The sequence below is a fragment of the Lemur catta genome, chromosome 11 (genome assembly GCF_020740605.2).
Source record: "Lemur catta isolate mLemCat1 chromosome 11, mLemCat1.pri, whole genome shotgun sequence".
Taxonomy (NCBI): Eukaryota; Metazoa; Chordata; class Mammalia; order Primates; family Lemuridae; genus Lemur; species Lemur catta.
In genome coordinates this window covers 58,102,148-58,309,585 of record NC_059138.1, presented here as the reverse complement: position 1 = coordinate 58,309,585, position 207,438 = coordinate 58,102,148, and the positions used below count along the sequence as shown (strand labels likewise).

Sequence of the window (207,438 nt, the reverse complement as noted above, 5' to 3'; positions counted from 1 at the left end):
CCAGCCCTATCATATTAGGGCCCTACCCTTACGACCTCATTTAACCTTTTTTACCTCTCAAAGACCCCATTCCAAATACCATCATGTTGGAGGTCAGGGATTCAACATATGAGGGGGGGGGCACAATTCAGTCCATAAAATGTGATTATCTCTGAATAATTGAATTACAAGTTATCTTTATTTTCCTCTTTATATTTTTCTGATAAATATATACAATGTATTTCTTTTTTAATCAGAAAACACCTATATTTCCATTTTGCAAAACAAAATTTTACAATATTATTGTGACAGAAGCAGTAGGGTCATTCTTCAGGGTCCTTCCTCATGTTAAAATTTTATGGTAAAGTTTAAAATGTTCATCAATATCAGGCATTTATTTCTTATATAGTATTCTTTTGCTTTAATGGGTATGTCGTGATTTGTAACTTCTGAGGGATGAGTTGTCACTAACGTTTAGGAGATTCTGGAAGGACCAGACCACAGGGGCAGAGAAGCCAGGTGCTCAGAGTTTCTCCCTCTGGCCCCCCAACCATGATTCTGGTGGCTCTGGAAGCAGGAAGAAACAAGAAGGATGGCCAAAGTGTGGAGTGTGGTAGGATTCCAAGCAGAAAGCTCAATGCCAACACATGAGCAGACGTAAGAATTGACCTTGCTTATCCTTCACATATATGCAACATTTATCTCTTCGTAGATAAATAACAGATATTAAAAATACACAAAGGTATACACTTATATGTATATAACTATAATATATTATTCTTTACATGAAACCTGATGAAATTTTCAGGCTCATTTAACAAGTTGTCAAATGACCAGAAAAGCAGCCGGGAGCTACAGACCAAGATATTTTTGGATAATAGGATACTAAATGGGAGAGACGGGTTAGTTACAAGTATTTGATTCTCAACAGATTTCACATCTCCCTCTCTACCCTCATTCCAATAACCGTATTTGCTAGCTATTGAATAATGAAGTTTAAATTCTCTTGGACTATTATCATAGCTGCAGTAGCAATCTTTTAACATAGTGCTTGCTCATTCAACTTCTATTATAATTTCCAGTGAAATAAAATATCCCAAAGTCATTCAAATTCATAGGCAAAGATATATCTATAGTGACAAAGTATAGGATAAAATCCATTATCCTGATAAATTGATGAACACAAACAGTCGCTCTGAATAATTCGAGCCAAAGGAACTTTTTTTCTCAATGGTTGGATATTTTGGGGCTGATTTATCCATATAATTGCCTCGGCTCTCCATTTCATTTTGCCCATGTCAACACAACGAAGTCCCGGTACTTGATTTTGAAAGCTTCACTATTTCATGTCACGTTAGCAAGTGAGATGCACATAGCAAATTCTGGATGGGGTTCTCGTGACAAATGACTTCTATGGTTTGCACGTGTCTCTTCAGTGACAGCTGCTGGGAAGAAACATCACCTCCCAGCTGCACAACTTGATCCTTCTCTCCCTTGTGAATTAGGAGGAATTGAATGTTTGGCTTTAAAGTGGCACTTCACACTCCTCTCGTTGAATATCACAATTGTGCCCAGACGAAAGGAAACAAAAAAACCCATCATTGGCAACTGATGGGAGAAAAAATAGTCCTCTCATTACAGAGATAATAAGCAGGATGTTCCCCTGAAGCCTTTCTTCTTAATTCTCCTTATTGTATTTTATTAAATGATGCAGTTTGAAATTAAGGCTCTGGCAACCTTCGTGCACACTCTGCATAAACAAGCAAAACAGAAACACAGTTAAAAGAGCAAGTATAAGCCCCTCCCAGAAGCCATCTGCTTTCTTCTTGTTATGAAACTTACAATTCATCAGCAAAACTCCAAGGACAATATTTATAGCAGAAGTAGAAGCCTGCGTTCTGAAGCTGCTTGGGGGCAGGGTTAGTGGAGCATTAGAAAACCTGGTTCGGTTGTGTCATTTAATAACCAATCTAGAACTGGTCATTTAACCTGCCTCATTCACTCATTCAATCTTTTGTTCACTTGTTCATTCATTCGACAAAATTTATTTAAGACCCTCTACGTGCCAGGAACTGTGGTAGGTATTTCCATATCATTAAATGAAGATAATGATTATAGCAGCCATGCCTACCTTGGTAGGTTACTGAAAGCACTATAAAATATAAAACAAATAAAAACATCTGTGTTTGTTGTCCACCAATAAGCCACTAGAAGAAAGTGTACATTCATTTAGTTACCTATGCAAAAAAATGTAAATAGGATTATAACTTAAGGGAGAGTTTATTTTATATATCCACTGTCACAAACTTTCTGCTAATTTTCACTCTGGTAAATCTGACAAAATATCTTCTTATCCCTGTTCTTACCCATTGTTCTTCTCAATGGAGGGAAACCAATGATCCATGCACTGTAGACTTTTTTAATGCAATTAGGCAATCACACTGCATAAATATACAAATAAATGTCCCTTACCTAAACAATAACGTTGATGCAAAATCCAAGTTTGCTAAGCAAAATGTCACCTTGAACCTCCTGTTCCATTCTCCCCACAACATCTATTACTCTGATCTTCACAACCATGGCTGAAAGTGAGACAAGAGAGGACTCTAGAGATTTTGCATAAACAAGAAAGAAAACTCCATTGTGTGTAGCAAATGGATTGAAACAGGGACATTTGTTTCCACAGCATATTCTAGACTATCCTACCCAATTCAAAATGTATACCAGTGATAAGAAGCTATCACAAAGAAAACGAAAATGTGCAGCAATGACTTAGCACTTAGGGGTAGGGCAGCGAGGAATGCAACGTCAGAGGCCGGAGAATGGCAATCCATTCTATGCAGCAGGAAAGCACTTGTTGTGTGTTTCCCATCATCCTCCTTTCAAATGGGAATGTATACCATGGTTACCCCCACTCGTCTTCACCAGTGGGTATCCAGTAGGGGACATCGATAACAATGTTTCTTTCAGTTTAATAGGTAACCTGATCAAGAAGAACCTCATGCAGACCTGACAGAGAGGCCATGTAGCCCATAGAGCTTGATGTAGTGACTAGATTGGACACTGGGGTATCTCCCCTGCGGCTGGGTTGAGATGTCTTATACGTGTGAGGAAGGAGCAATTGAAAATTTGCTGATTAGATGGGCAGACACTGGCAGAGACTGTAAGTACCTACCAAATATTCACATGTTGCTCTACATTTCCAAGTCCCTGTGCACCTACCTGAGTGGGATCATGAGACCAGATGAGGCCAGGGGAAGGTAAGTATAAAGGATGTGTAAGTCCCACCTAAATCCTGTCCTGCTCTTTCCCCTCCCATGCTGTGGTGGCCTTGGAGGCTGTGTGTTCCAACGCTGTGGCATAGCTGTAAGATAGAGGATGGCATCGAATTCCACCTGAGGGAAAAATACCTATTATTTATATAAAGTCACTAGGATCCAGGGGTTAGTTATCACAGCATAGCTGAAATTAGATTAACTAATATATTATGCAATATAAACCCCATCTTCATTCTCCCGACAAAATTTTAACTGTAGTCTATGCTGATCACTGCATTTTTTGGTGTGAATGAATGGGAAAGGACAGGTTTGAAAAGTTCCTATCAATGACTAGGTGGAAGTGAGCTGAAAACATTAAGATATTATGTGCAAACACAGATGCTTTGCAAGGAGGAGCAGGTGATGGGAGTTAAACTTAAGTAACTACCTCTTGGTTTCCAATGCCCCTCTCTCTGGACACAGGAAGCAGATTTCAAAGCAATTGCAATGGGATATCACAGCGTCATCCTGGCCAGTGTTTAACACATCTGGGGGTGTCTCACATAATGATGTGGCAAACTTACAGAGGTATATTATAATAACTAGGAGTACAAAAGAACCTCCTAGGAAAGATCCCATCCTTACGAAGGCAGGAGTTGGGCATGACTTCACCCAACAATAAAGCCTCAATCATTGAAAGAGAGGAGTGCTCTGGGTATAATGTGGCATCTCCACTCGTTTCATGCCCTGACCCAGTTTCTAAGTCCAGGAAAGATGGAAGACTGTAAGTAAAACCTAAAATTTGTGTAATTTAAACTTCTTCAACACATTAGGCATATTAATATAGCTCTGATAACCAGTAACAGAGAATAGCACAAAATGAGGACCAAGGCATTTCTGTAACTTCACCACCTTTTCCTCAACGAAGCACCTTGAAACACTTGTTACTGATGCCAGAGTACCAGGTAGGAACAGGTAGGAGCAATAGCTGACACCAATGGGGCATCAACACGCTCAGTTGAAACAGCCGTGTCCAGCAGAAAGGGTGCACCCTGTAGATGCAAATTGGCTCATCAGATTTTCCATGAACATCTGTGAAATATTGCCTAAGGACCCTGAGAAATAGGGCCAAAAAGAGAGAATTTTACTAGATACTGAATTCTTGTGTGAACAAGTGGAAGGCAGAGCCAGCAAAACCTCATGTATCAGTCAGCTTTTGTTGTATAAAAATACCCTGAAACTTATTGGAGTATTGCAAGAACCACTTATTATTTCTCACAAGTGTGTAGGTAATTCAGCTCTGGTGACCTGGGCTGGGCTTAATTTATCTCATCTGAGCTCACTCATGCGTCTGTGGTTAGCTAACAGGTGAGCCTGGGGTTTGCTGAACAAGGTAACCTTGGCTGAAATGATGCAACTTTCTTTCACCTGTCTCCCACGTGCCTCCAGCAAATTAGCCCAGGCTTGATCTCAAAGTGGAGGAAGAGATCTGAGAGAGAATAAAAGAGCACAAGACTTCTGGAGGCCTAAACTTGGACCTGGAACACTGTCACTTCCACCCCATTGCACAGGCCAAAGCAAGTCACAAGGCCAGGCCAGATTTGAGGAGTGGGGATATAGACTCCACCTCTTGATGGGAAAAGCTACACACTCAATTGCAAGGAAAGCAGATACCGAGAGGGCAATGATTGAGGCCATGATTGCACTCAGCCTGCCACACCTGTAGTTTTCTGTTTTTTTTTTCTGGGTTTTGTTGTTGTTGTTGTTTTTGGTTTTGGTTTGTTTGTTTGTTTGTTTGTTTTTCACTTTTACTGCAATACTGTTTGTATGGGAGAAATTTGGTTACCTTCTCCAGAAGTTTTTCAGAACTCTAGGGTTAGAAGGATCTTAGTAATCATTTTCTATTCCAACCCCTAATTTCAAAGATAAGGAATCTGAGGCCCAGAGAGGTTAAGCAATTTGATTAATGGCTCATAGGCAAAGGAGGACTAGAAATTTCTTCTGATTCAGCTTACAGCTCTCTCCACCACACTTTACTATCCTCTCTTCCAAGGATACTTTTAGGACAGACCAAAATTTGGTTTTGTTCTCCTTATTTTTGTCCACCACATTTGCTATGAAATGATTATTTAGAAACTCACCAACAGTGGCCAATCAAGACCGTTGGTCTCTCGGTCTCAGTACCCTCTCAGAGGCCCTGCCCTGCTTAGACCTGCTCTCTGCTGTGAGTATGCTGCCCAAGCCCTCCCAGCAGTGGATTTCCATGATCCTAATTACCTGCCCAGTCATGTGACTGTCCCTCCCTATAGAACCAACCTGCCCCAGGGATCCCAGCATTTGTCCATTGATGTCTCCGCTAGAGAGAACTGCCCCACAGACAGTTGCTAATAAGTCATCTTGCGATTTCCCGTTCTTGCTTTGCATTAGAAGCTACGATTCTGCCTTCCTCTACTGTAATTTTTCTCCAGTATCTATATTACAATCCAGAAAACTAGGTACTTATTTCCTACCTCAAAAAATATAAACCCATTTTAACTGACAAGGTGTTAAAAACACAGCTATTCCTTATGTTCACCTGAGTGAGCGGGATAGAGGAAGAGAGAAGATACAACTTCCTGGCAACATAATCTTGCTCCTAAGAGAACACAACTTGAATATCAGGTACCATCACTTTCCTGGGGAAAGCAAATGTTGAAGTGACTTGTTACTGGAGAGCCCTGCTTTCTGTACAAATAGGGTGACAACAGGAAGAAAAGCTTCAGATTTTCAGCCATTTTTATGATTCATCTCTGTTTTTATGGGTATCCTAGCATAGTTCACCTCATTAGCCATTATAGAGATTTTAATTCTTGAGTTAATCCTGTGTTCATTCAGCAGAATGAATATTAATATCTCTCTAATGTAATTTTTAATTAAATATAGCATCACCATTATTATACCCAAAAGATCTAAATAGAGTTTGAAAGAGAAGACAGACACTATCACAATAAAAATCAGCAAATTCTGCTCACATCCTTTGCAAAAGGCTGATCACCTATGAAGTAATGAGAATAAATTGTGAGATAATGTAAGACAGATCTAATTAAGATAATGAGCTACGATTATGGACATGATTTTTCAGGGTTAAAGATCTTAACAAAAGGCAATCTATGGATATATTTTAAATACTCTCTTTGGTCTACTTACTTATATTAGCTATGCCTCTTAAAAAAAGAAAATATTCATCAAAAGTAATGACCCTGAGTCTACTGCAATGCCAGGGTTTTAAGTATTTTGCTATCACTAATACATTTAATATTTTGATAGGATCTTTTTTTTTGTATATTTGACTGGGACAGATTTTTTTTTTTTTTAAATCATGGCATTCAAGGGGAAACATAGGTATTCAGATCAATGTTTTCTCTCTCTGCACCTTGAAAGCTATATTATGAAGATATTTTTATTTGGCTAGTACAGATTTGGATGGATATTTTTGGAAGAAACTAACTAATTAGCCTGGCTCCAATAGCAGTGGCAGGCAAGACAACCAGGGGAAAGAAGCAATGGAGTTTTGTAGATATACCTGGGTGCCATCTGCTCCCTCTTCAAAGAGGCAACTCAGAGGGAGAGAAAGAATGCATAATCTTTGGTCAGCAAGTCTTAAACAGAAAAAATTACTTCCTGAAAGGTGTAGAACCGTTGCAGGAGAGCCCTGGAAGTGTGGCTGTATTACATTGTTGCTTTTTGAAAAGTAAGGTACATCCGCACTCCGTAAAGCCAACAGGTGGAAAGAACTGCAGTCCAAGGGGTGCTAACAGTTTCTCCCCACATCCTGTGCTCTATCAATGGTGGCTCTCAAATGGAAAAATGTAAATCAAATCGATGACACTTGTGCCACAGTGGATCCAAGGCCCAGAGTCAAACTCACTTATATGCCATTCACAGTTGCGGTCACTTGCATCAAGTAACATCTCATATGGGTCTATTTTAGACCATGGACATGCTCAGCTCATTACTGGCATGGAAATGGTATTAATAGCTCAGATGCTGTGCTTGACCACAGCTGCAGTGGGCTTCTGAGCTCCTAACTCCTCAGTACCCTTCAGTGACAGATCGTATGGCTGCATCAAGTGAAATCTTGCAACCCTAGTAATCTTTGAAGACATTGAGCAAAACAGAAAGATGGACTCCTGAAAAACATAAATGATGCATTTGAAAGGAAAGAAGTTGTTAATTCCCTGTTCTCTGGATTTTTACTGGATTTTCCCTTGCATTCCTTTTCTCTGTTATATATTCTTTCCCTCCCACCCCACCATCTCTCTCTCAATCTTCCCCACACACACTGTCTGTGATTTATTGCAGAAAGAATATTGCTAATAAATCAGAAAACTTGCATTTCTAGTAGTGTCACCAACTCTTACTAGCCGTGTAGGTCTGAGCAAGTCACTTAAACTCTCTGATCCTCCGTTTCCTTAAGTCTGAAATCTGTCATCTTGTAGAACTGATGTGAGGACTAAGTGAGACCATGAGATTTAAGCACATTAAAAGTGATAAGCCTCTACTCTACATATTCTCAAAACATAGCACTGTCAATATGTTCCATGTTAGATAAATTTGAGAAGCAAAGCCTCTGGGTGGAAAGCTTATAACCAGTGATTAATGGATATCTTGAGGAAATAAAATTATTATTTTCATATTTGACTTATTTCAAATGTGACCCTTAGAGCCCTGATGAGAGATCTAAGGATCTGGGAAGAGGCTTGAACATAGCCAGTGCAGCAAGAAATCATAGGGACATCTTTTCCAAGGACCTATAGCCATCCAATACATCTAAATAATGTTACCTATTCATTTAAAACTTTAGCTCATCCCTTAATTTTCCCTACTCTCCCCTCTCAGGATCCAATATGATACAATAGAAAGAGTCCTGTGGATTTTGTATGCAGAGTGATCTGGCTCTCTCCACTTAGAAAGCTGCCCTTAGTGCCCGAGTGTTCAGCCCTAGTTGTCTTCCCTTTTTTCTCCCTCCAAATGGAGTTGATTTAATCAGTGTTAGAGAACTATGCTGTCTCTATACATTACAGGGGCTACAAAACTTGAAAATCTGGTTTCAATTAAAGTGAATTTATCTCAATGTATTGCCTCAAGAGATCTCAATATAGCATGACAGCAATACCTGTTATATTTTGACATTGCACACAGTGTTATTCCAAAGAAACTCTGACTTGGGATTTTTTTTTTTAACCACCATTTTGCGTTTTATTCACATTTCTCTGATGTTTAAATCTCAAGTTCCTATATCAATGCTTTTTTTGTCGTTGATTTCATTGCTATCCAAGGCACTTTCATCTGAGAAGCATGTCTCTCTTCCTTCTAATGACATCTGTTCAGTCTTCCCTGTTGAAAGCCTTTATTTGGGAATATTCTGCAAGGAATAATACCAAACAAAAAGTACGGCCAGGATTTATTCAATTTGTATTGAAATATCAAACCAATGGCATAAAATGTGCTTGTAAAATATTTATTTTTCAAACCCACAAAATTTGTCAACCCTTTGAAGCCAACTGGAAATACAAATGCATTCTGTTTCTCATCATTACCCTCTTTGTTTGTATGTATTCACAGCCACATAAAACAAAGGGGGCTTTCTTGGGCAATAAGTGCAGTTTATAAGAGCAACTTCCTTCATCCCATTTAATTAAATTATAATTTCTGTTGGGGATGTGTGAGGAGGAGATACTTTCACAATTATGTACCCGAGTGATTTGTTTGTCTGAGGCCTTTGTAGTTGTTGCTGTTATTGTCATTACTTATTTCCTCTCACATCTGATAGTTGAATTTTATTAAAATTGCTCTTATAGACTGAAAGGATTTTCCTGCATCCTGGATATACTATTGCATATTGTATTGATAACTATTTATTAAAGGTCTATTTCCGATATTTGGATGCAAAGACTAGGTTCTAGTCAAATGCATCTAGTAAGATGAACAATCTTTCGCTTGGATCTCACTTAAAAAGTACTGGCCAGGACAATTCACCCAGATATTTTTGTGGTGTAGGATTAGTAATAGCCTAAGCCAGACTGTTTCTAACTTTATAGCAGATGTTATAATATCCATTTTCCTTAAAATGCTATCTCCAATAACACTGCAAAACACCGATTTGTAGGAAATGCGTATATAGTTTAAGACCATGTTTCCTTAACATCTAATGAAGAATGTACCGTCTTGGGCTCTTAAAAAGAGCAAAGAAAGAGAAAGGCTAAGTCTCCAGTGCTCAAGTGTCCCTGAATCAACTAAAGCTGGATGATTGTTGGACCAAGAGACTCCCAGAGGCCTTCAGCTATTTTCACATGAACATTTAAATTGATTGCTGATCCTTCAGCTCTACAAGCAGTGAAGGATGGATCTTATCTTTCTCTTTGTAGGAATTTTTTTTTAAGGGTTAATGTTTCCTTAAGGAATAGAGTATTTTTCAAACAGGGAGAAAGTGGAGGACAAGGGGAGGAGCAAGATTTCAAGAAGGCTCAGCAACAGTGTGTAACTGGGTTTAGTCCTCGCCAAAGTGGGTTCCTTAGCACAAGGTTTTATATCATTCTTCAGATGTAATTTTACCAGAATGCATCTTACACATGGAAAACCCAGCCCAGAATTACTGAAGTTAAAAATCCATTATAAAAAATACCATTTCAAGTTAGGTCTCTATACAGCAGAGCTATTTCTGTGTGCCAGCTACAGTGATGCACCACATACTGACTTTTCAGTCAATGATGGACCACATATAAGATTATAATATGGTATTTTTACTGTACCTTTTCTGTTTAGATATTTTTAGATAAACAAATACTTACATTGTGTGGGCATTATATTACAGTTGCCTACAGAATTCAGTGCAGTAACATGCCCACAGTAACATGCCTGAGCAAGAGCGAGACCCCGTCTCTACCAAAAATAGAAAGAAATTATATGGACAGCTAAAAATATATATAGGAAAAATTAGCCAGGCATGGTGGCGCATACCTGTAGTCCCAGCTACTCGGGAGGCCAAGGCAGAAGGATTGCTTGAGAGCCCAGGAGTTTGAGGTTGCTGTGAGCTAGGCTGACGCCACGGCACTCTCCCAGGCAACAGAGTGAGACTCTGTCTCAAAAAAAATAAAATAAAATAAATGAATCCCTGGTCCCTAACCACGTAAAAGGCATTTTCTATCATGGTCCTATCTACCTGTCTGAACTATCCAATTTAGGACTCAATTTTACTTCCTCAAACTGGCTTTTATATGCCATCATAGTCCCAGAGATTAAAATTAAACATGAATGCTTGAAGAAGAAGAGCTTTGGGTAAACTCCAATCAACTGTGTTTAGCATAGATAAGAAAAATGTTTCCATGTGCAGCTAGAGGTATTTCTTGCACCTATGCCCAGTACACAAAGTTCTACAATTTTGACTTCATCCATGATCACTGTAATCCCACAGCACAGCAAAAGCCAGCAGGTCATTCTGACCTGGCTCTGTCAGCTCCTTTCACCCATGACTCATCTCTCTCCTCTCAAACACACACTAGAATTTAGTCCTGAGGCTTAGCATCCTCTCTTCCAAGGCTGCCTTTTGGAAAAATATCTAATGAACTTCTGTTTTTGTTCATAGGTAATCTTTCCTCTGAAGACAAACTGAAAAATGCTGGATGAAATATTTTTAAATATTGTAAAATATTTTGAAGAGCTTTTTAAAAGCATCAAAGAGCTAACAAAAGAGTGAGGAATAACCAAGTCAAGATCCAAAGGGGAGAGAACTCAGAGACGGTAGGTTGCTTTTGCCTACTAGCTTTTGTCTATCTGGAAAAGATATCTGAGAGGCTAAGCTGCACAAGGGCAGCCCTGAGGGGCTGGAGAGACCAAAGAAAGAGTCCAGGGACCACCAGAGAACTTGTTAAACCACTGTCTGCTTTAGGCTGGGACCTCAAAGAGCTCCACCCTTAGACTAAGGGGAGACTGGAAGAAATAATGTTGTCATTATTCACACTTAACATAATGTTAAGAATTAACATTAATTAACATAATATTAAGAATTAACACAGTTAAGAATGTAAAGAATCCAAAGAATCTACAAATAAGTGTTTAGAAATTTATAAGTTAATTTCTCAGGGTCACTGAATACCAGACCAAAACTAGTTATATTTCTCTATGCAGCATCAAACAACTAGAAAATTAAGTTTTAAAAACAATAAAGTATTGTCATCTACAATAGCACCCAAAAGTCAAATACTTAGAAATCAATCTAATAAAAGATACACAGAACTTTTATACAGAAAATGATAAAGCATTATCAAAATAAATTAAAGATCTAAGTAAATGAAAGTATATGCCATATCATTTCTCTCCAAATTAAATTATATTTTCAATGCAATCCCCATTGAAATTCCAGCTGTGTGTATGTGTGTGTGTGTGTGTGTGTGTGTGTGTGTGTGTAAGTTTACCACCTAACACTCAAGTTTCAATAAAATGCAACAGACCAACAATAGCCAAGATGAGCATAAAGAAGACAAAGTCGGAGGATTTACTCTATTAATTATCAGAGCTCACTATAAAGCTATGAGAATTAAGCTAATGTGCTTCTGATATAATAATAACAAATAGTTCAACAGAGGACAGAGATCACAGAAGAAACCCACACATACATGGTCACTTGATTTGTGACAAGTATGGCTCTCTGGAGAAGTGGGAAATGGTCATAGTTTCAAAAAATGGTGCTGAGTCAATTGGATATCCATATAGAAAACAATGAAACTTGACCCTTACTTCACATAATACAGAAAAATCAATTCCAGGTGGATTGTAGATCTAAATGTGAAAGGTGAAACAATCAAGTATCCCACAGATAACATAAGAAAACAACGTTGTGACCTTGACATAGGCAAAGATTTATTTAACAATATTAAAAAAAAAAAAACTCTACCCATAAAGGGAAGATTGATACACCAGACTTCAATGAAGTTAAGAATATCTGTTTATCAAAAGGCTCTACTAATAGAGTGAAAAGGCAAGTCACATGGACTTATTTGCAAAAAGGACATATTTGCAACACCAGTAACAAAAGGGTCAGTGTCCAGAATGTATAATAGCCCCCACAAATCATGAGAAACATGTCAGACAAATGGGCAAAAGATTAGAACAGACACTTCACAAAAGAAGATATCCAAATGGCCAATAAATGTTTGAAAAGATGCTCAACTTTTTAATAATCAGGGATATGCACGCTAAAACTACAACGATACTAACACACACACCAGAATGGATAAAATTTTAAATACTTACAGTATCTACCATTTGCAAAAATTAGAACAATTATAACTCTCATACACTGCTTATGGGAATGGAATTTTTAACAGGCCTTTTTGAAAACTCTTTGGCATTATCTATTGTCACATGTATATACGTGGTCTAGAAAAATCACTACTAAGTTTATACACAACAGAATTGTGAACATATGCACATCACACAACTTGTACAGAATATCTATAGAAACATTATTCTTTATTGCTATAAATAAGAAAACAACTAAAATATTCATCAACAATAGAATGGATAAATAAGTTGTAGTATAGTCATACTATGTAACATAACTATTCTTGCTCAATGAACTTGAATTCATTCCTTAAAACCCTGCCACCTTAAACATCGAAAGAAAATATTTATATTTTTATTAGTTTTAATGGGAAAACATAATGTATCTTATTCCAGTCATAATCATCCAAGATAGAAGATCCAAATAGAAAATAAGTTGAATATTGAAAACAAATTTATATAACTCATAAGCAATAGTTTTCACATAAAATGTAATATAATGAAAGTTTATTGAATTTGTTCTTTTTTCTTTCTGCACAATTTTCTATAACCACTTTTCAACATTTTGGGGATTAATGTTTTCTTGCACTCAAATTATACTTATAAATAAAGTAATAATGCTGAAAAGCAACATAGAGGGCAAAATAAAATCTAAACATGGGCCGGGCACGGTGGCTCACGCCTGTAACCCTAGCACTCTGGGAGGCCGAGGAGGGCGGATTGTTTGAGCTCAGGAGTTCAAGACCAGCCTGAGCAAGAGTGAGACCCTGTCTCTACTAAAAATAGAAAGAAATTATACGGACAGCTAAAAACATATATATATAGAAAAAATTAGCTGGGCATGGTGGTGCCTGTAGTCCCAGCTACTTGGGAGGCTGAGGCAGGAGGATTGCTCAAGCCCAGGAGTTTGAGGTTGCTGTGAGCTAGGCTGACACCACGGCACTCTTAGCCCGGGCAACAGGGTGAGACTCTGTCTCAAAGAAAAAAAAAAAAAAAAAATCTAAACATGAGTTCCCTTTGAAACAAGTGGAAATACCACATTTACACAACATACTAAAGAGTCACTGGAAGGAACCACTTCTTTATCCCTCTTTCTTGGTATGTACATGTAAAACAATGCATTTTGGGTTCATGCAAATATGGCACACAATTAGAATTTGTTTCATGTGAAGTCTTTGACCAGGAACAACTGTGTGAAGAATTTTGGCAAGTGTGTCTGCTTGAAATTATAATGTCAAAATATCAGTTCCTTTGGCATATTTCATATGTTTTAGAGTGAAAAAAACCATTATACTTAATAAAAAAGAGTCATTCCTAAAAAGTGGTATAAATTCTCAAGAACTATCAAAGTGAAGAATTGTTAACTGAACAGTCCTTAAGTAGGGCAAGTCTGAACTATAAGCAGTGAAAATGGACAAACAATTGCCACATGAAACAACATGGATGAATCTCAAAAATATATTGTTAAGGCAACGCCAAATTAAAACATATATATCTGCTCCATGCTTCTGTTTATATACAATTCAAAAACATGCAAAACTAATCTATGGTGTTAGAAGTCAGAGTAGCAGATACCTTTGGGGAAGAGGTCATTCAAGAAAACCTCAGCATCAACCCTAATTCCTTTCTCGGTCTGAGAGAGTAGGAAATATGTGTTGTTCTGTATTTTTGCTTGGCTTTGGTATTTCCCAAGGTAAAAGACATCATTGTCCATGAAATACTTGTGAGATGCTAATAAAAAGTGTCATGAGCTTCTAAGAATTAACCTAGCAAAGAATTTGGTTATTTTAAAATAAATGCAATGAAGTTTGGGATAAAGATCCAGCCAATGGCCCCTTATTCAAACTCAGATCCATCTGTTTATAACTATCTGACCTTATTCAACTCACCCTCTCTGAGTCTCAGTTTCCTCAAATATAAAATGGAAGCATTACTAACCCTCCACTAGGTTGGTATGGATAGGACTAAAATCAAACATGTAAAAGGACTTGTTAGATAGAAGTAAATATTATTTTCTTTCCATCCTCTGCATTTACTGGAGATTTTGGTGGGGTCAACCCTCTTTTGTAACTTTCATTCCTTCTTCAAAGCACAGGTTTCTAGACTTGGTAAATCAACTAATGGTACAGATGAAAGAAAGCACCATCTTGAATTCAGCCAAAAAGAAATTTTAAAAGATGCCAAGTAAGGACACTGAAAATTCACCATAGAAATCCTAAAAACACAAAATCACACATAAAGTAGATAACTTATTTTGCATAGACAAAACACGATATTGATGCTTACAATTGTTGGTAAAGGCTCATTTGAAAGTCAGACCCTTGAAATACATAATAATTGTTTTCATACTACCAAATATAGTGATACTATGAGTTTCTATTTTTATTTTCATTGTCAGTTAATTAAATGTTCAGTCACAAGAAGATGTTTGAATCAGTTAAATTCCTGCAACCATAATAATTAATGTAAATCTAACAACCTTATTATTTCAAAATTCTAAGTCAGCACTTTCTTGCCAATTCAGCAGTTTAGAAAAGCTAGCAAAAATTCTTGAATTCACCTGATCACATTTGGACAGTCTATGTAATCAAAAAAGTCAACATTAGGAATTGTTCTGATCTCTCTACATGATATTCCAGATTTATTAAGGCAATAAATGAAAAAATAAGCTTACCTCATTCCCCATGGACTTACGATATTACAATTTTCGCTAAACCAGATTTGAGGCCTTCTAACTCTCAGTCTATTCCACCTTGCTTACTGGGTAATAGCATCTGGCTGGTGCCACTGGAGGCCAGAGATTCACTCCTTTGCTTATGTAGCCTGGTCACCTAGAATGCTCTCCTCTCTACCTTACCCACCTTCAAAGTGCAACTCACTTGTGCAGTCCTCTCCAAGAAACCCTCCTTCCCTCTGCACCAAGTCCTCAGAGATGGCCCTCTTTGGGACTCCTACCACATTTTAAAATATACATTACCTTGAATTGCTTGAATTGCTCCATATTATGGGCTTGGCCTATCTCCCTAATCACATTGTACGTTCTTGCATGACAAGGAGTTCCCCCGACCCCGAGTCTATTTCTCACAGTTTCTACCACAATTCTGAGCAGCTAATAGGGCTGTTGAGTGAGGATAGTGGTCTAGGAACAAGATGTCTACATTGATCAGCCAGCTGCAAAAACTACTAAGGGCTAAACTCATCTTAAATCACCACGTGACTTGTCCACAAAAAATCAAAATGGCGGGTGGGAGAGGAGGGGGAAAGTAAACACAAACCCAGACGGAGAAGTAGGCAGGCTACGTTGCTCATTGGCTTCCAGTGAGTTCTGATGGGCAGCACCAGAGATCAGAGAGAAAGTGAGATCATGTATTCCTCCACCTCCCGCCCTGAGCGGTAGCTGCCTCCCTCACCACAGTTCTCTGCGGCCCTCTCCACACAGCATCACTGTGCCTGGGTCCCGGTTACTTCTCTTACTCCCCCTAAGACCTGGGGGGGGAGATAGGTCACCTTCCCACCCTCCACTCTCTACTGCACTATGTCCAGGGGTTCCCCTATACTACTCTGCCCAGGTACATGTAAAATGCGCTTCAAATTACTCTGTTTGAATTGGCTGTTTCCTGTCAGGGCCTTGTCTGATACAGATGTTTTACTGGTGATCCTTATAATTTAAATATTTATAATATTTATGGCACACTTCTTTGTTTCTTTAAGTAAATGAGTGCACATATTATAATGTACCCTTCTCTAAATGACTCAGGACACTCACAGACAGGACATTGCTCATCAGCTCTTAGCATCCACACTGTGCTTTACAGACATTACCTCATTTAATCTCCTCCCTACACCAAAAAAAAAAAAAAAAAAAAAAAACCTATGAGACAAGCCTGATAAGTCCCTTTTATAGAACCAAAGGAGGAATACAGCTGTTAAGTAATAGAAATAGGAATATGAACCCAAGAGTGTCTCACTGTAAAACCTGTGTCCTTACCCAGTAAATGATATCAGTTCCTTACCAGACTATAATATCTGAAAGGGCTAGTGAGTTGTGTAGATCTGTTGACTCTTGCACTCAGTGATTCACACTGTTGTTCTTCCTGAGTCGCAATGATGTTTTATATACCTTCTCTAATTGATTAAAAATGAATCTTCAACTTCAGTACAAATCTGACAGTCACTGCTCTCTGTTCACCTGCCTGTAGCAGCCAGCCTTGCCTGTGTGTGTAACTGGCTGCTTATAATCTGCTGTAGACCAAGTAACATGAAGTGTACCCCAGTCGGAATTGTGTGTGAAAATAAGACTAAAAATTTCTTGGATAAAGGCTAAACGATTTTGAAATATGGAGTTTGTGAAAGCTATTTTTCATCACTCAGGAACTATATTTTAGATAGTGCTGTACTATTAATGTATTTTAATGTATAGTAAAAAATCATTGTTGTAAGCCCAAGCCACATGGAGAGGATGCACATAGACTCACCAGTGGGAGATGTCCCAGCTGAGCCCAGCCTTCAAGTTACCCTACCCCAGGCAACAAACATGTTAAGGAAGAAGGTTCCAGATGATTCCAGCCCCCAGCCATTCAATTCTTCCCAGCTGGAGTCTCAGACATAATGGAGCAGATACACACACACACACACACACAAACACACACAAACACACACACCCCAGATGACACTATAAGCTGGAACTCTGGAAACCTAGACTGAGCCCCCTCTTCTTCTCTCCTGCAAGCTCATATCTGAATATTTAATCTTACTACCCGAAGATTGGCAACATGAAGAGCCAAAGAGAGTAAAAGATAACAGAATTTAACATTGCTACAATGTGGGGCAAGAAATAGACAAGAAAAGTGCAGGTATCTATTAATACCTATTAATAACCTATTAATTAGTGGCCTGATTAATACTCTAAATGTCCAATCAAAATAACTTTTCTTTCTCTTCAGGAATGAGAAGGGGCTGGTGAAAGGGAAGCTTTTCCTAGAATAAGGAGCTGAGTGAAGACCTTCCACTCCACCCTAAGGGTCATTACCAGCTCTAAGGTAAAATTTTATATATTAGAGACCACATTTTGCTACTTATTACTAACAAAAAAATGGAAGTTGCCTTCTCAAGCTAGTGCCTTCCAAATCTTGCCTCCTTATGTATGAGGCATGGGTGAGCTTGGTGACAGCTTTCAGTTAGGAAGGTGTCCTGGATCTGAGTCAGAAGGAAGGTGCATCACCGAGACAGTTCAAATGTACGCCACCCAGATGGACCATCAGGATCCCAGAGCAAAGGAGCCGAGGGTACAATTGGGAAGACAACAGCACAGATCCAATGCCTAAGATGAGGGCGAGATGAGAAAATCAGTAGCAAAGAACCTGGATGAGGGAGTGATGAACAGAGCAAGACAAGGTATAACATATGCTGTCATTTTTTTAATATGGCACATAGTACTTGATGGTGTAGCAGGCAAAACTGTTCAAAGGTGACAATTGGGGTCAAACCACCTGCTTATTCTGCCTTATCAAGGAACTATCACCACAGCCCTATGCAGACACCAGAGGTGATTGGGGAACTGGTGACATCCAAGGTAAAAGAATAAACAAGGTGATTTCTAGGCATAGGGACAGCAAAAGCAAAGGGAGTGAGGCAGGAGATGCCCAACATTCAAGGACTAGCAAGCAGGCCACTGGGGCTGGAGCAGAGGGAAGAGGGATAAGAGATGCACACAAAGAGAAAACAGAGCTCAGGTAATGCAGGGCCTTGAAGGCTACTATAAAGACTTAAGCTTGCACTGTGGGTGACATTATAAACCACTGGAGTGTTTAGAGGAGATGAATGAAATTCTCTACCTTCTTTTTAGCAGGATGAGTCTGGCTCCTGTATTGAAAATAAGTTGAAAGGGGCTGAGTTAAAACAGGGAGAACAATCAGGAGGCTACTGCAATATTCTTCCCTGGATACATTGGTGGCTTGGCCTGACAAGTGAAAGTGGAGAAAGTGTGGATTCCTAATATATTTTGAAAGGAAAACCTTCAGGATTGGCTGACAGATTAGATGTGAAATGTTCCCCTTTCTTGCATTGTTTTTCTTCATAGCACTTATCATCTTCTGGCATACTACTTATTCAATTTCAATGTTTTCATTGTCCCTCCCACATAAATGAAAGCTCTGTGAAGGTAGGGATTTTTGTGCCTGGTACATGGTAGGCACTCAGGAAATAGTTGTTAACTGGATTAATTTATATGAAGTATTTAAGTAACTCTTTTAAGATTTTTTTACCCTTGCCACATTCTCTTCCATTTGTAGACATTATTTATTGTAGGTTTGATCTCATTATTTCCCCATGAGTCATTCACCATAGTGAATCTACTTTAAATTGATCCACATTGTTTAGAAAGTGCCACCTAAATTACTTCTGTGGCTTGGTTGCCCTGTTCTGTTAACTGGTATAAATAAACAGCTGTTGATGTGTAAGACATGGAATTAGGTCATCGCTGAGTTCTAATCAACTTGATTTAATTAGCGTGGATGTCACAGATACACATTTACAAGTGCAGATGGTATAGCAACCACTCTTGCGCTGAGGTAATGTGCCTGTCTTCTGTTTTCAGTGCATGAGCTGTCGATGAAGCTGATCTGATGCAGCCATTTTGATGCCAAGGATAACATGATGAGGCCAATTTGAGGGGATTACTTTGAAGCATGAACATTGTGACACTATCTAAAATCAAACCACCGGATTTCTACTTTTTGTTTTCTACCAAATAATGAGCTTCATTCCATCTCTGAGATTCAGGAGACTGAAGTTGAATATGAGATGGCCCAAAAATGGGCTGAGGGATGCACTGAGGTTAGGTTTCATCTTTAAAAACTCATGTTTCCCACACATGCCTGTCCTAGACAGGGACATTAACAGTTCTAAGTGGAACATTCTGTCATTCTCTAAATATTTTCCTATATCTTGAAGGATCTGAATGTTGAATAATCATTTGCTTTTATATAAATTTCTTTAGCTTTTTAATAATGGAAGTTGTTCTGTTTTGCATGTGAGAAGACGGACTCTTTTGCTTTTTGGCAATGCTTTCTTCTTGTCAAGGCTAACCTTACTTCATTAGATTTCTATCAGACGAGACATGAGGGAGGGAAGGGAAAGTATCAACACAGAGTGTATTCCCCACTCTTGGTTTCAGATTCTCAGAAAATCCTAAGTTGAATTTCTAAGTTATCTTAGTGCTCTCAATTATATTTGGAAATTGTGTGAAGGCTTCCTTTTTTAAAGACCTGAAGACCTGGCATCTAACTGCTAGGGGTAAAGAGACAGACAGGGACACCTGACTGTCCAGCCAAGACTGGTCTGTGGGCAGACACTTCACAGACACAGACGGCCACAGTGAGTCCCAGTTCATTGCTGGAGGGTGATCATTACCAAAGGAGCAGCTCTGGGGGTGCCTCTGAGGAGAAGTGGTGGGAGATGGGAAAGAAGGGAAGGGAACCAGGGATTCAGGCATGGTGGCCACTGGGCTAGATCTCTCACAGCCTCAAGTCACACAGTGCTCATTCTTCTTTGATGAGGAGTGTGGGAGGGAGGAGGATCCAGGGAGTGGAACAGGGAGAAAGAAGACTTGATTTTTCTCCAGGTCTTGCCAGGACAGGGCCTTCTTTCCCTGGCTCTTCCTCCTTTTCATCACTTCTTGCTTATATCTCCCTTTAGCCCTCCCCCTCCAGCACTTTTGCCCCACCCCCACCCCAGGTTTCTAATCTCTCCCTACTGAAGTAATTAGACACCGTCAGTCCCTTTTAGTCATTCCCAGCCTGGAAAATAAACTGTAAATGGCTTTTCACCTCTGCACTTAATGTTGCTCAAGAGAAGGGAGGAGTGGGCTGCCCTTGGTGCCCTCTTGGCTGTGGTTTCCCCTCCCTACTTCTCCTCTCCACTGGGGGGCAGGGGTTGAAACATTTAGGGCAGATTCTCCCTTCAATATGTAAAAGCAACACAACTAGCCCTTGTCCAAAGACAAAATTATAAAAAATTTAGTTGGAAGTTCAAATTGGCTTTTGAGATTCATGAATTTGGGCAACATTACCTCTAAAAATTTAGAAAAGGTGTTCCATTGAACTGAGCAGAGGATGTTGGCTTTATAGACAGAAAAGGGTTGAAGAAAGCAGGAACAGAGAACAAAAAGGGGGTTGGTTAGCATCAGGTTACTTTCCTCCCAAGGTTAAAGTACAGAGGATTTATCAAGCTGGCTCAAACTGGCCTGTTGGGGATTTGGCTATTCCCATTCTCTCTCTCTCTCTCAAATAAACAACTTAGTTTTGTTTTGGTGGTGTGAAATTTTAGCGTGAGTGACTCCATTTTGATTGGTCTACTGGGGCCTAATGCAAGAGCTCAGTCTAAATCAATGTCTCCTATAAATTTTACTTAACATTCTCATTAGGATGACTTTTCTGCCAAAGTCTCTGTTCTGTAAGAGAAATCTACATCTTCCCAAGCAACTTGGCTCTTACCTTATTTTTCATAGACACCTTTCCCACACCAGGCCTACATTACATTATAGTGTTTCCCACTTAACTTTAGAATCAGAGAATCCTTCTCAAACCTATTCTCACATATTAAGCCCCACATATAAGGTAGTGATGTTATACTTGTGATCTGAGAGATGCCCCTTCATCAACTGAAATGGACCCTAAGGTTAAGGAAACAAAAGTTAGCTACAGGTTGAGAGTTCAGGGCTTGGCTGGCATGCCAACTTCCCAAATTCCTAGGGCTACAAGAAAAACCACACTCTTGCTAAACTCCCTAACAATAGGAGCTATGGGGCAAATTGCCAGATCCTTCCTGATTTACAACCCAAACCACTACAACTCTGATTGGACAGAGGGAGGGCCTTTTCTTTCCTGATAAGCAACTGCAGACCTCAAGCCAGTTTCATCCAGCTTACAGAGAGGGAGCACAAACTGCCTTTGAGTCTTAGAGTTCACCTTTTGATGTAAAGAGCCAAATTCCACCTCATTTTAATGCTAAAACCTCACCCCAAAGTGAACATGGGAGGTATGCTACATATATGTTTACGCATCGCACATGAGCTTAACTTCCTTCATAAATATGCATAACTTTTCCCCAAAACCTGCTGAATATGTATGACTCTATTGTGTAATATAGATCCTCTGAGGCATAAAAACCAACCTGCCCTTTCCCTCATTGAAGAGAGAGCAGCTTCAGTGTATGCCACAGATTTTCTCTTCCCAGTTTGCAAACTGATATCACCAGTAAAACTCTTTCTACTACTTAGCCATCCTGGTATTCTTTTGGAGGACATATTTGACATGACAAAACTCATTTATAATGCTGCTTTGCGTGTGCATGTGAACAGAATTGATACCTGTGTTTGTTTTCTATTGTTGTGTAATAAAAACATAACAAATCCAGCAGCTTAAAACAATACATTGTCATTAGCTGACAGATACTCTGGGTCAGCAATCTGAGCACAGCTTATCTGCATCCTCAGTGAAAGGTTGCAATCAAGGTATTAGCTGGGCTATGTTCCTTTCTGGAACTCAGGGTTCTCTGCCAAGCTCACTTGGTTGTAGGCAGAATTTAGTTCCTTGCAGCTCTAGGACTGAGTGTTCCCTGCCATGTGGCCCTCTCCAAAGGCAGGTTACATTTTAGGAGCTTGTCTCTTCAAGTCCAGCAGGATAGTATCTCACCTCAAAGATGGTCCAATCTCTCTGTGAAGGGCTTTTATCTGATTATATATGGCCCATGCAAAATAATCTCTTGTTGCCATATAACATAACGTAGTCACAAGGGTGATATCCCATCACCTCTGGCTTATTCTATTGGTTAGAAGTAAGTTGGAAGTTCCACCTACACTCAGATGGAGGGTATTACACAAAGGCATGGATACCAGGAAGTAGAAAACCACTGGGGATCACTTTAGCTCTAACATATACTTAAGATTTGTTTAAATTAACTACATGTTTTATTATGAGTATAAATGCAATCTGTTTTTGTTAAAAAATCCAACCATTAGAGCAATGGATAAAATAAAAACTCAAAGTTTGCAGAAATTGGCTAGGGGTCAGAAATAGAAAACAGATTTTTGCATTCTGACAGGCTGGTCAAGATGTTCTGCTATGTTCCATTTTACATTGCACATTGTTCTAGGTAAATAGCTAACAATGACCAATTCAATGGATTCAGTAGAGGAAATGTTCCAAAGCCATTATGTCACCCTCTTTCAAAAATTGCTGGGAAAATATGCACAAATCAGGCTTGGAAGAATCAGGAACTCATTTAAATCCAACCACAAGGTATTCCTAGCATGGGTTAGAGGTGGGGTGTGCTTATATGATTCCTTAATGTCCTGGTCTAGTCAAGCCCTTGAGAATGCTCTGGGCAACTCTTGGTTTACCTTGCTATAGGGCCACTTCTGACAGAGGCCTGACCATTGGGGCCAACAAAGTGTATCCATGCAACCAACCCAAAGAAAAACCCTAGAAGATTATAAATATTTATGAGCACTGCATTTTTCCCCCAGAAACATAGGGTTCACTTCAGATAGTCCTTCAAGTGCCTACATGATGCTAATATTTCTGTCCCAGTACTACCCTATAGATTTTGGGGTGGAAGAATTATGGCTATCTCCTTTATCCTAATTACTCTCACCACTATTACATCCAAAGCCTGTCCTGTCAAGATGAATGCCTCCTTCCCTGTGTCCCTTTACAGTTTGGGCTGTAACATGATAGTGGTTCTATCACTGTACTCCATTCTTACCAAGCTGATAAAATGTGCGACAAACCAGAATATACATTCTTCAGAGATTGTTAGGCTATTAAGTCTTTAGAAAACACCCAGCCTTATTTCCTTGGTTCTGTATCTTCTTTAACTATTCCAAAAAATTTAAACTGCATCTATCAGGGAAGACCAGAGAAACCATTTTTATGTAATAATTTAATAAAAGTGTTAGTGAATGAAAAAGTCACACTTCAGGCCTATTTAAAATAACTCAGGGACCAGAGAAGACAAAGAAGCCCTACTCTGAAACATACAACTATGAGAGGTCAAAACAATTCCTTGTACTACAATTATGTAAATTTGGAATTTGCTTAATCCCAATCAAGTGCTTACATTTCATTTAAGAAGATTAAATTACACCATAGATACTATGTGTTAGCCAAGAAGCATGAAATGGCAATAATTCTGCCAAATAGGAAAGTGCACTTATAAGACTGTTTTGCAATTTATTCAACAAACATGGAGAGCCTACAAGACACCAGGTGCCAGGCACAGTTCTATGTCCTGGGGAAACAAAGGTAAACCAAGCAGAGAAAGTATTTGACATCAGGGAGATATAGAAGTGTGAGAGACAGAAAATAATAAATAATACATAAGATAATTACAGATCAGGACACCTGTTATGGAAAAAATAATAAGAGATGGGATTAGAGTATAACTGGGGGTAAGGTGCATTATTTTAGGAAAAGTGATCAGGAAGGCTTCTCGAAGAAGCAATGTTTCAATAGATGACTGAATTGATGAAGAGTGAATTAAACAAAGTTCTAGGGAAAGAGCATTCTAAGCAGCAGTAAGAGAAGTTTTTAAGACCTGAGGTTCAGAAGGAAGACCAGTGTGGCTGAACAGTGGACACAGAGGAGAGTTTTAAGCAGTAGGTTTGAAGAGGCAGGCAGGAAATAAGATAGCACAGCATCTTAGAGGCTCATGGGAAGGAGGGGTCTGGATTTTACTTTTAGTGTAATGAAAAGCAATCAGAGTTTTAATTATTACATTTAAAAGCTTCTAATATAGTGTTGACCATGCACCAAAATGGCTTTAATTTCTTTACAAGTATGAACTCATTTAATCCCCACAACAAACCTGCAATGTAAGTGATATTATTTTCCCTATTTTACAGATAAGGAAATTGGGGCCCAGAAAGATTTCATAACATATGATCATGCATACTTGTATGTAGCAGAGCCAGGATTATAACCAGGACCGACTATCTAATTTATTTATTTTTAAAATTCACTCTGCCTCCAATGTGAGGGACAAAAGATAGGAAGACAAAAATCATCCAGGCCAGAGATGATGGTGGCTCAGACCTGGGATGATGATAGAAGAGGGAGCATGTTTGGGTTCAAGATATATCGACAAGGTAAAGCCAAGAGGATTGCTGGTTGATTGAATGAGCAGGGTAAAGAAGAGTCAAGGGTGACTCCTAAATTTTTGTCCCCAGAACCTGGGTGAATGATGTTTTCCCAAACTGAGAGGTAGAAGACATGGGGAAAATAAGTGTGGGAGAGTGGGAGAAAGAGTGGGAATTGAGGGTCGAGTCATATTAAGGTTGCGGAACCTTAATATGACATCCAAATGGAGATGTGGAGTGGGCAGTTGGATGTATAGGTCTAGAGTCCAGTCAGAAGGTCTAGCTAGAGGTATAGATTTGGGAGTCATCAGCTTGTACATGGTGTTTAAAGTCACAAGGCTGAATGAGATGACTAAGGGAAAGAAGAGGTGGGGCCCTAAGGACTAAGCCACAGGCCACCCTACCCATTCCTGACCCATTACTGGGCCAAGGATAGGAAAACGAACAAGCTAAGGACGTCAAGAAGGTACCGGGGAAGAGAAAACAAAGCATAGGGGCCCAAAGCCAAGTGAAAATGTATTTCAAGAAGGAGGCAGAAGACTATTGTGTCCAATGCAGCTAAGAGACTATGCAGACTGCAGGCAGATACTTGTCAAGTTAAATTTGGCAAGATAAAGCTGGTGACCGGGAGCTTTGACAAAACCAGCCTAGGTGGACTACTGAGAAAAAAAACATGATCAGGGTGGAATTCAGAGTAATTGGATGGTAAGGAAGTGGAGACAGCAAGTATGTGAACATCTTCAAAAGAATTTTACTAAGAAGGAAAGAAGAGAAATGGGGGGCAGAGCTGAAGGGGGATACAGAACCAAGAGCAATCTTTTTTTTTTTGTAATAGCAGATACTACAACATGTCTGCACCCTGATAGGAATAACCCAACAGAAAAGGAAAGTGAAGGAGGGAGAGGAGGGAGAGCAGTGTGCTCAAAGAAGTGCAGGTGACGGGATTAGCACACAAGGGGGAAAGTGGCCCCTGAGAGATACATAAATTCCTTAGGTCATCAGAGACAAGACAGCACATTTAAGCACAGAATAGGAAGGTTGGCCGATTCAGTGGCAGAATGATTACTCATATTTTCTAAGTGAATCAAGAAGTTACATCATCATCTAAGAGCACAGAGAAAGGAAGTCCCTGGAGCTGAAAGTTAGAAAAGAGAGAACAATGAGGATGATACAGTTTTCTGGAAGAGTGAGAAACCAAATATACCAAAGAGGTGAAGTTGAACTTCATCCCTTAGCAGCGCTAAAAGCCCACTTGCGAGCTGTGGGCCCAAATCTAAAGTGAGACCAATCAGCACAGTTGGGTATTAGTCTGGAACACCTGCAACTGCTTCAGTGCAGGTGCAGAGTAGCTAGAAAATGAAATTTAACTGGGGTTAGATTTCACCAGGAAAATATGATGGAACAAGATTGGGGCACGAGAGTGAAAGGTATGTGGAATGAAGTGGTTGTGTTGATAGACCATGAAATCTAAGTGGGGTGATGAGGGAGATGAGCAGATGAAGGAAGTGAGGTAGTGTTGAAGCATGAAGAGATCAGTGAATTGAAGGTCCCAATAAAGGCTAAAAATTGTGGGAGTCGGGTACTAGGGTTAGTGAACTGAAAAGTGAGGAGGTGATGGTCAGCTCCAAGTCACTATTTCAGAGGCAGTATAATTTTTGGTAGACAAGGTCTAGGATATGACCAAGAGGAACAGAAGAGAGAGTTGGAAGTGAGGAGAGCAAGGAACCTAAGGGCAGAGTATTGGATGTGTGACCTATGTTTTGTTATGGGAGTCACTGACAATGGGGACAGGAATAGTGCTGGATAGAAGGAAAATGAGCCTGGTGCTAAAACCTAAATGAAAAAGAGTAACCAGAAGGTCGGCGAGTGCACTAAAAGCGTGCACTTCAAAGAAACTGGGCTTCAGAGGGACCAGGGGTGATAGGTGGGCTGGTAGCACCAGTTGGCTCAAGGAGGACATCCGACCCACCGCGGAAGAGCTGTGAGAGTAAAAGCAGTCTGCATCTGAGAGCCTCCAGGAACAGCCAGGTTGCAGTTAGAGTACGAAGATGAAGAAAACATTCAGAAAAGAAGTGTGAGGAAAGATGGGGATTTTGCTGATGGTGGCCTAAGTTTCAGAGGGCACCACGGAAAGGTCTGGAAAGTCAAGAATCATGGGGATTGAGTCAAATGGAGGGATGTACCAGGACATGTGGGGACAGGAGTAAAGGTTCCAGGAGACTGGCAGGCTTGGGCTTCTGGCGGCGACCCAGGGAAACAGGAAGTGAAGCACAAGGGGTCTAGTCCTGAGAGCCTCTGGAGCGAGGTGGGTCCTCATTTCTTATTAGAGCCTCCTTTCCAGGACTGTTCTCTCAGCGCTAAAGTGATGTGGTGCTGCCCGGAGCATGGGCAGTCTTCCTGCCAAAATCAACGGTAATGTCGCCAACCCTGTAGAACACCTGGAATTCTTCTGGATCTTTTATTTTTCTCATATGACTAAAATTTAAATATATATCTATTACCTGGGCAGTCCTGCTTGCAGTAAGTAGTCTAGATTTTGAAAGTAAAGTGCAACACTATTTGTCAGATACTAACCTGTCAGAAAACTTGAATGTGTGCTCGGCTAAATAGTGTCACATCCGCCTTCGCTCTTCGTCTGACAAAGCACAGGGAAGGGCAACCAGAAAAACAGTGCCTTTCCAGCTTTTTCTCAACCAGCCTGGTTTATCTTGGCCTGCCCACATGTGCTTTTATTCTTCAGGTATCAAATTTAAAATGCTTCTCCAGGAAAGCTTTCATGGCCACCCAATCCAGTAGGGTTTTCCTTATGGAATTCACAGCACACTGGACTCTTATCCAAGTCCAATCTACACGATCATTCCCTCTTATTTGCTTGTCTTCCCTGGTAGGGGGTGTGTTATACACTGAATGTTGGTGTCCCCGCAAAATGCGTATGTTGAAGCATTAACTGTCAAGGTGATGGCTTTTAAAGATGGGGCCTTTGGGAGGTAATTAGGGTTAGATGAGGTCATGAGGGTAGGGTCTTCATGATGGGATTAGTGCCCTTATAAGAGATCCCAGATCTCTCTCTCTCTCTCTCTCTCTTTCTCTCTCTCTCTCTCTCAGCATGTGAGAACACAGCAGGAAGGCAACCATTTGCAAGCCAGGAAGAGGACCCTCACCAGAACTCAATCATGCTGCCACCCTGATCTGGGACTTCCAGCCTCCAGAACTGAGAAGAATAAATTTCTGGTACTCAGCCACACAGTCTATGGTATTTTGTTTTGGCAACCTAGCAGACTAAGATGGATGTAAGCTCTTTGAGAACAAGAACTCCATCTTATTGTTCAATCCCCAGTGTGTATCACAGTGTCTGGCACCTAGTAGATGCTCAATAAATCATTAATAAAGGAGACATTAATGTACTTCCACTGGTTTTGCTTCTATAAAATGAAGCTTATAGTAGCTGAGAAGTTATCTATAAAATATGAAATCAGAATTATCTGACCCACCAACCAAAAAGAAATTTTCCTAACTCTATCCGAGAAAACCTGCTGAAGTTTATAGAGAAGAGGAAGAAATATTTTACCCCCATATTCTCTCCAGTCATTAGAGAAAGGCACACAGCAACCTCACTTTCTGACTATTCAGTCCACCGCCCCTGTATTGCTCAGTAGCGCCTACTACAGACAGCCCTTGGGCTAGCTGCCTGGGAAACAAAGGCAAAGAGGAATTTCTTTAAATTTAAATAATTGAAAATTGGGGCAAATGCTACAAAGGCAACAAAAAAGTGCCAGGTAGAGACTAGAGGGGCACCTAAATGGGGTAACCAGAAAAGGCCTTTTTAAGAATGTGACAGCTTAATAGAGACCTGGGAAAAAAGTTCTCCACATATAGGAAAAAACATTTGCAAAAGTCCTTGGACAGGCTAGGGCTTAAAAAGCCCAGTGTGTATGGGGCTTAGAAAGGTAAGCAGGGCTTGAAGGTCAGGGTCAATGTTGGGACTTTATTGTACGTATGTATAATGGGAGGCTCTCAGAGGACCTTCCGCAGAAGGATGGCATCATCATGTTCATCAGTCAGTCAGCAATCATACACTGAACATCTGCTGCGTGACAGGCACTATTAGGTGCTGGCACACGCATACCCTGGAATTTGGGAAGCAACAACAAGCCATCCTCTGTTGTCACTGTCATGTGCCCAAATTCATCTTCCCCCAGACTATACACATGAACATAGGAGCAATATTTTTAAAATACAACTGTAAGTGTATCAAATTTACTTTGACTCTAAATACTTAAGAAAATTACCTAATCTAGTTCATCCTTATAGTAGCTGCTAAAGAAAAGCTTATTGACACAATGTACAAATGAATAAATGATAGCAGGGCCAACAGCAGCTCTAAATAGTAAAGAATATAAATGATTCAAGCATAAAATGGTTAGAGTTCCCAGAGTAAATATTTTCCTACAGTCATTTGTAAATAATTCAGATCTGTTTGAACCACCTGTCTGTGTTTCCAGGGAAACTAGACTGAATATATACCTGTCTATGACTCCACTCCCTCTTCCAAAAGCCACAGTGGTCGAGTATAGAGGGGAGAGAGGCTCTTTCTACATTCCCTCTTGTTGGATCACTTTCTTATCCACAAATATCTCAGAGGCCATAGACAGTAAAGGAAGGAGGAACTGAAGAGGAGGAATTGGGCAGGGAGGATCTCACCCTTGCATTTGTGCAGGCTGTAATGACTACAGACCACGGACTCTAAAGACTTGGCTTCCATTCCTCGCTTTGTCCTTGCTAGAGCCTTAGGAAAGTTGTTTAAAGAATTCACCCTCCTCCCTAAACTTCCATCCAAACCTCCTATAGAACCCACCCCTCTCCCCTTCCTAGGGGTGTATTGTAGCCTTTGCCAGACCCCTAGGGAGATACAGGAATGAAATACAAAAGGGGAATTTACCTTCCTCATCTCTCCTGATAAGGAGGATGCTTATGCCTCCAGGTTTTTCCCTAGGGAGATAAAGAAATGGAATGCAAGAGCAGAACTTACTTTTCTTATCCCTCCAGGTTGTTTGAAAAGTACTCCTCCTGAAAAACTCTATAAAATCCAAGGCTCTCCCCTTTTCTCTGGTGGATGCCTTTTTCGGCCTCCAGCCATCTGCACCCAGATGTTCAAAATAAATAAACATTTTGCTGCACATGAAGCTTCATGTGTCTCTCTCTCAGCTCTGGACCTAACACTGGTCACTCTGTACTAAAGGGAATATTAAGATTCTACCCCTCCCAAATTGTGATTATTAAATACGGGGGGGGGGGAATACTAAACATTTCATAAAACTGTGCTTGTTCATGCATTCATTCATGTGTAGAAACTAAGAGTTGTCTGAGAGGAGGAGAGTTGGGATTCGAAAGGCAGGGATGAGGACTTACCACCATGAGAGGGAAACCAGGAAAGTACGGCAAACAAAATGAAAATTGAGATTTACTCTGCCTCTGTCTGTGTTTACAAAAGAGGAGCTCGAACCCCAGCCGATGTGTTGTCAGTTCCCTGGGTTCTCAGAGAGGCTTCAGTAGTTCAGGAGTGTGCTTTTGTTTCTGAATAGCTGCTATCTGGCACAAGAGTAGGAGCTAAACAAGTGAGAAAAAAACAAGTTAACTATTAATAATTTATTTTTAAATTTAAGTCTGCACTAATCCAAGCAATCACATGGCACTGCAGTCTGCTTCAGAGAAGTAGCCCCAGGGCCAAAGGAATTTGGAGATTTGTTCATAAAACTACATTTAAAAGAAAAGGGTTATCAAAGTGTCATTCACTGAAAAACATGTTGCTCATTCACCTGTTTAATAAAAAATAAAAATAATTCATGATATAAACAATAAATTAGAGAGACCAAATCTGAACAATAAGATTTCCAACTGGCCCTTGGAACATTATCAAATGGAAAAGGCGGCCATTTTTCACCAGGCCCTTGGGAAAGCTTGAAGGTGGCTAAATCCGTCATTGGTATATCCAGCCACCAGATGTCACTATTGGTTTAAGCAAATATGCTCTATCTGGCTCTAGGCTAATTCATATGATTTGGGATCTCAGAGACCTCGGAGGGCGTCCCACCTGGACAGTTGATGAAACTGAGGCTCCAGTTACTTCTTAGCTATTTACCGAGAAATCAGGACATAGTTTAGCATCTTCAAACTCCCTGTGTAGTGCTTTTCCCGTACCATGGGGGTCTAGGTGGTGGAGGCGGGAGGTATTTTGTTTTGTTTTTTAAACTAAACCAGCCCAGTGATGCTCTTTAGGCTAGCAAATGACAACTAGGAAGAAGAATTAATATCAACTGAGCTGCCTGTTTCACAGGACTTAGATCTGCATGATTGTGTTTGCTCACCTTTTCCATTTTTAAAATCCTGTTCTCTTGGGTATTGCCTATTGGAACAGATCTTCACAAAGCAGTAGTGAAGAACTTGCCAAAGTCTAATTAAAATGTATTCTTTTTAGGTAGATGACATTTAAACAGTAGTCCCTAGAAAGCAGTTCACATTTCCAAAATTTACAAATGACTTTTTTCAGTGAATGCATGTACCCAAGATTACTTTATTCTTTAGTTTCTCTATTTTTTGATAAGAATAAAGAAAATTAAATGTTAACATCCTTTGTTGCTAATCCATTGGCTTCCCTCTATAGAATATTAAGTAGGCTTCCATTTACACAAATCCATTTTCTCTCCAACAAGACTCCTGCATTGTTACCCTAGCTCAAATTTTCCAACAGGTGATTCTTTTTAACTACCAACTCCTCCTTTTCATTTTCACAACTTCTACCGCCTTCTCAGGGAGAAAGCATCTAACAGATTTCTCCTTCCTAAAGTTACTACAAAGAAACTTGGAAGTTCCTCACTACATAAAAACTTTCAGTATTGTTTTCCCCACTGCAAATGGAAATCTCAAACCAAGAAACTACACATGACAAGAGCAAGAGCTGAAGAAAGACAAAGAACAAGGGAGAAAGGAAAGACGCATGTGCAACCTAGATGCAAAGGAAGGAAATGTCAAGTAGGAATTTACTCCTGGTTTGTTCTTGTTAAACCACATGATTCTGACACTGTGTTTTTTAATATCCCCATGATATTTTTTCTTTCATTTAGCAACAGAATTATGTTCACTATTCAAACAAAAGGGCAAAGAATTGTGTGGGACATGATGAACAAAAATAGCTAGTTGATGTATTTAAGTTCAAGAATTAATGGTTGAAGAGTTTGAATAAGATTTGCTGCTAAAAACAGGACGTTAAAGATAATTTAAATATATTCATTGTAATTATTCATTCCAGTTTCATGCACATTGACTAGCTTTTTATCTCTGGGGTGCCATCCACTGACCTCTCAGACATTCAAAATACTAGCATTATATCATTAATACATTCCTGGTCAATGAATTGAGTAATATAGAACTTACGAAAGTATGTATTGCCATTGTCTTTCAAATGAACTGCAAGTTACATCCATTAACATAATTATATTGATCTAATTCCATTATTTTCAATAGAGTGAAGTTTGGAAATATAAAATTGACAAATGAGAGCCAAATAAGGAGAGAGGGTTTACCCAAAAGGCCATAAATTATAAAACCTCAATAAGGAATATCCTAGATAATTGCCATGATGTAGAAATGTTAAGTAGTGTGCATTTAGTTTTGTAATAGAGAAAGAAAATTTTATACATTTTAACAATTTTATTTTAGCCAGACTCTGTTGGTAGTAGATAATTTGATTTCCTTTTTAGAGAGGTAGTTTGAGTTCACCAAATTATCTTTGTTTATCATATGGACCACGGGGGCTCAAATCAGAGTCCTTGATCTACATACTTGGATTCTACCCCCCAGAGATTCTGATTTAATTGGCCTGGGTGTGGCCTGAACATCAGGCGTTTAAAAGTTTCCCAGGTGATTCTAACCAGCAGGTGAGGTTAATAATCATTGCACCAAACTTCATACCTTACGTGTACAGATGTTAACACATTATTGCTTTATTTTCAGTGTTATTTATAAAGGGGTTTACTTCCAAGTTAGGTTTAACATGTGTTTAGAAAAATCTGCCAAATTATGGCAAAAGGTGACGGCAAACTAAGCATTCTTCACAGCCAAAGGAAAAAAGAAAACATAATTAATAGACGCACTTTCACTCATCATCTCTGAAGTATGTGAATCCACTGGTTAACTCCAAAAAGACAATTTTAAGGAACGTCCAAAGAATGTTATTTGTGTTACTAAAAAAATCAAGCAGAAAAACTCTGACATGGTTTGGATGTTGGCCTCTCCAAATCTCATGTTGAAATTTGATCCCCAGTTTTGAATGTGGGGCCTGGTGGGAGATGTTTGGGTCATGAGGGTGGATCCCTCATGAATGGCGTGATGCCCTCCCCATGATAATGAGTGAGTTCTCACTTTATTAGTTCATACAAGAGCTGGTTGTTTAAGAGCCTGGCTCCACCTCCTCCCTCCCTCTTGCTCCTCTCTCGCCCTGTGACACACCTGCTCCCCCTACTCCTTCTGCCTTGATTGGAAGCTCCCTGAAGCCCTCACCAGAAGCAAATGCTTCTTGTACAGCCTGCAGAACCGTGAGCCAAATAAACCTCTTTTCTTCATAAATTACCCAGCTTCAGGTGTTTTCTTTATAGCAATGCAAAAATGGACTAATACAAGCCCAATATCAAATAATTTGGAGTTTAATACACTTTTCTACAGGATTTCTTAGGATCTATAACATGCTAATAGATTGTAAACTGCAAGAGGGATAGAATTCCCCATGTAACATGCAATAAATATGTGTTGAATGGTTGAAGGTTCCTTCATGGGTCTAATTCTCCAAGGCAAACACTTTAGGAAATCCAAGGACCTATTTTTTAAGGCAATAATGGTTAAGATTTAGAACCAAAATGTTATCCAAAGATTTCACTCTGCGGGTCTGTTATATTATTTGCTCGTTCGTATTCTCTTTTGGATTTATCATTACCTTGCCTTCAAATATTTGGAAGTTTCTACCAGGGGCATCGAGTTATGGTTAAGAGTACAAATGTAAGATTTCTTAGGTTTACATCAGGCATTTTTTATTATACTTAATCTCTCTGTGCTTCAGTTTCTTCCCCTGCAAAAATGAGGAAATGTATCATGCCTACCTTATGGTATTGTTGTGCTTCCTAAACTTAGGTCATTGTTATTATTATTATTATTATAACAATGTTGAGTGACTTTAAAAGTGAAATACAAAACTGCTGTATAAAGAATTTCAAAAGAAATTTCTGAGAATCCACCACATAACTTCTGAGCTCTCTGACCCACTTTGAGGATATAAAAGGGCTGAGAGAGGGAAGGAGAAGGGATACTTGTGCAGACAGCACTTTGCCATAATAGCTTCTGTCATCCCACTCTATTGAGAGGGACTCCAACGGGTCCCTTAGAGATCCTGAGTGGTGCATCCGTGCACTTTGGGGCCCCTGGGCCTGCATTTCACCTCTGCCCAAGAAATCTAGAGGGCCAGGGATGGTTGAATAACTGGTCTGGGGACAGAGCCACATGAACTTCCAGAGTTTTGCAGGGCAAAGAACATGAGAGTTATTTCCTGTGGAGCAGCGTTGGGTAGCAGAGGAGAGCGAGCTAGTGTGAGAGAGAGCTAGCTAGGGTCTGGTCTAACGGGGGGCCCTAGAGGGCAGCAGCAAGAAACTGGGGATGAGGCCAAATTCCTAGGATCCAAAGCAGGAGGAACAAGTGGTCGTCTGGACTTGAGATGGCTCTGTCGGCCAGCAGCAAGGGAACTGCAGGAGAGAGGTCCCCAGCGAAGGGAATCACAAAGACTCATGCAAGTGGCCCACAAGGGGAAGCATCAGCTTTAACCCACCGTGGGCAAACAGAGAAAGGCTAATGAGGGCCCCTTTCTAGGGCAGACTGGCAGGGGAAGTAGGCCCAGAGAGGGCCAAGGGGGGTTTGCCTGTTAAGTCAAGGTCAGAGCTTGGCGATATCATGGGCTTGCAATCTAATTAATGAATTGAGCCTGGGTTCACATCTTAATTGACAGTACCATGGTCTCTTAAGTGTGAGCAGAAAAGGCTTGGAGTCTTAAGAAATTTTCATCCAGGGGCACCCAATGATTACTGAATAAATTTTTAAAGGGCAGGATAGACAAAAATAAAATTGATTTGATAATATACCATGAGAATGGAGGAATGATAATATATACCCTCAAGTTTACATCCACGTCACTCAAAATATGGTCCATGAACCAGCGGCATCAACATCATCTGAGAGATTTTTAAAAAATGCAGACTCTTAGGCCCCACCCCAGACCTGCTGACTCAGAACCTGCATTTTAACAAGATTCCCAGGGGATTCATATGCATAATAAAGTTAGAAAAGTGTTGGCTTCTACCACCCCACTGTCCTTAAGAAAGTCCTTGTGAGATTTTAATACCTTCTAATTGTGACATAACCAGTCTGTTGAAGCTGACATCATAAAGGACCCATAATAGCAACAAATACATTGTAGCACTTTGGCATTATTAAGCTCTACAATCTCATTTTATTTTATTCTCACAGTTAACTGGTTAACTTTTAATATGGTTTAGCTATTAATATGTCATGTGTTATCTCTTGCACTTAGTGCACACGAAACTGATTAGACAGGAAAACCTGTCTCTAACACCTGGTGTTCCCAGGCCACCTTCCAGTAACAAAGGAAGATTAGATCATTTAACCTTGGTTATTAGGTAATATGTGCTCCTTAGCTTATCTTTGCAATAGCCGCAGGGCTTCTAGCTTCTATGGATAATGAATGAGGGCCCTGCAGAGGAAAACTTGCTTGGGTAGCCTCATGGGCAGAAATGGAGACAAATTGCCTCTTTTGGTCTTTCTCTCTGTGACATCAACCTTTCTCACTAACTGGAAAGCCCCTGGCTGCAAATCAAGAGGCAAATTGCCATTTTGACATTAGTGGGTGGATTCAAGGATGAACCTGTAAAGAGGTTTCACTTTGGAAAGCCGAGTAAAGCGCAACACGGTGCCAGAGAGGCTTCCGAGACGCACACCAGGTGTGAGCAGCATGGGCTCACGGTGTGTGGAGATGTCACATCAGCGTTTGCTGATTGAGTAAATAAACTGTAAGTGAACCAATGAAATGAACTGGTCTGGAATTCAAATCCTTAAGGCCAGTCTACATTCCTAAATACCTGGTTTCCTTGATGAATGAAATCTTTATGCAATATTTCTTTTTCATTCTTTCTCATATTTGAACTTACCTAATAGCTGCAGGAATTCCATCTCAGCAGAACAGTGTTTCAGCAGAGCAATACTGAAATCCAGACAGAGCCATTGTCCTAAGATCACTAGCTACGGAGTTAGAAGTTTAAATCCAGGTTCCACCACGTGAAGGCTGTGTAACCTTGAGTACCTAATTTTTGCAGCTTTGTTCAAACGTTTGATGGTTTAGTTCCTAAAACCCAGAAACGTGGCACAATCCCACAGAAGCACCAGCTTCCACTCCTGCATCCCACCTAACGATCGTGTCGCCTTTCTGCTTGGTCAGCTCTCTTGTCAATCACTCTTCGAGTCGGAAGTTCTATCTTCTCTTTGCCATCTATCACCACTGTCCAACCTGGGTTTATTCATGTTTTGGTCACTGATGTTCTCAGGACTTAAGCATTTCTCTTTGAAAATGTATCTTCTTTCTCAGATTCATTTTTCAGTTGCATTTTCTAGAAATGTATTTCATCCTATTTAGCCAGCAACAGAGCTTCATAGTATTTCCATAGAGCATTCCAAACCTAAATCTAGTGTAAATTAAGGCAACATCCTTGCTTATGATTCAAGCGAGTTATCTTGCATCCCCAGCATTCTGCCTGGCTCAGGGCAGGTGTTTTGTAAATATTTTTTCAGTGCAGGGGACTGAATTGAACCAGAAGTTTGTTTAGACATTCACGTATCCCAGGATTTTGGGTTAATTGTGACCTGTGTGTGTGTGTGTGTGTGTGTGTGCGTGTGTGTGTGCGTGCACGTTCCTTCTAATAGAAATTAAACTAATAAAATAGACTTCAGTCTATAAAAAAGGGTCCAATAAAAGTTAATGATAATTTTTCATGTTATTAAAACAGGATATCCAACATATAAATGACTAAAACAATTCTTAAGTATCATTTAAATTTAAATTCTATTTGAAAGAACGAAATGAAAGCTAACTGTGAGGCCAGATGCCACTCCTCTCTCCTTTTCTCTACTATTTTCTACGCAGAGAGTAAACATACAAATGCAGACTGGAAATAAATTATGACTTGATAAATCTTGGCGAGTAGCCAATGCTCTCCAGCGCAGCTCTTAGAAAGCCAGACTGGAGAACACAGCTTAGGCCGGGAGACCTACGTAGTTTCTCCTGCTTCCTCCATGCTAAACTGCTGTTTCTCTACTCACATCAGAGGGTGAGCTGTTACCACTGCAATGCAATAAGAGAGCAGGGCAAAACCCTTTTTCAGCACTGGTTAAAGGAAGGAGACAGACAACAAGGAAGAGCACATTTGTCCCCTTGGCTGATGCGAAGCTGTCTTGTCCCTCGCTGACTTGTGTGCAGCAGCCTAAGTCAGGCTGACACCTGAGCAAGAAAAATACAAAGAGAAGATGGCTGGGCTACTTCCCACAGCGAAAAACCCTCCGGCTCTCTTATGATACCAGAGATGGATTAAGAAAGTAGACAAGAAAGAGCAAAAAAAAAAAAAAAAAACAACTCAGACCAAATATGATCTGCGTCCTTCCACATAATGACACTGCCCAGCCTGCCCAGCAGTGAAAAGTTGGCTCAGTTAACATGAGGTCTAACCAATTATATCAGCCATCTGTCCCTTTGTGACAGAAAACCAAGTGTGTGGCTAGAGGTGAGAAAGCTCTCTCCCCAGCATCCCCCCTTATGGAGAGAAAATACTCGAATTTCCTCCTCTACTGGTAAAGGCTGGCACATGAGAGGGGCAGAGATTAAATTTCCCTTTTTGTGGTATCATAAATAATGATCAAAATTCTATCAACAGGTTCTAGTCAGGGTCTCCTGAATTCATTGAATAAAGTTTACATAAATTAAAGCAGGGGAGAGGGGGACTTCTCAGGAGAAATATCAAGTCCTCATGAAGGTCAAAAGCCAACTTAGCTGTGATAAGCTGAGCGTGTTTTCTTTCTCTTTCTGAGCTCCATTCCTCAGCATCCCCATCAGCTGCTCCTCACTTCACTTCCTCTGCTTAGGCACAGGGACTTTTCTCCTCTAACACCAACTTGTGTGTTAGGTCTAATTGGAGACCTCGACCCCCAAATCTACTTGACCTCTCAGATCCAGCATCCATTATTAATCCACAACTTTCCTCTGTGACGTTCAGTTCATATCTCATCAGATCAGTTCACCTTTAGGTCACTAAAGAGAAGTAATTTGCACCTGCATGTGCTAACCTCTCAGGGGTACCTATAAGTGAGGCTTGTTAACATGAGTCATAAACTGCTGGCCAGGCCTGGGTCCAAACAGTTGGGCAAGACGTGGGCACCACGGGCAGCAGAGGCCAAAGTCGTGAATTCCTCTAATAGCTCCTCCAGGACGCCTGGTCCACAGAATAGCTCTGTACAGGGCCTTCTTCTCTACAAATCTGGCTGCACAGAGCTGGCTAATAGCAATGGCTTCCAATTAAATCATCTGAGGAAATTTTTCATTTTTAATTTATTTCCTATTTCTCCTAGGATTTTTTTCCTCATAATCTAGAAAGATCTTAAAACACAATTTCATTTGAAAGGGGTCAACTGTCAGTGAAACAAATAATTTTAACATGACTGCCAAGAATTTTTCATGCCTCTAGCTGTTTTTGTGTGTGCTAGAGGAAATTAATGATTTGACCAAGTTGGTGCATAACTAAAGGATATTAGGTTACAGCTTACATTCACTTGTTTAGTTTGCCATTTTAAACAAAATGATTGCCAATAAATGCGGTAAAGCTTCTGTGGTTTTTTACAGATCTCAGTGAAATTGTATACATGCACAAAAAAACGCATAGATGATTTCACTGGGTAGTTTTAGAATTATCAGAACTACTAGTGTGTTTATTTGGTAGTCATGTCTCTTAGGTATATCTATATTCAGTTCATTTAACTATGCAAGAAATATGGTTCAAATCAGAATAAGAGAGTTAGGGTTTTTTCCCCTTTTATTTGTACAAATTTATGGGGTACATGTGCAATTTTGTTACATGCATAGATTGTGTAGTGGTCAAGTCAGGACTTTTAGGGTATCCATCACCCAAATAATGACATTGTAGCCATTAAGTAATTTCTCATCATTTTCCACTCTCCCACCCTCTCATCCTTCCAAATTTCCATTTTCTACCATTCCACTCTCTAGGTCCATGTAAACACATTTCTTAGCACCCACTTATGAGTGAGAACATACAATATTTATCTTTCTGTACCTGGTTTGTTATACTTAAGATAACAACCTCCAATTCCATCCATGTTGCTGCAAAAGACATGATTTCATTCTTTTTTATGGCTGAATTGTGTTCCATTGTGTACATATACCACATATTCTTTACCCATTCATCCATTGATGGACACTTAGGTTAATTCTATATCTTTGTTGTTGTGAATAGTGCTACAATATACATATGAGTGCAGTTGTCTTTTTCATATATTGACTTCTTTTCCTTTGGGCAGATACACAGTAGTAGGATTGCTGGATCAAATGGTAGTTCTATTTTTAGTTCTTTGAGAAATATCCATACTGCTTTCTGTAGAGGCTGTATTGATTCACATACCTACCAAGAGTGTATGTGTTCCATTCTCTCAGCATCTTCACCAGTATCTGTTACTTGTTGTCTTTTTAATAATAGCCATTCTGACTGGGATAATATGATATCTCATTGTGGTTTTGATTTGCATTTCTCTGATGATTAGTGATGTTCAGCATTTTTTCGTGTAACCATTGGCCATCTATATGTCTTCTTTTGAAAAATGTCTATTCATGTCCTTTGCCCACTTTTAATAGGATTTTGTTGTTGTTGAGTTGTTGGAGTTCCTTGTATGTTCTGGATATTAGTCCCCTGTCAGATGAATAGCTTGCAAATTCACCAGGGTATCTTTTCACTCTGTTGATCATTTCTTTTGCTGTAAAGAAGCTTTTTAGTTTAATTAAGTCCCACTTGTCTATTTTTGGTTTTGTTGCCTGTACCTTTCATCCAGGGACACCCAATGATTACTGAACAATTTTTTAAAGGGCAAGATAGACAAAAATAAAATTGATCTGACAATATACCATGAGAATTGAGGAATGATAATATATATCCTCAATTTTACATCCATGCCACCAAAAATATGATCCATGAACCAGAGGCAACAACATCATCTGAGAAATTTTTAAAAAATGCAGACTCTTAGCCCCCACCCCAGACCTGCTGACTCAAAACCTACATTTTAACAAGATCCCCAAGGGATTCAAACCAAAAACACACAATAAAAGCAAGAGTTAGTTTTAACATACTTTTTGTGAGCAGCGTTAGAAAGCTAATCCAAAAACTGTAATTGGAAAAAAACAATGACAAGCATAATCTAACACAGTGTCCAACCCATGATAGGCACTTAATAAATGTCTGGCCAAATGAATAGACACAGAGAAGATAAATGAGACAAAGGTGGGATATGTAAGAGTATATATGAAAAACTATAAGATAACTTTATATAGGGGAGACAGAAGAACATGTTTTTACATTCGAGGGATCCCGAAGATGATAAAATAAATAATGTTCAATTAGTTGCTCAAAAGAGAGGAAATAATAAGAAAATCATTTAGATCAATATAAGAATGTTTTTATTCTCCCTTATTGATTTGAACTAATAGGAAATACCAAAATCTAAGAACAATTACAGGTTTAATGTATCAAGGAAGGAAAGAATTTTAATTAAATTTTACAAAAGAGAATAAATCACATTTAAGTATAAATGCCTCTTCAGAAAGGAAATAATAATAAAAAATGTTAGTATAAGTTTAAAAATCAAGAGCAATGAAAAAAATTAAGAAGAAAAAGACAAAGTTAATTTATAAAGACAGATTATTGCAACACAGTAAGTACCAATAATGCAATAGCAGAGAAACACAGCAGGAAGTCAGGAAGGAACTAGTTTCACAGTAATAGATTTACACAAAGAGAAAATGAAAGAAAAAAACCATTAGGAAATTTCCTGGCATAATGTGGGTTAACAGAAGCTGAAAGTGACATTTATTTAATTGAAAATACACACACCATAGTATGGCCTATGCATAAGAAAGGTTTATTTAGAGTTGACATTTCCTTCTTGTTTAATTTCTTAAGGAGAGCCAAAGCTAAATAAAGAATTTCAGCCTATGATTTAAAATTGGGTTTACAGTAAGTAGTATACAAAAGATGAAAGTCCAAAGAAAAAAATAGTGACTTGTTTAAAAAACATATATCTCCATCAAAATGCTTCATGTTGTTCCAAATCTTTAAAAACATCTATAAGATGACATAGCATCAACAAAGATCAAAGAATGATAATATCATCTTCCCAAGAATATCCCTTTTCCGTTTGATAAAGGAGAGAAAAAGTAAACATCATAAAGCTCTTCCAAGCTCACCAGAACTCTTAACTTTAAAAAATTGGGGCGGGTGATCATTCTCTCTAAAGCAAGTAATTCATAAGGTCAGATATTTTTAAAGGAACATGAATTGTTCCATGTCACCATAAATGTAATTTACTAATTTATTTCTGCAGAAAATACCATTTCTTATCAGTGTCCTGAAATACGTAATGCCTTTTTTCTCCCTGGTAGGTGCCTACTTTTCTGACACACATGATCTGTTTTCTACAAGGCAAACCAAAAATTAACTGAAAAAGAACAAAGCTAAACCTGATCATCATCCACAAGAGTGATTCTAAACATGTTGACAATCAGGCCAGACGAGAGATGTAATTTCATATTTACATCTAATTATTGCTTAAAAATACTTTGAAGCATAGTCCTTTAAATGTTCAAGGTTAGAGTGTTTTTGGTTGAGTCAATAAACAGCATTAAAGAAAAACACATGGTTTCTTTTTAGTTCTGTTTTATTTTTAATGATCTTGAGCCAAACATCTGTCTAGATCAGTAGCAAATCACACAGGTTGCAGGAACTTACTAGTCTCCGAATTTTATGGATAGTAAGAGGAATGAGGGTTCATGGTCATGGTCTCTCAGTCTCTGACTTTCTTAGTCTTCTGGATTATTCATTGAATATTTAATAATTGAATGGATGCAGTAAGGAAAGAAGAAAGGAAGGAAGGAGGGAGAAATGGAGGAAAGAATTTTGTGATTTAAAAGTGCTTGAGTGATCTCAAAACTCACTTGGCGAAACAAAGCCTACCCAGGTGATATTAATTTTCTGGGGCACAGTGGGAAGTCCCCCATCTGAAAAGAAAAAATGGACTCGTATCCATTTTTTCTTGAGTCCTAGAATTTCTCATACATAGCAAAGCCTTTTATAGCACCATCAGTTTAAATGCAAATAGTCTGGGTAACCATAACTGAAATTTAATTTCACTTAGCAGTGTTTTCCAAATGTGATCCATGATCTTATGTCAGGGTTTGCCTAGGACAAAGTTGGTTTGCATCTGTATTCCCAGAGTAATTGTTAGTTACAACCCACTTCATGCTCCTACGTGTTCTAGTTTTGAAAATAATTTATATGATCATTCATCCAATGACAAAAAGCATTTGAAACTCCTGGTTCTTACTAAAAATAGAGCTTCCTAAGGCCCCACCTTGAGACTAAAAAAATGAGAACCTTTGAGTTCAGGTCCAGGAATATACATTTTAACAACCTTTCTCACCCCAGCACCCCCAGGCCAGGTCATTGTTAGGCATAGTAAAGTTTGAGAATTACTGCATTAATATATAATAAAGAATAGTAGATTTCAATGGGGAGAAAGCTGGAAAGGCCAGTAAGTAAAAAAAAGAGGACAAGGTGACATTATGGAGTGATATACCTAAAGTCACCAATATGTACTTTCGCTTACTTGGCAAGTTTCTCTATGCTCTGCATCCGCTGCCCCTAGAACATCTGTCTTTGTTCCGGTGACATCTAAATTGATAAGATGGCACAGAAACGGGGACGCTGGAGCTGGAGGACCTCATCTGGCTTCCATATGTACATGTGCTTTGACTTTCTGCTTGCCATCACTCCAGGTCTATGTATTTTCACTTCCTACCCGGTTTTCTCACTACACTAGGTACCCTAAGCTACCTGGAAAGAATTGATCATTCCACATGGCTATTTTTCTTCCCTCTACATGCCATCCTCTATAGATCTAAATTTTAACCTTAGAAAAACAAACATATTTATTCCAATAATGCTGATTTTTTTTTCCCCACCAAAGAATTAAGGGAAGGAGGAGAGCCCATGAAGTAAGAGATTAACTCAGATGTCTTTTTTTCTACTTTTAGTTTTCTTCTTCACAAATACTTGATGATTTTTTAGTTAAAACTGAGGAACCACATCTAGGCTCGATGTTTATGTAAGTAGTCTTTAATTTCTATATTTGTTAATTAATGTGCGTTGGTTGCAAGGAATATAAAACAATTTGGTTAACTTAAGCAAAAAGAGAAATTTTTTGGAAGGATTCTAGAACAGTTCATGAATCCAAGGGAGGAGTGAAGGACCAAGACTCAAAAGGACAAGAAATGGTGAAGTTCCAGGACCTCAGTAGGAGTTTCCAGATCTGTCTCTCTAGAATTTGCCACTAGTGACCTGGATCAGATGACTTCCCTTCTTACTGCCTCAGCATCCCAAATGTTAATCACCAAAACGTAGAACACTGTTGGGGGGGCAACTCCCAGTCAAGTAGCTACGGCCAGGAAGACAGAATACATGGCACAGATGTGATCTCCTGAAGTACTGCTGACCCGGTTCTTGAACCTGGTGAAAAACATGGCTACTGACAGCTCCTGAGCTGCTTCTGCTCTTTTAGCTTCTCCTCCCCCAGGAAGGACTGGTACGTGCTCTCTCTAATACTGAATCTGAAAATCCCATTTTACTTCCATAAATAAAGAAAGAAGTAGTTCTGAGTGGCCAGAGCAATAGATAACCACCTCACAAGGAACCTCAGATTTTTAGGCAAAAGAATGAAATAATTAAATTTGTAAATCAGAAAGATCACCCTAGGTTTAGGCTAGAGAATGGATAGGGCAGTTCCGGGAGCACGGGTAATTGCTATAACTTACGTGAGAAGTCATGGTGCTTTACACAAAGGTAAAGATGGTACAGATAATATTGAAGCTTTTATTTGAATAGCACTAATGTAGCCATTTGTAGTTAGTCCTCCTTTCCAAATCCCAATAAAGAACACAATTTGTTTGTGCAGGGACATGGGGGAATGGACAGAGAGCTGTACATATAATTACAGCTTTAAGTAAAGGCTTTGGAAAGGGATTAATCAAGTTGCCAGATTTTATAAAAATCCAACTGTTTTGTTTTAAAGTCTAGTCTTAAGATTCTATCGGTTTCAAGCAATGCTGAAGCTAATACTTATTCAATACTGATTTAACACAAAAATTGATAAGTAATTTACAAGTTTGTTTAGGGCATAAAATATCAAATATGAAAATTCAGTGATCCAACCTTATCATTTGTTCCTACCAATCCAACAAATATTAGTAGAAAATCATTTGCTGCATGTTTGGCAGAAAGAACACAGCTCATCTGAAGCCTCAGGCTAAGATTACGATGCTAGTAAATGAAAGTAAACTGCTGGAAATAAAAGCAGAGTCATGAAACTAAAGAAAGACCACATAAAATTGTACATAACAGTAAAAATAATTAACCCAAGTGAATTATCAAATGTGCTATTGTTGCAACTTAAAGAATAATTGGGTAGTTTAATTTTTATTGATATGACTTTAGAAAAAAAAGGTTTTTTTTTTCTTTTTGGTTTCTAAATCTGTTTGAGATGGGTGTTTCTTTAAGAGTGGAGCACAAATCAACATACCAGGGAGCAAAGACAATAGATGGGAGAAGGTCATGTTGAGAAAGGAAAGGAAAACAGAGGAGGAGGATATCCTTAATGTAAACCAATAAATATTTACTGTATTTACTGTGTCCCAGGTCCCATACTGATATTGGCAACAAAAGTTCTTAGGCCTGAAAGCTGCTGCAAACATACCAGCCAACTCTTGGTAACTCTCCACAGTGTGACCGAACCAGATTTGACCTGATTAATAACACACTTACCATTATTCGCACAAAGATGAAGCAGAGGAAAAAGGAGAGAAAGGAACACAGAGCTCCTTACAGACTTTGCACCTGGATCCTGTGAGCTCTCCCTTTATAGTCCTTACCTTACCAAAGCTGCTCCAGCCTCTTGGTGCCATAGGGCCAATGGTTCTCAAAATGTAGCGTGCATCAGAATGGCCTAGAGAGATACTTTAAAATGTGGAATTCTTGGCCTCAATCCAAAGATTGATCCATCAGGTCTGAGATGAAATGTACATTGTTAATGGGCCTCTCAGGCCTACTCACCCACACTGGAGTTTGAGAACCACTGCCCTAAAGAGATAGCTTTAAGACCAACAGAGGAACCACATATTCTCTGACTCTTTAAAAAGGAAAATAGTGGTCATAGCCATTGGGAAGGTTTGAGTATATGTTAAGAAGGCTGAGACACATTTTAAATAAAACTTGTAAGATTAAAGATTGAATGATAGTGGTAATCAGGAATGGTACCCATGCGAATTTAGAAAACACTTTTTTTTAACTATTCTACAATTGTTTTCTGCTTTACATGATGAAGAGGTTATTTCTGACAAAAAGTAGAACATCTATGACTAAATCTGGTAGGTAGAGCAGAAGGCCTAACCAGAAATACCAAACTCTCCAGAGTTAGCAACGGGGTGTCAGAATCACAAACTTATAGATGCTACGGTCCCACTCCAGACTTATTGAATCAAAACATCTGGGTATAAACCCAGCCAAGACAGAATTTGATAGCTGTCAGGGCTAAGAACACTGCTTAAATCAGGGCCACAAACACAGTACTGTCACCTGATCGAAATGTACCTAAATTGTAAGAATAGCTTTCTGGATGGCACTTTCCTTTGCAAGCTGAATCTAAGCTAAACTGTTGAGCTGACAATCACAATTTTAACCACAAAAAAACATTTCATACATAGAAAACAGGCTTTGAGGGAGTAAAAAATTATCCCATTGGCCCCCAAACTTGTCTGCATGTTGGAATCACCTGGGGAGCTTCAAAAAAATACTGATGCCTGTGTTGTGGCTGTATAGATTGAAATTTAATTGATCTGTGGAATAGCCTGAGTTTTGGAATTTTTAAAAGATCTCCTTTGATTCTAATGTACAGAGAGTTTGGGGAAAACTAGACTAGTTCCAATCACCCAGATGGTAATTAATGAGATTGGAGTTCAGGTGTTTTGACATCAAGTTAATGTTCCTGGAATTTTATTTGTCATGAAACTCAAATATAATAATTATCCTCAAATAATACCTATTGAGTTTCACAATACATCAGGGTTTTCAAATTCTTCTGCCTGTACCTGAGTTGGTTGTTAAAAATATAGAGTCTCAGGACCCTACACAAAAGTTTCTAATTTGGAAAGAGTCTGAGAAATGTACATATTTCACAAGTGCTTATCTAATTTTTAGGATAAAATAAGTTTGGAAAAACTATCACAGAGAATATCAAACCATATCAGAATTATAAAATAATAGTATTGAGTATCAAAGGTTGGTTTGAGAAATGGCTAAGAATGAATGGAGAGACTTTACCAAAACAAAGCCAAGAGAATTAATTGGATATTCCACTCTCAGACAGTCTAGTTGTATTGAAACTATTTATTTATTCATTCATTCATTCATTCAACAAACTCTGATTAAATACCTAACATTGCACATATAAGGGATTACGGTGGATGTGTTAGGGAACACACAAGATGAATAAAAAAGAGTCCTGTCCCTCAAAGACCTGCTTGCCTATGGACATCTCTTGTGGAAAAATGCAAAGGGCTTGAGTTGGTCTGGGTTATGAGTCCAATAGTCCTTGATTTCCTAATTGAGAAAGTATTCATTTAAGATTTCTTCAGCAAGCAGTTATTCAGAGCTCTAATAACTTTTGGGGAGATACAGATAAAGTTGCGGTAGCTGTGGTAGTAGTGGTTAAAAGAGGGCCAGGAGTTTCTGAGGGACTCCAAAACAAAAGCTGAAGGACACTTTGAAAGTTTGGTCTTGGCAATTGGAGACAGTGATCATTCCTGGTGACTGTGTCAAGGCAAAGAAGGGTGAATGTGGGAAACAATGAACAAGAGAGGACAAGCAGAAATCAGTATTGGAAGGTCAGGCAAATTAGGACTCATAAAGGCTTTGAATTTCTTGATTAGGCATTTGATTTTGATATAACCTTTGGAACATTTTGTAGTTGGGACTGAAGCCATCAAAATAGCATGTAATTAGCTTCACACTTAAACAGTAACTCTAAGACATGGGCTCTTTCTACTATTATTTTACATGTCATCCCCCATCCCACCACAACCCACCACAACCTACTACACACACCCACACACACACCGAATTCTTAGTCATAAAGTCAGTACAAAAAATAAATACTTAAAATATTTGTGATCATCTAAACTGACTTAGTATTCGTTAAAATACACAATCCTAGGTAGAAGAAATTTTTAAATTCCATGTAAGAAGTAGTCAGGGTTGGGAAGGCAATGGAAATAAGACTGATACAAATGGACAGAACCGCTGAGAGACACCATAAAAGAAATAGTAATTTCCTGTAGTAAATTATGGACTTGTTATGAACCAGAATTTAACCACCAACTGAGTACATGTGGTAAACAACTAGGAAAGAATTCAAAATAATTTTAAGGTTTTAAGACTTGCCAAGATAATACGGAGAAAAAGCTCTGGAAAGAAAATATTGTTCAATCACAATTTATTATTTCACAAAGTCTGAAATAATAAATGCTTATTGAATGAATGATAGGCCATCCTACTAATAGTAGTGATGTATTGATTTCTGAAAATAAAATAGAAAGCTTTAGTTATATATTAAGAGTCAATACCTCATCCTCCCTTCCCACCTAAATCTGGACAACCTCAGACTCCCAAAGAGCTGATGAGATTCCTAGAGCCAATCCTAGCCTTTCCAACCCCCAAAGCCTTTCTGCAGGTCTCCCACACGAGCTCAAGATTGTTACCCAAGAATTAAGTCACTTGAACTATAAGAAAAACAAGAAGAGCTTGAACCAGTGTAAGGGTCTCCCCATCAAGCAGTGTCCAAGATTTATCTAAGCAATTCACATTTGTCATGGCAGCAGCAGCAATGGGGGAGGAAGTCATGGACTTTTAGTGCTGGAAGACTTAGTACCAGACTAATCTTAAAGGTTAGCCTAGTCATTAGAAGCATTGAATATTATGCAGTGAGGACTTTTGGAGATCATACAAACCGGTATTTCCCAACACTTCAAGTGTGAAGATTCCTACAGCTCAGAGCAGAACTAAATGAAATGGCAATGAAAAAAAAATACAAAGGATCAATGAAACAATAAGTTGGTTCCTTGAAAAGATAAACAAAATCAATAGACCACTAGCGAGATTAACCAGAACCAGAAATGGAAGAGAAAGGACTCAAATAAGCTCAATCAGAAATGAAAAAGGAGACAATAAAACTGATAGCACAGAAATACAAACTATTATCCACGATTACTATGAAAACCTCTGTGCACACAAACTAGCATATCTAGAGAACATAGATAAATTTTTTGAAACACATAATCTCCCAAGCCTGAAACATGAAGAAATAGAAATCCTGAACAGACCTCTATGCACACAAACTAGAATACCTAAAGAACATGGATATATTTTTTGAAATACACAATATCCTGAACAGACCAATAATGAGTAACAAGATTCAAACAGTAATAAAAAATCTCCTAACAAAAAAAAAAGCCCTGCACTAGATGGATTCACAGCTGAATTCTACAAGACCTACAAAGAATAACTGGCACCTATTCTACTGAAACTGTTCCATAACATCGAGAAGGAGCACACCCTCCCTGACTATAGAGCCAGTATCACTTTGATACCAAAGACAGGCAAGGACACAACAGAAAAAGAAAATGACAGACCAATATCCCTTATGAATGTAGATGCAAAAATCCTCAACAAAATACCACCAAACTGAATTCAACAGTACATCAGAAAGATAATCTATCATGATCAAGTAGGTTCATCCTAGGGATGCAAGGATGGCTCAACATACACAAATCAAAAAATGTGATTCACCACATAAAGAGAAGTAAGACCAAAGACCATAAGATCATCTCAATAGGCCCAGAAAAAGCATTCAATAAAGTCCAATACTGTGTCATGATAAAAACCTTCAACAAACTAGACATAGAAGGAACATATCTCAAAATTATAAAAGCCATATATGACAAACTCACAGTCAACGTCATACTGAATAAGGAAAAGTTGAAAGCATATTCCCTAAGAAGTGGAAGAAGACAAGGATGCCCACTATCACCACTTCTATTCAACATAACACTGGAAGTCCTAGCCAGAGCAATCAGTCAAGAGAAAGAAATAAAAGGCATTCAAATCAAGAAAGAGTAGATCAATCTTTCCCTATTTGCCGATGATATGATCTTGGTATCTAGAAAATCCTGAAGACTCGACCAAGAGACTCCTAGAATTGATGAATAAATTTAGCAATATCTCAGGTTACAAAATCAATGTACACAAATCAGTAACATTTCTATATGCTATTAGCAGTCAAGCTGAGAGTCAAACCAAGAACTCAATACAATTTACAATAGCTGCAAAGAAAATAAAATATGTAGAAATATATTATACTTAACCAAGGAGATGAAAGATCTCAACGAGGAAAACTGCCAAACATGGATGAAAGAAATCATAGATGACATAAACAAATGGGAAAACATCCCATGCTCATGTATTGGAAGAACCAACATTGTTAAAATGCCCACACTACCCAAAGTGATTTACAGATTCAATGCAATCCCCATCAAAATACTAGCATTTTTCACAGATCTAAAAAAAAAAAATCCTAAATTTCATATGGAACCAGATAAGAGCCTGAATAACTAAAGCAATATTAAGCAAAAAGAACAAAGCTGGAGGCATCACATTACCTGACTTTAAATTATACTACAAAGAACAGCATAGAACTAGTTTAAAGATATAAAAGCCCTGACTTCAGCATTATGCAATTCATCCATGTAACAAAAATACTTGTACCCCCTTAATATTTTGAAATAAAAATTATTTTAAAAAATTAAAAACAGCACTAAGGATATTATAATCAAACTGGTTAAAACTAATGATAAGGAAAAGAAATCTTTAAAGCAGACAGATAAAAAAAGACACAGTGGGCCAAAAATAAGGATGATAGAAGATTTCTCATTGAAAACAAATGCAAACTAGAAGACTATGATGAAATATCTTTAAAGTACTGAAAGAAAAAAAAAAGGCAAGCTAGATTTACCAGTGGAAAAAAAATTTCAAAAACAAAGGTGAGAGAATTTTACATATATAAATCTAAAACAGGTTCATCATCAATATACCTGCATTTTAAGAAATACGCTAAGGGTTTTGAATAAATCTTATTTTGTCATACTAACTATATTTATCAAGCAAGTTGTTCTGTCTGTAGACGTTACTTGCTAGAGATGTGAATCCCAGGATCGTTTGTATTACCACCACCAAAATAATGATTGAGAATCATTATTTTGGAATATAAACTTTATGAGGAATGAAGATCTAATCCAATGTCATGGGGTAAATGAAATAATTAGGATAAAGGCTGAACTGCAATAATATTCAAAAATGTAGTGGCTTAAACAATGTTTAACTTTATTTGCTTCTCATAAAACAATCCAGGCAGGAAGACCAGGGCAGTATGGCAGCAGAGGGGGTCAGGCATCCAGGTTCCTTGCCATCCCCAATAGGTGATCCAACCAGTGGGAAAGGGAGAAGGCAAATGTTAGAGTGCGTTCCTTTCAAGCGGAAAGTTATACACATCTCCTAGTCACATTCTATTGACTAAAACCGGTCACATGGCCACATATTACAGGAAGAGAAGCCTAAAAATGTAGTATCTTTATTGGGTAACAGTGTGCTCAGCTGAAACTCTTATTACTATAGAAAAAGGGGAAAACAAATATTGGGGAAAGATTAAAAGTCTCTGCCAAAGCAAGTTAGTGACTGAGTTAAAAACTAGAAGAGGAAAAGTGCATCAGATTGAGAGTTAGGAAATAGGGACTGTAGTCTTCATTCAGCCTCTCAGTCCGTGAGTAAAACAAATGTTTGGCCCACGCTTCACCTGAACTCTCTTTACTATCTGCACCTGATAGAGTTCTTAGTGATTCTTCTAAACTGTCCCTGGGTAAAGGGAGAAAGATACCACAGGCATAGAGTTTCATCCTAATCTTCCAGTTAAGTCCTGTTCTTTATTGGACAGTGTGACCCTTTGGAGGGTCATTAGCCCTGTCTACTAAGACCAGAGAACAGCTGTCAATTCTGGGCTCAGGTTTGCCCAAGTCCTGGCACAGTTCCTAGTCAGAAGCAGGATTATATTCCACAGCACATGACACAGAAAATTCTCCACCTGCAGTGAATAAGATGCCATCACCACCATTTTTCTTGCAGAAGTTCCAATGGATGATAATGAGGATTAAAGGGTTGGAGAGCTGCATTATTATACAGAAATCTAAGCTGGTGCGGCAATGAAAATAATATTCTCTCTCTAGTGTAATACAAGCCTCTCTCTTCATTGTAGCCTTAATTTTGAAGGGAAAGGAAGTTAATTTTAATTAACAGAAGTTAATGCTACTAATTAAACATTTGTTCTATTTTCACATGCACACACAAATTTGCCTAAAGATATAACTAGCTCTGCTAAGGGTATAACAAAAGCTTTGTTTTGCTACATGGAGAGTACAAATGATCATAGGAATTAAACCAAAATTGGCCAAGCTACTTAGTTCATGTTCTTGAGTGTATCCAATTCCTTTTTAAGTACTACACAATCCAGGAATAAACGGTTTTATTTTTTGCCAATAAAATTTAACATAATCTTTCTTTAAATTTCTAACACTAATAAAATCAGACAATAATTTTAATAACAATTTTAAAACATCATTTTTTCACATCTCAGCAACTCTGAAGGGAAAATGATTTTTTTTCTTATTAATGAGCTGAGCTTTGGAGATATTTATAAGTATGGCTTTTACTAAATACATTGTTAATAACAATAGCTTAAGCTCTATCTTAACATCCCCTACTATGGGACAGATACAATGAGTACATATGATGCTGCCAAAGATGAGTCAGGAAATAAAAGGATTTCAGAGCTATAGGGGATTATAATCTGTCTGGCATGAATGGTAGAACATTATTTGCCTTATGGTACCCATTCGCCAAGAGGAAGAAGGGCATGCTGCCTCACTTGTTCATGTTGACTGAGATTGTAAGGAACATTTAGAATATTAAAAATATATATCAACAATCCAATAAAATTGATTGCATTATATGTAAAGGAATAGTTTGTGTGTATCCATATATACATTTATATAAATACATATATATGCATGCAAGAGAGAGATTATTGATTCTGTTCACATTGTTATATGGAATCAATAAATCAGAGATGGCCAATGGATTAAGTCCCACTTGAAAGAAACATATATTTTCATATATTAGGGATACGACACTATTCCAGTCACATTAGATGAAGTACACCGATAATCTAATTCATTTTCGATTACCTAAGAGGCAGAAGAGGGGAAAGTAACTTGGCAAATGTTAAGGAGCCTTAGAATTATTCAGCTAAAAGCATCCCTTAAGACATGAGACAACAATTGTCATGAGACAACTCCTGAAAAACTAATTTCCCATATGAACTGTTTCTATAAGTAAATTGCTCACTCAATATAACTAGCATTAATTTGAAAATATCTGAGAAATTAGTGTTCTTTTTAAGAATTAAAGTAGAAATTTTGGGCCTTGGTGCCAGAATTCTTATTTTTTTACTTTTGCTTTCTTTTTGTTTTTTATTGCAGGTGCAGATTGGGGGGTGGGTGGGGTGGGGAGTTACTTTTGTTTGTTTTACCTTCAATGGTGTCCTCCATTAATATTAGTTTCTCAGGACAAAGTATCATTTCACTGCTTTATTATTAAGTCCAATTCCATGAAACTCATTACTGTCTGTGTTAAAAGGATTATTTTGGTAGATGAACAATTTGCTTCTACTTCATTAAAACAAGGATACCTATGAAGGCTGAGATGTTATAAGATGAGAGCATAATTGCAAATATTTGTGTGACAGGAACTTTCTTTTATACCATAATAAGGTATGCAGTGGATGGACCTGAGATAACAGGTTCTTCTGTCCTTTTCCCTCATAGCTTTTCAGTTCTAGTAGAATTTGTACAACACCCAGAAATCTGAGAATAATTCACATATTTTGGGATTTGTTGTATTGTTCTTATCCTGTAACTATTTTTACTGAGATATAATTCATATACCATATATTATAATTCACAATGAATTATAAAATGCACAATTCATGGTTTTTAATATATTCACAGATAAGTGTATCACTGTTGTCAATTTCAGAACATTTTCAACACCTCAGAAAGAAACCCCCCTTTAGCTCTCATTTCCTATTCTCTCATACTTCCTCCAGCCTTAACTGACCACTAATCTATTTTCTGTCTCTATAGATTTCCATATTCTGGATTTTCATATGAATGGAATAATATATGGACTTTTGTGACTAGCTTCTTTCATCCAGCATAATGTTTTCAAGGTTCATCTAAGTTGTAGCATGTATCAGTATTTAATTCCTTTGCATCGCTTCATAATATTCTACTGTATGAATATACTACATTTTATTTATTCATTTGTCCACTGCTAGACAGTTGGGTTATTTTGACCTTTTGATGATTTTGAGTAATGTTGCCATAGACACTCATACAAGTTTTTATATAGACTTAGGTTTTCATTTCTCTTATGTATATACCTACAAATAGAATTCTTCGGTCATATGGTAACTATGTTTAATTGGGGAACTGCCAGACTGTTTCACAAAGTGGCTACACCATTTTACATTGCCATCAGTGATGCATGAGAGTTCTAATTTCTCCACATCCTCTCCTGGACTTGCCTTTAAGCAATATTGCTTTGCTAAGGATGGTAGAATAGAACAAAAGGAGGGCAACATCCTGATGACGTAGTGGAGATCATACCAGCCCTAGACTACCTACCTTCCAATTTCTCCTAAGTGAGAGAAAATAAATCCCTGTCTCATTTAATCCACTGTTATTTCTGGTCTCTGTTAACAGCAGCTTCACACAAATCTTAAGTCATGTGGTCCTATTAGCACATCTTCACTCTGGGAAGTTCTTAAAAAAATTTATTGAATTGAATATATAAGGATTTTTTCTACGGAAATGTTTCTTTGTCATCCTGTTGTACTCTGGAAAATGCACTTTATTACTTCCTAATTTCAGATTCCCTCTTTCAATAGCCATTCTTCTTAGAAACTGTTTCAGGTTCTCACTAGCACCTTGTGGGTGCTCTGCAAGATGGAAACAGCTTGATATCTTGAAACAAATCAAGTGTTATAGTTGGAGCAATTTTTAAAAATGGTAAAGAAAAGCACTCATTGTGGTGATGCAGAATGAGCAGGAATTTATTTTTCCTTCCTGAATATTATTCTAAGTATTAGGACAAGAATAAGACTGATGAGAAGTCACTTAAAGTTTTCTCTTACCTCTCTGGGAGCCCAGGGAATTTCAGTGCCATGCTGACTAGATAATGCTTGTCTCACATATTTGTTCACTTTTAGACATTGCCTTTGAAGCCACTTAGCCTCTGTGACACGTTGTTACATTCACGACCGTGATTTCCACATTAGCCTTTGGAAAAGTAAAAGGAAACCTGAGTAATTAGTTACATATCAGCTTTCTCCTTTTCTTCCCCCCATGCTTTTGTTCTAATCATCTGCATTTTGAGGGGACACTCTGAACATACAAGCAACCTGCCTTTCTATTAGCTCTCTTGTAACAAATGTAAACATCTGTCCCAACACCAGGCTTTGATGAATGGGGTTTTTTTATATGTTTTCATGTAACTAGTAAATCACTACTGGTGGAAAGGAGAAGATTAGAGAGTCAGGAAAAACTTTTTTTGTGTGATCTGTTCCTTTCTGAATGCTTCAATTAACTGAAGCTGTTCAGCCAACATTTACTGAGTACTTATGATTTATTTCATTCTGTTAAAAAATAACAATCCCTTTCTCTTTTGGACTCCTGATAATAGATTTTTACCCGTAAGTTAACAGTTCTTGGAATCAAATGTATATCTTAAAACAAAATATCTTAATCATCTTCTTTTGCGAGGAAGCCTGTGTTTCTCATTTTAAAGACTCCCCCCTGCCTATTTTCCTACTTACAAACAGCAAAATCATTTGTCTTGTGTTGTTACCAGGTTAGTTTGAAGGTGTCTTATAAAAGCCAAATAAATAGGAGCAATGCTTTACTCTCCCAAAGTTTCTCCTGAATCTTAGCTTTGCAATAATTTCCTATGTTGTAGACCAGATCCATTCACTATTTGTTTATTAATAAACATTTATCAAGGACCTGATGTTTACTCAGCTCCATAGTTTGTGTTATACTGGAACAGGCTCAAATCTACGACATACAGAATCCCAAAGAGTAACTTTATAAGTTATATAAATTTCTGGGGCTGTGCCATCTTATTACCTTTCTATTAAAATGTCAACATTTTCTATACTTTTTCTCTATCTATCCTGACAAGATACGTTATCTTCAGGTTAATCTAAATCTCTTGGTTCAGATTCAAACCCCCATTCAATAATCTCTTTCTGGCACTCTGGGCAGTGTCTTCATCTCTAAAATAGGGACAACGATTTTACCTAGAGTACTGTGTTGCTGTCAGGATTAAATGTAAAGCATACAGTATATGCCTGGCACATAGCAAGCAACCCCATTCACGGTAGTTGCTGTGGATTTCAGATTTGTTTGCATCAGTACTCAGTAACTTTCATTTCACCTAGTTGTTTCAACCAGTGACTATATTACAGGACTAACCAGGAATGTAGTCATTGCACATTGGGATTTCATTTCAGCACAGATAGTATAAGGAATCACCTATTCCAACACTTTTTCTTCATGTGATCTGTACATTGCAGGGTAATCCATAAACAAGAGTTTGGTTCTTTCCTGGTGACAAAATATAAGAGAAGATGAAACTGCTATAAATGTCAATAATTTAAACATAAATATATAGAATTAGATGGATATGAAAAAAGAAATATATTATATATATACATATATAAAATATCTATGTGTATACACACATACCCACACACACACAGCTGTTTCTTAAACACGGCCATTTTTCTTAAGTCCAAACTTGATTTCCAGGTACAGGCCCGTGTAACTTAACTGGGCATTTAGGTCATGAAGTCCCCTATACCCTAAGGCCCCAGACATCTAACGTGGAGGCAAACTGCACGCCCTACACACAGCACTGGGGGAACCCTGGGGCGTTCGCTGTGGCTCCCACCTGTGTGCCAGGTCATTGTGACGCGAATGCTGTGGCCACGTGGAACACCTGCGGGAGAGCAGGGGCGGGGTCACTCCGGGCGGCAGACGCGAGCGGGGGATACCTCAGGAGATGGGGGTCGAGGCAAGACCCCAGGGAGCAGAGAGAGCCAGAGACTCACTCCCCCCATCCCCGCCCCGCCCCAGACAAGGTGAGGCCCTGGCCACCTCCCTCGCCCTGTCCCGGGGTCTTTCTGGGAAGGGGCGTCCGGGAGGCGGCGTCTCCGGGAGGGGAGGCGTGGGGAAGGGAGGCGGCGGCCCGGGGCGGCGGGCGCTGGCCCCGAGGCGAGGGCGCCGGCTCCCCCTGGCCGCTGCGCTGCGCTGCGGCGCTCGGGGGCTCCGCCGGCTGCTATTCCGGCCGGCGGCGGCCGCCGCAGGAAGGGCCGGTTCCTGCGCTCCCCCCGCCCCCTTCCCTCGCCTGCTGCTGACGCTGACGTCGGACGAGGGAGCTGGAGGGACGCTCCGACCGCCGCCGGGAGGCTCCCAGGGGCCCGGGCTCCGAGGTACCTGCCCTCCGGGGCCGGGGCGGGGGCGCGCCGGGCGGGCTGCAGGCAGCAGCGGGAGACGCCCGGCAGCCGGGGAGGTCCGGGCGCCAGTCAGGGGCGGCGTCCTCTGCCCTCCGCGGGTGGCGGGTGACAGGCGGGTCGCCCCCTCGGGTCCCTGACCTCCGTGAGGGAGACGCCTCGGCCCCTTCCCCTCCCCCGCCTCCCCCTCCGGCCCGGGAAGGTCTGCAGGATGCGCGCGCCTGGAGAGCGAGCGTCCGCCCCGGGGGAGCGGGAGGGAAGCGCGGCGCGCTCCGGCCCATCTCTCGCCGCGGCCCGGGCATCGCTGGCGCCCCCGCCGGCCCTCCCCATCCCCGCACGCCGTGCGTCGCCTTCCCAGCGGCTCCGGCCCCAGGACCCCGAGGTCCCTGCTAGGCAGGGACTTGCGTCCAGGGCTGACTTGTTGACAAGTTCACCTGCCGCGGCGCCTGGTGTTTGCTTTTTCCCTCCGCCCCATTGCCGGGTTTTGGCAGTGGCGGCGGAGAGCAGATGGGTAGCTTTTTATAAACACTAGTGCCAGGAGGCCTGAGCTTGGTGCCCTGCGGAAGAGGTGCTTCACCAGTCTCGGACTAGACAGGCGCGAGAGTCCCCAGGCAGGCCAGGTTCTTGCAGTCCCCAGCGCGCCGGTTTCCTTTGGGTGCTGCTGACTCCGCCTTTCCTGCCCTGGGGCTATTGCAGCTCCTGCTTCCTCTAGAAACGAACGTATCCTGTCGTTATGCCTGCCTTTTCCCCAAAGCGGCTCTCCGTTAACCTTTCCCACTGCCTTTTGACTTGGAGTGCCCCAGAGCCCCTCACCTTATTTTGGAGGTCTGAAAAGTATCGCGCCCGTACGCTGGCGAAAGCCATTAACTAACTGGTTGGGGAGAGTTGGAGAGAATCATGTTCTCTTCTTTTAGATAGCATAAAAAAATAAGGTTTCCTCCATGGACCTGGGTGGCAGCCTTAGTAACCGAGATCTGGTAACAGTATAAAAATTATCAAGGCCTGGAAAATATATCACCAGCTGGTTTGAGAATGACACTGAATGCAGAAAGAAAGGCACATAAGGCATTCATTGGCCATTAAGGTCCTACAAATTATGACTCATTGCAAACATGTTTGTGTCCGTATATTTCAGTAAAATCTCTCCAGAAAAACCTCAAGTTGGTTTCTGTGGCCCTCTGGCTTAGATTTGAGATCTGAACTGTTCCTGGGGTTGGGAAGTGAAATGGGAAATGCTTAACTAGTTTGAAATCAGTGCTCCAGACTCAGTCTCTTACTTTCTGTTAACACACACACACACACACACACACACACACACACACACACACACACGCACGCACACACACACACACACTGGTTTTAAGTAAGTTTTCAAACCAAGTATTTCTTTTTAGGTTTCAGTCTTTATTTTTGAAACATCTTTGGAGAGAACACTATAAGGACAAAATTGGTTTATAATTCTTTATAGCTCAAATATTGCTGTCTGGTTTTGGGCTAATACTGCGTATATAATTTTAATTGCAGATGTTGCTCTCTAATTGTTTCTTCTTACATTACGTAGGTGAATAGTTGTGTTGTTATTAAAGATTAATCTTTGGGAAACATAACAGTTAAGCTACAGAGGGCTACTTGTAATAGTGGGGAGACCACTAAAAACTGACCCTAGATCCTCCACCCATGGATCACTGAATGCTAAAGACACTGGGTGGTTTCTTTTATAGTTGTTTTACCCACATTTGGTACACTTGAGTAACTAACTGAGTGCTTTTTCTAAGCATCCTTATGGTGGTGCATATCCCTCCATATCGACCTTAGGAAAAGTACAGAAAATGTTGTTATTCAAAAGAAAACCTTCAAAATTGCTTCATTTTCAAGGTATTTGACTAAACAGTGCATTTTTTCAGGTGTGGGCAGTGTTATCAGAGGTAGAGAGGTATGGCAACTGTGATATGACAGGAGGGTAAACCTGTGTTTGGTGGGAACTTTAAGGTTACAAGAACCTCGTGCAGGAGAGGGTGAGGAAGTGGATAGGCCACAAGGAGCAGGAAGAATGTTTCTTCTTTATTAGTTGAGCTAACAGCTAGAGGCCTGAGGGTATGTAGCAGTGTTTATGATCAGCGTTCTGGTCACTAGTGTCCTTTTTATTCCATCTGCATTATCGAATTGATGGGAACCATGGATAAAGATGCTATCTGCTTATTTTTGTCCATGAGGCCGACATAGATCACTACTGAACCTTATCCCCACCATCTAGACTCTGCCTCAGCAAAACCTGAAACTCAAAAACTGATAGTGGAAAAGCATTTCTTCTCCATTTTTTTCCTCGACTCTCAATCTGGTAAAGTTTTATACCACAATCACATCTAGCACTGGGAAGGAGTACAGAGGACAAAGAGGCTTTGGATGTGGATAGAGCAGGACTGGAACTTCTGCTGTACCACCTAACTAGCCATGCCATTAGGCTCTCTAAATCACTACTTCCTCATCTGTAGCACAGGAAGATCGATCTTTTAGGGTTGTGGTGGGGATTAGAGATTATATAAAATGCTTTTCACAGTAAATAGGACTCAAATAGTCATGATAAATTATTCTTTCACATGCTCAATATATGGTATCTGCATTGGAAAAGGGTGCTACTGCTTTACCTGTGATAGGAAATGTGTTCCAATTTGATTTTGAGTAGTTTAGTTTTGTACCAATACTGAGACCCTGGGCTTTATAGAAAATACTCTCTGAAGTTGGGGGATACAATCTGTAGTCCAGGAACAAAGCAAAGCTAATTTATTCCAGTGGGGATAGATCTTCCACGCCCCTGCCACTCAAATGTGGTCCACAGACTAGCAGCATTGGCTTCCCCTGGGAGCTTGTTAGAAATGCAGACCCTCAGCCTGCCTGCCCTTCTTCTTACTCCAGACCCACCAAATTCAAATCTACATTTTAACAAGATCCCCATGTGTACATTAAAATTTGAGAAGCATTGATGTAACCTGGTATTTCTCAAACTTTAGTGTCCCAGAGAATCATTTGGGGGCTTGTTAAATGTGGATTCCCAGCCTGGCTTCCCCATCTGCTGTTACCTTAAGTAGCTCTGATGCCCAGGGTCTTCTACTGCTATTTGAGAAACACTGCATCAAACTCTCCAGAACAGGACTCTAAAATGAGCCTCTGTCCTCTTTGTTAACAAAACACTGTGGCAACCATGACCTTATTTGATATTCGACCCCTTTTGAGGTAATAGGTATTATAATCCCCGTCTGTCTGATAAGGCCTATAGGCATGATTTGCCCTGAATAATGCATTTGGTAGAACTGCCTTGAATTCTCAATAAATCCTAATTGACCACACTTTTGCTACTCTAGCATTAAATTAATATAGTTTTTGTTTTGGGGCTCTTGGGGGGAGGTCTATAAGTAATTTTTACAAATACTAATGAATCTCTACAGGACAGGGATGACTATACATGAGAGGGCCTTTTATGCAGGCTTTTAAAACAAAGCCTTCCTTCTACCTAATTCTAGGCCATTTACTTAAGATAACTGATTTTAGGCTTTATCATAAAACGAGGATGATGTCAACCTGGCAGTGTTGTGAGTATAGGCAGTGATATGGATAAAGTGTACATCTCAGTATCTGAAAAGTGGCAGTTCCCCAATCAGTGGTGACTGCTTGTCCCAATGTAAACCTAATGAGAGAGAATGAGCTCATGACAAGTTGGGAAAATGACACCTGTGTCACTTCTGAGAATCACCAGTCTCTCTTGCTGAGTCAGATGACATCATTCATCAGGCCTTTGCCCAAATCAGAGAAAGGGGGTGACTTAGTATTCAGTAAGCATCTGTTGTGTATGTACCATGTCCCATGCACTTTGCTAAACACTGGGAATCCCAAGGCAAGACCCAGAGCTACCGTGCTCTGGAGGAGCGTGTAGCTGGTAAGGGAGACAGAGGAGCCTTTCAGCAAAAGCTGGGAGGGGATAGAGAGAGGCACAGGGGCGTGATGAAACCCAGGGCTGATGCATCCCATCCAGACAGGACAGAGGGCAGAGACAACCTGAGAGGGTTCGTGAAGGAGGTTGCCCTTGAGGTGAGTCTTAAAGGACCAATAGGAATTCAGCAGGTGAATAAGGTTTGGGAGGAGGGAAAGAGTTCCCAACAGAGCATCTGTGCGTACAGAGGTTCAGAGATAAGGGAGAGAATCCTGGTAAACAGTCCTTATGTTGGAGCCCGATGTGCATGTGTGTCTCTTATAAACTGAGTGGTCTTGGGCAAGTTTGCTCATCTGTGAGTTGGCAGCATTAAGTGCATCAATCAGTGTCAGCATAGGACTAATTTCAGTTATGTGCAACATAGTTGTGGAGGTGGTAGAGGTTATTAATAGAAAGTAGGGGACTAATATTAAAAGTCATTAAAATTAGAGAATGATGCAGGGGTCAATTTTAGAATACACTTAGCAGAACATACATGGAATTAAAGAGGGTGACTGGAAAAGACAATGTAGAACAGCACTGTGGAGCGGGAAGCACAAGGTACATGTGTTCGGAGATGGTCCACTGCACATATAGGCAACAGTCATTGTTAACCCTAAGAGTCTAGATTGGAGACTAGAAAGGTCCTCTACTTCTGGGTGGTGAGAGTATTTGTACAAGAAGTGACTAAAGTATTGCAGCTACTTTCCAAGAGCACACACATTAAAAATCCATCCCATTACTTGCCGTCCTTATGATCACTCACTCCCACTTCTCTGTTTTCAGAGTTAGGAACGTAGACACCAGTTTCGGAAACCTAATAGTACTTAGGGGAAATCCAGCCATCTCTGCGATGTTTCCCTGGTAGGAATCAGAGACCAAAGAGCTAATTTTGACAAATGATGCGCCCTTTCCTTATTCATAGGAACCCTGACAGCCAGCAGGAGTCGATCAGCATTTGCAGATTTTGTTGTGCCCAGTAGTACCATGGTGACAATGGATTTGGAACTCACATAGATAGCAGCTGAGCCTGTGATTGGGAGCGATTGTTTTCTTAGAAATGTAGCCCATTAGCCAACCTCCTTTCATACAGAAGTAGAGCAGAGTGGTTAAAAATAGGAACTTAGGAGTCAAAAGCAGACTTGACTGAGTTTACTACTTATTAACTTTGGGCAAATCACTTCACCTTTCTAAGCTTTGTTTCTCACTTACAAAATGGGAGTGATATCCCTTCCACATTGTATTGTATGGAAATGAGATGATGATGTTAAGTGCTTCACATATGCAGAGTGCTCAGTAAGTGTTAGCACATAATTATTGCCCATGTCTAGCACATACTTCACTAAATGCCTACTGTGCTTCAGGTGCTGTGTTGTACTAAGGAGGCAAAGATTAACTTAAGGGTCCCTGCCCTCGAAGAACCTACAGTCTGCTGCAGGAGATACAGATGTAATTAGCTCCTTGCAGAAGCACAGTGGGAATGCAGTGACACCACCCAGCATGGGGCGGTCAGTTCTTCAGCGGAACAGGGGTGGCAATTCCCTGGGGGAGGGGGCAGAGGGCAGGTGTTGGATTGGGAAGGCTTCACTGAGAACGTGGCATGTGAGGACAGTCTTGATGTAAGTTGTAATTTGGTCATTTGGACAAAGGAGAGGAAGACATTCCAAGTGGAAAGAATCATCTCCAAGTGTTGAAATGGCATAGTATATTAGGGAAGCTCTAGCATTCTGAATTGACCAGAAGTAACAGTTCTATGTGAGATACAATAAAATTTTGGGGGAAGGGAGCTAGGATATAAAGGGGCTTGTGTTTTCTGCTAAGAAGTTTGGGATTTCTCTAGTGGCAAGAGAAAGCAATGAAAACATTTTAAGTAGGAGAGAGGAATGATTAGATTTGCATTTTATAAGTAATAGTTCAGACCACGGTATAAAAGGTTGGAATAGGCAGATACAGGGATAGTATTGTATCCTAAGGCCTAAGTCCTATCTGTGACAATAAAAAGGAGATGATGAATTAATTTAACCACATTTTCAGAGGTAGAATTGAAAGAACTTGGATACTGGTTGAAAAAGATGAGAGAGAAGTCATTTACAACTTAGGCCACTCAGTGGATTTAGTGCTGGAAATTAACAAGGGACCCCAGGAAGAGGAACGACTTGGGAGTAGAGATGGAGAGAGAGAAGTTTAGTTTGAGATGTATTGAATTTAAAGTGCCTATGGGACATCCAGGTAAACTCAGGAGATGGAAATGTGGATCTGGGGTTCTGGAGAGTGTCTGATTTCACAAGTCGTTGGCACATAGCTGGTTGTTGAAGCCAAGTGTATGAAATCACCTAAGGAGAGCAAGTAAAGTGTAATAGAAGACAGCCAAGGTTGGAACCTTATAGATCACTGATATTTGAGATATGGGCACAGAGGAAGAAAAGCTAACAAAGAAAATTGAAAAGATACAGAAGTGTAGAGAATGTTTCCTAAGAAAAGGAAAGCATTTCAAGCAAAACAAAAGGGAGCATAGTTGAAGGTCAAGTGAGACGAGGCCTTGAGTTCAATCCACAGTGAAAGAGTTTCTCTGTATGGTGGAGAAAGGAGGCAGACAGTGTGGGCTTAGAAGAACTCAGACTGTGAGGAGAAGGAAGAGGATGGTAACCAGAGGGAGAAAGAGGTTGAAGCACATGGGCTGAAGACAGAAAGCAAGGGAGGTTGATTAACTTGAAAGAGAAGGTATAATAGATAGAGTAAGGTGGGGAGGGGCATGAGTGTGGGACTGTCCTTCCTACAGAGAAGGAAGGGAAAGCAGGGGTTATGGTCATGGTGCTGGGTAGTTCCAAATAAGTGAGCAGGGGTGCACGCAGAGTGGAAGCTGTGTGAGAAGGTACCCAATGTGATGCCAAGGCCATGGCTCCCCAGAGTACATGAGGAGGGAGACTGCCTAGCATCATCCTAAAGTGTTTTCTTCCACCTGCTACTCCCTGCAGGCGAAGGGTTGAGTGTCCTTGTACCTAATACTGTCTCCTTGGTGTTGCCATATGCAGCACTGGCGTCATTGTGAAGTATGTGCATGTTGTGTTGATGCCAAACCACTCCCCGCTTTCTGCTTCCTGCTTCTCTCTTCTCTGCACTCCTGACTTGGAGCTCAGCGCCTTCCTGGTGCTTCTACCTGGGCCTGCTCTACCAGCTATATGCCCAATGGCCCTGTCTTTCCTGACCCCCATGGAAACAACCAGTCTTGTGCCTTATGAGCTCTGGGCTTTTGCTGCACTTTCCTCCCATAAACTTATTCCCTGAGAAAGTAGAGAGAATGTGGAAAAGGAATCTTTTATTTGTTCTCAAATAACACCAGTTAGATGGCCGAGTAGAGGCAAGCATGGCTGTTTTGGGGAGCATAGGAACATAGGGAGCTTTATCCTTCTGTCTGCTCCCCTTTGCTGCTGAATTTTAAGGTCCCTTTTTTGCTCCTCCCTCCCCTGTCTGGACTGCCTACATTCCTTGCTCATAATCCACCTGAAACTCAAACATGATTTACCTGCTGCAACTTAACCAAGCAAAGTCCCCGAATGTGTGCCATTTCCAGAGAAGGGAGCTGTGGTAGTTTTTTTTACAGGGCCTGTGCACAGCAGAGACATTTTATAAACCACATATTGGTGTCTGTATGTTTCAGTAATTTAAGACTAATGAAACGAGGCTGACTTTGTGCCTTGGGAAATTTTCTTCAGTCCTGGGCCTCAATTCCCTCATCAGTGAAAGGAGGAGAGTAGACTAAAACGATCTGTAAATTCTCACTAGCTGTCAGCTAGGAGATCCTATGGAGTCATAACAAATTGCTAGATCATCTCTTTAGGAGGCTCCAAATTATGAATTTAACCTTAAAGGAAGAGAACTTTGTAAACATTAGTGTTTCCCTAATTATCCTGTGATTGCTGACAATATGCTTATGTGCAATTTTATATAATTATGGTCCCCACATTCATAGCCTTGTTCCTCCTTCACACTTGTTATTAATCATTTGTACCTTTCAATTTATATATGAATTACAATTGTCCCTTGGCATACGAGGGGGATTAGTTCCAGGACCACCCTCGGATACCAAAACCCCTTCACACTGAAGTCCTGCAGTCCGCCCTGCAGGACCCATGTATATATAGAAAAAGTCGTCCCTCTGTAGGTTTTGCATCCCATGAATGCTGTATTTTCAGTTCTGTGGTTGAATAAAATCTGTGTGTAAGTGGACCCATGTGGTTCATTCTTTTTTTTTCTTAATTTCAGAATATTACGGGGGTATAAATGTTTTGGTTACATGGATTGCTTATGTACTGCTTGAGTCAAAGTTATAAGTGTGCCTGTCACCCAGATAGTGTACGTTGTACCCATTAGGTATGATTTTACCAATTTATTTTTCCATGTAATTCAAGGATCAATAGTATGTTGTATGTTTCCTTTATAAATATATGTATATATTTTATATGTGTGGGTACATATTTATATATATTATATACAGAGGGAGAGGAAGTCCTGTATTTTCACTTCTGATGGTCTTATAGTAACCCATCCATTTCACTTATCATTCATACAAATCTGATTTAAAGCAAATAGTACATTTTGCACATAGATTTGGACCTTTTAAAAACAACTTATATGAAACTGTAGAGTATAATCATTTTTAGGGCATTTAAAAAGTATATATATGATTTTACTTTTGTAATGACATCTCTCACAGAATAACTATCAGACATTCTGAGTAGAAAGAACTGTTTAAAAATATTTATATCTAATACAGAGTATTGGTGGCCTAAGTTATGGAATTCATTTTTAGCTCTTTGCTATTTTGGTTAATGCCTTAGACCAATGCTGGCCAACAAAACAGGCACATATGTAATTTAAAACATTCTAATAGTGGTAAAATAATTTTAGTTTAAAAAACTAAAAAGAAACAGGTGAAATTAACTTGATTTTATTTAGCTCAATATATCCAAAATATTATTTCAACACAAAATATAAAAGGAAACATATAAATAAACATAAAAAATAATTAAATATAAAATATAATATATGTATAAATATATAATATATAAATGTAGTTATATAAGATTTAAGTATATGCAAATATATCAATGGGAATACAAATAATTTAAATAAATATAAAATGTAGATTTATTAATGTGACGTTTTAATTCTTTTTTTTCTTTTGGTACTAAGTCTTCAAAATCCAGTGTGAATTTTACATTTAGAGTACATCTGAATTCAGACTAGCCATATTTCAGGTGCTCATGTTACATGTGGCTATATTGACAGCTGCTATATTGGAAAGCATAGTCTTAGGTGATACAGTTAATTTATCTCAGCTTATTCTTCCATAAAACAACTTTAAAGTTGGTGTCATCCCTTTAAAGAAACATTTACAAGAGCCTTCCAAGTTTTATAATTGGATCCCGGTTAAAATATATTTTAAAGGTAACATTTTGTTCTATCATTTAATGTTCTGTGCTGACATTGAAGGGTGTAGTATTTTCTTACAGAGGTTGATTGAGACCTTTGTCTGATTAGGGTGTTCCTTCATTCTTTGCCATTTAAGGTTAAACTTTTAGAAAAAAGGACATCATAACTACAGATTAAAATCTGTATGTTAGATATGAATTGGCATTTGAAGGTTATATAAACCAACCTAAATAAAAATCAAAGGTGAGCCGGGTGCGGTGGCTCACGCCTGTAATCCTAGCACTCTGGGAGGCCGAGGTGGGTGGATCGTTTGAGCTCAGGAGTTCAAGACCAGCCTGATCAAGAGTGAGACCCCGTCTCTACTAAAAATAGAAAGAAATTAGCTGGGCAACTAAAATATGTAGAAAAAATTAGCCAGGCATGGTGGCGCATACCTGTAGTCCCAGCTACTCGGGAGGCTGAGGCAGAAGGATTGCTTGAGCACAGGAGTTTAAGGTTGCTGTGAGCTAGGCTGACGCCACAGCACTCTAGCCAGGGCAAAAGAGTGAGACTCTGTCTCAAAAGAAAAAAAAAAAAAAATCAAAGGTGAATATAATTTGTACAATAATTTTTTAAATTAATTTTTTCTTTAGCAGAGGCAACCTATTTGTTCTTTTTATGTTTCTATTCTTCTAATCCATTATATATTAGCTCTTGTAGATTTCTTTTCAGTTTGTTGTTTGCAGATGCCAGCCTCTTTGTTATTGCTGCCATGATTTTGGGGTGTAGCTCAAAATTCACCATCGGCCATCCTTTGAAAGGAGGGCTGTAAGCAAGAGAAGGAGAAGTAAGACCTAGACCACACCCCTTGTGAACGGTTTGAGTTTTGTAATTTGTCTTTAGTGTTTTTTGTGGGGATATAATGTTTTAAAATAATATTTATGTTGAAGTGATAGCATTTTAGAGAATACCTTGGCCTTTTTTTTTAAGTTTCTGTTATATTTGATATTTTCCTTTGAGAAACATCTCTTGGAATAGATGAAGAGGCTTGTTAAGTGGCTGATTAATGTTTCATTCCCAGCATTTCTCCTTGTGATTTTGACCTTTAACCTAACTTTGGACAAGTCACCTCCATTTTTTAGAACCCCAATTTCCTCATCTTTAAAAAGGAATATGTTGTGTTTATTATCTCTAAACTTTCTGTCAGATATAAATGTCTCTGAAAATAATTACAATTAATTTTATAGTTTTTGTGACTGAGGGCATCCTAGATGTCAGCTAGGCTAGTCTACTACTTTGCAGATGAGCTAAGTGAAGCCAGAGAGGTGAAGTGACTTGGCCAAGTTTGTGGCATGGTCATGAATTTACCAGCTCTTATTTATATTGAGGAGCATATTAGAAAGCATTAAAAATGTTTACTTTAGGAAGGTGGTGTTAATAGTTTTAGGGAATTATTAATCATAATTACTGCCTATATTTAACACCTGAGTTCTTTTGAAATGTAAATAAAATAATCGTTTGGAAATATCCTAAGACTCCCCACTTTGTTAACAGAAAATGCAAATTGTAACAGTGACTTGCATCAGTAGGGTTTAAATAAAAACTCATCCATCTTTTGGCTGCCTTGAATAAGGTCAGAATTCTGTTTCCTTTTGTAAGGTTTGCTGACTCACAAAATTAAAGCGTAATCTCGTTTCTCATTTACTTGTGAATTTATGAAATGTCAAAAATCATTTGCAGGAGACACAAAACTAGAAATAGAGTTCATTTAATGTTATGTGGAATGCTCAAGTAATCATAACCGTGTCAAAATCTGAAAGGAGAAGCTGTGTGGTACCTTAGAGATAGGAAAAACACCCATACAAACTAGTCAAAATCATAATACTTTAATTAATGTTTAGCTTTTGAAACAATGGAAGGGTAATTCAACTTCCCACCCTCAGCGGGAATCTCTCTTTCTCAACTAATTGAGAACACGATTTGATGAATCAAGATTTTTAAAATAATAATTAATACAGTTAATTATGCCTGGAGGCATTGTTCCAGGTTTTTTTTTTTACTGTTTTTTTTTTACTGAAACAATTTTAATATTTATACTCAAAACACACTTGCCTCTCTTAATAAAAATTATAAAATTCATTATTGACATAAGAAAAAGTGACGAGAGACAAACATCTAGGAGCAAAAGATGCAAATATACTTTGCCCAAAAGAAATGTACAGACATTCAATTATATTTTACCTTCATACCTAGGACCTCTTGTATTTCTTTTGTTCATTAGGCAAGTGTAGGAGCCAGCATGGAAGCCCTGGCTCTGAAGCCAATAGGCTTTGTTCTTTCAGGGCCTGATACTCATTTCCCTGGATCAGAAGTCCCCATTTCTTTTTTTTTTTTTTTTTGAGACAGAGTCTCACTTTGTTGCCCGGGCTAGAGTGAGTGCCGTGGCATCAGCCTAGCTCACAGCAAGAAGTCCCCATTTCAGAAGCAAGGGGCTTCCTTCATTCAGTTGTTTCTCACCTCCCTCCAGGCTCTACATTGCATGATTTCCATTTGTTCTGAAGTTACACACCAGAGAAATAAACTGAAAGACCTGCATTACTTCAGATCATCTGCAAAGAAATAGTCGGTCTAATAAAGTGACTGGGAGGCATACATTTCTGCTTCTCTGAAGAAAAGTTAACTACATTCCAGTTTTATAAAATTATTTCCTGATGTGTAAGTTTCAGTGTATGAAAAACCAAAATGTTGAGAACTGGTCATATCTAGATGAAGTTGACGTCTGAAATAATGGGAAAATTGAATGAGGAGGAAATTACGTAAATTAGTATTGTGGAATTGGAAGCAAATTCCAAGAGGCATGCCACAAGCTTCCAGCATTTGTGATGGATGGTCAAAAGAATGACTCCCTACAATGAAAAGGTCCTTACTAAATGTGAAATGAACAGCATTGAATGTCCACCCTCCAGTGGCTACTGAGTCCATCTAAGTGCTGAAAGTGGCACACGGTGCCTTCAGAGTCTGGCCCTTCTGTTTTCCCTGTCACATCTCTTTGTCTTTCTTTAAGTCATAGTAATGCATAACTGTTTATGATTGGTTACACACACCACCCTGAAATTCTGTTGCGAAAGAATTTGTTTGTTACATTCCCTCTGTCTAGAATAACAACCCCCACCACACACACACACACACACACACACACACACACACACACACACACACACACACGCACACACACATGCGCACATACACACTTCCACCCTTTGCCTGACAAGCAACTACTAATTCTTAGAGACTCCGCCCAGAGGCCACATAGGAAGCCAGCTCTACGCCCCCTGTTCTCTGTCCCTCTAGCCCTTGGCCCCTTCCTCTGCTGTAGCATTCATGCCCCAGCATAGGTAACACTTGGCATTCTCTGGCTGCAGATTGTCTTTTACAGTTATATATAAATAGCCCCCAAAATCTGTGGCATATAGTGACATGTAATTTTACTGACGTTTAATTTCAAAGAATTATTCTGCATTTCATCACATATAAGGAAGCATTGCTTGTGTTCCCCGAAGAAAGAAAAATGACTGCCTAACACTTGACAAGGTAGTGATTGTAACACACATCCAGTTTCAGGAATATTGGAATGTGAACCGATTTGCACCTTAGATTCCATGCCACGTGATGCTTTGAAGCTGGCATTTGGGAACAAGTGATTTCACCATGGGGTGGTTCTAACCTACCACTTTGCACCCACATCACTGCAAGACTCTGTTGTGTTCTTAAAAGTGTGTTTCTTATGGGGGGAAAATGGCCTCCTTCCCAAAGAAAGCTAAATTCTGGTGTGCACAACAGAACTGAAGAGCTCTGAGGTAGTGACAATTTTTATCTAGGAAATTTTGGATAACTTAGAGAGGAAAATGACAAATTTGGCATTGGCTCAGATATGCAATTCAAGAGATTCTACCGTATGCTCACTACAGACATAAGAAAAAGGGATTCTGGACTCAGTTTCAGGTAGTACTCCAACTAACAGGAAAACTCGTCACTGAGTGGAAGAGAAAAATCTACCGGTAAAGTTGGAAAGGTAATTAAGCATTTGACATCCTTAGGAAATGTGATTCAAGAGGAAGCCAGTTGCTTATTGGAATATTTATGTAAGCTAAGAGTGCCATAGTGGAATGACTACTGATCTTACCTTTACTCTGAGTAAGGGTTGGCTCAAGAATTTCAGATTGTTTGCATAATTCAAATGTAATTGGAGATGCCATCAGCTAACTTCTCTGCCTTGAAGAAGCTCAGAGAAAAGCGTTCTAGGCCAGAACAAGTGTTCATTGCAGCTGAAGCCAGCCTATATGGAAAGAAAATGCCTTCCCATATTATGTTAATATTTCCAGGGAGAAGAATCTACTATCAGGGTTCAAGGCAGCCAAGGACAGACGGACTCCTCTACATTGTAGCAATGAGTCAAATTTCGTGTTTAAACCAGGTTTGCTTTAGCATTCATTCCGTGAACATCAGGGTGTTAGGTAAAAACATTTGCTCGTGTCCAAACTGTCCAGTTTGTTCAAAATGGTTTTTAAATGGCCCTAGGACGTAATGACAAGTGGGATAGTCATTGTAGTCTTTTGCCCATCCACATGGGGGAATAACATTGAAGACTCAATACTGCAAGCATATAAAAAGAGGAAAAATGAGCATAGTTATTACACAAGACCTCAGTACAAAATCTGAAGAGACTATTTCTCCTCCCTGTTCTCACAGTTCTTACCTCAGAGCAAGATGGTCTCTTGGCCTGATGGATATGGCTGAGAACAACTGTGGTTTTAATGCCTGGGCTTTGACCATGAGGTGAACATACTGCAACCCCATCAAGGTGCAGGCTGGGAAAGGCTATGGGGATTAGGTTGGTAGTCTTAGTGTCACCTAAGAAGAAGGTGCTGAGCCTCTGAGCAGGATAACGTCCTTCCCCTTCACTCTGTCTCATACACAGAGTCTGCTCCTTGTGAACTCAATCCCACCCTCCCAGGGTGGTTATAACAAAATTAGAAACCTGCTTTTCATTGATCTATTAATCTTTGGGCCTCTACTTCTTTGAGCAGGTATCTATATCTTTTTTGGGGTGTGGAGCAAAGATTTTTATTTTTTATTTTTGAAGATTTAGGGGGTACAAGTGTAGTTTTGTTACATGGATATATTGTATAATAGTGAATTCTGGGCTTTTAGTATAGCTATCACCTGAGATATATTATACCTGTTAAGTAATTTCTTATCCCTCACCCCTCTCCCACCATCCTACTCTTTTCAAAGTCTCCAGCATCTATTATTCTCCTCTCTATGTCCATGTGTACACATTATTTAGCTCCCACTTAGAAGTGAGAACATACAGTATTTCACTTTCTGTTTTTGAGTTATTTCACTTAAGATAATGGCCTTCAGTTCCATCCATGTTGCTGATTTCATTCTTTTTTATAGCTGAGTAGTATTTATTGTGTGTGTGTATATATATAAAAGTTTTAATTATTATTGCTGCAATGGCTTTGTCTTCTGTGAGGAGACAGGTTTAACTGTGAAATACATTCATGTGGTCAGGCTGTGCTATGACAATATCATGCTGTTCACAGTTCCTAAGCAACTTGATACTTGCTCTTCTTTGCTTATCTCCTAAGGTCAGATGGCCATAAACAGAACTTTAGGAACTCTTTTCTGTGCCATTAAAAGGCTCAACATGTGTCACCATTCATTCTGGGCTTGTTTTATAGATGCCTGTGGCAGAAATGGAGAAATAGATTCCATTGCAAAATCATGAGTTGAAATATTAGCTAATCATAGAATTCACTCCATTTTACAGGGGAAATGATATTTTTATTGCAGAATTTACAAACTCGGGCACTCATGAAGGTCTTGTTATATGTCCTTTGCAAATGTCCAGGGTCTCCTGATTCTGGAAATTATGTTTATATATCTGTCTTTACTGCTAAACTTGCACTTGCCCTGTCCAGTACTGTAACCATTAACCCTGTGTGGCTATTGAGTACTTAATGTGGCTAGTCTGAATTGAGGTTTACTCAAAATGTAAAATACACACCATATTTCAGAATTGGTGCAAATATATGAATGTTAACTACATCATTAGTAATTTTTATATTTATGACATGATGAAATAATATTTTAGATATATTAGGTTAAATAAAATAATTACTAAAATTCATTTTACTTTTTTAATATGGCTATATCATTTAAAATTACATGTGTAACTCATAGCATATTTCTATTGGACAGAGTCGATCTAGAATATAAGTTCCTGGAAGCCAGGGACAGTGTCTGGCACATATTCATTAGATGCTCAATGCTTGTGTGATAAACCAAACTATTGAACTGAAAGAAATGGATGAGGATTATAATGATGTTTTTAAAGCAGTGCTTTTGACACTGTGGATTGGAAAGTGATACAGCAAGATGAGATGGATTATGTCAGGAAATCTTAAGATGTTTATTAATTGTCTTTGGTGGGTGGATTTGGAACCTAAGTAAAAAGAGATGCGAGCAAGGGCTGCAGCTGCCTTCCCATGAGATGTGCAGATATGCCCTGTAGAGTTGTCCTGACTTTGGACACCATAATTCCTTTGCTCTAGTGCCATATAATGATGCAGTTTGTTCAAGAAATAACCATTTCCAGAAAGGATTTTTCTTGTATGCTATTTAGCTGTGCAATTCTCAGACTTTAATGTGTTTCAGAATCACTTGCAAGGCCTGTTATGAATACAGATTCCCAGAACCATTCCCAGACATTCTAGTTCAGTAGCTAAGGGATGGGGTCTAGGATTCTGCATGGTAACACCCCAGAAGATTCCAATGCAAATGGCCTGTAAACAGTACCTTGAGTAACATTAGCCATGTGGTGTCATAATCTGGGAATAGCATGGAAGAATAGGTAGAGGGGCAGTTTGCTGAGCCACTTTTCTTTCAATTATACTATGAACTTAAGTTTTTAGGTATTTTAATAATCCAAAATTAATCAAAAAGTCACAGCAAAGGAAATAATCAACAGAGTGAAAAGGCAACCTATAGAAGAGAATATTTGCAAACCATATATTGGATAGGTCGCTAGTATCCAGAATATATAAAGAATTCCTACAGATCAATAACAAACACAAATTTAAAAATGGTCAGAGGACTTGAATAGACATTTCTCCAAAGAAAATATACAAATATCCAAATAACATGTGAAAAGATGCACATTACTAATCATCAGAGAAATGCAAATCAAAATCCTAATGAGAATTACTTCACAGCAGTTAGGATGGCTCTTATCAAAACACAGACGTAAGCATTGGTGAGGGTATGGAGAAAGTGGAACTTTTGTGCACTGTTAGTGCAATTGAAGTGGTATAGCCACTGTGAAAAACAGTATCGAGTTTCCTCAAATATAGAACTACCGTATGATGCAGCAACCTCACTTCTGGTTATATATCCAAAAGAATTGAAAACAGGATCTCAAAGAGATAGAGTTAAGTACTCAATGAACGTTGTCCATAGGTTCTAGGAAACTGTGGACTCTAAGCAAAACAACTTACATCAGGTCTTTGAATTATGTCATTTTATTATAATGTTGATAAGAAAAAAATTGATTTCCTTATACATTGCTTCACTGAAAGTCATAGTTTCCTAGAACTTATTGACAATGTTAAGTGAGGACTTACTGTTCTTTGTTCATTGCAGCATTATTCACAGTAGCCAAGATGTGGAAGCAACGTAAATATCACTGACACATGAATAGAAGAAGAAAGCGTGTGTGGGGTGTATGTATTCCATCGTGTGTGTGTATATATATTCCATTGTGTGTTTATATACACACACACACACACACACACACACACACAATGAAATATTTACCTTAAGAAAGAAGGAAATCCTGTCATACGTTACAACATACACAAACCTTGAGGACATTATGCCTAGTGAGATAAGGCAATCACAAAAACAAAAATACTGTATGATTTCACTTATATGAGTATAGAATCAGACAGTAGAATGGTGGCTCCAGGGGGTTGGGAGAGAGAGAAACTGGGAATTGTTGTTCAATGGGTGTAGAATTTCCATCATGCAAGATGAAAAAGTTCTAGAGATCTGTACAACTATGTGCATATAGTTACCAGTACTGTATTGTACACTTAAAAGTTGTTGAGCATAAACATGTGTTTCTTACCGTAATAAATTAGTCAAAAAGTACCAACTATCCTAATAGTTCATAGTGAAATTGAACTCAAGGGAAGAGTATAATCATTTCTTTTGAACAACTTCCTTTTATGGGAAATTTTGTTGGAAGGTTTGAGCTAGCTAAGGTCAGTGTGCCCTTGCAGTGAAGCTGTGTGCACGGTGAGAGGACTGGGAGTTGGTGGCCTCTCCGGGGTCTCACTGAGTGGGGGGCAGAGCTTGCTCATCCTGAATGTCATTCCTGAAGCAACTTGTCCTAATACCTGGATGCCCTCCATGAGGAAGAGAGATGTTGATTATGGGATGTTGTTATTTCAGAGGCATCCAGCACTCTGAAAATTCCCTTCTTCCTTTCTCTTATCCCCGTACCTGAAGCCTGGAATTTCAACACTTTAATTTTGTTCCCTTAAAACGTTTTTAATAGCCCAGGAAATCTTTAATCATTTTAGGCGTATTGGTTGCCAGGACCCTTTCTGAGACAGAAGGAGAATAACTGAATTGATTTTGTGGAGCAGTGTGAACCACTCATTTGCTGAGCACTCACGCTGGCAGCCAGAGGTTCTGTGCCTGGCCAGAGGCCGTTCCTTTGGGTAGTGGGGTCTCGGTTCTTCCCAGTAACTGCTAGGCAAGCATGGGCTAACATTGTGGGTGGGCTAGTTGGCTCTGCCCCTGGCCTTGACTAGCTTCTAGAAGCAGAGTGAATGGAGAGGCATTCAATGACTCCCGTATTGACTAATGACATGAAAATACAATGCTAGGCTGGTAAAGATCACATATTTTCTTCCTTCTTGGTTTCCCATTCTAGCCTTTCAACTCTGTTTTGTTTTTGTTTGGGATTTTTAAATTTCACTTTATTTTTCTTTTTGTTTTTGCAATGTGCTTGTTCATTTCTTAAAAATATTGATTATAAAAATATTTTAAATCTACAAAGAGGCATAGAGATCCAATACACTCACCACCTACCTGAACCAAAAGAACATTATATGTGCAGTTGAACCACTGCACACCTCTCTCAAATCACATCCACCCCCGTCCCCACTGTGGCCTGTTACCTGGAATTTAGTGTAAACCCTTTATACTTTCACTATATAATATTTGTAAACATAGGCAATATACAATATTGTGTTGCCTGTTTTTAAACTTTATGTAAATAGTATCATATTTTATATAATCTTCTGCAACCTGCTTTTCCATTCAACCTGCCCCTGCCTGTTCACTTTTTTTTTTTTTTTAACGAGATGGGATATCGCTCTTTTGCCCAAGCTGGACTTGAACTCCTGGGCTCAAGCAATCCTCCCGTTTTCACCTCTCGAGTAGCTGGGACTATAGGTACATGCTGCTGTCCCTGGCTCCTGTTCACTTTTGAAACTTCATTTGTGGTATTTCTTCTGGTGTTATTTAGGTAAACTATTTTTAACACTGGTGCACAGCATTACTGTGTAATAGTGTTGGCTCCTAAGATACAACTAGAAATGGCTTAGATTGAAAAATTTTATGTGTTAAATTAATGTATAACTGTAACATAGTGTGTAACTGGTACACATATTTGTTTTATTTCAGGTTATAATATAACTTATCCTCTCATGCTTTTTCCCTGCCCCTTCTCCCCAAATCAACAACAATAGAAAAAGAAGAAGAGGAAAACATGTCAGGACACAAGTGGTAAGCAATTCATTATCTTTTCTAAATTGGGAGAGGCTAAAGATAGTGGAAAGAACATAGTATATGCTCAGTAAATGTCTATTGAATGGAAGAATCAAGAGATACATTAGCAATAAATAACCTGTTAGCCTCTCTTTAATGTTAAGTATAACCCAATTCAATATCCCTACTAAAAATGATGTGAAAACCAGTAACAAAAGATACTATAAATTCTTATCTAATGTGTATTCTCTAAGAAACTCAGTTATGTATAACTTTTCTCTTGGGAATCTAATGATAGTTTTTCTTCCCACCGTTTTGTCTAACGTAATGAGTTGATGTAGTTTTTCTATCACTCTCTTATTTATAACTTCTAACATTACAGTTACAAATAAATTTTATGTGAGGGCAGCTATAAAATAAAGAACAATTCTACAACTACACACCACTCAGGCTTATTAATTTATAGTCATGAATTCAACCTTCATGAACATTCAGGAGCCATTCATGGTTGGAACTATGCTGAATAAAACAGACATGGTAATCACATGGCAGTGTTAGCTCTGACATTTATGTGCCTATAACACGTCTAAGCAGCATGTTAAACTTCTTATAAGTTCCAGAGGTCATCAAGCAGTGTTTCTGAACCCTTGTGAACCCATGACCCACCCACCAACCAAGCAAATCTTTGTCAAGTTTTACCTTCATTAATTTGTATCACGAAACAAAATGTGGTGCATGTTTTCATTTTTCAAATGTGTACAATTAATTATAATAAATATACTTTTTAAGCCCTCCCCTCTCAGTAGAGATGCAATCAGGCCCAAGTCGTCTGTAATATCAAGTGTCAAACTCCAAAAGAATTTTTGCATGCCTTAAAATGTAATGAGTTTTTAAAAGTAACTAATAAATGGCTAAGGGATTTAATTTCCTTAAGGGGGGGGGGGAATTCCCTGAGTATCTCCATTTGACAGTTCTCTAAGAGTTGCCAGACTTTTTCTTTTTTAGTTCCATCTTGCCTCACTATGACAACGGGCTGGCTCCATCTCGTGACCCTCTGTGGATCTCATATCCTGGCAGCGGGCTCAGGGAAGTAGTTAGTGATTGGAGAGAGACTGGAAAGCCCCCAAAGCCGGCCCTTTCCTAAACTTTCTCCCACTTACTCCACTTCATAGCTTGCTGCTGAAATGCGGGGGCCACAGAGTACATTGAAATGAGTTCTAGATGGGATTTAGAAGTCTGGAATTTAATCTTCTGTGACTTTCGGTGAGATTCTTAATCTTTTGAAACTGAAGATTCCTCATTTGTTAAATGATAGGGGCTAGGGGATGCTCACTATATTTCTGGGGTCCTTTTTTTTCCAAAATGAATTTTTTTCTATTAATCTATTATTTTCAGCAAAAAAAAAAAAAGGATACAATACAAAGAAGTCCATCCTATGCCCTACCTTTGAGAATCTTACTCCCCTGAAATAACCACAGTCTTTGGGGTATATCCTTTTTAATGTGTGTATTATATAGAGAGATTATCTTTTCTATAAATGTTATACATATTTTTATCTTATTTTTTCTGATAGGAGCTCATAACAAGACTTCTAAATAATGCAGACAGATATAAAGTAGACCATGAAGGTCTCCCAAAATCCTACTTCTCTCTCCAAAGAAACCATGGTTACAGAAGTCATCTGAAATGCCTCTGACTTTTTAAGAATAAATGTACAAATTAAAAATTGTAAATTTAATGAAATTATAAGTGAAGGAGAGTATAAATCATCAAGTTTTTATTTTTATTTTTATTTATTTATTTCTTTTGAGACAGAGTCTCACTCTGTTGCCCAGGCTAGAGTGCCGTGGCATCAGCCTAGCTCACAGCAACCTCAAACTCCTGTGCTCAAGCGATCCTCCTGCCTCAGCCTCCCTAGTAGCTGGGACTACAGGTGCATGCTGCCACACCCGGCTAATTTTGTCTATTTTTAGCAGAGACAGGGTCTTGCTCTTGCTCAGGCTGGTCTCGAATCCCTGACCTTAGGCGATCCTCCCACCTCAGCCTCCCAGGGTGCTAGGATTACAGGCGTGAGCCACTGCACCTGGCCTATCAAGTTTTTAGATACTGGTATTTTGATACAGTGGTATAAAGCAACTCATGTTTTAGGACGCTAGTCTGGCACATTGTGAGTGGTGATGGGATGGGGTAGGAGAAGGTAGTTATCTGCAAAGGGGAGTTGCCTGGGGCCCAGGGTGGGCTTCTGGGGCAGGAACTCTAGGTCCAAGGAGGATGTGGACAGAGCAGGAAAGGGATGGAACACCAAACTGTCCATCAGCATTTGGGGTACGCCAGGCACCTTTACAGAATTCCATTTCATTCACAATTCATTTCGTTTCTAATTTCTTCTCTACGTACTTTTTGATCTTCACTATTATCTTCCTGAAGAGTGACTTTCTGTATTTTAAGTACTTATGTTGAGGAATTTAAAGTTTTTAACATCAGAAACCTGTAACATTTTAATTTAACTTAATTTAGTTAAATTCTGGTAAGAACGCTTAACATGAAATCTGCCCTCTTAACAAATTTTTAAGTGCACAATACAATATTGTTATAAATAGGCACAATGTTGTACAGCAGATCTCTAGAACTTACACACTGAAACTTTATGCCCTTTGATTAGCAATTTCCCATTTCCCCCTAACCTCCCAGCCACTGGTAACTACCATTCTACTGTCTGCTTCTACGAGTTTGACTATTTTAGCTTCCTCTGTAACAGATTTCAAGTATGCTGTCCTTCAGCCCCTTATCTCTGCTCTCCTGCCATCACCTCCGTGTTGGCTCCAGTGGGGGAGTGGAGAGCGCATGTTGGTGTCTGGCTTTATCTCCGACTCCCTGGGATGCCTTGAGCCGGTCACCCTGCCTGGCTTGGCCTCACTTTCTCCACCTCTAAAAGGAGTGTGTTCAACCTGTTGCTATCTAAATTCTCGTGAAGGTTTAGTTTCTTGATTTTGTGCAAAACACTCTAAATTTCTTCACTCTAACTTTTAAGGTTTTGGAGTCAGAAAGAGTTAATTAACTTTCTTGGTGTAATAACCATATAAGAAAGTGCTTACATGTTTATTAATGTTGTAAATGTAAATGTATAATGGAAAGTCATGGTTAGAGAAATTCTTTCACACTAAAATATCTTAATCGTTATGAAAGTTGTGAATAAAAAGGCTCTTTCAATGTTTTTAGCAGTTATTCCTGGGACTTACAGAATCGATATGCTCAAGATAAGTCAGTTGTAAATAAGATGCAACAGAAGTATTGGGAAACAAAGCAAGCCTTTATTAAAGCCACAGGGAAGAAAGAAGATGAACACGTTGTTGCCTCCGATGCAGACCTGGATGCCAAGCTAGAGGTGAGCTCTTTATGGCTCTCAGCTCCAAGGCAGCCAGCTTGCTAGGATCAAGGTCCTAGACTGTGCTTGCCTGGGCAGCCCTAGGTGTGCTTTATATTGGGAAATGAGGAAAATCTAGGATCAGGTAAATTCAAGCCCAGCATATTTTTAAAAACTTACAAATTCTCATTCAACTACCATGCCTCAGTTAATTTGTATTTTAGGAACTTAGTTGGAATGCATGGCATGTGGTAAATTCTCAATAAATGTTTACTGGAAAAATTAACACAATCAAAGAGCTACTGCTGATGGTATCTGAGGATCAGAATTGGAGAGGTTTTAGAATACTAGGGTCAGGCAAGAGTTTAATTTGTTTTTTTAAAGACTCTGTTAAAATATCCTGGAAAGTAGAGTCTAAGAAGGCTGGTATTGAACCCTGGAAAATTGTAGAATGAATTAACTAAGCTAATACTTAGTTAGACTAATTAACAATATAGTAAGCTAGATTTGTATCTGGCTGATCTAGAGTATTAATATAACTAGTAGAAGGTCCACTACCTCCCTGTTTTGCTGGACATTTATGCCCATAGTGTAGATTAAAATTTTGAAAGCATACTTTTCACTTCTGTGACTAACAGGGCGCTGAGAGGAATAATATATTACATGGTATAATAAGGATTCAAAATGGTCTCCGAATTTAATATGTGAACTAAAGTTAATGAGCTAAATATTCAATGGAACTAAAATAAAAAGCCCAAGTTTCCAAAAGCTTTCCAAGAAGGGTGACCAGGGTGGTGGAAACCATGGTTACCTGGAACAGAGAGGGTTGAAGGGAGACATGGTAGTTGTCAATGATATGGGAAAGTCTGTCAGCTGGAAGAGGGATAAGATTCATTCTAGGCATGTGAGGGATCCAGAAAGAATGTTCTAATGCTAAGGCTGCCCAGCGAGATGGGCTGACCTTGAGACCAGGAATGCCGTGTCAGATGGATCGGGGCTACTGTTCCACCTGCTAGCTGCTGTAACCCGGGGAGAACTACCCAGTTTCTCTTATCCTTGTTTTCTTAATGTGTGAAATGGAGATATGAATGCTTACTTATTAGAGTTATAAGGATTAAATTAGGTAATAATTAGAGTGATGGCTTATGTTTATTGAGTGCGAATTATGGCCCAGGGACCATCCAGAATGCTTTCCATACAGTATCTCTAATATGTAGCAAAGCTCCTGACATACTGAATCCTGCCTCCCTGTCTTAGGTTTCTGCTCTCCCACACATTTACACTGCCCTTACCGCCTTCCAGCAGTGTTGGCCTTGTCTCGGTTCTCTGTCCACAGCCAGGCAAGTTCACACCCATCAAAGCATTTCCTGCTTCTACCTGGACATTCTTTCCCCGGTTCTTCCCGTGGCCGGCTCCTTCCATAGCTCATGTCTCAGCCTAAAGGTCACCTTGAAAAGCGTTACCCACATACACTGTTTCAAGTCACTGCCTGTCCACCCCTGCTCCCTAACACACAACCTGGCTTTATTTTACTCATAGTATTCACGTATCATCTCAGGTCTGTGTTTGTTTCCCTGCCTGCCCCCCACTGTGAGGTCAAATTCCATGTTGGCCTTATTCACCACTGTTTCCCGGGCTTCACACACAGTACACATTCAGTAAGTGCTACCTGCATCAGTGTCCATGTTACTGCAATTAATGTCAGTTCTCAGCACTTTCTTTCCTTCTTCAATTGGAAGTTTTAAAATAGAAGCTGGGTTTGACAAGGACGTTCTGAAGGAGATTCCCACAATAGAAAAAAGTAGAACCAGGAAGCATTTGTTTTGATTTTTGTATTCTAAATGCAGTTTAAGTTACTATAAGTTACAGATGCTTTTTATATCTCATAGCTTTTTTCTCTTTACCAACCTGGTAAATACAAGCATTATTCAAAAAGTAATATGTTAATTACTAGAATATCAAACATTTTGTATATATATATATATAGAGAGAGAGAGAGAGACACTCTTACAGGAGCATTTTTACTGAACCAACTCTAATCACAACAGCTGCTGTCCTAGGCACATAGCACCCAGAGTACTTAACTGTGACTAATAATTTTACACATGATAGAGGTTTATGTCATAGAAATGTTAATAGTGATATTGATGTTTATATAGGGAGAATGGATTCCATCAATAAAGCATATGAAAACGACGTGCAGACCATTTTGATGTTTTCTTACCCTGAATGATCCATGGAAGGCTAGCTTATAAACCGAGAAGTTTTATTCACAGGCACAGAAAACTTGTGTCCCAAGCTATAATAATGGATCTATTGTGGTCCATTGGAAAGTTAACGTAGAAATGTGCTGAGTTTTAAGATTTGTCCACATTGCTTGTTAATAAAATCCTTTTCTTGCAAACAGCTCTTCAGTATAAGAAAAGACAAAACTAATCTCTGATGAGAGAAGTCTTTCTGCCAGAGTTACTGTGTCACAGCACAGTAGACTGACTAGATGATGGAAATGTTTCTCTTCTTGCCTTGGGTGTGGTTACATGAGTGTATGCAATTATCAAAACTCAGAACTGAATACTCCAGAGCTGTGCATTTTTTTGCATTTAATATGTACTTTTTGTAAAAAAGTAAATGGTAACAACAGAACAGCTCCTGAACATAACTTTTTGAACCTCCTGGCTCCTATATTCAGGAAATACTATGTGTTGGTGGTTTCTGACTCAGAAAACTGATATCAAACTTTTGCTAAGGAACAGATTCAGGCTGCTGATTTTCTGTTTTGTTTTATGGTTCTAAAGGGTATTTTTTCTTTTCTAAACAGGTGGAAGATGCAGTTTCTTGAAATATGAATTAGTAAATTTATATTCCTCATGGCCATGTTTTATCATATTAAACATTCCTAGAAATCATTTTTAATGCTTTAAGTATATATGCTTGCATTCGTTTTTATTAGATAATTTGGTGATGTCTATAATGAAGCAGATCATCTGTTTTCACTCAAGTGTTGAAGGGCTTTCTAATACCAGGACATAATTTCTACATCAGCATGGCCAGTAAACTAGGAAAGGAGAAGAGGGAAAACCTTCCCCTGCCTCACTGAGTGGCTCCGCAGAGGCAGGATGTTTGCCTTCCAGGTTTTCACCAGCCCTGGTCTCTGAGCCAGTGGACAGAGAGTCAAGAAAGTATAAAGTCTGTTCTATCTTGAACTATCTTGGTTTCTGAAGCAAAGACTGGGACCCCTATGAGTTGAAATCTAGTTAGATTCTTCTGAGTACGGCACCACCTGCCTTTCCCCTAGTTTCCTCTGGTGTGGCCATGGCATGGCTTTAGGTAGTCTCTCTGTGTATTTTACGAAATCGTTGGGAAAATAGGGAATGCTGGGGGCTGCCGGCTCAACACCATTTTATCAGATGTCTTCCGAACAGACAGAACCTGCAGCTGATTGATTTTTGTTTGCTTTATCCAGTTGTTTAAGCATGCCATAAAATACATTAGGGTCATGAAATAAGTTAATGTCATCTTTTAAATATGATGCTTAATTGACATATTCTCCATTTAAGAAAAAGAACAGCAAGTTGGTGAAAGGAATAAATTAGATTATGAATGAATATTGGGGTCTCTGGTTTACTAAGTCCTCTAATTGGGCCCTGCACTTAGGATTTCTGTTTTTCAGCTATTATTTCAGTTGTCTGGAGGAAATAATTGTTCTGCAGATCTTAATTTAGATTACAGAGATGATGAATTCTAATAAATATGGAATAATAAGAGCATAGTTAAAGGCTTTGGTCATAGTCTGTATAGTACACCACATGACACCAAGCACTTACACATGTGATGTTTTGGGTGGCCAAATCAAACACTGTGGTTGTGTTTAATGTAACTATTTTTTATTTTACTGCTGTCTGTTTTATTTTGTATTTTGTTTATATTTTTATTACAGCTGTTTCACTCAATTCAGAGAACCTGTTTGGACTTGTCTAAAGCAATTGTACTTTATCAAAAGAGGATATGTTGTAAGTATGCCATGCGTATGAATATTGATCAAATAGACAATAAGAAATAGCAGAGTATTTTGCCTTAATGTATTATTTAAATGTTCAGAAAACTGTGTTTGTCTTTGCCCTTTAAGTGATAGGGGGGAGGGTTTCTAATAATTTTACCAATAGTTTACATAGGCTATTTATCTTTCAAAGCAAGTATGTTAGGAGAATTTTGTATTGGATCTCTTATGGATATATACTTGACATTTACTTTTTCATAAAAAAGTTTTCTCAGTTTTATATTTTGGCCTTTAAATTTTGAGTTATTTATATTTGATTGCCCTGGCTCTTATATATACAGTTTTGTTCCTTTTAAAATGATAAGTGGAGAGAAAAGGCACATACAGTTAATTAATTTGATGATATTCTGTTGACAACATTTCTTTGTGAACATTGTCTATGTTGGTTATTGGGTTCTTCCGATGGAATAATATTTTCATATGATCTTCCTATCTTAAAAGCATTACCCATGAAATTATCTCTGAAATACTGAATATCAAGTTGTATGTTAGTATGTTTTAGAATCTCCATCTGTGGGTCATTTTAATAGTATAATCTCTATTTTTTATGTTTACCATTTTTTTATTTTTAATTATTTTGGGTACATAAAAGTTGTATATCTTTATAGGTTACTTGTGATATTTTGATATAGGCATACAATGTGAATTAATCAAGTCAGGGTAATTGGGATATCCATCACCTTGGGTATTAACATTTCTTTATGTTAGGAACATTCCAATTCCTCTCTTTTAGTTATTTTAAAGTATACCCTAACTTGTTGATTATAATCACTTTGTTGTGCTATCAAATATTGTTCATTCTATCTAACTCTATATTTTTGACACTAGAATATGGGAAGTCTTTTTGTTGCTGACTATTGCCAAACCCCTTTCCAATAATCACAAATTAACAATTGGTAATTTTTCTACATTAGTAATATTTTATAAAGACAAAACCCAAATCACAGTACTTAGAGGCAGTGTTTTATAAATTATCTATGTTAATATTTACTAAGTGTTTGAGCTAAGACTTCTTCAGGGGTGCAACTCCAGATTCTTGGGCTATGAGGAAATCAAGGCACATGACGCACATACCCCAGCTAAATGGCTTTCAGATTCTCCTTCTCTCTCCATCTTCTCTGCCACTACCTTAGTTCAGGCCGTCACCCTCACTCCTCACTTGGTTTGCCCCATCAGCCTGCTAACTGATCTCCATGTCTCCACCTCTACCTCCTCCAGCCCATTGTCTATACAACAATCGGAGTACAATTTTAAGCCTGATCAGATCATTCCTTTTCTTAAACCCTGTGTTTGGGAAATTATTGGTCAAATTCATTTTTGCTATACCCACTGTACCCCTAATACTCGCCATGAAATGAATCATTTTCTCCTTTGTGGTCAAAAACAAAAAATATTTAGAAAATTGTAACTTTAATTTTAAAGAAAGTCACATGAAGTTCAGTGTGCCCTCTCCCCGCTAAACTATAATTTTTACAAATGATGAAAAGATGAATCCTTGCAAATTTTCTGTAAATAGTGATTCCCTGAACAGAAATTACACTTGCCATTTATATTACGGTTTCTAATTGAAAAGAGAGAAAGAACTTCCCCCGTCCCTGAACCACCTCATATTAGTTAATAGAATTGTGACTGAACACCACCAAGGCTCATAATTATCTTGTAATGGAAGGGGTTAGAATAATGCCCCACCCTTGAAGTAGTTATGTGGTTGTGCTGGCAGAGCTTGGCTGTGGGTGGTGGGTGAGCCCTTGTGTGTCTTCCCACTGGGCTCACATAAGCTATGCAAGTTCTGCCCTGCTTGCACTTGAAAGGGATCCCAACTTTGATGGAGGACTAAAAATAGTGTAGTTAATTTGAGGGTGTTGCTATGCAGCTGTCAAAGAAAAAGAAATGAGAAAAGTCTCTGAAATAATATAGAGTGATTTCGACAATATGCTCTTAAGTGAAAGAAGCAAAACACAAAAGCATATCTATAGTATGCGATCCTTCATGCAGGCAAGAAGGGGATATAATAGAATATGAATGTAAAAATGAAGAGGATATACACACATACACACACACACACAAAATACACATGTGGCCTGCTCATTGTGTGAAAGAAATTTAGAAAGGATAAACCAGAAACTAAAGAGATTGGCTATCAATGGGGGTGGAGGAAGGGTTGGAGAGAAGGAGGGAATGAGAACTGCGTAGCAGGGTTAAGGAGAATGCTACACCTCTCTGAGGTACCTTCATGTACCTCTGACTCTTAAAACTATGGAAATAGTTCATATACTCAAAAAATCCTTAGACCCAACCAGATGTGGGATAATCTAAAATGGAATGGTAATTTTAGGTTACAAATGGTAACAAATGAACTAAATTGTATTACAAATGAATAACATCATCACACTGACTAGAGTCAAGAAAAAAAGAACTAACCTCAGGAATTTTGGGAAACAATATTTTTGACCGAACACTAAGGCTAAACACAAAAAGAACTATACATGAAAACTATATTCTACTTTGTAAATTTGTTTCTCATAGAGAGTATAGGTCAGCAATTCTGAAACCAGTTTATGCAAATATTGAAGTTGGACAAATAAGTAAACATATTATAGATAATGAGAGCCTGGTTTCTCACTATCGTAGGAGGAAGTTACCAGTAAAGAAAGGGAGAGGCTGGTGAACACTGTGGTGTTGCACGGAGTTGGACAGTATGGATAGATACAGAAATAAATGTAGATGAGCATGTATGCATGAGTTAGTGGACGGTCATACATTTCCTGTCTCTATCAGCTGAAATGAGTGAGAAGCACTGATACCCCAAAACAGTAAGCACACCTAGCACCCAGATCTTGCTTTCTAAATACCCTTCCCCAATAAAAGCAATGCTCCTTGCACAAGGGGTTGATTCTAGGACTGAGGCAGGGAAAATTCAAGAAGAGCCTATACTATTTTGTATATATCATAAGGAAGTGTTTGAAAAAATGTGTTGTAAGGGCATAGGAACAAACCTGTGGCCAAAGCTGGCACAATTTGGGCAACATAATAAATAATGATAGCATTGAATTATGACCCATAGAATAAAATAAATATCCTTTAAGTGTGTGTGTGTACAGGAAATGTGTGTGTGTGTGTGTGTGTGTATAGAGAGAGAGAAGACAGCTTTTCCTTATAAAATAATTTCAGTTAATAAATAAAGGACAAATCAGAGAACCACAAAATCACCATTTGGCAAAAGCCACAGTGAGAATTGTGGCAGATGAGATTCTGTGAAGATCGTTACAATTAGTGAAAGTTTGAAGAGAAACTGGATATTTGCATAGTCTCATGTATTCTCCCCAAGATTTTTAATAATTATAAAAGGAAAAAATTATAACTTTACAGTGCAGAAGCCCAGCTTAACCAAGTGGTGGAGGCTGACATCACCAGTGATGATGCATGTGGATGTCATGTACCCCTGATACCATGCACTGAGGGCACCTCACCACTGTGGTGTCCTTCCCAAAGATCATGACCCCAGTCTAATCAAGAGAACTTAGATAAACCTAATTGAGAGACATTCTACAGAATATTTGACCAGTACTCTTAAAAGCTGTCAAAGTTATGAAAAACAAAGACTGAAGAACTGTCACCGATCGAAGGAAACTAAGGAAATGCAGTATGTCAATGCCATGTGAGATCCTAGACTGGATCTTGGAAAAGAAAAAGCATATTAATGGAAAAACTGGTGAAATTCAAATAAAGGTCTGTAGGTTAGTTGATAGGCTTGTACCAATGTTAATGTCCTAATTTTGATCATTGTAGCATGGTTAGATAAGATGTAAATTTTAGGGGAAGGGTATACAGGAATTCTTGTCTACTGTTTGTAATTTTTCTATAGTCTAACATTATTTCAGACTAAATCTAAATTGGATCATGTTGCTCTCTTGCTTTTAAAAGCCTCCAATAGCTCTTAAAGTAGAATCCAAACTCCTATACCATACCATGGCTTATAAATAGGACACAACCTGGCTCCAGCTCATCTCTTCAGCCACCTTTTCCCTTGCCCACCAAGCTGCCAGAGGCCTCTGTCTGAATGCCTCTTCTCTAACAGTCTCAAGACTATTGTCATTCAGAGCTCAGCTTAGTGATCACCTGCTCAGAGATGGCCTCCCTGACCACCCACCTCTAAGGCAGCTGCCGATCCCTCTCTCTTACTCTCCATCTCCCATTGTTCTATCTGGTATTTTTCTTTTTAGTGTTTTGTGTTTGTGATTATGTATTTTTTTGTTTTCTATCTCCTGCAGCTTGAATGTAAGCTCTGTAAGAGCAGGGACTTCGTATGTCTTGTTGATCACTATGTTTCTGGTGGCAAGAACAGTGCCTAGTACATATTGGATCATCCATAAATCTGTGCTGAGTTAATGCTATCAAGCTACTTGGTTTCATAGTTCTTAGTTGCTTTTTTTTAAGCATACATCTGAAAATTTAATTGGCAAGTAAATATGAATTGGTTTTTATTTGTCTCTTAATTCTTAAGTCCCAGTTAAGTGAAACTTTGTAAGTGGACACTTTTGAGTTATCTGATAACTATGTTACACCTGAATTTTAGACTTTTAAAAATTAATTTTAATATTTTAATTTTTTTAAATTAAAAAGTGACCATCCATCTCAGAAAATCCATCCTTAAATCTGACAGAGCTCAAAATTCTTTCCACCAGTCTCTGAGTAGCATCGCCACCAATTAATCAAAGTCAGGACTTAAAACGAATCCTGTTTGCCACCCCGACTTTAATCCTCAAGTGCATAAAATGACCAAAAATTATTTTTAAATGCTTCCACCTACTTAGGTTTATTTAGGAAAAAGTACATTTCACCCATTGTGTAATCATTCAGGTACCATGAATTGGTTTTTCCTAGCCTTAAGCTAACTGTGTTCATTTGTATGTGACTTAAGGCTTTAAGGTAAAAAAGGTGACAGTAGCTTCATGCTATTATTGAATAAAAATGGGAAATTGTTCTCCATAGGGAAAGATTCATTGTGGAATTCAGTGAGTCATGTAATAGATTAGTCAGTGGACAGAACAAGGAAAGGAAGATGTTAAAAAACAAAATACCTTCTTAAAATTATAGGAATTTTTTAAAGCTACATAGAGCTATGGCGTAAATGTCAAGTAAGCATTTAAAGTAAATTAAAGTATACAGGGATAAAAAGGCAAAAATTATAGTTGATTCAATTTCACAAGCATTTAATTAGTGCCATGAATATAAGACTTTGTGCTCAGCCCGGGGAATACAAAGTATGGGTGAACTCCCTGTCCTGGAAAGCTTAGAGTCTCCTGGAAAAGACAGACACATGCCCACCCACACATGCTAGCACCAGTCTTACCAGATGGCCAGAGCATGCACTGTCCAGAGAAATAGGGATCCTCTATTAATACTTCACAGAGGAGAGAGCCTTTGAGCTGCCCTCTTGACCAATGAACTTAATTTTTGAGAAAGAAGAGGAAGCAGGGTCATCACTTATCTCTGGGGAAAAATGGATTCTAAAAGCCTCTTCTGGACTGAGCCTTCCCAGGAGACTGTGTAGAGTGAGCTATAGTCACAAATTAATAAGGAAGCAGTATCAAGTTTAGCCTTCACCTTTGGATTTGTGGTCCCTGGCCAGCATTCTACAGCTATTGTTGGAGAGGTTGTATCAGGAATGGGGTTCATTCTTTAAGAAGTCTGGCTGGTTCATGAAAAACAACAAGAATCCTAGTTGCATTTAGAAAGCAGTTTTAGAGACACATGGTGTGTAAATCTGTCAGTGCAAAAATGGGAAATAAAAGTAGTGTTCAAAGTACGTCGATAGTAAATGCTGTTTAGAGGGAAAATGCATTCTAGGAAATGTCACTCTTGTGCCCATGGCTCAGGTGTGGATGCGTGTTCAGGACCCCCACTGTTCCATTATGTGGATGAACTGTGCTTTATTAAATTAGTCCTTAGTATAAGGAAAGAATTTTGCTATTATAAATAATGATGCTATGATTGTGTTTGCATATATAATACATCTTTGTGCCCATTTTACTACTTCTTTAGGATGTACTCTTAAATAGTAGAAGCGCACTGTCAAAAGATACATAAAATCCTGTGACTTTTTATTTTACTTCCAAATGAATCTGCAGAAAGCTTATAATAAATCACTTTTTCACCAATCATGCCATCTTTAAAAATAAAGCCAAGATTAGGCATAACCAATTCAGATTTGGTTCCACCTCTGTATTTTAAAAATCCACCAAGTCATCAACCTGATGACCTACACACCCTCAATCCCCACCCCCACCTCCAACCAAAAACCTGTGTCACGGATGAGGTATTTGAATTGCTTTACAGTGGAATAGAATGTAACTCAGAAAGCAGAGATCAAAAAGTCAGCAGGAGAGAATAATAGGAGGCAGCTAGCACTGCATCCTAGGCAGGCACAAAAGATTTCCACAGTTCATACTTGACAAACCCAACTCCTTTATTTCAGCTCGAAGCAGCACATTATGGGCTCGCTTTTCAGTACAGAGGTCATTTTCTGGTTCTGATTACAGGGCCCCAAACTCACTGACAGATGTATTCAAGTGAATTTGATCTCGCATTGTAAATGGAAGAACAGCATAAAAGTCAAATGGGGAAGGGGGGAGCTTACCTTGTAGCCTGCCACTTGGATTTAATTTCTTCTCGTCTTTGCCCCTGGAAGAGAGAAGACCTTGTTATGTGTCTTTCTCGTTCTCTTTGTAATAAAAATGCTCATTGTTCATGGCTCCTTTTGGTCTTTTCTTCATCAGTCTTGTCTCAAGAAGAAAATGAACTGGGAAAATTTCTCCGATCCCAAGGCTTCCAAGACAAAACCAGAGCAGGCAAAATGATGCAAGCGACAGGAAAGGCCCTCTGCTTTTCTTCCCAGCAAAGGTGTGTGGCCTTCATTGGGGCTCTGTTTGGGGGGATCCAAAGAGAATCTGGGACCCACCTACTCAAAAAGGGGAATCTCACAGTGTTCTTCAGAAGGCTTTTGCCTGAGGCTGAGAAGCTGCTCTGTACTTAGTTGTTAGTCATTAGTACTTAACTCTCTAATTAAGCTTAACATGGATTTTTTTTTCTCCCTGTTAATTTAAATTTTCTTTTTCATATTTCTTCTGGTCTGTAGGGGCATAATATACGCCAATCACTGTGACTGCTTTCCTAGGCTTATATTTGACCTTCAGCATGGCTCATAACAATCAGTCTGGTCCCCTCGCAGCAGCTGATTAAAGCAGGAGCCTAATGAGACCAAGTTGAAGTGTTGCCTCTCTGCTCTCTGTGGGCCAATTAACTTCAGAGAGGTGCTGTTCTGGATGCCGGGGACCACGCTGCTCAGACCTGGGGCCAGCAGCCTCACCAACATCACCTGGGACTTATTAGAAATGCAGAATCTAGGCCCTGCCCCGGACCTGCTGAATCCACATCAGCATTTTAACAAGATCCCCTGTTGATTTTGATGTACACTCAAGTTTGAGAAGAGAAAGGGAAAATTGTGATAGACCAGTGGCTTTTTTTTTTTTTTTTAACACAACCATGACTTGTTTTTATGGTGGATGTTGAATAAGCAGGAGCCCCTGCACACAGTTGCTTTTGTGCTTGAGAAAAGCAATACTCCTTCTCTCTTCCTTTTCCCTCAGTAACTAACAAGCCCTCAAAATGTTACCCCCTAAGATTAGGCAGGATTATACCTAAATAAGGTATGTATGTAATTTCCCAGAAAATTCAGGCCACAGAAATTTCACTTACTCAAATTGATGTTTACTTCTGTTAATTTCTCCTTGCTGCCTTCCCTCCCTGTGGGCCAAGAGCAGACCATCAGCATGTTACGTAGTTGTTCCTGTGAAAACACAGGAAAGCTGGAGTAGCAAAAAGAAACCAGGGTGTCTATTTTTCAGTTGTGCCCTCTCCTGGGTGTTTTAGTTCTTCCTAATGACATTTGGGCCCTGATTGTGGGCAACGCCAACTTTCATACTTGAATGGAACCATTTCCAGCAGTTCTCTACCTGTTTTCCAAGAAATGTGTTGGTTTATAATCTTAAATTTCACCTTTTAATGTTATAATTTTTTTTACTTGTAAAAATAGTATGTACTCTAGAAAAATTTAAAAACAGAGACAAACCAAAAGGTGAAAATTAAAAAGCAACTAAAATTTTACTAGTAGAGATGACCCATTCTTAACCCCTTGATAGATACTTTCTGTACCTATATGTCCTTCTTACATGGATAATTGGATACAAGGATAATTGACTCTTGAAAAATCTTTCATAAATTCTCATATGTTAAATGTGTAATTATCACTAATTTCAGTAAGAAAAATTCTTATGCATACTTGTATATCAAAATTAATATCCATTTATGAAAATAAAAGCCAAATCCCTGGACACATTTACTATAAGGGTTACCATTACCGATCACATTATTCATTATTTTATAATATGGCTATGCAGTATATTCTTTCACAATTAGGCACCAAATGATCCCACAAAGTACACATGTAGTAGCTTAAGCTTATATAACCTAACCTTTGGATACAAACAAAAACTGTAAAGGAAATCAACAAAATAGTGCAAATGTTACTTGAAAGTTGCACCACTATAAATTAGTGAACTGCACTGTATCCATAATTTAATGCAGCATGGTCAACTTTGCAGTTGGGAAGGTGGCCTGCTGCACCGTGGCTTTGGTTCCATGGCCCTCAGTTGCTTGCCAGGCACATGAAATCCCAACCAGGTCTCCTAAACATAAAGTACATACAAGAATTATAGGGAACTCGCATGAACTTCTCAAACCTAGAATGACATGATGTAGGCTATGCCAGAATATATTTCTAACATGTACAGCCTCATACATACAGTTCTTGTATAGTATTGTGTATTGATTATTTAGCAAATTGATTTTTTCATTAAATAACCCTAGCACCTTTCTTATTTCAATGTATACATTTTTAAAAAATATCCACGGCCTAGTATTTCATTATCTGGGCGTGCCATGATACATTTAACCTAAGCCCTTCTGTTCACGGTCTCAGGTCATTTCCACTTTTTCCTACTAACGGATAAACATCCTTGCGGTAGACCTTTGGTATTTTGTTAATTATTCCCATTAGGTAGATTTTCATGAATGAAAATGTGGGCCAGTCTTTTACTGAAACTTGATATTTTCAGTTGCTTAGCTTTTTCTTGGTCTTGACTCAGTTCCTCCTACCGCAGAAGTGAAAAGCTTTCTGTCCAATTTTGTAACAGTCAAAGAGACTGAGAATACTTTATTCACAAGACTCTTTTTCAGCCAGTTTAGGAAAATAGGCAAAATCCAAGGGAAGAGAAAGAGGAATCCAGAAATGAACAGGATATTTAGGGAGACAGCTGAGGACTCTTTATCTCTTAGTCTTCAATTATATTAACCTTCACACCAGTGTTTGTTTTATTGACTTATTTGTAGTCGTTGCTACAACTCTCCTTCTATTTGATGAAAGGTGAGTATTAAGTTTAAACCAGTAAGGATAAAGCACAAGCTTACTTTATGGCACAATAATATGTCTTTGAAAACAACCTGCAATGGGCAGGACGATGTGAGCAAGCTATTTTTATAGAAGTGCTTAATATTTAAAAACAATACTTTACAGACAAGAGGAAAAATAGAGAAAATAGTAAAAGGGATTTTTTTTCTTTAACAGTTTATAGCACCGTTTACAATCTTACAGTGCTGCACATATATAAGGCATTGCAGACATTGCCAAAAACTGACTTCAACTCATTGACACCATTGTTCCCTTCAGCTAAATAAGTTTGCATTTAAATTGAAATTTAAATATTCATCTTAGTTTTATTTTTTGCACCTGTGCCCCTAAACATCATGGAGAAGAATATATTGTAAGAGCATAATTCATCTGACATTGCTCATTTTGGGTAGAAAGATGAAAGAAGCAATGTTTTCTTCCCAAAATAAATGTTTTATCTGGAGTTTGATATGCCTTATACTTTTGGTTTTTGGCTGAATAAATGGCAGTATGTTATGGCCAATATTATACTTTTATACATACTTCATTACATTCATTTCTGGTATAGTATCCTTAAGGTTTTTTTAATAAGGATTAAATCATATAACCTATCTGAAACAATAGACTCTCAGTAAATGTGCTCATCCCCCTTCCTAGATTATTTCAAAATGCTTCTGTTCATGTTTCATTCCTCTGTGACTATTGGAGCAAGCGGCAGATGCCTGGCTCTTTGGAGAGTAATCTACAGTGGCCTATCATGGAGACCTGAATCACATACACTCCCATCCCTCCTCAAAGGGCCAGTCTTCAGAGGAGCAAGAGACAGGGAGAGTAAAATTATAGGAATGGGAGTAGTCATGCCTTGAGCATCCTCCATTAAAACAGGATTGGTTCCAGCTTCAAATGACCACTCTGCCCAGGTCTGAGACCACCCCAACAGCACTGATGGAGGTACTTCCCAATGGTCCTATTAAGTAACAGTAGACTATGGGGTTGGACATGAGTAATCATCTCTGGCTGATTCATCAGTTCACATACATTTCAATTATTTTTCATCAAATATTGATAGAACATCTTCTGTGTTCTAGGCTCATGTGTTTAAGATTGGCAAAATGTCAAGGATTCAAATTGCTGGCTAGGTTAGTTTCAAGATTGTGGTATTATCCTCTTGTCTAGGTTGTCCTTGCGAAATCCTTTGTGTCGATTTCACCAAGAAGTGGAAACTTTTCGGCATCGGGCCATTTCAGATACTTGGCTGACTGTGAACCGCATGGAGCAGTGCCGGACGGAATATAGAGGAGCGTTGCTATGGATGAAAGACGTGTCTCAGGAGCTTGATCCAGACCTCTACAAGCAAATGGAGAAGTTCAGGAAGGTAGGAGGTTTTATGAGAGTTACCAAAAGGGGTACCTGCTGGAAGGTAATGAGGTGTGATTTGAATCCCTCTGGTGAAGAAGACATAACTCAAAAGCACCAAGGATGCAATTAATCATTACTGGTGTCTTTTTATGTGACAGAATACCAATTAATGTGATATATAATTCTCGAAGGGTAAGATGGAAGAGACAGCTGGAAATTGCTGGGATTTAGTAACTGGTTTTAATTGAAGTCAGATTTTCATATAATGTGCACTTTTTGTAAGGTTGTCACTTTTAAATGCCTTTTCATGCATAACTAAAAATCAAGATTAGATCAAATGAATCTAGAAGGTGAGAACAGACTACTGGGGAAATCTTTTTAAATTGCTAATGCATATTAAAATTAATAGAATAATAATGCTCCTTTGTTTTGTGACATGTTCAGAAGCAGTGGGGTTCAGTTGTAGGATTAACTCCTGCGGCATTGACTGTATGTGCTATAGACCTCTTCAAAAATTTCTCTGTGAAAATAGGTGGAGATGAGTATGCTCTTAAATATCCCTGAAATAATTGGTGAGCAGCAGAGAAACAATCTTGCTGTTTTTTTAATTTATCTTGTGTCAATTTAGCTGTTTGGAGATTTTGTCATACAAGGATACCTCCCACCACTAGGTGGCAGTTTTACACTGAGTATTTATGAAAATGTAGCGCAGTTTTTCTGTGTACAAGCTTGGTAGTTCTTTGTTTGGTCGATTGGATATATTTCAGACTGTGAAAGAAAAAAAATCAGCCAAATGTTAGGCTTGACATAATATTATGTCAACTGTTTTACGCATTTCAAGTGATCCATTTGTAATTAGTGATATTGCTTAAAATCCCTGGAATTCTTTTAAAGTGCATTATTTCAGAGCTATGAATGGGAAGCCTTGCTGGTACGTTGGAGGTTACATTTGTCGAAGTGTAGGGAAGGAGGGACCTTCTGTTCCTTAAGAGTATGGTCGGTCACCAGTTCTTGACCTGGATATTAGATTCATAACAAATTCCTTAAAAAGTCAAGTTTTATCTTGGTTTGAAATTTAGAATCCTCCCCTGTGAAGAGAAATCGGGGTCTCTTTTATTTCTGACACAGATATCCTTCATGTGTTAGCAGCATCTAACTTCTCAGTAAGGGAGGCTTCTAAGTCATGGAAAATCAGGACTGAAAAGTCTCTTAGAGATCACCTACTGAAACTCACTCATCTTATAAAAGAGAAAATCAAAGCCCCCAAATAATAAATAAATGTTTTAAGCGTTGATCGGTAGAAGTTGGTGAGCCCAGGCTACCTCTAAAGTTTTCTAAATTTCTAATCCGGCCAGTAATTTGGTATGCCTTTAGCCTTTTATTTGAGGGTGGAGAAGAACAGAGTGGAAAGGGTAAAAAAAAAAAAAAAGAAAAAAGAAAAAGAAAATCACCTGCAGGATATAATGCTGGTCATTTGTAGCTGCTGCCTCCTGTAAGCCTCACAGCAACCAAGACACAGATTTTATTTTATAGATGAGGAAAATGAGACCCATGTTAGGTACTAGCCCAAGGTAAAACAGGTAAATGAAAGTCATACTTCTACAAAATATGCCTAATTTCTTTCCCTAAGAGAGAATAACTAAAATTGACAAAGGCATTTTATAGCTGCCTCAGTTGCAATTTATTCATTCAATTAACATTCATTGAGCACCTTGTATGTGCCAGGTAATAAAAATAAACATATTTTTATTCTGGAAGGCCAAAGGATTTCATGTGGTATTGTGTTTATTCGGGTTCATTTAGGGGGAACAGTTACTAACTGTGTAGAGATGAAATAAAAACCAAGTCCTTCGTCATTTGGTTTGAATGTTGAAACATTACCCATTTGTTAGTGTCATCAATCTGTTGATTTGGGGGAAAATAGAAAGGTTTTTTAAAAAAAAATCCTTTGCCATGCAAAAGTTGCTGAAACTATGCCTTACTCCTCAATCCCATGTGTGCTGGATTTAATTTAGTAGTTGAACATGGTGTACTTAGAATATTTTTTTAAAGATGTCTGCGTTCAAGTGTATATTTGAATAGGCTGGACTCTTCACAAGGACAGGGACCATGTTGGTTCTCTTCACCGCCATAACCCCAGGGCCAGTCTGGTGCTGGGCCCCAAGTTAGCACCCACATATCTGCTGGCAAGATTCCAAACGCTGAGTTTGAAGTGCCAGACCCACGTTTCTCAAACCTCTAGGGCATTCCCACCATTTGCAGCTGAACTCATGATGTTTGGGAAATTGACATGCGTGGTTTTGCAGGTAAGAAGTAGCATTATGAATGTGTGGCCTGCTGCCCTCTTTGGAATGAATTTAAATTGTAGAGTTTTGTGTTCACTCGGAGTTTATAACATGAAATTTAACTTTGCGCAAGCCTTAGTGTTTTGTCCCAGAGGGATTCCATTTTAAACAGAGGCTCCATTTATCTCGCAGGAATGTGTTACCTAAACGTGTTTCTGAGTCATCTGGGAGAGCCATCCAGCTGTGAGTGGCTCCTCGGGAGTCACTGCAGATGGGGAGAATTTCAGGCTCTTCAGGGCCAGCTGCTGCCTTCACATTTCAAGGGATGAAAAATTCTGGTTTTTTTTTTGAGTTCACACTTTCCAGAGGAGACAAAATTCTAATTTGTACCACACAAATGTGGTCCCCTGTTTTGAATCCTTAGTATATGTTCATTCATTCGTTTGTCCATTCAACAAATGATACTTGAACCCAGGCCACGTGCTAGGCAGCATCCAGAGGAATATGGTAATAAATAAGCAGACACGATCATTGCCATCTTGTCTCGTGCAGTCATTTGGGGACAAAGCAAGTAAATGACCAGTTGTGTCTGAGGTAGCACATGATGTCACAGGAATACCTGCGAGGGGCTTCCTGGAGGAGGTGGCATCCGAACAAAGCGTGGAAGGATGAGTAGGAAGGAGCTGGGTAGAGGAAGTGGGAGGAACGCAGCAGTGCAGGGCTCTAGGCTAAGGAAGCAGCTTAGACCAAGGCCTTTAGGGGAAAGCAACAGGGCACTTAGAACCAGAGCACGGAAGGCAGGGTGGGTGTGGGGATGCTTGTGCCAGGCCATGGAACTGGAAATGGAACCGGGGCCCGAGCAGGAGAGACATCTCCCCAAAGGTGGGGCTGGCCAGTGTGGAAGGGTGTTGGGAAGAGGAGGGCCAGTAGCTCATTCGGATTGTAAAGTAGAGAAGGGATTGGAAGGGCCCAAACCTTGAAGCTGGGAGGACCACTGGGAGGCTTTTGTGTGAACCCACATAAAACAGGGGGTAACTGTGAAATGAAGAGGGAAGTGGACCAGAAAGAAATGGACTGTTCTGACCTCTCCCAGACTCCATAGTAGCACCAGTTTAATTACTGAGCTTTTCATTGTTTTCGGAAATAAGCAGAATAAGGGCCAGGCGCAGTGGCTCAGGCCTGTAATCCTAGCACTCTGGGAGGCCGAGGTGGGTGGATCGCTCAAGGTTGGGAGTTCGAGACCAGCCTGAGCGTGACCCCGTCTCTACTAAAAATAGAAATAAATTATCTGGACAACTAAAAATATATATATAGAAAAAATTAGCCGGGCATGGTGGCGCATGCCTATAGTCCCAGCTACTCGGGAGGCTGAGGCAGGAGGATCACTTAAGCCCAGGAGTTTGAGGTTGCTGTGAGCTAGGCTGACACCACGGCACTCTCCCAGGCAACAGAGTGAGACTCTGTCTCAAAAAAAAAAAAAAAAGTATAAATAAATAAATAGCAAGCTCAAGTGTCTTTTTCACCTCCAACCAAGGCTTTTTTCATAGTGCCTTCAGAATGCCAGGAAACCTTTTAAATAGCACACAGTGAGCATGACTGAAATGATGAATGAAAAACTTAAAATTAAACAAAGCAATCTGTTTTCCCTCTGGCCCGCTTTGAAGCACACAGGCCCGATGACAGAGCTCTCAACGTCAACATTAAGAGCGTTTATTAAGTGTCTGTGTCAGGAGATGGAAATACAAAGAGGTGGGAAAGCTTGAGCCCGGCCTTCGGGAAGGACCCTGCTAGTCATCTGCTCCTTGTCAAAGTGACACTGAGGAACAAGATACCTGGCTAGCAGGGCCACACGTAGCTGCTCCCCCCAGGCCCAGACACGGACTAGGAAAAGGTGGATGAATTCAAAGGGGCGGGGCTGGGTGACTGTGGTGGAAGTGCCTCCTGACAGCGTGATTCACCCCGGGACCACGAGGTATTTTATGAGCAAAGTTACAACGTGTGATATATGCACCCTTTGAAGGCAGAGTAAAAGCGTATAATTTAAAAATAGAAGTCAGCTTCTTATAGCAGATTACATCAGCTGAAGTTGGGAGCTGGCAGCGGAGCGTGTGCAGGCCGATGCCCTTGAGAGAGTCCTCCTGTGGTCAATTAAGTGTCTTGTTTTTCTTGAAAGTCAGAAATGGGATGGAGGGTAATTATTCTAAATGGAGTAAAAGCTGTGTTAGGTGTAAGAAAATAGTTCTGAATCCTCTAAAGAGATAATATGGAAATGTATACGTGGGCATTTATAGGAGTCAGATTCCTCATAGGCAAGGACAAGCAAACCGGTGTTTTAATGAGGGCCATTTATTAAATGGCTAATGAAATCCTACAGCATTTGTCTAGTGTTTCATCACCATAATTCAAAGGGCTATCTAAAAGGTATTATTGGAAATGTGAGTGATACACATTGGTATTTGAAGCCTTTTATCTATTTAAAATAGTGTTAGGTTTTGGAGACCTGTGAATCCACTAGTCATGTTATCAAAAGATACATTATGGTGAGAAGGTTTATGAATAAATGTTGGCAGTTTACTAGGTGGGACCTTATTAGGGCCACCAGTCAGTGGCATCCCAGTGTCCTAGTTGCGAAGGTTTGGGTCTACAGCGCTTGGTCAAGGACTGGTAAACAGCAGTATTGATGGTAGAGGGTTCTTTCCTGTGAACAAAGACTTGGGTTAATTAATTTGACAGTATCATTAATTACTGCTGAATTCATTGGTCTTTGTCAGAGGTTAGGCTCTTTTAGCAATTGAGGGCAGGTCCCATGAGAGCTGGAGCTGCTAAGTAATGCAGAGTGTCACTGCTCAGCCGCGTCCCCCCTCTGTGAGGAAGGCCTTTCTGCCTGGGCCACCCGGCTGTCTGGCTTAAACCAGTTTCTGCTTCAGTTCAGGGCCTCGGGTAGGTCTGGGACCCCACAGTGAGTTGTGCTGAGGGACTGGGGAGCATTTCAAGTTTGGATCCTTACAGTGGACCGATGTTGAGTATCTAAGCAGCACCTTAACTCTCAGGGCTTCGCTTCATTCACGTATAAAAGTGGGGGAGGGGACTTGGCTCCATTATCTCCTCTGCCTCTGCTAGTTCTAGAAATCTATGCAGTGGATTCAGTTCCTTTATGAGGTGACAGTTCCTTTTGTAAAGCTAATACTCTCTTAAATATATCTGTTTCATAGCTCTATTTTCGTTTGTGGGTTTTTGATGTGTGCTTGTTGTTTGTTTCGGTTTGTTTAACTGGGGTGCCTGTTTTTTGTGGTCCTCAAGTAGATTGCATCTAGCTGCCAGACCCCACCCTTGGGTTGCTGCTGCTTTATTGTGCCTAAATGCCGTAAGAAAAGCCTGAGATTTTCACGTGGTGCAACTTGGAAAGGAACAAATAATTACACCCTTGCTTTCAGTTCTGAATTGGATGGGATGAGGCCTTCAGGGCTTTGTGTGTCTTTATTGATTTCCCCCACTGAACGTGGTAAATAGCAAAAATTAGTTTCAGGGTTAAGCCAAGACCATTTAGAATAACATGCATGAAGCAGATAACTTGCAGGGCTGGTGGCTGGCTGGCTGCTGCTCCTGACTGGAAATAGAGAGGAGGAAGGAGCATGACCTCAGAGTCAAGATGGCTCTACACTCTGTTCCCAGCCCTTGCTGACACCAGCTGTGACAGCTTGCATAGGTCTAATAAGCCTATTGCCATTTTCTCATCCACTAAAAGTGATCGCCAAGCTCCTTTCCAGCTGTAACATTTTTATTATTTTTCTCCAAATCATTAAGCTCTAAAATCGTTAAGTTCATCTGTAGAGAAGTGTAGATGCCAGAGTAGGGCTAACATGTCAGTGTAGTGGTTTTCCTGCTACTTCAAGTAAGTTCTGCTTGCTCTTGCTGCTGTTGCTCTCATCTTAGACTCTGGAAAAATAGGAACGTTTCACTCATATTCTTGGGTAGAGGACCCTTTGGTATTTACAAACTGATAACATTTGTCTCTTATTTAGATATTAATACTTTTACAAGGGTTAACACCCACAGACCAGCCACCTGTTTTTGTAAATAAAGTTTTTATTGGAATGTGACCATGCCCATTCATTTACTTATTGTCTATGGCTGCTTTCACAATGCCATGGCAGAACTGAGTATTTACAACAGAAGCTATAGCGCTTGCAAAGCCAAAAATGTTTACTCTCTGCCACTTTATAGAAAACAGTTTGCTGGCTGCTGTTTTATAGGCACCTCTAGTGCATGTTGAGGTTAAGACCTTGTGTTTTGTTTTAAAATTTTTAATTGTGGTTAAAAAAAAAAAAACCCACATAACATAAAATTTATCTTCTTAACCATTTTTAAGTGTCCAGTTGAGTAGTGTTAGTGTATTCACATTGTTGTACAATGGATCTCCAAAACTTTTCCATCTTTTAAAAACATTTTATTTTTAATTATTATATTTTAATAATATAATCATAGTATTACATAAATAGTTGCATATATTTATAGGGTACATGTGGTATTTTGATACAGGTGTACAATGTGAATTAATCAAATCTGGGCAATGGGGGTTTCCATTGCCTCAGGCATTTATCATTTGTTTGTGATAGGACTATTCCAATTGCACTCTTTCAGTTATTTTAAAGTATACCCTAACTTATTGTTGATTATAGTCACTTTGTTCTGCTATCAGTAAAACTTTTTCATCTTGCAAAACTGAAACTCTATACCCGTTAAACAGCAACTCCCCATTTCCCCCTCACTCCCCCATTCCTTGGTAACCACCCTTCTACTTTCTGTTTCTATGAATTTGACTACTTTAGCTACTTGTATCTACTATAACTGGAATTGTATTTATCTTTTTGTGACTGGCTTATTTCACTTAGTATAATGTCCTCAAGTTTCATCCATGTTGTAGCATGTGATAGAATTTCCTTTCTTTTTAAAGCTGATTAATATTCTCCTGTTTGTATATGCCACGTTTTGTTTATCTGCTTGTCCATTGCTGGACATTTGGGTGGCTTTCACTTCTTTGCTCTTATGAATAATGCTGCTGTGAAGATGGGTATGCAAATATCCCTTTGAGACCCTGCTTTCAGTTCCTTTGGATAGATAACTAAGAACTGCTGGATCATATGATAGTTCTATTTTTAATTTTTTGAGGAACCATTTTACTATTGAGGTTAAAAAGGTTTGTATTAAGAAGTTGGCATGCACCCGATTAGCTCTGTGGAATATACCAAGTCCCCAAAACAAGTAAATTCATACAAATACAGAGATGTATGTGGTTCTTAAATATGATTTTTTATAATAGTGGACTTTACCTCTTAAGTTTCTAATGCAATTAATGTTGTTACATGTTTGAAAGATTAGAAAATAAGAATGTATGGGGCCAGGACAACATGGCTAATTAGAGTACATCTCCCTCTGTTCATACTCTAGTCCATTTTTTTTATACTCTCCATATAACAAAATTGAGATGAAACAGAAGGTCTACTTCTACAACTAGGACTTTAGGACACTGAGGAATTTGAAGAAAACTAGGACCAAATGGGAAATAAAAGCAACCCTGATACTTGTCCTCTCACCCAAAAATAAAACAAGAAAAAGCACAAAATACATGATGAAAGCTTTAATTCAATATATACACATTTATTGGACACTTAATATTCTTTAGGCCAGGGGTTAGAAACTGTGCATCATAATCACCGGGAAGCTTTCCCAAAGTACGTACGGGGTCCAGGCATGTGTATCTTTTAAGACATTCTTGATAGAGAAACATTGCACTGGACGGTGGGGGCAGGAAGAGATTCCAAATATTATTCCTTCATTTTGCCTAATCTTTATGGAATTACCGTGTGTCATGACTCAGTAGAAGGGGAAATGGATGGCACCATGGAAAGCTTGGCAGGAAGACAGAGTGACCGTCTGTTGGACTGACCTACATAGAGAGCTGGGTTTGTGTTAAAATCTGAACTGGGAAGTGATGTTCATTCATATTACTTAGGTACCTGGCTGAAACTTCAAAGCCTTTATTATAATATGATAGAGACAATACTTAAGTTTTTTATTTAACAAACTTTTATATAGTACAGTCTTTGTGTTTGGTACCATTTCAAGAGCTTTACTAGTATAAACTCATTTAATCCTGTTAACAAGGCTATCAACTGGTAAAGTTATTATCACCATTTTGCAAATGAGGAAACAGGCATAGCAGGTAAGGAACTTGCCCCAGGCCACCCAACTCCAGTAGGAGCCTGGGCAGACTGGCTCCGGGGGCTGCCCCCTTCCCCACCACACAGGCAGCCTGCCTCTCAGGGCGACTCACGTTCCCACAGATGACGCCTTCACTTTGCAGGCATCGCACATGTCATGCCCGTTTTACAGATGAAGAAATGCCAAGGCTCAGGGGGTTCAGAACTTGATTGTGACCCCAGACAGTGCCATTCCAGAGCGCAATCTACAAACTGCTTCATTCCTCTCTCTCTTAGAGAATACTATGAACAAATAAAAATCCAGGGGCCCCTGGTGCTCCTAGTGCAGTGGGACCTGAACCACAAACCAGAAGATCCATTTCCTCGGGGCATAATGCAGGGCAAGCTGTCAAACGCACTAACCATGCTAAGCCTCACCTGCAGGAGAGAGCTGAGGAAGGTGCCCTCTCTGGGTGGCAGTGAGGACTAGCAGACATGAGTTCTGGGAGATGCTTAGCCCAGAGCGTGGCACAAGGCGAGCTCTCAGATAATGGTAACTCTTTTTATAGCTACCACATTTATTCCTGAATCTCCAAGGGAAAAAAAAATTAACATCCAGCAAAACACATATTCTAAATAAATCACCTGTGGAGGCTGGCTACAAGGGTGGCCTCAGCCTTAGGTTGACCCCTCAATGTAGGCTGGAGGAAATGGTGTTTGTTATTCTGGGTTGTCTGACAGTTTTTCAGACAGGAGTTTCTAGGTGTGACGGGCCATTGCTGGCTTCCTTTTCCACGATCCAGCTGCCTCCATCCAACCCAAGGTTCAGGTGAGTCCAACTAATCCAGCATTAGCTGCCAGTCCTGTCTCTCCTTGGAGCTGCTGGGATCGCTTGTCCATTTCACGTTAAAATTGCCCGTGGCTATAATGTGGTTAAACCTTTGTGTTTGTAGGACTATTTTTTTTTTCTATAATCTTCTTTCAAGTGAATGAAGTCTTTGCAAAAAAAAAAAGGGCTTTTGAGCATAATTTTGCTTTTATAAATGGATGGGCTAGGAAATTAAATAGTACTCTCTTAATTTGTGCCTTTCCTACTTGATGTACCCTCACAGCTTTTATATTATTTCTGTTTTTAGTTAGAAGTTAGACATCATGGGGAGAGGTATTTAAATTTAAGCAAATAAATATTCATGGTGTGTTTATATCCTGAAAAGTTTTAGGTTATTTCTGTGCAAAGTAAGTAAACATATTTACACACATCCCCAAAATAACAAGGAAATTTAAGCTCATTTCTCCAGCTGTTTCCCAAGCTGGAGGTTTTTCCTCAGCTGGTGCCATTATTCACTTACCATGTCCAGGAGGTCTCTAGTTTCTACTGATTCTACTTCCAAAGTATCTCTTGAATTGATTCCCTCCTCTCATCCTCAGTGCTATGCCTGAGCTAGTAGCTTCCTCAATTTAGAGGATTGCAATTGGCTTCCGTCCTCCACACTAATACTGGTCCTACTTCAGTAACACAAAGCTGATCATGTCATTCTCCTGGCCCCACCTTGGCCAGCTGACAAGTCCAAACAGTTTGGCCCTCCAGGACCTCCACAGGCTGGCTCTAACCTGCCTCCCCTGACCCCAGCTTCCCTCTGGAATGATACCCCTCCCGCCTCTGTTCCCTGCTGCTGCCACACACACATGCACACCCTGTGTTTCCAGCCTCATTAAAATCTGTGCCATTCACCTCATTCTTACATAGCCTGACCTTTGCAGGCCCTGCGTCTCCCACCGGAAATTCCCTTCTCCTTTTGTGCCTGTAAAACTCTGAGGCATCATTTAAGGCCGCATTACCCCAGGGAGCCTTTGCTGGCTCCCCGAACCATTGCTATTACCCTTTGCACTGTTCCCATTGCACTTTGTGCATACTTCTTAGCCTGCCACAGGGTAGGTATTCAATAAAGATTTATTTATCAAATGAGGAGAGAGGTAAATAAATAACCCTGTAGTTTCCTTGAAGGCAGTATCAGGGTCTTACACATCGTTGAACCCCAATTGCATAATAAACAAACATAATATGCATCTTACAAATGTTTGTATTACTGAATGAAATTTAATCCTGCTATGGAGCAAAAATGAGACTCAGGTTTGCAAGCAAGGAGTCATTTGTTTTTAAAAAACATTCTAGAAGGTGTCGTCTACACATACTAATTCATCATTTCCATTATTTAAATTCCATAAGAAGAGGAAACATCCATATAGTGTTTTAAAATAAGCGTATTTTGTAATACTATAAAAGCTAATGTGTTGGCTTAAAACAGATTTTTTTCAAGGGTGGGGTGGGATGGGAAGGAACGTGTCTCTCTTGAGAGGTGTTGAATCTTTGCATATGATATTTCTTTAATTGTTTAAGGGAAAAGCTTGCTTAACTCTCCAGTTTCAGAGTGGACTGTGGACAAAAGTGAATTATCTAAGTGTGAACTGATCTGGTCCAAGATAGTTTTCCTTTTGCCAGACTGTCTGGCTTTTTTTCCTAAGGCTTATGTGTATTGAGTGGCACATACAAGCCTGGTTTCTAGAATTTCATGGATGACAACATGCAAAACCTACAGATTTTACTGAGTAGAACCATCAAGTTCCAGGTTAAAACGTGGCCATAAATTGAGCCCATCTCTTAAGAAGGGCTTCTCAGTGCCTCAGCAGCTAGAATCTCTTAGATGAATTCACTATTTCCATGTTTCGTCACGTTGTGCTTCTAGCTGCAGCGTCAGAGGGATGCGTAGTGCCTGTGACAACTCCCCCACCCAACCACAGACTGTTCCATTGGCTTCTGTCTCCTTTTGGTAGCTCCTGAAGGAGGTGTCATCTTAGATTTTGGGTCAGTGGAAAACTACCATGTCCAAGTAGTATGATTTACCAGTTACTGTCTCCTGCCTCTCTAGTTTTTCTCCAAGTCTGTCGTAGTTATGCATCCCTCTAGATTACCCTCTTCCTTTTGGCTAACAGCTCAAATATCGTCTTTCCCAGCTAGTACTCTTATTCTCCGTGATGAATTAGTTGCAATTTTTACCGTCTTCTAGAATTCAGTATACAGGAAGACAGTTGCACCCTGATAGCCCAGCACTCTTATTTAGAAGTATTTATGCGTTAGAGATTCACTACTCTTTATTTTTATTTTTAAAAAAATGGAGATTTACTTAGATATATAAAATGTAATGTGGGTTTCACTTAATTTCAAACAGGAGTAGTATATCTGCTATTTCCTGAATACCAGCTTTATAGTACTGTAAGTTACTTTTATTAGAGTCAGAAAGAATTTTCTTCAAATCTGTTCGTCTTTACAACCAGACTTTTCTGTGACAGCAGAAATGTGGTTTGATGGTTGTCTGGATTGCCACTTTTACATGAAACTGGATTTTTAAGTTGGCTATGGAGAGTTAATATTTTAGAAAGAAGGATCTAAATCACAATTACTTTAGAAAAAACTATCTTCTGTGTTAGTTTGTCATCAAGGAATATTAAAGGGCTGTGAATAGTACTTTTTTAAGTGACTGAATTATTTTTGTTAACCCTCAGCAAAGCATTCCTGACAAGATTTATGCAAGCAGTATTGGCCCCGTAATGGAGTCATAGACCGTCATGTTTCATAGGCTTCCTGTCTCTCAATGAAACTCAGAATCCCCTTCATCCCAAGTCCTAAGTCTATCCGTACTTTAGTGTCTGAACTATCAACAGAAAGAGCAAATAGAAAACTGGTATTTTCCCATTCATACTTCTGAGACTTACAAAAACGATGTTGGATGATTCCTTGTTCTCCAGGGAACTGATATAATTCTAACCTAACAGGGAAATGAGAAAATGGAGACCAGCATCTTACTGGTTTATGTCTCGGTCAACAGGGGCTCTGTTCACTAAAGTGTGCACGGTTCTCAGCCACTTTCGTCTCAGTTCTCTCAAAGAGTGGCTTCGCTTTGCCTCCTTTAATGAGTTCTGGATAAAAGGAAAACCTTAAACTGCTTTAAAATGTGTGTGCTACCCTTCTAGCATAAAATGTTCAAGACAGTTCTAGGTATAATAAAATTATCCCAAGTGAAAAAATTCCATTTCATCTTCAGCAATTGTCCCATACGTAAACATTAAATAAGATCAATGAAACCCATAGATAGGAGCCCTAAAATCTTAAACAGGCCAATTTCACATGGGCTTCGGGAGCCCTAAAAAGAAACAGGCCCTAAGGGCCTATTGGTGTAACTTTGAAAGGAAATTCCCACATGCATTAATCAGGCTTCTGTTGTTACCATCAAATGAAATATGATTTTCAGGCTTGGTAACACTTCACAGTTGATTGGCTCTTTCTGTCCAACCACCCATCTATCTGTCTATCCATCGTTTTAAATTCTCTCCCCAGCTGTGATTCTGAGACAACCATTGTCATTTAGATGCTGATTCCTCCCTGTGGTTCTGCTGGTGTCTGCCGACATTGAAATAAGGGCTATTTCTCAAGGTAGATTAATTATATAAACAAATTGAAGGATGGTGTTTATTTTCCCCTGCTTTGGGCTGCAAGAAGTGAGACTCTGCAGTATTTACAAGCAAAAATAGTTCATGGGTATTAGTCCATGTTCTGAGAGAGGTCCAGGCAAAGAGACTTAGAAAATATCCACATACGAGGAAGAGGAACCATAGGTGAAAAGTCTATAGATTAATGTGTGTGGAATAAATGAAGAAATTTCTCAAATAGGGAAGCTGAGAAAAAACTAGCAGGGTAAAACATATTACATTTAGAATCTTGCTCCCTTTCTTTTTGTTCTTTTCCATTTTTTTCCTTTTTTTTCTCTCTCTCTCTCTTTTTTAGTTTTTATTGAGACAGGGTCTTGCTCTGCCACCCAGGCTGGAATGCAGTGGTATGATCATAGCTCACTGTAGCCTTGAACTCCCAGGCCCAAGCAATCCTTCTGGCTGAGCCTCCTAAGTAGCTGGGACTATAAGTGTGCACCACCACGCCTGGCTAATTTTTTAAAATCTTCTGTAGGCATGGGGTCTGGCTGTGTTGCCCAGGCTGGTCTCAAACTTCCAGCCTCAAGCCATCCTCCCACCTCAGCCTCTCAAGTAGCTGGAATTATAGGTGTGTACCACCATGCTCGGCTCCCTTTCATTTTTCTCATCCTGAATCTGGGGGGGAAAGATACAGGAAAAACTGGCAGCAGCAGTTGCTTCCAGGGCAGGGAACCAGGTTGGAGGATGAGATGAGATGAAAGAGGGAAGAATGAGGTTGAGGTTTCACCATATGTCTTTGTGTGCCTTTTAAATTTTGTGCCATGTGTACGTGTTACCCATTAAAATAATTCATATTAAAAATAATGAGGATGAATGAGATTAGAGAAGGACAGTTAAGGTTTGATAGAAAGAAAAAAGGGAGAATGACAAAAAACTGTCTAAGCTTGGCAGAAATTGAGAGAGTTTTCTATTGTTTATTTTTAATAATAGTAATAGGGAGAGAGAAGGCAGGTTTGAGGGGCAAAGATGGGAAGCTAAGTTCCAAGGTGGTGTCACGTGGGCCGCTGGATGGAGGAGGTTGAAAGATGAAATCATTTTCGAAAGCCATCCGCAGGGAGAGCCGTGTGAGGAGGTGAGGTCATCGAGGGATGGACGGATCAAAAACAACGCCTGAGGGAAAACCACTGAAATCAGGAAAGAAGATGAAAATATTTCTTTTCAAAAGCTTCCCTGTTCTAGGAGAACTACCATAAGCAATTATGCTTCTCTGGAAGGAAAAAAAAAAAAGTGAGAAAGTAAAAAGATGACTTTTCCCATATATTCTCAATTTTGTCCTAGAAGGAATACATTCTGTGTTTTGCATCAGTGAGAATGTAGAGAAAATCCTTTCCCAAAAAAGAACAAAGGGGGCAAGGGAAGGGGAAGGCAGCTATTTCGGAGCGAATGGCCTCCGCCCATGTTTTCAGCCCCACCGCGAGGCCTTTCAGTTGGGTTGCAGCATCCTAGGCTGACATTTGGTCTCTTAACTCGGAGACTTACTGCTGGCTTTCATGACTTGTTCTGTGCTCATTGTCCACTTCTAATTTTTATTTACGCTGTTTAATATGCTCAGACACAATCTTTCCCCATAGTATCTCTCAACTCTGTTCTCTAAATCTAGCGATTTCATCAGCTCCTTTTCGTTGGTAGTCTTCCAGGTCCTACAGACTAAACCAAGAGCACTTATGTTTCTGTAAGCCTCAATTTTGTCATTAAAATTTTTTGAGCAGTAGTATCAATTGCCATAAATCAAATTAATATCCCTTTGGCTTCAGAGTGTTTATTCCCAGTTTACTTTTTAATACTCTCATAAGGGTCTCCTAATGATCAAGTTGAAAAAGAAATTAAAACGCATGCAGATTCTAAACCACACACCATTTTGTGTGCACATTATGGATTGGGTTCCTGTTAACAAACGTGTACATGTCAAAGGTATGACGGGGAAGGCATAGGACACAGTTTCCCCCAAGGCTTCCAGGGTCTGTGGGGCATACTCAGGTTTCACTGGAATTTTATCACGGCCACCACAAATCAAGTGTTTTAGAATAAGACGTCGAAAGCATCTTTAATTTTAAAGATTTCCATATCTTCCTCATCCAGGCTGTGTGTGCCATGATTCCTCACTCTCCTTCCCCAAGCCCTGCCAGGAAAAGCCAGCGATTTGTAAATTGAAGCTATGTCAGCTAAAGCTTTTATTGGTACTTATTATCCAGGCCTCCATCTGCTTTTAATTAATTCTCTGCTGAAAGAACTAGCTTTGGCTTTTTTTTTTTTTTTTTTGCATGTCTTCCATTTAAAACTACAAGTCGTGATGTGAAGCCAGACAATGGTTAGATTTCATAAGTTAGACTCCCTGTTCCTTATCCTTAGTATATTTTAGGTTTTAGGCAAAATCTCTAGGATTCTTTATGGACTTACTTGTCTCTCCTGTCTCCCCAGAATGTCCCCATTTTCTCCACCAGTCTGCAATTTCAGCTAATAAATCATCCAAGTTGATATTAAGAAATTGATGTTAGGAAAGAGAATTTTGAAAATAAAATGAAGATCTGATAAACCTTTTCACTTATCCCTTAATCCAGAAATAAGAACAACATATTTTAAAAAGAATGTTAAACATGAGTTGTGCAAAAGTCAAAATGCTACTCATTTTGTGTTTAAAGATATATCGTTTTCTTGGTACAAAAGCACAGCAGAAAAACTCCACAATGAACAATATGATAGTTTTATTTATGTAAGATAATTAAAATATTTGAATTTTCTCCCAGCCAAATGTTTCTCTTAACATTATGTCTTATAGAAAGATGTAGCAGCTATTCTAATATGTACCTAATGCAGAATATTTCTGATTAAATATTGGTAAAATGCTCTTCAGTTTACAAAGCTGTTTCACATTCATTACCTCATTAAAGCTATACAACAGTTCAGGGAGGGTATGAATTATTCTTCCCGTTTCACAGATAAGAGGCACCATGAGTCTGAATGACATGCCTGTAGCCACACATACAAGACCAGGATTCAAACCCAAGTCTTTTGACTCCACAGTCAGTGCTCTTCCCACCTCTTCTGCCCCAAGTTCCTCATAATCAATAAATGGATCTGTGTGTAATGCAAGGTCACTGTGAAAGAAAATGTTTCTGGGGTAGAGGACACCTAGCTTCATGTTGAAGTGGCAGCCACATCTTCCGGCACAGATCACATCTGACCTTTTTCACTGACCCCAGGAGTTCTTGTTATAAGCACCCTTAAGAAGTATTTGGATTTTTTTCTCCTTCGCACCAAATCATCCAGCAATCTCTCTGTCTTCTGAACATCAGGCCACCTTTCTGTGTTCAGCATTTAGCACTTCTGTCCCACCTTGTTCTCGTAGTGGCCTTTTGAAGTGAAATGGCTGGTCTAGAGCCTGGGTTCCTTGGGCTCAGGGGCCTGAATCCCACAACCGTAGGCATCAAGCTCTGGGGCCCAAACCTGAGTGGAGGCTAAGAGGCTCATGGATGGAAAGTAGACATCACAAAGGCCAGCAACCTGCCAAGAACCCTGTGCAAATTGGCCTACAGTTTTAAAGCCAGTACACTACTGAAAAGTTTGTACTCTTAGGAGGAAAATAACAGAAACTGCAGCAAATAGACACAGAAAGATAACAGACATTTCCAGTACAGGTGTTTCTAGTGAAGGACATCTCAGCTAACTCTGAATTAGGGCCTCTCTGGCCTGAGTTGAGTGTAAGAATCCTGTGAGAAGTTAGATGTGGAGAATCCTGGGTCCCACCTAAGGATTCTGATTCAAAAGGCCTGGGGTGTAGCCCAGGGGTCTTATTTTTAATAAGCTCCTAGGTAATTCCCTTGCTGGGGTCCATGGATCATACCTTGAGAAATTGTTTCCAGGGCACCACCATGAAACTGACAACTGATCCATCAAAAAAGGTAATTTTGCTCTATTAATATTTAAGAAGATAGATACTTATTATAATAAGAGATAGCTGACTTATAAAGATTTCTTATTTTTAAAAGTTTTTTTTAAATAGAGTAAGCTTGAATTATATGGAAACATCACTTAAAATACTTGATTCCATAGGAATCCTACTATATTAAACATTACCATGCTTTTTAGTACTAACCATACATGTTTGCCTAAGCCCTACAACCTAGAGATTTGTATACCACAGACATACAAATGTTACTTACTTTGTTCATCTACAATCAGTGTTAAACTTTACTAACAAAATCTTTTCTCCTATTTCAACTAAACCGCCATCAGTGTTCTCCAGATTCACTCAGAAAACTGAAAGAGCTAGGATGGAGCCCCAGATAGTTAATATCTAGAATTTAGTATTCAGCAGCAAACACTTCTAAGAATTAGTTTATATATGTTAATCACAAGGAATTTTCCAGGAGCAATCTGGCATTGTGGTGTCCCAATATGCATGGTAAAAATGCCTGCAGAGTCACAAAGAAATTCTCCCCCTCTGTGTTCTTCCCCATTTATGTGGTTTGTCCATTCCTCTTGGGAGTAGGTCAGCCTGAGACAGAGTAGGCTTTCCCACCGGCTCCTGTAAATACCTCCATCGTTTCACTCTGTGGTTTGTTGCAGCTAATATTATTTTTAAGAAATATTGTCCTGGCTTTGGGATAATTACTGTAGTGAGTACCAAGATGTTGACCAAGCTGAGAAAAAGTCTGAGATGGTATAAAAACAGTAATTCTCATTTGTCCCCAGAATGGCATTTCTGTGCTCATGGGAATGCATTAGAGGCTGTGATATCATAAATGAGGAATGTCAGAAATATAGTATTTTGACATTGCTTGGCAAATGTTTAGCCATTCTTGAACAGGACAAAAGAAAAATTGATGTTGAATGTAATAGAAGTGATAACAAAATTAGCAAATACATTATTAAAAGTTTATCACATGCCAGCTACTGTTCTGAGCATTTTACATGAATGAGCTCATTAACATTTCTCAAGGGGAAGATACTATAATGTCCTCTTCACAGATAAGAATTTCGATGAGGTTAAGTAACTATCTCAATGTGACACAGTTAAAATGTGGTAGGGCCAGGTGGAAGGAGTTTTAAATTTACTCAGATCACATGCATGCCCTTATTTTCCGGAACTGAAGTGGTTTCTTCATGAGCATGTGTGATGAGATCTAGATTTGTCAGTTAAATGAGGTTAAATAGCCTCCCTTGTTTCAGTTTAAGTGTTGAGTCTATTCAAAATTTGGCTTCCTCTTTGCACTGGTTTAAATTGTCTCTTTTTGGATGCTCTTTCAGAAATCCATGTCACATCTCCTTCCCAGGAGGGCATTGGGCTATGTCCTAGGGGTGAGCAGGGGATATGGTATCTGCCCCCTCTCATCTGGCTTCTTCCTTGTCTTGCTGCAGCACAACTGGTCTGGGCTTGCATAGTGTATTCCTGAAGGCTGTGGCTGGGTAATGCTTGGTGTTTCCTCAAGCTAGCAGTGTTCTGGGAGCCTCAACTTCCTTCCCGTGGTGAATCTCCCTAATGGCAACTCAGATTACTGTGACATCAATTTGGCCCCCAACCTAGTGCTATTCCCTGGCAAGCTCACTGGCCAGCACCCTCAGCCACCTCCCTCTTCTTGCCACAGGACTCTGGATTCCTTCCTCTCCATACCCCTAAAACTCAGGGGGATACTGGGGAGCTAAACTCGGCCCTTTTTCATCAACTGCTCTGTTTTACTTTGAAGCAGCTGGTCCTATTTGGAGCAGAGACAGGCCTAAGAGGCAACCCCCTCACAAACTCCCAAGCAGGTAGTGGGGCAGACTGCCTATTTCCTTACTTATTCTTACTTATTTCTCCTTCCCTCTGTTTCACTAAGGCTGCCCTTTCTTTCTCAAGCTGACTAGAAGGGCACTCCTCAAACTCTTCCTACCAAATTATTTGATCAGATCCTCTGTTCTTCTTTGTCCTCACATTCTGTAAGCACCCTGACCAACTCTCACAACCTCGGTTCCGTGTTTTCAGTGTTGCCCACTAGCTCTCTCTCTCTCGCTCTCTCTCTCTCTCTCTCTCTGTCTCTCTCTCTCTCTCTCTCTCTCTCTCTCTCTCTCTCTCAGCCTGATTTCTCAGTTCAGACACGTGAGAACTTCTAGGAAACATTCAGATCTCCTAGAAGTTCACAGTTCTCATCTCAATGTTCAAATAACTCTACATTGTCCTCTCTCCATTTCTAGTCTTCTTCCCGGAAAAGCCTTTTTTTTTCTAACTTTCCTGGCTTTACTGATGGCGCCACCAGGCTCCTACTCCCCCAAACTCAAAACCTGATCCATACCTCACTGTCATCTCCTTTATGAGGTCAGTCATTGTACCCTGCCGAGAGGTCCTACAAGGTGCCTCTTGCATTGCCCCTTCCTCCTGCTTCTCATTGCAGCCACCTCAGTCTTGGATTTTCATCACCTGGGGGTTGAATGAAAGATCCCCTAACAGGCATGACTCCCTCTCTCCTTGCCCATTTCGTTTCTCCTTTTCTACTCTCTTTCATTTCTCTTCCTCTTTCTTTCTCTCTGTCTCTCCCTCTCTGTCACACACACGCACACACACATACACACCCTAAATAATATCTTCTCCTCTAAATAGTGGTTTTGTCATGCTGTGACTCCACTCAAGGATCTGTGTTTTCTGATAACCTATCCCCTGACCCTGATACCCAATATTTTTCATGAACTTGCTAACCCTGTCCATCCAGTGCTGGTCCACTCCCTTGTGGTAAAACTGGAGCTGTTTAGTTTCTATAATCAGGCCAGGTTGCAGTACTGCTTAGTAATAGAGATCTTGAAGAAATTAACTGTTAATGTGGGAAGAGTCCTAGGGGAGCTGGAAACATCCCCCTTTTTTCTGTAGATTTTAAAATAGTAAGAGGTAGACTTGTTCGGATGTTTTAGATGTAGGAGCCATGGGTGATCTTGCTGTGTCCCCTTCAGATCTAAGTGTGTATCTAACTGCACGGTAGTTGCATTTTCTACTGAACAGAGATGGAAAGCCTTTAGCATTTAAGCCAGAGAGGTAATTACTGTATCAACCTTAACCTGGCTGCATCATTCCTACCTAGGTAATGAAACGTGCATGCTTCCTCCAGAGTCAGGGTCCAGTACACCCGATGAGGAACGTGCATTAAATAAGACTGTGATTTGTGACCACAATTAGTACCCTCTAGTTTTTTTTTCTCTTTCTGTTTAGTTATAATTTTTTTCATTTATTCCATCAAGCATTTTTATATACCTGTCATACATTAATTGAGAATTCCTTATCATTTGGAGAATACTTCTTATTTTAAAACCACATCACAGGCTTGCTATTCCTCCTCCTCCTGTGAATCAGGTCAGCAAGGCCTGTGCCTCATTCTTGACACATTTTACATTGTTCCCTCTCCAAACGGAATTTTTCCTTGGAACCGTGGTCAGGATTTGGGTTCACCCCGCAGTCTCCTAGGAGAGGTTTCCAGGGGTTCAGACTGACCCTTCTGTGAAGAGAAGTAGCTAAAAAATTTGTGCTGTGGGTCTGGGAATGTCGATCCAGGAAAGAATGAGGTTTCTACAAAGGAGATGTTTTAAGTCTTGCCACAGCGTGAGTGTCTAGCTGTTTCCCTTCTCCATGGCAATATTTGTGGAGTTTTTTCCCATTTTGCTTTGATTCTGGAGGAAAAAATTTCATTTAAAAGAGAACACTCACTTCAGAGATAAATTGACTGACCATGTCAGCGACAACTTTCCAGTCTTTGACCTTCCTTCAGTAGCTTCAGTGCCCAGTTGTTGAACGTACCTGTCATGTTGGATGCTGTGGGAGGTAGAACCGAGATATGAGACAGCCCCCTCCTCAGTTTTACAGCACAGTTGGGGAGATAAAACCTACACTCCTGAGAAGGAGAATGTGCTCGGTTGCCTGCTGCTCAGTGAGTAGTAACGGCTGTATGTGGCATTTCCTTAGGCTCCTGTCTCCCCAGGACTTCATGGAGGACGTGGAGTTCCATGTAAATTGGGGAAATTTGCCACCTTATTCTAAAATAAATATATTTCTAATAAAGTTAAAGTTGGCAGGCCAGATGAGGGAAAGATCTCTAATATTGATCATAACTGCTCTCATGCAAAGTCCTTTCACCTTCCATTTTTTAAAGTACTTGCTTGAGTGCCATGAGAAAGACACTGTAAGGATGAAGGCAGGTACTCCTGGGGTTTGATTTATACTTGGTCGTGTTGGAGAGGCTGGGACACCTGGGGATAGACCCACCTCCCTGTGTGAACCCAGATCCAGTGCCCCTGTCTGCGTGAGATCGGCTTGGTAGAGCTGGGCTTTGTGGCTGGGAAATGGCTGGAAAGAAGCTTGCAGTTATTGATGGAAACTAAAGCTCTATTTATTTTTAGGGAAGATAACAAGGAAAAATAAGCATGATGGTGATGTTTGCCTTCTAGGGGAAACCCAGAGGTACTGCCAGGTTTGGAGAGAGAGGGGTGTGTGGATGTGCACGCACGTGTTGTGTGTGGCGGGGGAGAGAACACACGCACATACACGCATGCTCAGAACCAGCAGTGTACCTGCTCCCACCATGTTTCTTGCCTGTCTTTACGTGGTTAAACCTCATTTGGAAGCAGTGAGCTAAGTCAGCTCTGTACTTCTGCAGGACGCTTGAATCCAGCCGCTCTCCTCACAAGTTGGCACCTCTGTATTCCATGGCATTTGATCTGCCTCCTACATCCTCTTCATAGTTCCAAAATAACCCTGGGCTTTCTTTGTGCTCTGCTTACAGTGCTTTGGAAGTCACTTGGTGTAACTCATTCTCCAAACATGTGTCAGGTTTCTCCCATTGAGCACACATGGTGTTAGGCAAAATTCAGGTCGCTAAGCTGGAGGGGCAGGCACACAGTCAGATAGGACACAACAATAAAAGGAACCAAATTATAGATTAATGTAAGTATAACATTCGCTTCCTAGATATCTGACCTATCTGACCATCTCGTTACCTGGTACTATTTTATATAAATTGGACAAACCGGTTACCTTGTTTTTAACAAGCTCTCATCAAAATTTGTATTCAGTCCACTGTAAAAATGTAAACAGAAGAGCAGTACTTCAATTCACAGGTGCTATTAGGTATTTGCATTCATTCATTCGATACGTATTTTGAGCTTCTGCTGTATGCATGCACAGCACTGAGGGTATATAGTGCTGAGCAAACCAGACGTGATCTCTGCCCTGTAGCTAATAAATGTTAATAAATATTTCATACAAGAATACATAATTAAAAATTGTGGTGTCTTCCGTGAAAGAAAACCACAATGTGCTATGAGAGTGTGGAGCGGGGACTTTATTCAGACAGAAAGGTGAAAGCAGCCTTCTCTGCGTGGGATCACTAGTCTTAGCTAAGAGCTGGAGGCTGCTCTGGTGACAGCCGGGAGAGGAGTGGCAAGGTGAGTGCTGCGTGGAGGCAACAGCATGTGCAGAGTCCTCGGGTGGGAGAGGGTTGGAGGAAAGAGGCCTGTGCTGTTGCAGTATAGTCAGTGCAGGGCAGGAACCAGGCCTGCAAGACTTTGTAGAATGGGTTACGATTTTAGAATTTAAACAAAATGGCTAAGAAGCCATTGGAGGGCAGTAAATGGGAGGGTGAAATGATTTATGTTCTTAGGTGGGCACTCTGCTGCATTGCTAAAAATACACTGAGAAATGGATGAGGGAGGAAATGGGTAGCAAGAATGAATTGAGGGTGAACACTAACACAGAGTTAAGGTGACAGTGATGATGGCATGGACAAGAGAAACAGTAATCAGTGTGGAGGGAAGTTGAGGCATTTGAGATCTGCTTTGGGTGGGCAGAGTCTGGTGAAGGCTTGACTATGGGGAGAGAATAGTCAAAGACAGGCTCTAGGTATTTGGCACAGTAGACAGAGGTATTGGTTACTGAGCCATGAAAAACAGGATGAGAGTCAAGTTTGGGATGTAAAAACAATAATTTAGTCTTTGGGTGTATTATGTAAGAGATACATGTGGGACAGACGCAAATAGAATTGTATGTTTAGGTTTGGAGCCCTGAAAAGATGTCCAGGTGAGATATTCACATTTAAGAGTTATTGCTGTTTGGATTCAATACACATGAGAAAGGTTGAGATCCCTTAGGGAGGGGATTTAGAATATAAAGAGAAAAAAAACCCTGGATTTTCAGCATTTAAGAGTCAGATAGAGGAAAAGCCAACGAAGCAAAGAAAAAGCAAGATTATCTGGTGTCATGGCAATAAAACAATCAAAGTATTTCCAAGGAGAATCTGTCAACTCTGAATTATACTACTGTTATATCAAGTATAGTGAAGAATGAGAGATGTTTCTGGATTTAGCATCAGAACCCAACCAGCAGCCAGAATCAACCACTAGACATGTGGCCAAGCATGAGCTTCCTCACAGCAGGGTAGCATCCCCAGATAACAAGCCAGCCAGAAGCTGCATTGCCCTTTGCCTTGGAAGTCACATTGTGTCATCTCTGCATTCTACACTGAGGCAGTTACAAAGTCTCTCCCTTGTGGGACCAGAAGTATTGCTGTGGCCATTTCTGCAAAGTATTCTCTGCCACATACACCTACCAGTTTCCTTTAAGCATTATTCAAAGATACCTTCCTGAGATCCAGTGGCATGCCCATTTAAAACAAAACATTTCCTGGATGTGTGGTTGCAAATTCTCTGGAAAAATGCCCAAGCTACAGACAGTGTCAGCCCTCTCAGAACACCTAAGGAGCAGTGACCTTTCCTGAGTATCCCAGACCTTCATAACTCTCTCCAATTTAATCCCCAACCCTCACTCTCAGCGCATGACCATTTCATTTCAGTGAGAAATTTGCAATCATCAGATATTTCCCTTCTAGGTGCTGCCTGCTTACTTACCATTGCATTTTTTATCAAAAATCTCAGAGAACCCAGTCTCCACTTACCTCCTTATAGTTCTGCTCAGCTACTCTCCCGAAATGTCTGTGGCTTACCCAAAACCAAATCTGATCAAATTTTTTCCAATGTTATCTTACTCTCCTGAAATATTGACCCCTCCCTCCTGCTTCAGACTCTATGACCTTGACTATCTGAAATTCTATACCCCAGTCTTCCTCCTACCTTGCTGACACTTCCTCTACTATTTTATATTGCTGCCTGCTCCTTTTCCCACCATATTAATGTGCTTTCCAGGGTCTATCCTTAGTTAAATATTCTTCCTAACCTTCATGCTTTTCCTGGGTAATCCATGATCCTGGTTTAACTACAGATGACTCTGAAATCTTTATCTCTAGTCCAATTCTCTCCCTCAAACCCATCCTAATATGCCAGACTACCTATTGAGCACTTCTACTTTCATGTGGAGATGGGCCAGGACTTTCAGTACAGTGCATCAAAACTGATGTCACCTCCGTCTGCCCCGACCCACCACCCTGCCTCTGCACCCATACCTACCCACATTATCCTCACTGAAGCTAGAACCTGAGAAACATCTCCGTGCCTTCTTTCTCATACCTTCTACATCCAACAAAGTATCAGATTTGCAGATTTTGACCCTATAAATATCTTCCAGATCTGTGTCTTCTGTAGGCTCATCACCTTGGCTCTTGTTCAGGCCTCATGACTGTTGCCTGGACGACCGGTCTCTACCTTGACTCCTTGCTTCAAGTCTGCCTTTCTTATAACCCAGCGTGACTGAAATGAAACCCAAATCCGACCACATGACATCTCTGCATGGTGGCTGCCAAGGCCACAGGATCGAGTTCAGGCTCCTCAACATCCCACACAGCCCTCTGTGGTTTTGCTCGTGTCCAAATCTAGGGTTAAATTCACACCACTTCCAGCCTCATATTTTATATTGCAAAAACATCAAGCTGCTTAGTTTCCTCCAAACAATGAGCTGTGTCTTATACTCATTCCTTTGCTCATATTTTCTCATATTGTCTCCTCTACCTACCTCAGCAGGTATGCGGTTGATACTGCCTCAGCCTCGAGAAAGAAGCTAGAAGTATGCATGGGAAGGGGTGCAGGGTAGCACAGTGCACAGGAAAGGATGGGTGGATGTTTGTGACAATGGGTGACATTTACTTAAACCACATTTTCTGCCATAGGCCATTAGCCTGTATCCTACTTCCATATTTTGGCTTGTGGTCTACCACAATCAGTATTGTTTGTCACATGCACAACTTACAGAAATTTTAATTTTCAAAAGAAAATTAATCGAAATATCTCATTCCAAATTATATACAGTACTCTTCTGATGAAATTATCTCCTATAGCATACATTTTTGATTGATTTCCCCAGCATCCATTCTATCCCACATAGTCTAAGACAGTAGTTCTCAAAGTGTTGTCCCCAGAGCAGCTGCAGCAGCACCACCTGGGAACTCATTAGAAATGCAGATTCTTGAGCCCCACTCCAAACCTGTTGAATGAGAAATTCTAGAGGCAGGGTTCAGCAGCCTGCGTGTTAATAACACCTCGGGGAGATCGTGATGCATGCACAAATTTGAGAACCCCTGGTCTAAGACAATCATGATGATTCTACTGTCTTCTTTACCACTGACTAAATTAAGAATATAGAGATAACCCAATTTTGGCCGATGAGAGGTGAGAAGTTGGTTAGGGCAGGAGGGAGCCTTCTGGGGAAAGTGTCCTTGCTCCTAAGAAGGATACTCAGAAAAAGATCACTCCTGTATTTACTTGAATGTCATATCTGGATGTGACTGGCGGAATCTGCTTCAGCCTTCTGGGGACTATGAAGGGTCCGAGGAAAGGGCAAAGGCAGTGTGCTCAGAGTGGCAAAGCAGGGAGATGGGAAGAACCTGGGTCCTTTAGGACTTCATGGAGCCATAGAATTAACCAACTTTCCAAGCTGTCCTACCGCTAGAGTATGAATTAATGTTTCCTAATTATTTAGTTCTGCTTGGATCAGGTCTCTGATGCATGTTTAAATAAAAATTGGTGCATCTCCTTATTCTTTATATATGCATGCATTTATTCACACCTAAAAACTCTTCCTTTGTTTTTAAAGGTGACAACACTGGATGGTGATTGTTATTACTGACCATGTTAGTGAGGTTCCATGAAACCAAGTGAAACAGAGATGTCCCATTCACCTTAATGATCAAATACTGGTGCTTCAAGCCCTTTTGCTCTTTTTCCTGGAGATATAGGACTTTTCAGGAGTCCCTGCCCCCACATTCTCAGGAATCCCACAGAAATGCTATGTGTTCCCAATTCTGCTGTGGCTGTCACTTGTGTCTTCATTCACCCAGGCCACTCTGCTGCAGTTTGTCCCTTGCCATCTGAGATGGAAGAGAATTATAACTCAGATGCGTGACTCCTCATAGAATTTCTTGGCCAGGTACTCCCCGATTCCACTTGTGGAGGACACATCTCTCCTCCATACCTGGCCCCAGATGGCAGGAGACAGCTTCTCTCTCCCACCTGGGAGTGCTGTGGGCCCTAGCTTGTCTCCTCCTGAGGTCCTCAGAGAAGATTAAGGTCTTACTAGTCTAAAGGGAAGCAGCCTGGGGGCTGTAACCCACCCACTAGGACAGTTAACATTCACTTTATACAGCAGAGCCCCTTCTGCCTCCATTCCAGAATATGTTCTTGGCTTTCCCTCTGTACAGTTAAAGACCTAGTGAAGTCTTTTCCCCCAAAAAACAAAGGAGCAGTTTCTCCTCACAGGTGAGTCCACACCTCACTCTGAAGGTGGTTTCCCTGCTTTTTGCCCTCAAGGTTTTCAAAAATATGGAGCTGAGTTTGTGCTGATGTAACACCTTACATAAGCTCAGGCGCTTTCTGAGAACTGGTGGTCAGCACAGGGCCAGGGATTATTAGGAGAAATTTGGAAATAAAGCAGCGCTTGTAGACACCATGCAGGCCTTTCAAGAACAACAACACAACTAGACCTCAAGGACTCCAGGACTAGAGGATCCTTCGGGGTCTGAAAACTGACTTATCTCATCTCATCTCTCTCTCAAGGATTTCTGGCAGAGTGTGCAGCCGCTCTCTGGGTCTGTGTCTTATTTTGTTCCTCACTACTGATCGTTTCTTTCCATAGTCCTCGGTTCGTATTTCCAGGAGAGAGAATTTGATTGGGCTACCTCATCACTGTTTTTTTATGTTTGAGCAGAGCTTTTTATACCAGATGACCTCATAGGTCATTGACCCCGGTGGAATGACTCCCTTGGGTCGGGTGACAAGCTTAGGTCTAATCAGCTGTGTTGACGGAATGGAGGGAGGGGTGAGGAACAGGGTCACAGGGTAGCCACGAAGCCACTCCTCCTCAGGGAATAGGTGAGGGCTGCTCCTTCAGCAGAGGCTGTGTGTGGGGAGTCTCCCTTAGCAGGAGCCTGTGGGCCTACCCAGGGCAACTACTGCAGTGTGTCCAAGTGGTATAATGCAGTCCTTTCCAAGGAAACACAAGGGAAGTCTGACTTTTAATTAAATGATTGATATCCACACTTGACTGCACAAGTTGTCCTTTCCAGGCCTCAGTTTGTCCATCTGTAAAACCAGTTCATTTTGGTGATTTCCAGGGACCTTCCATTCAGGGCAGGCCCAGGCTTCTATCCTACTTGGAGTCCTCTTTAGGGAAAAAAAAATATAGAATAAGGTACAAGATCTTGAAAGAGGCCCTGAAGCTTAAGCTTCCTTAGTTTCATATAAATCTACCTCTGCTTCTATCCTTATATTCTGTGGTTCCTTTCTCGTCATTGTTTTGAATTCTACCCGACTCTTGTACTTTATAGCCTGAGAGATTTCTGATGAACTACTCACAGGCTGATCTATGGCTTCATTTCCAAAGAACAGTGTTTTCCTAGCTGTCTCTTAAGGAGATTATAGGCAGTTTGTTGGTTTGAGACGGCAAAAAATTTGGTCCACAAATATGTCACAAATTGAAATGTAGTATCATTACTATATTGAAATTAATTGTCATGATTTTTATAGGAATCCTTTTGCTATCTAACTCTGCTTTCTTCAAAATGCACCCATGCCACAAAGATGGCACTGTCAATGGTCTTTATATCTTGGCGAACATTCACTTATCAGAGGAAAATTTGTCACACTAATGTATCTTCAGGTTGTTGCTGTACTGCTGCTTATAATTTATTGAATCTGCATTTTTGTTGTTACCATTGCATTGTACTATATCTGCCTGTTCACCCCCATGGATCAGTAGCTCCAGAGAGATTCATAGTAGTGTAAAACTTGAAATGAAAATATTGATGTGTTGAGATTTGTCAGGGGGGGTGTAAGATGGCAGACTAGAAGCAGCCTGCACTTGCTGCTCTCAAGGAGAGGTTCACCTGTGGATAAACTGTCATGGAGAGAGCACTGTGAATCATCAAAGAAGCAACTGGAGACACCCGAAGTGGGGGGAGAGAGGTGGAGTGATCCATTTGGCAAGATCGGAAGGTACCTGGAGGAAGTGTCCACCCATGGGGAAGGGTCAGAGGACAGATGCTTGGGGTTCTGTACAACCCCAGCAGACACTAAATCCCGAGCTGTGAGGGGGCTCCCCCACAACAGCAGGCCTCCAAACTGATCAGGGAGCTGCTTGGAGACTGTGCAGCAGCATTGCACCAGGGAGAGGGCACAGTGGGGTCCTACTGGCTTCTGATCCCAGGTCACTGCAACAGATGCCATTCTGCACTCTTAGCCCCAGAGTGTCTGGTCTGCAGAGGGGTTGGCTCCACAATAGCTGCCTTCCCATTACCCCTGCCAGGCCAGGGAAGGAGTGGGGAGGGGGAGTGGGGAGTACTACTTAGCCATGAAAAGGAATGAAATAGTGTTGTTTGCAGCAACTTGGGTAGAACTGGAGACCATTATTCTAAGTGAAGTATCTTAGGAATGGAAAACCAAACACCATGTGTTCTCACTAATAAGTGGGAGCTAAATGATGGGTACACATGGACACAAAGAAATATAAAGAACATTGGCAACCAAGAAGGGGAGAGGGTGGAGGTGGTGAGGGATAAAACCTTACCTGTTGGGTAAAATGAACACTATTCTGGTGATGGGTATACCACAAGCCCTAACTTATGCATTATACAAGGTAGCCATGTAACAAAAACATTAGCACCCCCTTAGTATTTTGAAATAAAAAACAAAACTATAAATACACCAAATCAAGAACCTTTAAAAAGGAAACTATTGATGAATTAATGCACGATAACTAACTTTGTAAATATAAACAGTGAACAGTCCTCCACTAAAAAGAAAGGCAGGAGGGAGTTATAAAAAGAAGTATGGCACTATTGAAAAGCTAGGTTTCACTTATTCATTAATGTATTGTCTAAGATGAAACTCTGCTAAGGAGGGCAAGAACTATGGAATGCATGGTTTTTTTCATGTTTCCACAAAATGCCCAATAATATATCTAGTAAACTAACTGAGGGTTTTTTTCCCCATATTGAGACAAAATACTTTCTCATATTAAGTTAGTTGATTTTTGTCTTTTGTCTAAGAGGACACAAAAACTAGAGAGGCAGCATTGCTAGTTAATTTCTTTGTATCAATACCTTAAAAAGCACAACTTCTCATTTCTGGGCTGATAAGGTAGGGATAAGGCTTACTCAAGAAGACTGAACAGTGGTGCAAATGCCTTTATTACCTTAAGTTTATTCTTCCAACACGTAATGGAGAACACAATTGATCTATTGTTTGACGCAGTTGAAAACTATATTTAAATATTTAAGTAGACTGTAAAGGAATCTTTTGCAGAGGCTAATGTAGCAAAAGACTGAGTTAGAATGCATTTCCCTTAATCCCCCAAGTGGGCATAGCCTTCCAGCTTTTCAGTTTGAAATGCCGGTCAGTAGGATGAAGAACTGAGAGTGGGCTTCAGTTACAAATCTCTCTATAGTTGTGGTTCATTTGTTCAATATGAGTATCTAAAGCCATCTTGGCCAGGTGCAATGGCTCACACCTGTAATGCTAGTACTTAAGGAGGCCAAGGCTGGAGGATCAATTGAGCCCAGGAGTTTGAGGTTGCAGTGATCTGTGATCATGCACCACTGTACTGTAGCCTGGGCAACAGAGTGAGACCCTGTTTTTTCTATCCTATTTTTATCTCTTTGTGCTACTATTTGAGAAACCTGTTAAAATTCATCTTCTAATCCATCTACTGTTTTTTCTAGACGTTTTTGCTTATTTTTGAATGTTCCTTTTTTATAGCATCCTGTTCTTGCTTTATGAGTAAAATATTTTCTCATCTCTCTGAATATATGAGTCGTTTAGTTTTCTTCTACATGAAATACCTCTGTTGTCCTCCCATTTGCATCTTTCAGCTTTTTGTTCTCTGTAAACTAGAGAGACTTTCTTCAAATGGCTGAAAGTCTTTGGTTACATGCTCAAGTTAAAGAATAAGACCCTGAAAAGCTGATTAGAAGCTCTATTTGGCAACTGTGGTTCATTAAAGAGTGATCTGGCTGTCAGTATCTTTAGTGTATTCTAAATTGCATATTATGTATTAGCATATATTTTCTTGAGCTTGGGGCAGATTCTGTAGGGGAGACTGTTTCATTTCTTGCTTAGAAAGTATATATGTTGTTGTCAAAATTGCAGGAGCCAGAGTAGAAGAAAGAGCCAGACTATCAACATTTAGTATATAAACTTCCTGTGATCCTCCTGTGTTCATAACAACGTCCATGCCTTCAGCTCTGCCTTGGTCCAGAGTATATCCGCTCTGTTTTACATTTTCCAGAAAAGCATCCTTTCATGCTTGGGGTAAAGGGAGGGATCTCGGCATTTAACTACTTAAACAAACATTCGACCAAGCTTGCTCTCATTAACCCCAGTGTCACCTCCACGTCCAAATGTACCTGAACCATCAATTCTTAAAACTTTAAAAGTTCTGAATTAACCAGGTGGTTTCTAGGTTTTTTACATTGCCAGATTTGGATTCAGCTTTCTCGGGTCTGTTCATTTAGTTATATCTCATCTATCTGCTTTCCAGCTTCCAACTTGTAGTAATTATCGTCTCTTTTCCCATCTTTTTTGTTCTTGTTTGTGCCCCATTTTAAATTTTGGTGAGCTTTCAGGAGTGAATAGAGCTAAATAGATAGCTTCTACCATCTTTCTATCATCTTTAATAGAAACACTCCATTTTTTTTCCTCTGTGTTTTGAATGTGGTTGGCAAATGGTAGACCTTTTTTGAAAGTCTAAAACATAGATTTTATCTTCTTTTTTCATCTTTACCTTCTCTGTCTTTTTCACCCTTCTTCTCTTAGGTACATACTTTTTTTTCCAAATGTTCCTATGTAGAAAATATATATAAATGTGTTATAAACATGCTCAATTAAATAGACTATTTTTAGAGCAATTTTAGGTTCATAGAAAAATTGAGAGGAAGATACAGAGTTTCTACATATCCCGTCTCCACTGCCCAGACTACCCCCACACATACCAGGGCATACACTCAGCCTCCCCCACCATCAGCATTCCCCATCAGTGCAGTACGTTTGTTAACAATCAGTGGGCCAGCACTGATACATTATTATCAGCTGATACATTATTAAAGTCTATAGTTTACATTAGGGTTCACTCTTTGTGTTGCAGATTCTATGAGTTTTGACAAATGTATAATGGCATGTATCTACCATTATAATAACATACAGAGTAGTTTCACTGCCCTAAAAATCATCTGTGCTCCGCCTATTCATTCTTCCCTCTCCCCAAGTCCCTGGCAACCTTTGATCTTTCTACTGCCTCCCTAGTTTTGTCTTTTCCAGAATGTCATGTGGTTGGAATCACAGTATGTAGCCTTTCAGGTTGGCTTCTTTCACTTAGTAATATACATTTAAGGTTCCTCCATGTTTTTTCATGGCTTGCTAGCTCATTTCCTTATAGTACTGAATAATATTCCATTGTCTGGATATGCCACAGTTGATGTATTCACTCACCTACTGAAAGGCATCTTGTTGGTGGCTTCTAATTTGGGTCAATTATGAATAAAAATGTAATACACGTTCATGTGTAGGTATCTATGTAGATGTAAGTTTTTATTTCCTTCAGGTACTAATAAATACCAACAAACACAGTTGCTGAATCATATGGTAAGAACTTTTGTTTTATAAGAAACTGTCAAAAAGTCTTTCAAAGTAGCCATACCATTTTGTATTCCCACCAACAAAGAATGAGAATTCCTGTTGCTCTACATCGTTACCAGCATTTGATATCAGTGTTTTGGATTTCAACTATTCTAGTATGTAGGTAGTAGTATCTCATTGTTGATTTAATTTGCAATTTCCTAATGACTTATGGTATTGGACATCTTTTCATATGCTTATTTGCCATCTGTATGTCATCGTTGGTGAAGTGTCTGTTCATATAGCTTGCCCATTTTTTGATTGGACTGTTCATTTTCTTATCATTGAGTTTTAAGATTTCTTTGTAACTCTGTAATTAGATACCATCTTTATATATTTTGAATAACAATCCTTTATCATACATGTACTTTGCAAATATTTTCTCCCAGACATATAATTTTTTATGCTTTTTAATTTAACTTTAAAAATATTTTTTAAAGCACCTACTAAGTTCTTAGCACTGCATGGACATTGGGAATTTAGCACAGAGCAGACCCAATCCATGCATTAAAGGGCTTCAATTTGTTATAAGCATTTCCCTGTGTCCCAAAAAAATTATTTATAAAAAAACAAGAGATGATGATACCCCAATGTTCTATTATATAAAATTCCCTAACATTAGACCCTTATGTTGCTTACATTTGTGAGCAAATAATACTGTCTGAAACCTCTTTGTACATAAATCTTTGCCCATATTTTAGAAAATTCTTCTGAATTTTGTAAGAATCAGCTCCAATAAAATAACTTGGTCAATAGGAAGAAACATTTTTAAACCTTTCGGTGCCTCAAGGAGGTTTTAAGTCAGACTCTTGCTAGTTTGGTAAAATTAATGAAACTAGGAATGGTGATAATTTAAAAAGGAGATAGATTCTTTCCACAAATAACTAAGTTGTATTTAATAAACTATTGGCTTCATAAAAAGAAAATTAAATGAAAAAAAGATTTTGAAGTTTCATATTTTGTGGACAAATGTGAACTTTTTTTTTTTTTTTTAAAAAGGCTAATGTTAATTTTTGGCTGATTTTATAAGCCATTTTCATGGATATTGACATTGATTGCATTTGGTCTTGAGTGCTGAGCTAAGGTCAAAAATGCTTATCTAACACCACTTTTCATATTTCAAAGTGTTTCAGAATCAGCTAGAAATCTTGTTAACGGTAAGTCAGACCTCTCCCCTAGAGATTCTGATTCAGGGAATGCAGGTAATAGTGTAGGCAAGTGGGGTGGGGGGCAGGCATGCATATGTGTGTGACAGACAGGATTCCAGAGCAAGGCTGACTTGGAAAACACACTGGTTCTGTTCCAGGCATGATATATCAAACCTGTTACCAGTTTAAGGGACAAGGTTTTAAAAAATATTTTCACTATGAATATAACTATATAAATATAATTGACCTTATATGGACAGAGATTGAAATGAACTTGGAAAATTGAAGAGTGTGGTTAGGATGGAGGCAACTGAGGTAACTTGTTTGCAGCCACCAATAGGCAAATACAGAAACTCCACCCATCACAGACTTGGCTCCCTTCCTTTGCCCTTCTTAAAACATCTCTGCTCCGCATAAAATCATCTCCTCTTTTCTCTATATTGTTTTTCATCTCTCTTCTTCATTTAAAATCTTGTACTTAGATATGTCATTACTCAAAGGTTTGTTATGGAAGCAGGCAAAGTATAATTTAATGAATGAATAAATAAGCAAATGGAATAAAAGCCAGTTTTTTCTTGTCATACCTGGCTAAACTCTAACTTTGGTAGGGTATCAGACAGTAGTGGAAACTACATTGGGAAGGATTTGAAGGATAGAGCGCTTTTCCCACCCCTGTTTTCTTGCTAGTTTTGGCAAGAAGACTAACTTATGAAATGGATATATTGACCTCTTTAATTCAATGTCATGCCTAGTCCCTTGGAAGCTTCCACTCTGGCTAGTAGACCTCTCTTTTTGCAGAAGCATAGGTTAGCAATTCTGAAACCATTCTTTGTATGTTCCAAGATTGAGCAAATAAGTTGTGAATAATGGGAGCCAGGTTTTACGCTTTGGGAGAAGGGGGCTACAATTATGGTAAAAGAAGAGATAAAATGAACCCTGCAGCATTGGGTTCAAATTGGACATATAGGTGTGAATTCATGGTTTCTAGTGCATTTACATACATAACACAGACACATACATGTGTTTATATACATGTGTGTATGTATCTTGATACATACATATATATGTAATTGGATATACATGTTCATGGCTAGAATATATATGTATATATATATATGTGGTATACTGTGTGTAAGAAGATATGTATATATACACATTTTTGTTTTTGTGTATTTATAAACATTTCCCAGCTCTGTCCTCTGAGACAGCCTTGAAGCGATTTCCCTTCATTAGCAATGAGCATAGCTAGAGACCAGATCTTTGTTTCTATATACACTATTCTGCACCAAAAGGAACCAGGTCTTCTTGGAGAAATAGTTAAATCCAGAGTTGGGACAAGGAGAGAACAATCTAGGCCTGGAAGATATTGTCGTACCACACTTGAAGGAAGTGCTTGAAGAATAATAAAGACATGTCAAATGACACAGGAGCCAGCTTGAAGGGGCTCCCATTGGCCTAATATGGGATAATTTAAGCATTAAAATAATTTAAATAAATAGTGACAATACATTTAAAATAACTAATTTAAATAAATACTAATAGTAAATTTAATACTACTGAATAAAGAATCCATGAGCTTCTGTGATATAAACAAACAAGGGAGAAGGGAAAGCTTCATTAGAAAGCTCACCAATAGGCCAGGTGTGGTGGCTTTCACCTGTAATCCTAGCACTGTGGGAGGCTGAGGCCAAAGGATTGCTTGAGGCCAGGAGTTTGAGACTAGCTTGAGCAACATAGCAAAAGTAGAAAAATTAACTGGGCATGGTGGTGTGCTCCTGTAGTCTGTCCTAGCTACTCAGGAGGCTGAAGCTGGATGATTGTTTGTGCCCAAGAGCTATGATCAGGCCACTGCATTCTAGCCCAAGCAACAGGGTGAGAACCTGTCTCAAAAAAAAAAAATTTGCATTGTCTCAAAGTATATTCCTACAAGAATGATGTTAGGAGAGGTTTATACTTTTTATTTACAAAGGGTAAAATAGTAGCTGTAAATGGAGAAACCTGGCAAGTACCACCTTAACCAAAAGATTAGAGTTAACATTACTAGTAATAGGACTAACCAACAGCATGTGCCTCATGGCATGATGCACTGAGAAAGAACCAGAATTACTTTTGGTATGCTATGACCTTAATTTAACCATGAGGACATATCAGACAACCCCAAATGGTGGGACACTCTGTAGAATAGTCGGGCTGAACAAACACAGGCCCAGGAACTGTCCCAGATTAAAGGACACTGAAAAATCATGACAACTGAATGTAATGCATGATTTTAGCTCTTCTTTTGCTATAACAGATATTATTGGGACAATTGCTAAAATCACCATGAAGTCTGTAGATTAGATAATATTTCAATATTAATATCCTAATTTCAATAATTGTACTGTGTTTTTATAAGAGAATTTCTTACTTTTAGAAAATACATATTGAAGTATTTAGGAAAAAAGGAACATCATATCTGCAACTTAAACAGTTCAGGAAAAAAACATCTGTGTGTGTGTGTATGTGTATGTATTCAGAAAAAGAAAAGACTATTGTAGCAAATGTTAACATTTAGGGAATCTGGGTGAAGGGTATCCAGGAATGCAAAGAATTCTTGCAGCTTTTCTGAAAGCCTGAAATTATGTTTAGTGACTTCATGATTTGAATTTTAATACATTCCTTTATAATGTTATTCAAATAAAGAAATTAAGCATCCAATACATGAAAGAATAGAAAGAATGACATTAGTAGAGGTTTATATTAATTGTATTATTGTATTGTAATATTATACGATATCATAATCTATACTTACAATAATATAGATACTCTTCCTTGACTTCCGATGGGGTTATGTTCTGATAAACCCATCATTAAGTTAAAAATATCGTAAGTCAAAAACACATTTAACACATTGAACTTACTGAACATCACAGCTTAGCACAGCCTACCTTAAACATTTTCAGAAATGCTTTCATTTGCCTACGGTGGGGCAAAATCATCCAACACAAAGGCTATTTTATAATAAAGTGTTAAATATCTCATGTAATTTATTGCATACTCTACGGAAAGTGAAAAACAGAACAATTGTGTGGGTACTCGAAGTACAGTTTCTCCTGAATAGGTATCACTTTTGCACCATGGTAAAGTGGACAAATCATCAAGTCAAACCAACATAAGTCCAGCATTGTATGTACAACATTATAATATTGTATTTACATTGTAACTATTGTGAAATAATTGTAATAATGTGCCAGCATGGTTCTTTGCAAATTTAGTGAAACCTGGTCAATATCTTTCAGATATCGTGACCTAAAACCGGGTGATATCAAAGATATTGTACATCAAGATCGTGATTTCAGTCACTCTCGTATAACATACAGGGGAGGACAGATGGCCAGCTATCATCCTAAATGGTATTGGAGTCAGGCAGTGGTTCCTCACATCTGCTGACCGTTCTGCAACTATGGAATAAACAGCTCTGATGGCCATTTAGTCATCATCATACTGGAGTCATGTCCCTGAGGAATCCCAGGGCAGTAAAAATTTAGAAGCTAAATGTTTAACTTTCCAGAATGTTTAACTTTTCTGCACAAGACAAAGCAAGGTTCACAGAAGCAAACTTCCTTGTTCCCTAAACACTCAGCCCAGAAAAATTGAGAGATCACACATGTGACTGCGAACTTTGCACTGTTGGATTTATAAATGCCACAGACCAAAACCAGATTCTGTTGTTGATCCAAAAGCCTACATTCTAACAACAAACTTACAGTGGGTGAAACCTTTTAAATGTTAGATTTAGGTTCTGCTTTACCCCTTGGCATGAGATTGAGCCAGGTGGAGTTGAACCTGGGAGAAGAAACACATTGCCTCTGTAGGATTTTCTAAGCCATCTGAAAAAAGGTACTAAATAACCAATTCTGTTAGGTTTGAGAATCCTCCAGGGGGCACCAGAACATTCCAGTGCAGTTGACCACATTTCATTAAGTCCAGAAAGGCTAACTGTATTACCTTATTATAATTGGTTCCCCTACTGTAACTTTCTCAGTTCCATTAACATTATTTTTTTTCATACATGTGCTTTTACAACATTTGTGAGTTTATGGAATGTTTCTGCCTCTCCGAGGAGGCGGAGGAAGGAAAGAGATCATCTCTTGGATGAGCCCTTAGAAACTGGAGCCATGTCTCCTCTGGGTAAATATGAAAGCTTTCAGCCCATTCTGAGAGTAAGGATTTTCCAAATGTTCCTAATCTGGCTGGGGGAAAAAAACTTGAGGAAACTGAGAATTCAGTTTACTTTCTCAACCTTGAGACTGTATATAAGCCACCCTGTTATTATCATTATTAGTAATAAACACAGTGAATGTCAGACAGGCACTTCATGGTAGATTTTTATATGAATTTTATGCAAAAGTAAGGGGTTGCCAGGCTACTGCATAATATTACTCAGTTCTGGTCCAGGAGCACAAAATTCCAGCAGGCCTCCTGAGCCCGTCCCTCCAATTAGTGGCTACTTCATTACGAATAAAGAACCCTCATTACTGTGGGCCTTCAAGTGAAATAGGATCCCCTACCTCTTGAAATCCGCCTTTCTAAGTACAGACAGTTCCCAACTTACAAACAATCCACTTAAGAACCACCAAGGCATTCAGAGGCTGCTGTAGGCTCCTGCAGCTGCCGCCCCGGGCCCCCTGCCCAGCCCCCCTGCCCAGCCCCCACCCCACACTCTGGTCTGCTCAAGGGAGCTTTGCCCACCCCCCTTGCAGAGCCAGCTGCCCACCTGCCCCTTGGACTGCAGGCTGGGAGCTGGGGGTGCAGTGAGGCCTCAGAGCTACCGCTGGTTTGATAGTTGAGCTCAGCTATGGGGTAAATAGGCTTTTGTGGCCTGGCCTGGGAACTGAACCACCATTTAAAAAAAAAAAAGAAAAAAAGAAAAAACCTGCCTCCATGGGAAAATGTATTCTGCATTCCCAATAACCAGCCAACAAATGTTAGAATGACTGTGGGGGCTGTCTTCGTGCTCCTAGCAGGGCTAGGGGGAAAAGCATCAGCCTGCCTGTTCTGTGTTCTGGGTCCAGCTCTAGCACCACCCTCACTGCGGGGCCTTAGCAAGCCATTTGACCTCTCTGGGTCGCACAGCATCTGTAAGACAATAGGATTGGACTAAATGAGTTATAAGCCTCCTTCTAGTATAATTGATCAAACTTCTACCCTCATTTTATTCATTCATTTGTTCACTCATTCATTTATCCATCCATTCAAAGGCATTTTACTTAGGGCACCTGCTTTGTGCCAGGCTCTGGGATTAGTGTTGGGGATATAGTCAAATAATACAGATCCCGGCTCTCAAGGGACTCAGTGTTTAGTGGGGACCCAAACATCTAAGCAAATGCTTATAACCTAAGTGCTATGATTAAGATGAGCACTGAGTGTTGTAAGAGCTCAGGTGGGTGGCATCTAAATCAAATGAAGTCGTCCTCAAAGGGGATGCCTCCTTGGCTCACTCACCTTGTATTCTGTTTTTATGATCTCCTCTCCCAGGTTTTCAAGGCTGGTTCACTGGGAAGCATGGCTTCTGCATCTGCTGTTCTAACAGTTTGGCTTAATCCTTTGGCCTCGTCAGGGAAAGCCTGGCCCTCCTCCTTGCATTACTCAGAGACAGGAGGCTGGGGACGCTACCCTCTTCCCTGCCGTGGAGGGCCACAATCAAAAAGCCTCTCTACCTCTTCTTGGGGCCTCCCTGCCCTGAAGAGAAGCAGGATGGCCAGCAACTCTGGTACTCCTAGATTTTAAAAATTCTTTACCCCCAAAATGTTTCTAAAGGCCCAGCCACCTCCTGCTCTCCTATATTTATAATCCCTGATTATAATTCTACCAAAAATCCCTGCTAGGCTCCCATACTTACTCCACCCTCACTTTAAAAATAGTAACAATAAAAGTAATGGAAAAAGGTCATTTATCATTTGGAAAGTGACATAACAGCGGTTCAGGTTTGAATCTTGACTCAATGCCTTGATATCTGACATTATGAAATGATGTCCTCATGAAGGTTCCTGAGCAAGGAAGTGACCACAGAAGAGTAGTTTTGGGGGAAGATTACTTTGGTAGCTCTGTGTAGAATGCTATGAGAATGGAGAGGAGGGAAGAGATGAGAGAGAGATTCCAGGGTATGGATGATGAGACTTAGAGACCAAAATAAATGTGTCATTATGTATTATGAAATTATGTAACTTTTTTGTACTCTCAGTGTTTTATTTACTTTGAATCTCTGAAAGCAGTTTGATAATTATTACCGGAAAATTTTTTTCATATAAATAACAAAACACCCTAGAAAATTTTAGATAACAGTTTTCTAATCCCAATTCCATCACATTTCCTTAAAATGTCTTGGTGTAAGATACAGCCTGGCATCATATTAAGGAATGCAATCTCTGCAACCAGCCTCTCCTGGGTTTCAATTGTGGTTCCAGCACTTCATAGCCATATAATCTTGGGCAGGTGTCTCAACTTCTCTGTGCTATAGTATCTTCATCTGAAAAATGGAGATACAGTGGAGATGCACCATATGTGGAGATGTACCACATAATGACGTTTTGGTCAACAACAGACCACATATATGACAGTGCTCCCATAAGATTATAATGGAGCTGAAAAATTCCTGTCGCCTAGTGGCGCCTTGATGAACCTGATCCTGTGCAAACCTAGGCTGATGTGTGTCTTAGGTTTTAACAAAAATGTCTAAAAAGTAAAAAAAAAAAAAAAAGAAAAAGAAAATGAATATAGAAAAAACTTATAGAATAAGGATATAAAGAAAGAAAATATTTTTGTACAACTGTACAATGTGTTTGTGTTTTAAGTGTTATTACAAAAGACTCAGAGTTAAAAATATTGAAAAGCTTATTATAAAGTAAAAAAGTTACAGTAAGCTAAGGTTAATTCATTATTGAAGAAAGAAAAATATTTTTTTATATATAGCCTAAGTGTGCAGTGTTGACAAAGTCTACAGTAGTGTAATGTCCTAGGCCTTCACATTCCCACACTGCTCACTCACCCAGACCAACTTCCAGTCCTGTAAGCTCCATTCATGGTAAGTGCCCTGTACAGGTGTACCATTTTTTGTGTTTTATATCATACTTTCAGTGTACCTTTTCTATGTTTAGATGTACAAATACTTACCATTGTGTTACAATTGCCTACAGTGTTCAGTACAGTAACATGTTATACAGGTTCGTAGCCCGGGAGCAGTAGGCTGTCCCATACAGCCTAGGTGTATACTACACACTATATCCTCTAGGTGTATTTAAGTTCACTCCATGATGTTTGCACAATGATGAAATCACCTAACGATGCAGCTCTCAAAACATATCACCATCGTTTAGCTACATATGACTGTAATAATGTTAATCATTAACCCCATAAGATTCTAATGAGGATTAAATCTGTAATATTTGTAGAGTACGTAGAACAGAGCATGATCCATATTAAGCACAACATAAGCATTCAGTGTTGCCCAGTTTTAAGTGCTCATTAAATAAAGGCAAACAAGATAATTAGCCTGCCTGTGTGCTATACTGAGATATTGAATGGCTTGTCTTTTGAGAGATGGAGAGGACATTACTGAAATAACTCAACTCTGTTTGTCATAGTTCCCCATCTCAATGGCACTTTGAGACCCAGCTGCATGTATGTAGTGAAGCCCGTCAGACTGAACACATTATGTGTGAAAGTGAACTCGTGGTACTTCCCCTGCTCTGCCCCTCTCCTGCCCTCCTCGTTTTTGTTGACCTAGGCTTGAAATCTGACCTTCAGGTTCATCTCCTTCTTTTCTGACCCATTTATTTGGTTTCAAAATCTCATCTTTTCTACCCTGGAAATCTCTCTCTCATCTATTCCCTCTCTCCATTCTCGTAGTAGCCCATGCAGAGCTGACAGATAACTACTCCACTGTGGCCACTTCCCTGGTAGGACTTTCAGCAGCTCCCCATTGCTTCACAAACAAAGCCCTCAGCCTGTTGCTCAGGACCCTTCGCTGCACGAATCCAACCTACTCTCCATTTCTGTGTCCTATACTCATATTCCCAATAGCCTGTTCTCCAGGGTGACCACATGATTGCTGTGCCTGGCATGGTCCACAGTTACATTTGTGGTCCTAGTTTAAATATTAGTGATGCCCCCTGTCACTCACAAAGTATCCCTATTGGGACAATAAATTATATGGTCACCCTACTGTTATCCCACTAGGCAAATTATGTACCCTAGGGCTCCCTGTCTCCTCCCTCCTGTTCCTTTCATCTGAATTGCCACCTCTTGATCTGTGCTTATCCTAAAGCTTCCCTTGTGAAAAGACCCATTCACATGTTACTTCCTCCACTCTTTCAGAATTCTCCTGGGGTACTTTGTACATAACTCTTTTGCTGCCTAGCACTTTCTACTTTGTATCATGATTATTTATATCCTAGTATAGCTCCTCTACCAGACTCAGGTCCTTGAAGAAAGAAACCATGTCTGAGTAACACAGTGTTTCCTGCAGCATCGAACACAGTGTCTTACATGCCTGGGAAAATAACAGATACCAGTTACTGAGGGCTTCCTATGCACCAAGCACTGTGTGTATAATGTGTATCCACCCTAGATATTAATACCATCTGTATGTACTACCTCATTTAATCCTAACAGTAGCCTTGCAAGATACTGTGTCTCTGTTTACTAATTTGGAAATTAAGACTTGGATTAAATGACTTGCACCAGGTAAGTAAGTCTAAGTATAAACATTTGAGCCCAAATTTCTCTGAATTCAGAGAGCATGCTCTTAACCTCTCCACTGGAGGCAGGTGGTTCTCAAACTTAAGTAGGCAACAGAATCATCTGGAAGTCTCACTAAAATATATCACTGAGCCCCATTCCCCTTTCTGATTCAATAGGTCTGGGCTGGAGCCTGAGAATTACATTTCTGTCAAGCTCCCAGGTAATGCTCATGTTGCTGGCCCAAGCAGCACACTTTGAAAACCACTGCATAAGCACAATCATTTATCAATGCATAAATGGATGCATGGATGGATGCATAAATTTAAACTTACCACTTGATTTAAAGTTCCATAAGTCTGCTCTACACTTTATACATTAGGCATATATTCACTTATAATTCTTTAAAGATCAGGATTAAAAGTCAGTTGTATTTTACATAGGAATTTTTACTGTCTCATAGTATTGTTTAAATTTGAATTTGAGCTGACGTTTTTAATTTTTTTAACCAAGGAAGGACAGAATTATTTTCATTTAAGTCTTTTCCTTTTCTTTTTTTTTTTTTTTTCATATCTTTAAAATGTTTAGTCCAAAATAATGTTAAGGATGGTTTGCAAATCTCTGCCATCCCCTCCAACATCTTCTCTGTACTCCTGGGTATATGTTTACCACACAGTAGATTTTTAATCCACAATAGGTCATTAGATTTTATTTCAAGTATGAATTATTCCTCCAAACCTAAACGTGTTATTCAATAATACATTTATTACCTAAGTAAATGCAAAGGGATTATTTTTAAGTAGCCTGGGAAGAAAGAAAGCTATCTTGTCATTTTTATATTGTGATATGTTCCCCAAGGGGGATGTTTAAAACAAATTTCCTCCCTCTCCCAAACCTGGCACTGTTTCATTTCTTAACAAAATGACCCATGATATGAATTCAGCTGTTATTTCAAAGTGAAGAGTGGATCCCTTTCAGTGTGGAGCACATTGCATCTTATTGATAAAAGGTGCAGCTGGAGCAAAAGGCAGCTTGCTTGTTCTCTCTCCAGTCCTCTTGGAGCCTGGAAATGACACTGGGCTACAACTTAACTCTACAGAAACAGAATGAGATGTGTATTACCCATAGGAAAAGCAAGCACTTCAAAATGCACCTGAACACTTTCCTGTTTGACTGGTTACCACATTTACCAGTTCAGAAAACACGATGATTGTGACCTTGCTTGTGGAAGTTAAAAGCCCATTGATTTCCAGCAGATTAACTAGCTTTTTTTTTTAATCTTATCAGTGAGATAAGCACCTTAATAGAGACTAATAAGTAACATTCTATGTTAGTTATAATATGCTATATAAGGAAAAATAAATTTATATAAATCCTATATTTGTTCATTCTTAGGGTATTTTTCAAATACTACGTTCTTTATATTGTTTCTCCCAAGTCTTTCTGACAATTTGAAATTTCCTTAAGAATGGGAATCATGCCTTATACATAATTTTTAAATGTTTTTATCTCATTTTATGCTCACAACCACCCTTACGAAGAGGCATAATTGACCTTCACAGTGCTAAATACAGGGCCTTGCATATAACTCCTAATAATAGCATTAAGCATTACAGTTTTAAAGAAAGCTTCTCATATACATTCCCTCTTTTATTTATCTCATGCTGATTTTCCAGATCTAATGGCAGAAATTCAGAAAGGTTAAATAACTTGCCCATGGTTACAAAGCTGGAAAATTTCTGTTCCCAGCATAGCCCAGGCTACCTGGCCAAAGATTGGAAGCCTTTTCCACTCCACCACATCGCCAGGGGTTTTAATAACTCTTTGCTGACTGAATACATGAAATTGTACCAAAACTACTCCCCTCTGCAAAAACCTTCTCCTTGTCCCTCTGACATACATATATCAGTATGTGTGTATCTCTTATTGGATGGTATTCCAATAAGGCTGCTTTGTTCAAGCTTTGGGATAGGACCACATCTGTAGATGGAGGTTAGTATAGCCTTTAATAGAACACATACTTGGGGGAGAGAGTCCTCAGAATTATGTTCAACCATGAAGATATAACCTTTACTTTCTTAGGTAAACACTTTTAGAAGTGTAGGTAAGTTTAGGTGTCAAGTAAGTTTAGGTGTCAGAGGGTGGTTAAGCTGATCTTCCCATATCCCCATAGGAGACCAAGAGCTGGAAAAGCAAACTAAATCTTGTAAATCAGTCTGTGTGGTTGTAGCTTTCTTCTGTCTATTTTACCTTTGTTATTCTCACATCTTTGTTATTCTCAGGTGGAAAATTAGGGAAATGTCATTGCACATCCCTGGACATGCTGGTGTTGTTCCTGGGAAGCTGTGTCCTGCAGACACTCGTGATGAAGGCAGCAAATTCAGGGATATACCGTCCAAGGTTGTAATCTCCTCATGCGGAGATTCTCACTTACATTGCCAACCTCGGAGTGACAGTGGGTTTCCTTTAAAAAAGAACTATGCAACGCAAAAGTAAACAGAAAGCTATAACATACCCTACAAAAACAAAATTCTAAAAAGACAAAATGTTTTCAAAAATCAGATAAACCCTCAGTGTTGGATCTGCTGGCTATTCTGGAAGAGTGATCTTCTTTCTTGTAAAAATTTATAAGAAATATGTCACCCATAAGGTAACTATGATGATTCCAGAGATAATGGACATTGTTTTAATTGATTCTACTTTGGAACAGCTCAATGGTTCGCCTCTACTGACTCCAGTTTCGAAGGAAGAAAAGACTAGAGTCTCATTCTTCTGCTCTGCCCAACTTTTATCATCGTTCCTTCAAGTACTTATTGAGCAAATAATATGTGCCAGCCACTATGCAATACTCTGAGGATAAAACTGTGAACAAAGCACTCACTGGGCCTGCCTTCAGAGAAGTCATAGTGTAGGAGAGACATTAATTAAGCAACTAAAATGCAAAAAGTCTAGGATAGATGACATAAAGGATCTTATTGAGGTAGGTACGTAGCAGGGATGACTAACTCAGTCCAATGGGTCCAGATATTAGGATTTAAGCTGAAGCCTGAAGAGTACATAGTTAACAGGTGAAAAGGGAAAGTGTTCCTGGCAGAGTTATAGGATATGTGAAAGTCCAGAAGCAGGTAAGGGAAGGAAATGGAAGGAATTTGACCAGAGCATTCAGTTTTTCTACTATAAGCTTTGCAAGTAGCTAGTGGGAACTTTAATTATAATAGATAATAGAGGAGCAGGTTTAAAGAACATTGCTCCAGGAATAATGTATACCCAATTAGGTTCCACTTTTAGAAAGTAAGAAGACTAACATTCAAATAATCTCCTAGATAGTTTTAACTATATTTATATTATAAATTCTTTTTTTGCATTTGGACTATGTTCTGTTTATATCTTAAGCAAGGTGGTTTGAATACTAACAGTGGCCTTATGTTTCTTAATTAAGCACTGGCTTATTTTCTGAGCCACATTTAACAACTGAAAATGACAAATACCTAAGAATACATCTACTCAAAGACATGTAAGACTTCTATACCAAAACTGCAAAACACTGCTTAGAGGAATTAAAGCCAATTTAAGTAAAGGTAGGAATATACCATGTTTATGGATTAGAAGATTCCATTTTGTTAAGATTTCAGTACCTTTCAAGTTAATCTATAAATTAAATGCAACAACAGTCAAAATCCCAATAGTAAATTCATAAAATGATTATAAACATATATAGAAATACAAAAAACATAGAATAGCCAAGATAATCTTAAAAAATAAGAACAAAGCTGAAAGACTTACATTTATCAATATTAAGACTTATTATAAAGCTAAAGTGATTAAGACAGTGTGGTGTTGCCTAAAGAATAATCCAGTAGACCAATGGAACAGACTACGTAGTCTATAAATACACCCACACATAGAAGGTCACCTGATTTATGTCAAAAGCATCACTGCAAATCACTGGAGGAAATAATGGTCTTTTTAATAAATGATGCTGAATCAGTCCAATATCTGTGGGAAAAAATGAAGCTGACCTCTATTTCATATCATACATAAAAATTAATTAGAGATGGATTATAGACTTAAAGTCCAAAGTTAATGCAATAGATTTCTCAGGAAAAAAATAGGTAAATATCTCAATGACTTTGGAACAAACAGTTCTGAAATAGGACACAAAAAACACTCACCATAGAAAAGAAAATATTAAGTTACACTTTATGAAAATTAAGATAGTCTATTCATTAAAAGATACCATTGAGAAAAGATAAAGGCAAATTACAAAGAGGAAGAAGATATTTGTAATACACGTATCCAACAGGGGACTTGTATCCAGAATATCTAAAAAAATTCTACAATTCAAAAAGAAAAAACGGACAACCTTGTTAAAAAATGGGCAAAAGATTTGATTAGGCACTTGAGAAAAGGAGATATCAAAATTGCCAATGTGAATACGCAAAGGTACTTACATTATTAGCCATCAGGGAAATAGTTATTAAAAGCCCCCCAGTAGTTGCTATGCAACATTTCTTTACAAATTCAGTGGCATTGAAGTGAATTTTGAGAATTTTTGAGCACTTCAATAATCACGTGATACTGTTGATGGCATTCTTGTTGATGATCAAACTACTAATGGAAATAACAAATCTCTGGATTACTGTCAATTTTCTGTGGGATTGTTAGATGTTAAACAACTTTCAACATTATCTAGAATCTTAAGTCATTTAACAAGCATCTTCTTAAAGCCTTCCCTGCATTAAGTAGGGTAGTATAGTCTCAGTTATGATAAAAAAAAAAAAACAAAACAAAATTCCATGACTTAAATCAACAGTTTTTATTTTTTGTCCACCAAATTGTCCTGGACAGGTGGTCAGGTTGGTGGGATAGCTCTCCTCCAAGAAGTCATTTAGAGACCCAATCTGACAACAGCTTAGCTGTCCTTAAGACTTGCCTTCTAATGTTCCCTGGATATGGACATCCCAGTCATCCCAAAAGGAAAAAGAACATGCAGGAACATATATAGAAAGGTTTTATGAGCAAACCTGGAAGCGATGCATGTTACTTCTGCTCAGAATCCATTGGAGACAACTTTGTCCGTGGCCACACCTATTTTCAGGTGAGTCTGAAAAACATGGCGGGGTAAATGGATTTTGAAGGACAGCTAGCAGCCTCGGCCACAAAAGCATTTGTTCATCATCTTGAAACCCTGAAATGTTGTCAGGCCTTTGATGACAAAAGAAGTCATCACTGACACAAAACATTAAGGGATCAAGTGTGTACAAAGAACCCAAGACCCAAGTTTTCTAGAGTAGCAGATCTAGAGCAAATTGGAATGGAGTGATTTTCAGCAGGAAGGAGCAAAGAAATGCTGCAGCAGTGTATTGAATCTCAACATAGAAAACATTTTAAAGATTTAGAGACTAGCTTCCTTCTTGGCGTACAATTACTATGGTAATGTCTTCTTTAAAAAAAAACACACACACACACACACCAAGTGACAGAATGTTAGTCATCAGACCATAAAAATAGGAGCTATAGACCCAAAGCAGAAGCTGGTGTACATTAATGTGCACCAGGCTAAAAACTATTTGACTAACATTTTTAGCACCTACTGTCAGTAGTGGGGCAAAAAATCAAGACATGGTTCCTGCCACAAGCTCCCTGGGGAATATAAAAGACATTCCATTAAAATAACAGTAACTGTACAATGTGATAAATGTCACATGAAGTAATAGAGGTATATAATTAGATGCTGTGGGAGCCCCAAAATGAAGCATGTAAAATCAGACTTGAGGATCAAGATGTTCTTCCTAGAAGAGGTGGCACAAGCTGAATTTTGAAGGGCCAATACAGGAAAAACAGCATGGCATCAACGGGAACAACATGGAAGGGGATGAACACTGGGAACGTGAAAAGGAAGGGGTTGAAACCCTTTTATGAGTTGGGAGATTGCACATAGCTTAGTTTTACTGGAGAAAATAACATGAGGGAGAGAAGCTGAAGACGAAGGTGGAGAAGTGGGCCAGGGCCAGGACATGGAAGGTGTGTACTCTTACAGGCTACAAAGTTTGAGTTCACCCTTGATGTTCTGGGGAACCAGTGGAAGTGTTGTTCATGTATCAGTCTTTTCAGATGCTCTTGAACATCCGAATCAGCCACACTTTGGAACTCAGTGACAGCAAAATGGATCCGTAAAGGGTCAGACCTGGCCAGGCACGGTGCCGTGAGCCTGTAATCCTAGTGCTTTGGGAGGCCAAGGTGAGAGGATCGCTTGAAGTCAGGAGTTCAACACCAGCCTGGGCAGCATAGTGAGACCCCCATATCTATAAAAAAATTAAAAAATTAGCCAAGTGTGGTAGCGCATGCCTGTAGTCCTAGCCACTCAGAAGGCTGAGGCAGGAGGATCACTCAAGCCCAGGAGTTTGAGGCTGTAGTAAGCTATGATCACACATTGTACTCCAGCCTGGGCAACAGAGGGAGACCCTGTCTCTTTAAAAACAAAATGGGGATACAGGAGGAAAGACCTAATCTTTTTCCCCATTCACTCTACTCAGGAACCACTACAGAGTAAACAAACACTGTGCCTCATACTGGATCATTTTCTGCAAATCAGTCACCTGTTCATTTATGGATTGATTTGTGTGTGTGAATTATGGTTACTAAGAGTGAATGGCCATCAATAAGCATAATAAAATTATACTGTAATATAAAATACAAGCAGGTTCAGCTTGGGCATGCCACATAGACATGAATAAATGACAGAAAGAATAATAAAAATGACATATTTCTTAAAACACAAAAAAGTGCAAGAAATACCAATAGGATAAAAAGACCATATTGTAGCCTTTTACTGTCTGCTGAAATGTGTGCTTTTCAGATTAGAGAGAAATTGATAAAGTGGGTGCTCTGGGCTCAGTCTCATGACCTGAGTTAATGCTTCCACTAATGACCTGAAAGAGGAAGTGAACCAAGTTGGTTAAATTTTCTGACGACAGAATTGCTTCCTTAAGTTAAAAACAGAAAACAAAAAAAAAAAAATTTAACAGCTGAGCAAACATTAAGAATGTTGGGACAGTGTGATAGCTGGCTAAATTAATCTGAAATGTATCCTCTTACTATAAACTGCATGGTTGTGAATAATTTTAACTGTTTATTTCAACTCGCCATGGGCTTGAAGATAGAAGATCTTTTACTCTTTAATCCTACGTTAGTGGATGTAATTACACAGCAAGTAATAGTTTGTATTTTAAAACAAGAAGCCAGAATGATTTAGAATATTTTCATGTAATGAGTTGACCAAGTGATAAGGAAAAAGAGTAGTATTAATAGATAAAGTGCTGACATCCCCATTTTGGGTGACACACAGTTAATCTCGCTGCTCTAAGCTTTGGTACAATTGAGAAGGTAGATGGTTCAGTGAAATGAGCATGGAGTTTCACATCCTGGCTCCATCAGTCGAGTCCCTAACGGCTCTGAAACCAAGTTTCCTTCTTTGCAAAAGAGAAATATAATAACACAGTTGCGCTGTAGACATGTGGTGAGAATCAGATGAGAATGTGTGTGTGTGTGTAACGTCTAACTGGTAAATGGTGGCAGTAGTGATGGAGGAAATGGGATGGTGTCCGAGGAAGTCTGATCGGTAACTCAGCCATCAGAGCCTGTTGTGCACTTTTGAAGAGCAGTGTTATGTAGTGGAGGAAGCAAGGCCTGAGGAGCGATTTATTCTCTCACTCCAGGATCCTCTCTTCACTCATTCAATGTTATGCACACCTGCTGCTCCGGAGGCACGTAGCCCTAGCTTTACAAAATTGAGGATCATGCAGCTTATAGTCTGGAGGGTAGCTGGGCACACAGGGGAGCAGGCAGTGGTTCACCATAGTTTTGCATCATAAAGGTGTTTGCAAAGTGCACTGACTGCAGAGAGGAAGAAGCTGCTAACTCTGCTGTGGAACATTACAGGAAAAGGTTCTCAGAGGAGCAAACCTTTGAGCAGAAACTTAAAAGGTAGGTAAGAGTTACCATGGGGACAAGAAGAGGGAGGGCCTTCCAGGCAGAGGAAATGTGCAGAAGGGTGGAGATAGGGTTGGCCTGATGTAGCTGGAGAATGGCAGGCAGTATGCCCGGAGCATGTTTTCAACCTACGGGCCAAAGGAAGGCAGGCAGGGCCTGGGTGCAGAGTTTGTGTTTCATTCAAGAGGAGACAACATCCAACCCATGTCCTGGTGCTCCTACTCACTGGCTGTTTGGTTTTGGGCACATTATTTTGTACCTCAGTTTTCTCCAGTATAAAATGAGGAGAGTTTCAGGATGAAACAGTTGTGAAGCACGAGGTCCTCCGTAAGTGTTCCTTTTTCTCCCCTAAACCCCCTAGAACAAATGATCAGGGAACTAAACAAAGAATCACAGCTCTCTTCCCTGGAAACTCACAAGAGAGGGTTGTGCTGTGGGCCCCTGCTTCTCCTGAATCATCATTGACATCATTATTTTGTTATGGTTTTGATCCAGGACAATATTTTATGCATTCCTAGAAAACTACCCAGAGGCATTGTTGGTGTGCTCTGTTCTCCTAGGTGACTTTTGAACCCGTGCTGCCTGTTTTTTGTTTTGTGAACTTCTACAGAGCAGAGTAGGGAAGAAATTGGGTGGTTTTTGCATTAATATCTGAAAATGTGCTTGTGAATGAAGGTTGCGTGCCATGTTCTTATACATGAGTTGAGACTGTCAGCTGTGTGTGTGCCTTGTTCAGATTACATAAGTAGACATAAAACCCTTGTCTAGAATGAACAGTTTTCATGCATGTGAAGGGGACACTAGCCAAAAGATTCAATTTAGTCTCCTATAAATTGAACAGAGATCTAGCTGGAAAACCTAACATTGTCACTGCTCATTTATTATTACTGAATTCTAAAGTTCAAAATTCCTGTTTAGAAAGAAATGAAGTAAAATGACAACCACATTTTCCTTGTTTTTGGCAAAATACTCTTTTTGAACCATCATAGCCTCAGCATTAAACATATACAGATTCTTCCCTCTTTTTCCTCTCCTTTTGCTTCTTTGTTTATTGACTTCAACTTCCCCCTCCCTCAAATCTACCTACCCCCTTCCCCACTGAGGTAGGTTGAGAGTCACCTTGGCCAGCCCATTCTGTTCCCTGCCGTATGTCCCCAATATGCCTTTCACTCTGTCACTCTGCCCCACGGAAGTGCTGAACCTGACAAGCCCATGAGTTGGTCTTTTCTTTTGTCTTGCAGACCGGAAGTGCTGTCTCCAAAGGCACTTTTAACCACCCCCTATCCCTCTGCTTCCTTGTATCAGTGGAACATGCATCTCCCTCTGGCTTTGTTCTAAAGTCTCTTTCACTCTTATTCTTTTTTTTTTTTTATTTCAGATTATTAGGGGGATACAAATGTTTTGGTTACATGGATTGCTTTTGTACTGCTTGAATCAAAGTTATAAGTGTGCCCATCACCCAGGTAGTGTACATTGTACCTGTTAGGTATTATTTCACCCCTTCCCCCCACCCTCCTCCCACCTGCATGATTTCCATTGAGTTTTATTTCCATCTGTGCACATGAGTGCTGATCGGTTAGTTCCAATTTAATGGTGAGTACATGTGATGTTTGTTTTTCCATTCTTGCAATACTTCATTTAGAAATGGATGTTCCATTCCTAATTTCCATCCAGATATTGCAAAAGGTATTAATTCATTTTTATGGCTGAGTAGTACTCCATAGTGTATATATACCATATTTTATTAATCCACTCATGAATTGATGGGCAGTTGGGTTGATTCCACATTTTTGCAATTGTGAATTGTGCTGTAATAAACATTCTAGTCTTTTTGATAAAATGACTTTTTCTTCTTGTTCATGTTATTCGGTATCTTTCCCCAGTATTTAGGTGTAATTCTCTTCAGTGCAGTGCTGGAGTGATGCTGCTGAGAGTGGATGTGTTCATTTGTTTCCTGAGCTCTAGAATATGAGTTGTCTCATTTTTTTTCTTGCCATCTTTGGGGGGAAATTCCCACACTATAATGTGGGGGGCAGACTTTATGTGCACATTTAAATATTCATTTCCAAAGAACTAGATTCATTATACAAACAGAATAAGTGTGTATATAAATGAGTTTTCTATAGATACATATTACTACAACTATTCATATTGTCATATGTTCATTTTCAAAGTTCAGAATTTCTTAAATCACCCATGGAGTTAGAGTAAGAGAATCATGTTATCCATTTGTTGATAAACTTACACTTTAATAAGGCATGTAAAACATATATGGAGAGAAGCACATAATTAAAGAGAATGACTACATCCTAGGAAAAGCTAAGCATACTCCAGCCTCAGGGCTTTTGTACTCACCATTCTTTCTGTTCAGAGTCCTCTCCCGCCTGATATCTGTATCATTTGCTTCCTCATTTCCTCCAGGTCTCTGCTACAATTATCACCTTCTCAGGAAGACTTTCCAAGACTACTCCATATAAAACAGAATCTTCTACAATCCCTCCCAAACCCTGCACTCATATCTCTCTTACACCGCTTTATTTCCACCATCTAACAGACTTTTGTTGTTTATTGTCTAGGCTCACCCCCTAAACTGTAACACCATGAAAGCAGAGACTTTGGTTTACTCCTTGTTTATCTCCAGCACCTAGAATCTTAGGTGTTCAATAATATTTCTTGGAAGGGAGAGAGGGAAGAAGAGAATTAAGAACTAAGTATGGTACCAGGAAAGCTAAAACCTGGAATGACCCAAGGTTTATGAAACATTCTAATATCAACAAAACTGTTGTGAGTGGGAAGTAGTACCTGGAGAGACAGCCTCACTATTGGGAACAGATGGTTTAATATGTTTTATGTTCCTTCTTCATTTATTAGTTCAAATGCTTCAATAATGAATAACTTTCCCTCATCAACTATCACGTCATCCTGAAGTACAGATAGTTTGATAGGAAAGGCAGGATGAATGTTTTTGATTCCTTGTAAAAATATTGAATTGGTTCACTGGCATTCTCTGTAGGTGTTCAATGATTTTTTTTTTTTTTTTGGTTTTCTGTTTATTTGTTCATTTGCTTTCTTTTAAGTGTCATTATGAACTCACAGATTTGAATATATTTGATGTATTTTAATTGTTGCTGACATTAATGTCATTGATGCTCAAAGTGTCTCATTGTTGAGTAGCGGGAGCCTCCTCAGGTTGACTTCTCAGTCTTTTGACATGGCCCCAGGAGTAGTCTTCCTTGCTTTCTGGTACAACAAGATATTTTAGAATTATCTTATCTATTTCCTGCCTAGCCCTGGAATTAGCAGTTTTGTCGAGGAGCCCTGATTACTTGAAGAGGGGCATGATAGTTAGAGGTCATGATCTGGGTGCTAGGGGTGCTCATTGCTTCTGAGTTAGTCATTATTTGTAGACCCTTACAGTGGGCAGAGCTAGAAAATACACTTTTATATAATTTAATCTTAATAATGAAAGCAAAGAAAGCAAAGCTACTGATATCCTATTTTACTTTCATCTCCATTAACGAAAGTGGTATATAAACTGGAAACAATCAAAAGGAGATCTTAAGGAAAGGTTAAAATTCAATCTATGAAAGGAACTAATGTATACTAGTTATATGTAAACACATTTAGTCACCAGACTCAGGTGAATTATGTTTGAGAAAGAACTCATGTATGCAAGCACAGAAATACTGCCAGTGAGCTTTGAGAAATCAGAGATGCTATTACAGAAATAACATAACAAGCAAATATTATCCTATTTTTAAAAGAGAATTTTAAATACTTTAAAATTCAATATATTAAATTACACTGTGATTTTAACCAAATCTAGAACTGATTAATTATAGATGGTTTGTAAGCAACTTAGAAAAAATGTGATTATTCTGATGCAGATGTGTTTATTTTAAATATAACACCAGACTAACCCTATTTCTCTTGTTAAATTTTGTCTCATCATAATATCTTTAGATAAAAAAGGAGAAAGGTGAGTTAGAAATTAGATTTTAAAAAAAGCAATATCCAACTCTATGTTGTCCATAGGACACACTTTAAATGTAAAGATACAGATAAGTTAAAAGCAAAAGGATAGATTAATATATAGCCTGCAAATCCTAATGAAAAGAAATCTGAAGTAGCTATATTAAATATCAGACAAAAATAGACTTCAGAACAAAGAAATACCAGAAATAAAGAGGGATATTTATTAATGATAAAAGGATCAGTTCATGAAAAGGATATAACAATTCCAATTTTGTATATAACCAGTAACATCAAAATACATAAAGCAAGAACTTATAGAAAAAATAGACAAATCTATAATAATAGTTGGAGATTTCAACATTCTTCTTTCAGTAATTTACAGGAAAAGTACACAGAAATCAATAAGGATATAGAAGACTGGCTAGCTATCTTGACTAATTGACATTTACAGAATGCCCCATCCAACATCAGAATATACATTCTTTTTAAGTGTACATGAAACATTTACCACAATAAATCATATTTATATTTATAAAACAGGTCTGAATAAATTTTTTAAAAATTAAAATATGCAAAGTATGTAGCTACAAAAGAATTAAACTAGAAATCAATAACAAATATATATCTTAAATTTCCCCTGAATAATAGGAAATTAAACAATATTCATCCAAATAACCCCATGGGTCAAAGAAGATATCACAAGGGAAATTGGAATATATTTTGAAATAATTAAAATGGAAATATAACATATCAAAATTTGTGGAATGCAGCTAAAACAGTGTTTAAAGGGAAATTTATATCATTAAATGTTTGTATCAGAAAATAAGGAAGTTCTCAAATCAAACTCTTATCTTAAGAAACTAGAAAGAAAAGAATAAATTAAACCTAAGCAAGCAGAAGGAAGGAAATAATTAAGAGCAGAAGCAAATGAAATCATAAAAAAAATATAGAGACAATCAATAAAATCAAAACCCAGTCCTTTGAAAATATCAATAAAATTGATAACCTCTAGTCAGATTGATCAGGAACAAGAGAAAGAAGATATAAATTATCAATGTCAAGAATTAAAGAGGACATTACTACAGACACTAAAAACATTAAAAGGATAATAAATATTATCAACAACTTTAAGCCAACAAATTTGATAATTCCAGTAAAATGGACAAATTCCTTGAAAGACAAACTGCGAAAGCTCATTTAAATAGAAATAAATAACGTGGTAGTCTTATATCTATTATATTAATATATCATATTTGTAGTTGAAAACTTTCCCACAAGGAAACTCTAGTTCTATATGGCATCAGTGGTGAAATGTGCCAAATATTTATGGAAGAAATAGTTATCAGTTCTACACAATCTTCCTAAAATAGAAGAGGAGTGAACACTTCTTAGTTCATTTTATTAGGCCAGCATTATCCTGATAGCAAAACCAGAAAAAGACATTTCACAAAAAGAAAGCTATAGACTAATATCCTTCATGAAGATAGACAAGAAAAATTTATCAAAATATTAGCAAAAGGAGATGGGCATGGAATTTCTTTTTGGGCTGATGAAAATGTTCTTAAGTTAATTTGGTAATCATTGCACAACTCTGGGAGTATACAAAAACCATTGAATTGTATACTTTAAATAGGTGAATGTTATGGTATTCGAATTATATCTCAATAAAGCTGTTAAAAATATTAACAAAGCTGTTAAAAAATATTAACAAATAGGATCAAGCAATATATAAAAAGGGTAGTATACCTTGACTAAGTGTAGTTCATCCAAGGAAGGGAGATCAAGTTAAAGTCAGTCAATGTTATTTGCTGTATGAAGAGACCAAAAACAACAAATCATATAATCATCACAATCAATCCAGAAGAAGCATTTGATAAAATTCAACATCCATTCCTGATAAAAATTTTCAGCAAAGTGTAATAGAAGGGAACATCCTCAATCTGTTGGTGGGTGTATGTGAAAAATCTACAGCTGACATTATACTTAATCATGAAAGACTGAATGCTTCCCCTCTAAGATCAGGAACAAAATAAGTATGTTTGTTCACATCAACTTCTAATCAACATTATCATAGCCAGCACAATAAGGCAAGAAAAATAAATGACAGAATTACAAATTGAAAAAGAATAAATAAAGCTGTCTTTAGTCTTAGACAACATGATACATGTATATAGATTTATCTATAAATATATATACATAAATAGAAAATTCCAAGGACTCTGCAAAAGAACTGTTAAAACTAACCATCAAATTTACCAAGGTCACAAGATACAAGATCAGTTTACAAAAATTAATTATATTTCTAATAATGAACAATTAGCAATTGAACTTTTTAAAAATTATCACAAAAGCACCAAAAATATGAAATCCTTATCAATAAGTTTAACAAAATATGTGCAAGACACATGCACTAAGATCTGAAAAAAAATGCCAAGAGAATTTAAAAACCCCAGTACATGGAGAGATATACCATGTTCATGGCTCAGAAGATATTGTTAAGATGTCAATTCTTTCCAATAAATCTGTAGATTCAGTGCAATCCTAATAACATCCCAAAGGCTTTTTTGTAGAAATTGATAAGCTAATTCTAAGATATGTATTGAAAAGTGATGCACCTGGAATAGCCAAACCAATTTCAAAAAAGAACAAAATAGGATGTACACTACCTTATTTCAAGACTTATGATGAAGTGGTTGTAATCAAGACAGTGTGGTATTGGTATAAGCTTAGACATATAGATCAAAATGATAGAATAGAAAGTCCAAAAATCGACCTATATACATACATGGCTCATTGTATATTGCCAAAAGTGCCAAAGTAATATAATGGTGATTGTATAGTTTTTCAACAAATGGTGCTGGGACACTTGGGTATCCATATGCAGGAAAAACAAAATGAGCCTGCATCCCTACCTCACCCCATATGCAAATATGAACTTGAAGTGGATCATAGATCTAAATCTAATAGCTAAAAATTTTAAATATCTAGAAGAAAAAGCACAGGAAAAAAATCTTTGTGACCTTAGATTAAAGTTTGTTAAGGTACAAAAAAATACAAACATAAAAGAAAAACTTGGTAAATCAAACTTAATCAAAATTAAAAACTTTTTTTTGAAAGGCACTATTAAGAAAAGGAAAGGCAAGTTCAGACTTAAAGAAAATGTTTTCAAATTTAGTCTGATAATGGATTTTTATTCAGAACATATAAAGAACTCTTAAAATTCAGTAATAAAAAGATAAACCCATTTTTTAAAATAGGCAAAAGATTTGAATAGACATATTACTAAGAATATATGTGGCAAATAAGACATGAAAAGAAGTTCAGTATCATTAGTCATTAGAGAAATGCAAATTAAAATCACAATTACATTGACTACAAATCTGCTAGAATGACTACAATTTAAGAGACTGAAAATGCCAAGTGTGGAACAAATAGAACTTGTACTCATGGCGGTAGGAATGCAAAATGATATAGTTACTTTGGAAAAGCGTTTGGCAGTTTCTCATAAAGTTAAACACACAACTTACTATATGATTCAGCAATCTCACTCAGATATTTACTCAAGAAAAATGAAAAACATGTACACACAAAGAGTTGCGCCCCAGTATTTATAACGGCTGTAATCAAAATAACGAAAAATTGGAAACAATCCAAATGGATATACAAATAACACTGTATCCATACAATTAAATACTACTGAGAAATAAAAAAGAACTACTAATATACTTGCATATACTGCTAATATATGCAACAACATTGATCTCAAAAGGATTATGCTGAGTGAGAGAACTCAGCCACAAAAAAGACTAGACTACATTATATAATTCCATTTGTATGAAACTCTAGAAAAGACAAATCTAAGTTATAGTGACAGAAAGCAGATTAGTAGTTGGCCAGGGCTGAGATTTGAGGGAAGGAATTGACTGCAATGGGAACTTTTAGGGGTGATAGAATGTTCTATATGATGATCGTCATGGTAGTTGCATGACTGCATACATCTGTCCAAAAACTCATGGAATTCCACACCTAAAATTAAATTGTAGCTCAATAAAGCTGATTAAAAGTACTGATGAAGATAATGATGATGAAGGCAGTGGTGGTATCATCTCCCAGGCCCAGAATAAACAGATACCCTCTGTACTTATTTTTGTCTCTAGAAAACAAGGAATCTACTGACCACAGTGCACCCAAAGTCGGTGGGCTGATTTTTTTCCACAGTGTTGAGGAGCTTGATCTAAAGGACCTTAGCCAGATTTCTCATAATAGACATTCTGCTCAGGCTATGGCTACATCTAAAATGATACGGTCAACCTTGTTGGCCAAGGCTTCCTAAGATGGTGGTGTCAACACATTTTGTATACATTTCAGACTCAGAACACTGCGAGTCACATGGTTAGTGCTCAATGGTAGATCCATGCCCCTGTGCCTATGGTTTAGTGTAAAGAGGATGGATTATAAAATCAAATACAGCTGAGTCTGACTCTAATATTTGCATGTTAGATAAATGTCTAGGTCTTGATATCCTCTCTGTAAAATAGGGATTTCCCAGACAAATGTTATAGCATGTAATAGGTGGTATATGATATATGGAAAGTGTTCTCTGTTCAAATAAATTTTGTAAACACTGGAATAATTGAAGTTAAAAAGGGATCTTTATCATAGAACTTCTTAGAGCCTTTCAGGGGAATTTCCAAGAAGGCAAAAGTGAGCAGTATGTATTAGTGCTATCTTGGTTCCACATAACAGAAAGCCATCTTGATCCATTGATGCAAAGGGAGGAGTTAACTAGAAATCCCATGTAACCATTAGACAGGAAACTGGATTCCAGAACTTGAGTGCTACCAGGACTCTGTCTCTTCTGTGTTTTTCTCTGTATGTTACCTTAATTCTCTAAGACCAATTTTCTTCATACCACAAGAAATTCAAATGCCAGAATCTTCTATCCCAGTGTTTTAGCCACTAGAGAAATATTGAGACTTACTCTAGTTCCAAGTTCAGAATTCCTAAAGAAGGGTTCAGATTCACCTAGCCTGGATCAGGTGCCTTTCACCAAATTAGCTAACTGTGGTGCATTATGATTGACTCCACTTGGGTTAAGATGCCCACGTGGGAGTGACCTATAAAAATAAGCATGTCAGCCCCATTTAAATCACATTATTAGAGCAAAGAAAAGGAACATTTTGCAATGAGGTAAGGGTATTGTTGAGGAGAGAACAAAACACAGATAGCTCCTAAAGTCTACTCTTGGCTGCCCACACACATGCATGGTACGCACACAGTCACTTACGCATATTTCTTGGCATAATACAATATCACAATTGCTCCTGCCATCGATGGATAAGTTTATAATAATTCAAATGCAGTAAGTGTTAATTAAAGTGATTCAGCAAGTCACTTGGTTATCTGACCATCAAGAGATCTTGGTTCATTGGCCTCAGACAATAAGATCCTCTTTTAATGAAGCCAAATACCTGACCTTCTATTTTTTAAGTGACTTCAGATAGGCTAGCTTAGACTTTCTGTTGTGGCACCTTATTAAAGGCCAAAAGACGTAACTGGTATATTCTATGATCTTAAAATGTTTCCCTAAATGCAGGAGATGCTGTCTCAGAGGAAAGTAGGGGTGAACCGATCAAGTTAATGAGGGAGGAATATTGAGAACTGGTTGGGAAAGAAGGCTAAGAATTCTGACATGGTCTGAGATGTCCATGAGAAGTTGATGTGAGAAGAATCAGCTGGTGGAAAAGGCAAGTTAGACAATGACCTCGGGTTTGGGAGGTCAGATACATAGGAGTCATCCTCCACCTGACTCCAGCATTTAACCCCTCACCAGGTCCTGCTTTACCTCCTAAATGTCTCTTGGGTCAGAGTACTATTTTCCATATCCCATATCACTACCCAAGTGTAAAACTACCACTGTCTTTCCCCTTGAATCCAGATCTGTTCTTATCTACCTTCATCTCTCTCCTCCAGTCCATCTCCACATTGCAGTGAGTGTTCTTTTCAAACTGAAAATAGGATCCTGTCTTTTCCTTACCTAAAAGCCTACAATGTTTTTCTACTTCTTCCAGGATAAAAACTAACATCCTGAGCACACCAACAAGACCCTGCTCTAGGATATGTCCCAGTCCACCTCTCTGCCTCATCTCATGCCACCCTTCTGCTTGCTCTCAACAACCCAGCAGCACTTGTGTACTCTTGTTTCTGGGGCATGCCTTATTGTCTTCCACCCGGGGGCCTTTCCACATGCTCCTCCCTCTGCAGTACTACTCTCTTGCCTTGCACATTTAATCATGCTCAGTCCTTCAGAGTAGAGGTTGAGTACCACGTGCTCAGAGGACAGACATCCTCTGGGTCAGAGTCCTTGGTCCATAATTTTTGTGGGACTGTGTGGCTCTTGTTCTGAGCATCTCACTCAATTTGTAGTTCTGCCCTCACTGATGTCCATATACCCACTGGACTGTCAGTTCCATTTGTGCTCACTGCTAGCAGCACATGGAAGATACTCAGTAAACATTTGCTGAATGAATGCATCTAGGGAGCAGAGCTATCTCCTGGAAGAAGTTATAAAATTAAGAATATAATGGTTGCCTTGTTTTATTTTGTTCTTAAAGGGAATAAAACACTTAGAAAAAATGTAAAACTACTCTCCGATGATTTGGTTGTAGAGTGATAATGAAGAGCTTTCCGCTGGATGGATTGAACTGAAAGGATGAATAGCTTTGGCTTCACCATGTGTAGTTCTAGTTGGGACTAAAAGTTAGAATTTCAGGTTAAGAGGAATAAGTACAGAAAAGTGCCCTAAAGTTTTGGCAGTCAAGACATTGCTGCTTTCTCTGGTAAATTGAATTTCTGTGGCCTGAGGAAGGCAGGACCCAGACTAAAGAGGGTCTAATATACACGGTCATTTCCTAAAGCTTGGAGAATAAGAGGAGGGGTGGGGGTAACAGAAATACAACTCGGAAATAAACAAAGGGTACATTTATTTGAGTGAAAAATTTTTAAAGAGCCTTGAAAACCACAGGAGCTCCTGAAGATATTTATGTAATTGAATATAATTTATCGGGGATTGAGAGGAATAATAATCAAAACATTTTTCACTTAAGTGCATCTGGAGGCATATGAAATTAGACTCTTGATGGTGGCCTGTGCTTGGCTGTCTCCTTGGTGTTTTGTCTTCAGGCTGCAGGCTGGAAATGCATTTTCTAGAGCAGATATAGAGCACAAAATATTAAATGAGATTTACTGTATTCAAAATGCCCAACAGTGTAGCATCCTCCTTGTTTGGCAGGGAAAGGGCTCAGCATTTGGAAACTCAGCAGTGCATTAAGTATTTTAATAATCATTGTTGACACACAAAGCATATGGCCTTTCAGAACTCACTGGGTCAAGTGTTGAGTTGTCTTCTAATTTTCTAAAATTACCTTACAGAATTCAAACAAAATTAAATTAGGGCATATTTCAAAATATATTAACTCATGAGTTTTGTGTTAGAAGCAAATGCAATAAGTTTTCTCCTAGGATGTAAGAGTATCTATGAGTAACTTTATATTACTGTAAAGGAAAAAGCAAAATTCACAGCCCCCCCAAATTAATTTGTATTTCATTAGAAAATGTAGAAGCTACATATCAGTATGCCAGTCTTATGGGCACTTTATATTCGTATTTACTTTGTACCTCCTAGTGATGCTTTAAGACTTACCTTCTCTCAGAAGCATTCATTATTTCCGTACAGTTCAGATCAACAATCTCTGGCCACAATAATGCTGTGAAATAAGCAACCATAACACTCAACGACTTTAAACAATGAGCATTTCTTATTGCTCACAAGGCTATGGGTCAGCAGGGCCGTTCTGGTCTTTGTGGGCTCACTTATGTGTTTCTGGCCAAAGATTGATCTGTTGGGACAACCGGTCTCTCCTCATGTCTCTTGCATGCACGTTTCTCATACCCCTCCAGCTGGCCAGCCTGGGCATATCCTCATGGCCATGTCAGAGAAGCCAGAGCACAAGTGGAAACATGCTAGCATTTTTTTTTTTCAAGCTTCCAGTTTCAGTATATTTGTTAATATTCCATTGACCAGAGGAAGTCACATGGCCAAGCCCAAAGTAAGAGCAGGAGGACACGACAAAGTTACAGGGCAGAGTGTGGGGTTATAGGGAGGCCATCAGTTGGGGCTCAATGCCATCATCCCACAACCCACCCCCATCCTACCCCACTGCCAGCATTAATCCTTTTTTTGTCTATGCTATTTCTGTGCTATTTTTGTCTATGCTATTTTTTCTACTAAAAAATTAATGTAGTTCATATGTAGTTTAATGAATACATTAAATATGTAGCTTCTTATATGTCAATCATACATCGATAAAGTGTTTTTTTTAAAAAAAGTTGGCTGGTTTTCCGTGGCCAAAATATGATGTGATGATACTTTAGATTGGAGAAATGAGAAGTTTTGACTTTAAAATTTTTAATGGAGCTGTATTAAATTTTAAAACTTTCTATTTTCTTATTAAATTATGCATAGAATAGACATTTCTGAATCTTTCCCTGACCTTCACTCCATCCCTAGATTACTGTATGGTTCAGGATGGATGGAGAATTGCTAGTATACATTACTCAATGTTAGAAGGTTGAAAGTTTATCAATGGGGATAGTTTTTTTTAGGCTGTGTCAAAATCCCCTCATATGAGATCTTAGATTGAATCCTGAATCAGAAAAAGGACATTAGTGGGAAAACTGGTGGAAATTAAAGTCTATAGGTTAGTAAATAGGATTGTATTAACGTAAGTTTCTTTGTTTTAACAAACGTGTGTTGCTATGTAATATGTCAACATTAGGGGAAGCTGAGTAAAGAGCACACAGGAACTTAGCTTCCAAGGACTATAGGAAAACAGTGGAATAAAGGTTATTCCTTTGCCACCCTGCATATCCCCAAACTTCTCCCAACGATGGGCAGTTTGTAAATGCCTTAAGAAGAAAGGAATTATAACATTAGACTAAGAAAAATATAATTAAGATGGTAAGCCTGCTGTAAGATCACAATGTGCTGTACTCTTCGTTAGGTCCTTTGGAGGTAGATAATGGATGTTGTACGATCTTCTCATGTGCCTGAAATTTTCAAAAATGTTTTCGTATATGGAAGAGAAAAGACCCACTATCGATCTCTTCTCACCTGCAAATTTTCACTACTTAAAGAGTTTGAGTGATTCAGAGATTGCCCTTTACTTTCACAGGTACAATCACAAGTACGCCTTGCAAAAAAAAACTTTGATAAATTGAAGATGGATGTGTGTCAAAAAGTGGATCTTCTTGGAGCAAGCAGATGCAATCTCTTATCTCACATGCTAGCAACATACCAGGTAACAAAGTGACATTTGTATGATGAACCAAAAATGGCATGAGTTTTAGATGTCATAAAAATTGTGTTTGTGCTAAAAGTATGGTTTGAGCACTATGAAGTTCTGAGTGCTTTTTTCATAATTTACTTCCCGCATCTCTGCCTTCTAGGGTCCTATGGTTTAATCAAACCAAATAGTAGCTATTCCCTCCCTGCACATACACTGTGATTCCCCACTTCCCTGCATTTACTTAGGGCATTCCTTTTACCTAGAGCGTCTTTCTTCTCCATCTGTGCTTTTACAACTTCCACTCTTTTTGATGTAGCAGACCAATTGTTGTGTCTTTCAATAAGCCTCCTCTGAACTCACTTAGCATCAGCTCTGCATGTCTCATGGCAGACTTCCCTCATCACGTTGTCAAGGCACTGTTTTTTGTCTTCCCTGATAGCCTCTGCGTTCCTTCAGGAGAGCACAATGTCCATCAGTGGTGCTATTGAGCACCAACTAAGGGCGGGATGGGAATATAAAAACGAATAAGAACAGGTTCCCTGTCCTCAAAGGTTAGGAAGGAAGTTGGAGACAGTAAAGTCTGACTATATTTTCTATACCCCTAGGACAGAACAGGGTGTGCTAAGTGAAATTATTTCTAAGAAAGCCAATGAGGGTTTGAAGAGGGAAAAAATCTAATCAATTGAGGGATCACAAAAATAGATTGTTAATGATTAGCCCTGGGTTGTGGCGGGTGGATCACCTGAGACAAAGAGACTGGAGAGGAGGAAGTCTCAGGTAGTGCGAGAAGCATGAGGCCCAGGAGGTAGTGTTTGGGGAAACCAGAAGCATTTAGCTTAGCTGAAATACAGGGTGTGAATGGGAAATGTAAGTGATGATTGGAATCGTATTTTAGAGGATGTTGAAAGCTACAGATGGTCACGCTTCCCAGGGGCTTATGACCAGAACTGGATATTCAGAACATTAATAGCTTTACTGTCTTTCTTTACAGACTACTCTGCTTCATTTTTGGGAGAAAACTTCTCACACAATGGCAGCCATCCATGAGAGCTTCAGAGGTTATCAGCCTTATGAATTCACTACATTAAAGGTATGAAAGCTAGAGAGACTGCTAGAAAATCTTATGAAAAGTAAAGGTTTGTTTATATCATAAGCAAAGTCCATGCCAGCAAGCATCATTATTCCAAGACTCAAAATCCCAAAGAGAGAACTATGCCCCTGGCGGGGTCTTTTTTACTGTGTCAGCATTCAATACAATGATATAATCCACTGCAATCCAAAACCACAAACTGAACCTTGGGATTCGTGTGACTGGGAGATGAATTGCAGTGAATTAGGGCCTAATGATTGGTCCTGCTCTTTTAAAATAACTTGTTTGAGGTTGGGTGTGGTGGCTCGCACCTATAATCCTAGCACTCTAGGAGGCTGAGGTGGGAAGATTGCTTGAGGTCAGAAGTTCAAGACCAGTCTGAGTAAGAGTGACACCCCAGCTCTACTAAAAATAGAAAAATTAGCTGGGCATCCTGGCACATGCCTGTAGTCCCAGCTACTCAGGAAACTGAGGCAAGAGGATCACCTGAGCCCAGGAGTTTGAGGTCGCAGTGAGCTATAATGATGCCACTGCACTCTACCAAAGGCAACAGAGCAAAACTCTGTCTCAATGAATGAATGAATGAATAATAAATAATTAAATGTAGTTGTTGACACTGCTAAAGAAAAGATTGCACAAGTCCCATATACTCAGTTAATATTAATTATTAAATTCAAATATACTATCTTGAGGAGGTGTCTTCCCTTTCTGCCTTACTTCTGAAAAATATCTTTTTATTCTGAGAGTATGATCCAACATAGAATTAGATTTCTCCAGAAGACTACAATAATATTTTCTAATTGAAAAAGCAACATTAAACATTAAACTCCATGATTTTTCAACTCAGAAGGAAGAAAAGCACAGTGTATGATTCTCAGTGTTGAAACTGAATATGGAATTATTTTTCTCTGTAATGGTTACGGGGGATGAATGCATATTGAGATAAGGAAGTGATTGGGATTTCAAAAGCATTTTAAGAATGGTGAGAGAACAGTGGGTGCTTTGTTGCTAGGTCGTATCTTTGAAAGAAAAAGACCAGGTACAAACTAGCTGAAGCTCATCTTGAAATCGCCTTGCTTCTAATTTTTCAAGCAATTTGTAAATGTCTCATCACCTTGCTTGTCAAAACATTAAAAATCTTTTATTTTCTTGGCTTAAAATGCTTTTTTTTATTTTGAGATGTTTATAGTGTTACTGCATCTACAAAAGGGCTAAGACAGAAATGCTTTAAGACTCTGACCCTTAAATTGAAGGTCCCTAGAGGAGCCCAGGAGAGCCCGCTCACCTTGTGATACACCTGACCTGACTCCAGACAGGACACCTGGCCATGGAGTTTGTTCCTCATAATCCCCTCCCAGTTGGTCACTTGCCCACTCATTGGCACTTACTGACATGCTGCATGGTGAATGCATTCAGGATATGCACAGTTTTGCTGTCAACTATAAGCATTTGAGGGGAGGGGTCTTTTATTTCTTATGTATTCTCCTTTGTCCAGCCAAACATTTTGCACACAGGTGACCCTGGGCCCCGTCACACTGGTAATACTGCCATTGTTGGTAGAGGCTGCATTTCTTCTCTGTGATTTAATGCTGTTTTCAGCACCTTAGAAAGTAGCCATCCCAACCAAGCAGATTGGTTTCAATTACAACTCACACTATTCACAATTCTTATGCAGGCCTGAGTAAAATGCCATGGATTATTCTTTGATAAGACAGAGGCTTTTAGGTTTTAGAGCATGAGTGTGCCTCAGTTTTTGTTTTATATATAGTTTCAAAGATTATCTGTCTTTTTGCAAGACAACTGTATATAACATAAATCAGCCAGGTGGCAGATGAAATGACACCTACCCCCAATACAATTCAGAAGAGCTTCAGGTTTGAGTTAATTGCATATAAAGTACAATGTGAATTCATGAAATTGATGTTGTGCCACAGCATGGAAGAACCCATATGTGTATCCCTGGCCTCCTGTGCTGAGGAAAATATGGCTCCTTAATTTTTGCCATGATATTTATCCTGCAGAGAGGATCAAGCTGATTATGTTAGAGGATTTCTGGGCAGAGAATGTAGTGAAAGTTTGATGGCCGTGGTTCAGGATATAACACGACTCTCCATTGCCATTTATATCCTCAGAGCCTTCCTTAAATTATGGTTTAAGTCATAGCCCCTGGTTTAATTGTAATATAATGTTAGTAGGAGTGATACACCTGTTAAGGTATAATGATTTTGTAGTAATATATTGAGAATAAGTGTCCAGAACCCAACCAAATAAACTGTACTTTTATTATCTCTCAAGAATGCCATTCATCTAGGCTTTCAACAATGACATGTTGTTTTATTAGAATCTCAAGCTGAAATTATTTTCTTTATGTGGACTCAAATCTGATATAATAGAATCCTGTTATTACACAGCTCATTATTACATAGATGTAAGTACATCACATTATCATATTATATGCTATAAAACAAAATGAAAACCATTAATACCTTATGTATCATGGTCAAATATGAGGATATTATTGGACTTCTCAACCCTCTTATACCAATATTTTTTTAAATACATGTACTGTATTTATTGGATTTTTATTTTACCAAGTCATCTCTTAATGTACATCATTTTCTTCTGAATGGCACCATATACTGATGATGTATATTTTGAAATTTAAATCAATATTTTCACAATTAATTTGTTCTCTGGGTTTACCTAAGCAAATAGCCCCTCAAATGCCTTTTGGGAGTCTGACTGGAAAGAAAACATTGTCTTTGGAGAGGGTTGCCAAACTCTGTTAATGAAAAGCAAGCCATTTGTTTTCTTTGCTTCAGGGTGTATTCTGAGTGTGTTGGTAATTGTGCCATTGCAGCTGTATTTCCTGACTGTTAGTTTTATGCTTGATGAAGGATGATAATGTGTTAAACACTTGGTGCATCCTGTTTAGAGGGAAGAGTCTTCTGCTGTAGAATCACAGGGATATAACTTGTACCCCCAGAAGTTCAAAGTTTTACTTTCAGTGAACCTTTTTCTAAGAAATAAGTCATAGTTCTTTTACAAAATAATTTTATTATAAAAATGAATTGAATCTTTACTTCATACAACTGGAAAAATATCCAAGTGACTATTGTGACATTTTGTGAATATCTTATGTGACAACAGCTATTGCTTTTTTACCCAGGCCTAATATGATTATGTTGATTCTACATTTATTGACATATTCCTTCACCATTTTAATTTTATTAGAATAAGTAGATTTTTGTAGCATTTTAACTTTATGGGAAATTTAGCCTTGAAATTTAATATTACAAAAAATGTTTAATCTAGTAATTGTAACAGCTCAAATTTAAAGCAGAGAGACTATCTTCTAAGTGGTTTCCAATGAAAGAAGCAATTCTTGGATCTTGTATTTTCAAACAGCAAATATTTATTACTAACCATATATATTTTGCATGAATTATCATTAATGTGTTAATTTTATATTGATTCCAAATCATCTGGGCATGTCTTTCACATGGTAGAAATTACCAAGTCATGGAGATAGGAATGGAATGTTACTAGCCAGATCTTGAAAACATGGTCACTTTTTTAGAAAAAGTAATTTAGACTAAGAGTTTAAAGCATTTTTTTCAAACTAAGTAAAATTCTGTCTTAGGAAAGCAGTACCCCATCTTAAATTGCCAGCCCTCAGATGTGGTTATGTTTGCTTCATCCTTCCAGGAGGTCACTTACTTACACATTTCTCCCCAAATCCAGAACAGGCATTAACCAAAATAATAAAATAAAAAGCCTCCTGGAGTCAAGTGGCTTTTCCCTGGAAAATCTGAAATTGTGTTTGTATCAGTGATCCTTTCCCCTCTCTGGCATGCTGGCAGCGGGTGGGTCTGTGTCCTTGTAGAGAAGTGAGCATCGGGCCTTTTGCAGCAGCAGACACACACACTCACCCACACTCACCCGGGGACAGGTCGAGGGGAAGGCACGTCCTCCTGCATTGGTATTTCTAAGGAGATCGGAGTGCCTGTATTTAATGAAAATGGCTGGTAGCAAAGTATATTCCTGTGACATGCCCCACTCCAGTGTTTCGGGAGGGAAAGCCAGGTTTTTGACTTTCCTCGTTATGTTCTCTGGTTATGTGATAAAGCAAAGTGTGTAAAAGAACAGGCTCTGGAGCCAGTTTTAAATTTAGCTCTGCTGCGTTCCAGCCGTGTGGTGGTGGTGGTGAGAGTGGTGAGGGTGGTCGGGATGGTGGTGGCAGTGTTGGTGGTGGCAGTGGAAGAGAGGTAGTGGTGGTGGCTGTGACAGTGGTCGAGATGGTTCCGGCAGCGGTGAGGAGAGTGGTTGCGGTGAAGGTTCCAGCAGTGCCGAAGTGCTGCCGATGGGGATGGACTTAGCAAGAGTTCTGTAGCAGATCCAGAGGACAGACATTCAGAGCATCGCTACAGGAGGATTTGTTGAGGTTGCTAGGTTCAGTAACCCAGCTCAAGTTACTTCCTCACTCTCCGTTTCCATCCTAGACTATTAGTTTGGCGTGAGTTTCACGGGCAAGGCCATGAATGGTGGTGGGGTCGGAGGTCTGGCCAGACCTCGCCCAAGGCTAACCCAGCCCACTCCGTCCCTGGGTTCCGCAGACATTCTGGCGGCTCTGTTCCCAAACCTGTCCTTCAGCCCTGCCGACCTTGGCCTGGGCTCGCACAATTCCCACCAGGGTTAGAAAAGGGCCGGGCAGGCCTGCAAGCGAGAAAGGCAGGAGGGCTTCCTGTCCCTGCAACGGGCTAATTCTAAAACATGCAGTTTGGCTTTGCAACTAGCTCTTGCTCTGTGCCAAGATTCTAACTCTAAGGAAACCTGAATTTGAAAACGTAACTGTGAGCATGTTCAAAAATAACCGTTGAGACAGATGTGCCAATGTTTCCTCCTTTCTCTCTTGGGGTGTAAGTCTGAGCACTGTCATATGGAACATCATTCCGGAGACCGAAATGCTTCTAGCTTTCAAAATTCGAAAAACATCCTTTTCTACATTTTGTTTTTCTCAGATTTGTTTGCCTAGCAGCCGCCTTCTACCCACCTCCACATTTCTCAGTTAATCACTTGAACATTTTCTGACAGGCCACATGGCTCTGTAGTTACTTGCTTTGAAAATAAAGCCATAATAGTTTTTATGAAAATTGGGTAAATATCCCTGCAATGCTATTTTAGTTCCCAGTCCCAACAAGGCAATTACGCGTGGCGAGCGTCCAGATTATCCTTTCAGACTTTCAAGTTTTCTCTCAGTGTCATTACTTTGCACGGCATTTCGCAAAGCTGTTTTTCTCCCCAGCCACTCTGGGCCGGATCATTGGAAACAGCACATTGGGATGCATCCAGGTCACTGAGAGCAGAGGGAGCAGGGGGACTGACCAAGGTCACCGCTGAAATCTGAGGTGGGCAGGTGGAGTGCAGCGTGTCAGTTGTTCATCCACGCCTGGTGGTGACTGGTGTTGGTTCCTCCGGGCAGCTGGTGGCTCGGGTCCTCTCCACAACAACAGGGTGCTTCTCCATCCCCCACCCCCCCCTCGTTCCCTAACTCCTCCTCGAGGGGAAAGGAAAAAACATTACCATTGTGTGGGCAATTACTCTGTGCCAGACACTCTGCTGAGGGTGAGGTGAAATAATGTCTAGGAGAGTGTGTCACACAGTATATGTGACTCGAATGTGCCAAGCTTGGCTATTATAGTTAATAATCCTGGTAGGTTCGGCACTGACATATAGAAAGTGAGTATAGGTTAGTGAGCCCACAGAATAACCTTGGCACATTGGGTAGACTTGCTCTTGTGCCCATGTTTCAAATGAGGAAACTGAAACTCAGAAAGGTCTAGTAATTTGCCCGAGGCCACACGCCCAGTGTGCGGTAGATCTGGGGACAGAAGTGCTCCTGCTTTTTCTGCCCTGCCATGCGCTGCTCCCCAGAGCTTCTGGCCGGGAGGCAGGGTCGGGGGAGAAAGCAGGAGTGCCACCTTTCAAAAATACAGCTGTAAACTTTGAATTAAAAATAACACTTTTGCTCATAGGCAAAAAGCATAATTTACATGTCCCGCAGATACCTGGAAACGAGCATGAGTCTTCTTGTAGAATTTGGCTTGGCATGAAGCCCTCTTGATCTCCTTGGCACTTCTTATTGAAGAGGGGGTTTAGTCCATGTTCTTGGCTTGGGTATTTAATACCCTTTCTTAACTAGTTGTAGAATTTTTAAGACCTGGATTCAAATACTGCTTCTACCCGTTGGTGGCTGAATGGCCTGAAGCAGGTCACTTCCCCTCTCCGAATCCCCGTTTTCATATCAGGAAATGAGGAGCACAGCGTGTGCGTGGGTTTTGCGAGGGTTGAATGAGATGTATAAAACATGCAGTGTAGGACCTACCACAGGAGGAGCACTGAAGACATCTAATTCCCTTTAGATCTTTAAAAGTCACTGATAAGAAAGCAAGTTTTGAGGGCTGACTCTGAGCTTGGTCCCGTGCAGAAGCGTTCTCTCAGTTAATCCCACAGGTCAGCTCCATTTTTCTGGTGGGAAAACAGAGGCCCTCTGAGGAGTGGAGACAGTGTGCATGTCACAGCACTACTTGATCTATTTCCAAAGGCCCATCTCTTTCCAGGACAGTAGGGATGCCTTCCACCATGAATTTTCTATCTTATTTTAAAGAATGATATTATATATGTTGTTTATTATTGTGATTATTTTTCTTTAATTTTACTCTTTAAATTTTTTTGTTCTACAGTACAATTCAAGATTATCTCTGGGCCTAGATGAATAGTGCTTCTTGTATAATGTCTTTCTAAATTTGTAAGTGCATGGTGGGGGCAAGAGTGGACATATGAGTTGTGTGGCTTGTACACATCATCTTGGCCTCTGCTTTTTATTTCTCATGTGCTATTAATTATATAAACACAAACATACACACGCCCAACCGAGTTCAGCATTGTTTTAACCATGCCCCACTATTTTGAGCACTTTTATTTTCCTTTGTAGACAATTATTTGGCACCTTCATATGCATACAATATAATTAATGGAAAGTGGCATACGAAAATTAAATGTCATAATTAAAGATTAGAGAAGATACTACTCAGCTGTGAGAGTTAAATGTTAAATTTAGGTTATTAGAACTGGCTGCTGGCCTTGTGTCTGTGAAATCAGGTTTGCTGAGTAGTTTTGCTTTCCTTCAGACGAATGTTGCTGTTGCTTTTATTTTCCCTAATACAGGAAGTAGTAACTGCCATTATTATAGTAAGCTGTTTCCTTTCTAAGACACTTTTGCAAGCTGGGTCTGCACGTTTCCTCTGTCACGCTGATCTTATATATTGTGTGTGTGCTTCCTGAAACCATTTAAGCATTGATGGAAACTATTAGCTTGTTAGTGCAGCCTTAATAGAAAAGGGTTACTTAGTCTAAAATCATTCTTTCCTTCACAGAGAATCCTTTGGTCTTGTATGATGCTATATGGTGCTATAATACAGTGATTTTCATGAGCAATTTTCATGAAGGACTGAGTGGGCTTGGGGTTTAGAAAGCAGAATGCTTTGGAGTTTTCATTTGTGAACATGCATTCAAATGTGGCTTCCATCAGCCAGTGATTGGACATGGTTCATCTGATGCTGCCTCATCTGTACACAGCCGGGCCTCTGAGACTCATTTTGCCTGAGATGGTGTTTATGTCACACAGAAAATACTGAAATACTGTCCCCGCCCCTCCAACACACACACACACACACACACACACACACACACACACACTTTTAAGGATGCTATAGGGTTCAGCATTTTCAGCTGAGTTGTAGACCTCAAAATAATCTGAAGAATTCCCGTCTACGCACCACCCAGTTAAGCCTTCTAATCAAACCTTGGAGAGGGTAGTCATCTATCTCTAAAATATCCTGGATCTGAAAGTCACGCCCAGAAACTAATGTGGGGGGAAGAAAAAGGGTACATGATTTGTCCTCCATTATCTTTCAAAGTTCCCCTTAGCCTCTTTATGTCTTCATGTGTACCATCCTTCCTAAGAAACAAGTTCCATATGTGTTGTTGGGTTTTTCTTTACTGCATAAAAGAGTATTTAGCTTAGTTTGATCTTAAAATTTTTTCTTGCTTCAAGAGATGCCCCTTGAAAATGTTCTAAAATGGATTGTGATGATGCTTGTACAACTCTGTGAATACAGTTAATCCTCACTAACGTTATTGATAGGTTCTTGGAAACGTCAACTCTAAGCAAAATAGTGTGTAACAAAACTGATTTGCCATAGGCTAACTGATATAAGCAAGAGATAAGTTCCTACAGCATATTTCTGGTCACAGCAACATCGCCAAAATTCTAAATAAAGACCCCAAACACGTCTAATATTAACCCTTGAAATAAATCTAAGCTATACATACATTTAAGAAAGAGTAATAAAATCAAGTAAGATCATTGTTCCCCCAGTTTTTGGTGAGTCCGTGAATGATGGCAGTCCTCATGATGATGGTGGGTTAAATCAAGGAATAAAGGTTTGCAGTGTGAAAATTGTAAGGAGCATCTCCTTTCACCACACAATTCAAAACCAGTCACAAATGTGGCCAGTTCACAGAGTGCTTTCCTGCCACATTTGTTGTCATGCATCTGTGTGATTATCATATACTTGGCAAATTTTTACTTTATGACAATTTGTATTAATTTATTCATTCATTTTCTAACCTACTTGTTCCAGTTGAGGGACGCAGGAGGCTGGTGCCTCTCCTGGCAGCTCAGGGCACAGGACAGGAGCCCACCCCAGCCAGGACACCCCCCCAGTGCAGGGCGTGCTCACACCTACGCCCACACTCCCTCACACCGGCCGTGTAGGCGGGCCAGTTGTCCTAACAGGCGCAGCTTGGGGATGTGAGAGGAAGCCAGAGTACCTGAAAAAAACCCATGCAGACATGGGGAGGACGTGCCAACTCCATACAGACAGTGGCCCCAGCCAGGAATCGATTTTTTTTCTCATCAACATTGTAATGAAATGACTTTGAACAAAATGTCATTATTCAGGAACCTGCTATAGCTGTAAATTGTGCACTGTAAAAATGGGTGAATTATGTCTCAGTTAAATGGGTGTGTGTGTGTGTGTGTGTGTGCGTGCATGTACACACAAGATTCCCCTTGGTTCAAACTTCTCATAATAAACAAGCCCACATGCTCAGTGTTAATTTTGCCTGTGGTTTTATAAACCTTTTCATGTTACTCCCCTGAGCCCTTCCACTTCCCAGCTAAAGAGCTCCAGTTTTTTCAGTTTAACCTTATGTACATTAATTTATCAACCAACAAGTACATATTTAGCACCTCTCTTGAGCTGCAACAGACAAATTGTTATAGGGACAATGGTAATGGCAGAAAGGAGCAATTGTCACAGGAATTATTAATAATAAATTAAAATAGCAATTGGAACTACAGCCATTCTGTTGGAGAGGCACAATAGTGACTTAACTGTGATTGTGGTGACAGGGAGCCAACAATTGAGTCCCTGCTAATGGGCCAACAGGGAAGGGGTTGAAAAGAAGGAATGAGCGGTTAACATTACAAAGGGATTGTCTCAGAGCTGCTCAAGTGTGGTTATGAGGGGAGGTCAGGCTGGAGACAGAAGGGATGATAACCGTGGAGCTGTCAAGGGCATCTCAGGGGTTTAGGCAAGCGCTGTGGCAGCTAGACACGGCCGGCTGAGAGCAGACATGTCCTGGTCCTGCCTAGCGTTGATTGATAAAAAGAAAACACAATGAGAAGATAATCGAGCAAACCAGGAAGCCTGGGCAAGTGTCACAGAATTTAAAAGTGAGTCTTGGGAGCCATCAGAACCTTGGCTGAAAATACTCTTGGTTTCACTTTGACCAGAATTGGACCATTCTGTGGGGAATAAAACTGCTGGAAAGGAGAGAGAGAGAGAGAGAGTGTGTGTGTGTGTGTGTGTGTGTGTGTGTGTGTGTGTGTGTGTGTGTGTGTGAGTGAGTGAGAGAGAGAGAGAGAGAGAGAGGGAGAGAGAGAGAGAGAGAGAGAATAAAATGCTCTGATTGGCAGATCGACTGAAAAGAGTATGTCCTTGATATCTGATGAACTCCTCATGGTTGTACATTTCCTAAACACACACACACACACACACACACACAGGCAAGCCCAGCTTTTACCAGACGCTTTGGGGTATACAAAAAATCATGAACACCGAGACTATAGTCCATATTCCATTGGTCTCATTTGTTCTAATACTGTCTTTGTAGCATTTTCTCCTCCAGTCCAGGCTGCAGCCAAGGATTATATATTGCATTTAGTTGTCATGCATTAGAGAGACAGAAAGAGCAAAAGAATTTAATGAAATAAAATGGGGCAAAATGTTAAATATTGATGAATCTGGGTAAAGGAATGTTCTCCCTGTGTGACCCCTGCTGACCTCTTTATCCCAGTCTCATAAGACTTGTGCTCTTGCCAAAGACACTGCAGCCCCAGTGGCATTCTTTTTGTGCTTCAAACAAGCCAAGCTATTACCACCTTTAGGCCTTGGACTCGGAGCCCCCTCTTCTCCCTGAGCTGCACATGGCTGGCTCCTTGTCAATGAGCTCTCAGTTGAAATGTCACTTCCAAGAGAGGACATCCTGGTAACTGAAGTAATGACCCAATCACTTGCTATCTTTCTGTATTAATTATCTGCCTAGACCCATTGTCAGCTAATAATTTTGCCTGTCTTTTTCACCAGTGTATCCAAGCACCCAAAACAGCACCTAGCACTAGTTAGGTGCTCAAAAACTATTTGTTGACTGAATGAACTAATCTAAATGTCCAGAGACATAGAGTCATTACAAATGATAGCAAATGCTCTATGGATGTGCTTTATGCAAGAAAATGCTTTAGAACTCCAATCAGGGGATGTATACTCAAAAAGACGACCTTGGTCCTACATTAGAATATTGATGAATTAATGCACATTTATATATTATGACTTAATATTAAATGTTTAAGATATAAAAAATATTTTTTATATTGCCCACTCTAAACTTTTTTGATTATGAAATAAATATATAAATTATACTGGCTAAGAGGACATCTGTCTATAAATATATATATGCACACACATACATAAGTCCAATTGTATAAGTAGTATTTTTTTATATATGAGTATTAAAAAAACAGAAAGGAAATATTTGAAAATAAGAACTCATCATTTTAGGGAAATAGAATTATGAATAATTTTTACTTTTTTATTTTCCAAACTTTCTGCATGTGGTTCCATTATTTTTCTAATTTATAAAATAATTTTGAGAGACAAAAACATAATACAGGAGAGATAAGATCCTAAATAAAACTGTACGTGCAATTTGGGTATGGAAGGATTTTCTTAAATTTGGCATGCTTGGTGGAGCTGTATGGAAATAGTAGTAATTGATCTGGGCTTTGAAAAGACTCATAGGATTATTGAGGGTGAAAATACACGGTAGAGAGAGCTCTTTAGGCTGAAGAAGTAGAATGAACAAAGGTAGGAAGGGAGCAGCCGGCACATAGGAGACCGTGAGGAGACCAGCCTAAGGGCGTGGAAAGCTCATGTGTAGGGGCTGGTAGGCAGCAAGTCGAGAGAGCTAAGATGGGATCACATTTTAGAAGATCTTTCAAACTGGGCAGAGAGGTTTAGATTAGAATAGAAAGAGATAAAGAAGTTCTTCTTATAGAAAGGAAAGAAATAAGTAGAGTCTTGAGAAAAAGATTAGCATGATGGGCTGGGTGTTTTAGGAAAATGGCTGTGTGCAGGGAGGGAAACAGAGCTGGCCGTGGGGAGATATAACACCAGTATCCATCTGGTGTCCGTGGCAGACACCAGAATCAATCACAGCCCTACTCTGCGAGACGCAGCCTTGGAGCCATCTTGACCAGCCCTGCAGTCAGCCATGACAGTCAATCAGAGTGGGCTGTGAAACTTGGTTGCCTCCTATGTGTGTCCTACTAGATGAGTGAACAGTGGGGAGGAGGAAGACAGGAGACAGGAGAAAAGAGGTTCAGGCCCAAAGGATGAAGACTTGGATTTTAGTAACTCTGAAAATATAATAAGGAAAAGTATCTGGAGATGTTTCTTTTGTATTCATAGGTTTGTATTTTAATTAGGGCCAGAAATAGAGATCTTTTTGTATAACTCATTATTCAGTTGTTCCAGAAATGTTTTGCTTTTTCTTTCCAGGTCTTTGTCACTAGTGTACAGTTTCTAGGCACTTGCTTTTTTTAAAAGAATTTTTTTTTCTTAAGTATTTAATAAACCTTGAAAATAGTAACTCCAACAAACAATGTGCCAAAAAAAAAGACTCTCACCCGTTTTTAATCTAGAAAGATTTGGATGCACCTGCTGTGTCCACTCGTGGGAGTTAAGTTGTCAGAATATGTTAAGCCACTATTTTTGGTTTTGGAAAAAAAGGTTTTGTTTTCTGTTATTTTTTAAAAGCAGGTTTTCGATTGCAAAATAGCAAACAAAATTAAAAATAAAATGAAATTGTCTCATTTGTGGAGGAGGTGGGGGAGCTTCTCCTCTGTCAGTGTGTGGGCTGCAAGCAGAACACAATGTTTATCTTAACTGACTGTTGAATTTGGAAAATAAAGTTAGCAATAGCCAAAAGGCCTTCTTTCGAATAACTTGTCACAAAAGGGAAAACATAAATCTAGCAGCAAATCAACTGTCCTATATATGCTAGTATTTCTTGGATGGGTCTGTGAACATTGTTGCTTCTCCATATAAAATTTCATTTTTGCCCACTTGATTGGTTCAAGGTCACCACTTCCCAGTACCTCTAATTCCAGGTGTGTTGCTGGCTCCAATGGCAGTTGAATTTTTTATCAATGACCTTTCTTTCTCCCTTTTGTCCTTTCTTTCCTTCTTTTCTCTCTTCCTTTTTCTTCCTTTCTTTTTCATTATCTATGTATGGCTCATGGTCAAGAGCTTACAAGACCCTATGAAAAAACTAGTTGAGAAAGAAGAAAAGAAGAAGACCACCCCGCAGGAAAGCACAGATGCGGCAGCGCGGGAGCCGAGTCAGTAAGTCACGAGCTACTTCTCTCGGCGTGATCTTTCTACCCGCAGGTGAGGGTAGCACAGTCCTCACCCACCCAGGCTAGCTGAGGTTTCAGACACAGAGTCATTGTCTTACTTCCTCACCTCTCAGAGTAGGTATATTAACATCCAAGCCAAATGCCTTCCGCACGTATTCCTGCGAGGCCATGACTCACTGATTCCAGTAAGAGACCCGTTTCAGGGGACTTAGAAGGGGCACACTTGTGAGGAGTTGACTGGGGCAAGAAAGGGCCAATGTCCCCAGGGCCTCCTGGCTCTCTGTCTTGTACCCTCAGTTCCAGCTTCACACTCTCTTTGGTTTCTGGACCCTTATCTTGTCCTTTTGTCGCCACTAGATGCTTTCCTAGACAGGAATTCCCTGGCTTTTCTCTCTGGAATGAACTGACCTATGAAATTGCCATAGTCACCCGTGTAATATGAAGGCAGCAGAGTTGGGTTTTGGCATTTTGTTTTCCAGTGTACAGAATTTCTGTTTCTCCTCTGTGGAGCAGAGAACAGCTTCGAGTGCAGGAAGTGACTGCCCCATCTCCATTTCTTGCCTCTTTACAAAGAAGGTTTCTCTCATCATTTTAAATGCCGAGATGAACTTTTCAACATATGTGGCACGTGGTTCCTAATCTCATGCAGTGAGGAGGTTTAAATGCGAAGCTATGTTATTTTCCACAGAGATGTAATAGCGTGCGGTAATGCATTAATCTTTGAACTGGCTGACCCAGGAAAGCCAAATAGATGACCTTGCCTCCATTCACTGTTTCCTTTTCTACACAAAAATATTTAGACTTTCCAATCTTATGGGAAAAAAGGGCTAGATTTTTACTGTATTTCTAAAGTTTCTGATGTATTTTTTGACCCACAGAAATATTTGCTGCTGATATTAGCCCTTCTTAATTTTAAAGCAAATGCAGGCTAGAAAAATTTTTTGGTGCAGAATAAAGACAGGTTTTCACTATAGAACTATAGAATGTGATCTGAATATAGTAAAATTTTAAGGGCAACCAGCTTAACCTACTCCTGGTAATGGTAATAACGTGACCTATCATTTAGTGAGCACCTGTGCCAGGTGGTCTGGGTGCTTTAGTTATGTTAACTCATCCTCATGATAACCCTTAATGTAGTCAAAGTGGTGTTTTTTCTCACTGTATAAAGGATGGAAACGAGGCTCAGACAGTTAAGAGACTGTCCGTGGCCCCCAGGGTAGTAAGAAAAGCAAAGCCTGGAGTATGTCTTTGCATCTTCTGTTCGCTATGTAAGTTAATGCAATCAAAATAAAGCATTAACCTTCACTCAGAAGGGGACCCCCTAGGATTTTCTTGATTTGTGTGAATTAATTTCAGCTTTCTCATATATTTTAGTATAATAATTCATTTTTAAAAGCTCAAAAAGTACAACCCAGTAACTTTAAAATGACAATGAAAATTTAACAAGAATTTTGTTCAGAAATAGCAGGTAAAAGTGAGCCACAGTGCTTGGAGGAAGGTTCAGAGACAACAAATGAGTCTCTGGGCAGTGATGTATCTTTGTCTTTAAAGATATGGTAAGAGTTGAGTAGGCGCCTGTCCACCTGGATTTGAAAGTGATCCTTCAGCCTTGTGTAGTTTAGCAAACCTCCTGAGGTGTCCTCTCCTATAACACCAGAAATCAGAATAAATCAATGTTTGATCGTTGATTTTTTTTTTACTAAGTTTTTTAAAGTGATAGCTGTAAGCATCTATGTTCTTTATACCCAAGTACCCATCTAGCTATTTATGGAATATTTGCCTTATAATGAAACCAAATTTCAGATATTAAGATGCTACAGAAATAAACAGAAAACCAGCAAATTTATTTCTTCTTCAGAAAATGTATAGCATATAAATAACTCTACGTTGACCTTTCTTGCCGTGTGTTTGTGTACATGTATGTGTTGTTATAAATGAAGTAATAGATATTGTTCTTAAAATCTGCCTGTAACATAAATATAACATTTGCAAAACTTGATGACTAAACTTTTTTTTTTATTTTAAGATTAATTTCATTAGAGGATGAAAACCAGCACAAGGAATCCTCTAGTTTTAAGAGTAAGTGTTGATTTTTATTTAGAATTGCCTCCGAAATACTACTTAATGCTCAACAGCTAACTCGTTTTCTTTTTTGGCAAACTTATCCTAGGTCTTTCTTTTCCAGTTAAGAAAAGGCTAATTTGCTTTCTACAGATTCAGTTTTCGATGTTCAGATATGAATGACATCAACCCTATAGCATTATTGAGAGAGGCTATGGATTTTGAACCAAAAAAATAGCGTCACTAGTTAGGTCAGCAGCAGCTCTTTAGAGCAGCAGCCATAATCAAAACCCGGCACAAAACTATTTCTTTTCACAACAGATGATAAGATTTCTGCTGTTTCCATTACCAGTTCTAACAGCTATTTGGGCTGCAGAGATAGTTTTAATAAGATCGCGTTATTTCGTCAGGAGAGTTTGATTTGCGGGGATTGGTGGGGCGGGTGTTGGTCCTAGTTGGGAACAGACGGGGAGAGGTCACGGCCTGCTCTGCTAGATGATTCTACAGCCCGCCAGGGAGGAGCCGGACGGGTCCTCGGGTGAACGGAACCTGCGTGTCAGGAAAAGGGGTCAGCGCGTGGGGAGGTGACACAATGTGCCTTGCGGGGCTTATCAGCTCTGTCTCCTGCTGTTACTGCCAGTTTTTTCACTGGTCCTTCACCTCCTAAGGGGGTCACGGGCGTGGTCGGTTGCGGCAGAGCGGATGGGGTGCAACGCCGAGCAATTCACCCGCACTCAAAATCCTCGGAGATGCAAGGGAATGTTTTACAGGTGTTACGGAGAGAACTAAAATTACCCCGACTCTGTTGAGCCTGGCCCTTGTGGGGACGTATCGTCTCTGCCCTGCTTCGCCCTTTGCTGTGGCAGCCTTTCCGGGAGACAGCAGGAGGCAAGACAGAGCCCAGAACGTCCCCTGGGCTCCATTCTCCTCCGTCACCCTCTGTCTCCCTCTGTCTTCCTTCCTGTTTTTTCCAACCACTTGCCTCGCCTACTTTATTCTTCCCTTACTGTATTCATTCGTTTGCTTTTCTCCTATCTGCCTGTCAACAGAGAAAACAAAGCCAAAAACAACTCATTTTTTTGCCTCTAATGCCTGGCTTCATGTCATCCGCTCATGCGTGGCTGCCTTCCCTTGCGCATGTACTTGTTCCTTCGTTCAACAGATGTTTACTGAGAGCCGCCTCTGTGCCAGGCACGGCGCTGGGCTCTGGGCACACAGTCGTACACCAGACATACTCAGGCCCCTCCAGGATGGGACTTACAGGCAAAAGGGGAAGCAGATGGCAACCTAATAATTACACAAGTCATCGGGCAGCTCCAGCTCTGGTGGGAGCTCCAAGGGAGAGGTGCAGGGCCATGGGGCCGTGTGTTAGAGAGGCCACACCTGTTTGAGGAGAGTAGGAAACTAGCTAAGCCAAGTGCTATTGCACGTTTGTCAAAGCAAAAGAAACAGCCTGGGCAAAGGTCAGAGAAACCACGTTCCAGACGATGAGTGGGAGCGAGTGGCAGGAGAAGGTGGCGGGAGGCCAGGCCTGATCCCATTGGCGGTGGAAAAGCTCTCTGTCTGCACAGACCCAGGCCTCCAGCCTCAATGTACCCACAGGACGAGTCACTGATGTGGGAATCAAGGTAACCAGATAGAAAAATTTTAGTTCTGTGGGAAAATGTAAAATGCAGTTTATTATATTTGTATACAAGTTGCAAAGTTGCAAATCTATTTAAATGGTATATTCGTACAATATGTAATAATGCAAGGGAATCAAATTTTCTCTTGTACAATATAATTGCTAGTGGTATATGTATGATATTTTGAGATTGTAAATGTCGATCACCTTGTTTTATATATGCACAGAATAGAATCCGTTATAATGAGGTGTCATCTGTCTTTTATTCTGTGACCTGCAGAAAGGCTAATGAACAGACGAGCAAACCAAGTTTTAACACTACACTTTATTGTTTAGAACAGTTTTTGTTTCACAGCAAAATGGGGCACAAAGTACAGAGATTTCCCTTATGCCTCCCTTCCCCCATGAGTGCACAGCCCTTCCCACTATCAACATTGTACACTAGGCTGGTATATTTGTTACAGTCAATAAACCCACATTGGCGTCATTATCAGCCAAAGTCCATAGTTTACGTTAGGGTTCACTCTTGATGTTGTGCGTCTTATAGTCATTACAGATGTATAATGACGTGTATCCACCATTACAGTGTCATATAAAATATATTAATAGTTTCACTGTCCTAAAAATCCCCTGTGCTCCACCCATTCCTCTCTCCCTCCCCTCTCACCCTTGGCAATCACTGATCTTTTTACTGTCTCTATAGTTCTGCCTTTTCCACAATGTTATGTAGTTAGGATCATATAATATGTAGCCTTTTCAGATTCACATCTTTCACTTAGTCATCTACCTTTTATTTTAGCCAGGCCCAGATGGCTAAAGTTCATTAGTGTCATCAAATAATAGTCAATTACTTAAGTCACACATTTGTCCATGGAAGGAGAATTGTCAGATTGCTGTCATATAATTTTCTGGGTTATCTACCAAACATTCAGGTTCACTCTTGGTGTTGTATTGAACATTCAGGGCTGTTAACTTAGCATTCATTGAGAGCCAATAGCTGGAGTAAAACATAACCGTAGGACCCCTATTTCTTCCTGAGTGAGTTTGTGGGTGCTGTTTCTTCCTGAGCTGAGCTTTACCAACATTGCGATAGCATATGAACATGCACACCGTTCCGAGTTGGCAATAACCAATTGCACATGTTATGTTACAGCAGAAGATGGAAAAAGTATTTTATCTGCCTTAGACAAAAGCTCTACACATAGTGCATGCTCAGGTAATCTACATTAAGGAACTCTACTCCATTTTAATAATTTAACTCAAACGCCTTACAAAATGAAACTGACTCATACTTTTGTTTTCTTTCCTCTCTAAAGGACCTATAGATGAACTGTTAGACGTGAAACCTGAGGAAGGTGGTAAGAGTTATGCATTTCTTTGAGGTTATAATTTATTTAATTTTTAATTCCTGTTTTACGTGCAAGAACATGTAACATTTATCTTTTTAATAGTTCTGTATTCCTAAGCAAGTTGCTTTTAGATGACCGTCTTTATTAATGACTTTAAGTGTTCCCAAGCACAAATTAGTATGTGTGGATCTGTCATAGTTAGTATAATGAATTTCATAATGTTCAAACTACTAAAGCTAAAAGTTATGTCAAAGGTCACATGCTATGGTAGGAAAAAACATGGCTTTCAGAATCGGACAGATGTGGATTTGAATACTGGTTCTACCATAAATGGCCCGTATGGCTTTAAGTAATTTGTTTCATACTTAATCTCTCTTAAGCCTCAGTTGTTCTCATGTGTAAAATGGAACCAGTAGCAACAGCCTTGCTGGGATATTGTCAGGATCGGAGGATATGCACGTATGTGAAGGGTGTTTCGTGACCTCTGACACAAGGACACTCTTCAAATGGTCACCAGTTGAGGTAGAAGGACTAAGGACGTTTTCCAGGTGGTTTACTGTGCTGCATCTCTACTGAACCTTGGGTTTGCGTGATTAAGTCCCACCCAAGTTCACTAGACCTAAAATCACTTGCTACATAACCCCCCAAAAGAGAATCCAGAACTGGATTTGGATAAGACGTGGATAGTGTGTTAAGTGATCCCAGGAAATCGTGTGTTCAGCCTAATCATACTTTGCTCTCCATCCTACCGAGCATTTCCTTTTAACAACATACGAAGAGTCCAAAATACCCCTGAGATTTGGAGCCAAACTCAGAGCATCCCAGGGCCTTGTGGCTGGCATGAAGTCTGGCCTGGTCTTGCAGGTTGCTCATAGAACTAGAAACTGGCCCAAATCATCCACAGGCCCTAGTTAACCAGGGCAGATGACTTAACTCAGTCTGAGCTTGTTGTGGATTTACTTCAGAGAATGTGAGAAGAGGAAAGTCTCTGGAAAACAGAGGACATTAATTAAAGTTTTTTTCAAAAATGGAAAGGCACCACACCTCTGGCATTAGGTTTCTAGGGCTTAGGAATATAAACTTGAGGGCAGAAATTTGCTTACTGTACTGTGGGCAGCATACTGTGCAATATTTCGTGACTGTCTGTGCATATTTTATCACAATGACTAGTCATTTGTAAATATTCGAATCTACCAGGCAGTGGAAGTAATAAGCAAGCAGTTAGTGCAGATTGCCATAAATGGCCTCCATTTTTGTAAAAATTTTTCCCCCTTGGCTTAAGAACAGAATATTGTGATGGAATAAACATGTTTTTTATAAATTACTTTCTGGAGAGGGAAATATTTTAATCTTATAAAAATCTGATAAACACAATAAGAGAACAAGCCTAAGGACCTACCACCCAGTTTCAGCAAGTCTTAACATTTCACACATGTTTTAATATTTATAAACACATATATGCTTCAACTTATTTTGATAGAAAGATTGTTATTCCTCCTGTTCCCAATATCTTATTTATGTAATTTGCTCTTTGCTTTTATCAGCTTCTTTAATTTTATTATTTTAATAAATTTAATTTTTGAATAGGTACTATATGCACATTGGTACAAAAACCAAATTATAATAAAAAAGTGTACAGGAAAAGAACTCTCACTCCCATCCCTCTCCCCTAACCCTCCCTATTTCAATACTCCCATCCCCACGCATATCCTTTCAGTGTTTCTCTATGAAGAAATAGTAAATATGAGTCTATATTCAGTTTCCTTCTCTCTTACCAAAAAAAAAAAAAAAAAAAAAAAGTTCTTGGCTTTGGAGTTTGATTTTTTTAAACTTGGTAGTAATGGTACAACACTAGCCTAGTAGTTATGCATTTCTTCACAGAATTAAATTAGAAAGGCAGTAGCCTGAGATAGATGCTTTCTTTCATAAACTTCCTCAAAAGCTTGTGCCAAGATACATTGGAATAAGATTGATATCTTTCTACTTATTTAAAACAACTTTTCATATCTCATTGGTTTACAGTTATGATCTTTGTTAGTTTTGCAGACTAGTGGCTCATATTCTTTTTTTGAGCACTCAATTTAATTCTAAAGATAAAGATACGAATGTGCTTTTCCCTAAAATGTGTACTTGTTCTCAAGCAGAAATACTGATTTACAAATTAAATGCAATGTCACTTAATTTCTCCTTTCTCTTTATCACTGCTGACCCACAAATCCCTTCTTCAGGCACAAGCGATGCTTCCCCACTATCTGCCTCTTCTTCTGTGTGGTCAACCCATAGGGTAGCATCGGCTTAAATATCAGCGTGGCCACTAGTATAAAAATATTCTCTCTGTGCACAGAGAACTCATGGTGACTGAAGAAAAAAACACTCTTTTAATGGGTTGACTTCAGAACGTGTGCCCTTCGGAAAACTGCCAGAAGGCCCAAATCCTGAATTAAAATGCTGATTACAATATGCAAGACATTAAACAGTCAAGAAATAAAAGAGCTTAATCCAGGGATGGCTGACTTTATAGGACTTGGGGGCTATAAGCTCTAGCACCCTGCTGCTTGGGGGCCGCTTCACTCCCAGTGGCAATTCTGTTAGACAAGTAATGGCTAAGGTATGTTATCAAAAAGCAGACCGCCTCTGATAACAGCCACGATTCTCAAAGAGCCATTGCTCAGAAAATCACTCCCATTCAGTGTCATAATGAAATTTGCTTTCTCCTACTAAATAGATAATGTAATGGAAAACCAACATTTAACCATAGTTTATAAAAATGTTTTCAGTGAAAAAGAAACTTAGTGACATTTTGAGATACTTGAAAGTGGCTCTGAAATTGCCTTGTGACCACATGTGACAATCCAACCTCAATTCATGAGTTATAACATGTCTTTGTGTTCCTCAGAGTTGGGCCAAGAAAAATAACTAGCAGATAACTGAATTAAAAAAGTGGGGTTAAAAAGCAGAAGAGAGTTCAATGAGTTCAACTCACCTAAGTCTCATAACTTGGCCTTACCTAAAAGATCCTTCTCTAAGGCTAGACTAACTGAGCCCATTTAAAAAAAATTTTAATTGTCCATATTATAACTAAAATGTTGGTCTTCTGCTACTTCCTTGGTTACTATTTCCAGACTTGTGATTGTAATTTCTGGCCATGTATCAGAATGACAGCTCATTCAGTGGCCGCCGTAGTTCTGGGTGACAACCTTTAGCCCATAGCAATCACCCGTGTTTACCTCTCAGTGCCTGGTTTCTCCCGAGTCACTCAGAACTGTGTCCTGCAGTTATCCATGTATTACTGGCTAGGGGTCTGGTCGCTGCCTCACACACAAGGGTGCAAGTACTAAGCTCATTGTATTTTCTCCTAAACTTTTCCTCCACCCTGTCTTCCTCAGTGTCCTGGGATGTACTGCTGGCTTTAATCCTTTCAAAAAATATATATAATGATATATTTTTTGAAACCAAATCCTGTTCTTAGTTGATCACCATGTAGCCAGTCATGCTCTGTGTAGATTTATCCCTATAAAGATTTCTACAAAGATTCTATAAAGATTTACTAGCCTTGCCCCAGGTTGTATGTTTTCCAGTAGGATTACTCGGCTGCTCAGATCTGTACTGAAATGGAGGAGAAGGCGTGAAGCTTGTCAACAAGTTTTTTTTTTTGTTTGTTTGTTTGTTTTTGGTGCCCACTCCGGGTTCAGCACTGTTGGTTTGGTTTTTGTTTATTTGTTGTTGTTGGGTTTTTTCTCTCCCCCCATCTGTTAGTATAATCTCTATTTTTTTGCACCAGAAGGGAGTTTTTAGAATCAGTCTTCTTGAATTCCAAATGGGTGCCATTCATCACCAGAACCTTTTATAATAAAGAACATTTTTTTTCTGGTGAGCCATTTATGTAAGGTGGTTTCCTCCCTACTTTTTCCCCTGACTGTCTTTTGGGTGATGTGAGGAGAGTGTTGGTGTTTGGGGTTTTTCATCTGTATCACAAGTATGTGGCCTTTACGATTAGTCATAATGTCAAGAGTGGGGACCAGGGAGAAACCAGCAAGAGAGTCTTCCTGCTTCACACGCAGATGAAGGGAAATTAAGTGACATTTATCTGTTTGTTTTCCTGTGCTCTTGCTTTTGGTCTATGTAGTTATGTTTCCATTTTCTGCGTGCCTAATTTATGCTGAGGTCATGAAACTCGGTATGATTTCAAAAATACTACCTGAGTGAGCTGTTACCGGTTTCCCACACTCTGTCTGAACTTGAGAGAGCTTCCTCTGAATGTGAGTTTTCACACAGAGATTGCTCATTGGTTCAAGATTAGTTCTTCTAGGGGATGTTCTTCTCCCAGGGGTCTGGGGTTTTTATAATATTTTTGAACCCTTGGGCAGGGCAGGGCAAACAAGCTGAGTGGATCTGCCATCTCAGCCGTTCTGCCATGGTGGCTGCACAGCAAAATATTTGCCCAGCAGATATGAATTTATCTGTGAGATCCCTAGCAGGTGCGACAGTGAGAAAATACTTTGACCTGTGAGTCAGGGGTCCCCAGCCAGATTATATGTAATTAGTATATGACATTGGGCAGGACTTCCAACCTAGATGTCTTCTTTCTCATCTGTAAAATGAGTTAGAGGAGAAGATTTCTAAGATCCCTTTTGGTAACCAAAAAAAAAAAAAAAAGTATGATCTTCTTATTGGTAGAAAACAGCAGGTTCCCAGACAGGAAGGCAGGAAAGCATGTTTGAGCAATGGCAAGCAGAGGAGTTTTGCTGAACTGTAGGCTTTCCAGATGCCCGTGTTCCTGGGTTGCTGTTAGGGCTGCGTTAGCTCTTGGCTGTCGAGGTCCGGAGTACCACTATGAGGAGTGCTGCTTTACTCGCTAGTCAGGGGAGCCCTTGAAGCTTTGTGAGTAAGTGAATAATCTCACAGCCGGACTGAGTTCATTTTCTGTTACTTACCACAAAATACCTAAAATGAGGTAATTTATAAGGAAGAGGGATTTATTAATATTTCTTATGGTTTTGGAGGCTAAGAAGTCCACGGTCAAGGGGCTGCACCTGGTGAGAGCCTTCTTGCTGATAGAGACCCTCTGCAGGGTCCCGAGGTGGTGCAGGATATCACGTGGCAAAGGGCCAAGCCTCCTAGCTCAGGTCTCTCTTCCTCTTCTTATAAAGCCACCAGTGCCACTCCCATGACAACCCATTACTCTATGAATGGATTGATCCATCCATGAGGACAGAGCCCTTATGGCCCAATCACATCTTAAAGGTTCTACCTCTCAATATTGCCACTTTGGTGATTAAATTTCAACACGAGTTTTGGAGAGGACAAATATTCAAACCATAGCATGGGCTAAGCAGAGGTGCACAGTAGAAGGGTGCCTCTGTGGTGTGCCAGCAGCCTTGCCAATGGGCAAACCCTGAAGGAAGTCCTAGACAGCAATTTGTCATCAAAGTTCAAGAAAGAACTTGGATTGGAGATGAGAGATTTGAGAATCTTCTGAGATGAGCGTGGGACCATGAGAATAGATGAGATCTTCTATGGAGAATGTAGGGAAGGGAGGTATGATGCTTAGGGTGAAACCAGAAGGGCAACCAGAGTAGGAGGAGGCAGCAGAAAAGGTATTCTCAATGAGACAGGTCACCCAAGACTCCCAGGAGATGACAGCATTTCCAGAAGCAGGCTACAGTGCAAAATGCTACAGAGGTCGAGGCTGAGAAAAGGGTACTGGAGCTGGCTGTGAGGATCTCACCAGTCACTGTCAAGAGAGCCACTTCAGTTTAGGGTAGGGGCAGGAACTTAATTACAAGCTGCTGAGAAAAGAGTGGAGACAAAGTAGAGTGTGTGGTTGTAGAAGGAAGAAGAAACCAGAACAGTAACTTGAAAGGGTGGGAGGACGGCGGACAGAAATATCGAGTGAAGATGGATTATTGTTGGGGTATGCACACATCTCCTGAGGGCAGGGGAGGGAAGCATTGGAGAATTAAAGGCTAAAGCTGCTGGACCTGAATAATGGTGGAAGCAGAGCAGGCTCTGGAAGGACGGGGAGGGCCCAGGGAGGGCTAATCTTAGAAAAGAGAGGGAATGCAGGAAAGGTCCTAGAGTTAGAGACAGAGAGATGAGGATGTGAGTACGTCATGTCTGTTGGCTTTTATTTTTGTAGTAGCATCTCTGGTTGGGTTATCTAATAGGAAATTAAACATGGAGACTTGGGAGCCTACAGAGAGCACAGGTAGCCTGGAGTAGCATCTGTGGGGTTGGCACCTGAGACCTCCACAACCTTTGCTCATTCTTTAAGACAAAAGCAGGATAGGGCACCATAACCTAGTAGCCATATTTGCTCACTACATGGGTGGAAGCTCCAGTTCCAGGGCTTACCAGGGCTTCTTTCAAAGAGCGTATCCTATCTCTGTGTGTGTCCCTGTTTTCTCTTAGTCAAGTTGAATTATTTTCAAAGAAAATGATAGCATGATTCTTAAGAGCCAACTGTCTAGAGTTATTTCTCAAGTCTCAACTTGACTGGTTACAGACCTAAACCTGTCCTTTTCTACTTGTAATTAAGTTTTCCTTACGAGTTATGTGTAGTAATTTCAAACATCTTAATTATCAGTGCAATAATTGGGAGGTTTTCATGTTTTATGGTTCAAGTCAGTGCCAGTTTCATTGCGTTTAGCTAAGCAATAAGTTCTCTTAAAAGATAAAATGTTCATTGTGTATGTAGCTTGTTAACTGTTAAATAACCAGGATGCTAAATAACAAGGCAAACTTCAATGACAGACCTCAGCACAGGCAAAATCAGTCTTCAGAACTGGCCGTAGGCAATATCCTCACCATGAATCCTCTTCCCATTTCTGGCCCTAAAACATCTGAGTTTGATAGGGTACAGTATGAGGAATCTTTTGACTGCAAGTGGTAGAGAAACCCTACTCAAAATAGTTTAGGTTTAAAATTTTTTTAAAAGAAAAAGAATGTACTGATCTGTGTAACTGAGGACACACAGTTGCAGAGTGGCTTCAAGCAAGGCTGGCTCCAGGGGCTTAGACAGTGTTTCCAGGCTTCTCTCTGTCCCCGCATGTGTTGGCTTCATCATCACTGGAAGGCTCAAATCTGGATCTTTAGAACTTGGGATCGCAATGAAAGAGAGACCCTCTTCCATCCAGTTTCCATACACCAAACCCAGGGAAGCCACCAGCATATGCCCACCCTTGAGTCAGTCATGGTGGCCTGAGAGATGGACTCTGGCCAGCCTTGGTCACACATCCCCCTGGGCTGGGATGCTGAGGCATCTCAAATGGTGTCTCACCAGGATCTCGTGGAGAAGGTGTTTCCCCCAGTGGGAAACCTGAAGAAGGAGAGGGAAGGAATGCTAAGTTAGCACAGCCACTGAAGTCCATCATGAGCTCCATAGCACAAAACCTAAACAGTAAAAACAAAGATAGAGCTTTTACAGTCTGTGGTTACATGTGGAAGGCTCACAGAGTTTCTCACTTGTTGTTAACATTAATGATGATCTTTCTAGATGGACACCTTGACTAAAGCAGGGAAGCTGCCCCCAGGGCTGGCCTTGGGGGGGGGTGAGCAGTGAAGGGCTGCACAAAGTGACTATAGGAGGAACACACATCATTTCCAGGACACGTTTAAAGTCATCTGCTGCTCGAAGGTCTACACATCGATTTGAATTGGTGCCAATAAAATGGGTTTGGTTCAGCGATCATCTGGTGTCAGTCAGGCCAGAAAGTAAATCATGAGAAAAGGTTTGGGCAAGTAGGAGGTGCACTGCAGAGATCTGTGAAGTTAATACACATAAAAAGGGTGATGGGGAGAGAGGCGGGGGTGGGGGTGAGGAAGAGAGACGTGGGGAGAGGATGCGGGAACACAGGTGTTGAGATGTTCCCTGACACTGAGAATGTTGCTTTCCTTTGGCTGCTGCCTTCATCCACAGGGTGGGTTTCCTGCCTTGCCAGTCCTGCCTCACCCACCATGCGCAGACTTCGGTGGCTCCTGTGCCACCCTGTCACTACAGCAGTCTCCGAAGCCTGTTTAAAATACCATTTTCCCATCTTCTCGCCCACAACACCTACAGGCTATGTCTTGATGAACACTTCTGTGATAGCACAGACAATAAGAATGCTTAAATTAGACAGTTGTCCAATGGAAGTGATGTTTTTGCCACTGTTTTTAAACTAAAGTGACACGAGAGTGATTAAGCCCCTCCCCTCCCTGATGCATAGCCTGTCTGCTCAGCACATCAAAAATCCCCTTCATCTTCAAGATGTAAAGTGTGGTTGAAAACGAGATCCAGTAAAGCCAACACAGAGCAGCTTTATTTTCAAAAGGCTTCACTTACTAATTATCTTATATAGTTGAGGAAAACCTGGTAATCTCACCTAATATGACTGTATCAGAATTGCAGTGTAGCTCAGAAAAAATATAAACCAGGATTTTTTTCTTCTTTTTATGATTTAACAACAAAAATGTTTGTAGTCACCAAGAGGCCATTAGATGCCACAACAAAGCCACAGCTAATAAAGCCATCAGTCCTCACTTCTCAAAATGTGTAGAATACTCAACGTAAGGTCTTGGTTTAGAATTTCTGAGAGTAATGTTCCCATTCTCCTTGTGCTCAATATTCAGTATTTTGTCGTTGTTCGTGTGGTAAAGATGGTTCTCCTTTGAAGTCTTCCTTCTGGACATGAAATTAGGTTTAAGGCATATTTCTTTCGGCCTTCCTGACGGTACTGTGAGGCGGGCATGATTAGTATTATAACTTTATAGACGAGAAAACAGAGGCTCAGGGGGGTTAAGGATCTTGCTAAAGTCACTCAGCAAGGAAGGGGTGGACCCGGGGCTCCTCCTCAGGTCCTGTGCTCATTTCAACCCTCCAGAGCTGTACCCCAGGTCTAGGAAGGTCACCCCCCTGGTGCCATTCCTTGATTTGTCCTCTTTCCCTGTCATTCTCTCACTGCTGCCCTCAAGCAGACCATCATCCACGCCCTCCACTCCCCTCCCTTGCCTGGCCAGGGTGTGGGGAGGGTTCTCCCCCCATCGTGCGTGGCAGGACAGGCTGCCACGTGGCCCGTTGCTGTTCTGGCCCAGGCAGTGTGTGTTGAGGACTTGCATGGGAAGACTCAGGGAGCTACACAAGCAAGGAGCTAAGATCTCCAACATGCCTTCAATCCTGGCTTTGTTGTATGTCTGAGAAATGTTTGGGTAAATTTGCTTTTATTTTAAGGAAAAGCCAAAACCCTAGAGTTTGGTGCTCAGAAACTGGACTTGCTTTGCAGGAAAAGGGAGGAGGGAGCACGGGAGTAGAAATTTAACTCTCAGATCTCTTCAGATCATGGGATGAATTTATATTTTGATTAACTTTTTCTTAAATCTAGCCATCGCCCCATCTGTCCCACCCCAGCCCCCATAGCATTTATTCCCGCGGGCTTGAGCCCTCGGTGCTGATGTTTTGTGCTCCATCACTTCAATCAGCTTGCCCGGGCCCAGCGGCAGGGACCCTGGAACCCGAAGGTGACAAAGATGACCTGCTGCTGTTGAGTGAGATCTTCAACGCGTCGTCGCTGGAAGAGGGCGAGTTCAGCAAAGAGTGGGCCGCCGTGTTTGGAGACGGCCAGCTGAAGGAGCCAGCGCCGACACTGGCCCTGGGAGAGCTGGACCCCAAGCCCCAGGCGGGCTCAGGCTTCCTTCCTTCGCAGCTTTTAGACCAAAACATGAAAGACCTACAGGCCTCGCTACAAGGTATGTGCTGTGCGGGCATTGAAATGGGGTTTTTTGTTTGTTCATTGTTTTTTAATTTTAATCCAAAAGCATATTTCTTCCTTCTTTGTCTTTTTTATGTTTTCTGTATTTTTGTCTTATAATTCAATGACCTCAAAATCTGGTGTTTTTGATCGTGTATGAATTAGGTCACAGGGTTTAAAATATATTCCTTTTCATGATTTCCTCCCCATGTTAACATTTCCTATTAATAAAAGGTTAAAGGGGTGGTTCTATATTGTATTGTCTTGCTTTGATTTTAGGTTTTTTTGTGGCATATCTGAGGACCAAATTGCCTTTATGGTCATGACCCTGCCTGGCCACCACCCTGAGTTCGCCACATTCCCATAAACACACACTCTTCCTGGGTCCTGGCCGACATTACCCTCTTCACTCTTTTGTCACACCAAGTGCCATTTTGCACTGGCTCTCTGGCTCTTGCTCTCTGTCTGTCCTGACCTCCCCTGCCCTAAGGATCCTCCCAGCTCAGCTCTTCCTGTTCTACCCAAACACAGCAGCCAAGCGGGGCCTCCCCAGCCACGGCGAAAACAGAGCTTCCACACTGATCACAAGGGGTCTGCAACGCCAGTAAGTGCTCAGTGCACCCGAGTCTAGCCCGCGGGCCACATGCTGTCCGAGCTTTGCTGGCATGGGAAGCACATTGGTTGACAGTGCAAAAATGAAAACTCAGGTTGAAATTTCAAATTTTGAGTTTCTAAACACACAGACCTCAGGAAGGAAACCATTTTCTAGTATTTCAACACTTTTTTCTCCTTTCGTGTGACTTTAATTGTAAGACGAGAATCACTATTAAGAAATTCTCAAACTGCTTTAGTTTTTCTCCGAATTTAGGCTATCTCCTTTAATAAACAACATGTTTACGTAGCACTTAAAGCTGAGAACAAACGGCAGAGCTAGGATGATTAAGTAATTATGGGCTATTAAAACCGCAGGTCTTTGGAGATGAGATCATGGACACAGGAGTTGGTGGGCAAGACAAAAAAAGTCTTCCCTTCTTTTTTATGAAACACATGCCTCCTTTTATCTTCCTTTGTGGGTCCTGTTTTGTAGCCACCTCGTTTATTTGCAGTAATGGGGTTAAAGGTAGCAGGGAGAAATGCAATCCCAACATGCCTCTCCACCCTGAGTTTCAGCCCTGGTTTCACCGTCTCCTTCACGGGAGCTCGGGTGAGCGGTGCTGCCAACTGACCTGAGTTTCACCGCCCACCTGTGGCGGAGGTGCCCACACGTTGTGAGAGTCAGAAGGCAGAGCCCGGGATCCTCAGCCCCTAGCTTGGGGCTGCTGAAGACTCTCCAGCCATGTTACAGAATGAACCCCAATCAGACCCCCAGCCTTGGAAACACGAGAGCGACCGTGTTCCCACGTAGCTGGGTGGCTGAGTGTCGGCCGCTGTGACAGCCCACACAGGCCGACAGACAGCCAGGGGGTCAGAGCTCCACGCCCTCTTCCTGAGCAGGCACAGCGAGCAGAGCTCAGCTCAGCGCCCACAGTTGGGGCACCGGAACTACGCCTGAGAGCACACGCCAGCCTTGCCCCAAGTGCAAGGGAAAGGCACCAGATCACACCGTCTAAGGAGGGGGTGTTCTGACGTGAGACGGAAGCGCAAGCTCACACTGGGGAAGAGAAAGAGGTACTACAGAGGGAGGCAAACAAAGTGGCATTTGAGGTTGCCATCCTACTAGCACTTTCGCAAGTCGTTCATTCAACAACTATTTATGGGGTCCCTCTGTGTGCCAGGTGCTGGGAATCTGTCTGAGGACAGAACAGACAAGGCTCTCTGCAGTCCTGGAACTCACATGTTAATGGGGAGCAGACAGACAATGAACAATAAGCATAATAAATAAGCAAAATGTTAGGGAGAACAGGAAACAGTAGAGCTGGGGACGGGGACTATTGGGGGCTGGCAGGGAGGTCAGGCTGCAGAACCGAATTGGGTTCTCTGGGAAGATGAGATCTGAGCAAAGATTTGCGGGAGATGAGAAGTAGCCGTGCGGGTACCGGGTGGGTGGGCGGGGGGAGAGGGATAATCTGCACCAGGGCCCTCAAGTGGGGCCTGGTGTGGTCGAGGGTCTGCGGGAAGGACGCTGTGGTTGGAGCCGACTGAGCAAGGGAGACAGGCTCTCAGAGGTCGCCAAGGCGAGGCCACGTGGGGCCTCACAGCTGTCGGGAGAATGTAGGCCTTTTTGCAGCCCAAGTGAGACTTGGAACCATCACAGCATCCTGAGCCAAGGAGTGACATGATCAGATTTACTATTTAAAAGGATCATTCTGGCTGCTAAAAGTTTTCTTTCTTCTGCCGGGGTTCTATCAAGATCAGTGTTAAAGGAGTTATCTTGCCATTCAGCTCCTACCTCTCCTACGGATTCCCGGCAGGTGCAGCCAAGGTTCCAGCCCCCAACTCGGGGAACCTTCAAAACGCGTGGTGCAAATGAAGGACGGGCACTCTGCCTCTGTCAGAGCAGCTACTGTCATCCTCTCCCAGGAAACTGAGGGACAGAGCAGCTAAGCGAGGTGCCCAGCATCACACCCCTGGTAGGGGCTGAGCAGATTTTGAACCCGGGCAGCCTGACTCAGGAATCCCTGCCTTGCACCGTCACCTCCTGTGGCCTCTCGGGTCAACGTCTCTGGTAGCAAAAGTGATTGATTCCCCAGCGGGGCTCTACAGGCCTCTCCTTGGAAGCTGCCAAAGGAGCAGGACTTGTAATGACCAGTGTGGCCAGGCATCCTGGTCACACACAGGGACGTGGACACCCAGGGCATCATAGAGGGGGAACGTGGGTGCAGGAGTCAGAGTCCCCATCCTCACAAAGGCTGAATGATATTCCAGAATAGAGAATGTGAATCGGGATTGTCCTAGGAAATCATAGTCACGAGCCCCAACTGTCCACACATTCATGCTGAGCCTCCCTGGGAGGGGCTGGGACAGAGCCCCCTCTGCATCCCCTCTGCCGCCGCCTCCTCATCTCCCCAAACTCTCCTCTGCCTTCCTCCTCCTCATTCTGCCCACAGCCCTCTGGGGAATGGAGAGGAGAGGATGTAGGAAGGGAAGAGCTGCATCCTCCTCCCCTCCGACTGTAAGCTCTAGGAGGCCAAAACAAAGGACTACACGGAGGATCAAGTTGAGCTGAAAATGAAGAAGTTCATTTTAGCTGGGATTTCTAAGAGTTTCTGAAGCTACCAGCGTGATAGGGGCTGGGGTTCCCTGTGTCACACCATGATGAGAAAAGTGCGCCGTCCAAGGTCTCTCAGTGTGAGGAGGCGAGCGGGAGACAGGCGAGGCCGGGGCTGCACAGTCAACATTCTCCTCGATTCTCCACCAGTATCCAAAATTTAACTTAGAAGTAGACACTGTTCCTGGAAAGATTACCGGCTGCTCAGAATAAATGCACCAGGACATCTTTTAATTTGGGATTCTGGAAAGCAAAGTTAGGAGTCTTGCTCCAGATTCTCGAAAACACACAGCCTTCTGTTCCCTTCAAGATATCCTTTTGTCTTACCCGGTTCTAGCATGCTTTTGCCATCTGGGTGGGTTTCCATTTAAGGCCAATGTAACGCCAGGCTTTGGGTTATCTCAGAATCGCCCTTCCTCCACCAGAGCTCACCTCTTGCCATTCCTGGCCTAGCCTGGCTCCGGGTCACTGGCACTCCCAGTACCCAGTATTCATGGAACCACGCGAAGGGAAAGGCTGTGGGGTGTACTTAGAGTTTGCACGCGGAACAGGCACTCTCAGCGCAAGGCCACGGGACTGTTAGTTCCATCGCAGAAGCAGCACTTTCTGTGCCTGCTGAGGAGCATTCGCAAAGCAGGGCCTGGAGATCTGCAGGATTTAGTGTATAGGAGGAACTGTGATCTACACCACCCCCATTTTACGGGTGATGGGATCAAGGAACCCCAGAAAGGCCTCGTGACCTGCTAACTTGTTGCAGTTTATCCACCATTTGAGTAAGGTCTAAACTGCTCAGCTTGGTTTTCAAGGTCCTTTAGGACCTGACCTGGTCTCTGAGCTGCCCACACCTCCCGCACCTTTGCTTAGCGTGCCTTAATGACGTCGTTCTGCAGGGGAACGTCGGTGCGCCTGGCTCTGCCCACCATGGGCCTCGGCATGTGCTCGCCCCTCACCTACACACCCATGAGGCTCACTTCTCACCCTGCGGCATCAATGTCCTTGCGTCCAGGGAGCCCTCCCCGAGTCCCCACCTCCGTGACACCCCGTACTTAATCATTGCTCTTGCCTTTTTGTAGAATTGATTTCATTTTCTTGTGCTCTAGGTTGTCGTGGGGTCAGGACCCATATTTGTGTTGCTCACCATCATTTTTCCACAACATAGCTCAGTGCCTGGAATATGGTAGATGTTCAAAAAGTACTTGTTGGATGGATGGATGGATGGAAGGGAGGGACAGAGCAACTGATAAATGACACCAAATTAAAAGAAAACAATCCGAAAATGTGATTCCCTGAGGATGATGCCCGCAGGGGTTAGTCCTGAGGTCTGCTGAGCTGTACGGAAACCAGATTCAGCTGAGATTCATTGAAGACCCGCTGTCTAGCCTCCCTACTACCGGGTTTCACCTGCAGGATCCCAGTTTACCCTTACAACTTCCGAGTGAGGCGGGAGTGTTTATCCACCGCTTGCGGGTATGGAAACGGGCTGAGGGGAATGTGGTTGGCAGGAGAGTGCTTGGCCACAGTGGCTGTGGGGTTCCTACCTTCCCCGTCATGGCCAACCCCACCTCAGAGGTCCCCAGGCTGCAGTCACAAGCTCAGCCCCGGCTTGGCTGTCCCGGCTGGTGAACGACAGTCCCAGCAAAGCGCTACTCTGGGCGGTGGTGTTTGGCTTCGCTTGCTGCTCCGGCCAGCCGGTGTTATTTCTGGCTGATTTATATTTTCCTTTATGTAAGTAAAGGGGGTAGGGTTGCTCTAATAAAATTTTATATGTGTTTCCTGCAAATGGGTAGCACATTTGACATATCAAAGGATCCTGAGAGCTAGGAGAGTCATTTTGTGCACCGGGCTCTGTGCCCCGGGGTCTCACTCTTCACCACCCCTCTCCTGACAGAATTCCTCTGAGATGGGCTGACATCTTTCCAGCCACACCTTCATGTGAAAACGCCTCAGCCAACTAACACCAACTAAAGAACAGTTGATGGCAATTATGGGAATATTAGCAACACTAAGTTCTCTTTAAATAGCATTTTTTCCTGACAGAAGCCAAGACATCTGAAATCTGGCTTGGCATTCCATCCATAATTACCCTCATTGCACCCTTCCCCTAAATAATTTCCAGAGTGATATGAGTGAGGTTAAAATTGCAGCTGAGCTTAGAATTTGCTTTAAAAAAAAATAGTGTCAGAGCCATACTGTTTTACCCCTTCAGGCACACGTAGTCGAATAGTTAGACTGATGCTTAATAACTGTTCTGAGGAAAGAGTGTGACATAGCACACTGGCTGTTGTTTCTGCTTCACACCACGGGGAAAGAAATGATGGTGTATATCCTGTCCCCACCGTCTTAGCTCCCAAAGAGTCAGTGTCTTCAGGCTCATCCTATTTCTTGTCCCCTGCTGCAGAGAAACCCCCCAAATCTATGGATTCTAGCTGTTGCTTGTATGGCTCATGAGTGTTTAGGTGAAAAACCATAGTTACAAAGGAATTCAATTAGGCATTTATAGTTTTCTCTATAAAGGAATCTGTCATTGTCATCCTTTAAATCATGCTCAAAAATATGATTTGTATTTCTGGTATTTTTAAAATATGACTTGATATACAGACATTTATGTATAACTTTTCATGCACATGCACATTGCATAATGGGAGGTGAGCTCTGTTTTGACGTGTAGATTGATTCCTACCTCCTTTTAAGAATGTGTTCTGTTTCATACAATGCTTTGAATCTGCCTCTTTTCCAGTATTCTCTGCAACCGTTTTTGAAAATGAATGTTGTGCATAGTTTTGAAATGGGAAGAACTATCTTGTTGCATTCCCACTGTATCAAATAGCATAGATGGATCAGGGAAGGGCTGGCTGGTCTCTATACCCCTTACCTGGCTCTTCTCCGAGTCAGTTCAGGTTCTCTCTGGACGGGCAGGCCTCCGTGAACTCAGAGAGCACAACAGGATTGAAAGCGTAAAGCTGCAGGATTTGGACTCAGCTACCTGGGGTGGTAGGGTCCTGACGTGGGCCCCTCTGTTTCCTAGGAGGGCCTCTCTCCTAGTCCTGGCACTAGGCTGGAAGATCTCCTGGGGTTCCAACCAGAATGGTGACCCGAGAGACCATATAAGGCAGTGCTTCCCAAACTTTCACTCGCATAACAGTCACTGAGTGTTTGTTAAAAGTTTCTGGGCTCCACCCCCAGGGATTTTGATTCACTAGTTCAGCATTGGCCCATGAACTTGCATTTCTAACCAGCGCATCGGCGATGCCCATGTTGCTGGTGAAGATGCAACACTTTTGAGAACCACTGCTCTAAGAGACTGAGGCCAGGCCACAGGGGTTAGTGCAAAGGTGGCACGGGCTCTATCAAGTACAGGTGGGTCTTGACAACACTTGGCTTCAGGGCAGGATTGCAGGGAATAGGGTGACAGTTACCCAGTTAGATTCCATCCTTCGCAGGTTTTCCTATGATTGGCGTTATTTGGCACACATGGAAACCACAATTTTAACTTTCCACATTTACCACTGTTTTATGTGATTTGGGTCTAGAAGGAAAATGGTCATGGGCCAATTTTCTAAGAACCATGGAGGTTATATTATTCTTGGATTATACCAAATACTGGTCATTTTTAAAAATTGCTTTATTGAAGTATATTTTCTATACCATGCAAATTCACCCATTGTAAGAGAAGGGTTCAAGGATTTCTTGCAACTTTATATTGCACGACCATCACCACAGTGCAGTGTTAGAACATTTCCGTCATTCCAGATGGCTCCCTCAAAATCTGGTGGTTTTGATTGTTTATGAATTATTTTACTTGTATGTTCAAATACATTTCCAATGAATAGCAATGCCTTTTAGAGCCCTTAATAGTTTGTCATTGTTTTAGACGCAGTAAATAGGTCACAGGCCACCTGTTTCATTACTCAGTGGTTAGTGTTCATAAATAAGGCTGTATGCCACTTGCCTAAAATAAAGTAATTCAACTGGTGAATATTACATAGTATTAACTGTGTGCCAGGTACTGCTTTGCCATCTCTTAAAACAATCCTTCATAAGTGTATTTCTCACAGTTTAAAAGAGCACTTTACTAGTTTGTTAATTAAATAGCCATATATTTTGCATACCCATTGTGTACCAGACAGTGCACTAAAGGATATAAAAACGAATAATACATGGTCCCCAGCTTCAAGGGCCTCATGATTCTAGGAGATGAGACAAAAATGCAAACTAATAAATACGGTATGACCTTATAATTAAGTCCACTGGAAAGTACAAATCTTAGACTGGCAGGGTGAACAAATGTTATATCCTGTAATTTTTGTGCATATACCGAGTAGCATTCTTGTTCTGGAAATTGGTTTCACTGCGTCATCTGAACTCTGCCATCCAAACATGATCTTTCTTGAGGGGCTTATCAGATACAAAATCTTTTATTTAAGCATAATGGTCCCAACAGTGATGCGTCGTCTGATGGTCTACATTTTACAGTGAGAGTCAACCGTAGACTTCATCAGCAATATCTACCTGTGCTGTGTTAAGTATTTTGGAGCAGACTGATGAAAAAATTCCTTGTCTCATTGAGAAGACAGGACTTAGACATAAAGAATTAAAGCAGAGGTGCAATGAAGCAAATGGTAAAGTTCTAAATTAAGTACGAAACGTGCTGGAACATCAGACTGACAGTAAGTGCTGTGGTGAACGGAGCTGGCTTCCCTTAAAACAGGAGTGCTGAATGCCTCTAATCATTCAGGGAAGGCAGGGCATGAGGGTGTTACATGAGGGCATAACCACATGGGTGGTTATCCGACCTAAATGCCATTGTAAGAGTATGGCATAAAGTTAAAGAGGACTTTCTTTCCCCCTCATGTATTTGGATTGGACTGTCCTTTATTTATCTGTATTAATTAAATCTCCCAATTTAAATTAGCAGCATAGAAAATAAATGGACTGGATCATATTGGAAGTTGAGAAGATGTGCAGTTTACTAGTTCTGTTGCTTCATTTAATGATATTTGTTGTTTTTTTTAGCTTTCCCCATTTGTGACAGAAAAACAAGGCACCTGATTTCCTTTTGCATTATTGATAATCTTTGGAATAATCATGAAATGATGATGCTTGAGAAGAAAAATGGGCATCAGGCTAAAAAGCAAAATTGCTTTTGCCTTAGCCATTTCTGGTTTGCTTTGCAAAATCCAATCTTTTCCTTTGTTTTTCATATTTTTGAATTGGGTCTGATTATGCATATCTTCTGTCCCCTCAAACGTATTCTAGTATGAGGGAAGGGTCTTGTCACACCTTCCTCTTCCCTTTGGAGGCCACCGTGGTTGGGAACCACATATGTGCCTGGCAACTGGTGGGTCAGCGTGACTGCTCTTCACTAGCTCTAACGTGCTCTGGTTTTAAATATTAGGCTGGTCAGAGAGCAATATCAATCCTCCTTCTACTCCATGGCCAACACCAAAGACAAGCAGTCCCAATGACAACAGCCCTGCAGTGAAAGGTAATATGGTGTTTTATCCCTGTGGAATGACAACTGCCTTCCTTTCCAGTGGTCTAACTTATTTTCTGTCTCTCTTTGCTAATTGCTATTTGAGCATCTAGTGCTCAAAGGAGGACTGTGAGATGGAGAGCTTTGCATAATCCTAGAAATTACATTCTGACTTCTTTTCTGGCTTAATGTCCTACTTCATAATTCCCTTTATCAAATTGTACCTAATGTGGATGAATCAAATTATCTGTCACCATGTGATTGGGTGGCCCCAAGACTGGGTAGAAACATCAAGGAAGGAAAGACCACTGAGGTTTGCTTTCTTTAGCAGAAAATACCCTTGCCACCACCAGATAGGGCATTGAATTCGTGCTCCTCAGAAAGGGTAGATTTCTTAGCTGTCAAAAGAGGTCTGTTCAAGCAGCAGCCCCCCCCCCCCCCCCCGAGAGAACTGGAGAGCTCGACTGAAGAGCACATCTGTATTTGCCGCTCCCTCTGTTCCTTTGGTCATCGCCCACTTTCCCTTTGTTGACCACAGGAAGTTAAAGGGAATGTCTATTCCATTATCATCAAAAAGTGTTTCCATGACGTTAAGTGTTGTGCAAATAAGTTGCACCTGGTTTTGCCCCCCAACACTGGCAGCCTGGGGAGCGTGAGCGGTTACCCCAAAGTACAATCCCCCGGCTCCTCAGGGCAAGGCCATGATCACATGGCCTTTGCGGAGATTAAGAGGAAGGGGAAGTGAGCATGTAGCGTATTTTCACTGGAGATATCTTTAAAGTATCTTGATATTCTCTATCGACACTAGAGATAGATTAATCCACCTACGTCAGTCTTGCCCCATACGGTTTCCTTGTGTGACCTCTTACGCAGCAAAAGAAAGACAAGTTACTCCCTCTTTTTAAGCAGTCCCCCCCCCCAGTATTGTCCCTCAACCAAGCTATATTGAGCTCTCTCAAGTCTGAGGTAATCATATCAAGTTAAACCCGGTGTTTTGAGGGCTAACTGCACATGGAATTCAATTACTGTTATGTAGTAATAACTTGCATATTACAAACTAGTCTTGCTATCAGTACTTTCTCTGTATTATAGATACCTTGATTATCTCATTATAAAGTTACATATCTACAAGAGACTTTGGAAAAAAAGAGGAAAATCAGAAGTATTAAGTGATCACTACACTATGTTAGCATTTCAGTGCCATTTTAATGAAAGGATCAAAGACCTGTTTTATGTTGATAGAATGCCATCGCTTCTATCCCTTCACTAACCACTTTTAGCAACTTGTCCTACTGGTATTTTCTGAGACTCTTTTCAGCCAGATGGCAAGCACATTCCTAGCTGCTCTCAACAAAAAGGATAACCCGTCAGGGAGACATTTGCTTCATGCTTCTGACACTCCCACCTGCTGGAGCAGGAAAAAGCACAGGTCATCCAAGCCAATGAACTTAGATTCTCATGTGGAATGATTTATATAAGAAAAGAGCCCCCATCTTATTTAAAAATCACTTGCATGAGGCACTCTTTTGAAAATGTTCTCCTCATCTGGAAAATACTTGGGCTCTATAATGGTGGTATTCAGGGAGCCGGGGCAGGTGTTTTGGCGGAAGGGCAGTAGGAGGGAGTGTGCCAGTGCAGCTGAGGAGGGAGGGGATTGTGAGCACCCTGGGAGAAGGGAGGGCACGTCAGGGGCCCCCTCCCTTTGAGAGGAAAGAGTTGGAGAAAGCAGGGATCCTGGGAGCAGAGGAGAAGCCAGGCCTGGGCGCCCACCCCTTTGGGCCTCTTGCTTCCCAGAGTGAAGAGAGTGGCCACAATCCTTCTGCTGACCCAGCAGATTTGAAAAGATTCCTTCTGCAGACACTGGAAAGCCCCTTGCTTCCTCAGCCATTCAGTCTGATTTCTGAAATAACTGTGCTATTTCCTGGTTGTGGTGAAGCGGCAGGGCCTGAGGTTTTGAGTGACTCCGTGGGCTGCGGCCATCAGCCGGGTTGGGGTGCAGGCGGGGGTTGGTTCCCCTACAAGCTCTTTCTTCACTGAGCTTCGGGCCACGGTTCAGAAATGTTAACCAACCAGCCAACCAGCAGGCGAGGGAACGTGGAATTCCCTGACAATTGCTAGAGACAGAATGTAATGAGATTTGTCTGATAGAACATCCTCCCTTTTCAAGGTGACCCTGAGCCTGCCACACCCAGCGTGGCAGCAGTGGGCATTTGGAAGGTGGGTTTGCTGATGTTTCCTCTTCTCTCCCCAGATCCTGCTAAGGCTGCCTCGGACCTGACTGCCTGGTTCAGCCTCTTCGCTGACCTTGACCCATTATCAAATCCTGATGCTGTCGGGAAGACTGATAAGGAACACGAGTTGCTCAATGCATGAGTCTGCAGCCTTCGGAGGGAGCCCACTAGCCGCGCCCCAGCAGCTCACCTGCCGGCCAGCAGAAGTATAAAGTGCTCAGTATGCTGTTTTAATATTTACGTGCCATTTTAATAAAATGAAGGGGTCAACGGCCCTGTTTATATTGGTATAATTATTTACTCTTATTTGGCAAAAAGGGTTTTAGTGTATCTCTATGTGGATCTACACAGCACAGGAGTGTTTGGAAGCCGTGTCCAGCCATGTGTCTCCCGCCCACATCCCATCATGGCTGCCACGGTGTCACTGGGCTGCTGTGAGATCCAAGTTCAAGTCATGAACCCACTTTGTGTCAGGTTTAAATGGCGCGTCCTGCAGCCTCAGAGGCAGCAGAAGGCTAGCAAAGCTTAAATGCCTCCTGTTCCCCCTGCCTCTGTTTAGAGGGGGCTGCAGGAAGAGTCCCTTTTCCTGCCAGGCCACGTTCCAGCCAGCTCTGGACAAAGCTCCGGCCCACCAAAGACGCCGTCCCCGCAGCGCTCGCCTGGCGGGCCCGTGTGCTCACGCTGGCGGAGGAGCTGGCCTCTCTGCGGCACAGACCTTTCTATGGAAAGCAGCCATATTTGCAGACGCAGTGTCTCCTGTGGTCCTCTTCATGGCTGAAATTCAAAAGCATGTTATTTCTGGAGCCCCTTTGTGACATTAATTGTTTGGGTTTTTTTAATTAAATGGAAAAGATCTTTGACATGCCAAGTTCATGTAGTCTGTCGTGGGGACTGGGTGTTGTGCGGAGGGAGGCTGTGTGGGGGCGGGGACCGCAGTGGACAGAGGAGGAGGACGGGTCCCACCTGATGTTGATGACTTGACCCCAAGCATCTCCCAGATACGGCAGGGGCAGGGGGGGCGATGATATGGGGCTTTTGTGGGTCAGGCAGGGGTGGAAGCAACAATTTTCCATTTGGGCACAGAAGTGACTCGGAAACTCCACCATTGTTAGAGACCCCAGAGCTGGCATCTCTCCTCCCCGCTCGTGTCACAGGTGACCTGCTGCATAAAGGCTACACGCATGCGCTGAAGGCCATGTACAGCCCTTTCAATGAGCAGTGGCCCTGAGAGGGGGTGGGGTGGATGATTAGCCAGGAAATGGTTCCAGGCGCCTGCTGCCTCAGTGCCCGGCTCGGGGAGGGCCTGGCCACAGCAGCCTCTGTCCTAGCGGACAGCGGAGGGAACAGGGGAGAGGGCCCGTCGAAGGCGTTTCTCTGCGCGGGAAAGGGGCCCGCGGGGGAAAGGGGGCTGGGGCCCCAGCGTGAGGAGCTCACCTGCTCGCCTGCAGGCCCAGCATCTCATCAAGCAGATTCCTCAGCCTGGCGTTCGTGGGCTTTGAGGGTGTCGGGGTTCAGCCCCGGGCCTCACCCCGTCACCCTTCCCACACTCACACGGGAGTCCTTGCTGTCCCCCTAACTACCGCCGCCCGCCCTGGGCCTGTGCGTTTGCCGTGCGCCCACCCGGGCACCGTCACAGGCCTACGCAGCCCTCAGCAGCCTCCGCCGAGCCCACCTGCTCCGCAAGGGCTTCTCCCAATGCTGCCTCCATCCGGGTCTCCCGCGAGGAGCCGGCTCTCAGGAAGAGCCTGACAGTCCCCCGGTCGCCGCCTTCCCCCGCTGCCCCTCTCCGTCTCCTCCAGCCAGGCCAGCACGGCGCCCTGCCTGCCTGTGCTTCGTGCGTCGTCCTCCACCGCTGGGGGCCGCACACCCCAGAGAACAGGGGCCCTATGTCCCCCGACTCTGTCTCCCCCAGCAATCGGCACCCTGGAGTCACCTTGCAAGCAGCGGATTAATGATGACTGAAGGGAGCTGCCCGGCATGGAGTGAGGACTGAGGCGTCAGTTCCATCCTAGGTACGGTGTCTGCGCCACAAAGCCCGCAGCTGCCCCGGGAAGGAGAGGAAGCGGGAGGGCCCGACTGCCCCCTCGCTCGGGGTGCGGAGGGGGCGCGGGGAGCGAACGGGGTGGGGCCCGTCCAGTTTGAATGGGTTACTTTAAATACTAACAGGCTGCATTTTCAAGTTGATCTGGGGGTGGAGGGCAGAGGAGGATTATGGGAGTTGGACAGGCCTTGCTATAAGGAAAGGAAAGGATTGCATATGGAGCCATTTTCTCCCCAATTTTTCTTGACACTTTTTTGTAAAAAAAAAAAAGATTCAATTCCCTTCCCCATCTGCAATCCACTTGGCCAGCCTCTTGATCCCTTTTGATAGACGTGTTTTGATCTGGGCTCACACAAAGCCCCTCGACCACCTCTCCAATTTAAGGGGAAGCAGCTGCTGCCTGTTTCTGTTTGAAGTGGCCTGTGTGCTGCCCGGGCTAGGGCGCTTCCTTTGGGACCCACCTGGGGGCCGTCCCCAGCCGCCTAGGGGCTGTCTCTGGCATGAAGGAAAGAGCGGTGCCCTCTTCCCGTGCAGGCTCACTCCGCCCTCATTTCGCCCCCGGTTGCGAGGCCGTCTGAAGCACACTGCTCAGGAACCCTCGGGGAGACCACGCGAGCACCTGTTCCTGGAAAGCTTGCCTGCCCCTTCAGGTGGTCCGCGAGCCTCCCTTCCCCAAGCCCACATGTGAGGAATATATAAATTTAAGGGAGGGAGCCAGAAACGATTCTGTTTCCTTCTTTCTTCTTTCCCCAGCTGGCATGGGCTCTTGGTGTACTTTATAGATTCATTCCCTTCAAAATGTAATTTTAGAAATGTCAAGTTGATTTTGAGTTCTGGGAGAGTGAGAAAAGCATCCGTCAGCTTCAGAATTAGAAATGCACCATCTTAAGAAGAACCAGTACTTTTTGTCAGAGGTTTTTGCCCAAGAAAACATGATCCGCTCAGAGTTGGCAGCCCTGGGAGCCCTGAGTCGCCAGTGGGCACATGGGCCGGGCTCATCCACTGTGACCAGTTTTTATAACGGGTGTGGGGCCAGGGCCAAGGCCCCCGAAGGTGCTGTGTGTGGCTGCCCAGCCATCTGGGGAAAGATGGCACCTGCCAGGCCTCTCCTGCCTTCAGCCCATGCCCACCTCCTAGAGCCAGCTAACAGAACTCCACACTTCCCTCTCTCAGAGCCTACCTCAAAGAGACCCCACCCTTGGGGCCAACCCTGGCAATGGCTCATGGCTAAATAGGAGCACTATTTGATTTTGCCAATATATCAAAGTTGCACCTGTCTTCGTGATCAACTAGTGCCCTCCAGATAGGCCTTGGCAGTTAATCCTCTGCTTTGATTTAAACCATCCTCCCCCTCCTCCGACTGCCACCTCCCGCTCCCAGTACAATGATGTGGGTCGCTTCAGCTTTGTTGGAAAATGGACTTCAGCTTGGCACCAACTCCAAATGATTGGCAAAGGCTGCCAAGAATTCTGCATTAAGGATTCTGATAAATGAGTGGTTTGTGAGTAGGAATTGATGACCACCAATACTGTATTAGACCTGGTATTTTATGGGGCTTTTAGGGTTAACTTTTTTTTTTAATGGAAAGTAACTAAAATTCTGGAACCCTGAGAGAGGGACATGTATGGGTGAGAAAAGAAGAAAGAAACCTAACCTAAGTGAAACTGACTCCAACAACCACAAAAACAGGTAACTGAAAGTCTAGGTGTAGGCTTCAGGCACAATTGGATATAGGGGCTCAGTTGCTGTCCTCAACAATTGTCCCCTCTTCAGCTACCAGCTGTAGTTCCCCGTGTTGCTTCCTTCTAACAGATGCTTTTCACCAGGAGACAACGTGGCCACCAGCATCCCTAAGCAAAGTCCTAGAATTGAGCCTGCTTTCGGTCCTGTGACCACTCTTGAGTCAGTCTCAGTGGAGACCAAGGGGTGCTGTGGCGTCTTAGTCCGTTCTCTGTTGCTATAACAGAACATCACAGACTGAGTAATTTATAAAGGACATAAGTTTATTTAGTTCATAATTCTGGAAACCGGGAAGTCCAAGGTCAAGGGACCACACTTCATGAGGAGGGCCTTCTTGCTGCATCATAACATGGCATAAGGGCAAGCGAGCGTGAGAGGGGGCGAGGGGGGGAACCCGGCTGAACTCATCCTTTTTATCAAGAAGCCACACCTACAGTAACAGCATTGATCCCTTCACGAAGGTGGAGCCCTCATGCCTATTCACCTCTTAAAGGCTCCACCTTGTAACACTGTTACAATGGTAATTAAGTTTCCAACACGAACTCTAGGGGACATAGTCAAATGATAGCAGATAGGGTGGAGAACAGGTTGTTTGCTCAGCTCTTCATGTGCTGGAGTCCGACCCTCAGGCGCTGGGGATAGAGAAAGGATAGTTCCTTAAGGCAAAATTGGGATGCCATTACTAGAGGAAGAAACCTCGATGCCAGTCAGAAAAATGCAATAGATCCACTCTGGGTTCCACCGGAATGACTTTGAGGAGACACTTGCCTAGTCTTTCCGGAAGGGTATGACATGGGGTTGTGAAAGAACTGGACTGTCTTCCAGAAACCCCACTATAAGAGCCCTTCGCGGGCCACTCCCAGGCAGGCACGGGGGCTGGAAGCTTGGAGCTCCCAGTGGCGCATTGAAGACACCTGCCATCCAGATGACGTCAAGGAATCACAAAAGGGGTCATGAAGCTTTGTGCATCCCATCTGCTATATCCAGATCAGAAAACTGAGGGGAACAAAGGGATGTCAAAAAAACCCCTCAATTAGTAGAAAACCAGGACTAGAACCCACTATGATGGGTTCCAGTCAGACCCAGGTTCTAGTTCTGTTTTTCCAGGACTGACTCCGGGGCCAACACTTCTTTTACATCAAGGTGTTTGCTACAACACTGAGAGTTGTAGAGAAAGATTCAAAGACAGGCAAAACGCCATTAAGAACCAATCTCCTATTTCTCCCCTCATCATTCCTTGTTTGTCTGTTTCTTTGTTTGTTTTTCAAATCAGTTATTAAATATACCCTTTGGAGGTTGAATCTAGGAGAATAGTTTAAGACAGTAGTTAGGAGTTTGCTCTGAAGCCAGACAAATTCGTGGTCAAACTCAGGCTCCCTCTGAGCTTGTTTTCTCATCCATAAAATGAGGAGAGTAACAGCCCCTGCCCGTTGGGGTTATTATTAATACAAGGATCACGTGAGCTGATGCCTCCAAAGACTTGGGCATTGTACTTTCACACAGCAGCACAAAAGTATGGCCACAACTGTCACCAAAGTTTACCCTCTTGCTAAAATTCTATTGGGGGAAGGGAAAGATAGGGAGAGATTTGTTAAAGGATATAAAATTACAGGCAGATAGGAGGAATCAGCTCTAGTGTTCTATAGTACTATAGGCTGACTATAGTTAACAATATTGTATTATATCATTCCGAATAGCTAGAAGGAGGATTTGAATGTTCCCAATACAAAGAAATGATAAATGTTTGAAATGATGGATATATTAAGTACCCTGATCTGATCACTACACATTATATGTACCAAAACATCACTGTATACCTCATAAATATATATGGTATTATTTTTTGTTTTAAAAAACTAAATTAAATTTTAATGCCATTTTAGTAGGAAACAGAGGCTACTCCCTCTCCCAAGGAGCTTCCATAAGACTCTCCAAGCCCCATTTTTTCTTCCCTTCATGCATTCACTTATTCTTAAAACCCAGAGGAAGAGCAGGAGAAGCAGAACAGGACTAGAAAGCCTACTGAACACGTTGCCCCTGATTTTTCCATAAAGTTGGACAAAACTCTGTGCTCAGACTAGGAGAAATGAAATAATTTCTCTGCCAGACAGAAGGGAAATGCTGCAAAACTCGCCAATCTTAATGTATCTTTAAAACGAATCACTAACCAGAACACTGATCAAAAGAAATTAGGATGGAGAGCAATTAAGACTCTCAGATGTGTTGATGGGAATGCAAAATGGAACAGTCACTTTGGAAAACAGTGTGGCAGTTTCACAGAAAGTTAAACACATACGTACTGTACAACCCAGCAATCCCACACCTAGGAATTTACCCTAAAGAAATAAAAAGTATGCTCACACTAAAACCTGCGTGTGAATGTGTATAGCAGTTTTATTTGTAATCCCCCAAAACTGTAAGCAACCCAGATGTCCTTCAGCAGCTGAAAGCATAAAAAAACTGTGGCACATGCATACAATGGAATATTATTTAGCAGTAAACATGAACAAACTATGGATACATACAACAACATGCTAATTCATAGGGATATCATGTACCATGTACCCATTGATATGATGCAATAGGAAGGGCACTTAACCTCTATGGTAATCGGTCTGGAAACTCATAAACCAGTCTACCATAAGAACAATATCAAACAAACCCAAACTGAGGCCATTCTACCTGACAAGCACCTTTCAAATTTGTCAATGTCATGGAAAATAAGAAGAGATTGAGAAACCCCAGGTGGGAGGAAACTAAGGAGCCACAGCAACTAAATACTTTGTGGGATCCTGGATTGGACCCTGAACCAGAAAACGGGAGAAATCCAAACAAAGCCTATAGTGTAGTTAATAGCATTGCACCAATGTTCTGTAGCCGGACAGCTGCCCTGTAGCTCTGTAAGATGTTAGCCATCATAGGGGAAGCTGGGTAAAGGGAATGTGGGGACTTGGTACTGTCTTTGCAACTTCTCTGTAAATCTAAAATATTCCAAAATAAAAAACTTTATTTTTTAAAGCCTTCATACTGCATGGTTCCATTTGCATGACATTTTGGGAAAGGCAAATCTAGAAGGACAGATATCCGAGCAGTGTTTGCCAGGGGCTGAGGTTGGAGGAGGAGTTGACTGCAGGAGAGAATTTTGGGGGGTGAATGGGCTCTTCTGTAAATTGATTGTGTTGGTGTTTACACAACTGTGTGCATTTGTCAAATCCTTAGACCTGGATACTAAAAAGGGCGAATTATACTTATTTGTAAATTACGCCTTAATAAGTATTACTCCAAAGAAAAGAAAAAAGAATTGGATTCTGGATCTTCCACAGAGGGATGTCAGCATTACAGGGAAAGAGAACTCCTGGAACATCACCTGACTCACCCTGGGTTGCAGATTAGGGAGTCCGACTGGCCTTCAGCGTCACGGAAGAGAACACTACTCACACCACGTCCTCCTGCAGGTGTCTCCTAGCATCCTTCTGGGCAAAATTAGAGGAGGTCAGGCCATGCTTCAGCAACAATCACCACAACATCCCAGTGGCTTAAAACAAGGAACTTTGCTTCCTTTCTCACTCGTGCTCTATTTCCAGTGTGGGTCAGTGGGCTGCGCCCCACAAACCCTCGGGGGCTCGTGCTGATAAAGACATCACCATCACAGCCGATCACACAAAATACAGGAGGCTCTTAGCCACAACAGCAAGGAAAGGCCGAGTGGGAGGGTCCTGCATGGGACGTCTGTGCTTCATCCTAGAAGTGACACACTTCTCTCCCTCCAGTACCTAGAACTGGTCACATGGCCCTGCCTAACTACAAGGGCCTGGAAGATGAGACTGGGTAGACAGACTATTTCATGAGCACTATACTCTCTGTTAAAAAGGTTCCTGGTCTTTAAAACTGATTTTAAAAGCTTTGCAACAATAAAGTCTAGTTTGTTCAATGGAAAGAAGAAAATATATATGTATTACTTAAAGGAGGGGTTTTTTTGTGTGTGTGGTTTTGTTTTTAGTAGACAAACGTCTTGTTATGCTGGCAATTCTGTCATCTTATAGGAGATCAGAAAAACTCCGTGCAAACGTACTATGATAGCCCAACAGTCAAGATTCCTGCCACATGCCTGTCCCTCCTTGCAAGCACTCCTGGCTCCTGTTGTGCCAGGAGACACAGCCTTCAGCCAGTAAGTCATGCCCTGCACCCCAGGACCGCCTGATCTCAGCTGACTAGCTCAGGAAGCCAGTGTGGTGGGCCTGGCAGAGTTACTTTTCAGAGTTTATCAGAGTCTCCCTCTTTTGATTCTGAGCTGGTGATAATATGGAGTAATTTGTCAATTGTAAAAGCAATAGACACCACAACTAACAGAAGCAACGTGCAGTTACTGTAAAGCAATAGGCTGGAGTGGCTGGACCACAGAATCGGGCCATTGCTGAGTCTCTGTGAGGACTAAGTATCGCTGCAGTACTGCTGCTCTTCTAAGCTTCTTTGATTAGTTTCACCTCTGTGTACTCTTCTCAGAAAATAGGACCTTTGGTATTAATACACAATAACCACCGATGTCCTGCCCTCTGATAATTGGTAGGAAACTGACCTGGGGGCCCTACTGTTCTCGACATGCCCAGATGCGTGCTCTGGAGTTCTCCAGCGTTTGACTGTGGTCACCGAACCAGTGTTCGTCCTTCTGGAGAATGTGATTAAACTCAACCAAATGCTGGCGCCCCTCAGGCTCTCTGTCAATCTCTTCCTTTTTCCTTCCTGCTTCTATTGCCTGGCACTCTTGGAGCATTTCAGCAGAATGTCCAGGTCACTGGGATACCCCTTTCCCTATTGCTGGAATTTACCCCTGGACAACATACGTCTCAGTGTTGGGTAACTATTGGCAACTTCTGCAAGACTTGCCCTGGTAGAGAGCTAGCTGATGGAAGTGCTCAGGAAACCTCTGAAACCAGATAGAGTCCCACACCCAGGCTCCCTCTGCCAGCCAGTGATGAGGCAATTAATTTTAGGAGTGTCTCGTCCGCCCAGGCTGGATTCTATCTCAGCCCTCAGGAGCCTCCTTCTCTAGCCACTTTGAAGGGAGCTCTTTTATTGATTTTGGTCCTAGATGTTGTCCTGCTGATATATCTGGCCCTGAACTGTGGTGCCCTGAGGGTCCGTTCCACATTTAGAGTTTCCTGCACTGTCTCCTGCCTGCAGCACACAGAGAAGATGTTCTTAGGACCAATTCAGCACACGACAGATCAACGCCCCGGCTTCCATTCTCTTGCAGCAATTCAGCGCCATTTCTGACAACTAACCGCATCATAAGCTCTTTCTGCCCTGTTACAAACTCTATTCTGGTCCAGGGATTTATGGCCCTTTTAGTTTCAAGGGTTCTACACAACCTCTGAGATCACACGTAAGTTTCTGTGAAAATGTACTTATGTGGATTTTTAACCTGAGAAACTGGTTAAACTCTCCATAAACTCTCGGAGGGGGTCACGAACAATAAAAGTCAGAAACATTCATGCTCGTCATGGGCTTCAGGCCGACACAGCGGGCACCAGAGTGCTGGGAGCCTCCCCTGAGCACGCTGGAGGCCGCTGTCATCCTCCTTCCCCCACAGGGAAGGCGCAGCCACTCCGTACTCTTTCCTCTCTCCTCAGCCTTAATGGCTGAGTTGGCCGTGCGTGGGCCTCGGCCGTCAAACTGAGGTGTATTTTTATCCTGCCAAGAGGAGCTGCCATCCTGGGTTGAGTTGTGACTTTGGCTCCAGCTGGAAAGGAAGATGCTAGCAGGGAGAGGACAAATCCTGACAACACACTAGCTGGAGCTCTAGCTACCCACAGTTTGCCACCCATCTGTTACCTGCCCTCAGAACCTGCCCCTGGGGGAGCCCTAGCTCCTTGACCTTGGGCTTAAATGGCCAGCCTGTGGTGAGAAGCCCAGAGCCAAGCAGCCTAGGTTTTCCTCCCTACAAACCAGGTCTGTGGTTAAAGAGAAAGCACCTTGGAAAGACAGAGGAGTGGGCCCAGGCAGAAGCCTGAAGTGTCCTGGTCTCCTGGCCTTGCTCTCCAGGTCTGGGCAGGGTGAGGAGGGCCAGGCACTCAGGACCACTGTGAGCAGGGGAGATGGCAGAAAAGGTCTGTGGGAAAACCACGTGTGCACGCTCCGGCCTCTTCCATGGGTGGT

At 40.4% G+C, this 207,438-nt stretch overlaps 1 protein-coding gene and 1 long non-coding RNA gene across 17 annotated transcripts; one reads left to right on the top strand and one right to left on the bottom strand.

The window, feature by feature from the left end:
* Positions 1-10,315: 10,315 nt before the first annotated feature.
* Positions 10,316-56,542, bottom strand: LOC123647433. The gene is made up of 5 exons (XR_006738230.1): positions 56,355-56,542; positions 55,937-56,008; positions 54,538-54,682; positions 30,103-30,300; positions 10,316-10,353 (listed from the first exon to the last, which is right to left on the bottom strand). It is a non-coding gene; the product is annotated as an uncharacterized LOC123647433 (long non-coding RNA).
* ICA1 (islet cell autoantigen 1) lies at positions 56,295-198,361 on the top strand. Of its 16 annotated transcripts, none has more exons than XM_045564872.1 (15): positions 56,295-56,544; positions 76,055-76,156; positions 79,361-79,523; positions 83,440-83,512; positions 90,339-90,462; positions 94,244-94,442; positions 157,582-157,707; positions 158,687-158,785; positions 171,719-171,816; positions 173,857-173,909; positions 176,669-176,731; positions 176,832-176,873; positions 186,321-186,587; positions 195,193-195,282; positions 197,522-198,361. In XM_045564872.1, the coding sequence occupies exons 2-15, from the start codon at positions 76,140-76,142 to the stop codon at positions 197,641-197,643; spliced, it is 1,536 nt and encodes a 511-aa protein (XP_045420828.1). In that variant the 5' UTR covers positions 56,295-56,544; positions 76,055-76,139; the 3' UTR covers positions 197,644-198,361. The 16 variants fall into 16 exon arrangements, with proteins under 16 accessions (XP_045420828.1, XP_045420825.1, XP_045420837.1 ...); XM_045564869.1 differs by having other exon boundaries at positions 56,370-56,544; positions 79,358-79,523; XM_045564874.1 differs by lacking the exon at positions 56,295-56,544 and adding an exon at positions 56,713-56,895 and having other exon boundaries at positions 79,358-79,523; positions 176,672-176,731.
* Positions 198,362-207,438: the final 9,077 nt, after the last annotated feature.

Bases quoted from the DNA above. Each gene is read 5' to 3' on its own strand.
- ICA1 (XM_045564869.1), top strand. The intron at 173,910-176,668 runs GTAAGTGTTGAT...GTTATGTTACAG, and splicing joins GGAATCCTCTAGTTTTAAGA to CAGAAGATGGAAAAAGTATT. The intron at 186,588-195,192 runs GTATGTGCTGTG...TTTAAATATTAG, and splicing joins CCTACAGGCCTCGCTACAAG to GCTGGTCAGAGAGCAATATC.